The following is a 288,358-nucleotide window of genomic DNA, read 5'->3' on the forward strand; positions in this document are numbered from 1 at the left end:
CGTCTGTATAAGGATGTTCTGCATTGGTTGGCGTCTGTATAATGATCTGCATTGGTTGGCGTCTGTATAGGGATGTTCTGCAGCGGTTGGCGTCTGTATAGGGATGTTCTGCAGCGGTTGGCGTCTGTATAAGGATGTTCTGCATTGGTTGGCATCTGTATAAGGATGTTCTGCATTGGTTGGCGTCTGTATAAGGATGTTCTGCATTGGTTGGCGTCTGTATAAGGATGTTCTGCATTGGTTGGCGTCTGTATAGGGATGTTCTGCATTGGTTGGCATCTGTATAGGGATGTTCTGCATTGGTTGGCGTCTGTATAGGGATGTTCTGCATTGGTTGGCATCTGTATAGGGATGTTCTGCATTGGTTGGCGTCTGTATAGGGATGTTCTGCAGCGGTTGGCGTCTGTATAGGGATGTTCTGCATTGATTGGCGTCTGTATAGGGATGTTCTGCATTGGTTGGCGTCTGTATAGAGATGTTCTGCATTGGTTGGCGTCTGTATAGGGATGTTCTGCATTGGTTGGCGTCTGTATAAGGATGTTCTGCATTGGTTGGCGTCTGTATAGGGATGTTCTGCATTGGTTGGCGTCTGTATAGGGATGTTCTGCATTGGTTGGCGTCTGTATAAGGATGTTCTGCATTGGTTGGCGTCTGTATAAGGATGTTCTGCATTGGTTGGCGTCTGTATGGGGATGTTCTGCATTGGTTGGCGTCTGTATAATGATGTTCTGCATTGGTTGGCGTCTGTATAGGGATGTTCTGCATTGGTTGGCGTCTGTATAGGGATGTTCTGCAGCGGTTGGCGTCTGTATAGGGATGTTCTGCAGCGGTTGGCGTCTGTATAAGGATGTTCTGCATTGGTTGGCATCTGTATAAGGATGTTCTGCATTGGTTGGCGTCTGTATAGGGATGTTCTGCATTGGTTGGCGTCTGTATAAGGATGTTCTGCATTGGTTGGCGTCTGTATAATGATGTTCTGCATTGGTTGGCGTCTGTATAGGGATGTTCTGCATTGGTTGGCGTCTGTATAAGGATGTTCTGCAGTGGTTGGCGTCTGTATAAGGATGTTCTGCATTGGTTGGCGTCTGTATAAGGATGTTCTGCATTGGTTGGCGTCTGTATAAGGATGTTCTGCATTGGTTGGCGTCTGTATAAGGATGTTCTGCATTGGTTGGCGTCTGTATGGGGATGTTCTGCAGCGGTTGGCGTCTGTATAGGGATGTTCTGCAGCGGTTGGCGACTGTATAATGATGTTCTGCATTGGTTGGCGTCTGTATAGGGATGTTCTGCATTGGTTGGCGTCTGTATAATGATGTTCTGCATTGGTTGGCGTCTGTATAGGGATGTTCTGCATTGGTTGGCGTCTGTATAGGGATGTTCTGCAGTGGTTGGCGTCTGTATGGGGATGTTCTGCATTGGTTGGCGTCTGTATGGGGATGTTCTGCAGCGGTTGGCGTCTGTATAGGGATGTTCTGCATTGGTTGGCGTCTGTATAATGATGTTCTGCATTGGTTGGCGTCTGTATAGGGATGTTCTGCATTGGTTGGCGTCTGTATAGGGATGTTCTGCATTGGTTGGCGTCTGTATAGGGATGTTCTGCATTGGTTGGCGTCTGTATAAGGATGTTCTGCATTGGTTGGCGTCTGTATGGGGATGTTCTGCATTGGTTGGCGTCTGTATAGGGATGTTCTGCAGCGGTTGGCGTCTGTATAGGGATGTTCTGCAGTGGTTGGCGTCTGTATAGGGATGTTCTGCATTGGTTGGCGTCTGTATAGGGATGTTCTGCATTGGTTGGCGTCTGTATAATGATGTTCTGCATTGGTTGGCGTCTGTATAATGATGTTCTGCATTGGTTGGCGTCTGTATAGGGATGTTCTGCAGCGGTTGGCGTCTGTATGGGGATGTACTGCAGCGGCTGTCGTCTGTATAGGGATGTTCTGTAGCGGTTGGCGTCTGTATAGGGATGTTCTGCAGCGGTTGGCGTCTGTATAGGGATGTTCTGCATTGGTTGGCGTCTGTATAGGGATGTTCTGCATTGGTTGGCGTCTGTATAGGGATGTTCTGCATTGGTTGGCGTCTGTATAGGGATGTTCTGCAGCGGTTGGCGTCTGTATAGGGATGTTCTGCAGCGGTTGGCGTCTGTATAAGGATGTTCTGCATTGGTTGGCATCTGTATAAGGATGTTCTGCATTGGTTGGCGTCTGTATAGGGATGTTCTGTAGCGGTTGGCGTCTGTATAGGGATGTTCTGCATTGGTTGGCGTCTGTATAATGATGTTCTGCAGCGGTTGGCGTCTGTATAGGGATGTTCTGCAGCGGTTGGCGTCTGTATAAGGATGTTCTGCATTGGTTGGCGTCTGTATAAGGATGTTCTGAATTGGTTGGCGTCTGTATAGGGATGTTCTGCATTGGTTGGCGTCTGTATAGGGATGTTCTGCATTGGTTGGCGTCTGTATAGGGATGTTCTGCATTGGTTGGCGTCTGTATAGGGATGTTCTGCATTGGTTGGCGTCTGTATAAGGATGTTCTGCATTGGTTGGCGTCTGTATGGGGATGTTCTGCATTGGTTGGCGTCTGTATGGGGATGTTTTGCAGCGGTTGGCGTCTGTATAGGGATGTTCTGCAGCAGTTGGCGTCTGTATAGGGATGTTCTGCAGCGGTTGGCGTCTGTATAGGGATGTTCTGCATTGGTTGGCGTCTGTATAGGGATGTTCTGCAGCGGTTGGCGACTGTATAATGATGTTCTGCATTGGTTGGCGTCGGTATGGGGATGTTCTGCAGCGGTTGGCGTCTGTATAGGGATGTTCTGCATTGGTTGGCGTCTGTATAGGGATGTTCTGCATTGGTTGGCGTCTGTATAGGGATGTTCTGCTTTGGTTGGCGTCTGTATAGGGATGTTCTGCATTGGTTGGCGTCTGTATAGGGATGTTCTGCATTGGTTGGCGTCTGTATGGGGATGTTCTGCAGCGGTTGGCGTCTGTATAGTAATGTTCTGCAGCGGTTGGCGTCTGTATAGGGATGTTCTGCAGCGGTTGGCGTCTGTATAATGATGTTCTGCATTGGTTGGCGTCTGTATAAGGATGTTCTGCATTGGTTGGCGTCTGTATAATGATGTTCTGCATTGGTTGGCGTCTGTATAGGGATGTCCTGTAGCGGTTGGCGTCTGTATAGGGATGTTCTGCATTGGTTGGCGTCTGTATAGGGATGTTCTGCATTGGTTGGCGTCTGTATGGGGATGTTCTGCAGCGGTTGGCGTCTGTATAGTAATGTTCTGCAGCGGTTGGCGTCTGTATAGGGATGTTCTGCATTGGTTGGCGTCTGTATAATGATGTTCTGCATTGGTTGGCGTCTGTATAAGGATGTTCTGCATTGGTTGGCGTCTGTATAATGATGTTCTGCATTGGTTGGCGTCTGTATAGGGATGTTCTGTAGCGGTTGGCGTCTGTATAGGGATGTTCTGCAGCGGTTGGCGTCTGTATAGGGATGTTCTGCAGCGGTTGGCGTCTGTATAAGGATGTTCTGCATTGGTTGGCGTCTGTATAAGGATGTTCTGCAGCGGTTGGCGTCTGTATAGGGATGTTCTGCATTGGTTGGCTTCTGTATAGGGATGTTCTGCATTGGTTGGCGTCTGTATAGGGATGTTCTGCATTGGTTGGCGTCTGTATAAGGATGTTCTGCATTGGTTGGCGTCTGTATGGGGATGTTCTGCAGCGGTTGGCGTCTGTATAGGGATGTTCTGCAGCAGTTGGCGTCTGTATAGGGATGTTCTGCAGCGGTTGGCGTCTGTATAGGGATGTTCTGCATTGGTTGGCGTCTGTATAGGGATGTTCTGCAGCGGTTGGCGACTGTATAATGATGTTCTGCATTGGTTGGCGTCTGTATGGGGATGTTCTGCAGCGGTTGGCGTCTGTATAGGGATGTTCTGCATTGGTTGGCGTCTGTATAGGGATGTTCTGCATTGGTTGGCGTCTGTATAGGGATGTTCTGCATTGGTTGGCGTCTGTATAGGGATGTTCTGCATTGGTTGGCGTCTGTATAGGGATGTTCTGCATTGGTTGGCGTCTGTATAGGGATGTTCTGCATTGGTTGGCGTCTGTATAAGGATGTTCTGCAGCGGTTGGCGTCTGTATAAGGATGTTCTGCTGCGGTTAGCGTCTGTATAGGGATGTTCTGCATTGGTTGGCGTCTGTATAGGGATGTTCTGCATTGGTTGGCGTCTGTATAGGGATGTTCTGCAGCGGTTGGCGTCTGTATAGGGATGTTCTGCATTGGTTGGCGTCTGTATAATGATGTTCTGCATTGGTTGGCGTCTGTATGGGGATGTTCTGCATTGGTTGGCGTCTGTATGGGGATGTTCTGCATTGGTTGGCGTCTGTATAGGGATGTTCTGCATTGGTTGGCGTCTGTATAGGGATGTTCTGCAGCGGTTGGCGTCTGTATAAGGATGTTCTGCATTGGTTGGCGTCTGTATAGGGATGTTCTGCATTGGTTGGCGTCTGTATAGGGATGTTCTGCAGCGGTTGGCGTCTGTATAGGGATGTTCTGCAGCGGTTAGCGTCTGTATAAGGATGTTCTGCATTGGTTGGCGTCTGTATAGGGATGTTCTGCAGCGGTTGGCTTCTGTATAGGGATGTTCTGTAGCGGTTGGCGTCTGTATAAGGATGTTCTGCATTGGTTGGCGTCTGTATAGGGATGTTCTGCATTGGTTGGCGTCTGTATAGGGATGTTCTGCATTGGTTGGCGTCTGTATAGGGATGTTCTGCAGCGGTTGGCGTCTGTATAGGGATGTTCTGCAGCGGTTGGCGTCTGTATAAGGATGTTCTGCATTGGTTGGCGTCTGTATAAGGATGTTCTGCATTGGTTGGCGTCTGTATGGGGATGTTCTGCATTGGTTGGCGTCTGTATGGGGATGTTCTGCATTGGTTGGCGTCTGTATAGGGATGTTCTGCATTGGTTGGCGTCTGTATAGGGATGTTCTGCAGCGGTTGGCGTCTGTATAGGGATGTTCTGCATTGGTTGGCGTCTGTATAGGGATGTTCTGCATTGGTTGGCGTCTGTATAAGGATGTTCTGCAGCGGTTGGCGTCTGTATAAGGATGTTCTGCATTGGTTGGCGTCTGTATAGGGATGTTCTGCATTGGTTGGCGTCTGTATAGGGATGTTCTGCATTGGTTGGCGTCTGTATAGGGATGTTCTGCATTGGTTGGCGTCTGTATAGGGATGTTCTGCAGCGGTTGGCGTCTGTATAAGGATGTTCTGCTGCGGTTGGCGTCTGTATAGGGATGTTCTGCATTGGTTGGCGTCTGTATAGGGATGTTCTGCATTGGTTGGCGTCTGTATAGGGATGTTCTGCAGCGGTTGGCGTCTGTATAGGGATGTTCTGCATTGGTTGGCGTCTGTATAATGATGTTCTGCATTGGTTGGCGTCTGTATGGGGATGTTCTGCATTGGTTGGCGTCTGTATGGGGATGTTCTGCATTGGTTGGCGTCTGTATAGGGATGTTCTGCATTGGTTGGCGTCTGTATAGGGATGTTCTGCAGCGGTTGGCGTCTGTATAAGGATGTTCTGCATTGGTTGGCGTCTGTATAGGGATGTTCTGCATTGGTTGGCGTCTGTATAGGGATGTTCTGCAGCGGTTGGCGTCTGTATAGGGATGTTCTGCAGCGGTTGGCGTCTGTATAAGGATGTTCTGCATTGGTTGGCGTCTGTATAGGGATGTTCTGCAGCGGTTGGCTTCTGTATAGGGATGTTCTGCATTGGTTGGCGTCTGTATAGGGATGTTCTGCATTGGTTGGCGTCTGTATAGGGATGTTCTGCAGCGGTTGGCGTCTGTATAAGGATGTTCTGCATTGGTTGGCGTCTGTATAGGGATGTTCTGCATTGGTTGGCGTCTGTATAGGGATGTTCTGCAGCGGTTGGCGTCTGTATAGGGATGTTCTGCAGCGGTTGGCGTCTGTATAAGGATGTTCTGCATTGGTTGGCGTCTGTATAAGGATGTTCTGCATTGGTTGGCGTCTGTATGGGGATGTTCTGCATTGGTTGGCGTCTGTATGGGGATGTTCTGCATTGGTTGGCGTCTGTATAGGGATGTTCTGCATTGGTTGGCGTCTGTATAGGGATGTTCTGCAGCGGTTGGCGTCTGTATAGGGATGTTCTGCATTGGTTGGCGTCTGTATAGGGATGTTCTGCATTGGTTGGCGTCTGTATAATGATGTTCTGCATTGGTTGGCGTCTGTATAGGGATGTTCTGCAGCGGTTGGCGTCTGTATAAGGATGTTCTGCATTGGTTGGCGTCTGTATGGGGATGTTCTGCATTGGTTGGCGTCTGTATAGGGATGTTCTGCATTGGTTGGCGTCTGTATAGGGATGTTCTGCAGCGGTTGGCGTCTGTATAGGGATGTTCTGCATTGGTTGGCGTCTGTATAGGGATGTTCTGCAGCGGTTGGCGTCTGTATAATGATGTTCTGCAGCGGTTGGCGTCTGTATAGGGATGTTCTGCATTGGTTGGCGTCTGTATAGGGATGTTCTGCATTGGTTGGCGTCTGTATAGGGATGTTCTGCATTGGTTGGCGTCTGTATAGGGATGTTCTGCATTGGTTGGCGTCTGTATAGGGATGTTCTGCAGCGGTTGGCGTCTGTATAATGATGTTCTGCATTGGTTGGCGTCTGTATAGGGATGTTCTGCAGCGGTTGGCGTCTGTATAGGGATGTTCTGCATTGGTTGGCGTCTGTATAGGGATGTTCTGCAGCGGTTGGCGTCTGTATAGGGATGTTCTGCATTGGTTGGCGTCTGTATAGGGATGTTCTGCATTGGTTGGCGTCTGTATAAGGATGTTCTGCATTGGTTGGCGTCTGTATAGGGATGTTCTGCATTGGTTGGCGTCTGTATAGGGATGTTCTGCAGCGGTTGGCGTCTGTATAATGATGTTCTGCATTGGTTGGCGTCTGTATAGGGATGTTCTGCATTGGTTGGCGTCTGTATAAGGATGTTCTGCATTGGTTGGCGTCTGTATAGGGATGTTCTGCATTGGTTGGCGTCTGTATAGGGATGTTCTGCAGCGGTTGGCGTCTGTATAATGATGTTCTGCATTGGTTGGCGTCTGTATAGGGATGTTCTGCAGCGGTTGGCGTCTGTATAGGGATGTTCTGCATTGGTTGGCGTCTGTATAGGGATGTTCTGCATTGGTTGGCGTCTGTATAGGGATGTTCTGCAGCGGTTGGCGTCTGTATAGGGATGTTCTGCATTGGTTGGCGTCTGTATAGGGATGTTCTGCATTGGTTGGCGTCTGTATAAGGATGTTCTGCAGCGGTTGGCGTCTGTATAAGGATGTTCTGCATTGGTTGGCGTCTGTATAGGGATGTTCTGCATTGGTTGGCGTCTGTATAGGGATGTTCTGCATTGGTTGGCGTCTGTATAGGGATGTTCTGCATTGGTTGGCGTCTGTATAGGGATGTTCTGCAGCGGTTGGCGTCTGTATAAGGATGTTCTGCTGCGGTTGGCGTCTGTATAGGGATGTTCTGCATTGGTTGGCGTCTGTATAGGGATGTTCTGCATTGGTTGGCGTCTGTATAGGGATGTTCTGCAGCGGTTGGCGTCTGTATAGGGATGTTCTGCATTGGTTGGCGTCTGTATAATGATGTTCTGCATTGGTTGGCGTCTGTATGGGGATGTTCTGCATTGGTTGGCGTCTGTATGGGGATGTTCTGCATTGGTTGGCGTCTGTATAGGGATGTTCTGCATTGGTTGGCGTCTGTATAGGGATGTTCTGCAGCGGTTGGCGTCTGTATAAGGATGTTCTGCATTGGTTGGCGTCTGTATAGGGATGTTCTGCATTGGTTGGCGTCTGTATAGGGATGTTCTGCAGCGGTTGGCGTCTGTATAGGGATGTTCTGCAGCGGTTGGCGTCTGTATAAGGATGTTCTGCATTGGTTGGCGTCTGTATAGGGATGTTCTGCAGCGGTTGGCTTCTGTATAGGGATGTTCTGCATTGGTTGGCGTCTGTATAGGGATGTTCTGCATTGGTTGGCGTCTGTATAGGGATGTTCTGCAGCGGTTGGCGTCTGTATAAGGATGTTCTGCATTGGTTGGCGTCTGTATAGGGATGTTCTGCATTGGTTGGCGTCTGTATAGGGATGTTCTGCAGCGGTTGGCGTCTGTATAGGGATGTTCTGCAGCGGTTGGCGTCTGTATAAGGATGTTCTGCATTGGTTGGCGTCTGTATAAGGATGTTCTGCATTGGTTGGCGTCTGTATGGGGATGTTCTGCATTGGTTGGCGTCTGTATGGGGATGTTCTGCATTGGTTGGCGTCTGTATAGGGATGTTCTGCATTGGTTGGCGTCTGTATAGGGATGTTCTGCAGCGGTTGGCGTCTGTATAGGGATGTTCTGCATTGGTTGGCGTCTGTATAGGGATGTTCTGCAGCGGTTGGCGTCTGTATAATGATGTTCTGCATTGGTTGGCGTCTGTATAGGGATGTTCTGCAGCGGTTGGCGTCTGTATAGGGATGTTCTGCATTGGTTGGCGTCTGTATAGGGATGTTCTGCATTGGTTGGCGTCTGTATAGGGATGTTCTGCAGCGGTTGGCGTCTGTATAGGGATGTTCTGCAGCGGTTGGCGTCTGTATAGGGATGTTCTGCATTGGTTGGCGTCTGTATAGGGATGTTCTGCAGCGGTTGGCGTCTGTATAATGATGTTCTGCATTGGTTGGCGTCTGTATAGGGATGTTCTGCAGCGGTTGGCGTCTGTATGGGGATGTTCTGCAGCGGTTGGCGTCTGTATGGGGATGTTCTGCATTGGTTGGCGTCTGTATAGGGATGTTCTGCATTGGTTGGCGTCTGTATAGGGATGTTCTGCAGCGGTTGGCGTCTGTATAGGGATGTTCTGCAGCGGTTGGCGTCTGTATAGGGATGTTCTGCAGCGGTTGGCGTCTGTATAGGGACAAGCTCGAATGTAAATTATCTATTTTTTATTTTACAGGGAATTACAATTGTTTTGGTCCAGTGGAAGCTTAGTACGGGGGGGGAGGAACACTCCTTGCTGTACTAATGACTGCTGGAGCCATTGTTCTGTCAGTGTCCCTTTAAGCATATTGTACGGCTCTCGCAGAATTATATTTTAAAATATATGGCGCTTATGGCTCTCTCAGCCAAAAAGGTTCCTGACCCCTGCTCTACACCTAGAGGAGAAGTGGTTCTACCATCACCATAGACAGGGGTATCCTCTACATCTAGGGAAGAGGTTGTTCTACCATCACCATAGACAGGAGCATCCTCTACACCTAGAGGAGAGGTGGTTCTACCATCACCATAGACAGGGGACATCCTCTACACCTAGAGGAGAGGTGGTTCTACCATCACCATAGACAGGGGGCATCCTCTACACCTAGAGGAGAGGCGGTTCTACCATCACCATAGACAGGGGGCATCCTCTACACCTAGAGGAGAGGAGGTTCTACCATCACCATAGACAGGGGCATCCTCTACACCTAGAGGAGAGGCGGTTCTACCATCACCATAGACAGGGGGCATCCTCTACACCTAGAGGAGAGGAGGTTCTACCATCACCATAGACAGGGGGCATCCTCTACATCTAGAGGAGAGGTGGTTCTACTATCACCATAGACAGGGGCATCCTCTACACCTAGAGGAGAAGTGGTTCTACCATCACCATAGACAGGGGGCATCCTCTACACCTAGAGGAGAGGAGGTTCTATCATCACCATAGAAAGGGGGCATCCTCTACACCTAGCGGAGGGGTCATTCTACCATCACCATAGACAGGGGGCATCCTCTACACCTAGCGGAGGGGTCATTCTACCATCACCATAGACAGGGGGCATCCTCTACACCTAGCGGAGGGGTCATTCTACCATCACCATAGACAGGGGGCATCCTCTACACCTAGCGGAGGGGTCGTTCTACCATCACCATAGACAGGGCGCAAAATCAAGTGTACAAATCACATAAGAACCAGGCACAGTGTTACTCCTTCTACTGGTGTCTGTACAGTTTGTAGAAAGGGGACGTACGCAAATATTTAAAAATATTTATCATATTTAAATGGACTGTGTGACAATATAACAAAGGGGCTGTGATTTCTTTATTGTATTGCAGCAATTAACAAACATATTAAAAATATCCTAATGAGCCGGAGGCGCTCCGGCCTGTATCATCAGAAAGGCTCTTGGCTTTGATGTCTAATCATATATGCAAGCCTCCACTCTTAGGAGACAACCAGTGACACCGACGGTGTCAATCTGCCCCTATGTCTCTGATACCTTACAATTCATCCGGATGCTTCTGTCCTGTGTCACATCATGAATATACACTAGTGACCCAGTGCCCCTGGCAGCCATGTGCCCCAGCCATCACACTACCACCGCGGTGTATTACACATCATGTTCCATGCTTTCTCCATACTTTTTTCTTTATGGTAGATGTTGATCTTGTTGATATGTTGGTAGAGGTTGATCTGGGTTTCATCTGTCCAAAGAATATTCTTCCAGAACTGTTCTGGATTTTTTAGGAAAGTCCAATTTAGCCTTTTTTTTTATTCTTGAAGCTTATGAATGGTTTGCACTGTGCAATGACCCTCTGTATTACATAGAGTCTTCTAGACTAGAGGTGGATTTGGATATTGATACATCGCATACATTAGGTAGAGAGTGGTCCACTTGGTTGACGAAGGGGTTTCTATTCACCATGGAAATGATTCTGTGATTATTTCTTCTGCAGGAGTCCAGGTCAGATAATATTCAACCATCCAGGATCTACAACGGCGGCAGGAAACACTAGAGATAAAGGAAATCCCAAGGGGACCATCAACCAAAAAGTAACAAAATGTAGTCATCAATCATCTAAAGAACTGACTGTTACACAACAAAAGGTAGTGTCTAAAGGACTTTCTTTCTGTGTTAATGGGCTCCCCAATTGGTTTCAGATTGAGATTGATTTGTACAATTTATTTCACAATACACTACAGATACAGGAATCCAAAGGGTTCTAGTAACAAGTTGGCGCCAACCAAAATGGCTCTTCCCAGCAAAACATAGTCGTCAATCATCTAAAAAACTGACGTCTACACAACAAAAGGTATTGTTTGAAAAACTTTCCTTCTGTGTTTATGGGCACCCTGATTGGTTTCAGATTTAGATTGTTATATACAATTTATTTCATGGTATAAAACTATTTTTGGTGAAAATACTAGTAATCTGGTTTCATATACAGTTGAGTTATCCTAAATTTTGAATTATGTAATGAAAGTCATTTTAACCCTGATGTTAATGTACCTTATATTGAATCATTCATCATTCACAAACAAGTTTTGGATAAACCACTCAGATATCCTAATTTAACCAGCCAGAAGGTCTCGGCCTTGTGTGATCTCACCCATGAGGCGTGTAAAATCTGCTTGGTTTTGGGGTGCCAGTTAATATTAAATTAACAACAATATTCAATGGATCTTTATAGGGGATTTATTAAGGGTTCAATACAGGGAAATATACATAAAGGGTAAACTAGCTAAGGGACAGAGAGATGGTGGGGAAGGAAGTGCTCTCTAAAGATCTGTATACCATCTTATATACATACACACGTAGCTCACACACTTTGCCCATCATCCCACCTCCACCACTGTCTTGGCCAATCCAATGATGATGTAGAGTCAATGGGGCACATTTACTTACCCGGCCCATTCGCGATCCAGCGGCGCGTTCTCTGCACAGGATTCGGGTCCGGCTGGGATTTAAGATGGTAGTTCCTCCGCCGTCCACCAGGTGGCGCTGCAGCGCCGAAAATAATCTTAACGCCCCGCAATGCACCATCCCATAGAAGGTGAAGGTGAGCGCTCCCCAAGCGACACATTTTCGGTTTTTAAATGCGGCGGTTTTTCCGAATACGTCGGGTTTTCGTTCGGCCACGCCCCCCCGATTTCTGTCGCGCGCATGCCGGCCCCGATGCGCCACAATCCGATCGCGTGCGCCAAAAACCCCGGGCAATTCATGTACAAGCGGCGCAGATCGGAAATATTCGGGTAACACGTCGGGAAAACGCGAATCGGGCCCTTAGTAAATGACCCCCAATATATTCTTATCACACAAACTTACAGGACAAGTAACTTGAGTCTTTGTTTCGCACAAGATCTGCGAGAATCCCCAGGGGGCGATGACATGCAGCTGTCCTCAATGCTGTCAGGATGGCCTTAGACCAGGGGTGGCGAACCTATGGCACTGGTGCCAGAGGCGGCACTCGGAGCCCTCTCTGTGGGCACCCAGGCCATCACCCCAGAATGAAGTTCACCAGACATAACTCAAAGAACTCAAAAGCCTGCAGAACCTTCCTACAATGATAGATGAATTTGCCCTCCTCCTGCGTTGGTGTCCTTGGGAGGCTGAAGGATTGAAAGTTGTCAATGAACAAGGAGAAATACATTACTGCTTACATTGCTGTGCTGGCACTTTGCAATAAATAAGTGGCTTTTGGTTGAAGATTGGGCACTCGGGCTCAAAAAGGTTCGCCATCACTGCCTTAGACCCTCCAGGTGTAATAGCACAGTCCATTGTAATCACATGAAGGCTGTTTCCACAATCTTTATTAGGGGCAATGTAGACATTTATGGCTTAGTTCTTCCTCTGTCCACAAAGACACTTACACTGTCTCAAGCCACACCATGTTATATTTCCAAACAAGGCGTCATTACCATTAAGCCTGCTGATAATGGTAAAGCTGTCACCATCATGGCTACAAGCTAATATTAGAGAGAACTAGCCGATGACAAGGTGTATCTCACAATCCCTCATGATCCCAAGTTCAATTTAGGCAGACAAAAACAACAAATCTTAAATGAGGTGTGTACACAAGTAATAATAGATGAGGATATGTGTAAATTCTTGACACTAGATCACCCAATTTATGTGTTACCTAAGGAAGACTTATAGTATCTGTCTCAATGTCAATACTTTCCAACATTCTTTGATCGTTGTCTAAGGGATCTAGCTACTTCCTTTGATGGAGTTTTGCTTTATACATCCATTACCATTAAAGAGGGTCGGAGGCAGCACACAAAAAACTTTAAACAGACGGATACACATCTAAAACTCACAAATTTATTATAACATCGCTTGAGTTCATTCCAAGGAACAATTACCGTATATACTCGAGTATAAGCCGCCCCGAGTATAAGCCGAGAAACCCTAATTTTGACACACAAAAAACCTGGAAAAACCTATTGACTCGAGTATAAGCCGAGGGTGAGAAATTGGTCACAGCCCCCCCCCAAGTATATAGCCAGCCAGCCCCTGTAGTATATAGCCTGCTGGCCCCCTGGAGTATATAGCCAGCCTGCCTGCCCCCTGGAGTATATAGCCTGCCTGCCCCCTGGAGTATATAGCCTGCCTGCCTGCTCCCTCGAGTATATAGCCTGCCAGCCCCTCCCAGTTCATCGCAGACACCATGACGTCAGCCGCAAGCTGACATCATAGTGTGTGCCGATGCGGCTGATGTCACGAAGACTGTGATGGACCAGGACCCGATGTCGGAGCTGCAATGGATGCCGCATGAGAAGGGGAGCCCTGTAAGGGTTTCTGTCCCTGCTGTAGTTGTGTACTGTAAACACATGGATAAGGGAATTGATTGACACTGGTTACAGCATTAACCATTATTGGAGGTGTGAGAGTAGTTGTATTGTCTAGGTCTTGAACGCTGGGGAGACCGGATTAGAGTTCAAAACATGTCTTAACCAAAACCTTTATAGCATTAAGAGACAAATGCAAGAACCTTCTAGTCCCCATTGATTTTATTGAGGCAGGTCATCAGGAGCAACATGTAAGGTTCACAATTGTGGATTACGTACCTCCATTGAGAAGGGATGGGGACACATCATTCAGTGCAATGAATTCTTTCTTTAGATAAGTTTAGGCCGACTATAGACTAGTGATGGCATTGTTAGCCAGTCCCATCCACACTCATGTCTTATATCTTATAGGAGTATGTGGGGTAATAACATTGTGCAGGACAGAGACATACTTGTACATTAATATCATTTTTCCTTTGGATAATTAGGGAATATGATTAAACGCTAATTATGTTGAACCCCTTCAAAGACTTTTTATTTTATTTTGTCCACATATGGGATACCAGTGATTGAAGAGTTTGATCTATATCCATCTGTATTCCTTCTTTCATCCCCTGGTGTTAATATATTGGGACCTGCCTCTTACATGACTTGTATATAATACCATAGGACCTTGTTCATACTATGGTGTCTGAGTAGATGCGTTGTCATGCTATTAAACCTTATGGGTGAAATGAGGTTGTGTCTTTTTAAATCCTCCTGGTGGAAAGTGGATTTGAGACCAAACCCTGTGTCTGATGGATTGTCCCCCATTTGGGGACATACATAAGATGATTTACCCAAGGGCTTAACCATTACTAGGGTAAATTTATACACTCATATTGTACTCATTCAGTGGTTGAGTTCTGGCCTGTAACACAGGAGGTCAAGGTTCCTGTGTAATATCTATTACATACCTGTGATCTATTTATTCTTTTCTGTTTTCTTTACTTTTATTTTATCTGTCCAGCGATGTCAGATGCATCACCACTAGAGATGAGCGAACATACTCGTCCGAGCTTGATGCTCGTTCGAGCATTAGCGTACTCGAAACTGCTCGTTGCTCGGACGAATACTTCGCCCGCTCGAGAAAATGGCAGCTCCCGCCGTTTTGCTTTTTGGCGGCCAGAAACAGAGCCAATCACAAGCCAGGAGACTCTGCACTCCACCCAGCATGATGTGGTACCCTTACACGTCGATAGCAGTGGTTGGCTGGCCAGATCAGGTGACCCTGGGATAGACTAGCCGCTGCCTGCGCTGCTCGCGTCATTCTCTGTCTGGATGCCGCTAGGGAGAGAGCTGCTGCTGGTCAGGGAAAGCGTTAGGGTGTTCTATTAGAATAGTGTTAGGCAGGAGTGATTCTACAACAACCCAACAGCCCTTCTTAGGGCTACAATAACGTTATACTTTTTTTTTTTTTATTTGCAGCTAGTACCATATTGTGAGGAATTAGCAGGGGGACTTGCTACCGTTGTGTTTAGCTCTTAGTGACACACATATCCACCTCAAACACCAAAGTGGGAAAATTTATTAGGGGTTTGATTTCAATTAGGCACAGTCTGCCAGTTTCTTTTTATTTTACGTTTATTTTTTTAATAACTCAGCGTCATCTCATCTGGCATAGTAGTGTGCTTTCATACTTGGCTAGAAAATAGCCAACGGAGAATCCAAACGGCTTACTTACGCCTACAGTAGCGTTATATATATTTGATTTCTGGTTGATCTGCTGGTGGCTGTACTTGCTGCAGTGCATGTACTAGCCAATTCTGAGCAATTTGTAGTGAGACTTGCGACCGCTGTGTTTTGCGCTTAGTGACGCACATATCCATCGCAAAGACCGAAGTGGGAAAATTTATTAGGGGTTGGATTTCAATTAGGCACAGTCTGCCATTTACTTTTTTATTTTACGTTTATTTTTTTAATAACTCAGCGTCATCTCATCTGGCATAGCAGTGTGCTTTCATACTTGGCTAGAAAATAGCCATAGCAATAGGATAGCATCGTTTGGTTTTAAAAACTAAAAAACACAAAAAAAAACTAAAAAACACAAAAAAACACTTTCATTTTCAAAATGTTTAACCCGAGGGCTAGAGGTAGAGGACGAGGGCGGGGACGTGGGCGTCCAACTACTGCAGGAATCAGAGGCCGTGGTCCTGGGCGGGGTGAGACACCACCTGCTGATGAGGGAGCAGGGGAACGCCGCAGAGCTACACTCCCTAGGTTCATGTCTGAAGTTACTGGGACTCGTGGTAGAGCACTGTTGAGGCCAGAACAGTGCGAACAGGTGATGTCGTGGATTGCCGACAATGCTTCGAGCAATTTGTCCACCAGTCAGTCTTCTACGCAGTCCACCCATGTCACCGAAATCGGCACTCCTCCAGCTCCTGCACCTCAGCCTCCTCCCCCCCAGTCTGCCCCCTCCCAGGAAAATTTGGCATTTGAACCGGCATACTCTGAGGAACTGTTTTCTGGACCCTTCCCACAGTCACAAACCACTTGTCCGGTTGCTGCTGAGCAATTTTCCGATGCCCAGGTTTTCCACCAGTCGCAGTCTGTGGGTGATGATGACCTTCTTGACGTAGTGGAAGAAGTGTGTAAAGAGGTGTCCGACGATGAGGAGACACGGTTGTCAGACAGTGGGGAAGTTGTTGTCAGGGCAAGAAGTCCGAGGGGGGAGCAGACTGAGGGATCGGAGGATGATGAGGTGACACACCCAAGCTGGGTTGAGAGGCCGGGTGAACACAGTGCTTCTGAGACGGAGGAGAGTCCTCGACCAGAACAGGTTGGAAGAGGCAGTGGTGGGGCCAGACGGAGAGGCAGGGCAAGACCTGGTGCATCAGCGCCAAATGTGTCAACTAGTGAAGCTCCCGTGGCGAGGGCTCCTGCGGCGAGGGCTAGATTTTCAGAAGTCTGGAGGTTCTTTAAGGAAACACCGGATGACCGACGGACTGTGGTGTGCAACATTTGCCAAACCAGGATCAGCAGGGGTTCCACCACTAATAGCTTAACTACCACCAGTATGCGCAGGCATATGAATGCTAAACACCCCACTCAGTGGCAACAAGCCCGTTCACCTCCGGCCGTGCACACCACTGCTCCTTCCCCTGTGTCAGCTGATAGTCAGCCCCCTGCCCAGGACCCTGGCACAAAACCCCCATCGTCGCCTCCACGATCCTCCACAGCATCCACCAGCGTTCAGCTCTCCATACCCCAGACGCTGGAGCGGAAACGCAAATATAGTGCAACCCACCCGCACGCCCAAGCCCTTAATGTCCACATCTCCAGATTGCTCAGCCTGGAGATGCTGCCCTATAGGCTAGTAGAGACCGAGGCCTTTCGCAACCTCATGGCGGCGGCCGCCCCTCGGTATTCGGTCCCCAGCCGCCACTACTTTTCCCGATGTGCCGTCCCAGCCCTGCACCAGCACGTGTCAGACAACATCATCCGTGCCCTGACCAACGCCGTTTCTGACAAGGTCCACCTGACCACGGACACGTGGACGAGTGCTGCCGGGCAGGGCCACTATATATCGCTGACGGCACATTGGGTTAACTTGGTGGAGGCTGGGACCGAGTCTGACCCTGCGGCTGGTCATATACTGCCGACGCCAAGGATTGCGGGGCCTACCTCGGTCCAGGTGTTTCAGGCCTACTATGCCTCCTCCTCCTCCCACCCCTCCTCCACCTCCTCCTCCGAACTACCATCCGTGGGCATGGCGCCATCAGTCGGTAGCTCTAGGCACAGCAGCAGTGCCGTCGCTAAGCGACAGCAGGCGGTGCTCAAACTGCTGAGCCTAGGCGATAAAAGGCACACCGCCCAAGAACTATTACAGGGCATCACGGCGCAGACTGATCTGTGGCTGGCACCGCTGAACCTGAAGCCAGGCATGGTTGTGTGTGACAACGGCCGTAACCTGGTGGCGGCTCTGCAACTCGGCAGACTGACACATGTGCCATGCAAGACATACCCCAATCTGTCTGATTTGCTCACGAAGGTGCGCCGCATCTGTGCGCATTTCAGGAAGTCCAGCACAGATGCTGCCACTCTCAGGGCAGCGCAGCGCCGCCTCCAACTGCCCGCTCACCGACTGTTGTGCGACGTGCCCACGAGGTGGAATTCAACACTGACCATGTTATCCAGAGTTTACCAGCAGCGCCGAGCGATTGTAGACTGCCAGATGTCAACTTCCACCAGAACTGGTAGTCAGGTCAGTCAGCTTCCTCAAGTCTACAATGAGGAGTGGACGTGGATGTCTGATATCTGTCAGGTGCTGAGTAACTTTGAGGAGTCAACACAGATGGTCAGTGGCGATGCCGCCATCATCAGCCTCACCATCCCGCTGCTTGGCCTGTTGAAAAAATCTCTGATCAGCATGAAGTCGGAAGCTTTGCGCTCGTCACAAGAGACGGGGGAAGAAGATTCCCTTGTTGATAGCCAAAGCACCCTTAGGTCTGTTTCTCAGCGCATATCGGAGGAGGTGGAGGTGGAGGAGGATGAGGAGGAAGAAGAGGAGAATGTTGGCGAGACACAAGAGGGGACCATTGTTGAGTCCTTCACTGTTCAGCGTGTATGGGCAGAAGAAGAGGAGTTGGAGATGTTGGAGGAGGAGGAAATGGACAGTCAGGCCAGTGAGGAGAGTGAATTCTTACGCGTTGGTACTCTGGCGCATATGGCAGATTTCATGCTAGGCTGCCTATCCCGTGACCCTCGCGTTCAAAGAATTTATTCCAGCACCGATTACTGGGTGTTCACTCTCCTGGACCCACGGTACAAGCAAAATCTTTCCACTCTCATCCCTGGAGAGGAAAGGAGTGTGAGAATGCATGAATACCAGCAGGCCCTGGTGCACAAGCTGAAACAGTATTTCCCTTCTGACAGCGCTAGCGGCAGAGTGCGTAGTTCTGCGGGACAAGTAGCGAGGGAGAGTAGGCGAGCAGGCAGCTTGTCCAGCACTGGCAAGGGTACGCTTTACAAGGCTTTTGCCAGCTTTATGTCACCCCAGCAAGACACTGTCACCTGTCCCCAGTCTCGGCAGAGTAGGGCTGATCTTTACAGAAAGATGGTGAAGGAGTACGTAGCTGACCATACCATCGCCCTAAATGATCACACAGCTCCCTACAACTACTGGGTTTCAAAGCTGGACATGTGGCACGAACTGGCGCTGTACGCCTTGGAGGTTCTTGCCTGCCCTGCCGCTAGCGTCTTGTCCGAGCGGGTTTTCAGTGCAGCTGGTGGCATCATCACCGATAAGCGTACACGCCTGTCGACTGACAGCGCTGACAGGCTGACGCTTATTAAGATGAATAAAGCCTGGATTTCTCATAATTTCCAATCTCTACCAGGTGAAGGAAGCTCAACCTGAATAATTTATCCACTCCTCCTCCTCCTCATTTTCCTCCTTCTCCTCCTCTTTGTACAGTAAAGCAGAGGAAACTGGCTATTTTTTGACAGGGCCCACTGGCTCTAGCTATAGTACTTTATGCATTTAATTTTTCTGGAGGGCCACAAACCCGGTCCTCTGTTTTAAACAATTTTTGGGAGTGCCACATACAGGCACTCAATCTATTCCATTTTTCTGGAGGGCCACCTACCTGCTCCTCTGGTTTGAAAACTTTTTTGGACTGCCACATACAGGCACTCAATCTATTTCATTTTTCTGGAGGGCCACCTACCTGCTCCTCTGGTTTGAAAACTTTTTTGGACTGCCACATACAGGCACTCAATCTATTCCATTTTTCTGGAGGGCCACCTACCTGCTCCTCTGGTTTGAAAACTTTTTTGGACTGCCACATACAGGCACTCAATCTATTCCATTTTTCTGGAGGGCCACCTACCTGCTCCTCTGGTTTGAAAACTTTTTTGGACTGCCACATACAGGCACTATCCAAATTAAATTGTCTCCATAGCAGCCTCCACATGTTGTCTCCATTGCTACCTCCAAAAGTCGTCCATATAGCTGCCTCCATACATCGTCCCCTTATCAAACGAGGTGTGTCAGGCAGAAATTTGGGTTGTTTTCATGGATTCCACATCAAAGTTGTTAACTTTGTCGCCACCCAGCTGTGTTATCCACAAAATATACTGGCAAACTTTTATCATTTACCGATATTATTTCAGCGCTTCTTGCGCATCTGTTTACATTCCCCTCACCCGGCATATCCTAAACTTATAAGAACGCTACTACACTTGATCTTATACAAAAGGTTCTTAGAAGTGCTGTTTGGGGAGTAGCCTAGAGACAGGGGCTTGGATTGGCGAAAGCTCGCCTGGAAGCGGAGCGCCAGCTCCATCCCAAGATCCAACTAACATAGTTTTAAGTGCAGCACCTTTAATCTACTACAAGTTCACTGCCTCCATAATAATAATAATAATAATCTTTATTTATATAGCGCCATCATATTCCGTAGCGCTTTACAAATCATAGGAAACAAATACAAATGTAATGTAACAGAGCACAACATTTGTATGGAACAACAGGAGTGAGGTCCCTGCTCGCCAGAGCTTACGGTTTATGAAGATGATGGGGTAACACGAGGTAAAAGAATTTTTAATGGTCAAGCCATTCTTCTTAGGGAATAGAACAAAATATAATAAATGGAATTGCTGTCGCTTGAACCACTCAGCCGTCACCAGGTCCAGGGTGAATGGGACTGCATAGAAGTCTGGTGCCTGTTGGTTGCTGGATAACAGATGGGAGGACGACACAGGACGGGTTAGTAGAAGAGTTAAAACTTCATGCAGTTAATGAGTGTTATAGGCTTGCCTAAAGAAATGGGTTTTAAGAGCACGTTTGAAACTTTGGAGGTTAGGTATTAGTCTGATAGTCCGGGGCAGAGCATTCCATAGAATTGGTGCAGCTCTAGAGAAGTCTTGGAGACGCGAGTGGGAGGTCCGCACTAGGGTAGAGGTTGATCTAAGATCACTGGCGGATCTAAGAGCACGAGTTGGGCGATAGACTGAGATAAGAGAGGAGAGGTAGGGGGGTGCAGCATTATACAGAGCTTTATGGATGAGGGTTATTATTTTAAACTGTATTCGAAAGGAGACTGGCAGCCAGAGCAGCGACTGGCATGAACTGTAGGCATACATGGTCCCCTTATCAAACGAGCTGTGTCAGGCAGAATTTTGGGTTGTTTTCATGGCTTCCACAACAAACTTGTTAACTTTGTCGCCACCCTGCTGTGTAATCCACAAAATATACTGGCAAACTTTTATCATTTACCAATATTATTTCAGCGCTTCTTGCGCATCTGTTTCCATTCCCCTCACCCGCCATATCCTAAACTTATAAGAACGCTATTACACTTGATCTTATACAAAAGGTTCTTAGAAGTGCTGTTTGGGGAGTAGCCTAGAGACAGGGGCTTGGATTGGCGAAAGCTCGCCTGGCAGCGGAGCGCCAGCTCCATGCCAAGATCCAACTAACATAGTTTTAACTGCAGCACCTTTAATCTACTACTAGTTCACTGCCTCCATACATCGTCCCCTTATCAAACGAGCTGTGTCAGGCAGAATTTTGGGTTGTTTTCATGGCTTCCATGTTAACTTTGTCGCCACCCTGCTGTGTAATCCACAAAATATACTGGCAAACTTTTATCATGTACCGATATTATTTGAGCGCTTCTTGCTCACCTCCTTTGGTTCCTCTCTGCCACCCATTGGTTTGAAGCCTGAGTCCATTTAGGGTATGTCGCCATGCCACTCTCTAGCCTGCCGCTGCTGCCGCTGCCTCTGCATGCCGTCCCCTATAGTGTCAGGGTCAATTATTGGATGTTTTAGATGCTATCTAGCTTCATTCTGTCACTCTGTCATGGCCATGCTGTTGCCCATAATTTTGGCATAATGGTGCGTTTAAGCAGCCTCAGAGGCATCCATGCATGCTGCCCCTGCTGTTTCCTGTCCATTTCCGTGGTGTTTCCATCCTTTTCTGAGGTTCCCAGGTGTTTGGCCAAGCTTCCCTGTGCAGAGCCTTGGTCCCCTTGAAAAATGCTCGAGTCTCCCATTGACTTCAATGGGGCTCGTTACTCGAAACGAGCACTCGAGCATCGGGAAAAGGTCGTCTCGAATAACGAGTACCCGAGCATTTTAGTGCTCGCTCATCTCTAATCACCACCTACAGCACGTCCCAAAGTGCATCTGTGCAATAGCACACTTCCGGGTAATGCAGCACTTCCAGGTGATGCATTCCTCGAAGTGTGGTTCATGCATGTCTGGTAAGACTCTTTACAAGCCGTCTCCACTCAGTGGGAATGTTTCTACAGGTCATAACATTCACTTTATATGAATATGTTATATATACTTGTGCACTTTACTTTATCTTTGTTTTTTATATGGAATTATAAGTATATGTATTACCTCTATATTACACTTGTGAAATTTGATGTTGGGAGGACCTTGCCATTGATCCTTTATATATCCACTTGTACACATCACATTGGGGGTCATTTACTAAGGGCCCGATTCGCGTTTTCCCGATGTGTTACCCGAATATTTCCGATTTGCGCCGATTTCCCCTGTATTGCCCCGGGATTTTGGCGCACGCAATCGGATTGTGGCGCATTGGCGCCGGCATGCGCGCGATGGAAATCGGGGGGCGTGGCCGAACGATAACCCGACATATTCGGAAAAACCACCGCATTTAAAAACCGAAAAAGTGTCGCTTGGGACGCGCTTACCTTCACTTGGTCCGGGTCGGTGAATTTCAGGGCATCCAGATGCTTTTCAGCGCAGCAGCGCCACCTGGTGGATGGCGGAGGAACTACCTTAGTGAATCCCGGCCGGACCCGAATCCACAGCAGAGAAGGCGCCGCTGGATCGCGAATGGGCCAGGTAAGTAAATCTGCCCCATTATGCTTGAAAAAAGGCTGTTACCGAAATATCACATGGAATAAAGTCCACAGCTTTTCTTATTTTGGTAACTACGTGTCTGGTGTGCTGCTATTTTTCCTATTTTTCTACTAGTGAAGGACTTGTTGCCAGGTCCTAATCTGGATTGATCTTTTCATTTTCTTTTTCTTTTCATAGATTAGATATGTAGATACTAGATAGATAGATAGACATACATTAATCAAGTTCACACCTGCACCACTAAGAAGCTTAGTTTGGGTGCTCGCCCTTCTCAGTGGTTTGACTCTCCACCTCTTAATGCCTAAAAGTAATAAATAGGCTGCACACCACAATATAAAAAAGAGTGGGTACTTATTCACCCAAGATAGATAGATAGATAGATAGATAGATAATGGACAGACAGATAGATAGATAGATAGATATGAGATAGATAGATATGAGATAGATAGATATTAGATAGATAGATAGATAGATAGATAGATAGATAGATAGATAGATGGATAGGAGATAGATAGATATGGGATAGATAGGAGATAGATAGATAGGAAGATATTGTCAAGACATTGGCTTCAACAAGTCTTGTATGATGCCGGTGTTGAGGGCATATTCTTTTGTCCTGATATATTGCTCCCCCGTGGTGTGAGCAGCAGACTATCACTCCATGGAAACTGAAGCTGCATAAATAGAAATATGATGGAAGGGAACACTAGAAAGACCCAGAGGATATTTATCATAACCCTGCAGCGATATATCCTGTAAGATTACATATAGTTACTGAGCAATGTCATATTGATGAGCTGCAATGTGAAGATATGATTAATAATCACTGCCTATTATCGGTGGCCTTTATATAAAAGAAGTTCACTGCAGGAAAGAAAACACACAATAGAAAAGAGAAGAATATACTGTACAATAGACCAACATAAATAGAACCATCAATTGTATGGATCGGTTGGATAGATAGATGGCTCATACTATTTATCAGATTCATGTTTAGACCATGATATACGAATCTTCTGGAGTATTCACACCCGGGCATACACATTTAATTTAACTCATGTGCCATATATATATAAGTTTTCATTGTCTTTGTGGGTGGTAGGGAATGTCGACTAGTTGTCCTTTACTGTATAAGGAAGATGAGGAAATCAGGTAAGGTCTATTGTAAGGACCCACTGTCTCTATCTGTGTTCCCTTTTCATTACCAGATCCTGTCTTCCTGTGGACTATCCCAGGCACTCTGCGATCAACTCCATGTACTTCAGGCTGATGAAGATGCCATTAGAGCATCGGAACACTTTGGGAGAGATTTATCAAAACTGTCGGAGAGCGGAACTGTTCTAGTTGCTCATGGCGACCAATAAGAGCTCAGCCCATTGCCCTTTGTTCGGAATAAAAGTGTCTTCTATGTACAAACATATGATCTCTATTGTATGATGATATGATTGGCCAAGAAGCACAACCAGAATCCCTGATCACTTTTAGATCAAATGCATGTGTTACATCTGTGCCTATATCATCCTCTGTTTGTAAAGTACAGCTGAGGATGTGCTGAAATATCAGTTTTGTTAGTGTGAACACTGGTGTAATACTTCCCTTGGCAGCCTTGATTGATTGTATTGATTGTCTCGTAAAAACACTGGATTCCTCTCCAATCTACTTCCAGATCAGTATTATCCTTTTCTGACCTGTATTCTTTACTTATGATATTCTATACTATATCTGTCATTCTATATTCTGGTCTTTGTGACTCTTGCTTGTATTTTTGACCATCCGTTGTCCCAAGGAATTTTGTACTGTATTTGTCCTCTTGGCCTTAACTCAGATTTGGTGATCATTTTTATCTGTGTGCTTTGTCTTTGTTTCCATGTCTACAGTATGGAAAGTTGACAAGTTGTCCCTTACCACATATAGTAGGCAAGGCAATCAGGCAAGGAGATCTGGAAAGGAGAGTATCCCAGTCAATCTGCACTGAACACCTTATACCGTATATTCCGGCGTATAAGACGACCTGGTGTATAAGACGACCCCCCTACTTTCCTGTTTAAAATATAGAGTTTAAGATATATTCGCCGTATAAGACTACCCCTTTTCCAACGCATACAAAACACCGGTAAAAATTAAAAAAAAAACAGATTTGAATTTAACTTGGTTTTTTTTTTAAATTTAAATTCTTATGACATGCAGGTATATAGCAGGAAAACTGTCGCTCATAAACATAAGGCATACAACAACAACATTACCATCGTCCATTTTACTGTAAATGTTACCATGCTGTACCTTAAATTTTTATTTTATTAAATATTCCATGCCATGTACTCAGAAGCGGGAAAAAAATTCCAAATGCAATGAAAATGGTGAAAAAACGCATTTGCACCATTTTCTTGTGGGCTTGGATATTACGTCTTTCACTGAGCGCCCCAAATGACATGTCTACTTTATTCTTTGGGTCGGTACGATTAAGGGGATACCAAATTTATAAAGGTTTTATAATGTTTTCATACATTTACAAAAATGAAAACCTCCTGTACAAAAATTATTTTTTTGATTTTGCCAACTTCTGGCGCTAATAACTTTTTTATACTTTGGTGTACGGAGCTGTGGGTGGTGTCATTTTTTGCGAAATTTGATATTTTCAATGATATCATTTTTAGGACTGTACGACCTTTTGATCACTTTTTATAGATTTTTTTATATTTTTCAAAATGGCAAAAAAGTGCCATTTTCAACTTTGGGCGCTATTTTCCGTTACGGGGTTAAACGCATTGAAAAACCGTTAATATATTTTGATAGATTGGGCATTTTAGGACGTGTCGATACCTAATGTGTTTATGATTTTTACTGTTTATTTATATTTATGTCAGTTCTAGGGAAAGGGGGGTGATTTGAAATTTTAGGTTTTTTTATTATTATTTTTTTTTTAACTTTTTAAAATTTTTATTTATACTATTTTTCAAGACTCCCTAGGGTACTTTAACCCTGGGTTGTCTGATCGATCCTACCATATACTGCCATACTACAGTATGACAGTATATGGGGATTTTCCTCATTCATTACAATGTGCTATCAGCACATTGTAATGAAGGGGTTAAAACGAAATAGCCTCGGGTCTTCGGAAGATCCGAGGCTACCATGGAGATGGATCGCCGCCCCCGATGACATCACGGGGAGCGGCGATCCCAGGTAAGATGGCGGCGCTCATGCGCCGCTATCTCTTTGAGGCTGCCGGCAGCTTTGCCGGCAGCCCACGCTGTGAAAACACCCGCGATCGGTGCAATATGCAGCAAAGACTTACCGGCTATGGAGAGGGCTCAGCCCGTGAGCCCTCTCCATGCACCGGGACCCGACCGCCGCCGTGAATACACGGCGGGCGGTTGGGATTACCGGCGTATAAGACGACCCCAGAGAAGACAGAAGATTTTTCTGTCTTCAAAAGTCGTCTTATACGCTGGAATATACGGTACTTTGGGCTGGTGAAGACATTGACACAACATCAAAATGCATTGCCATTTGTTCTCAATATAAGTGTCTTCCATATAAAAACTTATTACTTCTATTGTTTCATGATCTGAATGTCGAGGAGGTGCAAACCGCAATCCCTGATCTATTTTGGTCTCATTCACTTTTTGGTACCCTATCAGTGACCCAACCCAGGGAATCTGAAGCAACCTTAAAGCGTAACTGTAAAGCTGAAGACAGCTGAAGAGAGCCTTGGACATCAGTTCCAACAATACTTCTTCCTAGCCTGAGATATAAGGCTAAATATATAAGAGCCTATCTGAAAAATCCTCTCAGATTTTCCTAAAGTGGGACTTCCTGGTTGTGACATCAGCTAAAGACACTAAAGCCAAAGCACTCAGGCCATTCATATGAATCAGGACAGCATATTTGTAGTTGGACGACCTGAAGCATGTGATGAATCACATGCTTATGACATTACTCCAGGTCACAATTTCTTGCACTCATATCCTATAGCCCCTCCAATCAAACCTCCTCTCTTCTCCAGCTGCTCTATATGGTTTCCCATGGTGACTAAAAAGCATGGCAAATGGAGAGTAGCCTGGGAGGACAAGGTAAAATATCTGCTAGCAGCTAACCACCTGAAATTAGAGTAAATTAGAGAATTGCTTAATTAAAATCCATCATCAGGTGAGAAAGTTTCTTACAACTCCCACACTACATGAGTATTTTCCAAACATTTCTTTTAGTGAAAGGTATGATCACACAGATCTCCAGGCCTGCTGCGGTTCTGGGGTTACTGGTGGGCTAAGCACTATCCTGGGTCTGCTAGAAACTATCAAGGTGTCATCACTTGTTGCAGCTATCTAGAAGAATGAAGAAATTCAGGTGAAAAGCAATGCAAGCAAATCAAAGGCCTGACTTCTCCAATCTCCTCTTTGACAGAAAAAGTGTTCTACACTGAGGAAAAGCCTGGGCCAGCTATCCTTCTCTCAGAAGACTGGTATCCTGGTCAAAGGCTAGGAGTTCAGGGTCAAAGGCAAAGTATCCCTATCTCAGTTTGTTCAGGTAGACTGGAAGTCTTCTCCTCCATGCTCCCTAACTACAGTTCTCTAGGGAGTGGTACTGTTCTCTTTATATGCCTTCTTTCAGCAAAACAATTACAAAGCATTCTTCCATAGACTTACACTATAACATTCTATTGCTGAATGGTTCGAAAGTGGTAAACAACTTTCCAGACAGCAACTGTCATTCTAAAAGTCCTGCTGTCTCCTTTTATGGAAAACAAGACTGTTTTTCTCCTCAACAAACAATTTCTTTAATAGCTATTGAAAATTACTAGCTTAATTAATTCAAGTTAACCCATGTAAAATGAAGTAAGAAGTGCAAAGGGGTTCACAAAAGTCCAAAGTTCAATGATCCAGGGCACTACACTGATACCTACCACTGCCGTTAGCATTGTATGGTCAAAATTGCTGACAGATTGCATTTAATTCTGGCCACTATTCTATCACAACAGCGTGATAATGTGGTCTAAGGAGTTCTTATGAATTCATTCATGTCAACAGCATTATCCAGTTATAGTCAGCTCTCACTTCCACAGTCAGTAATAACTCTGTTTCTGGTGGATACACCTCTTAGAACCTGCAGTCAATATTGACTTTATGGGATTTCTCACAGTATGATTACTGGGTGCTGGGGGGTTGCCATAGCATCTGAAGGCCTATCAGTGGCTTCCGTGTCAAGAACACACAAAATATATAGCAATACAGAATTATATGAGCGATTAGAGCAGCACTCGAACAAAAAAAAACCTAATGAAAAATGAATGTATTGAGAATGACCCTTTATCAAAATGAGCATGTTAGAAAAAAAATTCATGAAAAAAAATCAATATTTTTTTTATTCTCTCCCAAAAATTGCAATGCAAATTGGCAATTGGTTGTATGTAACCTAAAGTAAAATACAAAAGTAAAATGTAATGTTTTCTACAAATAAAGGTGTAAAACCATATAAAAAATCAACTAAGCAAAACTAATGTTATCATATATTTATTTATATTTATTCATATTTTATGTTATCATATTTATCCTTTTTTTTGGATACATCGGTTATACAGGCAGTCCCCGGGTTACATACAAGATAGGGACTGTAGGTTTGTTCTTAAGTTGAATTTGTATGTAAGTCGAAACTGTATATTTTATCATTGTAGTTCCCGACAATTTTTTTTTTTTGCCCCAGTGACAATTGGAGTTTCAAATTTTTTTGCTGTAATAGGACCAAGAATTATCAATAAAGCTTCATTGCAGACAATTTTAAGCTGATTATTGCAATCTGGGACTATTTTAAAGCATCCAGAGAGCTTCACCAGAGGTCACAGTGGGCAGAGGGGTCCGTCTGTAACTATGGGTTGTCTGTAAGTCGGGTGTCCTTAAGTAGGGGACCGCCTGTATAGCTGTTTAGAGCAAGATTGTTTACACTCTAATGGATGGGCCTCTAACAGTCAGTTATTTCTGTATTTGCAGATATTAAAATAGTTATAAAAGCCCCATTATGTTGTCCTCGGCTGCAGTGCACATTATACATCCATCATATGACATTACGAGCAGCTCATAGATAACTCAGTGGATGTATGGGCAGACATAGTAATACTTGTGTTATGACATGAGCTGACATGGAAATGAATGACTTCTGTGCCTCTTATGTAAATCAGAATATGATTGTTTATTAGGACTTTGGAGAAAATGTTGGTAAACCTCTTTTCTATTGTAAATGACTGTTTCTATGTATTTTATGTTGTATGTGATTTTACATTATGAAGGCAGCATCCATTATCTTGTCTTTTAGACTGTGTTTATTAAGTTTTGATTACATTATCACTGAGGAGACCATTTTTCTGCTCCATGATAGGAGCTAAACAACAAGATAACATAAGCCCCTCATGTTTAAAACAATGGACACCAAAGCCACTTAAAGGATTCTTTTTGTTGTAATGGAAACTGTTGACCCTTATATGGTGTCTGCTGCCTAGCTGGATCCTGCAGTTAGTTTTGTGCAACATGATTTCTCTTCAGCGAGTCACACACAATACTTAAAGACCAGTACACTGCTAGTCTTAGCAGTATTTACATCAGTGTTACCTTACACTACCAGTCTTAGACCTATTTGCGTCATTCTTATTTTACAGTACTAGTCTTAGTAGTATTTGCGTCAGTGTTACCTTACGTTAACAGTTTTAGAAGTATTTGCATCATTGTTAACTTACACTACCAGTCTTAGACCTATTTGTGTCACTGTTACCTTAATGTAGTAGTCTTAGTAGTATCTGCATCAGGGTTACTTTACACTACTAGTCTTAGACCTATTTGCGTGATTCTTATTTTACAGTACTAGTTTTAGTAGTATTTGCGTCAGTGTTAACTTACACTACCAGTCTTAGACCTATTTGTGTCAATGTTACCTTACAGTACTGTTCTTAGTTATATTTGTATCAGTGTTGCCTTATATTTCCAGTTTTTGCCTTACAGCACTGGCAGAAGGAAAATGTGATAGTGAGCATAGTAAGTCAGAATTTGACTTTCCGCAGTGTAGCTCTGTCCAGCGTAAAATACAATGAATCCTGATAACGAATGGCTCTTTTAATCAAATGTACAGAAATGTGGTAAGTGGACCTCTTCTCCTCAGACACAAATGATAATCATGTAAACATATTTCAGGTGTTATAATGGAAACACCAGAGATATTCATAGAAAGTCATGCCACCAGTTAAAATGTATCAGTAATTAGAATGCAATCCTGCCACTAATAATGTTACCTGATGGGCCATAAAAAGGTATCTAATTACCTTTACAACTGTATTGTTGCAAAACATACTGTTTGTACAGGTTTAAGGAGAATTTCTAAATTACTGAAGGCTCCAGTAGGCACTGTTCGGACATGAAAGGACTTGTAATAAAATAATATAAATAATAATAAAAAGTGTATACTCACCTCTCTCCATGCTCCCATTCATTTGTTGTACTGCTGGTCTATGTATAAAAAATGGAGACAGGCAGTAATTGGCAGCATAATAGGAGCATGTAGATATTTTAGTATTTGCTCTCTATTATTGTAAAAGCCCCCCTCAGCCATAGATAAAAAAAATGTGTATTCCCTGACAACCCCATTAATACCCAAGTGGAAAGAACCTATTTTCTCCATAAATGGTGAATGAAAAGAGCCAAGGACCAGAGGGATCATGGGCCTCTTGGCTGAATCTCTGATCAGTCTTCTCCTTGTTTGAGATGAAAGTTTAGAGGGGCGGACGGGTCTTGGTAGATCTGCAGGGGTCTGATGATCCTTCCATTTCGATATGATCACTTGCACAGTGCTCCTTGGGGTGATTAAAGTTTTCGGAACCTTTTTGTATCCAAATCGGGCTTTAAAGGACAGTATGACGTCAGCAGCGCCCGCGTCATACTATGCGCCTGCCGCCCGGGAAGTACGTGGCCGCACCCTGCAGGATGTTACCAAATACAGAAGACAGGCGCGGAAGACAGAAGAGGACCCGCACTGACATTGGGGGAGCAGTGCTGCGCATTGGGGCCACCAGAGGGTGAGTATAAGTATACTACTGGGGGCAGGCTGGCTATATACTACTGGGGGCAGGCTGGCTATATACTACTGGGGGCTTGCTGGCTATATACTGGGGGGGGGGGTCTGTGATCAATGCATTTCCCACCCTAAGCCTATACTCGAGTCAATAGGCTTTCCCAGTTTTTGGTGGTAAAATTAGGGGTCTCGGCTTATACTCGGGTCGGCTTATACTCGAGTATATACGGTAATATAATCATGAAATAATGAAATCATCTAATTATATAATCATAGACATGGAAATCAAATAACCATGAGATTATATAATCACATAGTCATGAAATCATATAATAATAAAATCATGAAATCATATTATCATGATATCAGGAAATTATTAAAGTATATAATCATATAATCATTAAGTCATAGAATCATAATATCATATAAGCATAAAATCAAGAAATCATATGATCATGCTATAAAATCATATAACCATGTTATCATGAAATTATTAAACCATAGAATCGTGAAATCATAAAATAATAAATAATGTAATTGTATAATCATTAAATTAGATTATTAAATCATATAATCATAATATCATATAAGCATAAAATCTTAGAATCCTGAAATCACAAAATCATACAATCTTGCAATCATATAATCATGAAGCATACTCATACTGCTGTTTCCCCTGATCTCTGCATTCAAACTGCTCCTCAACCCCTCCCATCTGATGAAATATCCAATAATTAGGCTGCTCCTGCTCTTATTTAGATGTCCCTAGGATAGGGGATAAGAATTTGATTGTAGTGATCCAACTTCTGGGCAAAATAAAGCACCGGAAAAACAGAGAAAAGTCATCGGGTAAACTTAGATGAAATAATTCTTCTCTGCATCATGAACTTACCACTTGCCCTGCTCTGGGTCGCACCACCCTCCCAGTTTATGATCTTGTGCCAGGCAGGTGGTTTCAAGGGGGTTACAGCAGATGCCTCGTCCAATGAGTGGCCTCCATGAACCTGGAGACAATACTGGAAGCGACGTTCTGTGCTCCAAGGAGGTCATTCATTGGCCAAAGCAGGTCCTGTGAACTCCTGTGACTTTGGGCTGGGCACAGGGCCGAAAACCGGAAGTACCAGTGTGATGGCTAAGGAGGAGGGAGGCCAAGCAGGGTAAGCACTCCTCCTTTTTTTGTAATCCCTACTCTAGCCCACTGGGTTTTCCAGAATTCTTTGAAGACATCTTTAATTACTGTATAATAACAGTACAAAAGCCAAACTTTTACTGGAGATGAACATATATTGTGTGTATGGGTCAGCTAGGTGCTCAGTAATCCAGCATATAGCATTAGTAGAAGTCTCATGTACAATCTGATGATATCATATATATACTATCATTATATCATACAACCTATAAATACATTAAAACTAAATACCGTACTCAGTAAATTCTTAGAATTCAAATAGTTTATGCAAATACAAGTGAAATTGTTCTCTGAATATGTTTTTGCAGCATTAGGCCCAGGTCAAGAGCAAGGAAGAAGGTAATGGTAATTATGGTAATTATGCATGAGAGAAGACGCTGTAATTAAAATCTTTAATCTGCGGAGTTCATGCGCTCACTAATATAGACAATTAGGAGCTGTTCTAATGGGCCAGTATCGGGGAAAGGCATGCAGCGTAATGTACTGATAATCTGTGGGAGATTAGGCTCAGTATATAGGTTAGATGGTAAGTGATGATGCAGGAGAAATAAAGATTATGTTATAAACAAGCTCCTGCGTTTATACAAATAGTTTATATTGGGGGGCGCGGCGGGTGGTGGAGGGGATGCGGGCACAGGGAGGGGATGCGTTCTTTTGAGAAACTAGTGAACTTTCGTTTGCTGGTTTTCATGCAAAACTACGCCAGGTCTGACCTAGTTTTACATGGCAGCCTAAGCCTCTTGATGTATCTGGCGGGACGCTGGGGGGTGTGGCCGCAGGAGCGCCACCATGTGATATAACTTCCCCATAGTATAAAACAAACTAAATCCTGCTTAAAGTAATATATACTGTATATAGAGGCATAACCTACAACTGCAGGCCCCAAAGGGGGGACCTGACTAGAGCTATTGGCAGCTATTGGTCTTATTTTAATATTTAATTTGGGGGCTGTGATATTAAAATTCATCAGGGGTCCTGTATATAAATTCACTAGGGGAAAATATATATAAATTCATTATGGGATTCTATGTAAAAATACATTAGGGGTGATACGTATTTATTAGGGATGCTGTTGGGGCGAGTGATATACAAAAAAGGGATTAGGAAGGCTCTGCGTATAAATTCATTAAACTAAATCTACCACCAGTCCCTAAGGGACTCCAAGCTTTATTGATAGCTATGGAGCTAGGAGCACCTCAGAAATCCTTTTTTTTATAAATCCTTGGTTTACAAATCCTTGATCCTGGTGGTCAACTTCCTTTAAAGGACTTGTTATACAAATTAATTAGAGATGTGTTGTATATAAGTAAATTAGAACGGTTCTAGTATATTTTAGAATGTGTTAAGGGGACACAATGTTTTCTTTATTTGGGGGGCACAACATAGTCAGTTCTATGTTATTAAGAAACGCAGTGTGGGTGAGTTGTTATCCAGGAGATATTATACTGTAACTGACTATAGCATTTTTATGGGCGCAGTGTGGAGATGTGATGAAAAATGCATCTTCTCGGGGCAAAATTTGCAGTGAAAGTTAAAATTGGAGATTAGTATTTATGAAATGCTCTGCCTAATGGAGCAGAATCATCCTGGTAATTCAAGAGGTAGCATTATTCTGGGGACACAAAGGGGCAGATTTACTTACCCGGCCCATTCGCGATCCAGCGGCGCGTTCTCTGCGCTGGATTCGGGTCCGGCCGTGATTTATGAAGGTAGTTCCTCCGCCGTCCACCAGGTGCTTGCTGCGCTGAAAAGCATCTGAACGCGCAAGAATTCACAGAGGCCGGCTGAGTGAAGGTAAGCGCAAGCTTCGCGACACATTTTCGGTTTTTAAATGCGGCGGTTTTTCCGAATACGTCGGGTTTTCGTTCGGCCACGCCCCCCCGATTTCCGTCGTGCGCATGCAGGCGCCGATGCGCCAAGATCCGATCGCGTGCGCCAAAATCCCGGGGCAATACAGGGGAAATCGGCGCAAATCGGAAATATTCGGGAAACACGTCGGGAAAACGCGAATCGGGCCCTTAGTAAATGACCCCCAAAGTCTTTAGATATAATCGTACTGTAATGACTTAAATGGTCTGAGGAAAATTGCACTCTGTTAATCACTCTATTAATGTTTTTAAATTTGGACACAGCCATTTTTTTTTTCATTTATGGGGTTCTAGAAGCTGTAACTTATTTATTTTACTGTATATGTCATACAAAACACAATTCAACAAGAAGATGTGAATGCAGACTTTTTCTTACACACAGGAACCCCAGGATAGAATACAGTAGATGCATTTGGACGGCCTTGTACTAAAGTGCAGGGGCTTCTTTGTGAAAAAAGGAATACCTGTATTATAGGACAGAATGCTCATCATGCACTCATTGGATTACATGCAATCATTGACCCAGATACTAATGATGCATTTACCATATATTCTCGAGTATAAGCCTAGTTTCTCAGCACAAAAAAATGTGCTGAAAACCAAAACTCGGCTTATACCAGAGTCAAAAATATATATCAAAACTCACCTTTCTGGTTTCCGCCACTGCTGGCTATGTACTGGGGCAGGGGGCTGGCTATATACTGGGGGATATGGGCTGGCAGGCTATATACTGGGGGCAGGTGCTGGCTATACTATACTATGGGGCAGGGTCCGGCAGGCTATATAAATGGGAGGCTGTCACCAATGCATTTCCCATCCTCGGCTTATACTCGAGTCAATAGGTTTTGTGGTAAAATTAGGGGCCTCGGCTTATACTTGGGTCGGCTTATACTTGAGTATATACGGTACTCTTTTCTCATTCTGGTCTGGTGTTAGGAATCTAGTGGTTGGTCCAACAGAAGCTATACTCAGCAATAGCTGTTAATTACATAATTCATGATTTATATTATTACTTTTGGTGTCAATTAAGTAGTTCACTGTCAAAAATAAAAAAAACACGAGAAGATAAGAGCATTTTCATAGGTTACCAATCCCATCTCTTGTCCTGTGAGTTCTTTATGACAAATCATATTCCGGAATCTGACTGCAGGAAAAGAACGTGTCCTAGGACTGCATGCAATCCCTGTGTTACATAACCAAAATACCTTCATAGGAGAAGGGACAACACAGGGTTAAGGTCGCTCTGCTAGCACCTCATAAATTGTCTGCACCTGTCTGTGTGGTTATTACTGGATGCAGCTCACCAAATTCTTGTTGCATAAGTGAGAAGACAATGGGACGTGAACCACGTGCAAAGCAAAGGAAAAGAACACAAGAGACTGATCCAGGCACAAGTGCTCCGTAACTATCGCATATATACATTATATGCTGCGGGGGGTATTTATCAGGGCTTCTACGCCCTAATTGCAAATGCTAGCTTATTGCTAGCACTTGCGATTATTATCCCCTTTCCCCACCTTCCAGGCCAGGGGGCATTGAGGGGTGTGAAGGAGGGTCCAGCCAGCTGGAGGGTGGGCATGGCCGGCGTGGGATTTTCCCACCATATACATCAAGAGGCCGGATGCTTAGCAGTGCTAGACGCACAAGTGCCGGTTTATGATAACTAACCCCCTACATGTCTATTCATAAAGTCCTAGAGGAATGACTTCTCGATGTAATTAGAGACCCTGGGGACCCACGTTGGCCTCTTACATGTTAAAAAAAGGGTTGTAATACCAGACACATTGGGCCATGGGTTTACCAGTAAATGCTACTGAGCTGCAATATCACACCTAGACAGTAGACAGATGTAGCGCTCAGGCATATTTTTGTCATTCAAGGATTATTTAATACATGGGATTACCACTATTTCCAAAATGGGGACCTTGCAAGGTAAGGGATATAATTAAATATGTTTTCCATGAATCCTGATTGGCGCTGGCTACTTCCAGTTTTTCCATAAAGTTTAGCTGCTCCCATCAACCCCCGTCGGATCTTTAGGCTTCATGTTTCCCTGTGTTCCTAGTGTTCCTGCTCTGACCTCCCATTGTGACCCCAGACTTGACCCTGACTCTGCACCTCTGCCACCTGCCTTGAAGTTCTGCCTGGCTGCCACCACGGGCTAGTTGCACCTGTGTATCGACCTGCTGGCACCATGCTGCAGAAAGACCATCCTGTTTTGCGGCGGCCTCTGGTGAAGACCGGGTGCCACTTAGATTCCGGTCCCAGGTGTCGGCTAGTGTCATCGTCCGCGGTGATCCAGGGCGTTCACTGAGCCTGAGTTCAGACAGTTTTAGCCTTGGTTCAGGGGCATGGAGACAAGCCAGGGTAACAGGAGAAGTAGCACGAGTAGTCACAAGAACTGTCGCAGGAATCTGACACAGTGAACCCCCTGGACTGCGGATGATGACACTAGCCGACACCTGGGACCAGAATCTAAGTGGCACCCGTTCTTCACTAGAGCCCGCGGCAAAGCAGGATGGTCTTGCTGCGGTGTGATGCCACCAGGTTGTTCCACAGGTGCGACTAGCCCGGAGTGGCAGCCAAGGTAGAGGTTCAGGTACAGGTACGTTAGGCAATCTTATGGTCAGAAGCAGGCAGAAGTTCAAGGCAGGTGGCAGAGGTGCCGGGTCTAATCTGGGGTCACAACGGAGGTCAGAGCAGGGACACTAGGAACGCAGGGAAGCAGCTTTCTCGATGGCATGAAGCACAAAGATCCGGCAGGGGTTGATGGGAGCAGCCAGTCTTTATGGAAAACCCGGAAGTGGCCAGCGCCAATCAGCCGTGTGCTGGGCATTTAAATCTCTGAGAACCAGCGTGGCACCGACCCGATGAGGGGAACAGGAGAGTGGAGAGGTAAGTGAGGGCCAGGGGTCGCGCAGGGACACCTGTGACACTCACCTTGTTATGACTGGTCCAATGGTCCGCTGACCGATTGAGGAGCCGGGAGCATGGCCCTAAATAACAGGGGGGTCACAGGAAATGCTGTGTACACCTACTGGCCTCTATGGATGACGTGATTTCGCTAACAATTATGTCACCAGAGACGACAGAGGTCCGGCCTCTATGGTGACTGAGACCTGCCCTGGCTCACAGAGTGTTTTCCAAGACTTCTGGAAAAGCTTTTTAAAATAATCAAATTTCTAGTTCTCCTATAAGGTGCATTACAGGAGTCTGAAATGTTCAGGGGTAAATAGTCTATTCACTCAAAAATATGTTTGTTGCATATAAAGTAACCAAAAAATAAAGGGAAAATACCACATCATTGATCTCAATGAATGAAATATTCAAGTTGCAGTATTTATCCATTACATAATGTGTTAATAACAATAAAACATAGAAAGGATCAAAGAATTTCATAATTAATATCCCATGGAAGTCTGGATTTGGAATGATACTCAAAATCGAAATGGGAAATTAAATTTCAGACTGATCCAACTTCAGTGGAACCACTTCAAGACAAGGAAATGGGGCTCAGTAGTGTGTGTGGTCTTCACGTGCCTGTATGACCTTCCTGCAATGCCTGGGCATGCTCCTGATAAGGCGACTGAGTCTTACCTATTTCACATTTGGAAATTCTCCTTATTCCCTATCCTATGTTCCCATCTAGCACACGGTATTACAACTGCCTTATGCTATGGCTGCGAGGTCTAGGGTAATATCTGTAATGTTTACATTAAATGTTTCATTCTGTGGTTCTTTTTGCAGCTCAAGGCTAGTGGTAGGTTGGAGCAGCAAGTATTCAATATCTTTATAGTAATACCTTCTTATTCCTCTGATCAAAGGCCCTTAAAGAGAACCCGTCATGCAAAATAACCCCCCTGAACTAAATATATTTTCAGAAACTGCCATTAGAGAGCATTGCCTCTATCCCTTCATTGTCCCTCTACATGCCTGTAATCCTAAGCAACGAGGTCCTAAAGCTGTATGCAAATGACCTGTGGAATGTCCAATGAGTCATTAGCATATTCAAGCTGTCCACCTTATTCATGAGCGGGAGGCACAGCCACACCCCCAGTGCATGACTGACAGCCTGTATAATGACGTGAGGCTCTATGATGATGTGCTTCCTGGTGCTGGTGGCCACACCCCCTGCAGCCTGTGTGTGCATGTGTGTGTGTGTATAGGAGAGATACAGCAGCTCCAGGCAGCCATGTTACAGCAGAACATGTCAGATTCATGTGTAGCTGATGTCTGTGTCTCTCACCTGTATATTAGGAGGATGCAGCATGTCAGCAGATAAAACACAGACACTAGCCATGCTTTACTATACATTACACACGGACATGAGCAGGGGGAGGAGAGGGGAGGGGTAACAGGGGTGACATCACTGCCTCTGACCATGTGACCAGCCTCATTTACATAATAAAGAATAGATGATTTTACAATGATTAATGTATGAAATAACTAGATAAAGGATGGGATGGGATCCTTGTGAGCTGCTCCAACAGATAGAGGTGACAGGACTAGTGACACAGACCTGATGACAGGTGTACTTTAACAATTGGTATTTGTTTTTTTTACTAGTCACATTTTTGTATTCACTGTATTTTTTCTAATTTTTTTTTCATAGTTTAATCATAACCACATGATGGGGGTCATTTACTAAGGGCCCGATTCGCGTTTTCCCGACGCGTTACCCGAATATTTCCGATTTGCGCTGATTTTCCCTGAATTGCCCCGGGATTTTGGCGCACGTGATCTGATTGTGGCGCATCGGCGCCGGCATGCACGCGATGGAAATCGGGGGGCGTGGCCGAGCGAAAACCCGACGGATTCGGAAAAACCGCCGCATTTAAAAAAAGAAATGTGTCGCTTGGGACGCGCTTACCTTCACTTGGTCCGGCCAGTGAACTCCAGTGCGTTCAGATGCTTTTCAGCGCAGCAGCGCCACCTGGTGGACGACGGAGGAACTACCTTGATGAATCCCGGCCGGACCCGAATCCAGCGCAGAGAACGCGCAGCTGGATCGCGAACGGACCGGGTAAGTAAATCTGCCCCAATATTGTGATAATGGTAGCAATACATTATTTTATTGCAATGTGTGGATAGGACATGTTTTTGGTATAGTATGAAAAAGTAATAATCTCTACTTTTTACTGGAGATCTCACTTTGATGTTACTTTGAATTCAGAGGGTGAAATATTTATTAAAAAATAGTTACATTTCAAGATCTTCAAAGTCATCTGGTTAAGAATGACTTTTACAGCATCTCAAACTCAAAGAAAGGAGAGAGCATGAAACAAAAGGCGGATGAGTGTCCTCACTGCAAAGTGCCACAAGTATAAAAGATATAATTTACTGTATGTTAATGCTGTGTTTAAGGCTTTTAACCGCGCCAATAATGGTTCTGGTGAAAGGCGGATTTTCTATTAGCGCTCGGTGACATTGTGGCAGATCGCGGGCGTCAGCGGGCAGTGATGACAGAGGTTATGAATGACAGGAAATAAATGAACTATGAGCTTTTTCCAATTCATTTTTCCACAGTAATTTTGCTCCATTATTGAGTCATTTGTGTCTGTGAAACGCCATGTCAGTTTCAGTCTAGTGATTTTGCAATTTGCTCCGTCTTTTGTCCCGTGTGGCCGTTATCTGTTTTTGGCAGTCTCTGAGGTATGTACTGTCACAGGAAGTTAGCAACAATGGCACGCCGGACAAAAAACCCATCAGGTACTGTCTATTGGTATATACGCTGCAGCGTTATCTCCAGATCTGATATAGGATGTAATATACTCAGGAGAATACGGCTGATTCCGACCTACACAAACAGTCCTAAGATCTTATCCTTAAGAAAGTACATTGTACCAGACGGCACAATCAAATGACATGGAAATGAATGTCCTATGGGCTTTGGGGCAAATCTTCTGACACATTACCCCTCCGCACTCATTTAGGGATTTATTCATATCACCTCCTCCCTACTCTGCAAATCATAGAAATATAAGAAAGTCAGAGCCGGTGATGTCTCCCTCTCTTGCAGTTCTTTTATTTTCCCTATTTTGCTCCGACCAGCCCAGACCACCATGATGACCTCTTCCTCCCACAACTCTACAAGTTTTGCCACTCGGACTATGTTGGTGCATTGCTTTTCCAGCACTCTCCTTTCCTCATGACAAATCCTTCCGCCATACTGCCCCATATGGTAATTGTTTTGCACTTAAAGGGGTATTCTCATTTCAGCAAATTAATTGTATTGTTTGTATAATGTATAAAAGTTATACAGTTTTCCAATAAACGTCCGGTATCAATTCCTCACGATTTTCTAGATCTCTGCTTGCTGTCATTCTGTAGAAAGTTTCTGTGTTACTTCCAGTGGTCAGAAATCTGACTATGGTCACACAGGTGCACGGCTCGTTAGCATCATAGAAAGTAATCAGAGCTGGGGGATATAACAAGCCGTGCACCTGTGTGACCATGGTCAGATGTCTGTCCACTGGAAGTAAACGTAGAACCTAGACAGCAAGCAGAGATCTAGAAAACCGTGAGGAATTGATACAAAAAGTATATTGTTTATTTGCTGAAATGGGAATACCCCTTTAAGTCTTCTACCCTCTACTTTTGTTACAGGGACAACTAGGAGACGCAGGGCCCCATCGCAGAGTTCTAAATGGGGGTCCCCCTTCCCGCTTTAAAATATTTATATTACACTCACATATACAAGCACACATTTATATTCCTATAAACATACAGTTCTTCACTCACGCACACAAATAGAGCATATACGCATCACATGTGCACTGATAAAGTGCCATATACAGACGTACAGCATATATACACACATTCCCACCATATATGCATACAGTATATACACACACTATGAGACACTGATGGGGTTACCTGTGGATACGCGGTATGTTTCCCCTGGGTTTTCATACTATGCAAGGCCTGAGTGCTGAGGTTGTGTTGTCCAGCACCTTGGACAAAGGTGGCAGGAGCAGCCTAATCAGTCTGCATAAAGCTGCTGAGCAGAGCTGAGAGCGTTGGCTCTGAAAGGAGGCTGGAGAGCACACAGCCCCGACCCCTGACCCCTGACCCCTGTGCCTGGAGCAGTGACGTCTTTTGTGTTTTAGTGGTGAGTTAGGAGAACTCTGTTTAGTTAGCACCCAGACGGGTAGGATTTTGTTTTATATTTTGATGCCTGTATGTGAAGGCTATTTTATTTTGTACCTGCTCCTGGAATAAATGCAGACGAGACCTGTTTGGACTGTACCTTAGTGTCACTGTTTTGAACTGCAAAATCTCCCACTACACACATATACAGAATATATGTGTCACATATATGTTATATAGATATTATACAGTACAATATGCAGCATAATATGTATATAATGGTGCACATCCTCCATTCTTTAGTGTCAGGTCAGATGACAGGGCCCCCTGACTCTCCGTGCCCCATAGCTATGGCTGCTAACGCTGTACACCCCTATTTTGTGACTCACACATTAGTATTGCCACTCAAGCAGTATTATCACCTATTTAAGTGACCTTCTTAGGCCCACTTCATACCTGTCTTGGGGCTTTCTGTTACACCCCGCGCTTTAGTAGAGTGTAACGGAAAAAAAAAACGGAAGATGAACCGAAAGTCTTCTGTTTACTTTCAATTTCTCATAGACATCAATGTATTTTCCATTATTATTATTCCTTAATTTATATCAGAAGAAGAGAAGAGGGCAGCTGCACTATGGGGAAGATTTATCAAGCTGTCTGAAAGTCAGAATATTCTTAGCTGCCCATTGCAACCAATCACATCTCCCCTTTAAAATATTTGCAACACCCTCGCCGATGCAAGGCAGAGCTGTGTTTGTGAATACGTCCCACCATGTAGCTTGCAGCCTGTGTAGGGTCTGACTAGCCCCACAGCATGTCACTACATAGTCCCTAGATAACACAGGGGAACACTGCAGTGGTAGAGCCTGCCTGGTAAGGCAGGAGTTAAGTGTTTTGTGTGATGTCATATGTGTCAGCCAATCACATGTGTTACACTCTGTTTCTGTGAGCTGAGATGTAATTGGAGGAGCAGCCACCACCTGACCAGTGGGAGTAACAAAACCCCTGGTCAGGAAACTTCAAGAAGGAGAAGAAGACTGGAATGAATCTAGTGAGTTCAGTTCTCTCTCAGAAGAGAGTGCAGTGTGAGGAGAGAGTTCACTCTCTCAGATTAGAGACTGAGAGGAGTCTGTGCAGCCAGCACACCAGACCAAGAGCAGGTGAGCCAGCTCCCTGCCTTAGAGTGGATCTAATAGTTAGTTAGTGAGGAAAGGGGTATCATCCTACCAGGGTGATACCTGAAGCAAACCAGGATAAAGCTGAAGCATCCTTCCATGACACAGCTACCTCCCAGCCTGCCCTCTGCATCCAGGCTGATGATCTACATCCTGTGGCTCCCTCCAACTACATCTCCAGCATTCCACCATCCTGTTAAGGCACGTTGCTACTGTTCCTGTCGGCTCCAATAAAGAACTGTAAGTTATTTTTGTTCAACGTCTGCCTCCGTCTGGTCCCTGCTACTACGGCTGTCACCATCACAGGCACCCTGTCCACTACACAGAGACTCATACTCTAGACACCAAAGGGTTGCCCCAGGGAGATCCGCTATAGCAGCCTCTCCCTCATCATTTCTTGCCAACACCACCCTGCTGGAGACCTGCCAGGCTGTAGGACAGCCCTCTGGTTCCCCATACCAAGCACCGTGACACTAGCGTGCCTAGGCCGCAACCGGCAGCCACTCAGGTACTGCGGGCCCCGGCTGACTCCGGCCCAAGAAAAGGCTAGGCCCCGGTGGGGGATGTTGCATATTCATGAGCACTGGTAAAAAGAAAGCTGAGCTGTGATTGGTTGGTTGTGTGTTGGTAGGTGTTTCCTGAGTTGACCTCAAGTGGAAGAGGAAAACCGTCCTGTATACCTACAGAGCTCCCAGGAGAATTAGAGGGGGGCACTGCACCCTAGCGAATATAGAGCCACTATACCCCGTGCCTGCAGAGCCTGGGCCTGAGTTGGTGCTAAATTTATAATTTTTATTTTTCATTTCTAGGTTTAGTTTTCCTTCAGTAAACATTTTGTGAATATCACAAACCCCCATGTTGTGAGCTCCTGCTTGTGTGGAGTCATCTTGAAGGCCTGACCCTGTCAGTACCGGGCATCGGGCTCTGCTGGATACTTCAATCAACAGGCCCAGGAGAACAGGACAGCGCTGCCAATAGCGAAGTGTGGATCTGCGCGATTGTGCGTCCTGCTTCCATAATCTGCTACAGGTTTTATCCGCAAGATAGACATCGTGAGCATTCAGAATGTAAAAGGGAATGAATGGGGGATTAATAATGTTTCGGGTATCAGGGGCTCAGGAACACAATATTGGGGCTTTTGTACAGTTGTCATAAATGTGCACCCAGAGGCCTTTACTCTTGTAGACTTTTGGTTTTATACATTCTGTATAAAGCAACAGACTGCTTCAAGGGGAGAACTGACACTCCAGGATAGAAGCTCTAAAAATATCCCCAAATATATTCTGCAAAAATAGAGGTTTAGCCTTTAGGCTTAGAATTGTCCGATTCAGCCTTTAGATGGCGTCTCCCAATTCCCTCCTCAGATCCCCTTAAGATGTCTTGTAAAAAGAATAAGTTTAGCTTGGCAGGAAACTTGACTTTGAACTGATATGTAAATTAAAGGGGTATTCCACTTTCATAATTGATATTGTTTGCGTAATGATAAGTTATACAATTTTCCTCTGTACTTTCTGTATCCATTTCTCAGGGTCTTCTCTGCTTGCTGTAATTCAACAGGAAGCTTCACTGGTTACTTCCTATGACTAAAAACAGGTCCGTGGGCATGTGATGTCACACAGGTGCACGGCTCGTTATATCCCTGGTCATGTGATGTCACACAGGTGCACGTCTCGTTATATCCCTGGTCATGTGATTTCACACAGGTGCACGGCTTGTTATATCCCTGGTCATGTGATATCACACAGGTGCATGACTCGTTATATCCCTGGTCATGTGATGTCACACAGGTGCACAGCTTGTTATATCCCTGCTCCTGTGATATCACACAATTGCACGGCTTGTTATATCCCTGGTCATGTGATATCACACAGGTGCATGACTCGTTATATCCCTGGTCATGTGATGTCACACAGGTGCATGACTCGTTATATCCCTGGTCATGTGATGTCACACAGGTGCACGGCTCGTTATATCCCTGATCATGTGATATCACACAGGTGCATGACTCGTTATATCCCTGGTCATGTGATGTCACACAGGTGCACAGCTTGTTATATCCCTGCTCCTGTGATGTCACACAATTGCACAGCTTGTTATATCCCTGGTCATGTGATATCACACAGGTGCATGACTCGTTATATCCCTGGTCATGTGATATCACACAGGTGCATGACTCGTTATATCCCTGGTCATGTGATATCACACAGGTGCATGACTCGTTATATCCCTGGTCATGTGATGTCACACAGGTGCATGACTCGTTATAGCACACAGCTCTGATTACTCTGTGATATAATGAGCCATGCACCCGTGTGACATCACATGCCCAGGGATTGTTTTTATTCACAGGAAGTAAACATAGAAGCTTCCTATAGAATGACAGTAAGCAGAGATCTAAAAAACAGTGAGGAATTGATGCAGAAAGTACAGAACTTTTCTTTACACAAACAATATCAATTGTTTGCTGAAAGTGGACAACCCCTTTAAGTAATTGATGTACAGAGCATTCTTTTTGCTCCCAAAGAATCGCTTTGTTTCACTCCCTTCAACTCTACCTAGCTTTCCTGCCCATTCTTGAAGTCAGAACTTCCTTCCATGGCAGCCTCGTTTGCCAGCGCATGCTTAGTACTAATTGTAACACAGACAGACAAGCTGGGATACAATACGCTTGCGCCAACCACCAAGAGGGAAACTATCAGGAGATGGAAGCATGCTGCTGCCAGATATTACTGTTATTACTTATATCCCCCACAACGCGAGGATTTAGCATGTTAGACCCCAACGTCTTGCTCGTTATATCCTTCCAATCTTTGTTGACTTAGTTCCTAGTCCCTGTAGCTACTGACTGTGCCTACGGATCCGGTAGATCCCACTATACAGATTTTGCGTTGGGCCCGGATGTAATAATATCCATCTGTGCTGATAGTAGTCTCAGGTATAAGAGAAAGTGCTTCAGGTTTCAGATGTGTCACTTTTGAGAAATCTTGAAGGCAGAAAACTGAAGTAACTGCGATGATACATCTTCTCTACGGACTCCTGTTCCTTGTGTAGCCGGCGACAGGGAGCAGCTGCGCAGAGACAAATGGAGCGGCATCTTCGCTCTGAGGAATATAGGGGATCCCAAAGGTCAGACCCCCGGTGAACAATAGCATATTCTAGTAATAACCTATTATGAAAAGTAGTAGATAGACGAAATGGGTATTGACCTAGATATCTTGTTGGCTACAAGTCAGTATATACTTGTATTTATTTGACCTTATTTGACCTCACAATTTGTCTGTATGTTCCCTATTAATAACTAAGTAAACTTCTCAGTTGGGTAGAGTAGAGAGCTGCCAGGTCTATGCCATGGATCTAAAGCCATGTGACAATAACTGGCTGCAACCTACCCGGCAATATCAACTGGTCACCGGGAATTAAACTAGTCAACATTTGGCCTCTTGTCAATAAATGGTTGCAAACTATAGACACATCCAAATTAGGATATTTAAACCTGCATAAAATAGGTGGAATTACTATTTTTATATACCGTATTTTTTCGGACTATAAGGCACACAAAAAATCCTTTTTTTTTCTCAGAAAAGGTGCGCCTTATAATCCGGTGCGCCTTATATATGAACTTAGACATTTAAGCAGGCATTTATTGATAGTGCGCCTTATAATCCGGTGCACCTTATAGTCCGAAAAATACTGTATGTATGATATCTGTGCCGGTGTCATCCTCAGCCAACAGGGTGTAGCTAAGGATCCACCAATAAACATTGTTCTGTCTTCACTAGTGTGAACACAGCTCTATTAATTCCTAGCGGTATTGATTGATTGTGCACAAGACCAAGTATTCTCCTTTCTGGTTCATGAACACTTAACCTTTGGTGATGGACAGAATTCTTATCCTATCAGCGTTTGCACCAGGATTCTGACATCACATAAAAGGTCCAGGGAATCAGTCCTCACTGCTTGTTGTAGCTTGCGTGTATTCTCTGCTAATATCTTCTGACCCCTTGGCTTGTCTTTCTGTTTATCCCTTGTCTATCGATTTGGTAGTTAAATGTCCTCTAGGTTTTTTGCCTTGGCTCTGATTCCTCTTATTAATTTGATGTCATTGTCTGTTTTTATCACTTGGAGCTAAGCAGGGACTGTGGCCCAGTTACTAGCCACCGCCTAGTGTAGTTTTGGGTAAGTAGGTAGGGAAGGTCTGGTGGGTGGAGTCCGTTTTTATGTTCCCAGTCGGTCCCATACATTTTGCTATGTACTTCCAAAAAGTAAATTCAGTGGTTGACTTACAATGGAGACAGAGCATGTAGCATCTATGAGGCCAAAGTTGAGACAAGGCCATGCTGTAAGCTCCCTCTCCTGCTGCCCAACATAGAAGCATTCTCCTGCAATCACCACTAGAGGGAGGTCAGCACAACAAGCCCTGTTCGATCAGGTTCCTGTGATCACTGTGGAGCAATGCAATCACATGTGCAAGAATAGCATGAGATTAGCAGTGAAATCATCGTCCATGCACATGTGATGTGATCACAGGAGCCTCATGAATGCGACATCGGTGGAGGTGACAATGCTTCCATTTTTATTTTACACCTCCCCAGCAACCAGTAGGTTTTATACTTAGCCCAGAATTCCCATTTTATTTCCATATACTGATCTCCCCCTAGTGGTGGCTGCAGACAGCTAGTTTTTTATTTATATTTTATTGACTTGAAGCCTGCTTCAGTTTTTCTGCTATAAATAATGGAAGAAATTATTCTGTGCATGGAGAATGGAAAGTGAACCAAAGACCTTCCATCCACATTTCATTTCCCTTTGCTCTTCTATAATGAAATATTGTAACAGAAGCCTAATAGCTGTATGTATAGGAAAAGCAATGGGAACTGAGCTGCAGTAACCCATTATGGCCACTACACATTGGATGGAGCTGTGTACTTCTGGCCATGTACCTGTACATACTGTTTGCGCTGCGGCTCATGTTGTCGGACACCCATCAAGCTGATATTAATAATATTACCAAAGAAGTTTTCAGTATCTACATTCTGAACATTCCCTTTTAAATCCAAATCCAAATTAAATCTCTATATAATAAGGCAATAAACATGTCACAGAATTATCAGCATTTCCTTAAAAGGTTTACAGAAAGGGACTTGATTAAAAAATCAGATGGCTTTGAGGTCAGCACTATAAAACCTGATTATACTATGTACCCAGCCATGTGCCAACAGTGTGACACCACGAGGTGCGGTAATCTCCGAAAACTCAAGGATCCTTATTGGGGAGAGTCAGCATTGTACCCCGGTTTACCTCCCCCATATGACGTTTGTTAGCGGGACTCATGTGCACATTTACTTTACTGTCTTGGTATTTGTAGCTTGAGCTGTGTTGACAAGGAACTGAGAGGACAAAACACATGGGTGCCAAGTGTTTGGCTGGCGCGGGGCCCTGTTACAGAATTTCAGCTGCTATGGCTGCTTATCCAGCACGTCTGCTGTTACTTAACTGGACACAACTAGAAGGACAGCGATGGAGTGAGATCCATCACTATTGTTACCAGAATGGCGCGAAGCGTCCAAATATATGAAGATGGAGCAGCTGGCAGAACATATTTGGCACAATTAATTACTCAAATGAGATGCAATTATCTTCCTATGGCATCTCATAAAACATTTGTCACTTTCAATAAATGGATTTTTTTGTAAAGCTAATAGAAATTCCATTAACCATCTAGGCCAGATTGTAAAAGGGTTAACTGGGGGACTTCACATCCAACTATGAACCCCCTTTACAATGTATAGAGTAGTACAGTCATCCTGATGTAGTCACATGAGGATAATGCTATGATTTTGCTCTGCTATCGTTAATTATTGGAGCTTTGCAGATGATATGGCCCTTTAAAGGAAACCTGTCACCAAATTTTCATTAATAAGCTAATGACAGGTTCTCATAGCACTAAGCTAAGCACACTGTTATTAGCAAGAAAAAAAAGCTTCTATCCCCAGAAAATCATCTTTGTAAGCCTGCCCTGCCAGATGGAGCAGAGAGTCACAATGGGCATGCCTTATTTATGCGTCTCAGGCCATGTCTCTGGCATCTCCCTCATTACCCCTTCCCTTGGGTCATTGTCACCTCCTGCTAATGTTGAATTCCCGCTTCTAAGCACTCACAGCCAGTATCGGACTGGCCCACCAGAGAATCGGAGGATCCTCCGGTGGGCCCACACTCTGACTCAGTACAGGACCATACAGGTCTGGCAAAGGATATTGAAATTTGAAGGCTACCAGGGTTTATTTATTTAGGGTTGATAAATGGTGGACCCCCCCAGGATAATTTTATCTGGTGGGCCCAAGGAACCCCAGTCCGACCCTGCTCACAGCTCAGCATCAGTCTTGAACAATGAGTGGAGGAGAGGGTTTGCAATGAGGTCACACTGAGCACGTGCAGCTTCTCAAAGGGAGGGGGGAATGAGGGAGATGTAGGATTAGTCACACAACCAAATCAGCTACACCTCTTGTGACTTGCTACTACTTCTGTTAAGGTGCCTTTGCTTCTTAAAGTAAATCTACCACCAGGATAAAGGATTGTAAACCCAGCACACTGACATACTGGTGTGTGCCCTCTCTGGCAGGATCTGCTCTTCTTTTAGCTTCTTATGCTTGTTTTTTTATTCTTGGTTTTTACGAAAAAAGGCTTTAAAAATTGGGCATATGAGCTTGAGGGTCTCCCAGCTCCATATGTATTAATAGAGCCTGGAGCTGCATATGTTCATTTGCATAATTTTAAAGTCTTTTTTTCTTAAAAACCTGGGCATAGGAAAGAAAAGTGGATTCATCCTGGTGGTAGATGTACTTTCAAATTGTTTCAATTTATAGGACTACAAGTTTATCTAGGAGGTAATATGTGGTATAGGTTGGGGAAATGGCACGTACTGTATGTGGAAGGAGAGGAAGAGAACAAATTAGTTAGGGAATAAAGAGAGTGGGGTTGTTATGGAAGGTACAAATCAACACTAATGGACTACCGATACTGGATGGAAGTACATTATGGGGCATATTTTCTCAGGGCCTCTACACCGAGTCAGTGGTGTAGAGACCCTGAAATCATTGCAAATGCTAGCTTTATTGCTAGCATTTGCGATTATTTTGTCCTCTCCGCCACCTTCACGCCAGTGGGAAATGAAGGGGCGTGAGGGGGGTGGGCGCTGAGGGCGCCGAGCAGAGGGCGTGGCCATCCGGCACACTCTCTGCTGCCGGCGACTTTTTATATGTGAAAAGTCGCCAGCTGCATTATTTTCTATGCAAAGCCCTGCCAAATTTTTATGCAGGTGTGAAAAAAATGCTTTAAAATAAAAACGTATTTTAAAAATTAAAATGTAGATAATTTATCAATTAACAAAATACAAAGTGAAACAAGCCAAAAACTCCTTTCAAACAGCATTAATTCTTCTAGGTACACTTACACAATTTTTGAAGGAACTTGGCAGGGAGGTTGTTCCAGACATCTTGAAGTCCGGAAGTGGCTTCCTCCCATTCTTCTTACTCTTCATATTATCCTAGACAGACTGATGATGTAAGGATGAGGGCTCGCTTCCATTTCCAGGAATATGTGCTCTTCATTAAACTGAAGATGATTCTTAATGATATTGGCAGGATGTTTTGAAAGCATTCATACTTTGCAGTATATATATATAAAAATCAAAAAATGGTGGCACTCCAAGTTCAGTGAAAAAGGAATTCTTTTATTCCAAAAGTGCTCTTTTGGAACAAAAGAATTCCTTTTTCACTGCACTTGGAGTGCCACCATTTTTTGATTTTTATATGTGAAAGGATTTAACAAACCTGAAGGTTGAGCACCCGATTTTTCTTAACTGGTGCAGCAGAATTGTTTTATTTATATATATATATATATATATATATATATATATATATATATATATATATATATATATATATATATATATATATATATATATATATATACATATACACACTAGCTGTAGCTCCCAGCATTGCTATTTATAGTAACAACCTGCTCTTAACTATAAAAAAGTGGAATGGGTTAGCAAAAAATGCTTTATATGTATCTTAGACAGTTTCTCTCCCTCTAACTGTCTCATTCTGTCTTTGACTGTCTCTCTCTCTCTCTCTCTGTCTTTGACTGTCACTGCCTGTCCTTGACATTCACTGCCTGTCTTTGACTGGCTCTTTCTGTCTGTCTTTGACTGTCTCTCTCTGTCTCTCTTTGATTGTCTGTCTTTAACTGTCTCTCTGTGTCTTTCTATCTCTCTCCATATTAACTCACACATAAGCTGTTTTATACTCAAAGCTCAGAGCTCATATTAACCGGTTAAGGACCGGCCCCTTTCCTGTTTTTTTCATTTCCATTTTTCACTCCCCACCTTCAAAAATCTATAACTTTTTTATTTTTACACGTAAAAAGCTATGTGATGGCTCGTTTTTTGCGTAACAAATTGCACTTCATAGTGATTGCTTTGAATATTCCATGCCATGTACTGGGAAGCGGGAAAAAAATTCCAAATGCAGTGAAAATGGTGAAAAAACGCATTTGTGTCGTATTCTTGTGGGCTTGGATATTATGGCTTTCACTGAGCGCCACAAATGACGCATCTAATTTATTCTTTGGGTCGGTACGATTACAGGGATACCAAATTTGTATAGGTTTTATAATGTTTTCATACATTTACAAAAATTAAAACCTCATGAACAAAAATGTTTTTTTTTATTTTGCCGTCTTCTTGTGCTTATAACTTTTCCATACTTCGTTGTATGGAGTTGAGGGTGGTGTCATCTTTTGCGACTTTTGATGATGTTTCCAATGATATTATTTTTAGGACTGTACGACCTTTTGATCACTTTTTATAGAATTTTTTTTTTTAAATGGCAAAAAAGTGCCAGTTTTGACTTTGGACGTGATTTTCCGTTACCGGGTTAAACGCAGTAAAAAAACGTTATTATATTTTGATAGATCTGGCATTTTTGGACGCGGTGATACCTCATGTGTTTATGATTTTTACTGTTTATTTATATTTCTATCAGTTCTAGGGAAAGGGGGGTGATTTTAATTTTTAGGTTTTTTTATTATATATTTTTTTTTTTAACTTTTTTTTTATTTTTACTTTTACTATTTTTCAGACTCCCTAGGGTACTTTAACCCTAGGTTGTCTGATCGATCCTACCATATACTGCCATACTACAGTATGGCAGTATATGCGGATTTTACTCCTTATACATTACAATGTGCTGATAGCACATTGTAATGAATGGGTTAACCCGAAGTAGCTTCGGGTCTTCGTGAGACCTGAAGCTACCATGGCGATGGATCGCCGCTCCCCGATGACGTCACGGGGAGCGGCGATCCTCGAAAAGATGGCGGCGCCCATGCGCCGCCATCTGTTTGAAGCCGCCGGCAGCTTTGCCGGCAGCAATATGCAGCAGAGACTTACCGGCTATGGAGAGGGCTTGGCCTGCGAGCCCTCTCCATGCATCGGAACGCGACCGCTGCCATGAATACACGGCGGGCGGTCGCGAACCGGTTAATGACCTGTAATTGAAATCAATCAAGGCTCAGCCTCTAACTGCCACAGCAGCAGCAGACAATGGCTTCTGTATATGGTTTATACCTAACAATCTATGACCCTCCCCGAGTCACAGAGAGCGGCTGTGCAAAGTTTGTAAACACGATGGTGCAGATTCCTTTAGCGGACTTACATACATTATTATTCATGATATATCCACCACCCAGCACCCCCAAAGAGATCTTCTCAGGGAAGGGGACAGGAAGTAGACAGCTCCATTCTCATTGTTGGGGCCAGACCTGGTTACCACAGATCACCCCCCAGAAATCAGCTAATATGTGCCAAAATGGTAAAGTTATGTGTGTGTGGACAGTCCGTCTCTACATATTTAGTGCAGTCTCTGACGTCATCAGAACAGAATGTATTGAGATTAGACTGCTTACCCATGGCTGTCTAGACATTGGCACTTCTTGTGCTATCATTTATAGCATACAAATTAATTGTTGACCACTTGAGCCTCGTTAGTATCAAGTTTTTCTTTGTATGAACAGGTTCACAAACCTAGGCATGAACTTGATCCCCATGGCGGTACTACATGTAAGAAATCCACAAAAATATTACAGTACAGGACATTGAAAATGGGTCTTCTTGGGCATGGACCTCTCCAATAACATGAGCGGTGTGTAAAATATACAGCGCTACTAACAATCTGAGGTTTGTCTTTTCAAAAAGGAGGAGTCTTTTGGGGAGGATGACTGCCATTTGGCATGAATCTTATTTTGTGGGTCATGATGGTTTGTAGTTTGGTTGTCTTTTACTATCTTAGAGGGCATTGTTTAGTCTAGATTATTCTTATAGATAAGATCATGAAGATATTATATATGTCCTCCAGTCTATGTCTTTGTTTTATAAGGGGGAATTTGTGAGAGTTTATATCTCACAGCCCATAGCAAATATTAGGAAGTAGGTATTGAAGGACTCTTCTTTAAATATCCTATAAAAATAAAGATAAAAAAAACATTGGTCCAGCAGCACCAAAAAGCATGAAAAAAACTCTGTGGGTGAAAATCCCAAAAATACTGGTCTTGACACACCAGACAATAATAATCCAAAAAGAAAAAAGACTGCACTCCAGATTAAATGCACCCATCCGTTAGTTCACATTCAATCTGGAGTGCAGTCTCTTTTCTTTTTGGACTATAAAAATAAAGGATATTTATAAGATGCTGAAACTTTTTAAAAATATTATGGTGAAGTATCGGTGTTTGCCACAACCAGTTACGGTATATTTGGTTTCTGCTACGTTGTATTGGGCCTATTCCACAGAAGAAAATAGCTTAATCTCATGTGGCAAAAATACCACAAATATAAATACTGTGGAGCACATTTACTTACTCGGCTGCTGGAGTTCTCCTAAAGTGCATTGTCCGATTCACAAAGATCGCGCGCCCGATATCCTGCATGTGTCACTTCCCTGCTCAGGTCCGCTGGAGTTCACCTTCTTCTTTCTGGTGTCTGTAAGTGCATTGTCTTTCGACACAATTTGAATGATAAATCTCGCACTCAGTCCGAATCAGTCGGATCGTCCAAAAGCATGCCCCCCGATTTCTGTTGCATGAAAGCAACGCAGCCGCGTCAAAATCCGATCACGTGCGGCACAGTCCCCTGTTTAGTACCTGTCACAGCCGCGAAAAACCTGAAAACGTCAGAAAAATCTGACGAAAGTGCGGCCGCGGACTCTTAGTAAATAAGCCCCTGTATGTATTTGGCATGAATGTAGCAAACACATATCTACCAGCAATGAATATACCAAACACTCAGATACATGCGGTTACTATGCCAAATGTATAAACATATACCAGCAATGAATATAAAGCACATATAAATTATTTATCAGCAATAAATATACTTGATACAAAAATATAGAGTATATCAGCAGTGAATAACCACACTCATCATAGTTGGTGATTCTTCTCCATCAAGAACAAAGTGTCATGGTGACTTTTCACAGCCATGACTTATCACTTCAAAATTTGCCGGCCTGATAACTTCAGCCTCTGGAGCACATCTCCATACTTTGTCCCTAAAAATATGAGTCAATAAGTCAATTAAAGTGTAATATTCACCATACTGTGTCCTTACAAATATCACAATCCCTAAAAGTAACAAATATGCCCCATACTGTGAACCTTACTAACCACAAGGTAATTAATAGTTTTTCCCTCATTAATCCATATTTAAAATCAGCATTTCCTTCTTAATTTAGTTAGCACAACACCCCCATTTAAAATGGAGCACATAACCTTTAACCCCTTTGAATTGGAGCACAGCCTCCTATTCTTATATTGGAGCACAGCATACCCTCCTTTAAAATAGAGCCCAGTATCCCCTCCTTCACTAAATTAAAATGGCACACAGTACCTCACAATTGTATGGGTCACACACACCCTGCTTTGATTTTTGGTCAGAGCATCCTCTCGATAACACAAATGGCACAAATAATGCTATTGTGTTGGTGTCTGCACATAGAGCACAGGCAGAAGTTACATTCTGCTAACTACATCCTGAACCCAAAAGTATGTGCGCCCTACACATAACATTGAATTCTTTTTAGAGTTGGGGTCGGGGATGTCACCCCTCAATTCAGGTAGGAGGGTGGTGCCCTAGGCAAGCGCCTACACTTGTCTACCCAGTGCTACAGGAAGATAATAGCAAAATAGCAATAACAGGTGACCCTTCTTCAGACTGCAGGTTGTGAGATCTGACAAACTCAATGGATATCTAAAATCTCTTTGGTCATGCAAGATAAGACAAATAAAAGGGTAATTAAACTGTCCTACTAGGAGTTAGAGATTGTACTGGCTCTAGTTGCCCATGTGATGCTGTTCTGAGGCATCATGGGATTGATAACAGAAAACGCTGGTAGTGTGAAATCTTCACATAATGTTAAAGTGTGGCCATACCACAAAAAAGGCAGCCAGGATTATCACTATGCACTATGTACATTACAATCAGATAAAAAGTGCAGGCAATGGAAATGATTCAGGGTTTATTTTTAATGAGGTGTGCTGTGGTCATGGCATCATCACTGCGCCTCTGTATATACATACAAATATAGCTTCTTTCTTGTCTTTATAACTCCTCCACGACAAAGAAAGATCATATCTTTTAAAGAAATGAGTTGAATTAGGAAATTCCATCTTTACGCAGTCAACACTAGAGGGAGCTCCGGAGCAGAAGCAACTGAATGTGCAATCAGTGGTCGCCCAGACATGAAGTCAAGTGGGTTCTAAGCAACAGAAGTATAAAAACCTTTAAAATATACTAGGGTAGAGGGACAGGAAGCAAAAATAAGAATTGAATCTACATTTGTAAAAAAAAGCTATTTATATGGTTATTGCACCTGACCTACGGTAAGCAAAACAGCTTGGTGCCCCCTCCAGCACCTGTGACATAGAACCCGTCATAAGTTATGTAATAGACAAGATGGCAGCTCCCTGATATACAGAGAAGTGACATGCGATATCATTTGTCTTGAATTGTTTGAGACGCCTCATTGAGAAGACTCTGGGAGAGAAGTCCCCGGTGTTGTGTGCTCTGCAGCCCGGGCTTTGTGGATGAACCCGACCCGGCCGGTGCAGTGGAATACTTGAAGAGTCAGTTGTAAGGAAAGAGTGTGCTGGCCGCAGGTCTCAGATTTCTGGGTTAGCTGCCATTCCAAGAACTTGTGCAGGTAAAATTAGCAAGCAAACACCATCAGCGTAAATACGTTCCCCCCGAGTCTTCATTGTCAATTCCCTGAGTGCAGAATGCTGGATCACAGCAATAAACTGCGCACATTGTAGCCCACCCAGGATGGATGTAAACCCTAGCGAAGATTTATCCAAAGACCACCCCGAGAAAGAAGCACAGGATGATAATGCTGAAGACCACCTAGAGGAGAAAAGGCTGACACTAGCGGGAATACCCCTGGGTCTGGAGTACCACTGGTCCTGGGTAATGTAGTCCAATTCTCTGCTCTGCACCCGCTACAACATAAGTGCAATATGCAATGGATATTCTGTAGTAAAGGTAGCAAAGACTTCTGGGGGATTTATACTTACTAAACTAATGATCTATGGAAAAACACAGATAACAACTAGTAATGAATTATTTATTTTTATCAACTAAGTTATTTATCAATAACAAATGTATATATTTTATATCTCTATCTATCTCATATCTATCTATCTTACATCTATCTATCTATCTATCTATCTATCTATCTTACATCTATCTATCTATCTATCTATCTTACATCTATCTTACATCTATCTATCTATCTATCTATAAACAGGAGATCCACTGCACTGGCCCGGTCTATCTTATCTATCTATCTATCTATCATCTATCTATCTGTATATCTATCACCTATCTATCTGTATATCTATCTATCTATCATCTATCTCATCTATCTATCTATCTATCTATCTATCTATCTATCTATCTATCTATCTATCTATCTATCTCATCTATCTATCTATCTCATATCTATCTATCTATCTCATATCTTTCTATCTATCTCATATCTATCTCTCATATCTATCTATCTATCATCTATCTCATCTATCTATCTATCTATCTCATCTATCTATCTATCTCATATCTTTCTATCTATCTCATATCTATCTCTCATATCTATCTATCTATCTCATATCTATCGATCATCTATCTCATCTATCTATCTCATATCTATCTATCTCATATCTATCGATCATCTATCTCATCTATCTATCTCATATCTATCTATCTATATATCTATCTCATATCTATCTATCTATCTTATCTATTTGATTACTTGTATTTCCCTATCTTATATTTTTCGATTTATTTGCATCATCTCCTAAAAATATTTCTATACATCCAGTTTAGCTAACTAACAACTATGTAGTATAGATATCTACAGCATAGTATGAAATATCTTTCATTATACTGTTTCTATCTATCTATTTATCTATATTGAATCTCTCTCTATCCATCTTTCCATGTATTACATATCTCACTATTTTACATCCTTCTATCATTTATTTAATACAATATCTAACTAATAACCACCATCATATCATATTTATTTATCTATCAAACAATCAATCATACAATATCTATGTATCTGACCCATATATACATAGATATATATATATATATACAGGCAGTCCCCGGGTTACATACAAGATAGGGTCTGGAGGTTTGTTCTTAAGTTGAATTTGTATGTAAGTCGAAACTGTATATTTTATAATGGAAGTTCTACACAATTTTTTTTCTTTTGCCCCAGTGACAATTGGAGTTTCAAAATTTTTGGTGTAATTGGACCAAGAATTATCAATAAAGCTTCATTACAGACACCTTACAGCTGATCATTGCAGTCTGGGACTATAGTAAAGCATCCAGAGAGCTTCACCAGAGGTCACAGGGGGCAGAGGGGTCCGTCTGTAACTATGGGTTGTCTGTAAGTCGGGTGTCCTTAAGTAGGGGACCGCCTGTATATATATATATATATATATATATATATACACACACACACACAGTATATATGTATTTATTTATCTATCTATTGCATGCCTATCTATCTAGTTATATCTATCTATCATATCCAAGGCCGCCCCTAGGAATTAGGGGCCAAGACAAGATTTTTGGCCCCCTTCCCTAACATTTTAGTTTCCCATCTTATACTATTATGTCACATTCCCTTCACAAATTCATTTTCCTATATATAGTTCCCTGCAATTAATTATAGCAATTACAGCACCTCCAATTTATTATATACACATGCCCCGCAGTAGATAAGTATCCCAGCACACATTGCCCCGCAGTAGATAGGTAGCACCTGTACATGCCCACCCCAGTAGATAAGAAGCCCAGCATACACTGCCCCCTAGTAGATAGGTAGCCCAACCTACTCTACCCCCTAGTAGATAGGTAGCCCAGCACACTCTACCCCCTAGTAGATAGGTAGCCCAGCACACTCTACCCCCTAGTAGATAGGTAGCTCAGCACACTCTACCCCCCAGTAGATAGGTAGTCCAGCACACTCTACCCCCCAGTAGATAGGTATCCCAGCACACTCTACCCCCCAGTAGATAGGTAGCCCAGCACACTGTACCCTGCCAGTAGATAGGTAGCCCACAACACTCTACCCCCCCCAGTATATAGGTAGCTCAGCACACTCTACCCGACAGTATATAGGTAGCCCAGCATACTGTGCCCCCAGTAGATTGGTAGCCCAGCACACTTTACCCCCCCAGTAGATAGGTAGCCCAGCACACTCTACCCCCGCCCCCCAGTAGATAGGTAGCCGAGCACACACTGCCCCCCTCACATAAAAAAATAAAATCAATACTCACCTTTTGGCACTCCCACACAGTTCCTCTTCTCCCCGGGATTGGACAGCTGGTGGCCTGTGCAAACACTATGATGCAATTCAACGTCATTGTGTATGCACGGGCTGTTGGCCCTGATCAACGCTAAGTGCGCTTTAGACACCCACATCACTGACTGAGGGCTGGTAGTCAGTCCTGAATTTACCCCCATGATGGCAACAGTGATCATATCGATAGTATCTATTATTGCATTTATTTTATATGTATGTATATGTTAATCTATCGTTATCTATCTATATCTATCTTTAGCTATCTATATATTTACAGCATGTATCGACAGTATTTAATTTCATTCTTTATCCGTGATATCTATCTATTACATCCAATAACATTCAAAATGAACAGTTTTTGGTTTTCCGCTCTTTCAAGGCTTTGATTTTTTTTACTGTCAAAATACTTTTCATATTTATACTTGATCTGATGCATTCAAAGGCATTTTAAGACATGTATCAGAGGCTACCAGACAAATACTTAAATAAATGGAAGATATGAGAATTGTAAGGATAAGTAACTATATGAAACTCATGATAGATCCGGAGGGAGCCGAGGGGATGGGTTTGGACCATACAGTGGTGCATGATGCACTAGTTTATTATACATCCCCCCCACAAAAAAAAAAGTATCAAGCCTTATATGTTAGGAATGTTCATTATATATAATAGTAACATACACATTTATTAGTAAAGACTTGCTAAGTTTCCGCTGGTAGCATCTGTCCCAACCTTCTTCAATACCAGACTATAGCCCACCCTGAAAGTATTTAACATGTTGTATGGATATGAATCCAGGGATCTCCATACCTTAGGTACCTCTCTAACAGCTCTAATAATAGTGTCCTGAGGAAAAAAAACTCCACATAACTAGGTTATTTCCTGCTACCATATCCAAAACTGACTATTTATATGCAATCTCTCTGGAATCTGTCTTGTTGGAGCAAGACAGACTAGACTCAGAGGTCACATTTCATAGAAGTCTATGGAATGGAGAGTGGGAGTAGAGTGCAGTCACTGGTGGTAAAAGTAAGGCTTTAACCTCCCCCCCAGTAGATAGGTATCTCAGAACACTCTACCACCCCTGTATATAGGTAGCCCAGCACCCTCTACCCCCCCTGTATATAGGTAGCCCAGCACCCTCTATCCCCCAGTAGATAGGTAGCCGAGCACACATTGCTCCAGCACAAAAAAAAAATAAAATCAATTGGAGCAAGAGAGTCTAGACTCATAGAGGTCACATTTCATAGAAGTCTATGGAATGGAGAGTGGGAGTAGAATGCAGTCGCTGTTGGTAAAAGTAAGGCTTTACCTCACCCCATGCAAATCAGTAGAAGTCATATCCAAGATCCAAGATCTGGAGAATGTTTGAAGATACTGTAGTCTCTGCCTCAGAGCGTGAGACGCATTCTTTGACAGGGGACGGGTAGACCTATGACTTGTCCTAGTATACACATCTCTGTAACTCTACACCCGAAGGACCTCCCCAGTCTGCAAAGTTATAGAGAGATAATGTACATTTACAAAGGGAAAAAATAAATAAATCTTAAAACACTGCTCAACTAATATACTGTATACTAATAACTAATATACTGTACAATATCAGCTGCTTCAGGAGTACTTGAATATATATTATCCTCAATATTAAGTAGATCTTAAAGGAAATCTACCATTTAAAAAGAATAAAAAACACCTACACATACTTACCTTCGCTCCTCTTTATCTTGATCCCAGCAGAATTCTTCGCTAGGCTTGGCACTCCGGGATCACCTAGAATAGAAAGTTATAATTAACAGGACGGAGCGTGGAAACAAGATGTCCGCTGCACCAGGCTGATAATTATACAGCCTTCCTGATGTCACTTCCCTCTCCAACGTGTAAGAGGGAGGTGTGCGGGCGTGCATAATTAGCATCCCGGATCAACGGATATCTTGTCCCCACTCTCCGGGCTGCTAATTATAACTTTCTTTTCTAGGTGATCCAGGGGTGTCCAGCATAGTGACAGACAGCACCGGGATCAAGTTGAAGAGGAGGACAAGTGAGTATGTGTAGGTGTTTTTTAGTTTTTATAAAGGGTAGATTTCATTTAAGTGTCCCCAATACACATTAGATAGCTGAATGGCCATTTTGCTATCTCTCCCATCTTATTATACAATGATTAAGAATTATACATGTGATTCCTCGCTGATTTCGTGAATTTGTCCACAGTCTATAATTTCAAAGGTACCGTAGATCAATTTTAACATCGAGAGATCCAGAAAATCACATTGTATGAATTATATAAATTTACTTGCATTTTGCTGAGAGAAAGTATTTTATACCCTACCAAGAGTTCTGGCTCCTACAGACCAATAAGACCTAATCTTAAAGGAAATGAACCAGCGAAAAAGCAAAATAACACCTAGAAATAATCACCTCTGCTCCTCTTCATCTTGATCCTGGAGCTGTCCACCGCAAGTCTTGACACGCCGGGATCACCTAGAAAAGAAAGTTATAATCACTTGTATATTATTATTATTATTACCCTGCGCAGCATGGAGAGAGGGAACAAGATTTCCTGCGCTTTGGGCTGCTAATTGTGCACGTCCCTGCGCCTTTCGCGCGACTTCACCAGGCTCTCCCCATCAGCTCCATAAAGATTAATGGAGCAGAACGGTCTGACGGACGACGAGGGGTCCGATGGAGGTACATGGGACCTCATGGGACCCCTCGTTTTCATGAACTGTGGGGGTCTCATCACTAAGACCCCCACTGATCAGCAAGTTAGGCCCTATCCCGTGGATAGGACCTAACCTTTGTTCGTGGGAAAACCCCTTTAAGGTCATGGTGTGGCCTAGCCAGCCTCCAGACCTTACACCCATAGAAAACTTATGGAGGGAGCTGAAGCTCCGAGTTGCCAGGTGACAGCCCCAAACTCTTAATGATTTAGAGATCTGCAAAGAGGAGAGACCAAAATTCCTCCTGACATGTTCGCAAACTTCATCAACTCCAAAAAACATCTGACAGCTGTGCTACCAACAAGGGTTTTTCCACCAAGTATTATGTCTTGCCAGAGCCAAAATGCAATTACATTTTTATAATTTATACAATGTTATTTTCCAGATTTTTTAAGATAGATATTAGCTTTTCATCTAATGTGTGAATTACTCTTTAGCTGGATCTCCCATCTTGTGTAGTAGACTATACTAGGGGTTGGTGATGCCAGCAGGTGCAGAGGTTGGGACAGGGGGACAAGCAGGGGTCTTGCTGACTTCCTGCCAGGATATACTCTTTTGAGGGATTAAGTGGCACATGCCGGGCTCTAAACTGCTAGTATAGTCCCCAAGGACATAGGATATCTCCATAGAAATCTAAGAACACCTCTCGTCATACGGACAAGCCTATGTACACAAACATCCCCCCGGCCCCATGCAACCACATCCCTCGAGATCAGCACAGAAACTTTCATTTATGTCTACATTAGTAACAAGTAATACAGAGCCTTTTCCTCCTTAAACATATTGTAAATCTTGATAACCATCATCTCTTTTCTACATGACATGACAGCTACATCTGAAATAGGAATAGGGTATTTACTATGTAAGAAGACATTTCACCTGGATAGTACTGGAAGTAATCAAATACACAAGTCATGGAGATACAATCTACTCGTAGCCGTGTCCGTGACTCCTACGTCAAACAGGGGTAAGTGTTTTCCAGCAAAACGACATCCATGTTACAGGAGGGGAGAGAAAGATGTCCGGTAAAGAAGCCTCGTAATATCTGCATGAAGCCTCTAACCTAGAAATAAGGAACAGCTTTGTAGTATTTGTCCTGAAGAAGAGCCAGGACTTCCCTCTGGCTGCGTCATTGTGAATTTATATGTAAAATTCTTCCTTTTCTCATGGACATTTATATATTCTGCTTATTCCTCTATCTTTTAATTCCTAAATTATCCTTTTCATAAGACTTACATATAAATCTATAGTTGTAGCAGGACCGAGTTAATGTAAACGCATGGGGTTTTATGTTTTTTGTGTAATGATAAACGGACTTTGGAGACTAGGTTTTCCAGATTTGACTTAGGCTACATTCACATGGCCGTATGGGGGACGTATATACGGCTGATGTATATACGCCAGATATACGTCCCCACAGGCTGGCAATGGGCGCACTGCGCCGTATGGGAGCGGTATGGTGCATCACACGTGCGGCACCGTACCGTTCCATACCCGGGAGAAAGATAGGTCCTATCTATCCTTGGAATACGGCGCCGCGCGCCATATATATCGCTATGGAGAGGGCAGGGGTGAGCAGCGCCCAGGTACAACAGGCACACTGTCGTGTGAATGAAGCCTAAGACTATTATGTACCCAGATTTGGTATTTCTGGGGCCCTAAGCAAAGCTCTGTCTAGAGAGGGCCTCAAATGTATAACTATGAATGGCAAAAAAGTAATCTATTGTTCCCTACCCTGTCATTACTCTTGAAGGGGTATTCTTATTTCAGTAAATTAATCATATTGGTTTTATGATAAAAAGTTATATAATTTTCCAATATACTTTCTGTATCAATTCTTCACGGTTTTGTAGATCTCCGCTTGCTGTCATTCTATAGAAAGCTTCTATACTTACTTCCAGTGGAAAGAAATCTGACCATGGTCACACAGGTGCACGGCTCGTTAGTATCATAGAGAGTAATCAGAGCCGTGTGATATAACGAGCCGTGCACCTGTGTGACCATGGTCAGATTTCTGCCCACTAGAAGTAAATATAGAAGCAGCAAGCAGAGATCTAGAAAAGTGTCAAGAATTGAAACAGAAAGTATATTGGAAAATTGTATACATTTTTACAAACAATAACATTAATTTGCAGAAATGGGAACACCCCTTTAACTGTATCAGCGCCTGGAGAATGCCAAGACATCACATAGGCAGATAGAAAGTGCACCATGTCTGCCTTATTAAATCAATAATTTAATAAGAGTTTGTAGCTTACAAAGTTTAATTTACTCCAGATTCCGGTGTCTGTAACTATGGGTTGTCTGTAAGTCGGGTGTCCTTAAGTAGGGGACCGCCTGTATATTGTAGCAGATTTGCTGTATTGTGGCTGTGCACCTCCCCTCCTGTAAATCCCCAAAACACAGTGTGAATATGGATATGACTCAAAAACCTGCATCCTTAAATCTCTTTTTTTTCATTAGCTTTATAGATTTCTCCAAGTCTATACTAAAAGTTTAAATCCAACCCAGCTTTACCTACTACCTGTGCGGGACACCTGCCCACGCCCCCCAGATATCACAAGGAAACTGCAGTGTACATGAGGTGCACATGTGCATGTGGCATAGATGGAGCGGAGACCCGTCCCGGCCCTGCCATCCAAATAAGGGGTCAGATCTTAAACCTATTTTTACTTCAGCGTAGTACAGGTTAGTGTTTCCCTGTTCTCTGAAGTGGTGAGGAGTCTGAAATTTTCCACTATGAAGCACATGTGTATATACATATTACACGTTCATACCTCACACACACACAGCGCTACACATTCACTGCTATATGTATTGCTTCACAACTGCAAATATAAAAGGAAAACATTATCACAAAAAAATCTGAATAATAACTATCTCTTCAAGAGTGCTTATAAGCCTGCGAGTCCTCCTTCCCATACTATCTTCTACAGGAAGCCTGTGAGTCCTGCTTTCTCCACCCGCTCATAGAAGAAGCCTGTGAGTCCTGCTTTCTCCCCCCACTTATAGAGGAAGCCTGTGAGTCCTGCTTTTTCCACTCACTTATAGTAAAAGCCTGTGAGTCCTGCTTTCCCTGCTCACTCATAGAGGAAGCCTGTGAGTCCTGCTTTCTCCACTCACTTATAGTAAAAGCCTGTGAGTCCTGCTTTCCCTGCTCACTCATAGAGGAAGCCTGTGAGTCCTGCTTTCTCCACTCACTTATAGAGGAAGCCTGTGAGTCCTGCTTTTTCCACTCACTTATAGTAAAAGCCTGTGAGTCCTGCTTTCCCTGCTCACTCATAGAGGAAGCCTGTGAGTCCTGCTTTCTCCACTCACTTATAGAGGAAGCCTGTGAGTCCTGCTTTCTCCACTCACTTATAGAGGAAGCCTGTGAGTCCTGCTTATTCCACTCACTTAAAGAGGAAGCCTGTGAGTCCTGCTTTCTCCACCCACTCATAGAAGAAGCCTGTGAGTCCTGCTTCCTCCACTCACTTATAGAGGAATCCTGTGAGTACTGCTTTCCCCGCTCACTCAAAGAGAAAGCCTGTGAGTCCTACCTTCTCCACCCACTTATAGAGGAAGCCTGTGAGTCCTGCTTTTTCCACTCACTTATAGTAAAAGCCTGTGAGTCCTGCTTTCCCTGTTCACTCATAGAGGAAGCCTATGAGTCCTGCTTTCTCCACTCACTTATAGAGGAAGCCTGTGAGTCCTGCTTTCTCCACTCACTTATAGAGGAAGCCTGTGAGTCCTGCTTATTCCACTCACTTAAAGAGGAAGCCTGTGAGTCCTACCTTCTCCACCCACTTATAGAGGAAGCCTGTGAGTCCTGCTTTTTCCACTCACTTATAGTAAAAGCCTGTGAGTCCTGCTTTCCCTGTTCACTCATAGAGGAAGCCTTTGAGTCCTGCTTTCCCGGCTCACTTGTAGTGAAAGCCTGGGAGTCCATTTTTCCCTCCTCACTCATAGTGGAAGACTGTGAGTCCTGCTTTCTCTGCCAACTCTTAGAAGAAACCTATTAGTCCTGCTTTGCCCGTCCTCTCATGGAGGAAGCCTGTGAGTCCTGCTTTCTGCACTCACTCATAGAAAAACCCAGAGAGTCCCACTTTCCCTGCTTTTCATTATATACATCCATCCTTATACTGAGCTCATTGTTCCATTATATACAACCCTCATATAAAGATCTTCCCCATTTATTTTATACATCCCCCATGTATAGATTCCTCGCCTGTTCTATTATATTCGCCCCCCCCCCCCAAAAAAAAGCTCCATGCGGCTGTTGCATGGAGCAAGTATAGAGTGTCTGTGATCCGACTAGGTACACACAGGACCGGAGACGAGACGCACTGAGAATGCTGGCAAGCCGGAGAGTGAGGTCGGATGGAGGAGGCGGGGTGGGCAGTGCATTAGAGGGGCACAAGGCGGGGTGGGCAGTAGAAATGGCTGGCAGGAGGCGGGGTGGGCAGTAGAAATGGCTGGCAGGAGGCGGGGTGGGCAGTGCATTAGAGGGGCACAAGGCAGGGTGGGCAGTAGAAATGGCTGGCAGGAGCCGGGGTGGGCAGTGCATTAGAAGTGCACCAGGCAGGGTGGGCAGTAGAAATGGCTGGCAGGAGGCGGGGTGGGCAGTAGAAATGGAACAGGAGGTGTGGTTTCTTGACTGCATGTTTGAGCTACCCCACCTCCTTGACTGCATCTTGGGCATGAATAAAAGTCATTTTTGGAGAAATTAAGCAGCATTACCCACCTGTAAAACCACGTTCTGAGGATTTCCAACCTGCTGGACAGGGTACAGTTTGCGGATTTGAAGGGCTACATGTGGTGACAGATTCCCTTTAATAAGCAATAGTGATGATTCTGTGATAATCACATACGGTTTCTTCTGATGTTTACAATGTCGGGTTCATGCCCCCCCGTGTGTCGTACAATTTACAAGTGTCAATATGTTTAGATATCACTTCAGCACCAGCATCTAATTGGCACCAATTACCTTTCCTGCTCCCCTTAGTAATATGAGTGGAGTCACATTTTATTACAGTAGATTTATAATTAGATCACAATTTGCATCGCTCAGTATAGAATAATTTATGACGCACTAAAAAATTTCACATAAACAACGTGTCTCGTGTCTTGTGAGAAAGTACCGCAACTGATGTGCTTATACATGTTTACAAACCATTGCAGGATATCCCATTCATGCATTGTGGACTACAGCCAATCACAGTTTATCCTCTGAGATCTCTGGATTTGGGGGAGAGGTAGTGGGACACACAGCTTAAAGTGTTCACTTCCCCTGCACAGAGGACATGGCACATTAGATAATGACCATTGAAATTACTAGTTTGTATGCGTCTCAGGTCACCAAGTGCAAAACTATTTTTGCTGCTTACATCTCATGCCCGACCAAGGAGACTAAGGAGATTTTGCACAAACTGTGCAAAAGTTTTAGGCAGATGTGAAAATAAACAGAGGACTTTTGCAGGAGCTCAGCCGGAAGGTTGTCCCAAGCACCTTGAATGGAGAACATCCTCGTAGCTGCGTGCTCTCGTTCATCCGTCCGTCCGGCCTCGGCCTCGTCCGAGGCCGGAGCTACTGCGCATGCGCAGTAGCCGGCTTGTCGGACGAGGGCGCGCAGCTACGAGGAGCTGCGCGCTGCACGCAACAGGGTAGGAGGAGTAATGAGGCTACCGGGGCGTGGAGTAGCCGCACTGTGTAGCCTCGTGCCCGGCTACTCCACGCCCCAGTAGCCGCATAACGAAATTTACATATTAGTTCAATAAAGTGTACCAAAAGTTAGCGGGGACGTGAGGATTAGCTCTAAAAAGGGCTATCCTCTAACTAGCATTGAATATTATTGCAATATCTTGTGAAGATTTAAGTTGTAAGATGATGCTGTATAAATACTGCAATGTTCTTATATTCTCCTTATACAGTGATCTATACTGCTGGAAAGTGATATACAAGATCTTTTGTTTGTTTGTGTTCAAAACCAAATAAAAATTTATCTTATTTAAAAAAAAAGGGCTATCCTCACGTCCCTTACATCCACCTACCACCCAATCTACCTTTATAGGTAGAATCGTGGTGGTAGATTCCCTTTAAGTGTTAGTTTAGCTAACAGCTATTCCTCCCAATCTGCAATGCACATATATGCTCATCTCAGCCGAGAGTGCATGTACCCTCCATAAAAATATTGGAGTAATCTGTTCCCAGACTTTTGTCCAGCGTGGGGCACTTGTTTTAGGGTAGTAAAACGGTTGTGATTTATAACCGTATTATGGACACAAATCATGTTCTAATAACCCTAAATAGCAGCATGACTGAATTAATAACTTTATTTACATACACATATAGAAATGTTAACAAGTGTTAGCTCTAATTGACTAATTGCTATAGAAGGGACAAATGGGGTAATTGCCCTATGATCCTTCTTCCTTGCAAGGTCCAGTAGAAATACAGATTCGGGAACATGGGGGAAAATTTTTAGGAAGTGTCTGAGAGCAGAACTGTTCTAGTTGTCCTTGACAGCCAATCAAAGCTCTGCTTTCATTTCCCCACAGCTGTTCATAAAATGGAAGCTGAGCTCTGATTGGTTGCCATGGGCAACTTGAACAGTTCTGATAAATCTCCCCCATGGACTGTTATGAGATATAGTACTATGACAATTTTGGGTACAGGGCACACATTCCTACACATGACCTTGGGTCTAAGGTCACATCAATATAAACTTGGTGACCATCTGTAACATGGCCAGAAGGACTTTTGTAACCACAAGGCCGCTCTGTATTATTTGATTACTCAGCAAATAATAGAAAAGCCCAAGAATGAACCCACCCCAACCAAATAATTCTAAAAGAAATAAGCACAGCCCATGTAACATAATACAACACTATTATCTTGTACTGTGTGTTCAGCTTTTATAACCTGAGTGCAATGTAGATATTACATGTACTAATCCCACCCCGGCTGTGTATATAGCAATTACATACCAATCATAGATGAAGTGGAAGAGACAATATTAACATAAAACACTTGCACAATATTGCGGCACATTATTCTGGTGGAGTGTGCGGTATTTTTCCCTGTGGTTACAGTAAATTAATAGTATATTAATTAGTCCTTAATTATCTGTTATGCTCAATATGTGGTTATGCCATTAAGGAAACACTTTCTAATCTTCCTTGTTAAGAGCCTAATTAAAATTGTTAACACATCACAACATAAAAAATATCAGTGCGGATCATGGATTTCAGATGAGTTCAATATAATTCATCAACATATGTTTTCATTTGATTGTGATTATAAAAAGTATCCTGTGGAGGTAAAGCTCCTACTCCATCTCTCCTAGCAGGAAGTCACAGCAGGAGGGGAAGCCATAGATTTCCTCTGTAGTGAGGGTGAAAAAGACTATCGAGTCCCTATAGCAGAAATAGTCACAGAAATGCCCCCACGATAATAACAGATGCCAGTCACAGTGTCCATATTACAGACACATTCACCATTTACTCAGAGCCTACAGGCAGAGTGACCTGGACCTGCCTCTATAGCTCATACAGTGGAAATGTTGGTATAAGTGCCCACATGGCAGAAATAACATTGTGTGAGAGAAAAGAATAGTGACCAACATAGAAATGGTAGCCTCAGTGCCCCTTAGAATGGCCAACATAGTAGAGGTAGCATTAGTGCCCACATAGCAGAAATATAGTGAACAACATAGTAGCGCCAACCTCAGTGCCCACCTAGCAGAAGTGACAGCCTTGCAGTGCTGGGGTCCTGGGTTCAAGTCCGATTCTGCAAAGAGTTTGTATGTAGAGATGAACGAGCACTAAAATGCTCGGGTACTCGTTATTCGAGACGAACTTTTCCCGATGCTCGAGTGCTCGTTTCGAGTAACGAGCCCCATTGAAGTCAATGGGAGACTCGAGCATTTTTCAAGGGGACCAAGGCTCTGCACAGGGAAGCTTGGCCAAACACCTGGGAACCTCAGAAAAGGATGGAAACACCACGGAAATGGACAGGAAACAGCAGGGGCAGCATGCATGGATGCCTCTGAGGCTGCTTAATCGCACCATTATGCCAAAATTATGGGCAACAGCATGGCCATGACAGAGTGACAGAATGAAGCTAGATAGCATCTAAAACATCCAATAATTGACCCTGACACTATAGGGGACGGCATGCAGAGGCAGCGGCAGCAGCGGCAGGCTAGAGAGTGGCATGGCGACATACCCTAAATGGACTCAGGCTTCAAACCAATGGGTGGCAGAGAGGAACCAAAGGAGGTGAGCAAGAAGCGCTCAAATAAAATCGGTACATGATAAAAGTTTGCCAGTATATTTTGTGGATTACACAGCAGGGTGGCGACAAAGTTAACATGGAAGCCATGAAAACAATCCAAAATTCTGCCTGACACAGCTCGTTTGATAAGGGGACCATGTATGGAGGCAGTGAACTAGTAGTAGATTAAAGGTGCTGCAGTTAAAACTATGTTAGTTGGATCTTGGCATGGAGCTGGCGCTCCGCTGCCAGGCGAGCTTTCGCCAATCCAAGCCCCTGTCTCTAGGCTACTCCCCAAACAGCACTTCTAAGAACCTTTTGTATAAGATCAAGTGTAGTAGCGTTCTTATAAGTTTGGGATATGGCGGGTGAGGGGAATGTAAACATCTGCGCAAGAAGCGCTGAAATAATATTGGTAAATGATAAAAGTTTACCAGTATATTTTGTGGATAACACAGCTGGGTGGCGACAAAGTTAACAAGTTTGATGTGGAATGCCCTGTAATAGCTCTTGGGCGGTGTGCCTTTTATCACCTAGGCTCAGCAGTTTGAGCACCGCCTGCTCTCGCTTAGCGACGGCACTGCTGCTGTGCCTAGAGCTACCGACTGATGGCGCCATGCCCACGGATGGTAATTCGGAAGAGGAGGAGGTGGAGGAGGGGTGGGAGGAGGAGGAGGCATAGTAGGCCTGAAACACCTGGACCGAGGTAGGCCCCGCAATCCTCTGCGTCGGCAGTATATGACCAGCCCCAGGGTCAGACTCGGTCCCAGCCTGCACCAAGTTAAGTGTAGTAGCGTTCTTATAAGTTTGGAATATGGCGGGTGAGGGGAATGTAAACAGATGCGCAAGAAGCGCTGAAATAATATCCGTAAATGGTAAAAGTTTGCCAGTATATTTTGAGGATTACACAGCAGGGTGGCGACAAAGTTAACAAGTTTGTTGTGGAAGCCATGAAAACAACCCAAAATTCTGCCTGACACAGCACGTTTGATAAGACGGCCATGTATGGAGGCAGTGAACTAGTAGTAGATTAAAGGTGCTGCAGTTAAAACTATGTTAGTTGGTTCTTGGCATGGAGCTGGCGCTCCGCTGCCAGGCGAGCTTTCGCCAATCCAAGCCCCTGTCTCTAGGCTACTCCCCAAACAGCACTTCTAAGAACCTTTTGTATAAGATCAAGTGTAGTAGCGTTCTTATAAGTTTAGGATATGGCGGGTGAGGGGAATGTAAACAGATGTGCAAGAAGCGCTGAAATAATATCCGTAAATGGTAAAAGTTTGCCAGTGTATTTTGTGGATAACACAGCAGGGTGGCGACAAAGTTAACAACTTTGATGTGGAATCCATGAAAACAACCCAAATTTCGGCCTGACACACCTCGTTTGATAAAGGGACGATGTATGGAGGCAGCTATATGGACGACTTTTGGAGGTAGCAATGGAGACAACGTGTGGAGGCTGCTATGGAGACAATTCAATTTGGATAGTGCCTGTATGTGGCAGTCCAAAAAAGTTTTCAAACCAGAGGAGCAGGTAGGTGGCCCTCCATAAAAATGGAATAGATTGAGTGCCTGTATGTGGCAGTCCAAAAAAGTTTTCAAACCAGAGGAGCAGGTAGGTGGCCCTCCATAAAAATGGAATAGATTGAGTGCCTGTATGTGGCAGTCCAAAAAAAGTTTTCAAACCAGAGGAGCAGGTAGGTGGCCCTCCATAAAAATTGAATAGATTGAGTGCCTGTATGTGGCAGTCCAAAAAAGTTTTCAAACCAGAGGAGCAGGTAGGTGGCCCTCCAGAAAAATGGAATAGATTGAGTGCCTGTATGTGGCAGTCCAAAAAAGTTTTCAAACCAGAGGAGCAGGTAGGTGGCCCTCCATAAAAATGGAATAGATTGAGTGCCTGTATGTGGCAGTCCAAAAAAGTTTTCAAACCAGAGGAGCAGGTAGGTGGCCCTCCAGAAAAATGGAATAGATTGAGTGCCTGTATGTGGCAGTCCAAAAAAGTTTTCAAACCAGAGGAGCAGGTAGGTGGCCCTCCAGAAAAATGGAATAGATTGAGTGCCTGTATGTGGCAGTCCAAAAAAGTTTTCAAACCAGAGGAGCAGGTAGGTGGCCCTCCAGAAAAATGGAATAGATTGAGTGCCTGTATGTGGCAGTCCAAAAAGGTTTTCAAACCAGAGGAGCAGGTAGGTGGCCCTCCAGAAAAATTGAATAGATTGAGTGCCTGTATGTGGCACTCCCAAAAATTGTTTAAAACAGAGGACCGGGTTTGTGGCCCTCCATAAAAATTAAATGCATAAAGTACTATAGCTAGAGCCAGTGGGCCCTGTCAAAAAATAGCCAGTTTCCTCTGCTTTACTGTACAAAAAGGAGGAGAAGGAGGAAAATGAGGAGGAGGAGGAGTGGATAAATTATTCAGGTTGAGCTTCCTTCACCTGGTGGAGATTGGAAATTAGGAGAAATCCAGGCTTTATTCATCTTGATAAGCGTCAGCCTGTCAGCGCTGTCAGTCGACAGGCGTGTACGCTTATCGGTGATGATGCCACCAGCTGCACTGAAAACCCGCTCGGACAAGACGCTAGCGGCAGGGCAGGCAAGAACCTCCAAGGCGTACAGCGCCAGTTCGTGCCACATGTCCAGCTTTGAAACCCAGTAGTTGTAGGGAGCTGTGTGATCATTTAGGACGATGGTATGGTCAGCTACGTACTCCCTCACCATCTTTCTGTAAAGATCAGCCCTACTCTGCCGAGACTGGGGACAGGTGACAGTGTCTTGCTGGGGTGACATAAAGCTGGCAAAAGCCTTGTAAAGCGTACCCTTGCCAGTGCTGGACAAGCTGCCTGCTCGCCTACTCTCCCTCGCTACTTGTCCCGCAGAACTACGCACTCTGCCGCTAGCGCTGTCAGAAGGGAAATACTGTTTCAGCTTGTGCACCAGGGCCTGCTGGTATTCATGCATTCTCACACTCCTTTCCTCTCCAGGGATGAGAGTGGAAAGATTTTGCTTGTACCGTGGGTCCAGGAGAGTGAACACCCAGTAATCGGTGCTGGAATAAATTCTTTGAACGCGAGGGTCACGGGATAGGCAGCCTAGCATGAAATCTGCCATATGCGCCAGAGTACCAACGCGTAAGAATTCACTCCCCTCACTGGCCTCACTGTCCATTTCCTCCTCCTCCAACTCCTCTTCTTCTGCCCATACACGCTCAACAGTGAAGGACTCAACAATGGTCCCCTCTTGTGTCTCGCCAACATTCTCCTCCTCTTCCTCCTCATCCTCCTCCACCTCCACCTCCTCCGATATGCGCTGAGAAACAGACCAAAGGGTGCTTAGGCTATCAACAAGGGAATCTTCTTCCCCCGTCTCTTGTGAGGAGCGCAAAGCTTCCGACTTCATGCTGACCAGAGAGTTTTTCAACAGGCCAAGCAGCGGGATGGTGAGGCTGATGATGGCGGCATCGCCACTGACCATCTGTGTTGACTCCTCAAAGTTACTCAGCACCTGACAGATATCAGACATCCACGTCCACTCCTCATTGTAGACTTGAGGAAGCTGACTGACCTGACTACCAGTTCTGGTGGAAGTTGACATCTGGCAGTCTACAATCGCTCGGCGCTGCTGGTAAACTCTGGATAACATGGTCAGTGTTGAATTCCACCTCGTGGGCACGTCGCACAACAGTCGGTGAGCGGGCAGTTGGAGGCGGCGCTGCGCTGCCCTGAGAGTGGCAGCATCTGTGCTGGACTTCCTGAAATGCGCACAGATGCGGCGCACCTTCGTGAGCAAATCAGACAGATTGGGGTATGTCTTGAGGAAACGCTGAACTATCAGATTTAACACATGGGCCAGGCATGGCACATGTGTCAGTCTGCCGAGTTGCAGAGCCGCCACCAGGTTACGGCCGTTGTCACACACAACCATGCCTGGCTTCAGGTTCAGCGGTGCCAGCCACAGATCAGTCTGCGCCGTGATGCCCTGTAATAGTTCTTGGGCGGTGTGCCTTTTATCGCCTAGGCTCAGCAGTTTGAGCACCGCCTGCTGTCGCTTAGCGAAGGCACTGCTGCTGTGCCTAGAGCTACCGACTGATGGCGCCATGCCCACGGATGGTCGTTCGGAGGAGGAGGTGGAGGAGGGGTGGGAGGAGGAGGCATAGTAGGCCTGAAACACCTGGACCGAGGTAGGCCCCGCAATCCTCGGCGTCGGCAGTATATGACCAGCCGCAGGGTCAGACTCGGTCCCAGCCTCCACCAAGTTAACCCAATGTGCCGTCAGCGATATATAGTGGCCCTGCCCGGCAGCACTCGTCCACGTGTCCGTGGTCAGGTGGACCTTGTCAGAAACAGCGTTGGTCAGGGCACGGATTATGTTGTCTGACACGTGCTGGTGCAGGGCTGGGACGGCACATCGGGAAAAGTAGTGGCGGCTGGGGACCGAATACCGAGGGGCGGCCGCCGCCATGAGGCTGCGAAAGGCCTCGGTCTCTACTAGCCTATAGGGCAGCATCTCCAGGCTTAGCAATCTGGAGATGTGCACATTAAGGGCTTGGGCGTGCGGGTGGGTTGCACTATATTTGCGTTTCCGCTCCAGCGTCTGGGGTATGGAGAGCTGAACGCTGGTGGATGCTGTGGAGGATCGTGGAGGCGACGATGGGGTTTTTGTGGCAGGGTCCTGGGCAGGGGGCTGACTATCAGCTGACACAGGGGAAGGAGCAGTGGTGTGCACGGCCGGAGGTGAACGCGCTTGTTGCCACTGAGTGGGGTGTTTAGCATTCATATGCCTGCGCATACTGGTGGTAGTTAAGCTATTAGTGGTGGAACCCCTGCTGATCCTGGTTTGGCAAATGTGGCACACCACGGTCCGTCGGTCATCCGGTGTTTCCTTAAAGAACCTCCAGACTTCTGAAAATCTAGCCCTCGCCGCAGGAGCCCTCGCCACGGGAGCTTCACTAGTTGACACATTTGGCGCTGATGCACCAGCTCTGGCCCTGCCTCTCCGTCTGGCCCCACCACTGCCTCTTCCAACCTGTTCTGGTCAAGGACTCTCCTCCGTCTCAGAAGCACTGTGTTCACCCGGCCTCTCAACCCAGCTTGGGTCTGTCACCTCATCATCCTCCGATCCCTCAGTCTGCTCCCCCCTCGGACTTCCTGCCCTGACAACAACTTCCCCACTGTCTGACAACCGTGTCTCCTCATCGTCGGACACCTCTTTACACACTTCTTCCACTACGTCAACAAGGTCATCATCACCCACAGACTGCGACTGGTGGAAAACCTGGGCATCGGAAAATTGCTCATCAGCAACCGGACAAGTGGTTTGTGACTGTGGGAAGGGTCCAGAAAACAGTTCCTCAGAGTATGCCGGTTCAAATGGCAAATTTTGCTGGGAGGGGGCAGACTGGGGGGGAGGAGGCTGAGGTGCAGGAGCTGGAGGAGTGCCGATTTCGGTAACATGGGTGGACTGCGTGGAAGACTGACTGGTGGACAAATTGCTCGAAGCATTGTCGGCAATCCACGACATCACCTGTTCGCACTGTTCTGGCCTCAACAGTGCTCTACCACGAGTCCCAGTAACTTCAGACATGAACCTAGGGAGTGTAGCTCTGCGGCGTTCCCCTGCTCCCTCATAAGCAGGTGGTGTCTCACCCCGCCCAGGACCACGGCCTCTGACCCCTGCAGTAGTTGGACGCCCACGTCCCCGCCCTCGTCCTCTACCCCTAGCCCTCGGGTTAAACATTTTGAAAATGAAAGTTATAACTTTAATTTTTTTTTAACTTTTTTTTGTGTTTTTTTTTTTTTTGTGTGTTTTTTAGTTTTTAAAACCAAACGATGCTATCCTATTGCTATGGCTATTTTCTAGCCAAGTATTAAAGCACAAATAAAAAAGGAAATGGCAGACTGTGCCTAATTGAAATCCAACCCCGGGCCCTAATAAATTTTCCCACTTCGGTCTTTGCGATGGATATGTGCGTCACTAAGCGCAAAACACAGTGGTCGCAAGTCTCACTCGAAATTGCTCACAATTTGCTAGTAGATGCACTGCAGCAACTACAGCCACCAGCAGATCAACCAGAAATCAAATATATATAACGCTACTGTAGGCGTAAGTAAGCCGTTTGGATTCTCCTATGGCTATTTTCTAGCCAAGTATTAAAGCACACTACTATGCCAGATGAGATGACGCTGAGTTATTAAAAAAATAAACGTAAAATAAAAAGAAACTGGCAGACTGTGCCTAATTGAAATCAAACCCCTAATAAATTTTCCCACTTTGGTGTTTGAGGTGGATATGTGTGTCACTAAGCGCTAAACACAACGGTAGCAAGTCCCCCTGCTAATTCCTCACAATATGGTACTAGCTGCACTACTAGTGCCAGCAAGCCCAGCCACAAGCAAATAAAAAAAAAAAAGTAGAACGTTATTGTAGCCCTAAGAAGGGCTGTTGGGTTCTTGTAGAATCACTCCTGCCTAACACTATTCTAATAGAACAGCCTAACGCTTTCCCTGACCAGCAGCAGCTCTCTCCCTAGCGGCATCCAGACAGAGAATGATCCGAGCAGCGCGGGCAGCGGCTAGTCTATCCCAGGGTCACCTGATCTGGCCAGCCAACCACTGCTATCGACGTGTAAGGGTACCACGTCATGCTGGGTGGAGTGCAGAGTCTCCTGGCTTGTGATTGGCTCTGTTTCTGGCCGCCAAAAAGCAAAACGGCGGGAGCTGCCATTTTCTCGAGCGGGCGAAATACTCGTCCGAGCAACGAGCAGTTACGAGTACGCTAATGCTCGATCGAGCATCAAGCTCGGACGAGTATGTTCGCTCATCTCTATTTGTATGTTTTCTCTGTGTTTGTGTAGGTTTCCTCCGGGTCCTCCGGTTTCCTCCCACACTCCAAAACATACTGGTAGGTTGATTAGATTGTGAGCACCATGGGGAGAGGGACTGATTTGACAAGCTCTGTGGAGTGCTGTGTATTCTGTGTGCCCTATATAAATATAGGAATTATTATTATCAGTTCCCCACATAGTAGCGCCAGCCTCAGTGCCCACCGAGCAGAAGTAATATAGTTCCCCAAATACTAGCACCAGCCTCGGTAACCCTTATAGAAATAACCTAAAGGCCAACATAGTAGAGGTAGCATCAGTGCCCACAAAGCAGAAATATAGTGAACAACATAGTAGCGCCAACCTCAGTGCCCACTAAGCAGAAGTAAGATAGTGCCCCACATAGTAGCACCAGATTCAGTACCCCTTATCGAAGTGACAATATGGTCAACAGGCTATGTGGGCACTGATGGCCAAGAGCTAGCATCAGTACCACATAATAAATCCTGCCTCAGTGCCCACATATCAGAAGTAAAATAGTGCCCTTATAGTACAGCCAGCCTCAGTGCCCATATATCAGAAGTAAAATAGTGCCCATATAGTACAGCCAGCCTCAGTGCCCACATATCAGAAGTAAAATAGTGCCCATATAGTACAGCCAGCCTCAGTGTCCACATATCAGTAGTAAAATAGTGCCCATATAGTACAGCCAGCCTCAGTGCCCACATATCAGAAGTAAAATAGTGCCCATATAGTACAGCCAGCCTCAGTGCCCACATATCAGAAGTAAAATAGTGCCCCGTATAGTACAGCCAGCCTCAGTGCCCACATATCAGAAGTAAAATACTGCCCGTATAGTACAGCCAGCCTCAGTGCCCATATATCAGAAGTAAAATAGTGCCCATATAGTACAGCCAGCCTCAGTGCCCACATATCAGAAGTAAAATAGTGCCCCGTATAGTACAGCCAGCCTCAGCGCCCACATATCAGAAGTAAAATAGTGCCCTTATAGTACAGCCAGCCTCAGTGCCCATATATCAGAAGTAAAATAGTGCCCATATAGTACAGCCAGCCTCAGTGCCCACATATCAGAAGTAAAATAGTGCCCCGTATAGTACAGCCAGCTTCAGTGCCCATATATCAGAAGTAAAATAGTGCCCCGTATAGTACAGCCAGCCTCAGTGCCCACATATCAGAAGTAAAATAGTGCCCATATAGTACAGCCAGCCTCAGTGCCCACATATCAGAAGTAAAATAGTGCCCATATAGTACAGCCAGCCTCAGTGCCCACATATCAGAAGTAAAATAGTGCCCATATAGTACAGCCAGCCTCAGTGCCCACATATCAGAAGTAAAATAGTGCCCATATAGTACAGCCAGCCTCAGTGCCCACATATCAGAAGTAAAATAGTGCCCATATAGTACAGCCAGCCTCAGTGCCCACACATCAGAAGTAAAATAGTGCCCATATAGTACAGCCAGCCTCAGTGCCCACACATCAGAAGTAAAATAGTGCACGTATAGTACAGCCAGCCTCAGTGCTCACCAAGCAGACTGCACCACATAATAAAACCTGCCTGAGTGCCCACATACCAGAAGTAATATAGTGCCCCGTATAGCAATAACCAGCCTCACTGCCCCCTGATAATGGATAATCGCTGGACACATATCTGCCTTCACGTTTTCAACAACAATTGAAAAATTAGGGTAAACTCACACCAAAGTAGAGCCAATAAAAAAATATATAAAAGGGCTTAAAAAATATGTACAAAAATGCATTCCCTTGTGTGTATTACAGTAGCCAAAACTCCAGTGATTTTGATCTTCGCCCCCCACCTCCTGTTAGCAGTGCTGCTGGATAGTGAAATGCTGTTTCTATCGATTCTGCCAAAAATATTTACAGAAAGGACAGAAAAAATCTGCTTGTTTTCTTTCATTTCGGTAATACAGGACGGATAGAGATGTAAACAGGGTGGGAGTAGGAAAAATGGATATCCAACCAAAGTGACTCATCTAACATTGAGATATAGAGGACATGTTTTACGAAAAGCAAACACGATAATGTGTGACCATTCCCCATTTGTATATGAAGCTCTAAACAACTTTCCATAAAACAATAGTATAAGGAAAGTGAAAAGGTATATCCATCACGATAAACTAGGGACACTTACCCATAGATCCAGGCACCGTGATCTTATATTTGTTAGCTATGGCCTCCTTCCTTTTAAAATGAACTTTTAAAATTATGCTAATGAGCCCGAGGGGCTCTAGTGGGTACTTCCAGAGCCTCTCAGTCCTGCAGATTCACAGGCTGTTACAATAATCAGGCCATGTCTCCTCCTTCCCCTGCCTGTGAAAAATATAGCAGCATCAGAAACTGCAAATGGGGGGGGGGGGAGACCTGCGCTGCTCATTGTAACAGCAAGTGTAAAGACATCACTGACCTGGAAACACCCCCGCCACAGCTCTTCAGGCTCATTAGCATAATTTTAAGTTATTATCATAAGTTGATATTAGAATGTAGGAAGTCATGGATAACAAATATAAGAAGATTACCACAGTCCCGGTGCCTGGATCTATGAGTAATGTCTCTGGATTATCATGATGGATTTTGATGGTAGATTTTCCTTACAGGGGCCTTCTCAGTGCCATCTTCATAGGATAGATCATCAAAAGGGTTTCTCAACTCAAGGTTCCTGCTTCCGGTTGTGGAAATTTCTAACTCCCGGTTCCTGTGTCATGTCAATATTTCTGGTTTCGGACCCTTAAATTACGTAATGATCAAGAGACCCACTTCATCCAATGAGTGGTCTCCTCAGACCAGGGGAGAATAAACGTATTCCCCTATTAAAAACGCAAAAAAGTCATGTTCCCTGTCTGAGTAGGCATCTCACTGGATGAAGTGGGTCCTGTGATCCCCCTAAATTTATTGCCATAAACAGGGCTCGAAACCGTAAGTACTGGAGTAATGTGGAAACCATGATCCGGAGCAGGTTCTTCATTTTCTTTCTATGCTGCTTCCTTATCCAGTGAACATAAAGGTGGCACTGCTGGTAGCAGTGTGGACCCCTGACCCATCCCTGCGCACTACCTATAGCCCGTGCCAGGAATTGGCACAGGTGATAGCGCAATTCTATGCCAGGCCGGGCATGTAAGGTTGGGGGCAGTCTGGGATTCAACATAGAGCCACGAAACTGATAAGGGGTATGGAGGGTCTTCGTTATGAGGAAAGATTAAAACAACTAGATTTATTTAGTCTGGAAAAGAGACGACTACGAAGGGACATGATTAATTTATATAAATATATTAATGGTCCATACAAAAAATATGGTGGTAAATTGTTTCAGATTAAATCAAATCAAAACACGCAGGGGCACTGTCTCCATTTGGAGGAAATAAGGTTTAATCACCAAAGATGACAGAGATTTTTACTATGGGAACGGTCAATCTGTGGAATAGCCTGCCTCAGGCGCTGGCACAGCAGGGACAGCAGAGAGCTTCAAGAAGGGTCTAGATGCCTTTTTACACCTAAATAACATTGATGGTTATGTTATATAGAATTGTTTCCCCTAAATCCCTTCCTCATCCAATCCATTCCCTTCCTTGGTTGAACTTGATGGACAAGTGTCTTTTTTCAAACCATGACTATGATATGATAAGACTATGTGAAAAGTATAATACATATGATACCCCCCCCCCCCCCTATATGTATTATGTTGCTTTTTTTGCCAATTGGAAACATATATCCATCTGTTCGCTCACCAGCTGTTTACTGTAAACTACAAGCCATTCTAATACGTATTGTAGACGCATTTTGTAGTTGCCCAGAGAGCAATTACAGAACACAGAATGCATTAACATTTCCGAAGAGATAATACAAAGAATAGAAAGGAAACCTTTTAATCAAAGTATCTAAGTCATGAGCAGAGAAAGTGCCCCAGAAATAGAACAATCTTATGAATAGAAGCAGAATATAGATACTTCTAGGCTCTTGTACCGCTATACTAAACACTTCATACGCCATCAGGAAGTTCTTACTTTATGTAGTGACTCACCTCCAAAAATCTGGAGTTACTGGGGTTGGAGAAATGAAAGCCTAGTTTAACCTTTGAGGCGTTGTTTTTATATTTAGAAATGAATGTTGCTGGTGATAATAGAAAACGGTGCAATATTATTCATTAAGAAAAACTATCCCATTTTTTGCTCCTTTCTTCTCATGTAGTGAGCAGTATTTCTGGAAACCTTTTCAAGCCTATACACACAGATTATTGCCATGTATAGAGACTATCTGGAGAGCTCTGTAAGGAGGCTGTCCAATGACTGTCCTCAGGATTTCTTTTTTTATATCCCGCGATTGCATAACTATAAAAGTTATAAAAGTTGTAAAAAGGGCAATTTGTCCTCTTTTTCAAACTTTTTTTTTCAAAGTTGAGTTCATAGCACATAGGTGGTGCTCTCTGTGTGTGTTTTCTTGTTACCTACTGATACCATACAGAATGATATGATGTATGTCTGTAGCACTTCAAGCAGTGCTATATACTTCCCAATTGACACATGCATATGGCTGCTTAGCTAAAAATGCTATTCAGTGCTCCTGTACTGGTGGGAGCTCTACACAGAGGTGGGGTGGGAGGTGTTCTAATTCTGGAACATTTCTGGTAACAAAGGAGTTAAAGAGGTTGTCCACTTTCAGCAAATAATTGATATTGTTTGTGTAATGAAAAGCTACATAATTTTCCAATATACTTTCTGTATCAATTCCCCAAGGTTTTCTAGATCTCTGCTTGCTGTCATTCTATAGAATTCTGTACAGAATTCTATTGTTTACTTCCTGCTCAGTGGTCACGTGATGTTACACAGGTGCACAGTTTAATATATCCATGGTCAGGTGATGTCACACAGGTGCATGGCTCGTCATATCTCTGGTCATGTGATGTCACACAGGTGCACGGCTCATTATATCCCTGGTCAGGTGATGTCACACAGGTGCACAGCTCATTATATCCCTGGTCATGTGATGTTACACAGGTGCAAGACTTGTCATATCTCTGGTCATGTGATGTCACACAGGTGCACTGCTTGTTATATCCCTGGTCATGTGATGTTACACAGGTGCACGGCTTGTTATATACCTGGTCATGTGATGTCACACAGCTACACAGCTCATTATATCCCTGGTCATGTGATGCTACACAGGTGCAAGGCTCGTCATATCTCTGGTCATGTGATGTCACACAGGTGTACAGCTTGTCATATCCCTGGTCATGTGATGTCACACAGGTGCACGGCTCGTTATATCCCTGGTCATGTGATGTCACACAGGTGCATGGTTCATCATATCTCTGGTCATGTGATGTCACACAGGTGCACGGCTCATTATATCCCTGGTCAGGTGATGTCACACAGGTGCACGGCTCGTTATATCCCTGGTCATGTGATGTCACACAGGTGCATGGTTCATCATATCTCTGGTCATGTGATGTCACACAGGTGCACGGCTCATTATATCCCTGGTCATGTGATGTCACACGGGTGTACAGCTTGTCATATCCCTGGTCATGTGATGTCACACAGGTGCACGGCTTGTCATATCCCTGGTCATGTGATGTCACACAGGTGCATGGTTCATCATATCTCTGGTCATGTGATGTCACACAGGTGCACAGCTCATTATATCCCTGGTCATGTGATGTCACACAGGTGTACAGCTTGTCATATCCCTGGTCATGTGATGTCACACAGGTGCACGGCTCGTTATATCCCTGGTCATGTGATGTCACACAGGTGCATGGTTCGTTATATATCACAGAGAGTAATTAAAGCTGTGTTATACAATGAGCCAAAATACAACACAAACAGTGAGTGTGAACACCGCCTTACATACCATCTACTACAGGGAAGTCTTACTATATGCCCACACTCTAAAGTCAAATAGCAAATCCTTTTCTTGGAGGGAATTTTCCCCAAGAGATTAAACAAGAGAGTTAATAATGAACCTGAAGAATGTCAGAAAGTAACGTGAGATGTTATATTCTGCATTATGAATATATTATAATTTACCAATAAACATAAGATGGACTGATAATTAGTAATATGAGAGGTAGTATGCATCAATAAGCACAAAAGGGTGATAATTAGTAAAACACAGGATTTTTGTTTTTAATCCTGATTGAGCAAATTAGCACTGACTAATATAGACTTCATAGTGAGAGGGAACAGTGACACCTTGTGGCCGGAGATCATAGCACACCTTTACTGATAATTCATTTTAATTATCTACCATACATAAAACTGAGATGCTGTCCCTAAGCTGCCATTATAAAGGTATCTACCGTACACAGGGCTATGCTACTGTATCTAAACTACTGTTACAGAGTTATCTACCATGTATCAAGTTGAGCAGTTGCATCTAAGCTGCTATCTTAGAAGTTTTTGTATTTACCATACATAGAGCTAAGCCGCTCCATCTAAGCTGCCTTTATGTTATCTACCTTACATAGAGCTGTATCTAAGCTGCTGTTATAGATGTATCTAACATGTATACAGGTGAGTATCTAGGGCCAGATGTATTACTTGTGTTTTCTGTTGTTTTTGCGCCTAAATACCAAACTAGTTGAAAAATAACCATGTTTCCCTAATTTATCCTACCAATACATAATCATTCATCATTAGCAACTTGTTTATTTAGGCGCCAAAACACTACAGCCAGAAGGTGGCGTAAACTGAGAAGCAGCACTGAGCTCTTGTGCAGAGCAGCTTATCCTCAGCAGCAGAGCTCAGCAGACACTACAGACACTATGGGGCAGATGTATTATTGTATCTGCACCTAAAAATGCTGTGATCTTTAGTTTTTTTGGGCACAGAAATGTTGCGGATCATTTATAATGAGTTTGCACCAGAAAGAACAGATGTTTCCGACTATCCCGACTCCTCCGTCCTTTTTTGGCGCCAGTGGTCGTGGCCTAACTTTTCCACATTATCAGTCACATTTATGTGTATTTTGTAAGCATTTTTAGGCGCATTTTTTGGCGCACAATAGACCAGGAAAAAGACAGCCGTGAGCCACTTTAATACATCGGGCTGTGCTTTCCAGAGACTGATCTCCGATGCCGACAGACGTGCTTGCGCCAGAATTAGTAAATCCCCCCCATATGTGTAGCCTCTGTTTACCGTTCATGATCTTCTATTTACTAAACAATCTGAAAAAGCAGCAGCTCAGAGCAGAAGAGAAGAGGAGTAGGAGCTTGCAGATACAGAGGAGTGTCTCCCGTGTAGCAGGATAGAACAGAAGTTTGTAGGATTTTGCTGACAGTACAGAGAAGTGTCCCCTGTGTAGCAGGATGATCACACTGGTGTCTGAGGGGGATATTGTGCAGAATTACAGGGGGGCAGCAGGAGATCTGCACTGGGGGATCCCCTCAAGGAGAAGCCACTGCTGAGGAGGTCACTGGGTGCAGGGTGTCACACATCTGGGTGCTGCTGTGAGGGTCATTCTCATTCTGGGGTGCGGGAGAAGCAGAGAGGAGCTTGTAGGAGGATCATATGTAAGAGCCCGAATTTAACATTGCGCCTAAACTGCGCCTAAAGTAAAGTGATTAATAAGAGGCAGGAACTCAACTCATCACAGATGAATGTAACTTGTGATAATTCTGGCGCAACAATGCACCAGAATATAGGCAGAATAACGAGACGTGATGCAGAACAGTGATACATCTGGCCCCATGCTGCTATTATAGATGTATCTACCGTATAGAAGGCTGCAGTGCTGTATCTAATCTGTAATGATAAAAGTTCATACCATAAACAGAGTTGGGCAGCTGTATCTAAGCTGTTGTTATTGTTATCTACTTTACACTGATCAGCTGTATCTAAGCTGCTGTTATAGAGGTACATGTACACAGTTGAACGATTGTAACTAATCTTAGATGTATTTGTAACCACCATCCATAAAGATGTATCTAGGCTGCCATTGAAGAAGAATCTACTATATACAGAGATGAGCTGCTGTATCTAAGTTGCCAATATAGAAAGCTATTGCACCAAACAGAGCAGAATTGCTATGTCTAAGCGGTGATTCTAGAGATGTCATACAGCGGCTTAGTGCTCTATATGTATCTAAGCTGCCATTATACATACACAGCACAAAGCTGATGTATCTAAGCTGTCATTATAGAGATGTCTTACATAGACAGCACTAAGCCGCTGTATCTAAGCTGTCCTTATAGAGATGTCTTACATACACAGCATTTAGCCGCTGTATCTAAGCTGTCATTATAGAGATGTCTTACATAGACAGCACTAAGCCGCTGTATCTAAGCTGTCATTATAGAGATGTCTTACATACACAGCACAAAGACGCTGTACCTAAGCTGTCATTATAGCGCTGTCTCACATAAACAGCACTTAGCCACTGTATCTAAGCTGTCATTATAGAGATGTCTTACATACACAGCACTAAGCCGCTGTATCTAAGCTGTCATTATAGAAATGTCTTACATACACAGCACTAAGCCGCTGTATCTAAGCTGCCATTTTAGCAATGTCTTATATGCACAGCACCAAGACGCTGTATCTAAGCTGTCATTATAGAGATGTCTTACATACACAGCACTCAGCCGCTGTATCTAAGCTGTCATTATAGAGATGTCGTACATATACAGCACTAAGCCGCTGTATCTAAGCTGTCATTATAGAGATGTCTTACATACACAGCACTAAGCCGCTGTATCTAAGCTGCCATTTTAGCAATGTCTTATATGCACAGCACCAAGACGCTGTATCTAAGCTATTATAGAGATGTCTTACATACACAGCACTCAGCCGCTGTATCTAAGCTGTCATTATAGAGATGTCTTACATACACAGCACTCAGCCACTGTATCTAAGCTGTCATTATAGAGATGTCTTACATACACAGCACTCAGCCACTGTATCTAAGCTGTCATTATAGAGATGTCTTACATACATATCCAGGTTTTATCCAGGTATCTAGCAGTAATAGAGCAAAGCTGCTGTATCTAAGCTGCCATTTTAGAGGACATTACCACACATAAAGCTGAGCAGCTGTATCTAAGCTGCCTCCAATATATAAAGATGATTGTAAATAAGCAGAGACCTCAGAGCATAAAACAGAAAGTGAGATATTCTAAATATCTAATGTTCTAAAAGGAACTCTCTGTCGTCCATAGCAACCATAGAATCCCCTTTATATACATGAATCTCGGAGATCCCTTTAAGATGGTGAATGTGCCAGGATCAGTCTGGAACAAAACATGTTTACATCTAATACATGGAGCAGGGGCCTCAGGAAGGGTCTGACTTCTATGCAGAGTGGACGTTCATATGTATAAATCGCTGACAGAAAAAATGTCTATAATTAGTTACAACATTTGGCAGCAAATCAGCAAAAACAAGGCATCGGTATGTTGTGGGGTCACGTGCGCCGGGAGCTATGTGCACACAGGATCCAATGCTATCCGCTATTACAGTCCTATCAGAAACCATCACCGGGCTGGAGGATTACAGTATTTACATTGGTGATCTAGTGGGGGTAGTATATGATCATTTGATCAGGTGGCATATAGTATATATCATAGTACATTGCAGGGGCCACTTGGTGGATGTTTTATGTGGGGGGGGGGGGCAGTGTGCTCAGTTGTTTTGTTAGAGGTATATATGATTTAGGAGCACAGTGTTGTTATCCAAGGGACTTATACTATAAATAACTGTGGTTTTCTTAGGGGCGCAGTGTGTAGATGTCATGCACAGAGATGAAGACATGTCTGCAGGCACCAAAATCTATGAATGTGGCTTCCAATCATAAAGGGATTGTCTGTAATTTGCAGTTGGGGGGAAACTCACTACAGCTATGATCTCAGAACTGAAAAGATTTATTATATATCTATAACGAGATACATTCTAGTATTTGCTATCATTCTCATACACTATGTAAAAACTATGGGGGTCATTTGTTTTATTTCCTCCCTTTTCTGAGCTCTTTTTGCGCCTTTTGTGGGTCTATTTTTTTGCACCTCATTTGTCTTTGTCATTTTGGTTCTTTGTCAAATGCAGGGTTTTTTTTAGCCTTATTAGGCATAAATTTTAAAAAAGGTGCCATTTTGTTGCACTAATTTCCTAAGCATGGTCAGGACTGGCGTGTTATTGTGAAATTATCTGCACCCATTTAGGAGCAAATCAATGTCAAATAAGGCAAAACATCTGGAAGCCGGAGAAATACAAAGACAAATTAGGCGCAAACCTTGAAACTGGGTGTAAAAAGGCGCAAAAATTTGAGATAAATCCACTCCTATAATCTGATATGTAAAGGATACATACTGTATGATTTATTATTAGGGTTAACTGTATGAACCAAGTGACCTCAGGCATCTCCTGTGTACAATGGGCCACCCGGGGATGATGGACAACTTAGACTGAACTTGTTGAACTTGTCTTTCACAAAACCTGTCATCCCGGCTCGCTGCATATATTCGGCCATAGTAGGGATGGAATCCACTATGGGGGAGGAAGGACTACTACCATCACCAAGAAAACATCTCCTATATCCCACTGTAAGGATCCATTACATCCCTAGCAAAAATAAAAGCGGGTTACAAATACAGAGCGTGTAAACAAAGTGTCTTCAGCTACCACGATTTAACAATTACTTAAAAGGCCTCATTCACACAGGGAAGTTTTGGTTCAGAACCCGGGTTATCACTCTTATTCACTGTCTATGTGAGTTCCAGAGATAGGTGAGCGCAATGCTCAGCAATTTCTGACACCACCATACAATTGAATGGAGCATACTGATGCTCCACCCATTATCGAGTACAGAGCTCCTGCTCTCTGGATTGCAGTTAGTCCCATTCTCGTGATCGGAGGGGGTCAATCCCCCACTGATCAGCTTGTTATCCTCTATCTAGTATATAAAGAATAACTTATTTAGCCAGTACAACCACTTTAAGAACAAAAATCTTACATGGTAGGGCTGTAATCGTATTAATCCAGAGGATAAATGTATCCTGCTATTTATATCACACAATTTGATAATGTAGAAAACAATTAGAGGATTGCAGTTTCACTCCTTGAAAAAGTTTATTCAAATTTAGTCAATGATGTGTATAGACCCCAAAGTGATGCCATTAAACCCTGCAAACCTGCACAGAAAAAAAAACAAGCCCTCATAAAACTATATTAAGGGATTTCTTTTTACGTGCGCTTGGTCAGCAAAAGGGTTAATGTGATTAGTGTTATACAGTCTGGGTGTTAGATCTTGTGTACTATGTATAATGGTGTGATACATCTTTCACGTCACACAGACAGGTGCCAGGGGGGTGATACATATGTACATATATGGCAGCGTCCATTACCGTAGACAGTAACACGATGCCAGCAGATAATGCCCAAGGTACTGAATCACACCCGTCTACCTTGTGATTACATGAACACGTTGTTCCCTGTGATACGTGATGTCACAGTATGAAGCTGTTGTGTACATTCTTCTTCCCCGGGCCCCAGGCTCAGCACATCTTATTTTTCGTCTTTAACCAGACCTATTATTTACTACCTGTCTGGGTTGTACTGAGATTCTCTTACTATGAGGCGTCACATGATGATCTTATTGTAAAATTGTTCTGCATTTTGTATACGTAATACAATGAGGGATTCCATTGCCTTTATGCAGGTGGATAAGGGTTCCCATTTAAGAAGCGATCTAAAGCTTCACAAAACCTGCTGATGGTTATGAACATGTTACAGTTTATGGTTACAGTTTACAAAAAACAGCTAATAAATACTCTTAAAGGCACAGTAAACTTTGTGGTTGCAGTTTACAAAAAATACCTTTATAGACTTGTAGGGGTTGTGCAACTGACGGTCCTTATCCTTATCCACAGGAAAGGGAATTTGGGGAAAGTGTATTATACGCTGACGCTCCTATGCCGGACTATAATAGTGGACACCCCCGGCCTCCCTCCAGATATATCAAGAGCCTTAGGCCTCTTTATGTATATGGCAGACGGAGTGGAAGCCAGGCAAATCTACGGTAGGTCCAACGACCCAAGCCCGTCCACTCCGCCGGCCGCAGATTGTGCTTCACGGGTTGACATAGCTACAAATTTTTCATGCAAATTTATAGATAGGAAGATCTTTTCTTGAACTCAAAGCCCAAAAACAATAAGATCTGACAACTAACATGGTCTAAAGCTCTTCATGAGAATGGGACCACTTGAGGAAGATTATTTCCGAACCCATCTGATACCATCTTCGAGCTCAACACCAAACTAGACCTATGTCCTGATAGGTCAGCTCCATCATTAGGACAGTCCACTGTAGGATGCCTCTCCCCTACTAAGGTCATATATTGGGAATTCTCCAGACCTTTGCTCTCTAATATGTGTTTTTCCAGCTTTTGAAAAGAAAAGCAACTCCCCCTCTGTCTCTTTAAGAAAGTGACATTAAACCCCTTAGGCACACTTAGTCTTTAAGCTCAGCAATGACGTAGGGTTCCTATACAGATGCCAACTTTCATGTCCTGGCAGTAAATGAGGTGCCAGTTATCACAAGCATCCGCTGTGTACTGCACTGCGGGGTGTTATGTGACCACAGTAATGTATTATGCTGCACCTCGCCCCCCTCTATGTAATTAATAGCACTTTACTTAGGTTCCAGCACGTATTTGGTCATTACAATGAATCAGGTGATTATCGGGGGGGGGGGGGGGGGGGCTGTGACCAGGTTTCCTCTTAATGTTTTGTGACAAGCAATGGCAGCTTTATTGCTTCTAGCAGTGGATGATCCATAAGTCCAGCTACAAGTCCAGCACAGGGGATAGTGCCAGAAGGGTGGCAATAAGCAGAGGTCATCAGTATCCCTAACCTGGAACAGAGGAAGCCCTGCTGTGTTGATGTCAAGCACGGGAACCCTACTAAATAGAGGCTAGAGATTGGGCATCAATATCTTAAACCCAGAAAACCCCTATTAAATGAAATCTACCATCAAAATCCATCATGAAAAACCAGGGACACTTACTCATAGATCGGGGTGATGTGACTCCTTTTTTTCTAATATCAACTTTTAAAATCATGCTAATAGGCTATAAAGTCTCCTGGGGATACCCCTCCGTGTTGAAGCTTCACAGGCTATAACACCGTCTCCCCCTTTGTACCTCAACCCTCGCTCTGCCTGATTTAATCTAACTGCAGCGCATGAAGTTTCAGCACACAGGGGGAGGGGGAAAGTGCTCCATGCACATTATAATGGCCTTCGAATCTGCAGCACGTCGGGGTTCTAGTATCACCCCCCCAGAGCCCTTCTGACTCATTACCATAATTTTAAAAGTTGATATTAGAAGGACGGAGCCCATGGATAAGAAATATAAGAAGATACCACAGTCCCGGGACCTGGATCTATGAGTAAGTGTCCCTTGTTTATCAGGATGGATTGTGATGGTAGATTTCTTTTAACTACTAGTGGAGGATTCAGTGCAGCAGCAAGAAGGATTATTACAAATGTAGCAGTGACCAGATCACAAGACAGGCTGGGGATGAACTTGTTATGCAGTTTTATAGTGTAAAATGATGTTAGGATTTATAATTATTATGTCCTGATGCTTCATCTTATTGGATTTGCTGTGCAAACTGAGAATTGACGCACAGAGAAATACTATGCAGTTTCATAGACGTCTGAAGATAATCATCTCTTTTACAGAGATTTAATAATAAGAATTCTTTATTTATATAGCGCATACAGATTACGCAGCGCTGCACAGAGCTTACCAGATCAGTCCCTGTCCCCAATGGGGCTCACAATCTAATCAACCTGCCAGTATGTTTTGGAGTGTGGGAGGAAACCGGAGGACCCAGAGGAAACCCACGTAAACACAGAGAGAACATACAAACTCTTTACAGATGTTGACCCTGGGACGTGAAACCAGGACCCCCGCACTGCAAGGCTGTAATGCTAACCACTAAGCCACTGTGATTTAAGTGTTAGTGTATATGGAGTGTATATGGAGATGCGCCATATGTACAAAGGGAACCAGACTACAACTGGTTATTCTATATCTGTATTTTTTAGCAGTTTTCCCCTTTACAGGTAAAATGTCCTCCCACTGGAACTGACTTTTTGGTTTTTGGGGCAGCTGGATTGACCTGGTAACTGGGTGGCTGGGTTGATGCATGGCCTAGCGCTAGCTGGGTCACGGATACCTTGGTCCAGGTGAAAAGGCCTCTTCCGTCCCGGGCAGGGCCAGTGAGAAGATGCAAGAAGAGGAGGGGCACAATATAATGGAAGGTTTCCCCTGGGGGACTCCCGATGTAAGTGTGGTGAAGGGATCCCTGGGAGACTGATGAAGAGGAGGCTTGTGATGATAGTAGCAGCCAAGGAATACAGAGGAGACAGAGGTTATGAACATAAAACTCACAGTCTCTCTATTCACAGGCTCCAACATAGCGATGGGTAACAGGCTGAAGAAGGTCCTTCCTGCAGGGTCCACGAGGCAGCTGATGGCTGGGTTGCAGTCTGGGTGTAACTCACAGCCCTGATCCTGTAGTTTGGGGCTGGAGGATAAGATTAGTGGCTTGGGTGGCAATTTGAGGCAGGCTCTGTGGAGGGATGTCTTATTGAGGGTGAAGCCCTCTGAGCGGAGACAGCAACTAGAGGCTGATTTTCTCTGAAGAATTACTGATATGTGATGATGGAAAGCTAGACTGACTCACTCCTAAAAAACAGCTAGAGGGAGTATTTATAAAATTCCAGGCTTCCAACCAATAGCTGCAGAGAAGGATTTATATTTGGTAACAATTTATTATCAGACGTGCAAACTTTAACCCTACACTCACAGTCAGATGGCAATTCAGCCGCAATACCATAAATAACCATGAGATGCTGTTATACATCCCTTGGCAATTGCTAGATTATCCTAAGATGATTACCAGTTCTCTGGAGCAGTTTAGTTCGTAATGCCCCATCCAGCGGGCCATTACACAGGTTTTATCTTTCATTTTTTAATACCCTCAGAGCTTTTGGGTACAGCCAAGCTGTTTTGAAGTAGATATAAATTATACCAAAGCCTGCCCTGTATAACCCCAGCCACTGCTTCCCAACCACTTTGCTTATATGAGGCTAAAGAGATCTCAATCCACTGTGGTCGGTGCCAGGCTTAGGAAAAGGTGTTATGGAAAGGGTGTAGGGGAATGGAGAAACACCTTTTACTGTAATAGGGGACTCATTTCAATGTTTGACGCTCCCTCTGTAGCTGGTGGGTAAACACTGTGTCTGTAGTGACATTGATAGCAATGTGGGGATTTATCAGGTGCTAGAGCACCTAGTGCACAATGTTTCACCGCACCCTCCGCCACATTGGATATATCAAGAAGCTCCGGCCTCCTTGTGTATCTGGTTATATCAAATGTGCAGAAAACTATATAAGCCTTGATAAATCTCCCCCAAATTTTACCCCATTTGACTACTAGCCCCCTCAGGATCAAATGTCCTTTCCAGAAGTCCATTTTTTGTGAAATCACACCATTTACCTATAGAAAAAAAAATCTCCTGGAAAGTCATTTAAAAATGACCAGAGAAGAGTCATATTTTACCTAAGATGAGTCAAGTTTTGAGGCTGCAGGGGGGAGTGCAACTTTAGTCACCCCTAGAATTCCATCTTTTATGTGAAATCTGTTTACTGAATAAAAAAATACTTTAGTAAAGTCATGTGAAAATGAGGGGAGAAGAGTCATATTTGCTTGAGATGAGTCAGGTTTAGAGGCAACATGCTTCAGGTATCGTTTTAAAGATAAGCATCTCATTTTACAGATCTCTTCAGACCTGTGGTACTGTGAAGATACAGACTGTTAGGAGTTGGATTTTCATCTGCTGCTCACATCAACTACTATATCTGCTCATATCTCCATTTCTATGGATCACAGACCCACAAGCCTGATGTGATCTGAAAGATGAGATTCTTATCTTTAAAATGACACCTGAAGCATGTTTCCTCTAAACTTGACTCATCTCAAGCAAATGAGACCCTTCTCTGCTTATTTTCACATGACTTTGCAGGAGATTTTTTTTTTGTATGGAAAATGAGTAAAATTTCCCATAAAAGAGGGAATTCTACCAGGGCATTTCCCTGACTTGAGGGGGCTGCTAGTTTAATGGGGTAAAATCAGGTCACAGAATGCCTCTTGGCTAGTATTTCATGTATGTACTACTACCAGATGAAGGGGGACCTCTGAGCGGTGTCCCTTTATAGCCAATATATTTTAGTCCCTTCTCCCTATTAGGGTCGGCATTAGAGGTGCAACTGGAAGAACCCTAGACGTATCTTGTAAAAGTCTTAGAGAAAGACTCATGAATGCGTAAGTGTTGTATAGTGGAGATTTTGGGAGTGGTTGTCCCCCATGCACACAGATAACAGGAATAATGTGCTGACATAACTATACAATAGGAATGTACTATACATTGTATGGGCTATTCCCACAGGTCTCTATGGTAGTGATTAGTGACTCTATGGCAGAGGCTCGGCCGGTCACATGACGTATTGACTTGTATAGTCACCACTGATTGGACAATAAGGACCACCGCCTCTTTCCTAGTACAACGTCCTGAGAACAGCCAGCGCTTTCTAGGAAACTCTTGTTTTCCTCCATGGTGTTTACATTCCTGCACACGGACCCCCTCCGCGTACAGATGGCGTCATTGAACACAATCACGGGACTATAGAGAAGGAGTATATGCAGATTTACGCAGGCTGAGATTGGAAATGAAATATTTTTTTGAAAAAAATTAAAAAACTATAATTTTTTTTCTTATTTTTAGGAGAAAAAAAACTTAAAATATCTGAAAATCCCTTCATTAGATTGAAGATGTATAAAACATATTGGGGGACATGTATTATCGTATCTGCGCCTAAAAAATGCCAGGATCTTTAGTTTTTTTTGGTCACAGAATTGTTGCGGATCATTTATAATGAGTTTGACAGTAATAACAAGGCATAGATTGTAATAAAGACCAGAAATAGGCCCACATTTATCAAAAACAGAGCAAAATGCACTATGTGCCGTTTGCCAGTGTAGTGTGCAGGGGGCGCCAGATTTAGGATTTCTGGCGCATGTTCTGCAGGTATCTGGTGTCCTCTGCACTGTCCTGGTAGAGTGCACCAACTTTTTTTTTGGTGCACCTTTAACATAGACAATTTTGTCGAGTCGCAGTAATAAATGTGGCACACAGGCCGATTGTGCACTTCATAAATACATGTGCAAGCAGTTTGCACGTACTTTTCAGTGCACAGTAGGACAAAAAACTGGCGCAAACTCTCTAAAGAAAACCTGTCACCTGTAAAAACAGCACTAGGAGGTGTTACTAAAGTAAGCAGCTCCTAGTGCTACAATGGACGCAGCAGTGTTACACTGCTAGCGTTATCAGAAACCTCTGATAACGCTAACAAACACTGCTGCGATGTACACTAGAAACGCCGGACCGCGCTGGAAACGTTCCAGTGTATTCATCAGGGGGTGGTCCTAGGCGCGGCCTCTTCCCCAGACCGCCACGCCCACTCCATAGGCCAGCGGTGGCTGCCGAGTGTCATGCGACAGTCACCGCTCCTAATCCCACCCCCTCATGAATACGCCAGACCACTTTGAGAGCGGTCCGGCGTTTCGAGTGTACATCGCGGCAGTATCTGCTAGTGTAACACTGCTGCATCTGTTGTAGCACTAGGAGCTGCTTACTTTAGTACAGGTGACAGGTTAATCTTTCTGATCGACAGGGTGAGATTGCTTCTGCCCCCTTGGATCATGAGAACAGCTTGAATGGATTACTCAATTAATTGGGAATGAATGGAGAGGGTGGATATAAACTACCACACTAGAACAACAAAACGATCAGTTGTCAGACCCCCAGCGATCAGCACATTAGCCAAAATCCTGCTGCTTAACCACTATAAACCACTGTAAACAATGTTTGGCGCTGCAATTGTTCAAAAAAACTTTAGCAAATGGCTGCAGTTTTTTTGTGTGTGTGGGGGGGGGGGGGGGGGGGAATCAAGGCAAGACTATGCTGACAGGATGCCCCCCATTCTGTAATATGCCAATTTCCTGTGGCCCCCCCAAGACTTTATAATGGCCCCTCTTAGGTGGCCCACCATCATACAATGCTCTCCTTCCTTCATTTTAACCCCTACTTACAACACCCATCTTTCTGTAGCCACCTTATAACACTATTTTGTATTGCCCTTCCTTCATCTAATGCCACCTTTACTTGTGATGCCCTGTTATCCAACCATCCCCTTCGGCTCCCTACATCAACATTGCATTCCACTCCTCCAGACAAAGATACATCTGATACCTGGGACATACCTCCTGCTCCCCGGGATAGCGGGACAGATCCTGAAATCCAGGACAAGATCCCACATGATCCCGGATATTTATATGGAGATGAGTATTTCAGTGCACCATGGGAGTGACTGTGGGGGTATCTAGTTTTATCACACATGTCCATTTGTGATTCAGTGTGCCCACTGATTCTTGATTTGCAGCCCCTAGGACCATGAGAACAGCTCCCCCTGTGGAACTAAGTTACACGGACGCCCTAAACCTTGTAGCCGCGGCAAAGGTGCACCGAAAATCTCCTTTGCATGTAAATAAAGATTTCTTCACATTCAGGTGACATATAGGACATGTGTTTATTGGTCGCCTAAAAGATGAAATGTTATACCAAAAAAAAAGGAGTTCTCTGGGTCAATGTTCTCCTATTTAAAAATATTCCAAAATATTCACCCCTCAGTGTCTGGTTCTCATGGTAGATATCTGCTGTTGTGTTCCGTGAACACTGTGATCATTTTTGTGTCTATCTTTGAGGAGTGGAGCTGCCAAAAGCAGAGCATGCAAAACCTCCCCCCCCCCCCCCCCGCATTGTTGTGGCCCTGCGGGCATTATCTGTGGTGGACAATGGGCATGTAGACCTATAGCTGACTGCTGAGTTTTCTACTATATCTTTTTCTAGAATGTTATTACCACAGTTAGGATTTTGCTTTTCCTCTAAACCCTCCAAAATGATGACATCATAGTTTTATATCTAACTGAACTCTACTGTAACCCCCATCCAAAGTGTATCGGACCGCACCTGGTACTTCTAAGCCCAGCCTAGAAACATGTGCCTCAGGACAACATGTTCTTTATTGGTTAATATCCTTGTAAGTTTTGGTTAAAATGTAAGATGGTATATTGAGGATGAATAAATAAGGGCAATGGAGTCATTAATATAATTTATGACATCATGGGGTTCTGCGCTGTGTCATGCAGAATAATCTTTCTTAAAGGACATCTACCACCAGGATGATGGATTGCAAACCAAGCGCACTTACATGCTGGTGTGTGCCCCCTCTGGCCGGATATACTCTTTTTTTAGTTTTTAATATCCTCGTTTTAAAAAAAAAGTATTTAAAAATTATGCAAATAAACCTGAGGGACTCTGGGATCATTTAAAAGCAATGGAGCCAGGAGCCCCTCAGGCTCATTAGCATAGTTTTTAAAGCCTATTTTTGGCTATAAGAAGCTAAAGCAGATCCTGCATGTAAGCGTGATTGGTTTACAATCCTTAACCCCTTACAGATGTATGACGTGTTAGTACATCACACATCGGCTGCAGGTGTATAGAGAGGCCTCACAGGCTGCGCCCTCTCAGTACAAGGTTGGTGTTTGCTGCATATTGCAAGAAACATCCACCGGTAGCACTCACGACCAAAGGCCATTGCCATCTTGGCTGAGATCGTTGCTCCCCATGACGTCATCTGGAAAGACCTGAGGCTGTAAGGTTTCTGAAGATATGTGAGTAAAATTCCCATTTACTGCCCGACTGGTGCACGGTCCAACTGAGCACCAGAACACCCCATAATTTGTGTCACATGGTGCCGAGTGCAGCTGTGCAACACAATTGTGGCGCAGACACTTCTTAAATACCTGCGCAATCAGTTTACACTAAAAAGAAAGTACAAAGTCCATCAAAAAACTGGTGCAAAGCCCTTATTAAATGTGCCCAATTTGTGTCAAAACTGTAATGTAAAAAATAAGCCAACTACATACTGTAGCCTAAATGTATGTAGCAAAGGAGTAGGATAAGAACATCCACTTCTACAATAGAACTGAAAAATAAAGCTGTCTCTTGAACCATAGCAAAAAAATTGCAGTAAAAAAGCCAAAATAACGCTCTCGCAGTTGACATCACTTCCTGTGTGCAGTGATTGGCTGATGCTTCACCTCACCAACTTCCGGCTGTGCATGCCCCCTGCAGGAACACTTCATATAATACATCAATAATGAGATTTTTAGGATGATTCCTGCTCCAAAAAGTTGAACAAACTATTAACATCGAGGTAAAAGCTTTCATGCTAGGTGCCAGCAGGAGGCGGCAGAGCAGGAAGCTTCATCCAATAAATACACAGCAGGAGGTGATGGTGTTTTTGCTACTTCAGCACAAATTGTTATATTCTGTGAACAAATCAAAGTGGATTGTTGTGGCACATCCAAGTCAAATCAAGCTTCATTATTGAACATCCATTAAAAAACTTTACTTGGATGTGCCACGACAATCCACTTTGATTTGTTCATGTTTGATCCCAGACGTTGGAGAGATTCCACCTGTAAGGAGATGACAGGATACGTACGACTCCTCTACTTCACATTACAGTCCCTGGGTTACATACAAGATAGGGTCCAAAGGTTTGTTCTTAAGTTGAATTTGTAAGTACATCGAAACTGTATATTTTATAATTGTAGATCCAGACAATTTTTTTTTTTTGCCCCAGTGACAATTGGAGTTTAACATTTTTTTGCTGTAATTGGACCAAGGATTATCAATAATTGCAGACACCTTACAGCTGATCATTGCAGTCTGGGACTATAGTAACATCCAGAGAGCTTCACCAGAGGTCACAGTGGGCAGATGGGTCCGTCTTTAACTAGGGGACCGCCTGTATTGTTATTTTCTGTGATTTCAATGAATTTCTTTATATACTCTGATCTCCATACATAATAAAACCTGCGACCTCTGGCACAGTCACGTCTCACATCACTTCTCCTGTAAGGCCCTGGAAAGTTTTCCTTTCCCTTCATACTTCATTGTAGCTCTAAACCTTTTGTTTACTCCAGTCGTTGGCATGGTGCCCGGGCCGGCATGTGACTCTACCGGTAATTACATATTCGCTATGGAAATTGGGAAATATCATTGCTAAACTGTGAGAAAGCGCTTGCAATTATCTTATTTCTGATCTTTTATGGATCATATGAAATAGATGGGTGGGGCTGCAGTATCTGACGTTTTATCAGAGTCCAGATCCTCTCTTGACCCCTCTTTAGGGTTGATGCTACTTTTACTTACCTTTGACTACGGCAGTGGTGGTGAACCTTGTATAGACCGAGTGGCCAAACTTCAACCCAAAACCTACTTATTTATTGCAAAGTGCCGACACAGCAATTTCAGCAGTAACTTATTCCTATCTTCTTGCTCGTTGTTGTACCACACCTTTCACCATCCATTATGAACCCTCTGAACAGGAAGAATCATGGAGCCCAGAGAAGGAATTCAGTTATAATCTGACCCTGTCCACACCTGCTCTTTCTTCCTGCAGTTCCCTCCAGGATGCTTCACTTCAAAATAAAGCTGATTGAGGCCCGTCCTGGCCTACCTGGGACTGCAGGAGGATCCCTTAAGTCCGGGCTAGTGAATCTTATGCTGGGGCAATGGCCAACTGAGAGTTCTCTGAGTGCCACCTCTAGCACCCATAGGTTGGCCACCACTAGACTAGGGTGTTGGAGAGCTGATCTGGCTTAACTCCTTTCCCACTATCACAGCCCCTATGCCTGAAACAAACTTTGCTTCATAGGTATGGACCCAACAAAGTCCTATTGGACTTGTTAATTACTACCTTCAAAACCCTTGTGTTTGCAGAGGTCAATTACAAAGTCCATAGATTCTCATTCCCATTGCTCCTAACCGGAATGGTTTTTAACTGTTCCCTCTCCCACCTCTGAGGAACATCTAAGGCTCCACCTTCCACAGTCTCCTAATTCAATTCTTTTGAATTTCTCCCTTTTTTTCTACTCCCTACCAAGCCAACCATGACCAAGCTTACACTAAGCCCATTCATGAACCTCATGAAGATTCTAGATACATGCCTTGATGCATAACACAATGATTGTCTTCTTCAGGGTTGTCCTAGGGCAGAGGTGGCGAACCTATGGCACGGGTGCCAGAGGCGGCACTCAGAGCCCTTTCTGTGGGCACCCGGGCCATCACCCCAGCACACCAGACAGGACTCAAAGAATCTTCCTGCAGTTCCAAGCAACTTAGAAGATGCTGCTTTCAGTTGTATTTTGATACTTACTTAGCTACTTGGGACTGTAGGAAGAGGAAGAATGAGAAGACAGGGACGAATTATCTTTGGAGATCCTCCTGCTGGCCCCACGATTCTCTGTGTGCAGAGGGACACTGGAAAGAAGCTAAAATGATGAAAATTTTCCATCTTTCTACTGTGTTGCTGTCCTCAGGGGGCAAATATGATTGAAAGTTGTTGAACAGGGAGGATTAAGTTACTACTTTAATTTTTGGTTAGCACCTCGTGATAAATAAGAGGGTTTTGGGTTGCAGTTTGGGCACTCGGCCGCTAAAAGGTTCGCCATCAATGAACAAGGGGGATCAACATCTCATTATCTAGGACTTAATTGCCAACTAACATGTCTTATTATACACTGATTACAGACTAATACAACACAGTACAAATTCTTTAAACATAAACCTGCATAAAACAAATTAAACAAGTATTAGCTGACATGGCACCTATAGAAGTGATTATCCGGGCTCACACTGCATCTCACAATCAGATTGCAGAAAAAGTTGGTGGTCAATCCAGATTTCCAGTACGATCTGTGTTTGGCACGGCATAACATAGTATATGGAGCTGGCAGCAGTGGGAGCAGAGCCTGTAGTTACAGATATTGGCCACTACACAGATCATGCAGTGCCATACCCTGTATTCTGCCCTAACAGATACACTACATTTACCTGCAGAAGTCCATTGCCATATTAGAAGGGACCCTATGGCTCCGGCGTAGAACTCCATGCCCTGCACCATGTTGACTACTCATGAATAATAGTCAAATTTTGTTTCAAGGTGAAGAGATAATTTCATGGGTTTTCTAATGGAAAACCCCATAGGGGCAGCCTCTTTGATCCTCCTACCCAGACATCTTCAGTGCACAGCTACAAGGAGCTGCTTGCACTCTTCCATGAAGCTGGAGTTCTGCGCATGCGCAGCAGCTCCGGCTTTGGAGCCGAGATTGCGCAGCTGCCGGCCTGTGTTCTGTATTTATTATACAGAGAAGGACTCCCATCAGGGTAGATGTTGTAGGTCCACTCAAACCGCACTTTCCAGGCATCTTCACCCCCCACAGAACATATATAAATGGACAAGCCAATAGACGCTTGGGATACTTTTCCATGAACCTACGTCAGCCCCAAATTGTACTCAGTTATCTTTACCCAAGCACATAGCAAATATGTGACCTGGGCTCCACTGTTATTGTATACGGCCGCCCTGAATATGAAACTGTAAAGCAGAATCCTCATGATTGATACATATTTCACTTCCTTTATTATCCGCGTTATACATTAAATCAGATGTTGTTCATTAAAAACCTGTTTTTCCCGAAAGGTTTCCTCTGTTGCTGCTGTGTCACTGGGTCACACGACCTATTACCAGAATGTCATAAATTACACCTTATTACCATTGTGTATTGTTCTCTATAATACTATGCTGGTCTTGCACTTTGTTGTTGAGAAATATATACAAGATATTAACATTGTCATTGTGGATATAACCAAAGTGCTCAATGAAAAAAATGTTACACTATTTCTATCCACAGGTATTAGAGCCACACAAATAAGGAATTTAATGCTAAATCGGTTATTCCCATCTGGGTATTCACATATAATTACATTGATCTACCATATATTTATATATACACATTTCTTCCGCTGGATATTATTAAATAAATCTACCAGTGTGAAGATAATGTCCCACAAATGTAGCCACGTTGTCCATTAGAAACAAGATAGCTGTCCTTGGATACGACCACCGCTGAACTCTGCCAGCAGTGGCCTGACATGTGCTGTTGACTCCTGTCTGACCACAGGGATTCAGTTTTCATTACCACAGGACAGCTGTGGCACATGCAGGACATTTCATATGCAAAAACAATTAGTTTCTTTCTGAAATCACTCCAGCAGAGGTGGTCATATCCAAGGACAACAATCTACATATAAGGGACAATGTGGCTACATTTATGGGAAATTATCTTCACACAGGTATTTTTATTTAATAACATCCGAATGAAGAAATGTATGTGTATGGATGATGAATTAAATCAGATGTCAACGCCCAGAAGAGAATACCCCTTTCATTTATCTTCTTCTTAAATTTAAGATTTTACTCTGATTTTGGGTGAGGATAAATTCTATGTACACCAATGATTATGAAATAAACTTAAAAAACATAATAAAACTGCAATGAAGATGTACATGGGTGCACAAAGGTTTCAAAACGCAATTCGAACATTATACGTGAATGTAACGTAATGGAGCTGTGCCTGAGGCTGCATTCACACACGGCTTTCAAATTGTGGTTTGAACAATAATTCAAAGGCTGCAGGGAGGAGCTTGGCCTGATCGTATTTGTGTTTATACTGAAACATGAACAGGAAATAGGTACAAACCCTTATGTAAGGGGTATTTCTATGTGAAAAGAAAATCTACTTTTTAAATCCATCACGATAAACCAGGGACATTACTCATAGATCCAGGCATCTATTTAAATCTACTTTTAACATTATGCTAATTTGCCTGAAGGGCTATGGGGGTGTTACCAGAGCCTCTAGTACTGGATATTCACACGCTCAGCTTTCTCACTCTGCGCGTGTAATCTAGCAGCAGCAGGGACCTGCGCTAACAGACTTTGAAGATACGGCACTAAGGGGTTTTGGAAACACCCCCAGAGCCCATTAGGCTCATTAGCATAATTTAAAAGTTGATATTAGAGGAAAGGAGGCCATGCATAACAAATTTAAGGAGATTACCACAGTCACGGTGCCTGGATCTATGAGTAAGTGTCCCTGGTTTATCATGATGGGATGTGATGGTAGATTTCCTTTAATATTTATGGGATGTATACAGGATACGTGATAGATTTTGGTCCAAACTCTGTGGCCTGCAACAATCTCGATCTCAATCCTTACCCATGACAGGGCTAAACTGGTAGTGTACCTCACTCTTTATTTTGGCCTATGGAAGTGCCGGAAATAGCCAGTCAGAGACCCCTTTAAGGACCTATTCTACGGATAGGTGTTTAATATTTTTAACTTGGTAAACCCCTTTAAGGCCTTCCAGTAACTCAATGGCATATTCTAGTCTTTGTGTGATTTCTCCATCTTTGCTTGGTTTCCCTGGTGTATTGATATGGATAATGATCCTGGGCCCTCTAGATGTATAATGTGACCCTGGAGTAGACAGATGCCCTATCCAGGGTCCTGTGTCCCTGCTGTGCCCCGTGTATTGCCTCTTGCCTATTCTGCTGTGGTCAGAGAATGAGCTTCCAGCATCATTTACAGGCTGCACACATCTACTGGAAAGTGCTGTCCCACCACGTAACAAAGAGTCCTCTGTGTACTGGCCGAGGTGCCATCTGCTCCAGTATAATACAGCTAATCCACATACTATGGACCCATGAAGACTGGGCATCACCTGGCATCTTGGTATCTCTGGAGTCCTCCATGAACCCAATGATAGTAGCAGATCTGTGGGTGACACGACATGGGAAGAGTCAAGCAAATCCTGCACTCCCTGAAGTCCAACAGCCTCTTGTCTCAGGCTGAAGTGAAAAGGACGACGGTTTGTAACAATAATAATGACTATATAGAAGAGACTATAGATTCTACTTATACATTGTTGCAATATCTTAGACTGGTCATTCTACTACATCTGTAACTTTGTTGTTATTGCTTTTTTATGTATTTTCTATACTATAACAAGATAATAGTATTTGAGATATATTAAATTGTTAATTCCATGCAGATTTTAGGGTATTTTACCACTTTTTAAAATTTGTATATGTTGGTTTATAACATGGATATGGCGGATTTCTAAAGGTTTTCCCTAAATATCCAGAGGATCCGATCATAACGTACAGCAACGAGGAATAATATTATTCAAAATTTCTTATGACTGAATATACCGTAACAGTAGCTATGAATTAAATTTAGTGCCATTCATGTACATTGGGTTGTTTTGGTGGGAAGTACATGGGATGGCTGCAGGCTACATTGAGATTAATGGGGCACTTGGAGCTGTAGGTCCACTTAGAGGATTCCCTTAGAGGATGAATGATGCGGTAGGGTGCATGTTCGCCCTGAGTCTCCATTGAGAGGGAACCTGTCACAAGGGGCCTCATTTTCACTAAAGACAGGCTACAGAAGCCCATTACTGCTTCATTGTAAATATGCTTTCTCTAAGCATTTTCATTAAAATAGAATTACCTTGCACCCTGACAGACTCATCTGTGTAGTCACAGGGGTTGGGCTTTGGAGTGGATGCATTTCAAAAAAACAACACATGACTTGTCTGTGCTGCAGACTCCTCAGCTCTCAGTTCCCGCCTTTGTGCTCCTGTACAGCTCCTCCCTCCCCCACTGATGTCAGGCTGTGAGCTCTGTGTAGAAGCAGGAGGGAGGAGCTGTACAGTAACACAAAGGGGCGGGGGAGGAGAGCTGAGGAGTGAGCAGCACAGACAAGTCAAGTGTTGTATTTTGAAATGCATCCAAATCAAAGCCCAACCCCTGGGTCTACACAGAGGATTCTGTCAGGGTGCAAGGTAACTTATAACACAAAATTATATTGTAATGCAGATGTTTAGAGAAAGCAGAAAGACATATTTGCACTGCTGCTGTAATGGGCTTATGCAACCTGTCTTTAGTGAGGTCCCTGGTGACAGGTTCCCTTTAAGGGAATGGGACTCCAATTCTCATAATAAATGGGATCCCAGGCGTCAGACCTCTACTGATCTCTAAGTTATGAGCTATCCTAACAAATAACTTTACCCTTGTAATGTCCAATCAGGGGCAGATTAAGACCACCATGGGTTCTGGGCTGTAGGATTGTGAGCCCCTCAAGTTAATTTTTTCTCTTAATTGTGTGACATTTACTGCCCGCATATGGTACAAGAACCATGTTTCTTGGGAAAGGAGGGGGTCCCTTCTGTCGGTTTTCAGTTAAATAAGTTCAAGGACCTTTGGAGGATTTCTAAAAGTCTTGAAAGGGTTCCTGCATACTGTACATGTGTTTTGAGAGCCGGCACAATGTTTGGGGATTTCAGGGCCCCCTCTATCATCTCTACAGGGCAGAATCCAACTTGATGAGTTGTTTGGTTGAATATGGGCCACTGGCAGCCGCCCAAACCGCCCGTATTATAATCCGCTACTACGTGGAATACGTCAGGATACTAAATGCATGTACATTGTATCCAGTGATAAGGTGCTCAGGTCACCTTGATGATAGATACTTTCCTTATCTTACAAGACTGGATGCTTTTATCAGATCCCATTCCCCCTGCATTGCATTTCCCTGTCTCCATTTCTTTGGGATTCCCCTGATGTCATCAGAATATTGGAATTGTCACTTGTACAGAAGTGTCTTGTATTCTCAGGTGTCAGTCCTCACTAGATCCTAATCATCTTATCTCCATACACTATCCCTTTATATAACATCCAGACAGAAAGGATATCATATAGTATGTCCTATAATAAAGACATTATTAACCCCTTACATGGGACAGCCCGATACAGGGAGACAGGTGACAACTGAATACATAAATGCATACTAAGAACTAGAACCCATTACCCAGACTATGGATATGAATCTTAAGGACAATTATTATAGTAGCTTATAAAATATATCTAAAACATATTAGTGGAGATTCACTTCAGGAGTCAAGTGCCCAAAAAAATCATCTTGTGCCAAGAATTTCAGACTCTTATACAGACAGAAAGATGGCTGTGTTTCCGTATTGTTATGTCATGACCTTAGCTAACAGTTACTGTGACAAGCGCTGTAGTTAAAGGAAATCTACCACCAGAATGAAGGATTGTAAAACAAGTATACTTACATGATGATGTGTGCCCCCTCTCTCAGGATCTTCTCTTCTTTTAGCTTGTTTTTTGCCCTTGCTTTTACGAAAAAGATACTTTAAAAATTATGCAAATGAACCTGCAGGGTTCCATGCTCCATTAAAACCTATGCAACCTGGAGCCCTGCAGGCTTATTTACAGAATTTTAAAAGCCTTATTTTGTAAAAACTAGGGCATAAGAAGCTAAAAGAAGAGTGTATCCTGCCAGAGGGTGCACACAATAGTATGTCAGTGTGCTTGGTTTACAATCCTTCATCCTGGTGGTAGATGTCCTTTAAAGCGAAAGAGTCCATGCATCATATCTCTGCATGGTGCAAGGACTCCCATCCTGTGTAGTGTGTTCAGTCATGAGATCCGACTAGTACAGTACATTTATCCATTTCCAAAGTCTGAACACGTTTGTGTGGAACAGAGACAGATTTAGGCCACTTTCACATGCGCGTATGATTTCTGTAAGGTTTTTCATCCTTATGTGCAAATATGTCACTGTATTCGTATTGTATCTGTATGAAATACTATTTGCTGGCAGATGATGGATGGGTGACAGAATGCATACGCCGCACGTATGCAACACGTATTTTATACATTCCCATGGACTCCTATGGGGCGTACAGAATGGAAATACTGGAGAAAATATGAGACTTGCTATATATTTTTTTACTTCTTGCTCACGGTACAGTACAGTGCACAATGCAGCCATTTGAATGGATGCTCGTTTTGCCCATTGAAATGAATGTAGCCATATGCTACCCGTATGAAAATGGTACAGTATGGGTAGAATACGGCTGTTTTTATACGTTCATGTGAAAAGGGTCTTACTCAGTGTGAAGGAAACCGTGATGTTTCGGACCCCTGAAGGGTACGCAAGGTCACTTAGTTATCCTTTTATAGACACTCCCAGAACGCACAGGTTCTGAGAGGCGCAGGAAGTGATTTAGGTTTGTTCACACAACCTCCGGATATGGCACAACAATAAATCACAACCCTTATTATCGAACCCATAAGCTGCCACCAGTTCTCCTTTAATACAAGCCCGGTCCGTAACGGATTTATATAGGGTGAGGAACCAACCCGGTAGCATGTATATAACCAAGACATGGAAGTTGGTTTCGTGGATCGAGATAAAAGCGAAATGCAGGTTAAATTTTATATTTAATTGCCTTAAGGTCACACTAGACAAATAGTACACACAAATATATATATATATATATATATATATATATATATATATATATATATATATATATATATGACTACAAAGGTAGGACTACAAGTATCAGCAATTTGTATTTTAGTTACCTTATTCGTGGGCCAATTAGGGATGGATAGTCCACACTTTGAAATCTTTCATGCACTTGTGATGTTAAGGTTTTCACCAGATGAAAGACAAAAGCATCACGGGTGTTCTGATTATATTAGGTGCAGACACACCCTTGAACACCACCAGGAGGGCGTGTAGGACCCTACTTCCAGGTATTAAGTCCAGAACCTTGGAGAAGTCTTAGCTTCTCAAGGGGAAGACGTAGGGTCAGGGTTCTGCTATCATTGTATCCGGGTGAATCCCTGGATCGCATTGATACCAAAACTGACCCATTTGCTATGGTCCCATCCCAAGATATTTATATCTCTAGACCCAAGGATGCTAGAACCTAATTAGACAAATCGATATGATACCCTGGTGATACAGGTTCCAAAAATGGATTTGCCCTTGGGCTGAGATGAACCATGACTCCAGAACTGTCCCTAACCAGAATATTGGTCTAAGAGTTTTATGACTTATTGTCTCGTGTTTAAGAAATGGAGGGAGATCCATGGAGAGATTCAAGGAGTTGCTGCGGCTGAGGAAATTCTTTGAAGCTACCCATTGTAGTGTTAGATAACATTCTAGCTAGCTCCATTAGGTTAATTAAGATAGGCTGGGGCGAAGTAAGGGATATGGGTGGCTTGATGAACAGGACAATATCTGGCAATATCTAGCATGCCTGTATATATGGGGGAAGATAGAGCCTGCTCAACCCTCTTGTATCAAAATGGAAGGACGTATTTCCCATTAAAAGGCTCGGGAACACATAGAACCTAGAACCTCAGGCCACCTGCACAAGAACATTGTATTCATCCATGTGGTCTCCGTGTTTTCTCTTTTTGGATGGCACATTGACGTGTTAATGTCAATGGACCTGTGCACATGAACGTGTTTTTCCTAGATCTTTGTGGAGGATGTAGAAAACTCAGAGCAGCTTCTGTTCCTTCCCATAGAAATGTACAACAAAATAGGAACTCCCCATAGTTTGTAGTTGTGCATCAGTTGCTACATAGCAGAATCATGCGATCCTTGAAGAAGGTGTATAGAAGCATTTTATTCCCTTAGTTGTTCCAATTTCTCAGCTGTAAGAATTCTATTCTGCCATTAATTCTGATAGTAACAACCTATTAGTAGGAACAACCTATATATCCCAGGTGGGCTTCACCCAGCTTTCCCGACTCCTGAATTGTATCTATACTTACTCTGATTATATATCTCTTGCTGCACATCCAATAAGTCAGATGGCAGACACTATAGGGGATGTCAAGGTAGTCATATTGATCTTCACCCAGCTTTCCCAGATCCCTGAACGGCAGCTATGCTTTTGAGAGAAGCCATAATGGTCTTCACACAACTTTCTCAGACAGAAATGATGACGTTTTCTGAACTGGTCCTTGACTTTGTAGTAGAAGATGCATTTTCCTCTGTGTACATTGTGCTGCTATAACAACCACTCTCATCCTGCACTGGTTTGCAGACATCTGGGCAGTCACCTGAGAAGAAGGTGACAGGTTTCTATTCATCCTGAGCATATACTGGTGAGGATTAGTCCTGGGGCACAGCATGACAGCTCTGGTCACAGGCAGGCAGCCTGCTGATGTATGAGGCTGGTGTGTGCACCCTGTGATAGGCTGCCTGGATCACCCCAGCCTCCTCCCTACAGCTCAGTCACTAGTCACTTCCAGCATGGGTGCAGACACACAACCACAGCACACCCAGAGCATGCCCTGCCTGCACCCTCTGCCCAGCAGCACCCAGGCCCCATAACCCTGCAGCCTGGCCCGGATCCTCCTCATTGAAGGATTTATCTCCTGAAGATAACTGCAGGAGCCACCATTGCAATGCAGGCCAGAGACGTGCTGTGAGCTGAGATTTGCTGGATGTCGGAGAACCCCCTAGTTCCCCCCACTACTGCTCCTGCTGCCTGCATTGTGACCTGTGTGGGGCCTCACTACAGTGGCTGGGGGGGTTGTAGGGGGTCGACTTAATTGGATCATTTCACTGTGCACTGATCACAAGCTGTAAGTAATGTACATTCATTCATGTATCAGACTAGTAATGCTATATGCTGCTATCTATCCATCCATCTACAGTATGCATATCATTTCTGTATCTGATATCTATCTCATACCTATCTATCAGGTATCTATGTGTCCTGTATGTATCTATCCAGCTGTAGTTACTCCATGTGATATGTTTACAAATAAGCTTTGTTATTGGTGTGATACATTGTTGCATTGCGAGTTGTTATATGCTTATGTGCTAGTTGTTGCATATCTATCTATCTATCTATCTCATATCTATCTCTCTCCCATCTATCTCCCACCTATCTAATATCTATCTATCCATCCAGCTACTCTTGGGACTGCTGGGCCTCCAATGCAAAATATATAGCTCCATCCCTCGAAAGTTTAAAGTATTGTTTATAGTTTTTGTTTTCACATATTGTGTAGAAATATATTTTTGCCTAGTTTGGGCACAATTCTGCACCCCTTATGTAAGACCACTCTATCTATCATCTATCCATCTCATATCTATCTATCTACAGTATGAGATACAAATTAGATCTACTCTAGATAAATAATAGATACATAGATGTAGATACAAATGAGATACTGTAGATAAATCAATGTATCTACAGTATTTATCTATATCTACTGTATCTATTGTTTATCTACAGTAGATCTCATTTCTGTCTATGTATCTTATATCCATGTATAGTATCTATCTGTTATCTACCTATAGTATCTAAATTGTAGTTATGTAATCTGTGTGTATATATTACTAGCTGAATTTACTCTATGTAATATGTTTTCAAATGAGCTTCATTATTGCTGTGAATACATGGTTGCATTGCTTTGTTCCATGCGTATGAGCACGTGATTGCTTATTCTATGTATCTATCTATAGCCTATCTATGTATCAGTGTGGGTATTAGATGTATACATAACATCTTACATAAGCCAGACGGGTGACTTGGTAGATACAATGTAGCAGTAAGCAGCTCCTGATCACTAGGAGTGAATACAATCTGTTACTATTTATAGGCAGACCTGGTGACAAGGATGAGGATTGCTGCTGGTTTGTACAGAACCAGTACATTGTGGTGCTGAGCTCTCTAGGACCCCGCTGTCATTGCTTCCTGAAGGTGGAGGCTGGCATAAGGAGGCTGCTTCTGGAGCCTATGAATCTCTATATTTTCCTTTAAACTGAGACTTGTTTCCCAGGATGTGATTGGCTGTATGTGTTTGAAGGCTGCTACCTGTGAGCTGGTGGGAAGGGCTCCCCTGGTGTATTTCGGGTGCACTGACAGCTAATGATCTGGAGCTGGTACATAGCACCCATATCCTGTGCCCTTCTTCTAATCTCACCCTCCACCTATACCATGTAAGTCGTCTACATTTTATCGTATTCTCCCAGCTGTGTCTGTGTGCGGGGACGGGCTCCATTTAACCTAAATCCTTCATCCAGCGTGTCCTAGTTCTGAGATGCCTAGATTGTTCGCCCTGGGGTTATCCAGATCTCATATGTATGTTATGTGGTTGTTGTAACCTTCAGGATTCTGTATGTATAGTTTTGGGTATTATGTATAGAAATCCTTAAAATAGCAGGTCTGATGTCGGGGTCTGGGGCCCGGGGGATTGCTTAACGGCTGACCTCTCTGGGTCATGTTGATTTGCACCTTATACATGTAAAGCGCTATGGAATTTGATGCCGCTATATAAATAAAGATTATTATTATACATGTTAATGTCATTATCATAACATGTGTGCTATTGATATATACAGTATATATGTTCCTTCAGCCCACACTGATATCCACATGTGTACGGGATAAACCTCTCATGGATTGTGCTGACCTTTTACCATAGTTAGTACCGTATTTCCTGACCCCATCAAAGTGCAGCCTTAGGGTGATGTCACACATGGCGTTTTTGGTCCGTTTTTAAACATCCGTTTTCAGTCCGTTTTTGGCAGTTTACCATGCGTTTTGCTGCTTACAACCTGTTTATCTATTAAGATTATTGGGAAAAACGGACTAAAAACGGACCAAAAATGCCATGTGTGGCATCACCCTTAGCCCTTGTGCATACATACATTGTCTTTATCCATGTTCTGTAAGTCTTTTTTTCCCCTAATGTCAGCTTTGCACATTAATTTCAATGGCTCCATACACATGAACATGTTTGTTCACTAATCAATGTGGAGCCTGTTGCATACTCAGAGCAGATCCTACTCCCGTGTGTATTGTTGGCTTGGGATTTCCCATAGACATTTATGGGAACATGAAAAACACAGAAGCCACATGGGTGTCATCCGCTTGTTGTGGATCACTTGCTGCTTCACACACTCATGTGACCCTTCAAGAGGTAGGGACAAGATAGTCACCTCCTAAGGACATGCAAAAACAGATGACACAGGGACCATTTTTGTGGATATATGGCTAGGCAATGCATGACACAGTGATGACACATGGACAGCAGATCCATAGTTTTTGGCCCAAGACCAGCGTAGGTCTATGTGTAAGGAGTCTAATAGTGATCTATGATACTAGAAGTCACTGCATCCCTTCATGGAGGGGGACGGGGGCGTGTAGCCTTAATCTGTAACATGTTAAAACAATTACATTTAAAACATTTTGGCACCATGAACAGTTCAGGTGTCACAGCCGTTCCTGTCCTGGTATTGTCGAGTGATGTGCAATACACACACGGCATATCACTACAAAATATGTGTGTATATATATACACACATGAGTGGCCGCAGAAATGACCTACCTTCAAATTCCACCTCACCAGAACAAAGGGGGTCCAGAAAGGTTCTGGGTTTAACACAAAGTGCTTTCCTTAGGGCACGATCACATGGGATGTTGTGGCTGCATTTGCGTTTCCAAACGCAGGTCAAACCGCACCCACCGGAGCGAACCGTGACCCGATCGCATTGGTGTTTTTAATGCCCTACCGGTGTTTTGCATTAAAGTAATCTCTGGAAACGCGATCGCCCCGAGCGAGTGCGCTAGTGACGCGTTATGAACGCAACGCTAGCGAAATGTGTGGACCAGCCCTCAGAGTGCAGTCACATGTGTTGCAGTTTAGGCTGGTGCCGCACGCACCGCTTTGTCTGCGTTTGAAAATGCGAACGCAGACAAAGCCGCTCCCACCGGGACGGCCCGCAGCCTGATCGCATTGGCGTTTCTATGGAAACGCCTGTGATCGGGAACAAGCCGCCGGTGTTTTGCATTAAATTAACGCGATACGATCGCGGCCCGCCCCCGTGGGTGCGGCTTTGTTTGCATTTTCAAACACAGACAAAGCGGTGCGTGTGGCACCAGCCTAAAACTGCATCGCGATCAACTTTGAGGTGGTTTTAGGTGCAGTTCCGTCAATTTAACAGGTGAAAGACATGAGCAAAACGGGTGAAGTTGATTTTGGAGGGGAAACCTGCTCCACAAATGGCATTCACTCGTTCAGTTCATGTCTTTCACCTGTTAACTTGACAAAACTACACCCAAAACCACCTCAAAGCTGATTGCAATGCAGTTTTAACTGCAACTTGTGACCGCCCCCTTAGGGCGTGTTCACACGTTGCGCCTTGGTTGCATTTTAATTGCGTTTTAAACTGCATCACAACAGCTGAGATGAGGTGATTTGCCTAATTACATTACTGTTACCATTTGTGTTTACAAAATGCATTGTAAACGTGATGTTAACGCATGTGTTAACAATTTGTTAACAAATGTAAATAGTAATGTAATTAGGCAAATCACCTCTCCTCAGCTGTTGTAATGCGTTTTAAAACGCAATGAAAACGCAACCAAAGCGCAACGTGTGAATGCGCCCTCAGTATAATTCAGAAACATAAGATTGGTCGTGCCCTGTCATCCCCTACCTGAGGGTGATGGCACACGTGGCGTTTTGAAAGCATTTTGGCCCGTTAAACGCCTTTTAAGCAGTCCGTTAAAAACCGCATGCGTTTTATGAAAACGCATCTGTTTATGACCAGTTTTAATTAAGATAATTGGTAAAACCTGTCAAAAATGGATGCATTTTCAAAAAAACTTGTGCGTTTTTTATGATCTGAAAATGCAATAACTAAAAATGGTCCAAAAATGGCCTAAAAATGCCATGTGTGTCTTCACCCTGAGGGCGCGTTCACACGTTGCGTTTTGGTTGCGTTTTCATTGCGTTTGGAACGCATATACAACAGCTGATGTGAGGTAATTTGCCTAATTACATTACCGTTTACGTTTGTAAACGCAATGTTAACGCATGCGTTAACAAAACGCATGCGTTAACGCTTTGTTAACGCATGCGTTAACATCGCGTTTACGATGCGTTTTGTTGACGCATGTGTTAACAGTGATGAAATTAGGCAAATCACCTCTCCTCAGCTGTTGTATATGCGTTTCAAACGCAATGAAAACGCAGGTCAAAACGCAACGTGTGAACGCGCCCTCAGGGCGCGTTCACACGTTGCGTTTTGACCTGCGTTTTCAATGCGTTTGAAACGCATATACAACAGCTGAGGAGGAGTGATTTGCCTAATTATATCACTGTTAACATTTCTGTTAACAAAACGCATCGTAAACACGTTAACATTGCGTTTACAAACGTAAACGGTAATGTAATTAGGCAAATCACCTCTCATCAGCTGTTGTATATGCATTTCAAACGCAATGAAAACGCGACCAAAACGCAAAGTGTGAACGCGCCCTGAGGCTACCTGTGTTATCCTCTCAGGCCGCGGTCACACGTGCCGCTAGGTGTCCGTTCATAACGCGACGTTAGCACACAGAGGGAGGTCCTCGGCCCGAGGACTGCCCCCTGTGTGCTAGCGTCACATTCTGAACGGACGCCTAGCGGTACGTTTAACCACGGCCTCAGGCCGGCGCCACACAGGGCGCTTTGTCTGCGCTTGCAAATGCAAACGCAGACAAAGTCGCGCCCACCGGGGCGGGCCTCGGCCCGATCGCATCGGCGTTTCTATGGAAACGCCTGCGATCGGGAACGAGCCGCCGGTGTTTCGCGTTAAATTAACGCAAAACACCGGCGGCTCGTTCCCGATCGTAGGCGTTTCCATAGAAACGCCTACGGTGGGCACGACTTTGTCTGCGTTTGCATTTGCAAGCGCAGACAAAGCGCCCTGTGTGGCGCCGGCCTCAGAGTGGAACCGCTGTCCAGTTTTGTTGTCCATTGTGTAATCAGTCACAGAGCCATACGCCCGCAATAACGATTCATGGGTTATCCATATGTTATCTGTGTTTTCGGATCCGAATTTGGAGAATGATGTCACTCGCTTGTCCCAACTTCTTGAAGGGTCACTTTGACATCTGCAAGAAAAATTTATATTAAATGGACAAAAGCAATGTCTGTGCGCATGTGGTCGTCTGTAAGTCGGGTGTCCCTGAGTAGGGGACCGCCTGTATTTGCATTATGGTCATCTATGGCCGCGGTCACACGTACCGCTAGGCGTCCTTTCATAACGCGATGCTAGCGCACAGGGGGAGGTCCTCGGCCCGAACGCACATGTGTTTCCAGGGAAACGCATGCGATTGATAAGCCGATCGCATGCGTTTTTCTGGAAACGCATGTGCGTTCAGGCCGAGGACCGCCCCCTGTGCCATGAACGGATGCCTAGTGGTATGTGTGACCACGGCCAGAAAGTAGTACTCAACAGTCTTACCCTGCGACACATTCATTATCACAATGATAAATCTGGCGCAGCAATAGACTATTGGTGACGGCTTTGTCGGAGCCTGAGAGCGCCTTCCCATGTGCCATTTTAATTTTGGATGCGTTTAAAAACACGACGAAAACGGCACATGTAAAGGCGTCCTAGACACATTAATGAATATGGCTCCGTAGTGTGTAGCTGTGGAAAGTCCCTTTAACGGAATGATATAAATATACTGTATAATAGGGCGCAGTTACGCTGCTGTTTCACTATTGGAGGTGCGGCTTAAAAGGACAATTAGAGAATCTGCATTAAGTAATGACACAATTGGTTTGTGGTTTATGGCACAGTCCTAATAGCTTCATGATCGGTAAAACTTATCTATTCCTGTTTCTAGGTATTCAAAGGATTTTGCCTTAGTAAATAAAATAAAATCGTTATAATGCATGCTTTCTACTAGAAACAGCGCCACATAAATCTAGAGGTTGTTTGTGGTATTGCATCTTTTTTACCTTCACTTCTATGGAGTTGAGCTCCGATACCAGACATGAGCCATGCACAGGAGTTGCTGGAGTTGATATGGTTGGACATATTGAAATTCAACATGCCCCATCCCTTGTTTCTGTGGGACATGTCACTGCTTGGTCTGACAGTTGTCTTTATCTATATGTCTTTTTCCAAAAAGGGCAGGGGTGTAAGAGTACAAAGGATTTAGACATATCAAAATCCAACATGCCCAATACTCCTTTTCCTTGACTTGTGTCATCAGGGAGAGCCAAAATCTGTAAGTGGTATAATGGGTGAGGTCAGCTTATCCTCCCTCATTGCTGACGTAATCTTCCCTTATATTCTTGTGGGGCTAGCCTAAAGGGGCTAGTCCTAAGTTCTAAAAATATACCCAAGACCCTACCAATCACAAGAATGTAGAACCCATTGCCCCTATCTGCACGGAGCTTGACCAACTTATTCCATTGATAAAGGGTATGGGACCCATTGGTGGGGATCATAACAGTTGTTGGACCCCCCACAATCAGCATCACCTTTAAGGATTCAGCTCCTTCTTGTGTCATGGCTTCTGTCTTTGTCGGTACAACATTTTACTCCTTAGATTAGCAGTTGTCAGCAGATTCTTTGCTCTACTATAATATGCACTTTATGAGAAGTTTAGCCTTGGGGAGTGGGTTATATGTTATTCATAGTATAGAAGTTGTAGTCATTATATAAATATGTTATCACTGGAGACTTATATTGTGAGTCCGTCCCTTCATATTAGATACAGAACATTCTAAAAGTGCTGCCCATCTAAAAGTTCTCACCATTGTCTACCATGTACCTGCAGCAATGACTTCTGGGCATCTCCAGGTGGCGTCAGATAAGACCCGTGTTCAGACTAGGAGGTATTTTGATGTGTTTCATGTTTACCGGCAGATGTCTTGGTGATGAGAAGAGGGTATTGTTCCCGCAGATGGGTGGGCGTCTGGAGGAAGCCATGCCAAGATCCTGTTTACTAGGAGCGGCTGTTGTGTCTTTTGTGTCTCCTAAAATCATCAACATTGTGGGCACGTCAGCCATTGTTCATGGCACTGCATGAGGGTGATGTGGTGAATCTATGCCGGAGGAATATTTATGGACTTGGTGATCATTAGTGGAGAACTCTGGTAGTTGTACGACCATCAGTGGTCGCCTGTGAGCCAGGGGATGGTTATGGTGCCTATAGGCTAAGCTATGGGGGGTAAAATGGGCATGTTCTCCAACAATCCTTTAGGACAGTGGTGGCGAACCTATGGCACGGGTGCCAGAGGTGGCACTCTGAGCCCTTTCTGTGGGCACCCAGGCCTTCACACTAGAGCTGCAGTATGACAAGGACATGGCAGAGCGGGCACTAGAGCTGCAGTATGACAAGGACATGGCAGAGCGGGCACTAGAGCTGCAGTATGACAAGCACATGGCAGAGCGGGCACTAGAGCTGCAGTATGACAAGCACATGGCAGAGCGGGCACTAGAGCTGCAGTATGACAAGCACATGGCAGAGCGGGCACTAGAGCTGCAGTATGACAAGCACATGGCAGAGCGGGCACTAGAGCTGCAGTATGACAAGCACATGGCAGAGCGGGCACTAGAGCTGCAGTAAGACAAGCACATGGCAGAGCGGGCACTAGAGCTGCAGTAAGACAAGCACATGGCAGAGCGGGCACTAGAGCTGCAGTATGACAAGCCCATGACAGAGCGGGCACTAGAGCTGCAGTAAGACAAGCACATGGCAGAGCGGGCACTAGAGCTGCAGTATGACAAGCACATGGCAGAGCGGGCACTAGAGCTGCGGTATGACAAGCACATGGCAGAGCGGGCACTAGAGCTGCAGTATGACAAACACATGGCAGAGCGGGCACTAGAGCTGCAGTATGACAAGCCCATGACAGAGCGGGCACTAGAGCTGCAGTATGACAAGCACATGGCAGAGCGGGCACTAGAGCTGCAGTATGACAAGCACATGGCAGAGAGGGCACTAGAGCTGCAGTATGACAAGCACATGGCAGAGCGGGCACTAGAGCTGCTGTATGACAAGCACATGGCAGAGCGGGCACTAGAGCTGCAGTATGACAAGCACATGGCAGAGCGGGCACTAGAGCTGCAGTATGACAAACACATGGCAGAGCGGGCACTAGAGCTGTAGTATGACAAGCACATGGCAGAGCGGGCACTAGAGCTGCAGTATGACAAGCACATGGCAGAGCGGGCACTAGAGCTGCAGTATGACAAGCACATGGCAGAGCGGGCACTAGAGCTGCAGTATGACAAGCACATGGCAGAGCGGGCACTAGAGCTGCAGTATGACAAGCACATGGCAGAGCAGGCACTAAAGCTGCAGTATGACAAGCACATGGCAGAGCGGGCACTAAAGCTGCAGTATGACAAGCACATGGCAGAGCGGGCACTAAAGCTGCAGTATGACAAGCACATGACAGAGCGGGCACTAGAGCTGCAGTATGACAAGCACATGGCAGAGCGGGCACTAGAGCTGCAGTATGACAAACACATGGCAGAGCGGGCACTAGAGCTGTAGTATGACAAGCACATGGCAGAGCGGGCACTAGAGCTGCAGTATGACAAGCACATGGCAGAGCGGGCACTAAAGCTGCAGTATGACAAGCACATGGCAGAGCGGGCACTAAAGCTGCAGTATGACAAGCACATGGCAGAGCGGGCACTAGAGCTGCAGTATGACAAGCACATGGCAGAGAGGGCACTAGAGCTGCAGTATGACAAGCACATGGCAGAGCGGGCACTAGAGCTGCTGTATGACAAGCACATGGCAGAGCGGGCACTAGAGCTGCAGTATGACAAGCACATGGCAGAGCGGGCACTAAAGCTGCAGTATGACAAGCACATGGCAGAGCGGGCACTAAAGCTGCAGTATGACAAGCACATGGAATGCACACAGTAATGTGACTGCAGCAAAGTTATGTTGGAGAAAGTTCTTTGTTATTTCCTGCAGGCGTTTAATTATAGGTGTGAAGATCTATATTACATGAGGAATTTATTCTGAACTCTTGTCACCTGTAAAAAAAATATTCCGTGGCTTCACATATATATATTTATATATATATAATGTATCCTCAAGCTGATTGATGGGGGTCCAACTGCTGAGACCTCTTGATTACGAGAACAGGACCCTCATCAATCTGGCAGTCCCGTTATCACTAATTGATGAAGCAACAGGTTGAGCATAGATCTTGCTGCTCTATTCAGTACTATAGGAGTGCAGGTAAGGAGAGAGCTGGAGATAGGGGAGCACTGTGCTCAGCAATTTCCAACACTCCAATACAATTGAATGGAGGACACATGCCTCACACCTATTAGTGCATACAGTACAGGATTCCCATTCTCTGCTGCCGGTTCTGTTCTCTAGATGTGTGGAGGTCCCAGAAATGAGACCCTGTGGATAGGGGATAATCTGCGAACTTGGTAAAACCCCTTTAAAAAAAATGGAAAACTGTAGGATATTGAGTCACTTCTCTCTAAATACTTAGTTTACTTTTTGCGGCCACTAGGAAAATCTAGTATTTCAGCATTTGTGAGCATGTGACTTGTGGTAAGAATTATTTTCACAATTCTTCATATTTGTAAACTTTTCCAAGTACAGTACTTTCAATAGAAGCCGTAAAGGGAACCTGTCACCAGGTTTTACTCCACTAATATCTTTTATATGAAATCACACCCATTTATAACAAAACTCTTTCCAATGTCAGGCAAATATGACTCTTCTCTCCTCATTTTCACAAGAGACGAGTCATGTTTGTAATTTCAGAGGTAGAGTCACTTCATAAGTCCTATCTTCTGTTCTATAGAGCCTACAAACATGCTTTTTGTGTCATATTAAAGATAAGGATCTCATCTTTCAGATTATATCTAGCTAATGGTTCTGAGAGCTGCTGAACCAGAAAAACATACAACTAAATGCATAGTTGGAAATATAAGGTGCAGATAAACATCCAGTTCCGGCCTATTTTTTAAACTGCCTGTATGTCCAGTTCTGTAGCTCACATAACTGTAAGCAGGGCAGCCATCAGGGGGGGTTTAGCGTGACTGTATTCAGGGGGCCCCAAGGAGGAGAAGGGGCCCTAGGTCACAGAAAACCATCCTTCCTTTTCAGATGCAGGGAACTTGCTGTGTACATAAGGGTGGATGATCATTCTTTGGGGGATCCACAAAATATGCCAGTTAGGCTGAACTTCCTACTGGTGGTCCTGACTGGAAGCTTGATGTGATATCTGAAATATGAGATCCTTCTCTTTAATATGCCATAAAAAGCGTGTTTCTAGGAAGACAGGGGCTTCAGAAAATGGCATTATCCCTACCACTAAACTTAACTCATCTCATCTCATGTGAAAATGGGATGAAAAGAGTCATATTTTCCTGACTTTCGTGTAAGACGGGTAAGATTTCACAAAAAAGAGGGAATTCTAGAAGGGACATTTCATCTCTTAATTTAGTCGGGGAAAACCCTTTTTTTTACATATTGGCAGGGACTATTAAAGCAAAACAAAAAAAAAAATAAAAGAAATACAACATACATATCTATGTTTATCTGTACTTCTCCAACTTCTCCAGAATCTGATAAAATGTAAAATAATTTCAAATAATATGGATAATTATATGTTATCTATTTATTTCTCTTGAGTCTGGCTTAGCTTATCTCTATTAGGGTGAAGACACACGTGGCGTTTTTGGGCCGTTTTTAGTTAGTGCGTTTTCAGATTGTAAAAAACGCATGCGTTAAAAAAACGGACGCGTTTTTAACTAAAAATGGCCCAAAAACGGCCCAAAAACGCCAAGTGTGTTTTCACCCTTAGGGCACACCTTTGACTATCTCCTACAGAATCATTGGTTCAGGTGGTGGCTCTTTTCAGCTGCTTCCTCTGACGAGTTGTAGGTTTTCCTGGGACACGCGATATTCGATATTGTAGTGGGATAGAACAGATAGGACAGAATGTAAACTATTACCAGGGTCCTTCTATTTTAGTTGTCTGAGCTTGAGACTATGTTCTCTGAAGGTTATGTCATTAATGATTTACCTTTGTATGTGGCGTTAGGAGAATCTCAAATATGTTTCATAAAATCTGCTGTTTATTTCAAAACAAGGAAATGAGCAACATAGACATCATCCATGTGCTGGGGTCCAGTACATAAACATACGGCATAGGTCAGGTCCCCAATAGCCTCTTGTGCTCCCTGGTATGATGCTGGGTCTTGGAATATAAGTACAGTATTTTTTTGGACTATATGGCGCACCGGATTATAAGGTGCACCATCAATAAATGCCTGCTAAAACGTCTAGGTTCATATATAAGGCATACCGGATTATAAGGCGCACCTGATTATAAGGATGAATGACCAGCAGGTGGCAGACCTGTGCACAGCTCAAGGCAGCTGTTGTCTGTAAGTATGGTTCATATATAAGGCGCACTGGACTATAAGGCGCACCTTTGATTTCTGAGAAAATCAAAAGATTTTTTCATGCGCCTTATAGTCGGAAAAATACGTTCTTTCTTGTCTTCTAAATGCAGGGCTGCAATAAAACAAATCCCTAGAGACATATGGCACACATGTGTGAATGCCAAAGGACTTAGAGTTATCATATCTTCTGTGCTTCACCAGTGACATGAAGTTGGGCTCCCCGGCCCTCTGTATGATGGGCTCCTCGGCCCTCTGTAAGATGGGCTCCTCGGCCCTCTATAAGATGGGCTCCTCGGCCCTCTGTACGATGGGCTCCTCGGCCCTCTGTACGATGGGCTCCTCGGCCCTCTGTACGATGGGCTCCTCGGCCCTCTGTACGATGGGTTCCTCGGCCCTCTGTACGATGGGTTCCTCGGCCCTCTGTACGATGGGTTCCTCGGCCCTCTGTACGATGGGTTCCTCGGCCCTCTGTACGATGGGCTCCTCGGCCCTCTGTAAGATGGGCTCCTCGGCCCTCTGTACGATGGGCTCCTCGGCCCTCTGTACGATGGGCTCCTCGGCCCTCTGTACGATGGGCTCCTCGGCCCTCTGTACGATGGGCTCCTCGGCCCCCTGTACAATGGGCTCCTCGGCCCCCTGTACGATGGGCTCCTCGGCCCCCTGTACGATGGGCTCCTCGGCCCTCTGTACGATGGGCTCCTCGGCCCTCTGTACGATGGGCTCCTCGGCCCTCTGTACGATGGGCTCCTCGGCCCTCTGTACGATGGGCTCCTCGGCCCTCTGTACGATGGGCTCCTCGGCCCTCTGCACGATGGGCTCCTCGGCCCTCTGCAAGATGGGCTCCTCGGCCCTCCTTGAGACTGGCTTCTCAGCTCAAACATCGCTCAATTTGACTTTTATTACCCCTGACACATGCCTCTAAGCATATTTGGGGTACCCCTATAGACATTATATGATCGTCTGGTCCCACTAAAATCTATAGCTTCAGGCTACATTTATCTATTGCGTATGACTGCTGTTTGGATTAAACATAATGTGCTACTATATCTTCTATACATGGTCATTTCATTAGTCTAACAACATGCCGTCACTCCTGCGACTCCCTTCTGCACCCACTGAGAGTTGTACTTCTGTGTTCTCTGAAAGGGGAACAAGTTGTTTGTGTGCTGTGTTTGCCGGGCACGTGAGCTGGGTTTTCAATGACGGCTTTTCATGCCATTCAATAACAAAGACAAGCCCTGAAGTTCTCCGGATGAAAGTAAACAAGGGTGTTCCAGACAAGATCCACTTATACTACCTCTCCTAATGTATAACTGCTGTGTCCCTTACACCTGGAGCTGTATTTGTAGAGGGCGATACAAGTTTGCTGTAGTACAATACCAGCATAAAACCAAGCCAAAATTAAAAAAAAAAAACTTAAAGGGGCCATCCCATAAACAATAACAAAGTAAATCCAGTCCATAATTATACAGTTCTATCACAAGACATTCAGGGTTTAGCAGTTGCACATATTCCTAATATCCTCTAACAAGCCGAGAAGAAGAGGTGGGTTTATTGGGAGCCAGGAGAAAAGAAAAAGAGGTAAAGACTGAGCATGTGTGACCGCCTTGGCACATTCACTGAGGTGGACATAGAAAGGCAGTTTAAAAGCATTGACAGTTGAAATAATGGGAATATCATTCCAGGAATATCTAACAATATTCACATTTTTTAGTTGTAAACTCAAAAAAATGTTAATTATTATAGTCAAGGAATATATTTCATTTTCAAATTTTTGAGTGCAAAAAATTGGTGTAAAATTCATTAGTCAAAAAGAGTGGAAAGTGACTAACTTTAGTTAGTTTTTTTTTTTTTTAGGTTTTATGTTGTATATTAGAGACCTGGTGCAGGGCCGCGCTCTTATTTAACACCTGCATAAAATCTATTTTTATGTGTCCTGCAGTTTTCGTTATTGATTGGCCGCTTATTTATGTGCAGTATAAAGTGATCGGCTTCTGCTGTGGTTCTTAGAAGTTGTTTTTAGAGTTTTGTCCCCTTCCTGTGTATTTATGGAGCATTTCCACAGTATAGAAGTGTTTAAAATAATTGTTAAATCTTAAGGTGAACCTGTCACCAGGAATGTAATTTTGAGGGGCTGACAGGTTCCATTAGCCTATGCCAGTGGTGGCAAACCTATGGCACGGGTGCCAGAGGTGGCACTTGGAGCCCTCTCTGTGGGCACCGAGGCCATCACCCCAGCATGAAGTTCACCAGACAGGACTCAAAGAATCTTCCTGCAGAATCTTCCTACAATAATAGGCAAATTTGCCCTCCCCCTTTCAACTGCGTTGGTGTCTTTAGGAGGCTGAACGATTGAAAGTTGTCAAAGAACAAGGAGAAATAAATTGGTGCTTAAATTGCTGCGCTGGCACTTTGCATTAAATAAGTGGCTTTTGGTTGAAGTTTGGGCACTCAGGCTCTAAAAGGTTCGCCATCACTGGCCTATGCTATGCTAATTTTAAAAATGAATTTATCAGGATTCTGAATCATTTCTGTATTTCCATTACCTGTTTACTTTCCAGCAGTGTGTGGTTAGTCCTAGGGAGGGAGAGCTGCAGCATATGTGTGCCTGTGTCTCCTCCTGCATTCTTCCTCTACTCCACACCATCCCCTCCCTCCCCTACCTGCTCATCACAGGAAGTGGGAAGGGGGGGGGGGAGCTGGATGAATATGGAGAAGAGAAGACACAGACACACAGGCTGCTGCCACGCCCCTTGGGGCTCACCACGCACTGCTGGCAAGGAGCCAGGGGAGGTAATATGAAACAACATTTTATAAAGTACTGAAATGATTCAGAATGCATTTATTAAGTAAGATGCTTTCTATGTGTTGTCCAACACGGGGGCAGGGTTAAGTGGAAAGAGTGAAGGCTTAAGATTTTGAAGTTTGCTCCTTTTTGGTAGGAATCTAAGCATAGTACTAGGGAGTAATACTAGACAGTAAAAGATGCTCCAGCTTAGGCTGCATTCACACTACCGCAAGGGGGACGTATATACGGCCGATATACGTCCCCCATAGACGGAAATGGGCACGCGGCGCCCTACGGGAGCGGTACGGTGCAGCACGCGTGCGGCACCGTACCACTCCTACCCTGTGAAAAAATACATGTGCGCCATGTATCCCTATGGAGAGGGGCGGGGGGTGATCAGCCGTGCTACGGTACGGCGGGCACCGGTCATGTGAATCCAGCCTTACACTGTAATAGTTTTGTCCCAGTTTAAAGGAGTCAGGGGGGATGGGAATAAAAGTCACATACAAGCTTTTAGTTCCAGTTTCCCTCTGGGACTATTCGTTTTGGGCCTGAAGCTTGTCCAGAAGTTCCAGGAGTCATGGGACTGGTCTCCTATGTGGACTCCCCGGACAGGACACTCATTGAATAAAGGGGGTCCTGTGCCCGCCCGTTTCGGAAGGATGGAAGACAGAAGCTATGGAGCGATGCACGATCTAGAAGCTGGAGTAATTATGTAGTCTTTACCTTGCCCTGGCCCCATAAGGCTCTGACTATTACACAGCATTAGTAAATATCACTTTGTACACCCAAACAGAAATATGCAGGATTTTAATTTCATTTCATTCGTGTGACCCGTCCTGACCCATATTCTGTAATAAGTACAGAAGAGATATAAGGAGCAGAGGAAGATTGTGGATGTTTATGTTCTTTGTGAGGAGCAAAGCCTTCTGGGAAATACATCCACATCAACACATGGATCTCCCTGAGGAATATTTCCATCCAACAGGCTTCTCGGGAAGTCTCCTTGGGAATTGTCTGATGTCTGCACATAATCCGTATCCGTAGCAGTGCGGCTACTACATCTCTCATCGTGTTGGGATATTCTGGAATTTGTACGCTATGAAATATAATATTTTTGTTCCTCTTTTGTCTCAGGCTCAAACAATGAATTACGTGGGGCAGCTCGCCGGACAAGTATTTGTGACTGTGAAGGAGCTGTACAGAGGACTGAATCCGGCCACCCTCTCCGGCTGTATAGACATTATTGTGGTACGGCAGCCCAATGGCAACCTCCAGTGTTCACCCTTCCACGTGCGATTTGGAAAGATGGGAGTTTTACGCTCCAGGGAGAAAGTGGTGAGTTATGTTATTTATTGGATTTGTGTACTAGATATAGAATATTTTCTATCATGAGGATAGTCATAGAGTTTGCGACCATAGAGGTTTCGCTGCAATCAGTGGTTAAGGCGTAGCTGTAAAGCTATAGTGATTTTACTAAATTATCATATGTGATTCCCCCTTTGATGACTACTTTGTGCTGCTCGTCCGTTTCTTTCCAAAGTTCTGACATTTTCTGTTCTGAAAGTGTTTGACAAAAATCTTTCTCACCAAAGGTGAAGTGGGTGGAGACTAATGTCTGTCTATGCCCTCAAGCTGAGGCCAGTTGGCTTGCCCACAGATCCTATGATGTCTTGTGTTCTCTCTCACAGTAATTTAGCATTAAATCCAGTTTTCCACAAGTAAATCCAGTGAACACTGCACAGTGCACATACAGGATGTATATGGTGACAGCCCGGGAGCTTCCATCACATGGAGGAGCAGGGGACATGTACAGTACATACAGGATGTATATGGTGACAGCCTGGCAGCTTCCATCACATGGAGGAGCAGGGACATGTACAGTACATACAGGATGTATATGGTGACAGCCTGGCAGCTTCCATCACATGGAGGAGCAGGGGACATGTACAGTACATACAGGATGTATATGGTGACAGCCTGGCAGCTTCCATCACATGGAGGAGCAGGGACATGTACAGTACATACAGGATGTATATGGTGACAGCCCGGCAGCTTCCATCAAATGTAGGAGGAGGGGACATGCACAGTACATACAGGATGTATATGGTAACAGCCCGGGAGCTTCCATCACATGGAGAAGCAGAGGACATGTACAGTACATACAGGATGTATATGGTGACAGCCTGGCAGCTTCCATCACATGTAGGAGCAGGGAACATGTAACAAGTGGTAGAAATCCAAGTAAACCAGTTACATGAAGTTTATAGCCTGTGCTGTGTGAGCACTAAGGGTTAATAGCTTATCTGCACAGAGCTGATACTGCCAATGGCAAGGTGGGAGAAGGGCTGCAGCATGAGGTGCAGAGAGAGAAAGTTCTGTAGAATCACAGACTGGGATGGACGGACTGATAGTGAACAGGGAGATCTTGTAACTCACTATTTTGTGAGTGCATCTGTATCAGTTGTTCTGTACACATCCAGCTCTGCTACATACACAGAAAGCTCTGTCACATGACTTCCTCCTCTGTGAGCAGCAGCTCCTACCCAACCATGAAACCGAAGATAAACAGAATATAAACAAAATACAAATCCAGGGCTTATCAACACAGGCAGAGGAATCAGCCATTGCAGCATTGAGATAATCTGAGGGGTATAACAATTAAACTACTGGATATAGGTAACAAAGATTATAGACAAAGTTGTTTTACATCCTAAGAGCTATTGATTTTTGGAGAAAAAAAACCTTTACAGTTACTCTTTAAGCTAAGGACTCCTGGGCCTGGCGCAGGGATTCAGCCTGTGAAGATTCTCCTTACTTTTGCCAGCCATGGTCTGTCGGTAGCGTTCAGGAACACACTTGACCTATTGATATGGCACTAGCAGGCGGATTCATTCTTTGTGTCTTAAAAAGTAAGGGGACTACGGCCCAAGACATGTGCCTACTCCCTCCCTAAACACTTGTGGAGAGACAACATATCTAAAACACAATTTTGCTAACATGGCATCTTAGATACAGCAACTCAGCTCTATGTTTCAAATAAAACATTTGGAATGGTGGCTTAGATACAGCAGTATCATACAGCAGGGATTATAGTTGTACACAGTAAAAAGTATAGTCTAGTTACATCCCATGACATTGCTATGATTGTTTTCTAGTCCAAGCATCTGTATCCCTCAGCTGCCTCCTTCAACACAATTGTTTGCTAGGAGGATACTCAGTATCTACACTTTCTCTCAAGTCTGAAGCTTGTATATCATAAATCTCAGTGTAGAGAGCAAAGGATCTCAAATTGGATCAAAATATATTGAAAAGGGCTTGGGTACCCCCAGGTTAAAGGAAATCAATCATCAAAATATATCATGATAAACCAGGGATATTACTCATAGATCCAGACACTGTGACTGTGGTAACCATCTTGTATTTGTTATCCCTTCCTCCTTCTTTCTAAAATCAACTTTTATAATTATACTAATGATCCCAAAGGGCTCTGCACGATTTTTCCAGAACTCCTCAGTGCTTTATCTTTACAGGCTGTTACAATGAGCAGAGCATGTTTCCCCTCCCCCAATACTTCCTGCTGCTAGATTACACAGGTAGAGGGAGGAGGGAGAGAGCCGGGGTTTGGAAGAGACCAGTTCTGCCCATTGTAACAGCCTGTGAAGCTGCAGCGCTAAAGGGCTCTGGTAATTTCCCCAGGTGTTCTTTGGCCTTATTAATATAATTTCACAGGTGGATTTTAGAGGGAAGCTTCAGCACACGGTGGGAGTTGGAAGTGCTACTGCACAATGTAACAGCTTGTGAAGCTACAGCATGGAGGGGTTCTGGTAACACTCCCCATAGCCCTTCAGAATCATTTGCATAGTTGCTTTTAGAAAGAAGGAGGCCATAAATAACAAGTATAAGGAGATTACCACAGTCACGGTGCCTGGATCTATGAGTAATGTCCCCGGTTTATCATGATGGACTTTGATGGTAGATTCCCTGGCTTGGTTGCAGCTGTAATTGCAGTAACCCCTATAGCTACTACTACACTGAGCACAATCACAACTTATCTCTGGCCACCGGATTGATGGTATCACTGCCTTCAGAAAATATCATCTGCTGGTTTCTTGTATTTGGATGTGAGTGTAAATGTTATTGCTCTATATCTACTATTTTGGATGAATTAAATATAGTTTTTTCTATCCTTAGGTTGATATTGAAATCAATGGAGAATGTGTGGACCTGCACATGAAGCTCGGAGACAATGGAGAAGCTTTCTTTGTTGAGGAGACGGAGGATAATGAGGTAAAGCACAAGATGAAAATCTGTGAAAAAGAATCCAACCAATATTTTTAAACATTGTTTTAATTGTTTTTTTAAAAAACAGATTTTTGCGTGAGTTCATACCAGTTCTCTTGGTTCTCGTCAAACTAGCTTCAATTCAAAGATGAAACAACATATCTTAGGCATCCTATTGGATCTTGTTTTCGTGGTCAGGAAAGTCAATGGGTTTGCCAGTGGGGCTACAGATGGTGAGACATTTATAATGTGTCATGTTAAAGGGAATCTGTCAGCAGTTTTGACTATAAAAAGCTACAGAGAATGTTTGTTGGGATCCCTGGAGTGATCATACCTCTGTCTTTGTATCATCAGGACTTTGAAAAATGCATTTATATTCCAGGATTGTAGCTGGACCTGGAGCACTTTGAGGCACTCCTGTGTGAGATGTCACAGCACAGCCCCTCCTCTCTGCTCGAGGAAGAGTTGAAGCAGACCTCTGGTTAGATATTAAAACAGGAGGGAGTGAATGCAGAGATCAAAGTACGCAGTACTTTGAGGATACGTCCTCAGTGCTTCAAGTCCAGCTACAATCTTGGATTATAAATGCATTTTTCACACAAAGGAATGCAGCTTTATATGACCATAACTGCCAGTAGACTCTCACTTCCAGTGTGCGAGGCGAGAGCAGGCAGAGGGAGGGGGAAAGTGCTGAGGGAGCAGAGAGACACGGTAACAGCCTGTGCAGCTACAGCACTGAGGGGCTCTAATAACATGTCCCAGAGCCCTTCTGGTTCAGACATTTGCACTGTTACTTTTTTTTGTTTACTTGCTTCCAATTCTAAATGTTAATTTTGTTAAACTCTTTACGTCAGGGCATGTCCACACAAATATCCAGCATGAAATCTGTGGCAGAAATTCAGGAGTGACCTTGGATTGGTGCCACGGTTCTGGATTAGCCCTTTAGGATTTGCACACGGATTAGCTGCACGAAAGCTGCTTGTATAAGTGACAGATCATTTATCGACAAGGATTTGAAATCTTTGGTGGATAATTCTGTGTTTTCAAGAATGGAAATGCAGACTTCACACTATGAAAGGGAGATTCCATGTAGAATACAAATCAGAATCCCTTTAACCCCTTAACACCAAGGCCCTTTTTCATTTTTTGCTATTTGATTTTTCACCCCCCACCTTCAAAAATCTATAACTTTTAAATTGTTTTGTGTACAGAGCTGTATGAGGGCTTGTTTTCTGCATAACAAATTGCACTTCATAGTGATGGTATTGAATATTCCATGCCGTGTATTTGGGAGGGGGAAAAAATTCCAAATGCAGTGAAATTGGTGAAAAAAAATGCATTTGCGCCAATTTCTTGTGGGCTTGGTTTTTACGGCTTTCACTGTGCGCCCCACATGACTTGTCTACTTTATTCTTTGGGTTGCTACGATCATGGGGATACCAAATTTATATAGGTTTTATAGTGTTTTCATACATTTACAAAAAAAATGATAACGTCCTGTACAAAAAATAAACTCTTCATTTTGCCATCTTCTGGCCCTAATAACTTTTTCATATTACGGTGTACGGAGCTGTGGGTGGTGTCATTTTTTGCGACTTATGATGACGTTTTCAATGCTACCATTATGAGGACTGTAAGGCCTTTTGATCACTTTTTATTAAATATTTTAAATCTTGCAAAATGGCAAACAAGTGGAATTTTCGACTTTGGGCACTATTTTCCATTATGGGGTTAAACACTGGAAATAATCGTTCTTATATTTTGATGGATCGGACACATTAGGGCGCGTCGATACCTAACATGTTTATGATTTTACTGTTTATATTTATATCAGTTCTAGGGAAAGTGGGGTGATTTAAATTTTTAGTTTTTTAAAAAAATTATTACTTTTTTAAATTTTTTTAAATCTTTCTTTTTTTTTTTTTACTATTTTTCAGACCCCCTAGGGTACTTTAACCCTAGATTGTCTGATTGATCCCACTGTAAACTGCCATACTACAGTATCAGGGATTTTCAACATCATCTATTACAATGTGCAAATCGCACACTGTAATAAATGGGTTAAAACAAGACAGCCTTGGGTCTTTGTGTGACCCGTGGCTATCATAATAACAGATTGCCGCTCCCTGATGACGTCACGGGGAGCGACGATCTAAGCCAACATGGTAGCGCCCATGCGACACCGGCTTTTTAATGGCAATCGAAGGGTCGACCCGCTAATGGTGCAGCAAACACTCACTGGCTATGGAGAGGGCTCAGCCCGTGAGCCCTCTCCATACACCTGCAGCCGACATGTGATATAGTAAAAGGTGCATTAAAAATTTCAGCCAAATTTTGCCGTACTCTTAGGCCTAGAGCCCACGAGTGAGTGTGATGTGAGTTCTGAGTTCAGTTTCGGTCTCCAAGCATTCGGTCAGACATTCGGACAAGCACACGTGCGAGTTTGATGTGACTTGTGGTCTTTACACCATATTGTGACAAAATACCAGCGAAAAGGAGAGGTCACAAGTCAGAGGACACCCATTAATTTCAGAAACAAAAGAAAAACTACAACAAATCTGAATACCCCACTATGTGATGGGCGGGTTTATATCCGGAACATAGCCGCCATCTTGAAAGCCGCCATATTGGATCACAGACAAGTTTTTTTCCAAAGGAAGGCTTGTCATATAGAATATCAAAGAAGACCAGAATTGTCTTAGAAACTGTTCGGTTCATAACAATTGGATTGCACGTCTTTATCTCAGTTTTTAGCACTGAGGGAAACACATTCAATGGGTTTTATCTGAGGTAAAACCGTTCTCGTTGCCCATGGAAACCAATCAGGGCTCTGCTTTCATTTTGTAAACAGCTATGGGAAAATGAAAGCTGAGCTCTGATTGTTTCAATAGGCAACTAGAACAGTTCTGCTCTCAAACCCCTCTGATAAATCTCCCCCAATGATTGAACGTACCAAATAGTTGTGTATCATAAGGAATGTTGACTTCTTTTGAACCACAAGAGATGTTGGAAATCGGATTGCAACAATCGCTTTCTGAGATAATTCTGATCTCTTTGATATGTTACATGACCTCCTTCCCGTGGGAAAACTTACCCTTGATCCAGTATGGTGGCTTTCATGATGGCGGCCATGTTCCGGACTTTAGTTTCAGAAATAAAATGTTGTCCAGTACACGGTACCTACAGCCTCAACCCATAGGGGCACATTTACTTACCCAGTCCTGTCACGATCCCGCTGTGTGTTTTCCGACAATCATTGACTCCGGCGCAATTCACTAAGATCGTGCGCCCCATATCCTGCATGTGTCGCTTCCCCGCTCAGGTCCGCAGGAGTTCACCTTCTTCTTCCCGGTGCATGTAAGTGTATTGTCTTGCGACACATTTAAATGTTAAATCCGGAGCTCAGTCCGAATCAGTCGGATCGTCCGACAGCACGGCCTCCGATTTCTGTCGCATGAAAGCCAAAATACAATCGCGTGCACCAAAATTCCCTTTTTAATGCAGAGCAAAATGGTAATCTTCGGAATATCTGATGTTTGTGCGGTCCGCGGACCCTTAGTAAGTGAACCCCATAGCGTCAGGACAGAATCTCATATCTCAGCCATTCTTAGCGACTTATCCTTCATCGCTTGAGGGCCAGAAGATGAGAGAAGGTCCTGGAAGTTGTGTTCTGTGAGAAGGTGACATAACAGAGACTCGTCAGACTCTATTTGTATAATGTCAGAGAGTCGGGGACATGAGCCGGGGCACAAGTGGACGGCATTCATGTGATACCGCAGTGACAGCGCCAGCCCTAGACAGACCCGTTTTGTTTTCTCTTGGCTACTTTCACGATCAAATCTTCGAGGGGCTTCTGGAGAATTTCTTGGCAGCAGCTCTGAAATTCTGACCTATTCATGGCCTTGTACTGTACTTGTTTTTCTGTGATATTAACCCTTTAACTAAACGGCCAGATAATGAGGTATTTGTTACCTTAAACGGAGTCCACCTCAAAGACGCCTCCGGATTTTTTCTGAACACAATCTCCTTGACCTTGTTCCGACTTTGCAGCTGTTCTTTACATAACTGGAGCGTCTTATTCATTTGCTTTGTCATCCACATAGAGAAGGATCCTGGGTGACTCTACAGTATTTACCTTTGGACTTGAAGATGTTGGGCCACAACGCAACGAGGGCAGTAATGTGATCCCCCCCCCAAAATATTACCATTCCATTTATGGTACTGTTGAGAGGTGTAATGTGAAGCCCCTGGGGCACAATACATCAGTAATAGGGTCCCCTCCCTGTGCTGTTTATGTTACTAGTGGCTTCTTATGTTGCAGAGGAGCCTTTGGACGACCTTTCCAAGCAAATGGGCCCAGGTGGTGCCAAATTTTTGGCACCTACTATAATTAAAGGAAATCTACCATCAAAATCCATCATGATAGAACAGGGACACTTACTCATAGATCCAGGCACCGTCACTTTGGTAATCTTCTTCTATTTGTTATCCTTCTAAAATCAACTATGCAAATGATTCTGAAGGGCTATGAGGAGCGTTACCAGAACCCCTCCATGCTGTAGCTTCACAGGCTGTTACATTGTGCAGTAACACTTCCTCCTCCCACTGTGTACTGAAACTTACTCTTCTGCAGTGAGATTAAAACAGGCAGAGGGAGAGTGAAGTTCTGGGGGACCAGAGTGGCAGCCTGTGAAGTAGCAGGTAACACCCCCAGAGCCCTTTTGGACCATTAACATAGTTGTAAAAGTTGAAGGAAGGAGGCCAGATTATCACAGTGCCTAGATCTGTGAGTAATTAATCCACGGTACCTGGATCTATGAGTAAGTGCCCCTGGTTTATCATTCTTTATTTAGATTGTAGATTTATTTTAACCTTTGCATCTAGTCTTCTATACAAAGATATTTTCCTCTAATGTTTCCAACCCATCCTGGGAATGAAGAAAACGTGAATCCCTTATATACTCAGAACTCATTGGGGCTTATTTACTAAGGGTCGGACAATGCACTTTCGGTGAACGAATTGTATGCTGATCGTATGTACCAGAATAAGGGTGCTTTGTGTTTTACTGACCAGTACCTGGAGGGGGCACCACTGTGCATTGGAAAAACCTATGCTACTGGATCTATAAATGATGGATCCTTTCATCTTTATGCTCATTTGGGGCCCCATAGGTCTGTCAATCATAAAGTAATGTCATCACTATATAAGATTACTATACGTCTATACCTTTATTTTGTTACAATGTATATGTGGACTAGTGGTCAGAGGTTTTAAGCCGAAATCCATGAGATTTGTGTTGTTACAGTGTATAAGTCTCAGAGGATTTCATTCAGTGCTACATTGTAACAAACGTCCAGCTTTGGGCAGGATATTTTGAGGGGGGGGGGGAATTCCGCCCAACATTAGTAGAAATCCTTATGAGAACCAAGATCTCAGCATTGTCAGATCATTAGACCTGCAGGGGATCACATCTTGAAATCCCTGGAGGTGAGATGTGTTCCTTAGCAGACAGAGCAGATGTCCGTGGGTTGGATACAGATATGCAGGATACTTAGTTTCGGTTGTTTTGGGTTCAAAATTTCCTTTGATGTGTACAGTTTTTTTTTTCTAGAGAGTAATTTCACTTTCTGTCGGTGGATGTGCATCTCTTTTGGGCACTCAAATGCTGATTTTATATTGTTTTCTATACATTTCCAGGAGGAATAATAAAGGGATGAAGGGATAGACTTTTTAAATAAAATATGCTCCAAGATTTGCTATATCATGTGGAAAATTTCTGTTGTAAAAAAAGAGTAGACAGTATCAGTTCACCACACATGTACGTTAACTTAGATCATGACGGACTTCTCCTCTTTGCATTCAAAATTTGATGGAGAGGTTCGGCTTTTTGGGCAGACATTGAAGAACCCATCACATCCCACTTTGTATATCAGCGATAGGTGAGGGTCTGGGCCCTGAGACCCCAACTAATCAGGGAAAAATGTAAGACTTGTCTTGGGTCATCCCCCCCAACACCTAGGTGGATGATGATATAAGCATTTCTGGTGTAAAATTAGGAATATTATCCAATAAAATCCTATTCCTCATGTCTCATTCCAGGAAGACGTCCCATCCCACCTGGCGACTTCTCCAATCTTACTGGATGGAGCTTCTCTCATGGAGGCGCAGCTGAAGAGGAACCAGATAGAATGGACAAGAAATTTAGATCCGTCCACCTCCACCCAGGGTCCTGCCAACATGCACCTGACCCAGGGGGGCGCAGACAGCGCCGGCAGTGGTTCTGTTAAGAAGAGAAGGAGGCGGAGGAGGAAGTCGAAGCTGGATAACTTAAAGAGAGAAGACAAGGGGGACACAACGGAAGATGAAGATATGTTCACTATAGAGATGAGCTCCGAGGAGGAGACGGAATCTCTCGAGACGACCAGGTCTGAGTTTTTCCACTTTATTATTTTATTATATGATTTTTATTAGTATGAACTATTCTGCTGTTTATTATTTGATCATCAAGTATCAAATTAAAAAAAAAAAACTTTACTTGAAAGGGATGTCCACTTTAAGCACATTCCAATAAATAATTGCTACTGTTTGTGTATTTAAAATTGTCCAATTCCTTCTGTATCAATTCCTCATGATTTCCAAGACCTCTGCTTGCTGTAATGCAACAGGAAGCTTCATTGTTTACTTCCTTTAGATAAACATCGGTCCATTGGTTTATGTGATGTCATTAGAGGAATTGATACAGAAAGTATATCATAGAATGCCATAACATTTCATTAAACATACAATATTAATTATTCGCTGCAATGTGATTAAAGTAGACAACCCCTTGGAAAATGGAACCTGTCAGCAGTATTGACAATGTAAAATTTCACTTCATCTCGAAGGATTGTAGCTTCCTTAGTGCACTGGACACAATCACTGCAGTGTTCCTAGTGTTGCACTGCTCCACAGCCTGAGAAACTGCAGCACGGAGAGGCTCTGGTAACACACCCAGAGTTCTTCTGGCTCAGTAAAATAATTTTAGAAGGAAGGAGGCCATGGATAACAAACATAAGAAGATTACCACAGTCACGGTGCCTGGATCTATGAGTAAGAGCCCCCAAACCCATCCTGGGAATGAAGGAAGCAGTGAATCCCCTTATGCAGCATTTACCTATGCTCTGAGTAACTGCTTTTGAATTCAATCCCTATTTTTTAGTCATAGGAGAAAGGGGGAGCTGCAGAGCAGCTCAACGCAGAGAGCAAAGAGCACAGCATTGTGAGAGCACGCCCCCAATGCACAACCATTGTATGTATATTCAGTAAATCTGTTTTTCTCAGTCTAGTTGCTACTTTAGAACTTTAGAAACAGAGAATGAGATCTCCAGGGGCGGCTTCCTTCTTCCTCTTCACATGGTCAAAACTCCTGACAAGTTCCCTTCAAAATTAAATCAGTCCCTAAAATCCCTCTCCACCTTAATGTAGATAAAACCACTTCCCAGAATATTAGTAAACTGTAGTTCCACTTTAGAGACCATTTAACTTAATCCAAAAATACTAAATGATTTGTTTGATCGACAACCTTGACTCCAGCCAAAAATGCTGCAGTCTGAAGACTTTTCCTGGAGAGTCATATGTAGCTGATGAAATGGTCTATACAGGATTACAAAACAGCGCCACCTTAATCCACAGGTTGGAATTGGTATTGCAATTTAGCTCCCGTAACGTGAATGATGCTGAGCTGCAATACCGGACACAGCCAGTGAAAAGGTGTGGCGCACATTCTGGAAGAACACAGCCATGTCTTTCTAATCCTGTACAACCCCTTTAAATGATGAACCACAGTGAAACGATCTCCAGTAATAGGGTAATATTCAGAATTTATCTTTAGATATAAATGGAGAAGGAGTTAGCATCTCTGTGCTAGATTACATGAGGTGTGCCGCATATCTGACCAATATGGAGCAATAAGAGGGGATAATATACAGGTCATGTGAGAGACCAATATGTCATATTATACTAATTCTCTATGTATTATAATAGTCAATGCTGGAATCAGCAGGTCAGTGCATAATACAGTGTGTAGCGGCATCTAGTGGATAGTGGTGGTATTGCACATGAAATTGTAAATACATTTGTATACTGTACGTTATACTAAGAGTTATGATAAAATACATAAAATAATACAATAGGTAAAATAATCAGTAAAACAAGAGTGAGATTGCGCACTTCAGACCACAAATCAACTGCAACTAAATATGCTATATCCAAACAATAATCCACCACAGATAGAAAGGTTTTTTTTGCCAGGATTTTGATTGATCCTTAAGATAGGCAATTCATATAAAAATTAGTGGGGTCCTGCACGCCGTCCACTACTGATCAGATAATATAGCGTAAGCCAGTGTGTGGATCCAGAAGAAGACAGCGCCATACAATGTGTAGTGGCTGGGAATGGGTTACTGCAGTTTTCTTTGTCACAATTGATAAGTTTAGTACAGGAGCCAGTCCAGGATAATGACCAGCAGTAAGTACCGTATATTCCGGCGTATAAGACGACCTGGTGTATAAGACGACCCCCCTACTTTCCTGTTTAAAATATAGAGTTTAAGATATATTCGCCGTATAAGACTACCCCTTTTCCAACGCATACAAAACACCGGTAAAAATTAAAATTATGCCCCCCTCCCAGAAGCCATAATTAATGTCCTGCCCCCCCCAGTAGCTATAATTAATGTCCTGCCCCCCCCAGTAGCTATAATTAATGTCCTGCCCCCCTGTAGCTATAATTAATGTCCTGCCCCCCCCGTAGCTATAATTAATGTCCTGCCCCCCCCAGTAGCTATAATTAATGTCCTGCCCCCAGTAGCTACAATTAATGCCCCCCCAGTAGCTATAATTACTGTCCTGCACTCCCAGTAGCCATAAATAATGTCCTCCACCACCAAACAGGGCCCTATATATTTAAGCTAAATAAAAAACATAATTCTTACCTTATCCCGCTCCTCTTCGTGCTGCCTCTCATCAGGGGATCCGGCGCAGGCGACGGCTGATGACGTGTCTGCAGGTCAGGTGCCGGGTCATAGACCTCAGCAGACCCGGCGCAGACAGACGCGTCACATAGCCTGCGTCAGCGATGGGGTCGATGGCGGGTAAGTAGTGTGAGGTGGGTGGGACGGGGGCGGATTGAATTATGACAGCTCCGGGCCCTCCTGATCCAGTGCACGGACCAGATGCAGAACAGTCCGTGCGCTGTAACAGGCAGGCCCGCGGCTGTCACAATTCAAAACATCTGCCCGCTGTACTGCGCCGAGTTAGAACAGAGACAAAAAATAAAATCATTGTCCTCTTGTGTTTAAGACACAACAGATTTTTATTCCATACTGTATCTCGGTGTATATACTGCTCCTTGGCCCTATTGATCAACAGTTTCCTGTTAATGGCCTCTTCCTATAATTGGTCATCAGTATCAGATCAATAGGGTCCGACTCCCATTATTCCTGCAATTTTTGGAATGTCCAATTTAAAGGAATTTTCTGCATTGTGCCATTGTACTTCTTGTGTAAAAGACTGCCCAACAATACTTAAACCACAAAGTTTCCCCTCTTGCTAGGATCCCTATTGATCAGCTGTTGGTGTAATGCAGGGTAAGGCTCCACTTCCAGGATGAGAACCTCTTTTTATAACCACTCTAAGCTCTTGCGTAGATAACGGTCCTTAATCACGGTCCTGAATTGGCATATCCTTAATAATGATTTGTTTCCACTCCTGGAGCTGTAACATGGATGAGGATTAAATCCAATTCACTACAAAATCAATGCACCATACGGCCACTAAGCTCAGTTTGAATCATCTGATGGCCCGCCCCCCAATTTCTGTCTCATGGAAGACGGGGCCGCTGCGCTAAAAAACCGATCGCGTGCGACACAATCCCAATGCAGAACCCTGTTAAATACCTGTCCAGAAAAAGGTGCAAAGTCCGACAAAGTCTGAGAGACCCTTAGTAAATGAGCCCCAATATTGCAAAATTGTGTTGTCTTGAAAAGCTGATAATTTAATGGCGGACATAACACGAGGTAGACAACATATGGGCAGATTTATTTTCTCTCTTTTTGGGGTTTCATGGTATAATTTGAGCCGTCATTTACCCTCTTTTTAATCATTATATTCAACTTAATCCCTTTTTTTGTAGACCTTCCATTCAGAGCAGCTTCACCGATAGAGTCCTGGAGATGAACCAACCTCAGAGTGGACACTTCTCTAAAGGAGACACTTATGCCCATTCTGACGGAGAGTGGACTCCTGTACAAAGGTAGGTGGTCGCGATCATCTTTATTTACATAGCGGCAACATAGTCTGCAGCACTTTACAAACGGGGCGCAAAAGGCCACGGCACAAAGACCGCGAATAGGGTGCAAAAAAAGGAATTATGTACAAAAAGACACAAAAACACCAACAAATGTGCTCCTATGTCTGCTCTGTGATAGCTGTCCTCACACAGTTAATGGAGCAGATTTCTTCTATGCCTGACATCTGGTGTAGAAGCCATGAAATACATACATGACCCATGGCCATTAATTGCACCTATTTCTCCTTTATACCATCACAACTCCCAGTGGGCATGGAGGGTTGTGATGGGGCATGTCCGATGGCAATGTGGGCTGGTGCGGGGGCGTTCCTGCCCCAAGGTCTGACATGGGTACGTCAGGTCTGACATGGTGTAGTTTTGTGGAAAAGCCTGCAAACTAATATATTCAGGTTTTTAGAGTGCCACTCTGCTGGAGACTGCCTCTACGTCCATAGCATGGAGGAGGCATAGCCGCAAATATAATCACAATTTCTTGCGGTTATTTCAGCGCCTCTCAACCAAAATCTAGTATAGAAGCGCTAATACATCTCCTTCTATGTGCTTATATGTGCCCACCTAGTAGTTGTAAAGTCAAATTACTGCATCTCAACGGTTGTGTAATAATCTTTATTCATGTAGCACCAGCAGTAACAGCCATAGCAGCTGCTATGGGGCCCCGCAGTATCAGGGGGCCCGGCACACAGCCCGACACAATAAAATATAGAGGATGTGCACCATTATATACATATTATGGTGTACATTATACAGCATAATATATATATATATATTCCATACTACACAGCTGAGCCATAATACACAGATGAGAAATGTTCTGGGAGGGGCGGCAGGACAGAAAGCTCTGATCTCTATTCCCTGATGTATACTTCCTCCATGTGGCCTGCATGAAGTCCTATCTGTGCTCTTGGACACCCCCTAGAATTACGTGTGTGCACATTAGTATATGAATGTGTGTATAAAGGTGTTGTAAAGGGAAGGGGGGCCCCATGCAAAAATCTGCTATGGGGCCCAAGCTCTCCGAGTTACGCCCCTGTATAGCACCATCAAATTCTACAGTGCTGTATGGATCATGGGGGACATAAGCAACTGAAATGAGATATTACAGAGGAATAATATCGCCAAACAATAGGAATGATATTGCAGAAAATGAATTTAATGATATATTACATTTCTCATCACAACATTGTAGCCAAGTTCAAGGACTGGAGACTTCTGTATGACAGGAGTATAAAACAAGCTACCGCTAAGTTACACTACACTATAACTGACAGTGTAACAGCGGGAATAGAAACAGTCCCCAATTTATTTATACTGACTGTAAATTTACTGCCAGGAGGAATAACAAAGGAATGAAACAACACTTCATTGTCTAGTCATTGTGAATACAAGCGATGTAGGGAGGGGAATGCTAAGCCTGGAGTCACCATAGATATTGTATAGATTCTATATGTCCCGGCCAAAGTGATTTCCCCAGTTTGTGCACAAGACATGGACAGAATATTCCATTATCTCTCTGGCTCAGCAGACGGGTTCTCTATCTCTCTGGGTCTAATGTACAAGATGAGAACAGTCATTGCACTGAGCCGTTCATCTAAAACCCATTAATGTGTCCTCTCCCCAGAAGAGTAACATCAGGGGGGCCTCTCCTACTCAATTGTGCCAGAAACTTGATTCATTGCAAATTCTGAGCACATTCCGCAGGATAAATCTGTCAGGGATTGAATTACCGAGGGTCACTACATCTATAAAACCTGTGTGAATGGCTGGTATGGAGATTTACTCTGCGCTTCTATAGAGATGAATATCACATAACCAGCAGATAGATCAATGGCCGAGTCCCACTGCCGTCACCGGGGACACGATTAATGGAAATAGGTGAGGGAATCCAACCGCACATTGTAATTACATTCAGATTAAGGGTTTATCTAGACTTTCATCAAAACTATCTATCTATCTATGGTATGTAGCTATGGTTGGCCCTCCTGGCTGTGGTGCATGGTGTGTAGCTATGGTTGGCCCTCCTGGCTGTGGTGCATGGTGTGTAGTTATGGTTGGCCCTTCTGGCTGTGGTGCAGGGTGTGTGCCTATGGTGGGCCCTCCTGGCTGTGGTGCATGGTGTGTAGCTATGGTGGGCCCTCCTGGCTGTGATGTATGGTGTGTAGCTATGGTGGGCCCTCCTGGCTGTGGTGCATGGTGTGTAGCTATGGTGGGCCCTCCTGGCTGTGATGTATGGTGTGTAGCTATGGTTGGCCTTCCTGGCTGTAGTGCATGGTGTGCAGTTATGGTTGGCCCTCCTGGCTGTGGTGCATGGTGTGTAGCTATGGTGGGCCCTCCTGGCTGTGATGTATGGTGTCTAGTTATGGTGGGCCCTCCTGGCTGTGGTGCATGGTGTGTAGCTATGGTGGGCCTTCCTGGCTGTGGTGCATGCTTTGTAGTGTTTGGCCCTCCTGGTTGTGGTGCATGGTGTAGTTATGGTGGGCCCTCCTGGCTGTGGTGCATGGTGTGTAGTTATGGTTGGCCCTCCTGGCTGTGATGTATGGTGTGTAGCTATGGTTGGCCTTCCTGGCTGTGGTGCATGGTGTGTAGTTATGGTTGGCCCTCCTGGCTGTGGTGCATGGTGTGTAGTTATGGTTGACCCTCCTGGCTGTGGTGCATGGTGTGTAGTTATGGTTGGCCCTTCTGGCTGTGGTGCAGGGTGTGTAGTTATGGTTGTCCCTCCTGGCTGTGGTGCATGGTATGTAGCTATGGTTGACCCTCCTGGCTGTGGTGCATGGTGTGTAGTTATAGTTGGCCCTCCTGGTTGTGGTGCATGGTGTGTAGTTATGCTTGGCCCTCCTGGCTGTGGTGCAGTGTGTAGTTATGGTTGGCCCTCCTGGCTGTGGTGCATGGTGTGTAGTTATAGTTGGCCCTCCTGGTTGTGGTGCATGGTGTGTAGTTATGCTTGGCCCTCCTGGCTGTGGTGCAGTGTGTAGTTATGGTTGGCCCTCCTGGCTGTGGTGCATGGTATGTAGCTATGGTTGACCCTCCTGGCTATGGTGTAGCCTTACTTACATGTATCTTCTATGTATACCTATGGTGCCTGTTGTTAATCTTCTATCAATAACCTCAGTGGACACGTATATTCTTTTAACGCTTTCCTCTTTTTCAGTCCTCCCGGTTCCCGTCCGGCAACTCCTAAAAGTGACTCTGAATTAGTCAGCAAAGCACTGGAGAGGGGCATGGCTGCTAGTGATCTTCCGATGCACTGGGCTTGGGGAGAACTACCTCAGGCCACCAAAGTAAGTACCATCAGGTACCCGGTCATGTACATAGAATCATGTGTAAGTTTCTTCTATGCACAGCCAGGGGGCGCCAAACACCATGGCCTGCTTGAGCCTTCATTTTTTTTTGTATTTCTGCCTAAATCTAAAATGTGCATATTTGTTATGGCTTTTCTGAGGCGCCATGGCTTTGGGGTGTTTGACATTATATAAAATACTTTCTGTTAAAATGAAAACTAGGCTGTGATTGGTTGCTGTGGAAAAGAAGTACTTCTTTTAGACAATTTTGATAAATTACCTACTATGTGACAAGATTAGTGCAGGACCCGTGGGGGTGGAGCCAAGCCTTTATGCGTCATGCTCCGCCCCTGAGGAGCCAGACTCATGTTAATGCAATGTAAAGCTTTAGCCCTTAAATTAATGGATTTCTGTTGTATACGTAAGAGTATAAGTATGTAATATAATCTATGTTTGTCCACTTTAGTCTCCCCCACATAAATTGAAAGAACAAAGCGTTGTGACCATAAACCCTTCAGAAAACACACATTTCAGGATCATCCTGAACACCAACGAAGAGGGGAAGATCACTTCATCTGAGATAATAGGGGAGCAGCCCGCGTCACTGACTGTAGAAGAAGTTGGTCCTGAAGATGACCTCCCAAAGACAAGCGAACCCGATATTGAATCTTTAGGAGCTGCGGCTCCTGCACTTCCCTCTCATGAAGATCTGACCCCCACCGCATCGCCTATGACCCCACCACTGGGCAAGACTGACTCGCCATCTAAGAAGAAAGGTGGGTGTCGAAAAATGTACATTACACAGGATTTATACTGTGATTCCTGAAAACACAAGTAGGATGTGATTAGTGGGGGTTACTGATGACTCCAAATTCTAATCATGTAGATTAACTTGCAGTCCCATGCAAAAAATTATATTCAACCTGGTAGTTTTACAGTGAAATTTCCATGAATTTACATAAAGTTGCAATGTGTACAATGACTAAGTTGGCAGCCAAGTATGACTTTTTGGGGGTGCAGATTTTTCTCCTATGTAAAAAAGAGGATTAAACAAGTGGTACTGCAGTGTAAAGCACGGGGAGACTGAGCAGCAGCCAGACCCACTTATCCAAGTAGAACAGGGTTTAAGACAACCTCGGGATGCAGTAGACCATGCAGTCCCCATGCTCATACTGAATCATTCCTAGAATCAGAAAATACAGAGAATCCCTTTAATAATTTAAAGGAAACCTATCACCAAGTTTTAGACCGCTAAACTTAACAGTACCCTCAGTTAGAGCATGAAAAAAATCTTTCTAGAATACCCTCTTTTATGTGAAGTCTCACGCATTTCCCTAAAAAAATGCCTATGCAAATGAGACAAGAAGAGTCATATTTTGCCCGAGACATGTCACCTTTAGAGACCGGAGAGGGATGTCACTTTCTATTCTCCTTTCCTTGGATCTATAGCACCTATAGAACCATGCTTCTGGTGTCATTTTAAAGATGAGAATCTCACATTTCTGAAAGTAGCAGTTTGAGTTATAGATATGGACAGACAGGTAAAAAAAATGGGGGGTGTATCACGAACTGTACTATTGGGTGCGGAAGGACGGTTCCAGACTGCGCACTAGCTATAGCCTCTGCTTGGTTTCGCTCAAGTTAAAGGGTCTGGCAATTGTGTCCGGATAGATCAGTAGCCTCCTGATATATCTGGCTGGTGCCAGAGGGCGGAGTATGGATGATGCACCAGCGTGTGGTTTGATATTTGGAAATGCAGCTGTAGACACTGGTGATGTGTTTGGTAGGTAAACAGATGAGTTTAAACTTAAGAGAGTGAATTCTAGGAAGGATATCTCATCCCACAACTGAGGGTGTGAGTAGTTTAGTGATGTAAAAGCTGGCAAAAAATTACCTTTAAGCCATGAAAACCCCTTTAATAAGTGACAAGTCACAGCACAACCACTGGGTGGCAGCATACATACACGTATAGCCAGACATCTCCCAACAGAGCGTCAAATAGCATCATGTAATACACATCATATGGAGCCAAGAATTAGTAATACTGGACATGTCTGGCATGGATCGGGCTGCTCTCGGGGTAACAACATCCAAATCTATGGAACAGCCCTGGATATCTGTAATACACTCTGGATCCGGATCCATCATGAATACTCATATAAATATAAATACTCATCTAAAAAATCCAACTCTGTTTTCTTGCTGAACGTCAGGAAATATTCAGTATTCAATATATGCAAATGTCAGGTCCCGAAACAATCTAATTGTATTCCGGAGGCAGCAATGCAAATGATAGAACAAGTAAACACTTAGGAAGTGCCAAATGATGGGACGTATTCATGCATGGCTAATGCGAGCGGCTGGAGTCTCTCCTGGCTGATATTACGGAACAACACCGCTGTTTTTGCGTTGATCACGTCCCAGCCGCTTCAGCTGCACACATCGCGTTCCAGGATTATTCTCCGCTGCTATTTACTCCTTGCTTCCAGCTCTATCTGACTACTTCAGTCTTCCGGACTCTGGGGTAATTCCAGCTGCACGACTGTGATAGACGCCGAGCATTATGCAAAGTTTAGGGATTGGCGGGCGAAGTCTTCTAGTCCTGCGGTAAATATTGGTATGAGCTGTTCTCAGATACAGGCGCAGGGGGAATCGGGAGATAGAAAAATAGTGGATATATGTATCCCTATTAAATGATTAGAGCAGGAATAATCGTGCTCTTCACCTGCCGTCGCTGAAAGACGCCACTTCAAGTGAGGCAAACCGGATGCCGAGGCAATAATTTAATGCTCGTTGAGTATCGTGGACTCATACACAATTGGTGCTGATGCCCACATTTGTTTGTGCCCTAAAAGGGGATGTTCAGCTTGGAAAACACATTTTTGGTGCCCTAAAAGGGGATGTCCAGCTCGGAAAACCACATGGGAGGTGGCAGGGCCCCTGTAGAAGACTTTTGAATGGAGCCCCCCTTCACCCTTAAAATATATACATATCTGTATACTCGCATATGTGGGATACAATTATACACGTTTATACACACATATACACACATTTATATACTTCAGCATATGTACACCACAAACACTTTTACAGCTAAATATACAAACAGTATATACACATCATATATACACACATAAGCATGTACATAGACATACAGTGTATATACACCATACACGCACTCATCTAGCATATACACACCCAATAGCCTAGACACAGAACAGTGCAAAGACACTTTGACATAGACCCTGCTAGCACCAGGAACTCTTCTGCCAATTCCTTATTGTTTCCCTTAACTATGCCCTACGATTTATAGTACAGCCCGCCCCTGAGGAACCTTTCTGCCAATTCCTTATTGTTCCCCTCAACTTTTCCCTAGTATTTATAGCACTGCTCCGCCCCTGAGGAACCTTTCTGCCAATTCCTTATTGTTCCCATCAACTATTCCCTACTGTTTATAGCACTGCTCCGCCCTGAGGAACCTTTCTACCAATTCCTTTTTGTTCCCCTCAACTATTCCCTAGTATTTATAGCACTGCTCCGCCCCTGAGGAACCTTTATGCCAATTCCTTATTGCCTCCTCTACTATTCCCTAGTATTTATAGCACTGCTCCGCCCCTGAGGAACCTTTCTGCCAATTCCTTATTGTTCCCATCAACTATTCCCTACTGTTTATAGCTTTGCTCCGCCCCTGTGGAACCTTTCTGCCAATTCCTTATTGTTCCCCTCAACTATTCCCTACTGTTTATAGCACTGCTCCGCCCTGAGGAACCTTTCTACCAATTCCTTTTTGTTCCCCTCAACTATTCCCTAGTATTTATAGCACTGCTCCGCCCCTGAGGAATCTTTATGCCAATTCCTTATTGCTTCCTCTACTATTCCCTAGTATTTATAGCACTGCTCTGCCCCTGAGGGAACTTTCTACCAATTCCTTATTGTTCACCTCAAGTATTCCCTAGTATTTATAGCACTGCTCCGCCCCTGAGGAACTCTTCTGCCAATTCTGTCACTAGGGCCACCGTTGCATCCTGGACAGTTATGTACTTGGGGTATTCTGGTGAAAGACTTTTCAATTGGAGATGAAACTGGCTAAAAACAACACACTAAAGAATAGTTAATTCAAAGTACTAAAGAATAGATAACTGGGAATTTGGTTTCTTTTTACTATACTTTTTTATTATACGGAGGCCCATCGGGTTAGGAACATGTAAACTCATCTGAAAAACCTAGCAGATGCAGTATTGATCTCTCTTCTTTCCCATCTTGTCTTTGCAGATAAGAGAAGCAGACATCTTGGGGCAGATGGGGTCTATTTAGATGATATCAACTGCATGGATCCTGAAATTGCTGCATTATATTTTCCGAAAAGGTTTGTAGTTTTATCTTTATTATGTTACATTTTATGTGCTGCTTAGGATGGTCTTGTCGGAAAGAAATGAATGTATTAAAGCAAAGAGGAGCTTATAGGGGTTTTGTTGGCTAAAGATAATAACTTATCTATAGAAACGGCCATTGATGTGAGACTGGTGGGGGGTCTGACACCCGGCTCTCCCACAGATCATCTATTTACACTGGAGAGTGGAAGCAGACAGTTCCCTCCTCTGTATAGTGGTCAGACCAGGTAACTGCAGATTAGCTCTCATTCATATGAATAGGAGCTAAGCTGCAGTGACTCAATTCAGCCACTATACAGAAAGCGGCGCCATCTTCTTCCTGTGCTTTCAGTTTTTATCATATGCTGTGAGCAGGTGATCTGTGGGGGTGCTGGTTGTTGAACCCTTACTGATCCGATATTGATGTCCTTGGGAGATGTTTTTGCCCCTTAAACCTTTTTAAGGGCAGATTCAAGCACAAATAATATTCAAGGATTTGTCCAATATTTGTAAAACATCTGGAACAAAGTAGATAATAGCAATGATCTATACCATAACACTGGAGGCATTGTCTATACCATAACACTGGAGGCATTATCTATACCATAACATGAGAGGCATTAGGCATTACATGGAAGGGCATAGCCAATTGCTATACATTTTCCTGCCAATATTTTATCAATTTCAGATTGGTTGGGTTTACAGACCCTGCACTCCTCTTTTAATGTTATTAAAATAATGTAAATGGTGTTGAAAACAGAAAGCTCCATTTGATGTTAAGTGGTCAGTCTGAGTACTGCAACGTGGGTCCCATCAAGTACGGAAGCCAAAAGAATAGTCGATGGACTTGCGCTAATTTGTTAACAACATTTACTTAATTAATATTACTAGCCCCCCCACCCCCCCAAAAGAAAAAAATAATATTCATGTTCATAGAGCCCACTGTTTAGGTTCAGGTTTGATATTCTGGAGTCTTCATTTTTGTGGGATGTTCTGTTTTTAGTGGAGACTCGGCCACCTCTCTTAAGAACAACGGAGAGAATGGCGTCCGCTCTGCGAACCAGTCACCGCAGTCCGTAGGAAGCTCTGGAGTGGACAGCGGAGTGGAGAGTATCTCGGATGGTTTACGGGACCTTCCGTCCATTGCCATATCACTGTGCGGAGGCCTGAGTGACAACAAAGAACTAACAAAAGGTAAAATATTAACATTTTATTGCTTTGGCCACCCCCAATTCTCTGTCCTTTCCATAATTTGATGTCTGTATAGAAGGCAGTGGATTTGCTCGGTCTTCCTGAAGCTTTCCCCCATTGCTGCTGTTATCTGCTCTGCCCTGCCTTGGTTGCTCATAAAATCGTATTCATCCCTGGCAGAGAGCCCGCTGCATTTTTTATTTTATTTTCGATTGCACAAACATAAAGTGGTTCCTTGTATATCTGCGATTTGTCATCCTGACCTCGAGGAAAAGCGGCTTCCAGAGAACAAAGACAATAAATTGCCAAAGAAATGAACAACCTGTTCTACCGGAGAAACAAAACTCTGCACTCATTTAGGAACTGGAGATAATCTGCAATCTAAAGGGAGCTGCCAATCTAAACCGCTAGGCCTTTGCTATAAAATAATCTGTTGTAGCATTGTATTATTGGCTTCTATTCCAAAGGGGTCATTTACAGAAGATTGGTCTGTCTCAAATACCTACCCTGGGCCAGGCTTCAGGTGGCCATAGACAGGAGGTAGAAGTAGGTTGAGATGGTCAACAACTTTGAATGCAGCTCTACGCCATTTTGGCCACCTTTGCCCAGTACCCATCCTCAAATTTGGTCACATATGTTACAGACATCATGACTTCAAGAACTAAGATGCCTGGTCCACAACACACCTTCAAATGAAAGTGTTAGGCTACGGTGCCACAGACAACCAATTAAAATTATTTAAGAAGTCCACCCTTCATGTAGTTATAGGATATAGACCATGGTAGTCTCCATATTGAGTTGATATCTGTAGCCCATTATTGGTTTAGAACCTGGGTCAACTGGAGGGTCCTGGAGGTCCAATCTAACATGGCTATTAAGAAGAATACTTTCTGAACCATAGACAGCTCTTAAGAGATGTCCAGACTATGGTGCAGTTATATCACCATTCCCACTATGCAGGAGACCACACTTTTAGTTGTCCTCGTCTTCATGCAGTCATCATTTTGTTGCTGTAGAAACGACCAATCCTGTATTTGTTTCCTACTATCTATGACTTAAATATTTATGCTGAATTGTTCTCAGATCTTCCAGCAAAATCTACAAATTTTATTAAAACATCCTCTGCAGGAATAAAGCAAACAGCTCCACCGCCAAAGGCTCGTGTGCCATCTGTTTGTAGTCGATATGTCTGTACTAATAACACAGCTTCCATGCGTAACAGAGAGATACTGCATCTATGGTCTCCTCGCTCTGGGTGACGCCTGCCATAGATCTAGAGGGATGATTGTGCCCAGCTAAGCCAAAAATGTTTTCCCTTATTAGAGGCAACAATCTAATGAGAAGTGAAGGATTTTAACTCAACTACTTTGTTTGTAAGCCAAAAACTCCACACTTAATAATTTCTGCTCGGGTCCAAAGCTCATTCTTATGCAGATCTCATGCTTATCCATCCAGCAATAGAAAGATCTGCAACACCCTCGCCGATGCAATGGCGAGTGGGTGCTTGCGAATAAGCCCCATAACAATGTCATCACATGACACCACATCACACAGGGGAAATTGCAGTGGTTAATCCTGCCTGGCAAGGCAGAAGTTGATTTGTGATGTAATAATGTCAACCAATGTCTGTGTTACATCCTGTCTCTGTGAACTGAGAGGTAATTGGAGGAGCAGCCACCACCTGACCAAAGGGAGGTAATAAAACCCCCTGGCCAGGAATGTTCTAAAGAACACTCCGAGAGAAGCCTCTCTCAGGAGAGAGAGGAGAGCAGTCTCTCTCAGGAGAGAGAAGAGACCGGTCCTAGTCAGGCCCTCTGGGTCTGCAGGACGCAAGCAGAGAGTAGTTAGCTGAGCAGTAGCTCAGAATCTCTAGCATACCAGACCAGTGCAGGAAGAGCCTAGCCCCTGCCTGAAGTGGAAGATTAGACTAGAGTTAGTGTAGTGAGGAAAGGGGTATCATCCTACCTTCAAGGGTGATACCTGAAGAGATCCAGGACCGAGCTGAAGCCTCCTCTAAGGACCCAGCTGCCTCCCAGCCTGCCCTATACATCCAGGCTGGTGAACTACATCCTGTGGCTCCCTCCAAATACCTCTCCAGTACTCCACCATCTTGTTAAAGGCACGTTTGCTGCGGTTCCTGCGGTTCCAATAAAGAACTGTAAGTGTTTCTGTTCAACCTCTGCCTCCGTCTGGTCCCTGCTACTACCCCTGCCTTCATCACCGGCACCCTGTCCATCACCCAGAGACTCACACTCGGGACATTAAGGGGTTGCCCCAGGGAGATCCGCTATAGCAGCCGCTCCCTCATCTTTTCTTGCCAACACCACCCTGCTGGAGACCTGCCAGGCTGTAGGACAGCCCTCCGGTTCCCCCGTACCAAGCACCGTGACAATAGCGTGCTTAGGCCGCAACCGCCAGCCACTCCGGTACCGTGGGCCCCGGCTGTCTCCAGGCCTCAACTCAAAGGCTAGGCCCGGTGGGGGATGTTGCAAGTGGCGTCACGAACAGGATTTTACTTCTGTGCCTTATTACGGCATTAAAGACTTTCCTTTACTGGAAAAAGACTGTGCTGCCTAACCCTGCTGCCATCCGGGTTTAGGCCCAAGGACTTGTGTGTTTCTGGAATGAACTGTGTTATACTGCTGCCACGTGCGGTCGAGCGCCGCTCCCGCACTCCAGAGGTTAATCTTGGCAAGAACTGTACCAGCTCTGCTACATCCGGCGCTGCTGCGCCTAAAGATTTTTACCTCAGAAACTGTGGCGCAGCAAATAATTCAAGCCCGCCAAAACCTTCACTGGCGGGAAACCCAGATGACGCATCAAGCTCCACCCACGCGCGAAGGGCGCGAACCCCGCCTCCTGTGGCGCAGGAAAAATTAGAGCCCGCCACAGCTCTTGGCGGGAAGGACTTGGACTCCTCCCACTGGCTCGAGGCGGACTTCCTGCCCTGCCTCAGAGAAGCGCCAGAACTTGAGTGGACTTTGGACAGTGAGGACAACACCATGTGGGGTCCTCCGCCTTTCCCTCCTGTGGAGCGTCCGGAATTTTACGAGGTCCTAGAGACTATGGTGGTGGTCTCTGCGCAGCCCGTCCGAAGACCCTCCGCTGGACATCGGCTGCACCGAGGATTGACTCGGGCCTTTGTCACCAGGACATGTTACCAAACGGTGACGCAGTACCAGATCCCACCCGGGCGGTTCCTCGTCCCTATCCCGGCTACCATCCCGGTACCGCGGGCCCACGTGGAGGCGCCACGTGGGGAGGCCCCGACTCCTGGCGAGCCAACGCCTGGGCCTAGTGTTGCCGCTCCACCTGCTCCGAGGCCTACTACTCCGGCTGCGCGGCCTGCTAGCCCCGCGGTGGTGGTTCCTGATCCTCCGGTGGTTCCTGCTCCTGTTCCGGCACCTACCTGTCGCCCAAGGAGATCCGAGCCTGAACCGGAGCCACGAGCCCCAGCACCGAAACCTCCGCAGCATCAAGGCCGAGGTGAGGCCGCCCGCCGGCGACTCCGAGACGCTGTCTCGGACCAGCGACGCCGAGAGAAGGAGGCCCAGCGGTATATGGCCGGCCGATCTACAGCTGGAGCTTGGGTCGAGAAGAACCGCACCACCGGCATGGTCCGGTTCTTCGACAAGTGGAAGGGCTATGGCTTCGCCACCCAGGACTACACCGGACGGGAAGTATTTATACCCCGCCGGTCCGTCAAGAGGCCTGATCTCCCGGAGAGCCAGCACAACCTCAAGCCAGGCGAGTGCATCGAGTTCTCCCTGCAGGAAGGACCTCGAGGACCCTGGGCGGCTGGCGTGATCCGGATCCCCGACTCCGATGAGGACCGTTACTTCCCGCAGGACGACTGGTATGAGGACGACGAGTGGCCGGAGTCCCCGAACACCTCTTCTTCCTCGGCTGCAAGTCCCCGGGCGGTGACCCACGTGAATGCCCCATCCACAGTAATTGTGAGTACGGGTCCCATTGCCATCCATGGGCCGGGCATGATACAGGGCGCCACCCCCACCGGCTCCCCTGCCGGGAGCATTGCCAGGTCCCGCGGCTCTTCGGTGGGAGAAGACATCCCGGCTAGCGAACCTTGTCCGGAGGTTCCATCTAGGCCCCCATCTCCCCTGGCTGGTTACCAATGGGGTGATGACCCGGCCCCGGAAGAACCGGAGCTGGAATGAGCCGCGGCGCGGCCGCTGGGCTCTGTCTATTTCTTCATGGACCCCTCCGTGGTCCCTGGCTCAGTTGAGCCCCCGGCTGGAACAGCCGACACCCCGGGCGACAGCGCTCCTCCCCCTGAAGGTCCGGAGGATGTTGCTGCACCTGCAGTACCCACTGCTGCCACCGGGTGTCCCCAGCCGGCACCTACTCCCGCTGAGGATGCACAGGATTCCCTGCAGGAGCTGGACCCTGTCTTTGCTGAACCCAGCGATACTGACTAACCCCTGAAGGGCTGTAGCCCACTTCAGGTACTGTACTGTGTACATATTGTATATTTCTGTCCTTACCCCAAAGAGCCAGAGACTTTCCTGAGACTCTCACCCTTATTTATCTCAGTCAAGAGACATACCTTGAACTGATTATTGTCCTGTGCTATGATAGCACCCTTCCTCTGCCACAGCAGAGAATTTCTTCAAAGGACTCTGTCCCTCTACACTAGAGGAGACCCTTTGCTTCTCAGTGCACTTTTCCCCACCTCAAGGGCTGTACCCAGAAGATGGACTTTGTTATTAAAGACCTTCTGTGAGACTTTTGCCAGATACTCCAAGGAAAAGTTGCTATTGCTATTGACTACTATATTGCACTTAATGCCTTCCTTTTTAGGTACGGACATTCTGTTTGCACTTCTTTATGCCTTTTCTTTGCAGGAGACATTTATTGTGCTACCCTGAGTAGCCTATCTACCTCTGTAACGTTTGTAACGTTCAAGATGTGTACCCATTGGGCTCCTAAGCCAATGTGATCTTAACCTGTTTGCACACTGTCAGAAGATATGCCAGTAGTCTGCATTAACCCTTTCATAGGCTTTACAGGTTGTAGTGTGGCTGTGTCGGACCGTCTTTCTTGTAAAACACTGACCGCTACCTGATCCCTCAAACCGAGGTTTGCACATGGGGGTAGTCCGTAAACTGCGGGTCTTTAGGGGACCGGGGGTGTTACACAGCTAGCACCTGGATGCCACCCATACATGGGTAAGGATACCAGTCAGGAGGTACTTGTGTCGCATATGCTAACGCAATGCAGATAGACACCATATAATTGCCGCCAGGGAAGAAGCGTTGATCAAACAAATATACAGGCCTTGGTGCAAGGAGTGGATTACAGGACATGACACCACACCTTTCCTACTGTACAGTTCGGTTTAATGGCGTCAGCGACCAACTGTCATACAGCTCTTACATATTTTTGTCTTAGTCCGACACCAACCCAGGTGCCTGTCTCCAGGGCCATGGGCGGTTTGTCCCTACACCTCATATAGCCTGCACTTCCTAGAAGTGCCCTTAGCCCCCTCTGTGCCCAAACCATCGGTAGTCGAGCCGAGGGCGGCTCTTTCAATTGCCCCCGGGGTATGCAACACCCTCGCCGATGCAATGGCGAGTGGGTGCTTGCGAATAAGCCCCATAACAATGTCATCACATGACACCACATCACACAGGGGAAATTGCAGTGGTTAATCCTGCCTGGCAAGGCAGAAGTTGATTTGTGATGTAATAATGTCAACCAATGTCTGTGTTACATCCTGTCTCTGTGAACTGAGAGGTAATTGGAGGAGCAGCCACCACCTGACCAAAGGGAGGTAATAAAACCCCCTGGCCAGGAATGTTCTAAAGAACACTCCGAGAGAAGCCTCTCTCAGGAGAGAGAGGAGAGCAGTCTCTCTCAGGAGAGAGAAGAGACCGGTCCTAGTCAGGCCCTCTGGGTCTGCAGGACGCAAGCAGAGAGTAGTTAGCTGAGCAGTAGCTCAGAATCTCTAGCATACCAGACCAGTGCAGGAAGAGCCTAGCCCCTGCCTGAAGTGGAAGATTAGACTAGAGTTAGTGTAGTGAGGAAAGGGGTATCATCCTACCTTCAAGGGTGATACCTGAAGAGATCCAGGACCGAGCTGAAGCCTCCTCTAAGGACCCAGCTGCCTCCCAGCCTGCCCTATACATCCAGGCTGGTGAACTACATCCTGTGGCTCCCTCCAAATACCTCTCCAGTACTCCACCATCTTGTTAAAGGCACGTTTGCTGCGGTTCCTGCGGTTCCAATAAAGAACTGTAAGTGTTTCTGTTCAACCTCTGCCTCCGTCTGGTCCCTGCTACTACCCCTGCCTTCATCACCGGCACCCTGTCCATCACCCAGAGACTCACACTCGGGACATTAAGGGGTTGCCCCAGGGAGATCCGCTATAGCAGCCGCTCCCTCATCTTTTCTTGCCAACACCACCCTGCTGGAGACCTGCCAGGCTGTAGGATAGCCCTCCGGTTCCCCCGTACCAAGCACCGTGACAATAGCGTGCTTAGGCCGCAACCGCCAGCCACTCCGGTACCGCGGGCCCCGGCTGTCTCCAGGCCTCAACTCAAAGGCTAGGCCCGGTGGGGGATGTTGCAGATCTGTCAGGCTTCTGTCACCACAAGGGGGCGCATAGGAGGCTACTGTATACAGGTTTCCAGCTTCTCAGAGTAGTCTATGTACATAGTGGGGCAGATTAACTTACCCGGTCCCGTTGCGATGACGAGGATGCGGGTCCGACGCGATTCACTAACATCGTGCGTCCGAGTTCCTGCATGTGTCGCTACTGCGCCGAGGTCCCTCGGAGTTCACCTTCTTCTTCCCGGTGCATGTAAGTGCATTGTCTTGCGACACAATTTGAATCTTAAATCCTGCGCTCAGTCCGAATCAGTCGGATCATCTGACGGCCCGCCCCCCGATTTGGTAAATACCTGTCAAATCCTGAAAAATGTAAAAATCCAAACGAAAGTGCGATCTGTGGACCCTTAGTAAATAAACCCACTTTGTTTGTTAACAAGACCTCAATTTCCATATTTTGTCTCTGCAGAACAATTTATAGAACAAGTGGTGACATACCAGCAGTTTGTGGACAATCCGGCCATCATTGATGACCCAAACCTTGTTGTAAAAATTGGGAATAAGTAAGTAATTCTTCATGTCAGAACTTTCTTACAGGATTCCTGTGATGCAATGTGCATTTATAAAGATTTAGGTGCACATTTCTGTACAAAGTGACAAAATGAAGAATAATTCACCCCTTAATACATTCACAGCACGACACTAGCTCCTCTGCTCTGCCATCCATGAAGACCTTAGCAGAAATTATTCGAGGGCAGAAAAATATAATCCGCTGAAGGGGAAGCTCCTCTGAATGCTATAGCCAAGCCTTCTATATACTCATGAACCGTGACCAATATGAATCATTCTCAGGTTCTTGGTATAGATAAAAAGAAGCTTTATGGTTGTTATGGAAACAGTTTTATAGAGGTCCTCATTTTTTATGTTAGAGAGGTTTACAAAATCTTCAGAGTATGTTTTCAGAGTAATAAATTACTCTGTAAATCCTTACTCCTAGGAGTGACAGTGAAAGTCCTGATTACCCCGCCCACACACAGTGATTGACAGTGAGAGTCCTGATTACTCCGCCAACACACAGTGATTGACAGTGAGAGCCCTGATAACCCCGCCCACACACAGTGATTGACAGTGAGAGTCCTCATTACTCCGCCCACACACAGTGACTGACTGTGAGAGTCCTGATTACTCCGCCCACACACAGTGACTGACAGTGAGAGTCCTGATTACTCCGCCCACACACAGTGATTGACAGTGAGAGTCCTGATTACTCTGACCACACACAGTGATTGACAGTGAGAGTCCTGATTACTCCACCCACACACAGTGATTGACAGTGAGAGTCCTGATTACTCTGACCACACACAGTGATTGACAGTGAGAGTCCTGATTACGCTGCCCACACACAATGATTGACAGTGAGAGTCCTGATTACTCCGCCCACACGCAGTGATTGGCAGTAAGAGTCCTGATTACTCCGCCCACACAGCAATTGACAGGAAGAGTCCTGATTACTCCGCCCACACAGCAATTGACAGGAAGAGTCCTGATTACTCCGCCCACACAGCGATTGACAGGAAGAGTCCTGATTACTCCGCCCACACACACTGACTGACAAGGAGAGTCTGTACCTCAGTTAAACTTCCTGATCAACTCCTTCAAGGGTTGATGCATTGAAAGTACACTTCTACAAGGAGAAACTATTTCTTTGGCAGGCTTGTAAATGTGCAGGTACACTATGAGCTACACTTATGCAGCATTACAGACCCTCATCCATAGTGATACGGATTAAGTATCCATAAACTAGAGAGTTCTTACTCGTTGTTATAATTTATTCCACACTTGATTATAGATATTAGCAGTCATCAGTTTCTATAGCAACCCTATAAAAATGCTGAGTTAGAGCTGTTTATGCCTGGAATAAAAAATTTGATGCCGAAAAGTCTCATTTGAGTTTTCCCTTCTTGCCTATCTGCGCCGTTTGCATATATGTAAACGAGGGATGAATAATTCATAGGGCAGGGCCGCCTCATTGTCGTCTCGTCTGCAGGGGATTGCGACGCTTTACTATGTGACGTGACCCTTACAACTTTTTTTTTTCTGTTTGTGGATATTCTATGGGACGTGACACATTTTGGAAAAAAAAATTTACATTGCAAATGTTTTTAATCATTTTAATAATGTGCACATAGTGATCGCCCCCTAATGCTCTGCAGATCTGGATGTTGCCTATGTTGTAGTGCTATCTGTGGAGCTACGGTATTTAACCCTGTAATTTCCTCTACAGATACTACAATTGGCCAACAGCTGCCCCCGTGCTCCTGGCCATGCAGGCCTTCCAGAAACCCTTGCCTAAGGTAGGCACAAGTGTTACAGCTACTCGGACCTATGTTATGTGTGCACTCGTCTGGTATAACATTGGTGGTGGTCTCCATGTCTGGGTGCAGAATGCTCTACTGGCAAATCACTAACATCTTTTACAGCACTAACATCAAGCAAAGACCTTTCTAATTTTAGGAAAATTCCTTAGTGGAGATGACCTATGTGTATGTGTAGAAAGAAATGAATTAAAACCACAGATTTGTTTCTCTGATCTGCTTTATCTTAGTGTACAGTGTCTGGGGCGGCCATCTTTCCTGAGCTTGATTTATACAGTAGATGCTGATACATCTCTACCAAATATCTGCCAGGTCGAAAGGGAATCCCACAAACAGAATTAGTACTAGGGATGAGCGAATCATCCAAGATTGAATTCATTGAGGCTTCATCAAAATTTTCAAAAGATTTCTTTTTGGGCCTCCTTTGAATCAGTCGCAGTCGAATGTTCTTCAGAGGTCCTGGAAATTGGCATGAAAGCCCTCCCCATCCCCACCATGGTTTGTTAATTCTTTACAAATTTTTACATTTTCCCTTGCCAATTCCGCTTTTCTAAGTTCTTGGGTGAATGACCGAATTAGCTAGCATCCATTTTTAAAGATTTATCGGAAGCAAAGCAGAATCAAATTTAGTACAGTGTCTAGAAAACGCCAGATCCTTTACAAGTCTACAAACCAACAAATAGATTTGACAATTGACAGTATCTGCATCAACTAAACAGACGTTTCGACAGAGAGTTGACAGAGATGTTTCAGCAGGGACTAGACAGGGATATATCTGCAGATACTAGACAGAACGTATCGGCAGAGACTAGGCAAGTTGGACACATTGATTAGACATTGATTAGACAGAGGATGGTTGGCAGGACCTACACACAGGGTGGTCGGCAGGGCCTACACACAGGATGGTCGGCAGGGCCTACACACAGGATGGTCGGCAGGGCCTACACACGGGATGGTCGTCAGGGCCTATACACAGGATGGTCGTCAGGGCCTATACACGGGATGGTCGGCAGGGCCTAGACGGAGGATGGTCGGCAGGGCCTAGACGGAGGATGGTCGGCAGGGCCTAGACGGAGGATGGTCGGCAGGGCCTAGACGGAGGATGGTCGGCAGGGCCTAGACGGAGGATGGTCGGCAGGGCCTAGGCGGAGGGCGGCCGGCAGGGACCAGGCGGATGGTGGCCGGCAGAGACCAGACCAAGCCCTATCTACATTCCAAGGCTAAACTTTCCCTCTCCAGTTAAACTTTCACCATGGGCTTCTTCAGGCGATGTTACCATATTTTCCTGGCTGCGGTAATGTACCCGAGCGTTACTTTTCAGGACATGGGAGCTTGCTTTATAAAGTTAGAGACAAAATATTATCACCGGATAGAAAAAGCTTTTTGCTGTATTCCATGTTTAGGTTGCCATGGGCAACTCATTATTCACATATACACATAATTGAGGTGTCCTATTGTCAGGCGCTTTTTCATAAGAACAGATTGGTCGCGCAGCAACATTTTCCATTAGAACTTGTTTTGTTTATCCGGAGAATAATAAGACATGAATCATGTAATTACCCATTATGGCTGAGCGCTATTCTTTCAAGGTGGTTAGAAATAGAATTATTTGTTTGCGAGTGCTCCATTTTCTCCGGCACAATGGTTGATTATCTAATCTGCAGGCTATGGCTATTCAAACAAGTTTAGTATTTATTCAGAGGTTGTTTACCAATGCGGGATGGATCCTACTGAGCTATTGTCTCTCTCTCCCAGGGTTTATTTGTGATCACCAATTATAATTTGAATTATTGAAATATTGCAGGACGACGAGCAAAATTAAAATACATTTGTAGAATGTCAAAAAGTAGCAAACGGCAAACAAATGGGTGTTACAGGATCAATGCATTATTACCTGGCAGAGGGGGTGGAGCATGACACTGCATACTTAATGAGGCACATTTACTAACAACAGTGTAGTGTGTACCATGTGCAGTTACCTGTGTAGCGTGCAGGGGGCGCCAGATGCAGGATTTCTGGTGCACGTTCTTCATGAATCTGGCACCCCTTGCACTTTTTCGACTTGGTGCACCACTTTTTTTGGTGCATGGGCGCACAGTCCTTAGTAAATGTGGCCCAATCACTTTATAAGTGATGTATGTTTAAATCCCACTCCTAGAACATACGTTCCACCATTTAATCTAGTGTTGCAGCCTATTTAGGGACAGAGCATTGACCAAAGATGCTGACACATAAGGTTGGCAGGTGGGCACAGGGAATCTTTCCTTGGTGTTCTTTAAAGGACATCTAGCACCGGGATGAAGGGCTGTATATGCAAATGAGCCTGAGGTGCTCCAGGCTTCATTAACACCTATGGAACCTAGAGCCCCTCAGGGTCATTTGCATACAACCCTTCATCCTGGTGGTACATGCCCCTTAAAAGTGCATGTTATGCTTCACTCCATTATGTATGGAATTTTAGAGCAGTTTACATGAAAAATTAATGTATTAAAAAAAATTGGAAATATTTTACACAAATGGTTTTTTAAAATAATTTTTACAGAATACTGTTTGACCGAGAGGGAATCGACTGCCGGAACCCTTTGCTATCGGCAGAACTGGAGATCAAATGGTCCCTTGCGGTGCCCTAGACCACATAAGAGTTTTGATATTGATCCTTGTGGTCCTCCATTCTGCCGATCACTTGGGGGTCCCAGCGGTCAGATTCCCCATGATCAGACATTGGGGTTTGTTAAAAGGGGATAAATGTGTCCAATGAAAAATCTTGTACCAATCCTGAATTACACTTCTGTGTCCTGACCGGACTAGTTTAAGAGATTGGCCTCACGGGACAATAACATCTTTTTGTTGGACTTAGTAAAGAGTTTGCTAATTTTGTTAACACATTGCTACTTATCCGGCACGGATCGTGAGCAATATAACACAGGCTTGCATTGAAGGGTCTCTCTAAAATTTTTGTAAACAAAGGTAATAACTGATTATCGTTACAACATGAGTGTCAGTGCATCTAGTGGGGGGCTCCATGTAAGGTCAGAACCATTCTGTGCATGTATCCATGTCTACATAGAACTAACCCAAATACTAACAGACTTTTATATGTTCTTTTTCTCGTTTTCTTTCAAGTACTCTTGCTTTGATTACGTCTGTGCAGTGGTAGATTCCATTAGATTTTGTTTTTCTAGTCTCTGTGGCCAGCAGACAGTATGTATGTTTCTCATACACGTGCTTGCTTGCTTGCCTGTCCTTGCTTCACGGCTTTCTACATGTGTTTTTTTTACTTTGGTTTTACATTCTCATTTTATTCATTTAGATATTTCTGTTTTGCTTTCTTTTACGTTTCTGTGGTCACCGTGCATTTAACACAGGTCACGGTGGACACTCTGATGAGAGACAAGATGCCCAAAAAGGGCGGAAGATGGTGGTTCTCCTGGCGAGGAAGGAACAATAATATAAAAGTGGTAAGCGAATTGTACCAAGTTCTAGTTTTTTCTTAAAAATGTTCTTTTTTCCAAATTCAAAGTTATTGTAGGGATCAGTTCGTTAATAGTGGATGTTCCCATAAGCTAGTGGGTCTCATAAACTATAAATAGAGCTAAATGGTGGCTACTAACTACAGGTCCATTTAAAATTTATAGGACTGATGAATTTAGATGAGAACAGCCTCAACCATCTTTGGCAGTGTCCTACCAGAATGAACTTCAATGATCAGACAATGATAACGTCCTACCACAAGGAAACCTCAAATCAGACACTTGTCACATACCGGTTTGGGTCCTACCAGTTTAAATCTCAATGATCAGACATTGATCACATATCATTGGGATTCTTACCAGTATAAACCTCTACGATCAGAAACTGATCACCAATCAAAACCTCAATCACATATTAGTGAGGGTCCTACCAGAATAAACCGATCAGATACTGATCACATAGCGGTGAGGGTCCTACCAGTATAATCCTGGACGATCAGATACTGATCACATAACGGTGAGGGTCATAACAGTATAAACCTGGATGATCAGATACTGATCACATACCGGTGGGGGAACTTCCGGTATAAACCACAATGATCAAATGCTGGTCACATACCCATGGGGGTCCCACCAGTATTAACCTCAATGATAGACACTGATCACATACTGGGAGTCCTACCAGTATAAACCTAGTCAATCAGACACTGATTGCATATCCTGTAGATAGGTGATAACTTGTAAACTTTCTTACACCCATTTATCATGAATGACCTGTAATTTCTGTACAATCCAAAGACCAGGAAATTTAAAGGAGCTTCCAGGGTTAGAAAACTTTTTTTTCACATACCCTATTTAGGAATCATGGGTTAATTCAGGTGGGGGCTCATCTCTATTCAGGTCCTTTACTATAAGTAAGAGCAGCTAGTGTTTTTCTCTCTGTTTAGGAGAACCAGCATGCCCATGTATTATCAGTACGGTCTATTGACCTTCATAAGAATTGCAGTGCTTAGAGTCTCCATTGGGGGAGCTGCAGGGAATGTGAACACAGATAGCTTTGGAGGTTGTGGTATTGGGACAACCTCTGCTTACTTTATTGTTTAAGACCCCCATTATATAAAAAGGTACAGTATAAAATATCCGTCATATAAATAGGATTTCCTCTTAAAGTTACCAGAAGGTCAAAAGATGTTGAGAGTCCTAAGGTGAAACCCATCCCTGGGTTAAGATTTTGAGAGTCCTACAAAAGTCTGAAGGACAGTAAAAATGGAGAGAGAACTGAGGCCATCTGAGCCGGGCTTAAGGGGTGTGATAAACACATAGGCTCGTAGGAACTTCTCATGGCCATTCATTGGATGATAAAGCTATGGCTGCATGGTGGGTACAATCATAGTTATATACTAACAACTAATAGTGGATATGTTTGCAAGGCAAGTTACCCAACCCAATACATGGCTTGAATTCGACACTTTTGTGTTTCTACTTGGCCAAATATATTCTTGCATTCTTGATATCAAGTGGCCACTAACCACCATATAGCCATATGGTGAATAAATATTGGGTAATATAACAGATTTATTTTCAATTAAATTTCGTCTATTGGTGTTTGCCCCTTGACACTAATCACAATTTTAGTCTGGACCATACATATATACTGCATATATTTATATTTAATTTTCATGGTAAATATTACAAGCACGTTATGATTTAAGAACCTATAAACTATTGCATATCTGATATTGTAAGACATGTCCTATGATTCGGTGGCTTTTCGCTTCCTTATACCTTATAATAACTGGATTAATATCATATTTTTCTAAGGAGTCAAAGACGGAGCAAGGCTTAAGTGGTAAAGGAGCTTACCCCGGTGAAGAAACTGCCGACAATGGTATTGAGCAGAGGTATGTCATTAAATCTGCCTACCAGACTGTAAAAAACAAGAATATTCTCACTAATGGGTAAAAGAATTATATTTTAGCACTAATTAGGTTTTTGAGCTAAATTTCTGAGCTCTTTTACTAGATATGTATTTATGAGGGTCTAGAGCTCCAAATCCTCAGCCATTATTGATTCTAATGAACACCATGTAATACATTGGGGGTCATTTACTAAGGGCCCGAATCACGTTTTAACGTCGGGTTACCCGGATTTTACAGTTTTGTGCCGATTTTCCCTGAATTGCCCCGGGATTTTGGCGCACGCGATCTTGTTTGTTTCTCTTGAATGCATTATTTTACACCAAGCACACGTACATGCTGGTGTGTGTGTGTGTCCTGTGTAACAGGATCTGTTCTCCATTTATTTCCAATGGAGAAAAATTGTGCAAAAATTATACAAAGGGGGTCCTGTCTACATCACAGAAGCCCCTTTTGGCAACGTCGTCTGCTAATTATGTGCGCCTCTTTCGACGTTACTGTCCAACACCCCGGCCATAGAGCCGGTGATGTCATAATTAGCGGACGACAAAGCCAGAAGGGGCTCCTGTGACAGAGGCAGAAGCCCCTGAGGCTCATTTGCATAACTTTGAAAGCCAATTTTCTCCAAAATGAGAACATTAGAAGATAAATAAAGAAGGGATCCTGCTTCAGGGAACTTGCACCAGCGTGCAAGTGTGCTTGGTGTACAATACTGCTTCCATGTGGTAGTTTTCCTTTAAATTAAATTTAGGTTTCATCCTTAGAGGGTTAATTCCAAAGCAGTAAACTGATTTCTTTGCAGTCGATGCATTTTAAGCCTGGCAGGATGCTGTGGCTGTACAGCTATGTAATCTGATTACTATACAGACAGGGTTATTTTTACTCCATATGATTCATAGCCTATCACATCGGAGTGCTAGGTATTATAGGAAACCATATTCTCAATGGAAGGAGTCTGGTATGAATGGAGGATCAAGTACAGCTCGCTCATTGACAGTTTAACATACAGGTTTTCGGTATCTTCCCCCGAGACGTCGCCTTCAATAGACAATCAATTAATGCACTTAGTGAGTCAGAGCAAATGTATTTTTCGAGCCCACGGCCAAATGCATTTTCCGGTTCATCACGTCATCTTCCTGTGTTCGTTCCAGGATTAAGGATGAGTCGTCATCCAGCGACGAGGACCCCAGAGTAGCCAAGCAGAATATCGGCTCCTTGCAATCGAACCAAAGCCACCCTTCATCGTCTGGTGTTACGTATAAGAAGACGCTACGGCTGACCTCTGACCAGCTTGTGAGTGCCCGATACAAGTCTATTCTCGATTACATGCTAATGTTCTGCTGGGAATAGTGGGAAGGTGTTAGTGCACAGGGGGTAGTGTAAATCGCCATGATGTCTATGGATATTGTCATGGCTTGCGTCTCCCGTACGTAGAACATTGGGTTGATTAAGGCACGTAATATGCTGCATATATTTATAGCTTCCTTAGGTTATTTTATTTAATGGGCTCTATCAGAATATAGGTCAAGACAGCAACCTAATAAGTCTTTATAAGAAGGTATTAGAAATTAAACTGATTCTATACTAAAAGTCGACAAACATAATGGGGTTGTCTCACAGGTTAAGTGTCTTATAGCAGCAGACCTCCCACTAAGAACCCACCGATCAAGGTAGTCCCAAGGTAAGGATAAGAGGTCCTGAAAGAGAGATGTTGAGATACAATGACGGCTCCAGGTTTCAGTAGGCCCCTTTGCAGTGAACTCATGTGGCTACATTAAAAATTCAGAAACTAATTTAAATATTCCCTAAATTATCATTCCCAAACAGCCCTATCATGGTTATGTTATCTACAGTTCCCTGATAGTTTGCTACTCCATCTTGGTTCTATTATAAACCACCCCCACTCTTCACACGGCTGCTGGGGACTGAGATTCGGCAGCTCTGGGCCCCGGCACTTTCCTTGTTGTGAGTTGTAAGGATATTAGCCTCATTCATTTGAGATATTAAATAACCTTCATTCTCATTATTTGTGGGTCTCCCAGTGTTGAAACCTTTAGCGATCAGATAATTGTAACCTGCTCTGTGGATAGGTGATAAATTGTGAAGATTTCACTACTTTGTATTAATGTTTATTTTTTTCTTAATTAAGTTAAGCTAAGATAATATACAGGTTGATTTGGCCCTTAAACCACCATCCATATGGACCTGTAGTTGGTTTAGGGTCCTAAATTGACCTTCCAGGTCCTCTTTAAAGGAAATCTATCGGGGAAGGGGGGGTTCACCAGAGCCACTCTGAGCTCCAGTTTCCTGTCTAATTCACGCCCCTCTGTAGCATTACCCACCTCCTTCTGGCTCCAGACCATCCTTGCAGCCGGTACCATCAACCAACTCTCTCCAAATTCTGTGTGGTCGGATAATCTTTGCACAGGCGGCTGCTCAATGGGGATCCAACTGCACTTAGTTCTTGACATTGATGCGGCTGAGTTTCTGCTTAATTCCAAGTTACGACTTAACCTGTGACAAACCTCTTGCTGCAAATCACAACACCTCCAAAAAGTTCCAAATAAACTAACATGAAGAAATAGATGCAATTTTAGAAGCTAGCGTTGGCACCGTGATGATGATGGTGGAACACTTTAATATATTAAACACATGAATGTGCTGGATGAGAGAAGAGACCTGGAGCCATTGCGGAAACATGTTAGCTGAGGCTCACACCTTGTGACTAGCGTGCAGAGTCTGAATATAATTGGTCTGATGTCAGAGGGAAGTGCATTAGGGATGTCCATTAGATGTATCACGCTACAACACAGGAAGCAAATTGTGATGTCTGGTGAAAGGGGCCACGGCCAGTAATGAGTCACAATCAAATTTACAATATCCACGGAGTCAGGAGATTTACAAGAAGTGTTGTGTGCTAAAAGAAAAAAAAATGTAAAAAAAAATAAATGAATGGGTTTGAGAGAATGAAAGATTTATGAAGGTTTAGACTTCACTGTCTACGTGTAACATAATAGATGGCATTCTATAAGCCGCCACTTGTAACTCCACTTTGAACTACTGTTATGAAGGAGGTCCATGGGTTATATGTAATGGCTGATTCTCTTTGCATATAAATTAAAGTTTGTTGGGCGAAGGGCCTAAATCTGGGCCAACTTTTAGTATCCTTGCACATTAGCTTCTAAAGCTTAACCTTTAACTACGATTACGTAAAGACTTTATGTGTGATAATGAAGTGAAAAGTTTTGAAAATTCTGGCCTGCATGCTTATTTATTGCTGATTTATAAAACAAAAGGGTAGAAGAACTTGGTCAACAAGTCACATCTTTGGCTTACAGAGCCGATCTTCTGAGATGTAGGGTAAGATGAAGATAAAGGTATACTATAGACTTCAGCTGATCCCACGTCCCAAAGAGAATTGGTCATAGCCAAAGACACGCTGTGGTCAATAGAGTTCTTCCGCCATTTTGTTGTGACAACTGGTGAAGGCCTCAGTATTTGAACCACCCCAGATCAAAACCTACGTCAACAGCTTAGATGTTATGCAACACCAGAGAATTTTAAGACTGTTGACAGATCCCTATTTTTTTAGGACTAGAATAACACCCTCCTATCTGATAACTGCATACAGATAATACATCAGTTATATATAACAAAGGAGCGGGTCATCCTTCGATTCCACAACTCCATCTTTCGAGGTAGAATGAGAACGCTCTGGCACTCAAAATATAGTGATCTGGTTCTACCAAAATCTGTGGGTTCCATCAATTGAGCCCTTATATGTATAATGCAGAATATAATTACTGCTTGCCGATGATGTTCAGTGCATGTATTACAACTATGAATATAAACCAAAAAATTCTTGTTTTCCAAAAAGTTTCATCCTCAAATAGCCTCAGAAAACGGCTGCTCAAAATAACATATTTTAAAACCATAAATAATATCTTTCCTGGGACCTAATATAGACATAGTCGCAGAATAAATTGCAGCCATTGTTCTATGTAGCGCCATGTAGATGGGACGGATCATGGAATGTGTTGTTCTTCCCCCGAAGACGACTGTAATTATTTTCTGTTACAGAAAAGTCTGAAGCTGAAAAATGGTCCAAACGACGTTGTGTTCAGTGTTACCACTCAATACCAGGGAACGTGTCGCTGCGAGGGCACCATTTACTTGTGGAACTGGGATGATAAAATCATCATTTCTGATATTGATGGAACAATTACCAGGTAAGTTCTGTGTGAAGTACGGAGTTACTTGCGGGGACGCGGTGCGAGCAGAATGTGCTGCTTCCATTACCGTCCTTTAATTGCCTTTTCAGAAAGCGTGTTGTTCCAGCTTCTATTCATTCCTGGAATTGATGGAAACTTTATTCCTTTTCTGAAGCAACAAATACATATATATTAATGGTCAATACAAAAACTTTTTGGAACCTCCGTTCAAGGTCTTCACTTTGATGATGAGGTCATTTTCTATCAGGGAAGAAGGAAAGACATTTTCGGAGGAATTCATCAAGTGCCTACACCAGCTTGTTGGCATAAAAATAGTCTAAAATTTTATATCTTGTCTTTTTGCAGTTTTTATGCCGTCCTTGACACTTTCCTAAATATATGTGAGACTGAGCAGTCAGGACATGACCACCAATAGACTTACAAATCCCCTATCATTTATGCCAGGGACTGGAAGGAATTACAACTTAAAGCACAGCCCATCCCTGAGCTGGTGCATCTTCTATATTCTGGTGTGCAGAGTACATGTGGAAGTGGACTGACAGGAAGCAGAGATCTAGAAAACTGTGGGAATTATTATATTTTTTTTCATTACACAAACAATATCAATTATTTACTGAAAGTGGACAACCCTTTTAATGGGAACCCGTCACCATATTTTTCACATATACAGTTGGTGACAGGTTCCCATAGAGCTCTGTAAACTAGGTGACACCCTTATTTTAGCTAAAAATAGTTTCCCTCATATCTATCCCTAAAATCAATTTTGTTATCTTACCAGGCATCAGAGGTAACATGTCCTGCTTGGCCTGCCTGTTCCATCCTCTCCTCCCCATGTTATATGCCTCCTCACCATTGAGCACTTTACTTCATGTGACCAGGGTGATGCGATCTAAGGTCCTTTAGCCAGTAACATTTGCAAAGTCTACCCCATGTATGTATCTGATTGCATGAAATCACATAATGCCTCCATGGACTTCTACTACTCTCCACTCTCCATGGGGACAGGCTGTGATTTCATGTGATCAGATACATACATGGGGTAGACTTTGCAAATGTTACTGAATAAAGGACCTTGGATGATATCACCCTTGTCACATGATGTAACCGAACTCTCTCTCAAGATTCCAACAGGGAACCGTGTAGCATTTCCTATCCTTGGTAATAAGTATACAGAGCTGTATATGTCTGTAGTTGAATATTGGCAGACGGTCCCTAAGTATTGGTTCCATACTGTAGCATGTCCTAGCAGTGAGACCTGTCCACCAGTAACAAGGAGGCTGGGCAGTGCAAGTAAAATTTAATATGCAGGGCTCTATTAATATCATTGGACTCACATCAGGTGAGTTGCATATCAGGCAACATATATTTAATTTTTTTTAATGAAGTATTTATTTTGGGTGGGTTCATTTAAATGGCAGGTTTAAGCTCTGCCAAGCACCATGTAATTTTATTAAATAAATGTATTATTTTACAGAAATTTGGTAAGAAGATTCCAGAAGTTCATTTTGATCTCAAATTTGCTATGTTTCTTGATCTCTTTCAGATCCGATACTTTAGGTCATATTTTACCAACACTAGGAAAAGACTGGACTCACCAGGGTATTGCAAAACTCTACCATAAAGTCAGTCAGTGAGTATTCCAAATTTTTTGCCCAGCTGTTACCTCTGTTTGGGGTGTGCGATTGTTATATTGTGACATTAACTATAACTAAACGGGTGCCTTATTTGTGACTTTCGCTTCAGGATACTGGGTTCTTTTAGTATTGTAGACCTTTGACCTTTGGGTCATAGAGACCCTGTGCATCCTGTTTCTAAGATCTTTTAGATTTACTACATCTTTTTACCTTTTAACTCACAGAAATGGTTATAAATTCCTCTACTGCTCTGCAAGGGCCATAGGCATGGCAGACATGACCCGAGGATATCTGCACTGGGTTAATGAACGTGGCACAGTGTTACCCCAAGGACCTGTCCTTTTGAGCCCCAGTAGCTTGTTTTCTGCACTGCACAGGTATTTCCTTTTACAATGGATAAAAAAAATGTCTGCCTACAGTTGTGTCAAGTTTTGATGTTCTCCTGTTTTTATTTTTTTCCGTGATTTATGGTTTTATCATTTAACTTTGTTTTGGTAACAGGGAAGTCATAGAAAAGAAGCCCGAAAAATTCAAAATTGAGTGCTTGACAGATATAAAAAATCTATTTCTCCCAAACACTGAGCCCTTCTATGCTGCTTTTGGGAATCGGCCTACGGTAAGTGCGGCTGCAGATTTAAAATACTCCTTTGCTGAAAAGCAGTAGAGTCATTTTGTGATGTTGTATTAAAGGTCACATGACTGCATGCACATGATGTCATCATCTGATAAGTCAATTGGCAATAATATTTTAAGACCAGCAATTAATGGGTTGGTCTTAAAAGGGTGATCCGCTGTATTAGGCGCTGGGACAGGGAATGGTTGGGGCGTGCCAGGAAGGCGGAAGTTGTGGGTGCCAAAGTGTCATGTCTCTGTAAACAAAGAGCATGACAGACGCCGGTGTGGGACATTGGGGGTGCCGGAAAAGGTAAGTGCAGGTTTATTTTTTTGCGGCCCCCCTCCATCCCACCTGTTACAAGCCATCTCTAGATTTTTTTTAATAATCTCGGACAATCACTTTAATTTTAGGTTTCATCAGCAATAAAAAAAACCCTGCCAGAATTGTTAAGAGTTTTCATGTTATTAGGCTTCCTGAAGATCATGCTTGATGTCAAGGGAGCTGCCATACAAGGTAGCTAAAAGAGGCGTGGTTTTCCTTATCCCCTCAAGGAAAACTTATTTGCATATTTTTTTCGGAGAATCCCCTAGTGGAGCATCCATGGCTATAGACTCCATAAGTCTTAATTGGCAAAGTCTCTGTAAGGAGAACTCTTACTTCCCGATCGGACCCCTTATGCTTACACTGTTTTAATGTTATTATATTGGATCAGAAAGTCTAGTTTGATGCCATCCCCTCCCCAAGATATCTCAACCTTATTCATAATGATTATTATTCTGCCACTATCCCAAGATAGATGTCAATTAATCTGTGGTGGTTTATTTTACTATATTGTTGCATAATTTTAGGGAGCTTGGGTCAGTTTTTTGGATACACAATATACACAATGGGGGTTATTTACTAAGGGCCCGAATCACGTTTTTCCGGCGGGTGACTTTTGCAGTTTTGCGACGATTTTCCCAGAATTTCCCCTCGTTTTTGGCGCACGCGATCGGATTGTGGCGCCGCGCTTACCTGCACCCAGTGTAGCTTGGTGAACTCCGATGGACTTCAGCGCAGCAACGACACCTGGTGGACATCGGGCGCATTACCTTAGTGAATTGCCGAAAGACCCGAATCCTCCACAGAGAACGTGCCGCTGGATCGCTGGATGCACCTTTGTGTGCTGAAAACTACTGACAGATTCCCTTTATAAAATTAACCAAATTCAAGCAGAATAAAGGATAGACTACAGCCCAACTTTTACGTTTTTGTTATGTTCTACTACGATGTCTTGAAAGGAGTTGTCTTCATAAAAACCCAGCCAAGTCAGAATTTTCTTGGATTATCAGAAGTTTTTTACTTTATCTGAATTTTTTTTTAATTTGGATATAATGGCCCGTTTTTGTCTTATTGAGTTGAATAAAGTATATTTGGCTCTTGCACCGGTTAATGTTTAATGCACAGCGGGGTCATTCCCTGTAAGGAGATGAGGCAGTATATCTCCTGTGTAGTCACGAGCACATGTGCATGTTAATATTTTATGTATTCAAACGCAGTGACATCCCCGCAGCTCATCATTCCCCGTGGTAACAAGATCTGGGTTTTGGCAGGATTAGATCTCGCTGAATGGGACAGAGATTAAAACACTTGTATTAATCCAATAAGAAGCGTCTGTGAATTTACGGCGGTGTCCAAATAAAATCCGAGCACTTGCGCACATTTAGAGAATATTTATTGAGTAATAGACGGAACCTTTTTATAGGACTTTTTCTCATTCTGTGTTTTTATCTGCGTACACTGAGGACTTCCCTTTATGACATGATAAATCAATGGAAATGCTCTGAACTTGCCGGAGTTGATGCCATTATTGCTCCGTAAAACTGCCAGCACGGTAAACTAATATGCGTTTTTATGATTTACACAGGATGTTTATTCATATAAGCAAGTGGGAGTTTCTTTAAACAGAATATTTACGGTCAATCCCAAAGGAGAACTCATTCAGGAGCACGCGAAGACCAACATCTCCTCGTAAGTATCTGTTTTGTCATAACTTGGAAAAATCGAAGATTGCAATGTGATGGGAAATATATATCGCGCTCAGATGTAACACTGCTTATAAACACCACTTTTTCCGACATGGAAAGCCACATCTAGCACAAATTATCAAACCTTACTGAAGCTTTTGGGCAAGCAAAGGAACTTTTTATCTCCAACATGGTGCTGGATCGGTTTTACGGTGGGTACTGAAGAGTAAATTTTTCACTCTTTGTTTCATTGCAACCAATTAGTAAGATAAAAAAAAAGTTCTATTTTTTCCTAGTTAATGTACACGCTGCCCCCATCTTGATTGAAAAAAACAGAAATGTAGATATTTTTACTAATTTATTAAACAGGAAAAACTGAAATATCACATGGTCAAGTATTCAGCCCCTTTGACTCGCTGTGACTCGTATTTAACTCACATGTTGTCGATTTCCTTCTGATCCTCCTTGAGATGTTTATACTCTCTCAGGAATCCAGATGTGTTTATTTAAACTGATTGGACTTGATTAGGAAAGACCTATATAAGACTTAACAGCTCACTGTGCATGTCCGATCACACAAGAATCATGAGGTCTAAGGAACTGCACATGGAGCTCAGAGATAGAACTGTGGCAAGGTACAGATCTGGCCAAGGTTACAAAATAATTTCTGCAGCACTCAAGGTTCCACATAGCACAGTGGCCTCCATAATCCTTAAATGGAAGATGTTTGGGATGACCACAACTCTTCCTTGACCTGGGGACGACCACAACACTTCCTTGACCTGGGCGTCCAGCCAAACTAAGCAATCGTGGGAAAAGAGCCTTATTGAGAAGAACCATAAGATCACTGTGGTTGAGCTCCAGCGATGCAGTAGGGAAATGGGAGAAAGTTCCATAAAGTCAATGATCACTGCAGCCTCCAGCAGCCGGGGCTTTATGGGAGAGTTTGCTGACAGCTTCTCCTCATTGCAAGACTTATAAAAGCCGCATACAGTTTACAAAAAAAACATATGAAGGACTCCAAGACTGTGAGAAATAATATTATTTGGTCTGATGAGAGGAAGGTTGAACTTTTGGTGTTAATTCTAAGCAGTGGAGAAAACCAGGTGCTGCCAAATCAGTCCCAGCAGTGACACATGGTGGGGGCGGCATGATGCTATAGGGGCAGGGATGGGACGACTGATGGGACGACTGATTGTAACTGAAGGAATGATGAACGGGCCAAGTACAGAGATATCCTGGATGAAAACCTCTTCCAGAGTGTTCTGGACCTCAGACTGGGCTGAAGGTTTATCTTCCAACAAGACCTAAATGGGTCCTAAGCACACAGCTAATAACACAGCATAGGTTTCAGAACATCTCTGTGACCATTCCTGACTGGCCCATCTAGAGCCCGGACCTAAACCCAATGGAGCATCTCAGGGAGACTAGAAAATGGCCTCCACCAATGTTCACCATCCAACCTGAGGGACCTGGAGAGGATCTGCAAGGAAGAGGCAGAGGATCCCCAAATCCAGGGGTGAGAAACTTGCTGCATCTTCCCTAGAAGACTCCTGGTGTACCAGCTCCAAAGCTGCTTCTACCAAACACCAATCAAAGGGGCTGAATACTCACCAGGGGATATTTCAGTTTTTCTTGTTTTGTAAATTATCAAAAACATCTACATTTCTGTTTTTTTCTGTGAAGATGGGGGCAGAGTGTATATTAATGAGTAGAGTAAAATATTTTTTTGATCTTACCAATTGGCTGCAATTAAAAACAAAGCGTGAAAAATGTAATACTTTCCTTTCCCACTATAGAGCAGGAGGAGCTGAGCAGATTGTATATAGTGTCCTATCTGCAGGCAGCATGTTATAGAGCAGGAGGAGCTGAGCAGATTGTATATAGTGTCCTATCTGCGGGCAGCATGTTATAGAGCAGGATTAGCTAAGCAGATTGTATATAGTGTCCTATCTGCAGGCAGCATGTTATAGAGCAGGAGGAGCTGAGCAGATTGTATATAGTGTCCTATCTGCAGGCAGCATGTTATAGAGCAGGAGGAGCTGAGCAGATTGTATATAGTGTCCTATCTGCAGGCAGCATGATATAGAGCAGGAGCTGTAGAAATACAGTACATAGTTTTTCAAGTCAAGCAAAATGAACTTGCTACAATGAACATCTATGCAGCAGCCAGAGAACCATTTATTATTTCTCTTTTCCAGGATTCCATTCCAGCGCTAAAACTAAAATGAGATGCATTATGCATTCCCTTTTAATAGAATTTTTAATATTCGTATCTTTTATATTAATGGAATTTTAGCTGAACACCTGTAATTTCCCAGTCATCTTGTATAGAAAATATTAACAACCACTCACAGACAAAACTCTACACACATAATCCCCGCTCTAGTCTTTAATCTTAATGCTTTGATTTGGTCAATTGTCAATACGAAGCAAAAATAGTCGAGTTCTAATTAGCACATAAATTGATTAAATTTCCCATTTTCTAAAGTATCCTTCTTCAGTAATTATCTCCCCTATGTTATTAGACTATGCAAATACCTGCTGATTATTACGCTCCGTGCTGCAGGTAATTATATGATGATACCTTCCTCAGAAAAATATGCGCTATTTATTATAATGTGCTAATCCCTAGTAGCATATACTTAATGTTGCTTCATTGTGCTTAACCTTTTGCGGGATTTTGACTCTCTGCCTTTCATCCACGGAAGGATTATATGTTCTAGAACAATGGTGATGGAATTGATTATATGTTAGAGAGCTTCCAATTCATCCTTCTGTTTGCAAAAGTGTAACCTAGTGTATAGTACACCTGGTGCTATAGTGACGTATGGACAAAAATGTGCTGTAAAACCAAGGAAATTCACATGATTTTATGTCCATAGAATATAATATTGCTAATAAAGACCTCTATATAGGTCACTGATCCATCATTACATCACTGCTGACAATAGATGATGTCACAGCTTATCTCCTCCTCCTCCCTGTACAATGACCTCTATATAGATAACACTGACCCATCATTACATCACTAATGACAATAGATGATGTCACAGCTTATCTCCTCCCTGTACAATGACCTCTATATAGATAACACTGACCCATCATTACATCACTACTGACAATAGATGATGTCATAGCTTATCTCCTCCCCTCCCTGTACAATGACCTCTATATAGATAACACTGACCCATCATTACATCACTACTGACAATAGATGATGTCACAGCTTATCTCCTCCCCCTCCCTGTACAATGATCTCTATATAGATAACACTGACCCATCATTACATTACTACTGACAATAGATGATGTCACAGCTTATCTCCTCCCCCTCCCTGTACAATGACCTCTATATAGATAACACTGAGCCATCATTACATCACTACTGACAATAGATGATGTCACAGCTTATCTCCTCCCCCTCCCTGTACAATGACCTCTATATAGATAACACTGACCCATCATTACATCACTACTGACAATAGATGATGTCACAGCTTATCTCCTCTCCCTGTACAATGACCTCTATATAGATAACACTGACCTATCATTACATCACTACTGACAATAGATGATGTCACAGCTTATCTCCTCCCCCTCCATGTAAAATGACCTCTATATATATAACACTGACCCATCATTACATTACTACTGACAATAGATGATGTCACAGCTTATCTCCTCCCCCTTCCTGTACAATGACCTCTATATAGATAACACTGACCCATCATTACATCACTACTGACAATAGATGATGTCACAGCTTATCTCTTCCTCCCTGTACAATGACCTCTATAAAGATAACACTGACCAATCATTACATCACTACTGACAATAGATGATGTCACAGCTTATCTCCTCCCCCTTCCTGTACAATGACCTCTATATAGATAACACTGACCCATCATTACATCACTACTGCCAATAGATGATGTCACAGCTTATCTCTTCCTCCCTGTACAATGACCTCTATATAGATAACACTGACCCATCATTACATCACTACTGACAATAGATGATGTCACAGCTTATCTCCTCCCCTCCCTGTACAATGACCTCTATATAGATAACACTGACCCATCATTACATCACTACTGACAATAGATGATGTCACAGCTTATCTCCTCCCCCTCCTGTATAATGACCTCTATATAGATAACACTGACTTATCATTACATCACTACTGACAATAGATGATGTCACAGCTTATCTCCTCCCCCTCCCTGTACAATGACCTCTATATAGATAACACTGACCCATCATTACATCACTACTGACAATAGATGATGTCACAGCTTATCTCCTCCCCCTCCTGTATAATGACCTCTATATAGATAACACTGACTTATCATTACATCACTACTGACAATAGATGATGTGACATTGACTATTGCTGTCTATGACCTTGAGGCTGTTCTAAAATATATCACTAGTAATTTGAGCAGAGGAGTTACCTAGTAAAGATGGCAGTCGTGAAATCAGAAATAGAATAATAATATTAGAGGGAGATCTTCTGCCGCCTATAATATTCTCTACCACCAGATACCATGCTGTAGGGAATGTTTGACCTTGGCCTTGCTGACACTTGCTGTACATTTCTTGTCTCTCCAGATATGTTCGGCTCTGTGAGGTGGTGGATCACGTCTTCCCGCTGTTAAAAAGAAGCCATTCCTCGGATTTTCCCTGCTCAGACACTTACAGTAATTTCACATATTGGAGAGAACCTTTACTCCCCTTTGAAAACCAAGACATACACCCTACAGCATCTTAAGGAGAAATCCTTCCTACATCTGCTACATTTCAACGTCCTGAACTTTTATCGGCTGCACAAGTCGGGTGGGAAAATAATGATTTTGACTTGATATATTCCAGCTGGGATTGCTTCTGCTGTTTTCCGGGAGGTTTCTATAGAATTGTGTTCTTCAGAGAAATGTATTGATTGACATGAGTAATATGCGCTTTCTCCGTACATGGCTGGAGGGCAGTGTGCCGTACTGTAATACAAGACTGCACCCCCACCCCCTCCTAACACAGGGAGCCTCCATGGCATCAGTATCCTACTGAGGAAAGAATCTAGGCTATGAAATCCTGCAATGTGAAAGAAGATGCAATTAAATAATCCGGCCATTGTTTTTCCACCGCTATCTCCGAACGGGTGGAAGGACAAGCTTATCTATAATGTACGCCCCGCCATCAGGCTGACGTCCTGGGGTGTAAAGCTCCTGTTAGAATGCAGTGAAAGAACAGATAATTTATCAGGTTGCAGTACTAGACTGCATATTAACCCTTATGATTCTATAGGGTTCATTTTCTATATTGCAGGTAATCTACCCCCCCCCCATCACCACAATGACCTCTTTATGGAAAACACCACTTTTTGGGCATCTGCAGTTTACACAACTGAAGCCAGTTAAAAGGCCCATCATCAGCCAGTACTGTGTTACAGACAGTTTATCTCATAGATATTTTTATGAACTGCTTAGGACTTGCCCATAGACTAAAATTTAAGGAGCAATTTACTCATATACATTTGGTTGGAATCGGTCTAAAGCATGGCTATTTTATATTAGCCATGGATGTTCAGCCACAAATTACTTCTTCCAACAGTACAACAGCCTCATGGTTTTTATGTAAAAGAGTATTCCCATCTGGGACACTTCAGGGATACCCGAAACAGAGGTTTGGCTAATCTTTGAACTTTCTTGAGTCATGAGTCAAGGTTGAGGAATCTTGTTCTCGAGAGTCCTAGAGTCTAGACTTGCATCTATCAGAAATTTATCTTGTGGATGTGCCTTAGGTATCCTACATGGGAATAGCCTTTACGAACAAGAAAATTGGGCTTGTATAAATCCACTTACCCAATCCTTCTTTCCCATGATTTTGGTCACCTTTACACAATAGATCTGCAGATGGTTGTCCCATATCAGCCAAACTTTATCTAATATGTGACCACCCTAAGATCTGTAAGTTTTGATAATATTTGGTGTGGGTATCACCGTTTCTTCGGTACTATGATATCTTTGTCCCTGAGTTTGGGTGGAGTGATTCTGTACCTCCTTGATGTGAGATTATCATTTAACCTCTGCCTCATCCAATCTATGGTGGATAGGGGACTATCTAACTATCTTCAGTAATATGATATCATTGTTCCTGAGTTTGGGTAGAGTGGTTCTGTACCTGCTCAATTTGAGATTATCATTTAACTTCCCCCTCATCCAGTCTATAGTGGATAGGGGACTACCTAACGTTTTTGCGCTTAATGGGGATAAACCTGTCAATCCACTGGATTGCCCACTACCGGTTTGTCCAAGTAGTTTAGAAGACTGGAACCATATTCTTTAAAACCATACTGACTTGCCCCTTCAGGCATCAGAGTAAAGAATGACGGCACACAGGGTACACAAAATGATCCATGACTCTTTTACAGGTGGCGCATTTCTGTGGTTCTTCTTTGCAGTTTATTGTAATGGATCACACCGAATGGATTTTTCTTTAAAATTGAGGAAGGGTGGTGGTGGTGGGGCAACAGGTGAAGAACGTGCTGGCAGCTTCTGTCATAGAGTATAATGAAAGCCTCCAGTCGTCGATCTCCTGTGACTGACATTTACCTCACTGACCCATGGGTCAGCTCTTCTTAGAACCATATGAGACCTTTATCTTCTTGCTTCAGGATTACATGACCCATAAATGTTTTTCACATGCATTGATTTTTTCGTGTGGAAAAATATTGTCCCTCACAGTCGGTGGATGGCGTCCCTCACCTACTCTCTACCTAGACGTATATATAATAAGCAGGATTCCATATGAACATTGTGGAATGTGATGTGAACTTCTTATTCTTTCTATGAAAGAAAAACCATTGGCGGCTTACCTAGTAATGCTGGTTTTCTGTGTAAAAAATATGGTTTTTTTTTCACCTATATACTCATATATCTATTTTTTTATTGTGTATTTGCGGAGAGGATGTATTGGGGTGCAACCAGTGTTGTGTTTGTGTTGTGTAGGGGTATGAATACAATGGGGGGATCAGCGGTTTCCTGTGATAATATACATTATTACTGGATGTTTTGAAGCACTTAATGTTTGATATGTATTATAGCACAAAGTGAAGAAACTTTTGCGTCTTAAGGATAGATTTGAAGATAGGTTGTATACAGTATGTAAGAGTTAGTTAGGTTTTATACAATGTAGGCCTCACAGAGTTAGCCTGGTTGTCCATATCAACCAATCGCAGTGTGGCTTGCATTTTACCAGAGCAGTTTATCAAGTCAAAGCCCTTGTCTGATTGGTTGCTATGGTAAACAGGGCCATGTTGTTAGACAGGTCAAAGTCAGTTAGGCTTTTATATAATGTAGGCCTCACTAAGTTATCCTGCTTATCCATAGCTACCAATCACAATGCAGCTTTCATTTCACCAGAGCAGTTACAGAAATTAAAGCCTGGTCTGAATCGTAAAAACGGGCAACAGGATAATTTTGTCAGACATATTCAATAACTGAGGCCCGGTTTATTTGATTGTTCATAGGAATAAAAATATGATGATAAGACAGAAAATGATTTATAATCTAGAATTGGCATGCCTTGGGTGTGCTTGGCATGCAGATGCGTACAGCCTGCAGGTGTCTAAGAATATTTTGCTCATGGATAAAATTCTCCACTGACATTATTACAAACCAATAGATCTTTATATGGGTTTGAACACAGGGTTAGGCCTAAATGATATTGTTTCATTGCGATGCCTTCAGGTTTCATATCAGAAAACTATATTATGTATAGATGTAGCAGAGCTGAACCTGTCCTTTAACAATAAGAGTATATGTACTCACTGAGTGAGGTCTCATGTACACGACACTGAATGTGGTATAAAGAATCCCTTGTATGGGACAATGGACACTTTAAATACTACCATGTGGAGCCTATAGATATCCATGAATACTTTAATAAAGAGAAGTTTATGCAAATTCATCCTAAAAGCCAGTCTTTGGGGAAAAATCCGAAGTCATTGGGTAATGAAACATTAGTAAGGATGGAGATCTATGGGCACCAAATCGCTGCTTATGAAATAATGACATTATATAATTATACTCGTTGAAAGTCTAATGTGTGCCTAGTGACTCACTCAGCTCTGCTACATCGTGTATATCTATATTTACAGATTTAAATATTCTCTATATAGAACTTATTTCCACTAAAAAAGGACAGCCAAGTATTTTTCTATGCCAAGATCACATTAAATGACAGAACTTTTATAATGTAAGTAAATATTCTTGCTGTAACCTTTAGTGTGTTACACATGCACTCGATAGGCTTATTCCATATACGTTTCTATGGCCCTCAGCTGCTGTAGAGTATTTGACTGTGTAATGGGGCTATACGTCTTAAACATGATTGAAGTTGTTTTACCTAAAAATTAGACTTATAGATTGTGGTGCTGATAACATCATGATGAGCCATTAGAACATCTAATGTGGCATTGAAATTCTTACACAATTACACAAGTGAAGGAAATCAGTAATACTGACCATGTGAAACTACAGGCCTTGTTATATAACTGTCCTGGATGACCATTCAATCGTACTTTACGTATGTTGAAAAATAGAGACACTGCAACCTTGGAATCTTTAAGTGCACTGGGGAGGGTTGTGTCCTCACACTGCTGTTCTCTCGGCTCTCTGCTCTAAAGGGAACCTGTCATGAGGAAATATGTCCACAAACTGTCAGCAACCTGTTATCCAGGCAACACTGCAATGATCCCAACGTTGCCTTTCTATATTTTATAAAATGCAGAAAATCGACTTTGAACCCTGCATGCAGGGAGTCACAGGGGTGGAGTAAAATGACCTAAAGAGTCACAGGGGTGGAGAAAAATGAGCTCAGGACTCACGGGGGTGTAGAAATGTATTGCTGGGATGTCTCTTCCTGGCTTGACAGAACAATACAACATTATAACCTTTCTTCAGCTGTTGCCAAACAGACCTGGACTTGGGAGATCATTCAAGCCAATAGGAGGCATCCTATCATAAATCTTCTCTACCACCTTCATTCCTCACAGGTCATGTTAAATTGTCCAGTATATAGAAGGACATTGTTATGATCCTGTAACGGGTTTGTGGTAGTTTGTCCGGCTAAATCCTCATGACAGGTTCCCTTTAAGCTGTTGCACAGCTCCTTTACTCTGCTCCTAAATTCAAGGTACTGATCGAATACTGCAACAGTCACTCAAAAGGAAGTTGCTCTAGAGAAGTCGATTGCAAAGACAGCAGTGTGAGGTGATGCCTCAATGCTCCAAGTCAAGCTACAATCCTGGACAATAAATAATTTTTTTTCACAGTCCTGCTGCTACTTACAACACACACACAGACACAGATCTCCAGGGACAATACCTAAGACTGCAGTTTTACCTTATGACAAATTCACATTAATAGAAATTTTAGGAAAGGCTGCACATTGTGATTTTTGTAGCACTCGTCCGTTTAGAAAATCGTGACAACATATAGCATAACTGTTACCTATGGACTCCCCTTATTGTTAATGCACGTTGAATCATAAATTGGATTTTATACTGATAAGAGTATTCTTCCACCATCGATCGTTATTGGTTTAGATACAAAGATAAGAAAAAGATTGAGATTTTGGACTCCACCAATCTGACCTTAAGTAACCCAAGCTCTGAAGATCACACCTATTACTCACATAGGCCACACATCTCGTGAAACCTAATGGGACTATACTTCTCAGTGGGAAGGTATGCTATGGTGGTCTTGAACATTTTCATTTTAATGTCCATTAAAAAAAAGTATATACAATTTTGAAGTAAATTTTTTTTCAATGCAATGCAATTATTTTAAAATTGACAATTTTAAAATATACTGTACATCTCCTGTGCCAATCAAATGTGTCTCTACTTATATGCACTAGAAAACAAAATAAGAACTTTCCTCCTTGCGATACTGTATTCCATCTTTTTTAGGATGCAAGCGATAATGAAAATGAAAGGTCACAATTTCATTTCATGTAATAATGTCACATTGAAAGGTTGTGACATGACTACGAATTCAGGGATATGTTAAAGCAAATCAGTTGAAATTTCTTTTTGGATTATTTTTGGAAATTATAATGGTTGCACAAGTATACCTACCGATTACTGCTACAAAAAGTAGATTTGTGATCTGGTTTTCAGTATTGGGGAAACAAAATCTTACAAAATTCTATATTTTTAATTTCAATGACCAGAAACGCTTTATAGAAACAACTTCTAATTTAAAGAATTCACATGGGTGCTATAGAGACCCCAGCATACAGATAATACAGTGAGACACTGGGGCACATTTACTTACCCGGTCCGTTCGCGATCCAGCGGCGCGTTCTCTGCTCTGGATTCGGGTCCGGCCGGGATTTATGAATGTAGTTCTTCCGCCGTCCACCAGGTGGCGCTGCTGCGCTGAAAGTCATCTCATCGCGCCGGAATGCACCACCTTGGACCAGGTGAAGGTAAGCGCTCCCCAAGCGACACTTTTTCGGTTTTTAAATGCGGCGGTTTTTCCGAATACGTCGGGTTTTCGTTCGGCCACGCCCCCCGATTTCCGTTGCGCGCATGCCGGCGCCGATGCGCCACAATCCGATCGCGTGCGCCACAATCCCTGGGCAATTCAGGTACAATCGGTGCAAATCGGAAATATTCGGGTAACACGTCGGGAAAACGCGAGTCGGGCCCTTAGTAAATGACCCCCACTGACTTTACTTTCTTCTACCTACTATTGTAGCTGTTGTGCATATAGAGTCATTGGTGGAACCACATTGATGTGTAGGCTGTGTAAGAATTATATTATACAGTAATAAATGAAAATTGGTTGCAAAAATTCTTGTCTCCTATTTTATGTTTTCAAGCCCATCCACATCCATTACAATGAGGAAATTTAAATAATAGATGGCACGTGCATGGTTTCATAGGATGTGGCATCTCGTGTAAGCAAGGGGTATGACACATACAGAATCTAGTGGTTGAACACAGAAATACTGTAAAGACTTAACCAGCACCATAATTTCCACTAGGCACCATGGACACTGTGCCTAGGGTGGCCAACAGAAGGGTGCTGCCAGGGAGGGGGGAGATTTTGTATTTAAAAAGGCTGTCACGGGACCTGATCAAGCCCCAGGTCAGGTGTTGGTGGAGCAGGTACCAGGATCATCCACAGACTAATCCATGGGGGTGCGGGGGGAATTTTGGATTGCCACCTCCCACTTTGCACTTGTTGTAGCGGAGCACAGGAGCTCTCAGCTCCCACCTCCACTGCCATACAGGAGATGCAGCTTAGGCAACGTGTAATAAGAAAAAAGGTTGTTCCCTATGGCTGGAACTGACCCAACGCAAGTGTAAATTTAGTGTCAAACAAATTGCCTGCACCGCACCTCGCACATCTGAAGACACAGAGAGGAGTATGTGATTTTTTTTTTTTTACTATTTGCTTCTGGGGGCAACACTGTAGCTACTAGAGGCAGCACTGGCTACCAATGGGGGCACTGTGACTATTGGCTACTGTGCAGTAGGCTCTGTATTTACATGTGATGAAGCATTTTTCCCAATGCATTTTGAAACACCGTGCAAACGCATCATGTGAATGCAGCCTGAAGCAGTTTGTAATGTAATGCTGGTAGTGGATCACTGCAGAGACTCCTCCTAGGGCAGTGATGGCGAACCTTTTATAGACCGAGTGCCCAAACTACAACCAAGGCCCACTAATTTATCACAAAGTGCCAACACAGAAATTTTATTTGTGATTTATACTCCCTGCTCTGTCACAGCTTTCATTGATATCAGCTCCCTGAGGAAACCAGTAAGGCAGAAAATAGGAGAGATTTGGATGATCATTGTAGCTTCCCTCCAGGGTCCCATAAACAGGAAGAATTGTCAGGGCCGGAGCAGGAGTTACAATGATAATCCAGATCTGTCCACACCTTCCCTCTCCTCCAGTAGTCCCAGGTAGCACTGTCACTTTAATATAGCTCTGTGCACAGCAAGTCCTGGGCTGTCTGGGACTGCAGGAAGGTACCTGGAGTCCTCTCTGGTGATGGTCTGGGTGCCCACAGAGAGGGCTCTGAGTGCCACCTCTGGCACCAGTGCCATAGGTTCGCCACCACTGTCCTAGGGCAAAGGTGAAAGTGTACCTATGTAATGCTCAAGCCTCGGCCAACCTCCTCCCATCCTTGTCAGATATTTATTCAGTGACCTAAGTTACCATAAGGGCACAGCAGAACCGTCACCCTAATTTACAACCTGTAGTATCCCATTTCCATATATAATGTAATTTCCCTATGGAAATTGATGGAACATTTGATTGTTTCAATATTTATACCCTGACACTCTATTATAATCTGACATATTGATATCCTGCATTTTCTTAAAGGGGAAATCTCTCATCTCCCATGGTAATAAACCACTATTGAGACCAGTAACCCTTTATCCTCCGCACCCATGAAGAGTAAACAACGCGCAGAGAGCTCCGGTCACACTATGGTACTTAATACCCTCAATGCTTCACTGACAAACGGCTTCTTATACTATGGTTGAAAAAGGCCATACATAATTTACCAAGCAAAATTAAAGTCTCTACCCCTGTGTTCTGTGATATGAATATTGCAGAATTGCATATTTGTGTTGCTCCTCCATCCCAGCGGCACACGGCAAGACAATGAAAAATAGATTCAGGAGGAGATGAATGAGGAATAAACATTGTGCTGATGGCTGTAAATAGGAATAATTGTGAGATGATGGCGGTAATAATTCATGATTATGTATGGATTTAAATACACTATAGACAAATATATCGCAAAGTACCCAAAAGACCCATTTAGCTCTGCTACATCTCTGTATATTTATCTAGCACAGCTGAGTTTTACATTTTTCCAAAGTGCCGCCACGGACCTGGCCATTACATAGACAGCCCATTGATTTATATAAGATGGTGTAATGCTCTACATCCCCTGTGGTGGCGCTGCAGGAAAATTTTACATTTACTGCAAGTTGCACTGCATAAAATCGACTCATTGAAGATCCTCCTGACGAAATGTTACAGTATTGTTAAAAGTGGAAAGCTGTTTTAAAGGCACTGATACTTCTATAGGGGTTTTTTTGCTAGGTTTAGAAGTACTGCATCCATCCATTCCTATAAAGCGCAATTTGTAATTTTTTATATTGTATGTGGTGGACATTTTTCTAATAAATTTCATTACCAAATTCTGCTTAGTTTGTTAAAAAAAAATCAAGCTGCTCCCTCGCATAGAGATGGGTATTCCAGCCTGTACAGTGTGTGTCTATGTAGGCTGCATGAGCTCACATCTAATTTCCATGTGTTTGGTTACACAGCTCTAAGATGGGAGGATTAGCCTCTTCACTTTCAGTTTGATCTTTGAAAATACTTCTCATAGCACACTACAGCCAGGGAGAGAGAAGAAAGTGTTGACACTCACAGCTGTGTAACAAACCAGGGAGAAGAAAGAGACCAATCTTCAATCTTGTAGACAGCAATGTAGAAGTAATATTGTAACTAAGGAGCACATTACAGCCTGTTTCTTTACAAACTAAGCAGAATTTTTTAATGAAGTATATAAATATGTCCCATTGTACTGTGCCAAAGGACAAACTCAGCTCTACTGTGTCTGTATATGTGTTATTCCAATGTGAGGGACACAATGCAATCCATGGAATGCCAGAATCTATTTATCGACGTAGGAAATCCAATGTGCCTTGCATTGCCTATAATGAGTTTTACAAGCAAGTGGCCTCTTCCTGTGACTCATTCTGTTTTCTGCACCGGAGATTGTGGTTTTAGGTTTCACATTGGAAATCAAGCTCTACGTCTGGATTATTTTTCTTCTCTCCCCGCAGTAATCAGGCCCAGAGAGCTGAAAATAAAAGTCCATCTCCTTGTGGCGGAGATTTTAGATAAACACATGATTATTCCTGCTATGCATACCCCATGCTCCATTCTCCGAAGATTCAAGGTCAAACTTCCAGCGTCTCTCTTCAGATGGAGACAATGCAGCGGTCACAGCTTTTATCTGTGTCGTTTCCTATAGCCAGTAAAAAATATGACTGTACAGATGAAAGCCAAGGCAGAAGCATTGGAGATAATGAAATTGATTAAAATAGATTGATAGATTCACATAGTACAGCAATCCAGGAACAATGTACCACAATAGCGGAAAATCTACACAATTGGGCACAAAAACATTCAAAAATGTTAAGGCACATTGACATACCGTCCTGTGCAAAAGTTTTAGGTGGGGTGAAAATTAATTTCTTGTTGATTATTCTTGTTTGTATTTATCAATTAACATAATGAAAAGTGACTGAACAAAAGAGAAAGCTCAATCAAATAAATTTACCTTTACCTTCGAGCAGCATCAATTCTTCCATGTAGACTCGCAGGATTGTAGTTAGGTGCATGATTATACCAAGTGATAATGGACATCATTACAAATAGGTTAAAATCATCACATCTGAAACAAAAATGGGTGCAGAAGAGGCTTTAAAATGGATGAGAAACAGCTAAACTCTGCTACAAAGGTGAAGTTGTGGAAGATAGTTTTATGCACAGATCATAGTACTGTAACAAGGCTTGAAGTAGTCATTAGAAATAAGCAGGCCCATAGTCACCTGGATTTATTGCTGAATTGGGGACCAAACAACCAATCTGGCAAATTAATGCCCCTTGCTACTAGTAATGGCTATGATTGTAATACCCCCTGGCCAATCATGGTCATGGTTAGTAGTAAGGGGCATCAGTTTGCCGGACTGGCTGTTCAGCCGACTGATACAACCGATTATTGATTATTCTTGTTTATATTTATCAATTAACATAAATAAAAGTGACTGAACAAAAGAGAAATCTCAATCAAATAAATTTACCATGGGACCACACTTTACCTTCGAGCAGCATCAAGTCTTCTATGTAGACTCGCAGGATTGTAGTTAGGTGCATGATTATACCAAGTTATACCAAGCCGCACCCAAACTAAACCCGAACTAGAACTACGGGTCCACTCATCTCTAGGAGTCATACTGCATTTGCAAACAGATTAGATTTTTAGAACAAATTTCAAGGCAACATGTTATGTACATGCTCTTTGTAGGAAGACCATAGATGTAGTAGTGGTTAGCCTAGGAGACCAGCAGATGAAAACATCTTACTTCCCTTCAGAAATGGAAGATGTCTAGCAGAGCTACCACCTCAGAACTGGTAAAAACAAACAGAACCCTAGTATGCCTATATATTGTAAGTAGAAATCTGGTCAGATTTCCTGGTAGAATTGTGACCAAAAGGTCAAACCATGTTCAGTTGAGACCTCCAATTCATCAAAAAGTAGTTATGTGCAAAATCCAGGAGAAAGCTGGTGCAGCCAGTTTAATACACTCACCGGCCACTTTATTAGGTACACCTGTCCAACTGCTCGTTAACACTTAATTTCAAATCAGCCAATCACATGGTGGCAACTCAGTGCATTTAGACATGTAGACATGGTCAAGACAATCTCCTGCAGTTCAAACCGAGCATCAGTATGGGGAAGAAAGGTGATTTGAGTGCCTTTGAACGTGGCATGGTTGTTGGTGCCAGAAGGGCTGGTCTGAGTATTTCAGAAACTGCTGATCTACTGGGATTTTCACGCACAACCATCTCTAGGGTTTACAGAGAATGGTCCGAAAAAGAAAAAAACATCCAGTGAGCGGCAGTTCTGTGGGCGGAAATGCCTTGTTGATGCCAGAGGTCAGAGCAGAATGGGCAGACTGGTTCGACCTGATAGAAAGGCAAAAGTGACTCAAATCGCCACCCATTACAACCAAGGTAGGCAGAAGAGCATCTCTGAATGCACAGTACATCGAACTTTGAGGCAGATGGGCTACAGCAGCAGAAGACCACACCGGGTGCCACTCCTTTCAGCTAAGAACAGGAAACTGAGACTACAATTTGCACAAGCTCATCGAAATTGGACAATAGAAGATTGGAAAAACGTTGCCTGGTCTGATGAGTCTCGATTTCTGCTGCGACATTTGGATGGTAGGGTCAGAATATGGCGTCAACAACATGAAAGCATGGATCCATCCTGCCTTGTATCAACGGTTCAGGCTGGTGGTGGTGGTGTCATGGTGTGGGGAATATTTTCTGGGCACTCTTTGGGCCCCTTGGTACCAATTGAGCATCGTTGCAATGCCACAGTCTACCTGAGTATTGCTGCTGACCATGTCCATCCCTTTATGACCACAATGTACCCTGTAACATCTGATGGCTACTTTCAGCAGGATAATGCGCCATGTCATAAAGCTGGAATCATCTCAGACTGGTTTCTTGAACATGAGAATGAGGTCACTGGACTCAAATGGCCTCCACAGTCACCAGATCTCAATCCAATAGAGCATCTTTGGGATGTGGTGGAACAGGAGATTCGCATCATGGATGTGCAGCCGACAAATCTGCAGCAACTGTGTGATGCCATCATGTCAATATGGACCAAAATCTCTGAGGAATGCTTCCAGCACCTTGTTGAATCTATGTCACAAAGAATAGAGGCAGTTCTGAAGGCAAAAGGGGGTCCAACCCATTACTAGCATGGTGTACCTAATAAAGTGGCCGGTGAGTGTAAGTGTGGCCCATTGTCTTTTGTGATCTGGACCAAATTAGATTGGTATAAATCAAATCTGACTACAGAATCAGACCCAACACAGATGAAGTCTGTTCCTCTTGTCCTATTACTGAAGGTAAAGAGTATCTTTTGTTAGGAGACCCAAAACATCAATGCATTAAATATATACCTAAAACCAGCGTTGGAGTGGGGTTCCTTGGGTCCATTTTCTATCAACACCTAAGAAAGGCTACAAAGTCGACCATCTTAAAGGAAATCTACCTATTGTTGTGTACTGTAAGAGCCTAGGCCTACCAATAAATCCTCTGATACACCAATCCAATCCTACATACAGTTCATAGTTACATACTGTTGAAAAAAGACATGTCCATCAGTTTCCACAAATGAAGGAAGCGAATGGAAAGAATGAGGAGATGTAAAGGAACATAATTCTATATTAACAAATAACCATCAATATTATTTTAATATAAAAAGACATCTGGACCCTTCTTGAAGCTCTCTGCTGTCCCTACTGTGACCAGCGCTTGAGGCAGGCTATTCCACAGATTCACAGTAAAAGAGCCCTGTCACCTCTGGTGATTAAACCTTGTTTCCTCCAGATGGAAACAGTGCCCCCTCATTTTTTTTATGTAATTTAACCTAGAACAACATATTTTTTGTATGGACCATTTATTTATTAATACCAATTTATCAAGTTCCCACTTAGTCCTTTCTTTTTCAGACTAAATAAATAAAATTGTTTCTTCATAATAGAGATCCTCCATATCCGTGATCATTTTTGTGGCTTTAGTGTCCTCTCCAGCACTGGTTCTGATGCTCACAATTGCATTGCATATTCCAGGTGAGGCCGAACCAATTATTGTACAGTGCTAATCACATGCCTTTATCATGAGAGTCCATACCTCCTTTGATACATGACAGCACACGCCCCGGAAGAAGCTGAGAACGGCGAAACCCAGGGTCGGGCGAGCGATTGGAGCTGGCATCCCATTTTGTATACTGTTTTATGCGCATTTTAAACATACTCTTTTTTTGCTACTACCACACTGTTGAGTGAGTTTGAGGAGGGAGCTGCACCTTAGGGACATTCTGGGTGGTGGCCTACATCTTGTTGCAGGACTTTCCTCATCGGTAGAGTTTGGTTGGGGATCTTTGAGGGAGTTTTGAACGGCGACGTGTTAGAGTCGTTGGGAGCTCCGGTCAGAGTTTTTTATACTCCTTTTTTTATTGTTTAAAGTGGGACATGTTGGATCGGTCTCGGACTGTGGTGTTAGCTCCTGTGGTATGTAAGTGTGCTGCACTGTGTTTTTATAATGACAAGATTATGGCTTGCTGGCTTTAGAGGCAGCTGATTGAAATCGCATGCTGTTGTTTAATCTACCAGTCACCCAGGTCCTTCTCAACAAGGAACTTTCCCAGATGTACTCCCCACAAGCTCATTAATTACATTGATTACATGGTGTAATACTCAGTTTCCCCTGTGGAAGCACTACAGGTAAAATGTAACACTTGTTAACCCCTTCCCAATGCGTGCCGTAATAACGGCGCATGTCGAGGGTGGATGCATGGAGAGGACTCACGGGCTGAACCCTCTCCATAGCCGGTAAGTCTTCGCTGCACATTGCAGCAAACACTTATCCCATCGATCGCCGCTGGCAAAGCTGCATGGTTGCCCCCATCTTGGTGAAGATGGTCTCTCCCCGTGATGTCATCGGGGGGGGGGGGGGGTATTGCGGTGATCGGTTGCCATGACAGCCTTGGGTCTTCCACCTTAGGGTTAAGGTACCCCAGAGGGGCTGAAAAATAGTAACAATAAAAAAAAATAATTACGAAAATGATGAAAATAAGATAATAATAAAAAGAAGTCACATAAATATAATTAAACAGTAAAAATCATAAACACATTAGGTATCGCTGCGTCTAAAATGCCCGATCTATCAATATAAAATAACAGTTTTTCACTGCGTTGAACCCCGAAGAGGAAAATAATGCCCGAAGTTGAAAATGGCACTTGTTTTCTGTTTTCAAAAAAATAAAAAATTCAATAAAAAGTGATCAAATGGCCATACAGTCCTAAAAATTACAGCATTTAAAACATCATCAAAAGTCGCAAAAAATTACATCACCCACAGCTCCGTACACCAAAGTATGAAAACGTTATTAGCACCAGAAGATGGCAAAATCCCCAAAACATTTTTTGTACAGGAGGTTTTCATTTTTGTAAATGTATGAAAACATTATAAAACCTATACAAATTTGTTATCCCCATGAAGGTACCGACCTTCATGTCATTTGGGGCGCACAGTGAAAGACATAAATTCAAAGCCCACAAGAAAACGGCGCAAATGCGCTTTTTCACCATTCTGACTGCATTTGGAATTTTTTTTTCCCGCTTCCCAGTACACGGGATTGGATATTAAATACTGTTACTATGCAGTGCAATTTGTTCCGCAGAAAACAAGACCTCACAGAGCTCTTTATATGTACAACTAAAAAAGTTATAGATTTTTGAAGGTGAGGAGTGAAAAATGGAAATGAAAAGACAAAAAAGGGCCTGGTCGTTTAGGGGTTAAATTGCTCAAAACTAGTGTTTGCAGACCTGAAATGCAGAGTTCAGGTTTATACTGAATGTGCTGGCTTGTGTCCTCCCAGACCTGTCTTTGAACTTTATTACAAATTTGGGTGCAGGTTCGGCTTGAACCTTCCCAAGGTTAATGCCCATGATCAGTTCTGGCATTAAAGGAAACCTACCATTTGATTTGATTCATTATGAAGCAAACATACCTTGAGAATGCTGTAGCTACACTGATGCAGGATCATATCTTGGTTAATCCCTGACCTGAGTGGTTTTGCTGAAAAACAATTATAACATTCAAGACCTTGGGAAAGCTGTGTCAGGCTGGCTGCCTAGATCATAGTAATGGGTCGGTCGCAAACAAGCCGGCACAAAGAGCCAGCTCATACGCATGAACAACGTGAGCTGGCAGTTCACTAAACTTGCCCCTAAACGGCTCACCACGCCCCCTTTATACCGATAAAATCGGGTTAAAAGTGGAATGGTGTGGGGGCAATGCTTGGCCTGCGGCTCCCTATTATATATTGAATAGGGAGCTGTTCAGGAGCCAAAAGAGGCGCCTCTTCTTAGTGAGCAGAACCTAATGAGCCAGCTCACTAAGAAGAGCCGTAATTCCCATCACTACTAGATTAACACATTAGAAACTAAGCTTGTAATTACAAATGGAGGTTAGTCAAGCATGACTAGTCAACCTGAGCTGGATCACTCATACACAGCAGCTGGGGAATGGTGAAGGAATTGATTATTCTGTCTGGCAGGGAGAAGAGTGATTACATCAGCATCTCCTGCAGAGAATAACTCACCTGCTAGGAGAAGTACAGAACCAAGCCCAGAAGGAGCCATAGAAAGGGCAGAGCTTCATTATTATAATGTTATATCTGTTTTGTCAGCAAAACCACTCAGCTCAGGGATTAACCAAGATATGATCCTGCATCAGTGTAGCTACAGCATTCTCAAGGTATGTTTGTGCAACACCAGGGTATTTGCAAGGGAGTAGTTGCGAACAGCGCCCCCTCTAGGTTAAGAGCTGTCTGAGGGAGTCCTGAACCCTCTGAAAGGTTCTAGCACTGGGTCATTAGGTAATCAGCAGCTGTAGATCCTGCCTGAACAGGCAATGGTTAATTGGGTGTGAGCTATGGACCAATTGTGTTTCTACAATGTAGCCCCTTAAACTCATCCCCAATTCTGTATACAGGACAGCGTCCCCCAGCATCTCACTCACTATAATATAAAGTGATTTTATCAAGAATAAAAGGTTATTTAAGTCATTCCATCTTTCACTGCTCTATGAAATATTCACAAGCGCGTGTACGGATTTGTCGGCGTTTGCTCGGTCTGGCGGCTCACGCTGCACCAAATGACTCTGATACATTTCATTAAACATTTCTTGAATTTATGACTCACAAAGCCGAGAGATACCGTGTTTGTGGATAACACCTGGAGCAGATTTGCATACGTTTCGGATAGGAAGAGACGTTTTTTATTTTAGTTTTTTAAATATTTTTTTGCTGACCTTGATTTTTTTTTTATTCATTTAATTAACTCTGCAATTCATGATCCTGGCAGATTATGTTGATGCGACAATTTTAAAGTCTTTTTTAGATCTTTTTTCCTCATTTTGTATGCAGCGACTGAACAAGCTATTTTATATCCTGCAGATTGTTAGGATTAATATTGTTTTTTAAAATTCTCAGTATTTATTATGAAAGGCTATCATATATTTAATTGAAAATATTAATAAGATGTTATTTAAAGGGCTGATGTTACCAAAACAAGTTTTGCATGAAGGGGTTAATAGTAATCTTTCTTGTGTTCTAAGATAGAGAAGGCAATCATAGTTACATTTCTCATGGTCTGGGGCCGTATAGTGGTTAAATGTAACCTCCCTGGTGGTCTAGAGGAGTAAATCCAATTCTCTGGAATGGCCTTCCTCGGATTATCAGACTAATACCCAACCTCCAAAACTTCAAATGTGCTCTTAAACCCATCTTTTTAGGCAGAGCCTATCACACTCTCTAACTGAATGCAACTTCCACTTTTTCTTTACTAACCCATCCTGTGTCCTCCTCCCATCTGTTATCCAACAAACACCAGATACCGAGCTCCAGGCTTCTCTGCAGTCACATTCACCTCAGATTTTATATATAAGATGCGGCTCATGACTGGTTCAATTTATTCAATTATTTTATTCTGTTCCCTTACAAAGAATGGCTTGACCTTTATACAAGCTCTTATACCTCATGTGTCACGCCCTCATCCTCATAGACTGTAAGCTCTTGTGTCACCCCCTCATCCTCATAGACTGTAAGCTCTTGTGTTACCCCCTCATCCTCATAGACTGTAAGCTCTTGTGTCACCCCCTCATCCTCATAGACTGTAAGCTCTTGTGTTACCCCCTCATCCTCATAGACTGTAAGCTCTTGTGTTACCCCCTCATCCTCATAGACTGTAAGCTCTTGTGTCACCCTCTCATCCTCATAGACTGTAAGCTCTTGTGTCACCCCCTCATCCTCATAGACTGTAAGCTCTTGTGTCACCCCCTCATACTCATAGACTGTAAGCTCTTGTGTCACCCCCTCATCCTCATATACTGTAAGCTCTTGTGTCACCCCCTCATTCTCATAGACTGTAAGTTCTTGTGTCACCCCTCATCCTCATAGACTGTAAGCTCTTGTGTCATCTCATCCTCATAGACTGTAAGCTCTTGTGTCATCTCATCCTCATAGACTGTAAGCTCTTGTGTCACCCCCTCATCCTCATAGACTGTAAGCTCTTGTGTCACCCCTGCATCCTCATAGTCTGTAAGCTTTAGTGTCACCCCCTCATCCTCATAGTCTGTAAGCTCTTGTGTCACCCCCTCATCCTCATAGACTGTAAGCTCTTGTGTCATCTCATCCTCATAGACTGTAAGCTCTTGTGTCATCTCATCTCATCCTCATAGACTGTAAGCTCTTGTGTCATCTCATCCTCATAGACTGTAAGCTCTTGTGTCATCTCATCCTCATAGACTGTAAGCTCTTGTGTCATCTCATCCTCATAGACTGTAAGCTCTTGTGTCACCCCTGCATCCTCATAGTCTGTAAGCTTTAGTGTCACCCCCTCATCCTCATAGTCTGTAAGCTCTTGTGTCACCCCCTCATCCTCATAGACTGTAAGCTCTTGTGTCACCCCCTCATCCTCATAGACTGTAAGCTCTTGTGTCACCCCCTCATCCTCATAGACTGTAAGCTCTTGTGTCACCCCCTCATCCTCATACACTGTAAGCTCTTGTGTCACCCCCCTCATCCTCATACACTGTAAGCTCTTGTTTCACCCCCTCATCCTCATACACTGTAAGCTCTTGTGTCACCCCCTCATCCTCATAGACTGTAAGCTCTTGTGTCACCCCCTCATCCTCATAGACTGTAAGCTCTTGTGTCACCCCCTCATCCTCATAGACTGTAAGCTCTTGTGTCACCCCCTCATCCTCATAGACTGTAAGCTCTTGTGTCACCCCCTCATCCTCATAGACTGTAAGCTCTTGTGTCACCCCCTCATCCTCATACACTGTAAGCTCTTGTGTCACCCCCTCATCCTCATACACTGTAAGCTCTTGTGTCACCCCCTCATCCTCATAGACTGTAAGCTCTTGTGTCACCCCTCATCCTCATAGACTGTAAGCTCTTGTGTCACCCCCTCATCCTCATAGACTGTAAGCTCTTGTGTCACCCCCTCATCCTGCTGCATGTGGCAAGAGGCCTCAAGGCTGGTGCAACCCTGGATTTGGGAGGCAAATGTAGAGGCATAAGCAGGTGCATTATACAGGAACACTAAATGTAGCAATGCTGTGTGGGGGCTCTAAACTGGGGATGGTTTGATACATTTCCATTTGCTTGGCTGTGACAAATTCAGCATTTTTGCACCATTTTTGCAGATGTTAGGAGGTATCTATCCATCTAACATCAGGGTAACACTTATCATCCCTAATTAATAATAATATATCGGGTGTTTTAGGGTACTTGTATAGTTACCAAAAATACTTTATCCCATTCCCTGGGATGGGGTCTCCTATGGGAGATCGGTGAAGGACAGACATTCCACAGCTGTTCTGTTCTTGTCGTAGTAATAAACTTGTAATTAGTTTTTAATGTTCCTTCTAAAAAGTAATTAAGAACATATTTTTAATCACCATTTAAGTCTATAATCTGAATATATTTGTCAGTAATTTGATGATTTTGATAATTTGATAGGACACTTCAGTCCTCTAGACCAGGCTGTCATGGTGACTAATTGATCTTACTAATGTGAGAAGGAATTGCAATAATTATATATGCAAAAACAGGAAAAACATCAAATGTATGCACCTTTTAGTCATCTAATAACAATTAAAGGAAATCTACCATTTGTTTTTAGGCATTATGAAGCAAATATACCTTGTGAATGCTGTAGCGATACTGATACAGAAACATATCTTGTTTAATCTCTTAACTGAGTGGTTTTGCTCAAAAAAACAATTATAATATTCAGGACCTTGGAAAAGCTGGGTGCAGGCTGGCTGCCGTACTTAAACACATTACACGTGGAGCTTCCTGACCTGTCCAGACAGGACTAATCAACCTGAGCTGGATGATACAGCAGCAGGCAGATGGTGCTGCGATTGATTACTTCTGCCTGTCAGGGACAACACTGTGATGAGTATTCTTGGCTTATGCTGGGCAGAACAAGGCAGGGCAGTGCATAATTAGGGTAAGAGGAGAAGCTCCGGGCAACCACAGGTCTCAATATCATAATTTTATAATTGTTTTTTTAGCAAAATCAATCAATTCAGAGATTAAACAAGATATGTTTCTGCATCATTGTAGCTACAGCATTTTTAAGGTATGTTTGGTTTATAATGCATTAAAGCAAATGGTAGATTTCCTTTAAATTAAGTTGTGGGATGTAGGTACATGGTAGCGTAACCTGTTTGTTCTTTTTTTCTTTTGTTTATACCATTGTTTGTTATGTTTATTTTCTGAACAGTCTGAAAGAGCTTCTTTTTTTGCTCCCTCTGTATCGGGTCTTGCCAGACCAATTTTTGTATGCATTGTTCAATGTGTATCTTGTCTCTCCATGTTCCCCTTAATAATGTTTATTACTCTCCAAATTTGCATTACCATAATTGTAAACTACTAAAAAAAACCTAAACTTTATTTTTCATGCATTCCATAAAAAAATGTATAATCATTTCTAAAAAATATAACATTTCTCCTAAAAAGGTTCTAAGTTCTAGAACAATGCTGAGGCAAAAAATAACTGAGGTCCTTCCAGTCAAAATGGGTTTTGTCTTTAAGGAGTTAATGATCCTCAAAGTCATAAAGCGATCCTGACAGCTGACTTTACTTTTTGCCAGTATTCATGCTGGTGGTCTACTTCTTCTATATTTCGAAACAGGAAACATGCCGCCCCCCCCCCTTCCACAACACCTGGTTGGATGCTTTGTGGCCAGCTGTTCTTCGTCTTGTTTCGAAAGCTGCGGCCAAAGCCAATATAGAAACCTCTGGGTGATGACACATCCCACCGCTCCTCATCCCCCCCCCCGCGCTGCACATGGTATAATTAGACAGGTCATACATGTCACCACATCCACGTCCCTCATCCCCCCTCCCACAGTCTTCTGCTTCCACATCCCCCATAGATAAGATGCTTTGTCTTCCATAATTGCTGATATTAATTGTATGTATTGAACAATAGATGAGATGTATCCAGGTCCACGTCCCGTAATTGTCCTTACTGAGGAGAGATGAGGGACCTGTCATGGCAATGCCGGCTGGTGACATATTGTGAAGATTGTCATACGGCGCTGCCATGGCGACCAGGATCCTCTTAATTAAATGATTCCATTTGACCCTCTCGGGTTCTCATCTAGCTTCCATCTACCAGAGCTTCATTAACACCTGGAGATATCTCTCTGCCCCTACGATTCACACAACGTATAGACTTTCTGGAGGGCTAATGACGCTGGCGCCCATTGCGGAGATGTTTACATCCTGAAAGCGGTGGTTCATGGAAGCGACGATTGTGAAGTGTATGCGGAAAGAGCCTGCGCTTTACATCTCTGAAGTAGGGTCTCGAGGATTTTTGGAGAGGTCTCTTTGATTTTGTAGTATATTGAGGTCTACCGTGGTCAACCGATCATGGATGTGATGGGTATTTCTACACTCTCACGCTGTCGGAACTGTAATGTGTGTATAGCAGACCAAATGATGGAGATTTCTGTATAGTTTTACCACTAAATAGAGTATAACATAGAGTCAGCTGCGTATTAAGTATTATTTTTGTCACACGTGTGCCGAATAAACCTTAGTTGTTGACTGCTAGAGAAAATCTGCACAATCTGCTGATCTGGTAGTTTCTAGAGGTACCGTGAAATTTTGGAATCTCTCTGTAAACCCAGGTACATGGTCGGTTTCTGGGATGTCTCTATGTGGTTGCTCCAGTCCCAGATAGATTCCTCCTATAACTATCTATCTGTGACAAAGGCAGGGTTCACAGCTGAAACGTTTCTAGAGGTGGAAAAACACCAGGTTTTTACATCTTGGAGTGCTGTCGCTGCATTTATCTATTGTCACATGTGCTACCGTGACCCATATCGCGGGCTCACATGTGCCCCTCCCCCCACGCTCCTTACCAGTCCCAGCTCCTGTCTCCGCTTCTTCGGCCGTGAATGCGTACCAGACTCCTAGGGCACGTACGCCGTCTTCAGAAGATTTAAAGGGCCAGCGTGCCGTTAATTGATACTGGCCATTTTCCAGAAGACCATTTAAGCCTGCCTCTCCCTGCAAACCCTGCCAGATCTTTGTTCTTCATGCCTCTGAGAAAGTTAGTATTGTTCCCTCGTGCGCATGTATTGATTTCCTGTTGTGACCCCGGACCTGCAGCACATTGCCACACCGCGCCCCTAAAAATATTTATAGTCTACTATCCCCTGGACAAAAACAAACATCCCACACTGTGCTGCTCAAAAATATATATTCCTCATTTCTAACCACACTGTATACAAAATATACTCTGTGACCCTTTAAAATATACTAAAACGCCCCTTAACGTATATATAAATTTATATACTGTGTCCCCTAATAATTTTTTTTTCACATAATGTGATAAATTTAGTTTTAGCACCCCTAAAATTTTTTAAAATGGAGTACCCCATAATAAATTTTAAAACCGTCTTAATAATTGCTGTTTATGCTCTATTTTTAGGTGCAGTTATCTTATAAATATAATGTAACTTTCTTTGCTTATGTCTTAAAGCATAAAACTTTTATTTCGTGCTGTCCAGCGTCCGGGGCTGACAGCCTCCATTACCATTTAACTCCATCAATTTTATATAAATAAGAACAAAGTGCGATTTTTAAGATTTATAACTCGGTATGAGGAGAGCGCAGATAAAAGCCCAGCGCTCTCCCCATGTATTTTCCACTGCATGAGCTTCTGCCCGCTCCACTGAACACATTGGTGAAACATTTTAAATAATTTGTGAGCGCTAACAGCATACAGCATCTAATTGCCAAAATATTATAATCCCAACAGCACTCAGCACATAGTGTGAGAGGCCAGGATGGAAGGACTCATTTAGTAAATGTTTCATACTGCTACTGGAAAGACAATTCTGGAGCTTTGTGCTTGGATGTGACCGGAATTCTGAGTCCGGACAGTCCACTTATACAAAGTATAGAGAAGAAATAGGAAGATAACAAAACGCTTCATAAGACAGAAATAAACAAGGCAGAAAATATTGGTATTATAAAGCAAGAAAAATAGCACCATACAAATAGTAGCACCCTACAGGCAGGGTCTGGTATTGCAGGTTAACCCAATTGAAGAGAATATGGAAAAAAACTGCAATACCAGAAATATTCTTTAGACAGGAGTGGCACTATTTTTCAAAAAGGAGCAAATACCATTTTCTAATCTAATAACTATATTAAATTGGACAATCTTATTCTAAATATACCAGCAATGTGTTATTAATAGCAGGGAACTAAGGCTTCATCCACATGAACGGATGGTCCTTGGGCTACGGCATGAAGCTGGGTGCAGTAGAGAGGAGGGGTGAGCGCTTCTCACCTCTCCTTTCTACAGAAAGACTGGAGAACTGCACTGTAATGCTACAAAGTATAATACACCTTCTATGTTTTTCTGTGCGTGGTCATGGTGTTGTGCGTGTCACCGGCTGCCATAGACGTCTATGAGGGCCGTGATCCATCCGCAAATTGTGCAAAGTGGTCCCTATTACGTTTGTGTGCATTAGGCCTAATACTGTAGTTGTCCAACCACTGAGAGTTATAAGTTATCTACAAGATGAAGAATAAGAGCGAGGGGTCTGATCGTCATATTGAGTTGACTTTGGGGATTGGACTTATTTTGTAGTCTTTAGGGGCTCTCTTTATGTAAATGGTGGGCATATTACAAAAACTGTTCTCAGAAAAACTGGATGATATTTATTACAACTGTTCTCAGAATTTCAGACCCGTAGGTTTCCACTCAAAACATATAAGAAGATCCCTACAATCTCAGATATAGATGTGGACCAGATACCACTAGAGCTTAAAGGAGGTTTACAGAAATTACAAGCTGCTGGGTGCCCCTGTTTTGCAGGTACTTCTGGTCTCTTGCACCTGGCTACATATGCTGAGAGGAAGGCTGCATGATCACCCATGGCTAATCCTTGGCCTCCCCCCAGGGGTGCACCAGGCATGAGGCGAGTTGAGCCTCTTGCCTCAGGTAACAGTTATCTCCTGCCTCTTAAAAATAGTGTCTCTTTAAACCTGATGTCAGCATGGGCTTAAGACACTACATGGAGAACCCACTTACTAAAAAGACAATCTGATACATTTTAGGGGGTTTAGCTTCCCCCCTGCCTCCTGGTATCAGATGAAGTGATGTCCTGCGGTTCCAGGATACTATGAATTGGCCACAGAAGGCCAGTGACCCCCACCCCCACCCTAGCACTACTGGAAGTACAGGTGCTACACCAGAACCAGGAATGTTTTTCTTTGCATGTCCTAGCCCACAGAATTCATGGAACCCACTGTTAAGATGGAAAATGAACCACTAGGTACCAGATCCATAAAACTCTTCTCTACTACTGACCCAAAACTATTATTTTTATTAGGTTATATATAAGTGATGAAAAATAGGGCCCGATGATCCATATCTGCCTTAGGCACAAAATTGTTCTCCTGCTTCTTTTTGGGACTGCCCATGCACCAAGGGCCGGGTATGGCCGATACCTACACATCCCCTATAACTATCCTCATGTTGCAGTGAAAAATTAGACCACTAAATACTTGATATAAAACTGACGAGTTCCATTAACAGAACCAGCAGAAAACTAGATCCCTACAGACAAAGCAGAGCCAAATCTTCTTTGCAAGTAAATATGTTGTGAGGAGATCTCGAATACAATCCTTTAATTCCCAAGTAAGATAAGTGCCTCCTACCCTAGAAGTCTCGTCGCTTCCTTTCTGCGGAATAAAAAAGCTATTTTTGGCAGAGATATGCAAAAATCAAACTGTTTTTAAGTACATGTAATGTGACAAGGCCTGAGCCTCGGGCGAAACACAGCTACGAATTTGCTGCTGTAACAGGGGAAGTATCTCTTTCAATCAAATCACTGGCAAATGGGAAATCACCAGAATCAGATGGTTCTTTTCATGTCATTTGCATTTTGCATCGAAGTCTGAATTTGCATTTTTTTTTGTAAAAAAAGAAGAGAAAGAAAAGACGAGACTTGTGAAGATGATTCATCAATCAAAAAAGGAGATAATTTGAAGATAAAGTGGGTATAGAATAGGGTCTACAGCAAATACTGTATATCATACCCTGTGGCCCCGATAAATTGTCACCACTGCGGCACCTAATAAAGCAGATGTATAGATGCCACTATGGCAGAGGGCGCCATCTGGTTTTAATGTTCCCATGTTCCGATTTACGTGAAGATTCATTAACTTATCGAAAAGATAATTTAGAAGTAGAGAGACATTGCTAATTGTAAAATGGTAAGAAAAACATTGTATTGGCACCATGGAAGGCATAAGTACTATATATACTCAAGTAAAAACCAACCAAACCAGAGTATAAGCCGGGGTACCTAATTATACCACAAAAAAAAATGAGAAAACTTATTGACTCAGGTATAAGCCTGCGGTGAGAAATGCAGTTGCTACTCTTTAATAAAAATATCCAGTAGCCTCCCCTCACTAATAAAATCCCCAGCAGCCTCCCCATACTAATATAATGTCTATCAGCCTCTCCTCACTAATAAAATCCCCAGCAGCCTCCCCTTACTAATAAAATGTGCAGCAGCAACCTCCCCTTGCTAATAAAATATAAAGAAGCAGCCTTACTAAAGAAATGTCTATCAGTCTCCCCTCGCTAATAAAATACCTAGTGGCTTTCTCTCAGCAATAAAATGTCCATCAGCCTCCCTTCACTAATAAAATGTCCAGCAGCCTCCGCTCACTAATAAAATGTGCAGCAGCAGCCACCTCAATAATGAAATGTCCAGCAGCAGCCACCTCAATAATGAAATGTCCAGCAGCAGCCCCCTCAATGATAAAATGTCCAGCGGAGCCATCATGGCTGGAGCTATTAGATTTACACTATTCTTGGCACCGTTATACTTCCTCTAGAGCTGGCACTACTAGAATTACACTATGGCTGACACTATTCTGGTTACAATATGACTGGCACTGTTCCCTTGAAATCCTCCAGTAATAGGTAAAGTGACTATAACTTTTTTAATTTTATTTATTCTTAATTATGCAAAATCCACATAATATACAGATTTTCTAGGGAAATTATTTGTAGAAAATTGGCTACATGCAGATCTGTCCATATAATTACTGAGTATAGGGGTTAAATAGATGAAGTGTCTATTCCTATAGAACAAGTACTATAATAAGCTCTATTGTCATGGACTTGCGCTACCGTATAAACCCAATGGTGTGGACAATGCGTCCAACATAATAAAATAGACAGAACACATGAAATTTGTTTGCTTCTGATTGAGGAGAATTGAATGTGACACATTTCCCAGGGTGGATTTTCCTCTGTTTTATATGTCATTGAATGGATGCAATGTTCCTCAGGTCATTGTTTGTATATGGCGGTACAACGCTGCATCCCTCTGAGAAAAATACTATTTAAGTCTCGTTATTGTTCCTGCTCATTATTGTTCTATTGTAGTATCACAGCAGTACTGCCACCACGGCCTTAGTCTCCTGCATACAGGGTATGTGGTGCTCATGCATGGAGGTGCTCCTCAGGAGCCCCGGCTTCATTCAGATTCACGGGGACAGTAATTGAAGAATTAATAAGCTCTAAAGTACAATTATCATAACAAAGACAAAAAAATCAGAACAGGGTGAGGATAACAAATAAACTGGTCAACATCTCCCAATGTAAGATGATACACTGGGGCGATATATACAGGAACCGTTCTGCACCAAATTGTAATGTTCTCTGAAGAATGATGGGTCTACAAGTAATGGGGTTTTCCAACATTTGGAATCATCCTTTTTGTATAAAAACAAAAACATACTCTCAACGTCCTGAGTGTTATGCTTTGGTTCTAACCTTGTCTGTCCACTATTCGGGGCTTCTGATCTTATAGGACCACAATTGGTGATTACACATACATGAGAGGGAATTTATTAAGATCGGACAGATTCTACCTAGTGTAGATTTCAGCTATAACCTTCGCCTGTACCTGTGCCTCATCTTGTCCACTTTTCAGAAAAGTGTTGTGAATGGCAGAAAGCAGGGTCGGCTCCAGGTTTCAGTAGGCCCCTGGGTGACAGAGCCTCAGTGGACCCCTTTGCAGTAAACTCACGTGGCAGCACAAAAAATTCAGAAACTAAAACAGTCTTCTGTACCCTAATATATTCCCTAGTTTCTCTACAGCCCCCTCATGGTTATTTTATATTAGCCCCCCTCACACTCTATGGGTTCATTACATACAGCCCCCGTCACCCTTGTGGATTACTTTTGTACAGCCTTATGTGGGCCCCTGCACTTGCCCAGGTATGCCCAGTGCTGGCGCCGGCCTGGGTGGAAAGCCATCAAAAAGTGCCACTTGTATGTCCCCAGGTGGGTGTAGAGGGCTCTGTAGAGAAGGTGTGGGTGGCAGCGGAGTGGCCTGGCATGGGGCATTCTGCTCTTTAGTTGCACAGAATTTTACGCTGTGCAGCCATCTGCCCGCTAGAATCAGAATCAGGAGACCAGAGTATCCCGAAGCATTTAGAGTCACTGTTAGAATTGATGGCGCCTTCAGTAGAGGAATATTTTTATTATAAAATCTGTCCCCTGAAGGGTTTTAGGATGTTGGAGATTCTTTTAACAGTTCCATGCCAATAAACATTGCCCAGTAAGACTAAAAAAAGTTTGCCAAGTTTATATTATATATGGTTTTTTTGGTGCTTTGCACTGGACACATCACTACTGAACTTGCTTTTACTGTATTGCGTTCTCTAATAGAGATGAGCGGCCCCTAACTTTAGGTCACCCCTGGCCAATCACAGGTTAACATCTAGTAGCTAGGGGTGTCAAGTTACCCGAGACACACCTAAACCCTGGACCTAAGGTTAATACAATTCCACACATCTCTATTTTCTAGGTTACTGATTGGGCACAGGGTTTGTAGATTAGAAGGCATCAATAGGTGTCTTCATAGGTATTCAACAACCTCATTCCATCCCTTAAATAAATAGATTGTAGTAGAAGATAGTACTATCTGTTAATATTTAATATGGTATGACTTGTGGGCAAGAAATAATTTGGGGTTAGGTAAAACCGCTGAGACCCTGATCCTACAGAGCATTTCTAACAGCATGTATAAGAGATGAGACTTCTTGAGAAGTGGCCACCACTTACTTACATATAAACCTTATGCAATACAGAGGTGTCCTTTCTTACCTTTCCTTTCGACTGAACATGTCTACCATGAGATCATCAGCTTTTCAAGACATCACTGCTTTATACAATTTCACAATGCAATATGTTAGTCGGTTCTATGTGCAGCAGCTTTGCAGTTTTGATCTAAATTTTTTTGGCATGTCACAATAATAATAATAATTCTTTATTTATATAGCTTACACAGATTACGCTGCAATACAATCTCACAATCGGCCTACCAATATGTTTTGGAATGTGGGGGAAAACCGGAGGACCCGGTGGAAAAACCCACACAAACACAGACCCCTTGCATGACCCAGAACAGAGATCTTGTTCTGTGAGACTTAGGTTACAACATGTGATACCACAATTTTCAAGTAATGGGTGGCCATAAAGTTATTAGACAGCAAAGTCCATCACTCCCTGATTGGCTGATTATCACAAAGTCCATATTAAAGGGGCGTATTTAGAGAGACCTCCTTTTAAGAGGTTTTATTATAAAACAATTACCGGTAACTGAGCAGATCCCTATGATATGGACTTCCATTGTCCATATCATATTTTTAGAACTTTCCTTGTTTTTACTTAAAAATGCCCTTTAGCCAAAACTTAAGTTTTCCATATGCTCCATTCTGGTATTCCAAGTGTTCTTACCTTATCCGGGATGGTTGCTTAGCAGGAGCATAATTCTGCTTCCAGTGACACAATTTCTGTACTTGGCTCTGTGGAGATCTACGAGTGATGCCAGACATCCGCTCTTCCTGAATGATGGACTACAGGTTCCTGTCACACAGTTATCAGTGAGGAGTCTTCTCCCTGATGGTATACTTACAGTATGATGTGTAGAATGTAGTTGAAGAGGATAATCGCAGGGCATTGCGATAGGTTCTGTTCCTAGCTGACCATGTGATGCTGTACTGAGGCATCATAGGATTGAGAGAAAATTAAAAAATTAGAACAACTTTTTTTTAATTTTAAGTGATGGTTGTATAAAATGAGTGCAAAGTTTTATATGTAGTCAGGTGGGGGAGGGAGCAGGGAGAGATTGAAGGTCTTCTTTAATATAAATTAGGTTGTTAAGTTGTGAATGATATCCATGTCCGTTCCTTACAATAGGGGATATAATGTGCCATTAGAATGCAGAGCATTAAAGCGGATTTCAACAGAGAAGCTCAGCTCAGTGATTACAACCAAACACACAGCAACAAAAGCTACTTCATTACAGATCCAGGGATATGTGATCTGTGCCAAATCAATTTTTCATTAAATTGTTCTTTGCGAGTGATAATCCATGGGGAGCGGGCACTGAACTGAATCACAGGATCGCAGCGCGTGTTACTGATCCGTCATTAAGCCACATAGTTACGGTGTAATTGATTAGATGGAATCATTTGTTTTAAGGGATTTCTATATATGTGCAGCGCTGCAATATGTGGTTTACAATGGGATGGACACCAACGCTTGGGTCTTAGCTTAGTTCATTGATTTTAGTAATCCTACCGGAGAATAATGAAAACTATGTTTCATTATTTCACTCTGTTGTGGGGCAAAATATAGGCCTGGTGGAGGCTACATACAGTCACATTTATCATTAAAAGATGTTCCTACACTACTACACTAGAACTAATATGGGATTGACGGAACCAAAGTGTGGAATCAGGTGGGCCTTCTTGTTCATTACCCTTAAAGGGAACCTACCACCACAAATCTACCTATAAAGGTAGATTGGGTGGTAGGTGGATCAATGGGACGTGAGGATAGCCCTTTTAAGGGCTAATCCTCACGTCCCCGCACTTTTTTAGTAACTTTTAAGAGCCTTGCATGCAAATTTTTTTATGCGGCTACTGGGGCGTGTCTACTCCATGCCCCGGTAGCCTCTTTTCTCCTCCTACTCACCATCTTTGGTGAGCAGCTGCTCATAGCTGCGTGCCCTTGTCCGATGAATCTGCCGTCTGCGCATGTGCAGAACAGCAGGCCCCCGTCTGCGCGGTCACTGCTCTGAAGCCGGGGCTGCACAGGCATGCGCAGACAGCAGATTCGTCGGACGAGTAGCTGCGCGCCGAAGATGGTGAGTAGGAGGGGAAAAGAGACTACCAGGGCGTGGAGTAGTCGCGCCATGTAACCTCAGATGCGACTACTCCACGCCCCAGTAGCCGCATAAAAAAATTTGCATGCAAGGCTCATAAAAGTTACTAAAAAAGTGCGGGGAAGTGAGGATTAGCTATCCTCACGTCCCATTGATCCACCTACTACCCGATCTACCTTTATAGGTAGATTTGTGGTGGTAGGTTCCCTTTAAAGAGGTTGTGAGTAGAGATGAGCAAACCCACCAGGTTTGGCCGGACCCCAATTTAAAAGACCTTTTCATGCCCAGGTTCCAGTACTACACCAGGACCATTCTCCCAGTAACTATGTAAATGGTATTAACTGTATAAATGCCACTGGCAAAGTCGTCCCACCATTTTGGTGAGGATCGGAGCTCCCCATGTTGTCAAATGTTGCCGGCTAGGGTTTTGAGCCATAACCGAATCGGCAAAGTTGAGTATGAACCTGAACTTTGCCATTCAGGTCCCCTCATCCCTAGTTGTAGCCTAAGCAACCGGAAAGGGTATTTTCTAGGGGGATGTGAGTTTTAGACATGGCACAAGATTGGGGGAGTGACTTGAGTGCTGGTCACTGCATTTTAAATGCATTTCACGAGTATCTGGAAAATCTCCTCCCTGATCGCAGATGTCTTTAGACCTTAAAGCTTGTATAGTTGGAACATGTTTTGCCATGTTAAAAAAAACACTTGCTGCTACTTGTGAGATGCAAGAGTTTAAGTCTAAACATGTATATGTCCAGGTAGGAGATATTTCGGAGGCACTTTTAAAATGCGATTTCCCCTCATATTGTGACCCCCCCTATCACCTCCCTACTCATATTCTGTCTCACTGTCCATCTGCTTTGACTTTTTTAAATTAATAAACAAAATAAACTCCACGTACTGGGGTGTAATCCTGACCAGCTAGTGAAGCGGCATCTAGACTTGGGAATGGTGTGGTGGCAGGAGAAGTTGCAATAAAGGGTTAGTGGCACTTTAATGTTAAGGGGGCATTCTGTGTGTGTGTTTCTCCTCCCCCTCCTTCCTATTTCCTGTCCTTATAAGGGGCTGGCACCCCATGCTCACCCTCTTTGGACTGTGGCACCTGGAGGAGTCCCTCCCTCCCTTCATTGGTGTTTTGTTTTACTGCTTTTGTTTCTCTGTTTTATAGAACTGAAGTTACAGCTGGCAGCGAAAAAATGGAGAAATGATGGATATTTTGCTTTGCTCGTCTGGGTGACTTGTCGTCTGGGAATCCACATGGTCACAGTGCAGTCCGAGCCATTTTATTTCACTGGAGAATTTCTACTTTGAGATGTTGTTTTGATATTATATATATAATATATTGATATTGTGAGAGTAAAGCTGTGTGTGTGTTATTCTTTGGAAATGTTGAGTTTAAACTGATGGTGGTACCCAAAAAAGTGCTAGGTAAAGGGTTAACTATGGGTAATGGTTTATGCATTTCACCACTCTCACCTTTGCCTTTTCACCAGTAGCTCTTTTTTTCTACCTCTTCTGCAGCTGTGTGTCGTGATGCCAACAGTTGTGATGACATCATCACATGGCGCCTGCCAGCCCCACAGCTGCAGGTGGGGGACAGTGAAGGTGCAGAAAGCTGATATCTCTCTGCACCAACATGCTTATCAACTTTGTACCTGGAGAACACAGATAGAGTTGAAGCTCCGACATGGGTGACAGGGGTGCGGTGTCAGGGTCAGTGGCCCTCAGGGGGATAAAATTGGAGCCTACAGGTGATTTCACTGGCACACCGATGAGCCAGTCCGAACCTGGTTGCGTATAGTCCTCCTATCTTGTTCATGGAGTATGAGTCTTGTTTCTGAGAATACTTCATTAACCCTTCATAAAGGTATACGTTTTCTTAACATAACTGGATCTCTCAGTTGCGACTCCAAAACGAGATACTGGTCTAAGTTGTAAAGGCTGTCAGGAAGAGCGGTTCTGTAAAATGAGGACATCCAGAGATGATCTAAGATGGAGGAAAAAAGATTTGTTATCACAATTCACAGTGATTTAGAAATCGATTTAGAAGGTCCAAACATTCCAAATATATATTCAGAATCAATGGAAATGGAGACAGTACTGTTCGTAGTCACCGGTCATTACAGTGAGGATGAGGTGGAGTCTGGATGGCAATGACCCTTTTACCGCGTCTCTTGATGTAACATCATTGGACTGTGATAAAATAAATTATAAACATAAAGAAGTGGTGAGGGCGGAGTTTATGGAAGACGAAAGTCTTTGGTTGGTCAGTGGGAAGGGCTCCTGCTATAGACAGCTGCCTTACAGTAAGATGGAGGAGGAAAAAAAATTACTCACAGCTTTGATGTGAGATGGATAAGAAATCCATGGGAAAGAAGAACATTAAGAAGAGGATTTTTTGGTATATTTAAGGGTTGTTTTTGAGGACAGTTGGAGAATAACTTAAGCCACTTAACCTCTTTCAGCTTAAAATACATCAAGTTCAACCCCATCCTGCACTTCACAGACAAGTCAATCCCTTTCTAGAAATCACACCAAGATATATCTCCTGAATAATAAATATGGTGTCAAAACATCACACAAAAGAGATGATGGAAGTGATAGGTGGTGCATATGATTCGATATTAGATGGAGTTACTCTCCTTTTATTTTTTAAGTGAATTTTAACATTTTATCCAAACTGATTTTTAAAGAAAACCAGCCCCTCACATTAGTAATACCTGCTAGTAAAGGGTTAAAAGTCCTCCCCATACTACCTAAAATGATCTGCTACTGAGGCACCACAGTACCTTAATTCCAGCCTTTTTTTAATTTCATATGCAAATGAGCATAGAAGAGTCAAATTCTGAAGAGAAGAGTCATGATAGGCTGGGCTGCCAGTGAATAACATGATTTTATTTTTTTTCATAAATATTAAAACTTTTAAAAATTTATTTCTACAATTTTCTTTACTATAAATATAAAATAATATATCACTATTGATCATGCTCCCTCAACTTGCTAACTGGTGGGGCCCTGGGGTGCGCCCTCCAAGTGCCTTCCCTATAATCTGGGCCTGGTAATATAGATAGCCTACTGATAGCTATGGGAGCCTTCTACAGGCTCCCAGCCATGATTGCAGTAATCAGCACACTCCAGTGACATCACGGGGGAGGCGGGGTGCGCAGACCGGCACTTAAATATAGCAGCGCCCATGAGCATAGCTGTTAGGTGGGTCAGCTGATATCCATCACATCCTTAAGCTCTCCCCATACACCCTTTCAAGACCATCCAATGTATATTTACATTGGTTTTTCAAAAGTGTCCCTCTCCATGTCAGTAGTTGTCTGGTTAGCCTGTCCAACTCGCCACAAAGTCTGTAGTATGGAAACTTGCTAATTGCAGCTGTAAGATTCTGCCTGGGAGGTCACAAGTTAATTGTACTATCCAATTGTATGCTCTGTACTTACTGTAAGGAAGGAGAAACCTAGGTGGACAAAGTGCTTACTACCTCACAAGGGAAGTTTATAAAGCCTCTTGTGGGTGGAGCACATTGTTGGTGGGAGCACATGGTCAGTCTATAGTCATTCTTCTGCCATAGTCAGTCAGCACAGGAAGAAGCAGTGTCTGACGCAAGCTGCCCTGACACCACGCCAGAACAGAGGTCCACATCAGGACTCTGTTCCTACACAGCCAGTCCAGTCTGAGCATACTTTACTAGGCTGCGAGTAACCACTTTCCTGCGGACCTGCTCCAACCTACCTCTAACCACCTGAAGTCTTCTGATAATTGAAGCCATTTCCTGCTGTTCCAATAAAGTACTGTAAGTTATTCTGCACCAATGTGCCTCTGAGTGATCCCTGGATTAGGCTGTGTACCTCCAAGGGTGCCCCCATCTTCCATCACCAGGGATTCCTCTCTACACATTGGGGTTTCCCCAGGAAGAAACCTACTCTGTCTACATCTCCATTAACTTTCCTGCACATACCACCTGTTGGAGACCTGCCAGGCTGTGGATGAGGCCTCCGCGCCTGATACCAAGCCCCACTGGCCACAAGGCCTCATTTCCAGCCTTTTCGGTAGTCAGGACCCCGGCTTCCTCCTACCACCGAAACAGTTCAGGCCCCGGAGGGGGATGTTGCACTTGATTTAGAGGACTGTTTTTACTGTCTCCCAGATATCAGCAGCGCCATTCTTCAGGTTTCACTTTTTATACTATATTGTTTACAGCCCACTATTTTGGTTTTTTTTTGGTGGACTGGCATCTGATTCACAGCACCAGGCTTGTAGCTATTTCCATCTTCTGATAGAAGTGTAGACCCAAGGGTCATCAGGTGAGCAGCTACCTGTTTACTATTCATATGTGTGACTAGCATCCATTAGCTTTCTACTCATTGTTCTTCTGTAGTTAAAAAAGTTGACCGTTTTGTAAGTCCTAGTGAAGTTTACTAATTAAAACACAATAGGTATCTTTCCCCCCGTATCATCTTTCCACTTTATAGTCATCTGAGTCATCTAGAGGCAGATCTATAAATTAATGCAGAACATTAATAGAGGAACATGGCCTGACACACATCTGTTTGCGGCGTTGGGAAATACCACAACAATGTATCCTCTCCATAGCCCCGAGCCATAGCCACTTGTTCCTCAACTATAAATTGACTTGTGACACGGAGTTGGCATAAGATCTCAGACTGTGGTTCTCCATTACTGAGACCGGCTCCTTGACCACAGGGCCACTCTCCTCTTACCACATCTCATTTCCTTCCTGAGGCTTTTGGGTTTGAGTCTTCTACAACTGCTGGGACGACATATGGCAAGTTCACAGCTCTTCTACACCCCCCGGGAGAGCGAGCGCTCCCACTATTGTGAATGAAAACAAATTGAAAACAGCTTGCATGCCTGCAAAATGATGCAAAAGTCTTGGCTCTATGCTCTTATTATCTGAAGACGAGTACAATGTAATTGTCATAGAGCAGAACGTCGGCCACCACCATGGGGAGTTGGATGATCGCATCCCTGGCTCAAAGTCATCTGTGATGTATCAAGTAATAAAGAATCTTTACATCTTTATTCGCTTACACAAGCAGAAAACTTTATAAATTCTTTCATTTAATTTCTGACATATTTCTTACTGCAGTTGTTGTCATAGGAAGATAAATATAACAACAGAATAGGACATATCATAGTACAGACAACTGTAGAATAAGATCTCATATCAGAATAATTTTACTTTAGGCAACATTCACACCTTGTTATACGTATGCTCCTCTTGTTCCTTATTTATGAATATTGATGCTTGTCTTACACTCACAACTTCTTTTTTTGGGAGGAAAATTGTGTCACCGCTTGTAAATCCAACATTTTTCCGACCCTTCTATTTTTCTGACTGGTTTTGTGAAGCAGTTTTTGGTGCACAATTAGAGAAGCTAAAAGCTGGTCTTTAGGGTTCAATTTCACCTTCATGAATGGAGAGACAGTTCTAAACCTTTTTTTTTTTCACGTGCCAAATCATTAATTCCTTGCGCCACAAACATACATCCCACTGAAAATTATAGCACGCTTCCTCTGCCACCCTGCGCCCAAATTAATAAATAGCTGCGGTTGTGTGGTTTCCTTACAGCAAAAGTGCAAACCCCCAAAACAGAGTATCAAGTATGATGAGAAGTATACTAGGCTGTGAATATCTGCCCCCAAACTGTGTCCTTAGGATACAGGACAATAGAAAACTTTACATGAAAGTCATTGATGCTCGTGGAATCAAAATACATTAGTAGTTTTGTAAATATAAATTCTTTTCAAGGTTAGGACTCATTCACACATCCGTAATGAGGAACGATATCCGGCCACACCATTTGTGGCTGGATATCGCCCCCCCCATTGGTGCACTGACTCGAGCACACATTGGGGCTCATTTACTAAGGGTTGCGAGCTGCTCACTTTCGTCTGACTGTGCATCTTTTTGGGGGATTACACGGCTTGCACACATATTTAACAAGTGTCTGCGCTTGGAATTTGGCACATGCAATCCTTTTTTGCTGCGGGATTTAACTTTCAAATTGTGTCACAAGATTCACTTAGATTCACCACAAAAAAAGAAGGTGAGATCCGGTGGACCTGAGCGGGGAAGCGACACATGCAGGAAATCGCACGATCTTAGTAAATCGCGGCACAGTGCATTACAGACAGACAATGCACTTTTGGTGAACTCCAGCGGCTGGCTAAGTATATGTGCCCCGTTGTCTCACCACACAATGCACAAAGAAATCTAGGGCATGTTCTATATTTTGCCGTTTTATGGTGCCAACCATGCGCTTTTCTATGGAGATGGGAGGGGTGAGCAGCGCTCATTCCTCCTCCTCTCCATTGTGCTGACGTGTGCTCGCCTGGCAATAGGCACACGTTCATCTGAATGTACCCTTAATGGCGGGCATTTTTTTAAGAATGGAATTTTTCATAATAATAACTCCTTATCCGTGTGTAGCATGTGCCTTTATTATTGACAGGGCACAGTTGTCATCATACATGTGCATTGCTCACTACAATTCAGTAGGAAATTGGAATCAATACAATGCAATACAAGCTTGAGAAAGGCTCTCTGCTTGGAGCCGAAACGTTACTCTTTCACATTGAATGAATCCAATATTATCTATCTATCTATCTATCTATCTATCTATCTATCTATCTATCTAGCTATCATCTATCTTATTGTAGCAAAGCAGGTAGCACTCCAAAATCCAGGGTGAAAATGTGTTTAAAAAGTGGCAACATTTCAGTGACCTTTCCTTTTCTCTATCTATCTATCTATCTATCTATCTATCTATCTATCTATCTATCTATCTATCTATCTATCTATCTATCTATCTCTATCTACCCCTGTAATATTTGCCTATCATATATATATATATATATATATATATATATATATATATACATATACACAAATCCATCCATGTTCTATCTATTGCTATCAAATGTGAACACCAAAAATCCATCATTGTCCCTTAGAGCTCCAAAAGCCCCTTGTTCTTTGACTCTGTAATGAAGCCGCCACCATCTCCTACAACCTGCTTTGCTTTGCATAAAGTGTAATTACATTGTGTTTGTGGAATCCTATGTATGGAAAGGCGCAGCACATTACGGGAGACATTGTTATCCTTGCAGCCGGACTATGTGCTGACACGCTGATGATGGGAGTAGGGGACCTCGCTAATAGATTGAATTGGGCTTCTTGTTTTTGATCCAGTGCAAAACAAATAGCAGCAGATAGATGTGACACATGACCTCTGCGTCTCTATAATGTGATCCTCCCCTCTGAGACCTGCACTTTGTATCTGTCAGTTATTTAGAATGAAAATGGATCATTCATAGAGGAAACAGTGAATTGATCGATGGGTAAGATTTCAACATATACTGTGTTAATATTTATTGAGTACTAAAAAGATAACTTCCCGTCAAGTTCATATGATAAAGTAGCTCAATATGAATGCACATTTCTCATGTTGAATTTTACTTCAGAAAAAAAGCAATTCATATGAACGACTGTAAATGATAGACTAAAGACTACTGTATATACTAGAGTATAGGCCAACCCAAGTATAAGCCGAGGCCCCTAATTTTACCACAAAAACCTGGTAAAACCTATTTTTTTTACTCGAGTACAGGCCGAGTTTGGGTTTTCAGCACATTTTTTTGTGCTGAAAAACTAGGCTTATACTCGAGTGTATAAGGTAATAAATAAAATAAAACAATAAAGCAATTTTGAAACAAGTCTTGGGAAAACAAACCTCTTTAACTATTTTGTGTAAACACGTCCTTTGTCTCGATGGTAACAGACAACAATCAAACCCTATGTAGTCTGATCCTGTAGTCCTATTCCTTGTTATTTGATCTTGGGGCAGTTTGGGGAATTACTGTACCTGATGCTTTGTTATCAAGAAATATATACGTCTAGAGGTGCCAAGCTGTGGTGAATTTACCTCTAACCAGGGTTGGCTCCAGGTTTCAGTAGGCCCCTGGGTGACAGAGCCTCAATGAGCCCCTGGGTGACAGAGCCTCAGTGGGCCCCTTTGCAGTGAACTCACGTGGCAGCATTCAGAAACAAAATTCAGAAACTAAAACAATCTCCTGTCCCCTAAAATATTCCCTAGTTTATCATCCCAAAGAGCCCCCTCATGGTTATTTTATATAAAGCCCCTTTCAACCCCTATGAATTTATTAGATGCAGCCCCCGTCACCCCCATGGATTCCTTATGTACAGCCGTATGTGGGCCCCCCAGCAGCTCTGAGCCCTGGCACTTGCATACATGCATGCTCTGCCTAACTGAGGATTTTTGTGTATATGTCATCTATTTTTGTAAATCCACACAAAAAAACAGATTTTTGACAAGTGATTTCCCTCGCTGGTCCCAAATGTCCCAAATGCCTCTGACTGTATATGGTGGCCGTGAGCTAGCCGCACAAATTACGGCTAGTACACGGCCACCATTAACTCCTATTATCCACGGTCATGATGCGTGAGGCTGCTGCGTCTCACCGCACACACCTTGACCGAGCCGAGTACGGCTGCCTGGCTTATATAGAGATGGTAGTAATGAGCAGTGGTCATCCTTGCCATCTCTACCCAGCCGAAACTGGCTGAAAATTTTCCCGTGTATGTGACCTGTTTTGGCATTTTCATGTGCATTAGGTCTTCAATAGCAAATGATCCCCAAATATGGGCCACATGCAGATGACACCAGTGTGGCATCCCTATTTGCCATGTTTATATAGACTTCCATGGGAAGGCACAAGCCTCGAAGACGAGAAGGAATAGGACCTGCTATGAGTTTTCTATAGCTTCCGTGAATGTGTTAAAAAAACGGACCAAAACAATGTTCATGTGCTTGCACCCTTACTCCTGACACCAAACACCAGCACCAAGTCTTCCACCAGCTATTTTTATTTTAGTTGAGTCCTCGCGTTACTCCATCGCATGGCTGTAACGTGTAAGTTTCATAACCGCTCATCTCTCTTCGTGTGTACGTAGCGACTCCACGTATTTGTTGCAGCCTTGTACCAGCAGATGGCATCGTTCCGTCAAGATCCCTCTCCACATCCTCTAAGTGTTCCAGCTCCCTGGCAGAATGTTACACTAAACACTTTGCGTCTGTCAGCACATTCCTGGAAGGTCACGGAGAATGATGAATGCTGCAGTGTAGGAGCCTCAGATTTTTTTTTCATGGATTGCATCACTTGGCCGAAGCCGCTGCTGGCTTCATTCATATGACTCCTGTGGTTAAAAACCTTTCCCCAATTGTTATGAGGCTGCTTCCTCCCCGGCCCCCTTTGTGGCCAGAGCAGGATATCCATGACTGGCCGGCCTGTGCTAACTGGAGATATTCCAAAAAATTTTTCCATAATGGATCTGCACAAGTTCTACTAAAATATCCTGTGGTTATTCTGGTTCCTTCTCATTCCAGATGCACGTTGGAGACCATGTGATATCCAGTCGTCCTATTCCCCACCACCGAAGCCGGTTTTTGTCAGCAAATTACGAGTAGAAAAGTCGCTGTGAAATTATTTTGGTTTCCTTTCAAGCGGAAAAAAAAAGAAAGATGAAAGCTGAGGAACAGTCTTAAACTGGTGTTTTTGTTTGTTGTTCGTGCAGCCGTGCATAATTTCGCCTCTTTGTTGCAATCAAAGAAATTATTGAAAAGAGCTCTAGGGAAGCGTGTATGAAAAATGCTTCATAGGCGGCGGCCATTCACAGCCCCAGCGGGGTCCTGACGAATCTGGAAGTGCGCGGCTATAAATATATTAGTGTTATTATGAAATATATATATATTTATGCTGAGCTGATGTGTTCCGGGTGCAAGAGTGATTAAGTATTTGGATTTAAATAGCACCAACATATTCCATAGAACTGTACAACTCAAATGCTCATGTACTGTATGAGACATTAATGGAAACCTATTATCACGGATCTACCTATTAAGGTAGATCCAATGGCAGGTGCATCTAATCTATAGTAGCATAGCCCTTGTTAGGGCTAATCCTTTAGTCCTCCATATCTTTTATAATTTTTAATTTCCCTAATATGCAAATTTACTAAAGAAGCTACTGGGGTCAGGAGTAGCTGGAGCTGAGGCTACACAACGCAGTTACTCCACGCCCCAGTAGTCTCTTGCAAGTCTCTTGCCTACCAAGCCATCTTCAGCGCACAGCTACGAGGAGTAGCACACACTTGTCCACGAAGCCGCTCCGTAGCACCGGATTAGGAACCAAGACTGCGCAGCTGCCGGCCTGTGCTCTGCGCAAGTGTAGAACCCAGCTCCGCGGACAAGTGTGCACAGCTCCTTGTAGTTGCACGCTGGAGATGGATTGGTAGGCAGATCACAAGAGGCTACTGGGGCGTGGAGTAGCTGCACATTGTAGCCTTTAGCTCCGACTACTCCACGCCTCTTTAGTAAATTTGCATATTAGGGCAATTAAAAATTATAAATGATATGGGGGAGTAAAGGATTAGCCCTAACAAGGGCTATCCTACTATTGATTAGGGGAACCTGCAACCGGATCTAACTTGGCGCAAAATTGGCGCAAAACGGAAATTCGGCGCATAACGGAAAAAGTCAGGAAACCCGCGTCAGTAAGTTTCCATGTATAACCTGTATTCTCTATCCACAGGAAGGGCTTGTCACTCAGCTATCCGCAGCACTCACATGGACATATAAAGGAGGAGAAGAACCTGCTAATCCTACAATTAGTGCTGAATGGTCCTCTACAATCCGGATTGTGGGAAAGGAATCTCAGAGTTTCGAACCCCACCGATCAGAGTATTGAAAATGGAACAACTTAAACCTACAGTAACCAATTTAAAATTCAATAGGGGAGACAACACTGCTAACAAAAGCTTACAATCTATGAAAAAATAGTTGGTTCAGACATCTATACCATAAACATGACAGCACAACATAAAGATGCAGGAGCTATCATCAACAGGTGCAGGTGCAGAGTGTAGGGGATGGTGCGGAGGGAAGGAAATGGCTTGGATGGACTGAAAGGACTCTGGGGCAGTGCATTCTAGAGTATTGTGACAGCTTGAGAGAAAACTTGGTGCAGATGCAGATTTGGATTATGAAAGAATTATTATGAAGAGGATAGGTAGACAGAACTAACATGTAGATGGGATAGTTTAGTAGATGGAAGAAGTAGCCTAAAAGGATATTCTTATCTGGACATTCACATTTAATGAAAATTTATCTGCCACACATATACATTTATACAATTTCATGTGATTTTTTAAGAAAAAAATGTTCTGTGTGAAGATAATTTCTCATAAATGTGGTCATGTTGTCCCTTAGAAACAAGAAAGCTGTCCTTGGTTATGACCACCTTCACACCCTGCCAGTGGTGGTGCTACTGAGGTGCCCAAGCACCTGGATTAAGCGTTCATTACCACAGGATGTGAGACATGCAGTAACTCCCAGCCATTTCATATGCAAAAACTGTTTCTTTGTGCAATCACAAATGTCTAGATGAGAACACTCCTCTAAGCCCACCAAGGCCACTGATTGGCTATAGCAGGTCCCAAGGATCTTGTCACTTCCTGTCCCATGTCAGTGAGAATACAACAAAAATAACACTGAAAACCATGAGCTGGAGAAGGGTAAGTAATCTATATTTTATTTTATGCCCAACCTGCCCCCTTGCCAGTGTTGTAACTAGGAGAGGCAGGGCCCTGTAGCAGACTTCAGAATGGCTCCCCACTTACCCCATAAAAATATATGCACACCATATATACACACATACATACATTACCATATACAACCAAGCATCATATACACATCACAAATGCACACATATAGCATAGTCACATCCAATCCCCCAGATGCCTGGCCCCCCTGACACTGTGGGCCCCATAGCAGCTTCTAAGGCTGTTACCCCTGTAGTTAAGTCCCTGCCCCTGAGGACACATTTATCCAAATAACTGAAATATTTTGACACTATATCACAACATCCTTCCTAGTATTGTTTTTTTTTTATCCTTCCAAAATTGTAATAAGCAGAATTTCTTTACTTTTTGTTCTTTGTTACTATCAGTGTATGTTCCAGTGTGATGTATAACCTCCTCCCCGCCACGACTCTATCATCTTCCTTTCATCACGTCCATCAATTATTGAATCCTTTTCTTCCATTGTGTCGCTATCATTTATCGTGACCTCCGCTCTCGCTCTTCTGTGTAGAAAGGTCACAGCTCTTTTTATCTCACGTCTCCCCCCCCCCCGGTGCCCCCATCCCTGTCATTCACGGTACAGTAGATCTTTGTGTCCTGTCACTTCAATGACTTTGGTCCCTGGCTGCCTGATCACACAACCAGGTTCTTACATTAATTCACAATTGTCTTACTAATTTCTTTTTTCCGGCTAATCAATTAGGATGTGACAAATTTATTCAGAGAGTCATTCTTATGTAAATACATTGCTTTTCCCCAGCCATTGTACTTAGTCATTAGAAAGCATTAATCACAGATTTACAGATGTTTTCCTCATAGAAATGTCACCGAGAAGGTTGATATAAATGAGTGGTGGAAATATAGAAAAGTATGAAAAAGTTTCCAGGGAGGTTAAAAAGCATTGGCCTGCAGGTCTTAGAGGAAATGTTTTACCATAAAAACGTTTTTTCTTATTTAGGAATATTTTAATTTTTTTTTTTGTTTTGAATGTTTCCATGTTACATTTTATATTAAATAAAGAGCACAATAGTAGATCTGGACAGCACAAAAAACATTGCAGAAAAATAAATGAAAAAAACTGCACTGGCAGCAGAGAAAAGTAGTAAAAATTAGCAAATTTTATTTAATCCGTGATACGTTAAAAAAAGTGACATCACTTGAATAGGGAACAAATGTATGCGGTTTTTCGGACAGAAACAAATCCTTAATCATAGTCCTTATTCATAGGTAATGGATCATGGATGAAATAATACTTGCTAGTTTTTGCTAACTTTGTGCAGATTTTTTAATGTATTTTTATTCTCTATATGCAATTTGACCCTTGACCAAGCGTTCTGGACATCCAGTAGAGCTCTTCACCTTGGGACAGGAAACTTAAAAGGTAACCACCAGTCATTTCTTCTTTTATGAACATTTGATTAAAAAAACTGAAATTTTCTAATTTTGTAATGGTTTACTGTAAAGAAGTCATCTAATTTCTATAACAAACATGAATACAATTGAGGACATCATCATTACATCACTACCGACAATAGATGATGTCATAGCTTATCTCCTCCCCTCCCTGTACAATGACCTCTATATAGATAACACTGACCCATCATTACATCATTACTGACAATAGATGATGTCACAGCTTATCTCCTCCTCCTCCCTGTACAATGACCTCTATATAGATAACACTGACCCATCATTACATCACTACTGACAATAGATGATGTCACAGCTTATCTCCTCCCCCCTCCTGTATAATGACCTCTATATAGATAACACTGACCCATCATTACATCACTACTGACAATAGATGGTGTCACAGCTTATCTCCTCCTCCTCCCTGTACAATGACCTCTATATAGATAACACTGACCCATCATTACATCACTACCGACAATAGATGATGTCACAGCTTATCTCCCCCTCCCTGTACAATGACCTCTATATAGATAACACTGACCCATCATTACATCACTACTGACAATAGATGATGTCACAGCTTATCTCCTCCCCCTCCGTGTACAATGACCTCTATATAGATAACACTGACCCATCATTACATCACTACCGACAATAGATGATGTCATAGCTTATCTCCTTCCCTCCCTGTACAATGACCTCTATATAGATAACACTGACCCATCATTACATCACTACTGACAATAGATGATGTCACAGCTTATCTCCACCCCCTCCCTTGTACAATGACCTCTATATAGATAACACTGACCCATCATTACATAATTACTGACAATAGATGATGTCACAGCTTATCTCCTCCTCCTCCCTGTACAATGACCTCTATATAGATAACACTGACCCATCATTACATCACTACTGACAATAGATGACGTCACAGCTAATCTCCTCCTGCTCCCTGTACAATGATCTCTATATAGATAACACTGACCCATCATTACATCACTACTGAGAATAGATGATATCACAGCTTATCTCCTCCCCCTCCCTGTACAATGACCTGTATATAGATAACACTGACCCATCATTACATCACTACTGACAATAGATGATGTCACAGCTTATCTCCTCCCCCTCCCTGTACAATGACCTCTATATAGATAACACTGACCAATCATTACATCACTACTGACAATAGATGATGTCACAGCTTATCTCCTCCCCCTCTCTGTACAATGTCCTCTATATAGATAACACTGACCCATCATTACATCACTACTGACAATAGATGATGTCACAGCTTATCTCCTCCTCCTCCCTGTACAATGACCTCTATATAGATAACACTGACCCATCATTACATCACTACTGACAATAGATGACGTCACAGCTTATCTCCTCCCCCTCCCTGTACAATGACCTCTATATAGATAACACTGACTCATCATTACATCACTACTGAGAATAGATGATGTCACAGCTTATCTCCTCCTCCTCCCTCTACAATGACCTCTATATAGATAACACTGACGCATCATTACACCACTACTGACAATAGAGGATGTCACAGCTTAGCTCCTCCCACTCCCTGTATAATGACCTCTATATAGATAATTCTGAACCATCTTTACATCACTACTGACAATAGATGATGTAACAGCTTATCTCCGCCCCCTTCATGTACAATGACCTCTATATAGATAACAGTGACCCATCATTACATCACTGCTGACAAAAGATGATGTCACAGCTTAACCCCTCCCCCTCCCTGTACAAAGACCTCTATATAGATAACACTGACCCATGATTACATCACTACTGACAATAGATGGTGTCACAGCTAATCTCCTCCCTCACCCTGTACAATGACCTCTATATAGATAACACTGACCCCTCATTACATCACTACTGACAATAGATAATGTCACAGCTTATCTCCTCCCCCTCCCTGTACAATGAGCACTATATAGATAACACTGACACATCATTACATCACTACTGACAATAGATGGTGTCACAGCTTATCTCCTCCCTCTCCCTGTACAATGACCTCTATATAGATAACACTGACCCCTCATTACATCACTACTGACAATAGATGATGTCACAGCTTATCTCCACCCCCTCCCTTGTACAATGATCTCTATATAGATAACACTGACCCATCATTACATCACTAATGACAATAGATGATGTCACAGCTTATCTCCACCCCCTCCCTTGTACAATGACCTCTATATAGATAACACTGACCCATCATTACATAATTACTGACAATAGATGATGTCACAGCTTATCTCCTCCTCCTCCCTGTACAATGACCTCTATATAGATAACACTGACCCATCATTACATCACTACTGACAATAGATGATGTCACAGCTTATCTCCTCCCCCTCCCTGTACAATGTCCTCTATATAGATAACACTGACCCATCATTACATCACTACTGACAATAGCTGATGTCACAGCTTATCTCCTCCTCCTCCCTGTACAATGACCTCTATATAGATAACACTGACCCATCATTACATCACTACTGACAATAGATGACGTCACAGCTTATCTCCTCCCCCTCCCTGTACAATGACCTCTATATAGATAACACTGACTCATCATTACATCACTACTGAGAATAGATGATGTCACAGCTTATCTCCTCCTCCTCCCTCTACAATGACCTCTATATAGATAACACTGACGCATCATTACACCACTACTGACAATAGAGGATGTCACAGCTTAGCTCCTCCCACTCCCTGTATAATGACCTCTATATAGATAATTCTGAACCATCTTTACATCCCTACTGACAATAGATGATGTAACAGCTTATCTCCGCCCCCTTCATGTACAATGACCTCTATATAGATAACAATGACCCATCATTACATCACTGCTGACAAAAGATGATGTCACAGCTTAACCCCTCCCCCTCCCTGTACAAAGACCTCTATATAGATAACACTGACCCATGATTACATCACTACTGACAATAGATGGTGTCACAGCTAATCTCCTCCCTCACCCTGTACAATGACCTCTATATAGATAACACTGACCCCTCATTACATCACTACTGACAATAGATAATGTCACAGCTTATCTCCTCCCCCTCCCTGTACAATGAGCACTATATAGATAACACTGACACATCATTACATCACTACTGACAATAGATGGTGTCACAGCTTATCTCCTCCCTCTCCCTGTACAATGACCTCTATATAGATAACACTGACCCCTCATTACATCACTACTGACAATAGATGATGTCACAGCTTATCTCCACCCCCTCCCTTGTACAATGATCTCTATATAGATAACACTGACCCATCATTACATCACTAATGACAATAGATGATGTCACAGCTTATCTCCACCCCCTCCCTTGTACAATGACCTCTATATAGATAACACTGACCCATCATTACATAATTACTGACAATAGATGATGTCACAGCTTATCTCCTCCTCCTCCCTGTACAATGACCTCTATATAGATAACACTGACCCATCATTACATCACTACTGACAATAGATGATGTCACAGCTTATCTCCTCCCCCTCCCTGTACAATGTCCTCTATATAGATAACACTGACCCATCATTACATCACTACTGACAATAGCTGATGTCACAGCTTATCTCCTCCTCCTCCCTGTACAATGACCTCTATATAGATAACACTGACCCATCATTACATCACTACTGACAATAGATGACGTCACAGCTTATCTCCTCCCCCTCCCTGTACAATGACCTCTATATAGATAACACTGACTCATCATTACATCACTACTGAGAATAGATGATGTCACAGCTTATCTCCTCCTCCTCCCTCTACAATGACCTCTATATAGATAACACTGACGCATCATTACACCACTACTGACAATAGAGGATGTCACAGCTTAGCTCCTCCCACTCCCTGTATAATGACCTCTATATAGATAATTCTGAACCATCTTTACATCCCTACTGACAATAGATGATGTAACAGCTTATCTCCGCCCCCTTCATGTACAATGACCTCTATATAGATAACAATGACCCATCATTACATCACTGCTGACAAAAGATGATGTCACAGCTTAACCCCTTCCCTGTACAAAGACCTCTATATAGATAACACTGACCCATGATTACATCACTACTGACAATAGATGGCGTCACAGCTAATCTACTCCCCCTCCCTTGTACAATGACCTCTATATAGATAACACTGACCCATCATTACATAATTACTGACAATAGATGATGTCACAGCTTATCTCCTCCTCCTCCCTGTACAATGACCTCTATATAGATAACACTGACCCATCATTACATCACTACTGACAATAGATGACGCCACAGCTAATCTCCTCCTGCTCCCTGTACAATGACCTCTATATAGATAACACTGACCCATCATTACATCACTACTGAGAATAGATGATATCACAGCTTATCTCCTCCCCCTCCCTGTACAATGACCTCTATATAGATAACACTGACCCATCATTACAACACTACTGACAATAGATGATGTCACAGCTTATCTCCTCCCCCTCCCTGTACAATGACCTCTATATAGATAACACTGACCAATCATTACATCACTACCGACAATAGATGATGTCATAGCTTATCTCCTCCCCTCCCTGTACAATGACCTCTATATAGATAACACTGACCCATCATTACATCATTACTGACAATAGATGATGTCACAGCTTATCTCCTCCTCCTCCCTGTACAATGACCTCTATATAGATAACACTGACCCATCATTACATCACTACTGACAATAGATGATGTCACAGCTTATCTCCTCCCCCCTCCTGTATAATGACCTCTATATAGATAACACTGACCCATCATTACATCACTACTGACAATAGATGGTGTCACAGCTTATCTCCTCCTCCTCCCTGTACAATGACCTCTATATAGATAACACTGACCCATCATTACATCACTACCGACAATAGATGATGTCACAGCTTATCTCCCCCTCCCTGTACAATGACCTCTATATAGATAACACTGACCCATCATTACATCACTACCGACAATAGATGATGTCATAGCTTATCTCCTTCCCTCCCTGTACAATGACCTCTATATAGATAACACTGACCCATCATTACATCACTACTGACAATAGATGATGTCACAGCTTATCTCCACCCCCTCCCTTGTACAATGACCTCTATATAGATAACACTGACCCATCATTACATAATTACTGACAATAGATGATGTCACAGCTTATCTCCTCCTCCTCCCTGTACAATGACCTCTATATAGATAACACTGACCCATCATTACATCACTACTGACAATAGATGACGTCACAGCTAATCTCCTCCTGCTCCCTGTACAATGACCTCTATATAGATAACACTGACCCATCATTACATCACTACTGAGAATAGATGATATCACAGCTTATCTCCTCCCCCTCCCTGTACAATGACCTCTATATAGATAACACTGACCCATCATTACATCACTACTGACAATAGATGACGTCACAGCTTATCTCCTCCCCCTCCCTGTACAATGACCTCTATATAGATAACACTGACCAATCATTACATCACTACCGACAATAGATGATGTCATAGCTTATCTCCTCCCCTCCCTGTACAATGACCTCTATATAGATAACACTGACCCATCATTACATCATTACTGACAATAGATGATGTCACAGCTTATCTCCTCCTCCTCCCTGTACAATGACCTCTATATAGATAACACTGACCCATCATTACATCACTACTGACAATAGATGATGTCACAGCTTATCTCCTCCCCCCTCCTGTATAATGACCTCTATATAGATAACACTGACCCATCATTACATCACTACTGACAATAGATGGTGTCACAGCTTATCTCCTCCTCCTCCCTGTACAATGACCTCTATATAGATAACACTGACCCATCATTACATCACTACCGACAATAGATGATGTCACAGCTTATCTCCCCCTCCCTGTACAATTACCTCTATATAGATAACACTGACCCATCATTACATCACTAGCGACAATAGATGATGTCATAGCTTATCTCCTTCCCTCCCTGTACAATGACCTCTATATAGATAACACTGACCCATCATTACATCACTACTGACAATAGATGATGTCACAGCTTATCTCCACCCCCTCCCTTGTACAATGACCTCTATATAGATAACACTGACCCATCATTACATAATTACTGACAATAGATGATGTCACAGCTTATCTCCTCCTCCTCCCTGTACAATGACCTCTATATAGATAACACTGACCCATCATTACATCACTACTGACAATAGATGACGTCACAGCTAATCTCCTCCTGCTCCCTGTACAATGACCTCTATATAGATAACACTGACCCATCATTACATCACTACTGAGAATAGATGATATCACAGCTTATCTCCTCCCCCTCCCTGTACAATGACCTCTATATAGATAACACTGACCCATCATTACATCGCTACTGACAATAGATGATGTCACAGCTTATCTCCTCCCCCTCCCTGTACAATGACCTCTATATAGATAACACTGACCAATCATTACATCACTACTGACAATAGATGATGTCACAGCTTATCTCCTCCCTTTCTCTGTACAATGTCCTCTATATAGATAACACTGACCCATCATTACATCACTACTGACAATAGATGATGTCACAGCTTATCTCCTCCTCCTCCCTGTACAATGACCTCTATATAGATAACACTGACCCATCATTACATCACTACTGACAATAGATGACGTCACAGCTTATCTCCTCCCCCTCCCTGTACAATGACCTCTATATAGATAACACTGACTCATCATTACATCACTACTGAGAATAGATGATGTCACAGCTTATCTCCTCCTCCTCCCTCTACAATGACCTCTATATAGATAACACTGACGCATCATTACACCACTACTGACAATAGAGGATGTCACAGCTTAGCTCCTCCCACTCCCTGTATAATGACCTCTATATAGATAATTCTGAACCATCTTTACATCCCTACTGACAATAGATGATGTAACAGCTTATCTCCGCCCCCTTCATGTACAATGACCTCTATATAGATAACAATGACCCATCATTACATCACTGCTGACAAAAGATGATGTCACAGCTTAACCCCTCCCCCTCCCTGTACAAAGACCTCTATATAGATAACACTGACCCATCATTACATCACTACTGACAATAGATGGTGTCACAGCTAATCTCCTCCCTCACCCTGTACAATGACCTCTATATAGATAACACTGACCCCTCATTACATCACTACTGACAATAGATAATGTCACAGCTTATCTCCTCCCCCTCCCTGTACAATGAGCACTATATAGATAACAGTGACCCATCATTACATCACTAATGACAATAGATGATGTCATAGCTTATCTCCTCCTCCCCCTCTCTGTACAATGACCTCTATATAGATAACACTGACCCATCATTACATCACTACTGACAATAGATGATGTCACAGCTTATCTCCTCCCCCCTCCTGTATAATGACCTCTATATAGATAACACTGACCCATCATTACATCACTACTGACAATAGATGATGTCACAGCTTATCTCCCCCTCCCTGTACAATGACCTCTATATAGATAACACTGAGCCATCATTACATCACTACCGACAATAGATGATGTCATAGCTTATCTCCTTCCCTCCCTGTACAATGACCTCTATATAGATAACACTGACCCATCATTACATCACTACTGACAATAGATGATGTCACAGCTTATCTCCACCCCCTCCCTTGTACAATGACCTCTATATAGATAACACTGACCCATCATTACATAATTACTGACAATAGATGATGTCACAGCTTATCTCCTCCTCCTCCCTGTACAATGACCTCTATATAGATAACACTGACCCATCATTACATCACTACTGACAATAGATGACGCCACAGCTAATCTCCTCCTGCTCCCTGTGCAATGACCTCTATATAGATAACACTGACCCATCATTACATCACTACTGAGAATAGATGATATCACAGCTTATCTCCTCCCCCTCCCTGTACAATGACCTCTATATAGATAACACTGACCCATCATTACATCGCTACTGACAATAGATGATGTCACAGCTTATCTCCTCCCCCTCCCTGTACAATGACCTCTATATAGATAACACTGACCAATCATTACATCACTACTGACAATAGATGATGTCACAGCTTATCTCCTCCCTTTCTCTGTACAATGTCCTCTATATAGATAACACTGACCCATCATTACATCACTACTGACAATAGATGATGTCACAGCTTATCTCCTCCTCCTCCCTGTACAATGACCTCTATATAGATAACACTGACCCATCATTACATCACTACTGACAATAGATGACGTCACAGCTTATCTCCTCCCCCTCCCTGTACAATGACCTCTATATAGATAACACTGACTCATCATTACATCACTACTGAGAATAGATGATGTCACAGCTTATCTCCTCCTCCTCCCTCTACAATGACCTCTATATAGATAACACTGACGCATCATTACACCACTACTGACAATAGAGGATGTCACAGCTTAGCTCCTCCCACTCCCTGTATAATGACCTCTATATAGATAATTCTGAACCATCTTTACATCCCTACTGACAATAGATGATGTAACAGCTTATCTCCGCCCCCTTCATGTACAATGACCTCTATATAGATAACAATGACCCATCATTACATCACTGCTGACAAAAGATGATGTCACAGCTTAACCCCTCCCCCTCCCTGTACAAAGACCTCTATATAGATAACACTGACCCATCATTACATCACTACTGACAATAGATGGTGTCACAGCTAATCTCCTCCCTCACCCTGTACAATGACCTCTATATAGATAACACTGACCCATCATTACATCACTACTGAGAATAGATGATATCACAGCTTATCTCCTCCCCCTCCCTGTACAATGACCTCTATATAGATAACACTGACCCATCATTACATCGCTACTGACAATAGATGATGTCACAGCTTATCTCCTCCCCCTCCCTGTACAATGACCTCTATATAGATAACACTGACCAATCATTACATCACTACTGACAATAGATGATGTCACAGCTTATCTCCTCCCTTTCTCTGTACAATGTCCTCTATATAGATAACACTGACCCATCATTACATCACTACTGACAATAGATGATGTCACAGCTTATCTCCTCCTCCTCCCTGTACAATGACCTCTATATAGATAACACTGACCCATCATTACATCACTACTGACAATAGATGACGTCACAGCTTATCTCCTCCCCCTCCCTGTACAATGACCTCTATATAGATAACACTGACTCATCATTACATCACTACTGAGAATAGATGATGTCACAGCTTATCTCCTCCTCCTCCCTCTACAATGACCTCTATATAGATAACACTGACGCATCATTACACCACTACTGACAATAGAGGATGTCACAGCTTAGCTCCTCCCACTCCCTGTATAATGACCTCTATATAGATAATTCTGAACCATCTTTACATCCCTACTGACAATAGATGATGTAACAGCTTATCTCCGCCCCCTTCATGTACAATGACCTCTATATAGATAACAATGACCCATCATTACATCACTGCTGACAAAAGATGATGTCACAGCTTAACCCCTCCCCCTCCCTGTACAAAGACCTCTATATAGATAACACTGACCCATCATTACATCACTACTGACAATAGATGGTGTCACAGCTAATCTCCTCCCTCACCCTGTACAATGACCTCTATATAGATAACACTGACCCCTCATTACATCACTACTGACAATAGATAATGTCACAGCTTATCTCCTCCCCCTCCCTGTACAATGAGCACTATATAGATAACAGTGACCCATCATTACATCACTAATGACAATAGATGATGTCATAGCTTATCTCCTCCTCCCCCTCTCTGTACAATGACCTCTATATAGATAACACTGACCCATCATTACATCACTACTGACAATAGATGATGTCACAGCTTATCTCCTCCCCCCTCCTGTATAATGACCTCTATATAGATAACACTGACCCATCATTACATCACTACTGACAATAGATGGTGTCACAGCTTATCTCCTCCTCCTCCCTGTACAATGACCTCTATATAGATAACACTGACCCATCATTACATCACTACCGACAATAGATGATGTCACAGCTTATCTCCCCCTCCCTGTACAATGACCTCTATATAGATAACACTGAGCCATCATTACATCACTACCGACAATAGATGATGTCATAGCTTATCTCCTTCCCTCCCTGTACAATGACCTCTATATAGATAACACTGACCCATCATTACATCACTACTGACAATAGATGATGTCACAGCTTATCTCCACCCCCTCCCTTGTACAATGACCTCTATATAGATAACACTGACCCATCATTACATAATTACTGACAATAGATGATGTCACAGCTTATCTCCTCCTCCTCCCTGTACAATGACCTCTATATAGATAACACTGACCCATCATTACATCACTACTGACAATAGATGACGCCACAGCTAATCTCCTCCTGCTCCCTGTGCAATGACCTCTATATAGATAACACTGACCCATCATTACATCACTACTGAGAATAGATGATATCACAGCTTATCTCCTCCCCCTCCCTGTACAATGACCTCTATATAGATAACACTGACCCATCATTACATCACTACTGACAATAGATGATGTCACAGCTTATCTCCTCCCCCTCCCTGTACAATGACCTCTATATAGATAACACTGACCAATCATTACATCACTACTGACAATAGATGATGTCACAGCTTATCTCCTCCCCCTCTCTGTACAATGTCCTCTATATAGATAACACTGACCCATCATTACATCACTACTGACAATAGATGATGTCACAGCTTATCTCCTCCTCCTCCCTGTACAATGACCTCTATATAGATAACACTGACCCATCATTACATCACTACTGACAATAGATGACGTCACAGCTTATCTCCTCCCCCTCCCTGTACAATGACCTCTATATAGATAAAACTGACTCATCATTACATCACTACTGAGAATAGATGATGTCACAGCTTATCTCCTCCTCCTCCCTCTACAATGACCTCTATATAGATAACACTGACGCATCATTACACCACTACTGACAATAGAGGATGTCACAGCTTATCTCCTCCCCCCTCCCTGTACAATGACCTCTATATAGATAACACTGACCTATCATTACATCCCTACTGACAATAGATGATGTAACAGCTTATCTCCGCCCCCTTCATGTACAATGACCTCTATATAGATAACAATGACCCATCATTACATCACTGCTGACAAAAGATGATGTCACAGCTTACCCCCTCCCCCTCCCTGTACAAAGACCTCTATATAGATAACACTGACCCATGATTACATCACTACTGACAATAGATGGTGTCACAGCTAATCTCCTCCCTCACCCTGTACAATGACCTCTATATAGATAACACTGACCCCTCATTACATCACTACTGACAATAGATGATGTCACAGCTTATCTCCTCCCCCTCCCTGTACAATGAGCACTATATAGATAACACTGACACATCATTACATCACTACTGACAATAGATGGTGTCACAGCTTATCTCCTCCCTCTCCCTGTACAATGACCTCTATATAGATAACACTGACCCCTCATTACATCACTACTGACAATAGATGATGTCACAGCTTATCTCCACCCCCTCCCTTGTACAATGATCTCTATATAGATAACACTGACCCATCATTACATCACTAATGACAATAGATGATGTCATAGCTTATCTCCTCCTCCCCCTCTCTGTACAATGACCTCTATATAGATAACACTGACCCATCATTACATCACTACTGACAATAGATGATGTCACAGCTTATCTCCTTCCCCTCCCTGTACAATGACCTCTATATAGATAACACTGACCCATCATTACATCACTACTGACAATAGATGATGTCACAGCTTATCTCCTCCTCCTCCCTGTACAATGACCACTATATAGATAACACTGACCCATCATTACATCACTACTGACAATAGATGATGTCACAGCTTATCTCCTTCCCCTCCCTGTACAATGACCTCTATATAGATAACACTGACCCATAATTACATCACTACTGACAGTAGATGATGTCACAGCTTATCTCCTCCCCTCCCTGTACAATGACCTCTGTATAAATAACACTGACCCATCATTACATCACTACTGACAATAGATGATGTTGCAGCTTATCTCCTCCTCCTCCCTGTACAATGACCTCCTATATAGATAACACTGACCCATCATTACATCATTACTGACAATAGATGATGTCACAGCTTATCCCCTCCCCCTCCCTGTACAATGACCTCTATATAGATAACACTGACCCATCATTACATCACTACTGACAATAGATGATGTCACAGCTTATCTCCTCCTCCCTGTACAATGACCTCTATATAGATAACACTGACCCCTCATTACATCACTACTGACAATAGATGATGTCACAGCTTATCTCCTCCCCCTCCCTGTACAATGACCTCTATATAGATAACACTGACCCATCATTACATCACTACTGATAATAGATGATGTCACAGCTTATCTTCTCCTTTTCCCTGTACAATGACCTCTGTATAAATAACACTGACCTATCATTACATCACTACTGACAATAGATGTCACAGCTTATCTCCTCCCCCCCTGTACAATGACCTCTATATAGATAACACTGACCCATCAATACATCACTACTGACAATAGATGATGTCACAGCTTATCTCCTTCACTTCCTGTACAATGAGCTCTATATATATATATATATATATATATATATATATATATATATAACACTGACCCATCATTACAACACTACTGACAATGGATGATGTCACAGCTTATCTCCTTCACTTCCTGTACAATGACCTCTACATAGATAACACTGACACATCATTACATCACTACTGACAACAGATGATGTCACAGCTTATCTCCTCCCCCTTCCTGTACAATGACCTGTATATAGATAACACTGATCCATCATTACATCACTACTGACAATAGATGATGTCAAAGCTTATTTCCTCCCCCTCCCTGTACAATGACCTCTATATAGATAACACTGACCCCTCATGACATCACTACTGACAATAGATGATGTCACAGCTTATCTCCTCCCCCTCCCTGTACAATGACCTCTATATAGATAACACTGACCCATCATTACATCACTACTGACAATAGATGATGTCACAGCTTATCTCTGCCCCCTCTCTGTACAATGACCTCTACAAAGATTACACTGACCCATCATTACATCATTACTGACAATAGATGATGCCACAGCTTATCTCCTCCCCCTCCCTGTACAGTGACCTCTATATAGATAACACTGACCCATCATTACATCACTACTGACAATAGATGATGTCACAGCTTATCTCTTCCCCTTCCTGTACAATGACCTCTATATAGATAACACTGACCCATCATTACATCACTACTGACAATAGATGATGTCACAGCTTATCTTCCCCTCCCTGTACAGTTATCCTTATATAGATAATACTGACCCATCATTACATCACTACTGACAATTGATGATGTCACAGCTTATCTCCTCCCCTCCCTGTACAATGACCTCTATATTGATAACACTGACCCATCATTACATCACTACTGACAATAGATGATGTCACAGCTTATTGAAAAATTGGTGACACATCCCCTTTAAGACTAGTAATGAATAATCAGAGGGAACAGTAGTTGGCAAGATTTTATCCTAATTTTGTATTGCAGCCTTGCTCCAAAACATCTCTTAAGAAATTGTATATTTCTGCTATTCATCCTGCCATTACTGCTTTCTTCAATTACTACATTAGCTGAATACCTTTATAAAAGCAAATTTTAAAAAGTGATTGTTATTCTCTATTTAGTGAACCTGTTACCACAACATTCAGTTCTATTTCCTAAATGGCTCCTATTCAGCAGTGACAGTGGTGTATGCAGAGGACGGGGAGGAGGGAGACATCATGGCAAATGACCAGGTGACTTTGACATATAATTGCATTTTTGGCAACAAGCAAACATTTCAAACTGGAAATGTTTTTTCATTTCATTTTCTAATAATGGTTCGTATAAAGAGGCTAATTGCTGGCTATTTTGGGTTATTTTCATTGGTAATCGTACACTGCAAAAAAATTGGAGACCATATTTGTGTACTGGTTCTTACTACCTGTTATCCTAAGAGTCAAAGTTATCCTCTAGGCACAGGATCCCTAATAACATGCAGATTGGGGCGGTTTCTAATCCTGGGCACACACATCATGTGAAATAAGGTCCTGTGTAGGCATCGGACGTCTGTATATATGACCTGTGAGCTTCATCTTGACTTGACCCTACTTATACATATTTGCTCTTTAAAGGTCACCAAAAATGTATGAACTGGATAGGTTTACACAGTATATTATCACATCTATATGATGGGGAAGAGTAAGGGTGAGTAGTTCAATGGAAAGAAATGTTGGAGCTTAGTTTGCCAATTTTGTTCCAGAGGCATGTGCCAAAGCGCTCAAAAATTGTAAAAATTAAGTCCTTCTGCACCCCATATGACATTTTGGTGGAGAACCTTTGGCATGGGTGCCAGAGGTGGCAGTCAGAGCCCTCTGTGGGATCCCAGGCTGTCAACCCAGCACAGAGTAGTCCAGACAGGACTGGAAGCCTGGAGGAAGCTGAGGATATGCCATACTCACTCATACTGGGCTGCCTGAGACTACTGGAGGAGCGAGGAAGGGTGGACAGAGCTGTGTTACCATTGTAGCTTTTCCTTTAGTCCCCATGATCTCCTTTGTCCAGGAGACCCTGGTGGAAAGCTACCATTATACACTGAATTTCTCCACTTTCCTTCTACTGTATTGGTGTCATCAGGATGCTGATACGATTGATATCTGTGACGGAGCAGTCTTTCGAACACTCAATCTCTAAAAGGTTCACCATCCCTGTCATGTAGGGTGTTGATATCATCCTTGTATCTTCTGTGTACATGAAATATTCACTTATCCAAGTATTTACTTGTCAATAAATTATTGTACAGTATTCTCCTAGAATAGAACAGGCAGCTCCCAGAACATGGGGAATAATCTGCATTACATATGTATAGACCATTGTTCATCACCTACACATTCACAAGGTCAACCCTATCGAGTCATAACACCATGAATACCACAACCTACATGGATATGTATATCACCGGTGCTGTGTCATTGGTTGTAACATTAGGGAGTGCAGGGAATCCAGTTATATCCAAGATAAGGGTCTTTGGGATCCATATGTTTCCCCTTATGAAGTTAACCAGACCTATGAACAATACATTATAGTATGAAGCAAGGTGCAATGTTACATTAGTACTCAGCAGATTCTATATTCCACAATTACGTCTCTATTTCTCAAGACTAGTTTGACCCTTGGACCGATGAGGTCACTCATGTGACCTTACAGAACCTAAAGGATTCCAAATGTATTGTAGAGTCCCCCATTCCAGCAGTACTCAGCTACGATACTCTATGGCACCTCGTGCAGAATATTATTATTATTATTATTATTATACAGAGAATAATATAATAGAATATAATAGAATTTTAGCAAACGAAGATAAAAACTTGCGTTACTTAGAACTGATGACATTGACTTTTTACTCTGCATCTAATTACTCTTCGCTCTGTTTCTATGAGATGTTTAGAAGAAAACATGAAAGCTCCGCACATAACGGATGATCGCTGATCCAAGGTCCATTCATGATGGAGCCTTTAATCGGGCGCGAGGGAGACGTTAGGATCCATAATGAGTAGATTTAGAAGGTTGCAATTAATGTTGAGGTAGAAAAGCAATTTGTTTGGATGTCTCGCTCAGGCAACATCTCTATGTAATTGAAAGATCTCGTCATTACAGAAAATGCAGGCGCGGGATCACCCCCCGGACATTATAGTGAGCGCTAATATTACAGATATTTCTGCCATGTTTCATTATATGCCTATAGTTATTTCACTTATCAATGTGGACACCTTATAGATAGGGAAACATTTCATAAAGACGCAGTCCAGGATCATATTGTCCTGGGTGTTATATTCTGGTTATTTTATTTATTTTTCTACCGTTTCCCAGAATCAGCCCCACCCACTCTCGTTACTAGATGGGTCCTAGTGACCTCCATGAACCTAGTGACATCCCATGGTCAGAGGAAGTGATGCCCCATGGTTCAAGTGCACGTGTCGTCTTCTGCTGTACTACATTTTCCTCCTACCCTCTTGCAGAGATGGGATACTAAGATCTGCTTGGAGTGTCAGATAACGGCTGCATGAGGGAGGGGGAGGGAGAAATGAGGAATAGCTGGCAGAGCAAAGAGGAGATAATGATGATGACTCGGGCGCCCCATGACTTGATGCATTTTGCTGGTAAGGAGTTGGGGATACGTTTATCTACTTTTAAAAGTAATTGGAACCAGTAATGTTAATCATAACAACAGATTGTGTTAAATAGTCTATGGGAACCTGTCATTAGGTCAAAATATAAAATCCTGATGACAGGTTTCCATTTAACAAAAAGTGGTGGCAAAAGCCGAAATAACAAGGAGGAGCTTTACACATTGGGGGCTGATCCCTTCAAAACTGCAAACTAGTTTCTATGGGCATAGGGAACAAGATTTGTTAAATCGCTTTTATTGTTTCAAATCTACTTTTTGATCTATACGAAAAGTATAAAAACAACACAGATCCCACATAAAAGAATGGGTTTCATCAGAGGATCTGTCCCTTTGTATTTCTCAGTCCATAAACCACAATGACATGGAAATCCGAGCGAGGTCTGACTTTATCGCATCATAAAACTCTCCATTTTAATCCAGGGAGTAATGTGACCGGGAGTGACCCCGAATCTTCTGCGGCCGGGTAATATAAATCTCGCCCTGTTTATTTTGATGAGCGGATTTCTCTGTCTTTTAATATCTGCTGCAGTTTTACAGCTTTCTTATGAATCTGGCAGCGGCAGGCGATTCCCATCTCTCCCAGTCATCTAATTGTGTGATTTTCGGTGTCCAGGGATATATTTAGAAAATAAACACACATCAAACATATTTGATTACTCGTCTCCTGCCAAAGGCGCAGCGCTAACCTAAAACACATGACACGTATCCTGTTTACTGCTCCGCACCGGCCCATGGCCCGGCCAGGGTGAAGCAATCACATAGACAGAACAAAAATATGCATTGTCTTTTTGAGCCAATTCTTGTTCTTTTTTTTTTTTATTCAAATGTAATAATTAATGAGATAATTTGGATATTTCTAATTGAAAGATTAGAAAACCAAATATTCTGAATTATAGATACAGTATAGCAGCATATTATATATATAATATATACTGTAATCTTACGTAGATTATGAATTTAAGGGGTTGTCTTATGAAGACTACCACCATCCATATGCAGGCACCCCCCGACTTAAGGACACCCGACTTACAGATGACCCACTGTGACCTCTGGTGAAGCTCTCTGGATACTTTACTTTAGTCCCAGACTGCAATGATCCGCTAAGGTGTCTGTAATGAAGCTTTATTGATAATCCTAGGTCCCATGACAGCACAAAATTGTGTCACTGGGACACAAAAAAAAATTGTCTGGAGTTACAATTATAAAATATACAGTTCCGACTTACATACAAATTCAGCTTAAGTACAAACCTAAAGAACCTATCTTGCACATAAGCCGGGAACTGGCTGTTTGGGGCATATATGGTAATGAAAAATTAAGTGTGGAATATTTATTAATGCAAATAGGACAATTCAGCAGTCATGGGACATATCAGTCCTCGAGCAGACCCTCTTGAGAACCTTACTACATAGAAGTTAGACCAGTGAACCTTGCATCAACATGGGACACTAACACATAAAAGCACTAGTTTTATTGGATTGGATTTTGTGCTGGTCCAGTTTGGGATTATAATATGGGTGGACTGGTTGGTTGATTTCAAACATACCTTGAGAATGCTGTAGCTACACTGATGCAGGATCATATCTTGGTTAATCCCTGTGCTTTGTGGTTTTTGCTGATAAAACAGATATAACATTATGATAATGAAGCTCTGTCGCTTCTATGGCTCCTTCAGTGCTTGGTTCAGGGCTTGTCCTAGCACATGAGTTTTTCACTGCAGGAGAGGATGATGCAATCACTATTCTCCCTGCCAGACAGAATAATCAGTTGCTGCACCAACCCCCAGCTTCTGTGTATGAGTGATCCAGCTCAGGTTGATTTGTCATGTCTTGACTAACCTCCATTTGTAATTCAAAGCTCCCTGATGTAATGTGTTTATCTTGGCAGCCAGCCTGACCCAGCTTTCTCAAGGTCCTGAATGTTATAATAGTTTTTTCAGCAAAACCACTCAGCACAGGGATTAACCAAGATATGATCCTGCATCAGTGTAGCTACAGTATTCTCAAGGAATATTTGCTTCATAATGCATCAAATCAAATGGTAGGTTTCCTTTAATCACAGAAAATCCTGCTGTCATCTAGATGGGTCACCCACAAAAAAAGGCACTAGTTTTATTGGATTTTGCTTTGTGTTGGGATTATAATATCGGTGGATTGGTGGCCGCTCCAGGTCCCAAGAATTCTAGGGGGTTCCTGGCCACTCAAACCACCCACCAAGTTTAATAGTTCACGGTCTTAATCGATACCTGTGCTGGTCACTTCCGTCCCTTTGCCTGCATTGTCTGCATAAGTAGTTGACTGCTGTACTATACTTAAAGGAAATCTACCACATGGATGCAGTGCTTCTAAACCAAGCACACTAACACACTGCCCTCTGCCTCTGGAAAAAGGGTCTGTTCTTCATAGTTATAATAAATTAGTTTTTGAGGGGGGAAAAAAATTGTCTTTATGCAAATTAGCCTCAGGGGCTCCTATCTACATCAGAAGCCCCTGCTGGAAACTTAATGAGGAGATGACGGTGCTTGCACTGGAACTGTCGAGAGCCGACTGATGTCACTGATTCTCAGGTACGGGAGAGAAGAGAGAGACAGCCATAAACACGTTTATGTTTATAGCTCATTCACGTAATTTTAAAAGACTCAAAAACTAAGCTATTAGAAGCAAAAGGATGAATGGATCCTCTTTCAGGAGGAACGTGCTAGCATGTAAGTATGCTTTGTATAGAAGCTCTGCATCCACGTGGTAGATTTCCTTTAAAGGGGATGTTTCTTTCCCTTTATCAACTTCAAATGTTTGCATGCTAATAGGTTCCACTCCACTGATTTTGGTGTACTTCAATTTACTCACTTGTCCCTACCATTTCTGAGCATTCATTGCCATGATTTTTGGATCTCTACTGGCAGATGGGCAGTCTTTGACTCTCTGCTCCTGCCCAGGACCAACCATCTGACAATCCAGAGCCTAATGAGCATCTTAGGAAGAGAAATTCCCCTGAACTATGCTAATTAGGCTCCCTTATGTGAGATGGGTGCTCCTGCGCTGGAGTAGACAGTCTGCCTCTGGAAAAAATGTACCTAATAGCTTCCGGTGCTTCAATTATCCACAATGGTCCACAGTAAAAAGGTTCTTTATTGCTTCTCAAGGGTTACATTATAGATAGATACATAAACATCAGTGTATTTCGACGCTATGGTGTCTTAGCCAAGATCTATTTGTATGCACCTACCAAACATATAAAGAAAAGCACTCACCTATGAGCATCCAGTGGGGTAATCCCAAAGCCCAGGACCATAAATTCCAATAACTGGCACCAAACGCCCCATCATCCAAACTAATCCGGTCTGAGATAGACCATGCGGTGGTGGTGCCATATTAGTCAGTCACCTAATCAGGGTCACGTGATCCAAAATCCCAGTGCTAGCCATAGGAACCTTAAACATATGCACAATTTAAAAAAATGGAACCTTATGTACAAAGTAATACAAAGCCCATATTGGTTCAAAAATCACAAGTTTTGATGTATATTCAATACACAGCTACACAATACATAGCTACAGCTGTGATTGGTCAGGGGGACACTACTAGCTACAGCTGTGATTGATCAGGGGGACACTACTAGCTACAGCTGTGATTGGTCAGGGGGACATTACTAGCTACAGCAGTGATTGGTCAGGGGGACATTACTAGCTACAGCTGTGATTGGTCAGGGGGACACTACTAGCTACAGCTGTGATTGGTCAGGGGGACACTACTAACTACAGCTGTGATTGGTCAGGGGGACATTACTAGCTACAGCTGTGATAGGTCAGGGGGACACTACTAGCTACAGCAGTGATTGGTCAGGGGGACATTACTAGCTACAGCTGTGATTGGTCAGGGGGACATTACTAGCTACAGCTGTGATTGGTCAGGGGGACACTACTAGCTACAGCTGTGATTGGTCATATTTCAAAAAAAGCAATCCTTTGCTAGAGACAATTCATAAATGTATATACATGACCGATAATGATATTAAACAAAAAAGAAAATAGGAAATCATCGTAGACGGAACACTAGGAAATATCCTAGCGAAATATTCATGTACAGATATAAAACAATAGTAAGACTTCACACTAGCAATATACAGGGATATAAGAATTTATGCTGGCACCTAGTAACACTGCGTATACAGCACAAACGCGTGTAGTACATCATATCAACTAATTCCACATTATATTTAAAGATCCTATAACAAAAATCCTTCCCTCATGATTTGTATACAACAAAAAGGAAACACACACTCCTCCTGTCTTAGAAGAGCAAGAGCAAATCTAGGTTTTTGTTGAGACCTTCCGGATGCCGACTATTTAAGACAAACACCCAAAACGTCTCGTTGTTTAATAGTCTATGTTTCATGTCTCCTCCTTGTTTTGGGGTACAAAAACTTTTTTAAATGCCCCACCAGGTGAACCCATTGGTCTGCTTATTATTATTATTATTTCTGTTGTGATCAACTAGAAATGTTAATTGTCCAATATCAGACAAGTGTCGATTGTATTCTTAGAATTGTAATTAATGTTTCCCTGTGGAAACTGACCAGAAACTGTTCTGGACAGAAATATATGAACAGGTTTTACATTTTTTTGTGTCCACATTTGTAACATCCAGGAAATCTCAACCAACCAGGTGTCACTTCTGTTCTATTCGTGCTGTCAAAAAGACCTGGTGACAAAACTGTACCTAAAGTATCGGCCTGTTTGGCCACAAAGTTGTCATCAGTAGAGATTACCGGGACCAGCGCGTCGCCCTGCTGCAAAATTGGAGAATATGTACATACTATCTTTTTAATTTGTCTGAATATTCTGCTTTATCTAGTGGAAAAGACGTATGTAATAATATATTATGATTCTTGTCAACACCTTTTCCCCGCATGAGTCTGTGATCCTTGTTGGTTACGCATTAATAAGTCCTGTTGTTTCACCCTGGAGATCTTTCTGTCAGCCATAGCTTCATCTGATTCTCTATAATTTCTTCTCCTCCTCTATCTTTCAATGCAATCTTTTCCATAATAAATTCTTCCAGGCAATTTCTGCCTATGTTTCTGGTGACACCTATAGGGTGACATGAAGCGGCTATTAGGCTAGAATGTCCTGCCGTTTCCTTCCTAGCTATAGCTCTATTCTCACAGTTAAGGATGTTAAAGGACATCTACCACCAGGATGAAGGATTGTAAACCAAGTTCACTGACAGACTGGTGTATGCACCTATGGGAGGATCTGCTCTTCTCTTAGCTTCTTATGTTCTGGTTTTGAAAAAAATGCTTTTAAAATTATGCAAATGAGCCTGAGGGGCTCCAGTCTGTGTTACAGACTAACTGCCATGGCAATTTTTTTTCATGCAATTTGTACGTGTTCACCAAGCCTTAATATGTGTGGATACTTTACTAAAGTAAATAAATCTCTCCATGTTTGCATGGGTTTCCTCCAGTCCTCTGGTTGCATCCCACACTCCAAAAGATACTGGTAGGCTGATTAGATTGTGAGCCCCATTGGGGACAGGGACTGATTTGGCAAACTCTGCAGCGCTGCGTAATCTGTGTGCACTTTATAAATAAAGAATTATTATTAATATAAAATGGATTGAATTATTTTAACCGAGCACTGGATCCCATCTTCTGATTATTTCTTCTACTCTTCAATGGAGCCCCTTAGGCTCATTTGCATCATTTTTAAAGCCCTTTTTTCTTAAAAGCAAGGGCATACAAAGCTTATTTGCCTGCTAAGAAGCAAATAAATGTTATTGTTTGTATGATTAAAAGTTATACAATTTCCCATATACTTTCTGTATCAATTCCTCACAGTTTTCTAGATCTCTGCCTGCTGTCCTTCTATAGAAAGCTTCTATGGTTACTTCCAGTGGACCATGGTCACACAGGTGCACTGCCCGTTATATCACACAGGTGCACGGCTCGTTATATCACACAGGTGCACGGCTCGTTATATCACACAGGTGCACGGCTTGTTATATCACACAGGTGCACGGCTTGTTATATCACACAGGTGCATGGCTCGTTATATCACACAGGTGCACAGCTCGTTTTATCACACAAGTGCACGGCTTGTTATATCACACAGGTGCACGGCTCGTTATATCACACAGGTGCACGGCTCGTTATATCACACAGGTGCACGGCTCGTTATATCACACAGGTGCATGGCTCGTTATATCACACAGGTGCACAGCTCGTTATATCACACAGGTGCACGGCTCGTTATATCACACAGGTGCACGGCTCGTTATATCACACAGGTGCACGGCTCGTTATATCACACAGGTGCACGGCTCGTTATATCACACAGGTGCACGGCTTGTTATATCACACAGGTGCACGGCTTGTTATATCACACAGGTGCATGGCTCGTTATATCACACAGGTGCACAGCTCGTTTTATCACACAAGTGCACGGCTTGTTATATCACACAGGTGCACGGCTCGTTATATCACACAGGTGCACGGCTCATTATATCACACAGGTGCACGGCTCATTATATCACACAGCTCTGATCACTCTCTGGGATACTAACGAGCCATGCACCTGTAAACATAGAAGCTTTCTATAGAATGACAGCAAGCAGAGATCTAGGAAACCATGAGGAATTGATGCAGAAAGTATATTGGAAAATTGTATAACTTTTCAGCATACAAACAATAACATTAATATGCTGAAATGGGAATACCCCTTAAAAAAAAAGAGGGTACACAACAAATTCTAGGAATGCCAACTCCCCCCCCCCCTCCACACCCAGCCCTAGTCATCAATATAGGGGCCAAGCCACACAATTGATCCCTGATAAAGCGATAATTTCATGGAGGTGGTGAATGGTCCTTACGTAGATGCAGAGTTGTTGAGCAATGCTGGGATTCATAGGTTTCAGTATATTGCATGTCCAACTCTAAGAAGGTCAGGTGAATAAGTGTATGTATAAAAGAAATATTGGGAAAATTGAAATTTTCCTAAGGATGTCTGTTCGCTTTTTTAGTGTAACTTATTATTATACACAGATAACATCTATTTGCTGAAACTGGACAACCCCTTAAAAGTCTCCCTCATCGGGGGCATATTATAGGCTACGGTCTAAGAAAGCCTGATGTACCATTGTACAGACATAATGGTCTGACACATGAAATATATTCCTCCAGGCTCCTCTTATCATCGGCACAGCTTGTTTTACTTTCCAGCGTCCTTAAAAAAGCGTTATGTCCCGCAGACCTTATCAAGGCGCCATTTACAGTCCTATATGGTTCTCATAGAGGGGGCTGATCCGGCGGAGCACTGTGTATGACTGTACTTAGCCACTCAGCGTCTTTACTGAATGTGTCTTTATTCCATCCTTGGTGGAAGAACATCCTGCACTTTGTAGACAATGAGTGAGCGCCCTTATTCCAGATCAAAGGTAAAAAGATTGAGCGTAAAAGCTTCATTATGTTATCTCTCTGCACATAATACTTAATCATAGGCAATCCTGCTCTGTGCACGGGCTGGGGCTCCGCAGGAGACTGACAAGCACGGGGAAAACGCCGAAAATGTCTCAAGTTCACGAACAATGTATTATTAGCCAAATATAAGGACAATTTTAGATAAATAAAACAATTGTACATAAAAAGTGGAGACTGGATCATGGCAAAAATCAAACTGGGTTCATCTTAATGGAGCTACTCGGACAGAGGGGATATGTTATTGTTTCCAACTTCAACACCTCTCCATGATTTATTAATTGATCCCAATGTAGAGGTTTTGTAGGGGTGTTGAAAATGACCCCCATTCATGGAATAAGTGGGGGTTCATGGGGTCACAATTGGGAGTTCTAGGTGGCAGTAGTGGATTATAATATGCTCAGGGCAGCCCAGGGCCCATGCCTTCATAGACAAAAGATTTTGAAAACAATGGTTTGCCTACCTGCACTTCCCACTTTATTATTACAGTGAGATTAATTCTAAAACAATATGCAGTAAACTCATAAGCTCCCCCTAGTGGTGACTATTGGCAGTCACACTATAATTCAGGGGACTCGGAACTTTGTAAATCAAAAACTGACTGCCATCAGGATCACATGTATTTCAAGGTGACATTTCGGAAGCAACATAGTGGTGGTCATTTACTAAGGGCCCGATTCGCGTTTTCCCGATGTATACCCGAATATTTCCGATTTGCACCGATATTCCATGTATTGCCCCGGGTTTTTGTCGCACGCGATCGGATTGTGGCGCATTAGCGCCAGCATGCACGCGACAGAAATCGGGGGGCGTGGCCAAACGATAACCCGACGGATTCGGAGAAACCACCGCATTTAAAAAAAAAAAAGTGTCGCGGGACACGCGCTTACCTTCACCAAGTATATGATGGTGCACTCCGGCGGACTTCGGGGAACTTCAGCGCAGCAGCGACATCTGGTGGACGTCGGAGGAACTGCCTTAGTGAATCGCCAGAAGACCCGAATCCACCGCACAGAACGCGCCGCTGGATCGCGAATGGGCCGGGTAAGTAAATCTGCCCCAATCCCTCAAACAGAGTAAAAGAAATAATGAATAGTAAATCAAACACAGACTTATCAAATGTGAATAAACTCACAAAACAGTAGGTAATGCCATCTATTTCCACGAGCCAAGCCGAGTTGAGAAGCAGGTCTGTGGATGTCGATCACCACCGAGGCCAAGAACAACAACCTGGGATTAGTCTTTGCTGTCGGAACTAAACAACACTGACAGATACATTTCTGTTAAAATGTGATTAGACCTGGGTTTGTGTAGACGTGTGAGTCACCGTGACAGCACTAATGGAAGATGAAAAATGGATCTATTAAACTGATTAGCCATTACATTAGAAATGAGCAGAAACTGGAGATTAATATCATGTTCTCATTACAATTTGTGAAATGAGGAATATTGCATATAGTAAACACATAAAGCAATGATATTCCAACAATATAGAACTATACATCATGTCATGCTGCTATAATTACCTCCCTATACTAATTAAAATTTGACAAAAAAAAATAACTAGAAACTAATTTTTCATTATAATTATCCAAAGTGTTGAATGTCCTATCTCAGACGTTGGCAGAATATTGGGAAGGGGCAGTAGTGGGAGTTATAACACTGTTTCTAAGGGAGGCATTCCGACCAATCAGATCCCTTGTATTATAATAGTTAGATTGTAGAGTGAGTGTGGCACGCCGCTGTCCTGCTGGGTATAAGAAGCAAGTTCTGGAAAAATATCATGAGACAAAGGGGCTTATTTACTAAGGGTCCGCGGCCGCACATTTGTCAGATTTTCTGACGTTTTCGGGATTTGCGCCACTGTGAAGGTATTTAACTGGGAATTGTGTTGCACGCGATCGGATTTTGGCGCAGCTGCGCCGGATTTCATGCAACAGAAATCGGAAGCCGGACTCGGACGATCTGACTGATTCGGACTGAGCGTGGGATTTAACTTTCAAATTGGGGGTCATTTACTAAGGGCCCGATTCGCGGTTTCCCGACGTGTTACCCGAATATTTCCGATTTGCGCCGTTTTTCCCTGAATTGCCCCGGGATTTTGGCGCACGCGATCGGATTGTGGCGCATCGGCGCTGGCATGCACGCGACGGAAATCGGGGGGCATGGCCGAACGAAAACCCGACGGATTCGGAAAAACCGACGCATTTAAAACAAAAAATGTGGCACGTAAATTACACTTACCTTCACCAGGTATAGGCCGGTGAATTTTAGGGCATTCCAGCGCGCCTCCGGAGAACTTCAGCGCAGCAGCGCCACCTGGTGGACGGCGGAGGAACTACCTTAGTGAATCCCGGCCGGACCCGAATCCACTGCAGAGAACGCGCCGCTGGATCGCGAACGGACCGGGTAAGTAAATCTGCCTCATTGTGTCGCAAGCAATGCACTTACATGCACCGGGAAGAAGAAGGTGAACTCTGTCGGACCTGAGCGGGGAAGTGACACATGCAGGATATCGGGCGCATGTTCTTAGAGAATCGCGACAGAGGGCATTATCGTCGGACAGCGCAGTTTCGGGGAATGTGGCAGGATAGGAAAGTAAATGTGCCCCAAAGTACTTTTGATTCCCATTTGAATAGTGATTTGCAGAATTTCATTTAGAAGTCCAGGTTCCATTCACCCCACCACCGTAACACTCAGCACCTTCTTCAGCTATCCTGATGTCACGGGAAGTGTCAATAACAGCCAATATGGTGGCATGCATACTAACCCACTGAATGGGTTAACACCAGCGATTAATGCAAGCATTCACAATCCAGATCCATGAATTTTGTTCCGGGTTTAGCCAAACCTACCAAACCCGAATACTAATGAGTCCATCAATACTTATGATTTATATGTGGTAGAAGGATAACATTGACAATAGGAGAGGAGTTACCCCCAATTGCAATAAGGGAAATCAGGAGTGGTAGAAGATTCTAATGGACCATAAAAATCCATCATGATAAACCAGGGACACTTACTCATAGATCCAGGCACCGTGACTGTCCTAATCCTCTTATATTTGATATTTTGTTATTCATGGACTCCTTTCTTCTAAAATCAAATTTTAAATGCTAATGAGTGTCAAGGGCTCTTGTAAATGTTAAATGTTACCAGAGTCTCTCCATTCTGTAGCTTCACATGCTGTTATACTGTGCACTTCCCCCTCCCATTGTGTTAGAATACAGCAGGCAGAGGAAGGAGGAAAGCGCTGAGGGTGCAGGAGGCGGAGACAAGCTTTTGCACAGTGTAAAAGCCTATGATGCCTCCCCCTGCTCCCTTAGCACTTCCCCCCTCCCTCTGCCTGCTGTGCTCCTTGCACATTGTAACTGCCTGTAAAACTACAACACAAAAGGGCTCTAGTAATACCAGCAGAGCTCTTTTATGTACTGCCTTCAAAATATCTACTATTATATTTGGCATATGGCTTAGTATCTGGTAATCTAAGAAAATTAAATATGGATTCTTGAAAAATATTATTATTATTGCTATTTTTTGATTTTTATTCATAGGTTGGCCCTGGAGGAGATATTTTACTTGCCTTCCTGAGATGTAAGAAATACTTTTTTTGTTCTCGAGTCTATATTTAACAAAGAAGGGTTTATTTTGGAACACATCTATTAGATAGGGAGCAGACTGATAGGGATCTACCACATTGGGAAGGTCTATTGGCAAGCGGTGATTTTCCAGCCACACAAAAATATTCAATTGAATCCAACTGTGAATTTACTTGGCTAAATTTGGCTTCCAAAATATCTCTCTCCTAGGTCACAGAGGCTCATTTCCAGACATACATGTTAAATGTATGGTCCCAATCTAAAAGCATTAACACACATTTCATTATTTTATGATTACACAGCTATAGGATAATAAATGTGTCAGGATCAGGGGTAGTGGACCCACTGGACGTCCGCGGATGATAATTTAAGCCGACACCTGGGAGCAGAGTCTAAGTGGTACCCGGTTTTCACCAGAGCCCACCGCAAAGTGGGTTGGACTTGATGTGGCTTGGGGCCTGGTACCACCAGGTCGTTCCACAGATTTGTCCTCTACTTTGTCCGCGGTGGTGACAAGGTGAAGTAAAGAATCGTAAGGCAAGATCGTAGTCAGGGACAGGCAGAAGGTGACGAAGAGCATCATAGGATCAGAGTGGGGGATGTAGCAGTAGGTCAGGACGGGCAGCACAGGAGCGCAGTCATGAACGGAATCGAGTTCACAACGGGATATCAATATAATTGCAAAGGGCAAGGAGCACAGATTTCTCTCAGGCAAAAAGCACAAAGATCCGGCAAGGGACACCGGAATGGGCATGAATTTATCAGGGCAGGGAGCCGACCTGTCCCAGTTAGTGCCGCACTGGCCCTTTAAATCTTAGCGAGCTGCCGCATACGCCCTAAGAGACGTAGACGCGAGCGCTGCAGTGCGGTACCGCAGAGACCGCCGCTGGAGCATGGGAAGGTAAGTGAGCGTGCATGCTGGATCCGGGGGCACAGGGAGCCACACAGTTGCTTTTGTAATCTGGGATATGGGTCGCAGGAGCAGCAGTGACAAAATGTACAAGCACATCAATGTTAGCAGAAAACAGAAGGCAAGGATAAGAGATGTGAGGCTACACAGTGTGAGGACATCTTTTCAATGGTCCCAAGCACAGCAGCAAATCTCCACCAGAAGGACTGGTATGGAGTCAAGCTAATGCAATGGCCCACAACAGTGACATCATTATATGGTCAGTAGTGATGTAATGATGGGTCTGTGTTAGCTATATAGAGGTCATTGTACAGGGAGGAGGAGGAGATAAGCTGTGACATCATCTATTGTCAGTAGTGATGTAATGATGGGTCAGTGTTATCGATATAGAGGTCATTGTACAGGGAGGGGGAGATAAGCTGTGACATCATCTATTGTCAGTAGTGATGTAATGATGGGTCAGTGTTATCTATATAGAGGTCATTGTACAGGAGGGGGAGGAGATAAGCTGTGACATCATCTATTGTCAGTAGTGATGTAATGATGGGTCAGTGTTATCTATATAGAGGTCATTGTACAGGGAGGGGGAGGAGATAAGCTGTGACACCATCTATTGTCAGTAGTGATATAATGATGGGTCAGTGTTATCTATATAGAGGACATTGTACAGGGAGGGGGAGGAGATAAGCTGTGACATCATCTATTGTCAGTAGTGATGTAATGATGGGTCAGTGTAATCTATATAGAGGTCGTTGTACAGGAAGGAGGAGGAGATAAGCTGTGACATCAACTATTGTCAGTAGTGATGTAATGATGGGTCAGTGTTATCTATATAGAGGTCATTGTTCAGGGAGGGGAGGAGATAAGCTGTGACATCATCTATTGTCAGTAGTGATGTAATGATGGGTCTGTGTTATCTATATAGAGGTCATTGTACAGGGAGGGGGAGTAAATAAGCTGTGACATCATCTATTGTCAGTAGTGATGTAATGATGGGTCAGTGTTAGCTATATAGCGGTCATTGTACAGGGAGGAGGAGGAGATAAACTGTGATGTCATCTTTTGTCAGTAATGATGTAATGATGGGTCAGTATTATCTATATAGAGGTCATTGTACAGGGAGGGGGGAGGAGATAAGCTGTGACATCATCTATTGTCAGTAGTGATGTAATGATGGGTCAGTGTTATCTATATAGAGGTCATTGTACAAGGAAGGAGGAGATAAGCTGTGACATCATCTATTGTCAGTAGTGATGTAATGATGGGTCACTGTTATTTTTATAGAGGTCATTGTAAAGGGAGGGGAAGGAGATAAGCTGTGACATCATCTGTCAATCTGTGAAATAGCCTGCCTCAGGCGCTGGTTACAGCAGGGACAGCAGAGAGCTTCAAGATGGGTCTAGATGCCTTTTTACACCTAAATAACATTGATGGTTATGTTATATAGCATTGTTTGCCCTAAATCACTTCTTCATGCAATCCCTTCACTTCCTTGGTTGAACTTGATGGACAAGTAACTTTTTTCAACCGTGTAAACTATGATACCATGTGCTATTGTCATTAGTGATGTAATGTTGGGTCAGAGTTATCTATATAGAGGTCATTGTACAGGGAGGAGGAGATAAGCTGTGACATCATCTATTGTCAGTAGTGATGTAATGATGGGTCAGTGTTATCTATATAAAGGTCATTGTACAGGGAGGGGGAGGAGATAAGCTGTGACATCATCTATTGTCAGTAGTGATGTAATGATGGGTCAGTGTTATCTATATAAAGGTCATTGTACAGTGAGAGGGAGGAGATAAGCTGTGACATCATTTATTGTCAGTAGTGATGTAATGATAGGTCTGTGTTATCTATATAGAGGTCATTGTACAGGGAGGGGGAGGAGGTAAGTGGTGACATCATCTATTGTCAGTAGTGATGTAATGATGGGTAGTGTTATCTATATAGAGGTCATTGTACAGGGAGGAGGAGATAAGCTGTGACATCATCTATTGTCAGTAGTGATGTAATGATGGGTCAGTGCTATCTATATAGAGGTCATTGTACAGGGAGGAGGAGATAAGCTGTGACATCATCTATTGTCAGTAGTGATGTAACGATGGGTCAGTGTTATCTATATAGAAGTCATTGTACAGGGAGGTGGGAGGAGATAAGCTGTGACATCATCTATTGTCAGTAGTGATGTAATGATGGGTCAGTGTTATCTATATAGAGGTCTTTGTACAGGGAGGGGGAGGGAATAAGCTGTGACATCATCTATTGTCAGTAGTGATGTAATGATGGGTCAGTGTTATCTATATAGAGGTCATTGTACAGGAGGGGGAGGAGATAAGCTGTGACATCATCTATTGTCAGTAGTGATGTAATGATGGGTCAGTGTTATCTATATAGAGGTCATTGTACAGGGAGGAGGAGATAACTGTGACATCATCTATTGTCAGTAGTGATGTAATGATGGGTCAGTGTTATCTATATAAAGGTCATTGTACAGGGAGGGGGAGGAGATAAGCTGTGACATCATCTATTGTCAGTAGTGATGTAATGATGGGTCAGTGTTATCTATATAAAGGTCATTGTACAGTGAGAGGGAGGAGATAAGCTGTGACATCATTTATTGTCAGTAGTGATGTAATGATAGGTCTGTGTTATCTATATAGAGGTCATTGTACAGGGAGGGGGAGGAGGTAAGTGGTGACATCATCTATTGTCAGTAGTGATGTAATGATGGGTAGTGTTATCTATATAGAGGTCATTGTACAGGGAGGAGGAGATAAGCTGTGACATCATCTATTGTCAGTAGTGATGTAATGATGGGTCAGTGCTATCTATATAGAGGTCATTGTACAGGGAGGAGGAGATAAGCTGTGACATCATCTATTGTCAGTAGTGATGTAACGATGGGTCAGTGTTATCTATATAGAAGTCATTGTACAGGGAGGTGGGAGGAGATAAGCTGTGACATCATCTATTGTCAGTAGTGATGTAATGATGGGTCAGTGTTATCTAAATCGAAGTCATTGTACAGGGAGGTGGGAGGAGATAAGCTGTGACATCATCTATTGTCAGTAGTGATGTAATGATGGGTCAGTGTTATCTATATAGAAGTCATTGTACAGGGAGGGGGAGGAGATAAGCTGTGACATCATCTATTGTCAGTAGTGATGTAATGATGGATCATTGTTATCTATATAGAGGACATTGTACAGGAGGGGGAGGAGATAAGCTGGGACATCATCTATTGTCAGTATTAATGTAATGATGGGTCAGTGTTATCTATATAGAGGTCATTGTACAGGGAGAGGGAGGAGATAAGCTGTGACATCATCTATTGTCTGTAGTGATGTAATGATGGGTCACTGTTATCTATATAGAGGTCATTGTACAGGGAGAGGGAGGAGATAAGCTGTGACATCATCTATTCTCTGTAGTGATGTAATGATGGGTCAGTGTTATCTATACAGAGGTCATTGTACAGGGAGGGGGAGGGGATAAGCTGTGACATCATCTATTGTCTGTAGTGATGTAATGATGGGTCAGTGATATCTAGATAGAGGTCATTGTACAGGGAGGGGAGGAGTTAAGCTGTGACATCATCTATTGTCAGTAGTGATGTAATGATGGGTTAGTGTTATCTATATAGAGGTCATTGTACAGTGTGGGGGAGGAGATAAGCTGTGACATCATCTATTGTCAGTAGTGATGTAATGATGGGTCATTGTTATCTATATAGAGGTGATTGTACAGGGAGGGGGAGGAGATAAGCTGTGACATCATCTATTGTCAGTAGTGATGTAATGCTGGGTCACTGTTATCTATATGGAGGTCATTGTACAGGGAGGGGGAGGAGATAAGCTGTGACATCATCTATTGTCAGTAGTGATGTAATGATGGGTCAGTGTTATCTATATAGAGGTCATTGTACAGGAAGGAGGAGATAAGCTGTGACATCATCTATTGTCAGTAGTGATGTAATGATGGGTCAGTGTTATCTATATAGAGGTCATTGTACAGGGAGGGGGAGGAGATAAGCTGTGACATCATCTATTGTCAGTAGTGATGTAATGATGGGTCAGTGTTATCTATATAGAGGTCATTGTACAGGGAGGGGAGGAGATAAGCTGTGATATCATCTATTGTCAGTAGTGATGTAATGATGGGTCAGTGTTATCTATATAGAGGTTATTGTACAGGGAGGAGGAGATAAGCTGTGACATCATCTATTGTCAGTAGTGATGTAATGATGGGTCAGTGTTTTCTATATAGAGGTCATTGTACAGGGAGGAGGAGATAAGCTGTGACATCATCTATTGTCAGTAGTGATGTAATGATGGGTCAGTGTTATCTATATAGAGGTCATTGTACAGGGAGGAGGAGATAAGCTGTGACATCATCTTTTGTCAGTAGTGATGTAATGATGGTGTTTTTATTGTCTATTGTAAGTGAGGTATCTGCCGCATAGAAAACCATTGCAGCAATAGGAAATTTCAGTCCATTTTGAGGCCTAAAGTTTGCTTTTATTTAATAAAGATATTGACATAGAAACATTTTTAGAAAACCAGTTAATGTACTGCCCTTAGGTTTTCGACATATGACTGAAAAAAAGGCTGCACTAGTGCTCAAGTGTTCACAGGTCTCACAGACAATGCATGGAACAGTAATGCCAACATGTGACCACAAACCATTCAAATAAGGGGGTCTGCTTTTTTGGTGGGGATCCAATAGTCTACTTCAATACTCTTGGACTGGACTTGTGTTTCTACGAGTCTCATTACTGATGTAGCTTTATCTGGTCACAGCAGGAAGTCAGGCAATTATTTATGTGACCTTGAAGACAAATGATGGCCCCAGGATCCATATTAACAAAAGGTCTAATTACTTATTGAATCAATAATTACATCCAAAATTAATTCGCAATTAAGAAAAATGGAGGGTTTGCAGTAGATTGATGACATGGAAACCCTGTTAGGCGGCTCGATGGCGATGGCCATGATTTAGTAAATAATACAACCTGTTCCTTCCTGCTGTCCCCGAGGAGTATATTATATCCTTCAATCAGTTCAGGAGAGGCGGCTTTGTTGGAAGACAGCGGTGGAAAACAGATGTGTCCTAAGTCCACGGTTCGGGAACATCTGTGATTCTTAGAAGCAAGTGCCGACTTTGCATTCTAAGAAGGCTTCCTCATTATCCCGGCCACCTGTCTGTTTACCTGGAGTGTGTCAGCCGCGGCTAACCAATTTATATCAAAGGTGGAGAAACTTCATTGCTGATACGTTTCACACACATTTATTTGTCTCAAGTTCTTTGAAGCCGTAAAAATATTCCCTATGTTCAAGGGAACATACATCATCTGCATCACCACCAGTAAACCAATTACATGGCCAGGTAGTGTCATAAGTGCAGGTATAACTTTTTTTCTCATACAGATGCCTAAAATGTATACAAATCTTCCTTTATTTGGTATTTTATTGTGCTTTTGGTGCACCAGGGGCATAGATCTACATCCTGGAGCACCATTTCTCCTAACACCAACTCCACTAGTTCCTCCTTTCGTTGTCTCACTGGTCCTCCTTCCATCCAATCTTTAACACGTAGCTTCACCTTCTACTATCCAATGGGGCACATTTACTTACCCGTCCCGTTGCGATCCCCGAGGTCCGCTGAGGATTTGGAGCTGCCGTGATTCACTTAGATCTTGCGTTCAATTTCCTGCATCTCTCGCTTCACTGCTCAGGTCCGCCGGTGCATGTGAGTGCATGGCTTGCAACACAATTTTGAATGTTACATCCTGTGCTTAGTCTGAATCAGTCGGGTTGTCCGACGGCCACGCCCCTGATTTGTGTCGCACGAAAGTCGGTGCGATTGCGCCAAAAGCCGATTGCGTGTGCCAAAAACCTCAAATGCGGCGCAAAATGTAAGAAAGCCGGGAAACCCGACGAAAATGCGGTCCGTGGACCCTTAGTAAAAGTGCCCCACTGTCTTCTTCTTCCCTCCACATTCTCCAAAACCAAATTCTATGGATACACCATACAAAGTTCAGCGCATGCATGTGCAATATGGGAGAAGCTGAGGAATCCTATGACATACTACTAACGAACAGAATTTCAACTGTGGCACATACACAGGATTTAGTTCGGAACCATTAGAAGAGGTAATCAGAATTTGAAACAGGTCTGCAGAAGGGTTGACCATGTGCATATCGAGGACAATGCGTGGAGATTATAGGAGGAGTTGTAATTTGCAATTGTCTATCTGTCTGATGATCAAGAAGTTACAAGGGTTGTCTGCAAATTTAAGTTCTAATTTGTGGCAAGTTGGGGAGATCTTGGTTCATAAAGTGCCATGGTTCATGAAAATCTCACCAAAAGGTAGGCATTCTTGGTAGTTTGCAATCAAAATTTAACAAGACTTAAGTTTGTCGTACTTGGAGGACAATTACTTTCAGCCGTGGCCTTTAATGGATTTTTTGGTCATCTGGTGGTCCAGTCTTACAATGACAAGAAATGGGAAGTTTTATTTTTACATACAATTGATTGTAAAGCATTTAATGAAGCAATTGGATGGAGAAAGATATATATATATTTACCTTATCACATTACCTGACTCCCTGCCAGCAGCATGTGGTGAGTCTTAGGGGTGGGGGTGGTAGATGCAGCCTGTGTCTCCTCATGCCCTATTCCTCTACTCCACACCATTTCCCTACCACCCCTGCCTGCTCAATGCACATGACAGGAAGAGGGATGGCAGAGGGAGCTGCATGAGTGTGGAGGAGAGGAGACTGAGACACAGACAGGCTGCAGCTGCCCCCTCCCCCAGGACTCACCACATGGGAGGGAGCCAGGTAAAATCAGCATCGCAAAGGCTATTGGAACCTGTGACCAGCTAAAAATGACATTCCTAGTTCTCTAATCTCTCACCTAATACCCATCTGTACATCACATTCTGTACCTCCCTTATACAGAATTTTTTCAGTAAAAGACTATCAGCCCTTAGAAAAACACATATCATGCTTTCTACATTTCTCTTTTTTTCCTTTCCTCTAATATCCCACTATACTTTGGCACAGCCTAATATGACAAGACAGGATCTAGGGCGGCTGGAGTGTCCACTCAGTTACTTCTGTTCCCTTGCACTGGATTCCCTAAGTCTCAACGTCTTGGTCCATCGAAAAAAAAAGAATGACCAGGAAGTAGAAACTGATTGACACATAGGAAACGTCAGGAAATCGTTAAAGCTATTTTTATTGTTTCCTTTCAATTTTGTGACACGATTGTGAGATTTTTCTCGATAATTTTCATTAGCTGGACAACCCTTTCAGGCAATTTTTACATTTTATCAAGAAACTAATTTTGCATTTAAAAAAAAAATTACAATCTTTAAGGTCTTTGGAGAAGAATAAGGGAAATCTAGGAGTTTTTCTGTCTGTATGTCGCTTGTGTACTCGCTGTAACATTGGGTCACGCAGGTCCGGCCAATTTAATGTGTAATTATATCAGTAATACGTCTGTGATTTGCAGCTGTAACCCATCTAACACCAAGAACATTAAGTTATTATTACTAGAGCTGCCTTGTTCTATAACAATCGTGTCAAGCCATTGATCTTGTCCCTGCAATTCCATCTGCTGTTTTTCTAGCCGCGGTTCCTATGGAGACCTGCTCGCCGTGGCTGGATTGAGAGCAGGCCGGGGAACAAGTACCAATTTATCTCTACGGAAGAAGTTCAGATATTATACAGCGCCTAGTTTTCGTTTTTTTTTTACCTAAAAATGAAATTCATGATCAATAGAAACATTAACAAGGCAAGAGAATAAAGAAGTGAGAAGTATTTTCAGCTTTTACATTCTAGGTTGTGATGAGCAGGCCCAAACCACAATGTTTGGGTTTGTTCTGAACATTGCAAGTATGGAACCCCCCAGCCCGATCCTGGATTTCAGCCAGAAGTTCACATTCCAACACATTCGGGTTCGGTGACTTCGAGCAAACCTTGAACAGATGGTCACTTCGGGAACCCAAACACACCCACAATTGGTGACAACACCCTTTAAATGCCGCCGGAAAAAGCGATTGTAGGCGGCATTTAAAGGGTTAACTGGTGCTGTCACCAATTGCAGATGTGTTTGGGTTCCTGAACTGACCATCTGTTCATGGTTTGGCAGAAGTCACTAAATGGGTCCACTCATCACTAATTATAGGGGTTGTCTGGTTCCCCCACCTTAGGATAGTCTTAGACGATATGAGGTACAGCAAAGATGGAAGCCATATCCTGCTACTAAGAAGACTTTAAAGAGTTTTGGGGCATAAAATATATTGAAGAACGATCTCTAGTTTAGATCATCAATATAAAACCAGGACCAATAGCTACTGGCTTCAATAATTTACGATACATTTAGCTTAACTTCCATTCAAGTGAATGAGGTGTGACCTGTAGTAACACAGTATAGCCACCTGGAAGAAGCTATGTATCCAGTTACATTTCTGTGTAAGTTATAAAACTTGTAGTCAAATAGGGCTTTGCCACGGCCAAATGTGGTGGAGGGGCTCTGGGCAACGCCCCCAAAGCCCTTCAGGGTCATTAGCATAATGTTCAAAGTTAATTTTAGAAGGAAGGAGGCCATAGATAACAAAAATAAGATGATTACAGTCACAGTGCCTGGAGCTATGAGTAAGTGTCCCTGGTTTATCATGATGGTAGATTTCCTTTAATCTATATGTTGCACCTATCCACAAATGAGACCTTATCCAAGGATCAAGTGCCAGTTTAAAGGAAATAAAAAGTGGACTCAAAAACACTTGAACCCTAAATATTCAAGTATATTTTGCTAAAAATATTCAATTCTTTAATAATGAAACTAATACAAAAATGCAATTTCCTAGAATAGTACAATGTGCAGATTTACCACTAATGATTCCTTGCAGCTGATTTATTATGCGGCTTCTGATGAGACAGGTCGTACAATAGTTCAGCTTCTTGATTTAGGTCATTGCGAGGACTTCTCATGGAATATAAATATCTTTCTATTCTGGAAAATGCCATCGCAGCTTTAGGTCAATCAGGAAAATCTAGCTGAGATTTCCGAGACAATGAGCCTCTCCGCACCAGGGAAACATTGTAACCGGTTTTTATTTTAAAATTTTGCCCTGTGGGGTTAAAATGAAACCTACCACCAGGTATCTACCTGTTAAGGTGGCAAATTCTTTTGTGGCCCATAATTTTTGTAAAATTTAGTTCACCCAATATTCTAATTTTCTGGGGCATGGATTAGCCAGAGCTGAGGCTACTCGGAGCGGCTACTCCACGCCCCAGTAGCCTCTTGCGTTCCGCCTACCCTGACATCTTCAGTGCACAGCTCCTTGTAGCTGCGCACACTCCTCTGTGAAGCTGGCTTCTGCGCATGCGCAGAATGCAGGCCGCCGGCTGCGCAGTCTCGGTTCTGAAGTCGGAGCTACTGCACATGTGCAGAATCCTGCTTCGCAGACAAGTGCACGCAGCTACCAGGAGCTGCGCACTGAAGATGTCAGGGTAGGCAGAACGCAAGATGCTACTGGGCCATGGAGTAGCCGGAGCTGAGGCTACACAGCGCGGCTACTCCATGCCGCAGTAGCCTTTTGCGTTCTGCCTACCCTGACATGTTCAGAGCGCAGCTCCTAGTAACTGCACGCACTCGTCTGTGAAGCTGGGTTCTGCGCATGCTCAGAATGCAGCCCACCGGCTGTGCAGTCTCGCCTCTGCTGCCGGAGCTACTGCACATGCTCAGAATACAGCTTCGCAGATAAGTGTACGAAGCTGAACGCTGAAGATGTATTGGTAGGCAGAATGCAAAAGGTTACTAGGGCGGAGAGTAGCCGCTCTGTGTAGCCTCAGCTCTGGCTACTCCACGCCCCAGTAGCCTCTTTAGAAAATTTGAATCTTGGGTGAATAAAAATTTACAAAAGTTATGGGCCACAAAAGAATTAGCCCTAAAAAGGGCTCTACTACTCTACATTAGAGGAACCTGCCACCGGAACCTGCCACCTAAAAACCAGGCCATTTTTGTTTTTGCTTGGCCATATATCACTCCACATCTTTAATTCACATCTTATCTTTTTATTTTTCAGTGTACAGAGCTGTTTGAGGATTTGTTTTCTACCTAAGAATCATTCTTCCTAATGACAGTCGTTTATATTCCATGCAGGGTATTGGAAAGTGGGCAACAAATTCTAAATCCGGTGACATTGATCCAAAAATACATTCATGCCATTTTCTCATGGGCTTTGTTTATACGGCTTTTTTTTGCACAAAAAATATCACCTCCTCTTAATTATTTGGGTTGGTGCGATATGTTATGTGAAAGGCAAAAAAGTGGCGATTCGGATATATAAAGGGAACCTGTCAGCATAGTTCACAAATGCGCCTAGTGACAGATTGCCATAGAGCTATACTTACTTACTGACACCCTTTTTTTAGCTAAAAATTGTTTCCCTTACATCCCCATTAATCAACTTTATGTCATATTCCCTGGCATTAGAGAAGGCTTGTTCTGCTTGACCAGCCCCTTCCAACTACTCCTCCCCATGTCTCATGCCTCTTCTCAACATGTCATGTGACCAGGGTGACATTGTCTCAGGTCATTTAGCCTCCTAACATTAGCAAACTGTACACTCATGCACCCATCTGATCACATGCAATCACAGCAGCCTTTTATGGAGTTCTACTCCTCCGCATTCTCCTTGGAGGAAAACCGATACATGGGTTCGACGATGCAGATGTAACAGGACCTTTGATAATGTCATCCTGGTCACATGACTTTAAGTGCCTAATTGTGCAACAGAGCTCTCCATACAGCAGAATATCATAGCCTTTCAATCAGGTAAAGGGAGGCGGGGCAATGCAAGTAAATGTTGATATGCAGGACACATCAGGTGCGTTGTATCTAAGTTTACAAACTAACATTGCAGCCATGGAAACAAACCATATAAACATAAGGGCAATGCTTTTAAATCATAGTTTTTAACCTCTTGGTGCTCAGTGTCCGATATATCAGACGCATCGTGATGCCGGTTCAGCTCAAGATCTGAGCTGAACCGGCATTGGGACACACGGGGTACCCGCTATTACTAATAGCCGACACCCCAGTGTAACACCCCCGATCGCGGGTGTTTAACCCATTAAATGCTGTACGACCGTCGCATTTAACATGCCTTTCCTTTGGGGGGTCTTTCCCCCACAATCGCCCCCTCCCCCCCCAGTGCCGATCATTGCTATGGCACAGCCCTGGGGTCCGATCAGGACCTCAGAGCTGCCTATAGGCACTGCCTGAAAGATGGCGTCTATGACGTCATCTTAAAGGCATAGTGTCAGTCTATGCATATGCATAGGCTGACACTGCTAATACCCTGCAATACATCAGTATTATAGAGTATTATCATGAACAATCAAATTGCTTGTTCATTTCCCATGCTAGAAGTAGTAAAAAAGTAAAAAAATATATTTTCAATAAAAAAATAAAGTAATAAATCAATAAAAATGGCCATAATCCCACTAAAAATGTCTAAATCGTTACCCAAACCCCAAATATATAGTATCACCGCATCCGTAACAACCCGTAGAATAAAACTAAATAATTATTGAATCCGCACGATGAACGCTGTTAGAAAAAAACTGTAAAAAAGCTGCCAAAAATTATAATTTTTACCTATAAAATCCCACAAAAAATGCAATAAAAAGTGATTAAAAAACATATGTACTCCAGAATGATACAGTTGCAGAGTGCATCATGTCCCGCAAAAAGCAAGCCAACAACCAGCTCCATAGACAAAAAAGTAAAAATATTATGCCACTTGGAAGACGGCGATGCAAAAATGATAGATTTTTCCCCACATTAGGTTCCATTTTGCAAATTTAGTAAAAGGTAAGAAAAATTTTTAAACCATGATATCCCCGTAATTGTATCGACCCATAGAATAAAGATAACATGATTAATAGGCTATACGGTGAACACCAAAAAAAAAATAAAAAATCCAGTACAGAATTGATACTTTTCTACTCCTGCCCTGAAAAAAGCATTCCTAAATTTTCAACAATAGGTGATACCAACCCCAAAATGGTAACACTGGAAAAAGCATCTCATCCTGCAAAAAAAAATGCCATCACATGGCCCCAATAACGAAAAACTAAAATGTTATAGCCTACAAAAGGGGCCAATGAGGAAACTAAAATCCTGGCAGCTGCAGGGCTCCTTCCCTTCTGTGCCTCGCTGTGCGCCCATAAAACAAGAAACGGCCACATGTGGGGGGTCGCTGCACTCAGGAGAAATTGCAGAACAAATTGTAAGGTGGCTAAATGAACGTATAACCGGCACAATTTGACCATTCTAAATTTCACCTCCATTTTGATGTAATTACTATGAAGATCTCAAGGGGTCAACAATCTTCATAAAAGCTGTTTCTGAGAGTTTGAGGGGTGCAGATTCTGGTCAGAGACGCTCATCCCTAGCCATCAGTGGCCAAAATGTTGTAACAGAAATGATCACTTGCTCACTATTTTTTATTTTATTAAATAAAATTATGGGCAGCATAGTGGCTCAGTGGTTAGCACAACAGCCTTGCAGCGCTGGGCTCCTGAGTTCAAGTCCCATCCAGGTCAACATCTGCAAAGAGTTTGTTTGGGTTTCCTCTGGGTCCTCCAGTTTCCTCCCACACTCCAAAACATACTGGTAGGAAGATTAGATTGTGAGCCCCATTGGGGACAGGGACCGAATTGGCAAGCTCTGTGCAGTGCTGTGTAATCTGTGTGCACTTTATAAATAAATTAATTAATTATAATAATAATTGCGGTGAAGGCAAAATAGTGAATGCACTTAATGCAATCTGCCTGATGTGTGAATACCCAATGGAGCTCATTTACTTACCCGGTCCATTCGCGATTCCGCGGTGCGTTGTACGACGTTGATTCGGGTCTGCCGGGATTCACTAAGGTCGTGTGCCCGATATCCACTAGGTGCCGCTGTTGCGCTGAAGTCCGCCGGAGTTCACCTTCTTCGTTTCGGTGTATGTGAGTGCCATTCTTGCAACACCATTTTTTAAAAACATTCTGCCGTGTGAAAGCCGGCGCCGATGCGCCACCAACCGATCGCATGCGCCAAAATCCCGGAGCAATTTGGCGCAAATCGGAAATATTTGGGAAACCTGACAAAAATGCGTGATTCGTACCCTTGGTAAATAAGACCCAATGTAATTTCAAAGGATAATTCCTGACTGAGCACCACCCCTTTAAGAGAGCGCAGAACCTTTGTATTTTTAACTGTGCTATGGACAGAGCTATCTGATTTCTAGTCTGTCCATAGTGTGAATCAGGTGATCAGAGGTGGCTGCTGGTTGTCCCACTCCCACCGTTTATTGATTTATGACCTATAAAGATAGTTCAGTCCTAAATTATTCCTGGAAAACCCCTTTAAGAAGTGTATCTGTATTAAAATCCCTGACCATTACACTACATAAAATCTCAGTCTCCAGATGGATGAAACCTATCCTATAAGATTGTATAACAATTCTCCGTCCTCTCCTTCTTTACATTCCCTTCATGTTTTCTATTATGGGATTTAATGTGTAATCGAGTGATTGTGAAACTCCAGGGAAATATCTTTACGTTGAATTTGTTGGAAGCCAAGTAACAGAAATGAAATCAATGTCATTAGCGAGAACATGAAAGGGGATTTACAGATATTTGAAGGGAAAATGATCTATTGTCTAAATCACATCTTAGCGTTAAATATATTTTTGATTCCATCTTATTGATGTTTTCCAAATCTTCCATAATGATGAAGAAAAAACGTTGCAATGTGTAGTTGATATTCGGTAGAAGTCGCTTTTCAGCAGGTGTGGTTATACGACAGGTATATACGCATAGATAACACAGGATCACCATTTGCAATAGGTGATGGTCAGCTCCTCCCCCTCCCTACACAGTGACCTCTGCACAGGTCATGGAGCATGCCCACAACAATCTTCTACAAAAGTCATAATCTCATTGTTATTTTAGTTTTAATTAAAAACCGATAGGTTTAGAGTCTATGTAAGAGTCACTATTAAGCTGCTACTTCATGAAATTTCATGTCTTACTTTTCTTCTCATGCAGTTATGTCTCAGCCTGACAGCAATATTGATTTCTATGTACACTCATGTAGCTGATACAAATATTGAGCTATAGCTCTCATCAATCATTGCCCCGTGACTTGTTAAAAACTGTAATATTATAGGCTGAGGATGAGGCTGAATACTGCGGTCTGTCTGACACGTGGTCATGTCTCACAGTCTATAGAGTAAGACTGAATTAAGCAAGTCTCAGCAGAGTGAAAGTAATGAAAACACATTGGGGCTTATTTACTAAGGGTCCGCGGATTGCACTTTCGTCGGATTTTAGAAATTTTCTGGATTTTTCACGATCGGGTTTTGGCGCAGCGGCACTTTGGCTTTCATGCGACAGAAATTGGGGGTCGTGCTGTCGGACGATCCAACTGATTCGGACTGAGTGTGGGATTTAATATTCAAATTGTGTCGCAATCAATGCACTTACCTGCACCAGGAAGAAGGTGAACTCCGGCAGACCTGAGTGGGGAAGCGACACATGCAGGATATCGGGCGCACAGTGCATTCCGGTCAGACAATGCGATCTGGGTGAACTCTGTCGGCTGGGTAAGTAAATGTGCCCTATTCTGTGTACTGTCCAGATAGAAAGGTCTACTGTGTTTTGGGGTACTATATTAGGTAAGGTAACCATGGTCTATATCCCAAAAACACTTGAAGCCATATGGGAGAGTTAACTGTCAAAAGTGTTGGCCATGAGTAACTATTGCTGACTTGTCCTCCGCATAATTGATCAGTGGTAGGTTGCCAGGCCTACCTTGTACGTTGTCATTGTGTTAACACTGGGACAGAGCAGTTGGTTCTGTGTCCCTGTAGCAGCCATAGTGTTGGACTTGTCCACCAGAGTGCCCGATGATCCTCCAGTGTGCCCAGGCTCAACCCAATACTAGACCATAGAGGTCCATCAAAAGACAACCCAATATGGAGTCTATTGGGGTCTACAACAGAAGGGTTGATAAAAGTTAGGCCAAAGACAAATTCTATCTGTTTGCTTCTTGCTTCAGTGTTGCAGACCACACTTACAGTAGTCCCACCCTGAGCAGCCGGCATCATATCTGCAGCAATAATTGTTTTACATCTTCCAGGGGCAACAGTAATACAGATCTAACTGCTGTTCCTACACTGCTCAAAGGATATGCTTCCAAGGTTTAAGGGTAAGTTAGTTCATATAAAAGTCTATAAATAATTGGCTGGATTGGTAACTTACCTTAGTGCCTTAGTGTTTCCAGTGATGTAATGATGTGAAGAAAAGGGATGATAGATAGGGGTAACAGGATATGGTAAGTACCATTGTATTATCTTACTTGCCCATTAGGTTTATCTTTTAACTGGCCAACTCCCTAAAGCAAAGCCGTCACCAGGAATATAATTTTTAGCTGCTGACAAGTTCCAATAGCCTGCACTATGCTGATTTTAACAATGCCTTTGTCACCATTTTGAACAAGTTCAGTACTTTATATAAGTTTAAGGAGGACCTTTCACCACCCCAAACTTATTAACTTTAACATACCAGAATGTAGGGACTTGCTCACTGAATTGCATTCCTAGCCCCCACCATTACCGAGTTTTGAGCACCATTCTTTGACCATTCAATGTAGCGGATCGTCAGAGAGGAGGTGCTGCAGCAGGGGTGGGGGCGTGTATATGCTAATGTTCTCTGACAGATCAGATCTTCTTTAGGCACTGAACTTGCTAGTGAGTGGTCTCATAGCTAGTGAGACAACTCTGCCTGCTGCTGCTCACTCCCCGTTTGCTTTGAACATAGCAATGATTTTGTATGCCGGGTGTGCCGCTGCTGCGATATCATGAGAACGGTCAGAGAATGGTCAGAGAACGGTGCTTATATCTCGGTAAGGGTGGGGGCTAGGAACACAATTCAAAGTGCCCCTGAATCAAAGTGCCCCTGAATGTAAAAGTTAATAAGTTTGGGGTGGTGCAAGGTCCTCTTTAATTCACATTACCTGACTCTCTGGCAGCAGTGTGTGGTGAATCCCGTGGATGGAAGGGGGCAGCTGCAGCCTGTGTGTGCTTGTGTCTCAGTCTCCTTTACGACACATTCATGCAGCTCCGTCCCCACTTCCTGTCATTTGCATTGAGCAGGCAGGGGAGGGAGGGGGATGGTGAGGAGGAGCTGAAGAATGCATCGAGGATACACAGGCACACACAGGCTACAGCTACCCTTGTCCCGGGACTCACCACATGCTGCTGGCAGGGAGCCAGGTAATGTGAATTAACCTTTTAAAAACTACTGAAATGATTCAGAATGCAGAGCATAGCCCCGGCTATTGGAACCCGTCACCAGCTAAAAGTGACTTTTCTGGTGACAGGTATGCTTTAAAGCTATGTATATCACAGGTAGGGCAGTAGTACAACATAGTGAAGGATCCTCAACAAGTTAGCCCTTAATCTCCCCAAAGTGGAGCTATATAGTAGCTCATCCAATAAGTTTAAAAACTCTGTTAAACCAGAATCCCTTTGGTTCAATTTATCCTCCTGTTTAAGTTGTGCAAAACCACAATTGTCAAGTTCTATACATAAAACAGGAATGGAAATTTGGCAGCCACCGATTGAGCTGTAACTCCTGGCTGGTGGCATGCACGCTACAACATCTGGAAATGTGCGGGTCACCTGAGCAGACTTGGACGCGAGGCGGATTTTACTCGAATCCCTCTGACAGTAGAATTACTAAATCTTTATGTAGCCTTCCCGAGCCGGCGTATTACCGTAACCGTTTCCACATTTGGAATCATTTCTATACAATCCTATATCCAAGAAAGCAAGCAGTGACAGATCCCGGTGTTATACTCGATGAGCCTGTGGTCTTATTTGCTTAATTCCCTTCTCTTAAGCTGTTCTCTACATCCCCAGGCCACCCAGGGGGCTCGCTGCTTGGCCTCCATGTTCCAGACCTCACACGTCTTAGCAGCGCGGTTTAATAGAGCTATATTTCCCCTTTCTATTAATTTATTGGAAAGCATAAAACCAGAATCACATCCATCCACAAGGGACAAAACCTTAACTCCTTCCTGTTCCATTCATTGCACAAATCTAGAATTTCCATCGTCGCAGTTCTGACTTTTATACAGTTTTTATTATTTTTGTTAATTTTTTATAGTACAGTACATAAAAAGACAATGTAAATAATTAAAATAATAAAAGAAATCCACCATAGAGGTAAATCACAGGATTTTTCCAGACAATTCATCAACATTAACGTATATTTAACTTAGGTTTTAGAGGGCCGGGGTTTTATGAGCTGCTTTAAATCTGGGATTTTGTAGTGTACGAAGAGGAAAACAGAAGAATAATAGTAGAATTGGATATTATATTATTAAGAATATTCTGAGTCTTGCTTAACCCTTTAAAGGAACACTCCAGTCAAAGCTAATTCATTGAATAACACATTGGGGCTCATTTACTTCCAGTTTCCCGAATATTTCCGATTTGCGCCGAATTGCCCCGGGATTTGGGCGCACACGAATGGATTGTGGTGCATCAGCGCCGCCTTTCATGCGACAGAAATGGGGGTGTGTGGCCGTCGGACAACCCGACGGATTTGGAAATACCGCAAAATTTAAAAAACTAAATTGTGTCACAAGATCAGCACTCACATGCACCAGGAAGAAGAAGGTGAACTCCGGTGAACTTCGGCGCAGCAGCGACACCTGCTGGATATCGGGCGCACGACCTTAGTGAAACCCGGCAGACCCGAATTCTCGTCGGACAACGCGCCGCGGGATCGCGACTGGACCGGGTAAGTAAATGTGCCCCATTGTGCGGGGACTGAAGGGAGGAGCAGGACTCCTTTACAATGTATTACTAGATCTTTGCTGGAACCTGGAGTCCAGCTCCTACCCTCAAACCCTGCAAACCCAAAACAATGGGGCAGATTTACTTACCCAGCCCATTCGTAATCCAGCGGCGCGCTCTCTTCGGTGGATTAGGGTCCGGCCGGGATTCATTAAGGTAGTTCCTCCGCCGTCCACCAGGTGGCGCTGCTGCGCTGAAGAGCATCGAAACGCACTGGAATACACCGAGCCGGTCTGAGTGATGGTAAGTGCAATTTTCGCGACACATTTAAATGCGGTGGTTTTTCCGAATCCGTCGGGTTTTCGTTCGGCCACGTCCCCTGATTTCCGTTGCGTGTATGCCAGCGCCGATGCGCCACAATCCGATCGCGTGCGCCAAAATCCCGGGGCAATTCAGGGGAAACCGGCGCAAATCGGAAATATTCGGGTAACACGTCGGGAAAACGCGAATCGGGCCCTTAGTAAATGACCCCCAATGAATCAATCTTTGACTGGAGTGCTCCTTTAAGAGGTTGATCAGCCTCCCACTTAAAAGAAAACTTAAAATACAGAATATATAAGAAAACAGGAAACACCCTGTAATCCTTCTCTGCCTCCTGGTTTCATACCCCTAAAGCTAATTGTGTATCTTTGTCAGCTCTGAGATTTCATGGACAGAAGAAATATTTTGAGAATGAATGTAGGAATTTTATTCCATCATGAGAAGGTCCAGTATTTAATTCCCCCCACAAGTCATTACATAATTGTGTGATCCTCAAGTACTAAGGGCAATAGTAGGTATAAGATTACTGTATTGCTTTGCAGTCTTTTACTGTCTTACAATTTACTAGCATTGTATTTCAGCACAATACTCTTTGGTACTTCACCCCATTATTCTGATTTAGTGCTTCAGTACAGAGCAATAAATTAGAGTGGAGTGCTAGAATGGAGAACAAGAATGTAGTACTTTAGGAAAGTGCTTAAAGGGGTATTCTCGCCTGGGTATTCACATTCACTTTCATTAATCTGCCATAGATAAACATTTTTTCAATTAGATGTTATAAAAAATTTTTTTTACTCATAAATGTAGTCATATGGTCCCTTAGAAACAGGACTATGTCCTTGGATACGACCACCTCTGCTGGAGTGATTACACAAAGACACAAAGGGTGTTTGTATATGAAATATCCGGGAGATACTGCATGTCCCACAGCTGTCCTGTGGTAATGATCACTGAATCCAGGTGGTCAGGCAGGACTCAATAGAGCATGTCTGGACACCTCTGCCGAAATGTGAGGTGGTCATATCTGAGGAAGCCATCTCATTTCTAAGGGACAACTACATTTATGAGAAATTATCATCACACAGGAACATTTTATTAATAACATCCAATTAAAGAAATGTTTACATTTAGCAAATGAATTTAATTAAATGTAAATGCCCAGATGGGAATACTCCTTTAAGGGAAGTTCTAAGGTGTAGTGCTGGGATAGAGTACTAGATGACAAGTGAATCACCGAACTGAAGCACGAAGGTGAAATACTGGAGTGAAGTTTTGGAATTAGGTAAGTTCTGAGATAAGTATTGGTTTGGAGTATTGGAGTGTAGTACTGGAGTAAAGTATTGGAGTGTAGTACTGGAGTAAAGTATTGGAGTGCAGTACTGGAGTGAAGTCCTGGGGTTTGAAGTTAATTATTGAAGTGAAGTACTGGAGTGTAAGGTGAATTACTGAAGTGAAGTTCTAGAGGTAACTATACTAAAGGACTGGATCGGAGAACACGTGTGTAGTACCAGGGTAAATTACTGGAGGGAAGTTCTGGAGTTAGGTATTGGATTGGAGTGAAGTACTGGAGGTAAGTAGAGTAAAGGACTGGATTGGAGTTACAGTGGATTACTGGAGAGTGGTTCTGGAGTTAGGTAGCAGAGTGGAGTACCCAAATATTGGAGTGAAGTACCGAAGTTGAGTACTTCTGTATACTACATCAGTGGGATAGCACTGTACTTTACTATTCAACTGATTTGGAGTTTGGGTACAGCTCAGTATTTTTGGAGCCTGAAGCAAAGTATAATACATGGCAACACTCTGAATATTAGAGTACTGCTCCCTGATTTATATTATGGTGGATGTCAGTGTGGGGCCCCAAACAATAAGTTGGGTTACTCTATGGGTAAATCTACACCAGGAGCTTAGGACACTAACTGACCCTCTACTTTTCCAACTTTAAGGATCTTGATTTTATTACGGTCAAAATGTTGATTCTTCCAAGTTTCCTTCAAAATTTTTTCCAGCCAATTCAGCCGGTTAGACATCTCCCGAGTGATGTGACTGCCAGATGAGTCTCCTTAGTATTAGTTGTGTTTACTTGAGCATTTTTCAGGATCTGTTACAGATGAAACATGCTGGATTCCATTTTTCGCATGAAACATTTGATATCGCCTTTCATAGAGGAGGACGGTGCTCTCCGCGCTCATGAGCCTTTGTGTAAATGACATTTCTACAAGTCCTCGCCATGTAGTCACGCTGAGGCCTAGGCGCTCGGAGATATTATTTCTCAGCCGCAGGGTCAGGAGTGCATGTTCCCGTGTGTTCACGCTGTATGCACAGCTGTCCGCGTCTGCTTTGCGAGGTTTACAGAGTAAGTCTGTGAGCCTTTGCCTTTGGCCACTGAAAGGTTACTTAAACATCCCCTTTATTTGGGACCGGGCTGAATCCTCCCTTGTTTCATTCATGTATCTTGGTAGCAGGTCTGCGGTAAATCTGTCTAGTAACATCTTGAGGAATTCACAAGTATAGCAATAGAAGCTGCAAGTGCACCATGGATATATATTTAGCTATGTAACACTATATAGACCGAAGAAGTAGCGTGTGCCTCGGGGACAAAAGTGTCTTTCTTGATTTTGGTGCGGCCTAAGTAATGTATAACACCCAATGCTGTGTCCCAGACTCCCATACATCTGTTCTACAGACAATGGCTCCTGTATTTGGTGGTTAAAAAGTGGATTTTGGAAAGCGCAGGGTGAAAATTTCAGGTCAAAACCTATTCTATGATGTTGCCTGAGTCACGGAGAGCGTCTGTGCAAAATTTGGTGACTGTAAACGTGACTGTGCAGATTGCTTGGGTGGACATAAATATATATGCAACACCCTCGCCGATGCAAAGCAGAGGAGTTGTTGCGAATACGTCCCACCATGTAGCTTGCAGCCTGTGTAGGGTCTGATCAGCCCCACAGCAGGTCACTATATAACAACTACATAACACAGGGGAACACTGCAGTGGTAGAACCTGCCTGGTAAGGCAGGAGTTAAAGTCTTTATGTGATGTAATTCCAGCAACCAATCACATGTGTTATACTGTATGTCTGTGAGCTGAGATGTAATTGGAGGAGTAGCCACCACCTGACCAGTGGGAGTAACAAAACCCCTGGTCAAGAAATTTCTAGAGAGTAGTCTAATCTAGTAAGACAGGAAGACAGACTCAGAAGAGTCAGTGCAGCCAGCACACCAGACCAAAGCAGGTGAGCCCAGCTCCCTGCCTGAAGAGTGGAACTAAGAGCTAGTTAGTGAGAGGAAAGGAGTATCATCCTACCTTCAAGGGTGATACCTGAAGCAATCCTGGACAAACTGAAGCATCCTACTAGGACACATCTACCTCCCAGCCTGCCCTTGCATCCAGGCTGATGATCCATCCTGTGGCTCCCTCCAACTACATCTCCAGCATTCCACCATTCTGTTAAGGCACGTTGCTACTGTTCCTGTCGGTTCCAATAAAGAACTGTAAGTTATTTTTGTTCAACGTCTGCCTCCGTCTGGTCCCTGCTACTACGGCTGTCACCATCACGGGCACCCTATCCACTACACTGGGACTCATACTCTAGACCCCAAAGGGTTGCCCCAGGGAGAACTGCTACAGCAGCCTCTCCCTCATCATTTCTTGCCAACACCACCCTGCTGGAGACCTGCCAGGCTGTAGGACAGCCCTCCGGTTCCTCATACCAAGCACCGTGACACTTGCGTGCCTAGGCCGCAACCGCCAGCCACTCAGGTACTGCAGTTCCCGGCTGTCTCCAGGCCCCAAGAAAAGGCTAGGCCTCGGTGGGGGATGTTGCACATACATACATACACTCAGCTTTATATATTAGATTTAAAGGGGCCTCTGACATTCTAGTGAGACAGTCAGACTCTATCGACTTTTAAAAGGCTGGTTTGCCCTTTACTGTTTTAACATAGAAATCTCTAGAGAGGGTGGGGGTTGGGAGAAAGGGTGCTGAAAAAGAGAGAAGCACAACAACTACTTAGACTGTGCTCATGACTCTACTACATGTAGTAAGATAATGCTATGTTAATAAATAAATGACCCACTAAGTAGTAACAGTCACCTCCTTCCACCTCTCCATAGACTACCTCCACTCTACGGCATTGTTACATGACCACATATAGCACCCGTATGCTAGCCGTATGAATGGCAGGTACCATACGGCTGCCATAGAAGTACGTTGTGCATGGCGCGGTACAGTGTGCATCACCATACCGTGCCATTGCTGGATAAGATGTAAGGCATGTTCTATCTTTCGGGAAACGTACAAATTGGCTGCAATGCTCCCCATGTAGAGGGGAGGGGAGCACTGACTCCTCCCCATCTACAGCTGGATGTATGCTACACCTTGATCCTGGCCTGGGCATAGCACACTTTTGTGTGAAAGGAACTTAAAGGGGTATTCTCAATCTGGGTATTCACTGTGCATTTAATTCAGTTTCCATATATAAACATTTCTTCAATGCAAGTTATTAAAAAAATGTTCCTGTGTGAAGATAATATCCCATAAATGTGACCATGCTGTCCCTGGAACTAGATAGCTGTCCCTGGATACGACCACCTCCACACTCTGGCAGTGGTAACTAGACATGCGCTATTGATGCCCGCACAACCACTTGGACTCAGCGTTCATTACCATGGAATATCTCTTGGCCATTTTATATGCAAAAACTATTTGTTTCTTTATGCAATAGTACCAGCAGTCGTGGTCGTATCCAAGGACAACAATCTTATTTCTAAAGGACAGCATAGCTACATTTATGGGAAATTATATTAACACATTACGTTTTTTAAATAATATAGCGATAGGTGCTCTACTGTGTGACAGAAAATTAGGAGAGCACTGTGTAACGTAGAGGAGGAAGAATAATTCTTTAATAAGATAAATTATGATGTTCCTTGTATTCACCTGTACAATTCATTCATTTTATAACAGGCAGTATGCTCCATACAGGTTGTCCAAGCACTGAATCTTATCACCTATAGGTAGGTGATAACTGTCCAATCACAGGAAGGCAAGTGTCCTGTTTGGATGGTGGCCCCATAAAATTTTCACATAGGTTTTGAGATGACACATTTGGGGGTTCTACTTGTGACCCAAATAGATTTGAGCTAGATTTGGGTGGCTAGGATAGTAAAGTGGAACTTTGCCTCAGGTAAACTATGACTGTGATTAGTGAAGGGAGTGGTTCAAAACTATAGAGAAGACAATTATTCCTCAGTTTTCAGGCAGGAAATGCAGTCTTTTCACTGTCCACTGAGAATAGTGCCATACATTGTATAGTGGCTGTGCTTGGTATTGCAGTTGGACCCCATTCACTTGAATGAGCAGCATCATTGACATTGGGTCACAGTAGTAAGTAGTAGTAAGTTTTACTGTTACTTACATGAGAACCACTTTACGCAGATTGGGGCAGATTTACTTACCTGGTCCTGTCGCGATCCCGCAGTGTGTTGTCCGACGAGGATTCGGGTTCTGCATCTGTTGCTTCTGCCCCGAGGTCCGGCGGATTTCACCTGCTTCTTCATGGTGCATGTAAGTGCGTGTCTTGTGATACAATTTTAAATGTTAAATCCTGCGCGTTGTCCGAATCCATCGGGTTGCCCAACGGCCCGCCTCCCCATTTCTGTTGCGTGCAAGCCGGCGCCAATGCGCCACAATCCGATCTCGTGCGCCAAAATCCCGGGGCAATTCGGTGCAAAGCGGAAATTGTCAGGAAACCCGGCAAAAATGCGTCCGCCGGCCCCTTATTAAATGAGCCCCACTATTGATGGGGATGTCAGATCCCTACCGATCTTATATCGATGATCAAATCATCAATACTTTATTCATGAAGGATTTAAATGTTAAAATACAAACAAATCTCTATATACTAATTTGTCTTAAAGAAATGACCTCATCTCCACACTCTTCACCCTTCTTTATATCTTTATGAACACATTTCACTGCAAGCTGCCGAGGCAGAGAGAAATCCAAAAACACTGAGCCAGAAAAACATGTGAATTGGTGACGATTATCCAACTGCTGCCAAATGGCACCGAAAAGTGATCTGCGAAAAAAGGGAAATGATAACTTGTCTCCGCAACAGACTTGCCCTTTAACATTTGGAAATCATCACGTTAAACACAATATACGTGTGAATTATTAAAATGAATTTTTCAATCGCGCCTTCCTTCCTTAGTGTAATATTTACATAGATGACAAGATGTCAGGTGGAGGCAGCGCGAGCCGCAGATATTTGTACAGTGCCGTTCCTGGAAAATAGTCTCATTTTCATAAGTGAAGGCTCTAGAATTCATCCGCACATCAGCCGTGACATCATTCAGGACGTTCTGTCAGGTTGAAAATGAAGACCCGTAGATGGATATAATATCACTTTGGAGGCTATGGGAACGGCAGATGTGTTTCTCCAACTTACTGGCATCTTTCATTAGGAATATTATTTTTTTTTTTTTACTTTGCCGTCTCTGTATTTTTTTGTCTGGCGCTGTGCAGACATCTCCTGTGGATTGAATCATTTCCTGGATTTTACATCAGTTTCACGGTGTCTTATGTCATCATTCACTCTTAAAGGGAACACTAGACACGTACGGACGAAGCCGGTATTGGATCTGTCATCATTGTACAGTGAAAAAAATGGCTTCCACAAAATATATATATATACATTACCTAATTAACTGTAATAAAGAAATATGTAAATCATGAATAACATTTGTTTTTGTTTCCAGAGTTGAATAGTTACTTGTAAGAAATCTTCCTGTGCAGCAATTGGGAGTTGTCTTCCTTCTTCCTATGTTTGCCCCATAACTGAGCCTTCTGTGCTCTGCCCTTACTTTCAGCAGTGCTTTATCTTAGCAGGTTATCCAATAAGAATTCCGCAGGCAAATCCACTAAGCTCTGCATAGTCTTTACATGGAGGGTTGAGGAGTATATTTGCAGTATGAAGCCTAGTGTTAACCCCTGGCATACTACACAGCACTATCCAACACTGTGGGAAAGAAAGAATACTATTACATGAAGTATATGCACTCACTGGCCACTTTATTAGGTACACCTGTCCAACTGCTCGTTAACACTTAATTTCTAATCAGCCAATTACATGACGGCAACTCAGTGCATTTAGGCATGTAGACATGGTCAAGACAATCTCCTGTAGTTCAAACCGAGCATCAGTATGGGGAAGAAAGGTGATTTGAGTGCCTTTGAATGTGGCATGGTTGTTGGTGCCAGAAGGGCTGGTCTGAGTATTTCAGAAACTGCTGATCTACTGGGATTTTCACGCACAACCATCTCTAGGGTTTACAGAGAATGGTCCGAAAAAGAAAAAACATCCAATGAGCGTCAGTCCTGTGGGCGGAAATGCCTTGTTGATGCCAGAGGTCAGAGGTGAATGGGCAGACCGGTTCGAGCTGATAGAAAGGCAACAGTGACTCAAATCGCCACCCATAACAACCAAGGTAGGCAGAAGAGCATCTCTGAACGCACAGTACATCGAACTTTGAGGCAGATGGGCTACCGCAGCAGAAGACCACACCGGGTGCCACTCCTTTCAGCTATGAACAACATAAAAGCATGGATCCATCCTGTCTTGTATCAACTGTTCAGGCTGGTGGTGGTGGTGTCATGGTGTGGGGAATATTTTCTTGGCACTCTTTGGGCCCCTTGGTATCAATTGAGCATCGTTGCAACGCCACAGCCTACCTGGGTATTGTTGCTGACCATGTCCATCCCTTTATGACCACAATGTACCCAACATCTGATGGCTACATTCAGCAGGATAATGCGCCATGTCATAAAGCTGGAATCATCTCAGACTGGTTTCTTGAACATGACAATGAGGTCACTGGACTCAAATGGCCTCCACAGTCACCAGATCTCAATCCAATAGAGCATCTTTGGGATGTGGTGGAACGGGAGATTCGCATCATGGATGTGCAGCCGACAAATCTGCGGCAACAGTGTGATGCCATCATGTCAATATGGACCAAAATCTCTGAGGAATGCTTCCAGCACCTTGTTGAATCTATGGCACAAAGAATTGAGGCAGTTCTGAAGGCAAACGGGGGTCCAACCCGTTAGTAGCATGGTGTAACTAATAAAGTGGCCGGTGAGTGTAGTCTTACAGAATACTACTAAAAGGACATCTACCACCAGGATGAAGGATTGTAAACCCAGCACACTAACATACTGGTGTGTGCACCCTCTGGCAGGATCTTTACGCCTTCTATAAACGTGTTTTTAAGAAAAAAAAAGGCTTTACAAATTATGCAAATGAGACTAAGGTGTTCTAGGCTCCATTAACACCTATATAACCTGGGGTCCTCAAGCTCATTTGCATAATTTGAAAAGCCTTAAAAGAAAAAAAGACAGGACATAAGAAGCTAAAAGAAGAGCAGGTCCTGCCAGAGGTGGCACACAGAAGTATGCCAGTGTGCTTGGTTTACAAGCCTTCATCCTGGTGGTAGATGTCCTTTAATGTACCCATTTCCATATAATCTTCTAGTTGCCATAGGGGGCTACAATAAGGTCGTGTACATATAGATATGTTTTGAACTAATGGGACGCCCCCATACCAAGGGCATGGCTGGTTGGGTCACCATGGACTGGGTCAACCAATTTTCCGTGGCCAGAGTATTTCTTCTGAAGGAATGTTATCTTACCATTCACCATAGTTAACCATAGACTTTTTGATAATTTTTTACTCAAACATTTGAAAATTTTTTTAATTACTGGCAATAATGTGTTTTTATATTTTGATAGATCAGGCATTTTGGGATGTGGAGAAACCTTACATGTCGGATCTCCATTAGAATGTGCCTCCAGGTCTACGTATTACAGATCGCTCTACGACAGGCTTGTCAGTTTCAGAGGTCGATGTCATTCAGAGATCGAGAAGTTTGTTTTTCTATGATTCACACATTTTTATAGCTCATTTTGTGAGTATAATAAATTATATTTTATATATTTGTATAGTACGGTCTGCACCACTGTCTATTCTTATTCCATCTCAACCCCAGGTCGAGAGAAGCCAGATGGCACGTGGGATTTTGGTTAGCCAGTACACAGGATTGAGGAGCAGAAGATGCACAGTGTGAACTGACCCTGATTTTCATCTTCTATTTTTGGCTCAGAAGGTGATGAGAATGATGCATCTTATGTTGTTTTTCTGCCTTGACGTTTACTTAAAGGAGTTTGAGCACCAATTATCTTTGTACTTTACCTCTAAGTAGGAATTATTCCTAGATAAAGATTTCCAATGGGATCATGCCTTCTTTTCTTATCAGAGAGACTGTCATAAGAATGGGTCACAGACCCCCGATGAGGGGGGGGGGGCAATCTGAGCTAATATGGTGGTGCATGCCTTCAGCATTCAATTGGTTGCCAACAGCGGTTGCAGGTGTTAGTGGTCCTTGATTTCTGCATAAGTCATCCTGTGATCTTACTTCATACATCCTTAGGCTGCATTCACATAAACATATGCTTGCCCAGCCGGAGCCGGGGGGGCATATAGCCGCGGCCTGGAGAGGAGGAGGATTGAACGCTGCATGCTCTATCTTTTTCCCATGTTGCCTATTGTCGCCTATGTGGACGGCTTCTTCAAACATTGGCGCTCGTCGTTGTTAAAGACTGAGAGTGACTTTTGTATTATAAGTAGAGATGAGCGAGCACTAAAATGCTCGGGTACTCGTTATTCGAGACAAACTTTTCCCGATGCTCGAGTGCTCGTTTCAAGTAACGAGCCCCATTGAAGTCAATGGGAGACTCGAGCATTTTTCAAGGGGACCAAGGCTCTGCACAGGGAAGCTTGGCCAAACACCTGGGAACCTCAGAAAAGGATGGAAACACCACGGAAATGGACAGGAAACAGCAGGGGCAGCATGCATGGATGCCTCTGAGGCTGCTTAATCGCACCATTATGCCAAAATTATGGGCAACAGCATGGCCATGACAGAGTGACCGAATGAGGCTAGAAAGCATCTAAAACATCCAATAATTGACCCTGACACTATAGGGGACGGCATGCAGAGGCAGCGGCAGCAGCGGCAGGCTAGAGAGTGGCATGGCAACATACCCTAAATGGACTCAGGCTTCAAACCAATGGGTGGCAGAGAGGAACCAAAGGAGGTGAGCAAGAAGCGCTCAAATAATATCGGTACATGATAAAAGTTTGCCAGTATATTTTGTGGATTACACAGCAGGGTGGCGACAAAGTTAACATGGAAGCCATGAAAACAATCCAAAATTCTGCTTGACACAGCTCGTTTGATAAGGGGACGATGTATGGAGGCAGTGAACTAGTAGTAGATTAAAGGTGCTGCAGTTAAAACTATGTTAGTTGGATCTTGGCATGGATCTGGCGCTCCGCTGCCAGGCGAGCTTTTGCCAATCCAAGCCCCTGTCTCTAGGCTACTCCCCAAACAGCACTTCTAAGAACCTTTTGTATAAGATCAAGTGTAGTAGCGTTCTTATAAGTTTGGGATATGGCGGGTGAGGGGAATGTAAACATCTGCGCAAGAAGCGCTGAAATAATATCCGTAAATGAAAAAAGTTTTCCAGTATATTTTGTGGCTTACACAGCACGGTGGCGACAAAGTTAACAAGTTTGATGCGGAATGCCCTGTAATAGCTCTTGGGCGGTGTGCCTTTTATCACCTAGGCTCAGCAGTTTGAGCACCGCCTGCTGTCGCTTAGCGACGGCACTGCTGCTGTGCCTAGAGCTACCGACTGATGGCGCCATGCCCACGGATGGTAATTCGGAGGAGGAGGTGGAGGAGGGGTGGGAGGAGGAGGAGGCATAGTAGGCCTGAAACACCTGGACCGAGGTAGGCCCCGCAATCCTCTGCGTTGGCAGTATATGACCAGCCCCAGGGTCAGACTCGGTCCCAGCCTGCACCAAGTTAAGTGTAGTAGCGTTCTTATAAGTTTGGAATATGGCGGGTGAGGGGAATGTAAACAGATGCGCAAGAAGCGCTGAAATAATATCCGTAAATGGTAAAAGTTTGCCAGTATATTTTGAGGATTACACAGCAGGGTGGCGACAAAGTTAACAAGTTTGTTGTGGAAGCCATGAAAACAACCCAAAATTCTGCCTGACACAGCACGTTTGATAAGGCGGCCATGTATGGAGGCAGTGAACTAGTAGTAGATTAAAGGTGCTGCAGTTAAAACTATGTTAGTTGGTTCTTGGCATGGAGCTGGCGCTCCGCTGCCAGGCGAGCTTTCGCCAATCCAAGCCACTGTCTCTAGGCTACTCCCCAAACAGCACTTCTAAGAACCTTTTGTATAAGATCAAGTGTAGTAGCGTTCTTATAAGTTTAGGATATGGCGGGTGAGGGGAATGTAAACAGATGCGCAAGAAGCGCTGAAATAATATCCGTAAATGGTAAAAGTTTGCCAGTGTATTTTGTGGATAACACAGCAGGGTGGCGACAAAGTTAACAACTTTGATGTGGAATCCATGAAAACAACCCAAATTTCGGCCTGACACACCTCGTTTGATAAAGGGACGATGTATGGAGGCAGCTATATGGACGACTTTTGGAGGTAGCAATGAAGACAACGTGTGGAGGCTGCTATGGAGACAATTCAATTTGGATAGTGCCTGTATGTGGCAGTCCAAAAAAGTTTTCAAACCAGAGGAGCAGGTAGGTGGCCCTCCAGAAAAATGGAATAGATTGAGTGCCTGTATGTGGCAGTCCAAAAAAGTTTTCAAACCAGAGGAGCAGGTAGGTGGCCCTCCATAAAAATGGAATAGATTGAGTGCCTGTATGTGGCAGTCCAAAAAAGTTTTCAAACCAGAGGAGCAGGTAGGTGGCCCTCCATAAAAATGGAATAGATTGAGTGCCTGTATGTGGCAGTCCAAAAAAGTTTTCAAACCAGAGGAGCAGGTAGGTGGCCCTCCATAAAAATGGAATAGATTGAGTGCCTGTATGTGGCAGTCCAAAAAAGTTTTCAAACCAGAGGAGCAGGTAGGTGGCCCTCCATAAAAATGGAATAGATTGAGTGCCTGTATGTGGCAGTCCAAAAACGTTTTCAAACCAGAGGAGCAGGTAGGTGGCCCTCCATAAAAATGGAATAGATTGAGTGCCTGTATGTGGCAGTCCAAAAAAGTTTTCAAACCAGAGGAGCAGGTAGGTGGCCCTCCAGAAAAATGGAATAGATTGAGTGCCTGTATGTGGCAGTCCAAAAAAGTTTTCAAACCAGAGGAGCAGGTAGGTGGCCCTCCATAAAAATGGAATAGATTGAGTGCCTGTATGTGGCAGTCCAAAAAAGTTTTCAAACCAGAGGATCAGGTAGGTGGCCCTCCATAAAAATGGAATAGATTGAGTGCCTGTATGTGGCAGTCCAAAAAAGTTTTCAAACCAGAGGAGCAGGTAGGTGGCCCTCCATAAAAATGGAATAGATTGAGTGCCTGTATGTGGCAGTCCAAAAAAGTTTTCAAACCAGAGGAGCAGGTAGGTGGCCCTCCATAAAAATTGAATAGATTAAGTGCCTGTATGTGGCAGTCCAAAAAAGTTTTCAAACCAGAGGAGCAGGTAGGTGGCCCTCCATAAAAATGGAATAGATTGAGTGCCTGTATGTGGCAGTCCAAAAAAGTTTTCAAACCAGAGGAGCAGGTAGGTGGCCCTCCATAAAAATGGAATAGATTGAGTGCCTGTATGTGGCAGTCCAAAAAAGTTTTCAAACCAGAGGAGCAGGTAGGTGGCCCTCCATAAAAATGGAATAGATTGAGTGCCTGTATGTGGCAGTCCAAAAAAGTTTTCAAACCAGAGGAGCAGGTAGGTGGCCCTCCATAAAAATGGAATAGATTGAGTGCCTGTATGTGGCAGTCCAAAAAAGTTTTCAAACCAGAGGAGCAGGTAGGTGGCCCTCCATAAAAATGGAATAGATTGAGTGCCTGTATGTGGCAGTCCAAAAAAGTTTTCAAACCAGAGGAGCAGGTAGGTGGCCCTCCATAAAAATGGAATAGATTGAGTGCCTGTATGTGGCAGTCCAAAAAAGTTTTCAAACCAGAGGAGAAGGTAGGTGGCCCTCCATAAAAATGGAATAGATTGAGTGCCTGTATGTGGCAGTCCAAAAAAGTTTTCAAACCAGAGGAGCAGGTAGGTGGCCCTCCATAAAAATGGAATAGATTGAGTGCCTGTATGTGGCAGTCCAAAAAAGTTTTCAAACCAGAGGAGCAGGTAGGTGGCCCTCCATAAAAATGGAATAGATTGAGTGCCTGTATGTGGCAGTCCAAAAAAGTTTTCAAACCAGAGGAGCAGGTAGGTGGCCCTCCAGAAAAATGGAATAGATTGAGTGCCTGTATGTGGCAGTCCAAAAAAGTTTTCAAACCAGAGGAGCAGGTAGGTGGCCCTCCAGAAAAAGGGAATAGATTGAGTGCCTGTATGTGGCAGTCCAAAAAAGTTTTCAAACCAGAGGAGCAGGTAGGTGGCCCTCCAGAAAAATGGAATAGATTGAGTGCCTGTATGTGGCAGTCCAAAAAAGTTTTCAAACCAGAGGAGCAGGTAGGTGGCCCTCCATAAAAATGGAATAGATTGAGTGCCTGTATGTGGCAGTCCAAAAAAGTTTTCAAACCAGAGGAGCAGGTAGGTGGCCCTCCATAAAAATGGAATAGATTGAGTGCCTGTATGTGGTAGTCCAAAAAAGTTTTCAAACCAGAGGAGCAGGTAGGTGGCCCTCCATAAAAATGGAATAGATTGAGTGCCTGTATGTGGCAGTCCAAAAAAGTTTTCAAACCAGAGGAGCAGGTAGGTGGCCCTCCATAAAAATGGAATAGATTGAGTGCCTGTATGTGGCAGTCCAAAAAAGTTTTCAAACCAGAGGAGCAGGTAGGTGGCCCTCCATAAAAATGGAATAGATTGAGTGCCTGTATGTGGCAGTCCAAAAAAGTTTTCAAACCAGAGGAGCAGGTAGGTGGCCCTCCATAAAAATGGAATAGATTGAGTGCCTGTATGTGGCAGTCCAAAAAAGTTTTCAAACCAGAGGAGCAGGTAGGTGGCCCTCCATAAAAATGGAATAGATTGAGTGCCTGTATGTGGCAGTCCAAAAAAGTTTTCAAACCAGAGGAGCAGGTAGGTGGCCCTCCATAAAAATGGAATAGATTGAGTGCCTGTATGTGGCAGTCCAAAAAAGTTTTCAAACCAGAGGAGCAGGTAGGTGGCCCTCCATAAAAATGGAATAGATTGAGTGCCTGTATGTGGCAGTCCAAAAAAGTTTTCAAACCAGAGGAGCAGGTAGGTGGCCCTCCATAAAAATGGAATAGATTGAGTGCCTGTATGTGGCAGTCCAAAAAAGTTTTCAAACCAGAGGAGCAGGTAGGTGGCCCTCCATAAAAATGGAATAGATTGAGTGCCTGTATGTGGCAGTCCAAAAAAGTTTTCAAACCAGAGGAGCAGGTAGGTGGCCCTCCATAAAAATGGAATAGATTGAGTGCCTGTATGTGGCAGTCCAAAAAAGTTTTCAAACCAGAGGAGCAGGTAGGTGGCCCTCCATAAAAAATGGAATAGATTGAGTGCCTGTATGTGGCAGTCCAAAAAAGTTTTCAAACCAGAGGAGCAGGTAGGTGGCCCTCCATAAAAATGGAATAGATTGAGTGCCTGTATGTGGCAGTCCAAAAAAGTTTTCAAACCAGAGGAGCAGGTAGGTGGCCCTCCATAAAAATGGAATAGATTGAGTGCCTGTATGTGGCAGTCCAAAAAAGTTTTCAAACCAGAGGAGCAGGTAGGTGGCCCTCCATAAAAATGGAATAGATTGAGTGCCTGTATGTGGCAGTCCAAAAAAGTTTTCAAACCAGAGGAGCAGGTAGGTGGCCCTCCATAAAAATGGAATAGATTGAGTGCCTGTATGTGGCAGTCCAAAAAAGTTTTCAAACCAGAGGAGCAGGTAGGTGGCCCTCCATAAAAATGGAATAGATTGAGTGCCTGTATGTGGCAGTCCAAAAAAGTTTTCAAACCAGAGGAGCAGGTAGGTGGCCCTCCATAAAAATGGAATAGATTGAGTGCCTGTATGTGGCAGTCCAAAAAAGTTTTCAAACCAGAGGAGCAGGTAGGTGGCCCTCCATAAAAATGGAATAGATTGAGTGCCTGTATGTGGCAGTCAAAAAAAGTTTTCAAACCAGAGGAGCAGGTAGGTGGCCCTCCATAAAAATGGAATAGATTGAGTGCCTGTATGTGGCAGTCCAAAAAAGTTTTCAAACCAGAGGAGCAGGTAGGTGGCCCTCCATAAAAATGGAATAGATTGAGTGCCTGTATGTGGCAGTCCAAAAAAGTTTTCAAACCAGAGGAGCAGGTAGGTGGCCCTCCATAAAAATGGAATAGATTGAGTGCCTGTATGTGGCAGTCCAAAAAAGTTTTCAAACCAGAGGAGCAGGTAGGTGGCCCTCCATAAAAATGGAATAGATTGAGTGCCTGTATGTGGCAGTCCAAAAAAGTTTTCAAACCAGAGGAGCAGGTAGGTGGCCCTCCATAAAAATGGAATAGATTGAGTGCCTGTATGTGGCAGTCCAAAAAAGTTTTCAAACCAGAGGAGCAGGTAGGTGGCCCTCCAGAAAAATTGAATAGATTGAGTGCCTGTATGTGGCACTCCCAAAAATTGTTTAAAACAGAGGACCGGGTCGGTGGCCCTCCATAAAAATTAAATGCATATAGTACTATAGCTAGAGCCAGTGGGCCCTGTAAAAAAATAGCCAGTTTTCTCTGCTTTACTGTACAAAGAGGAGGAGAAGGAGGAAAATGAGGAGGAGGAGGAGTGGATAAATTATTCAGGTTGAGCTTCCTTCACCTGGTGGAGATTGGAAATTAGGAGAAATCCATGCTTTATTCATCTTGATAAGCGTCAGCCTGTCAGCGCTGTCAGTCGACAGGCGTGTACGCTTATCGGTGATGATGCCACCAGCTGCACTGAAAACCCGCTCGGACAAGACGCTAGCGGCAGGGCAGGCAAGAACCTCCAAGGCGTACAGCGCCAGTTCGTGCCACATGTCCAGCTTTGAAACCCAGTAGTTGTAGGGAGCTGTGTGATCATTTAGGACGATGGTATGGTCAGCTACGTACTCCCTCACCATCTTTCTGTAAAGATCAGCCCTACTCTGCCGAGACTGGGGACAGGTGACAGTGTCTTGCTGGGGTGACATAAAGCTGGCAAAAGCCTTGTAAAGCGTACCCTTGCCAGTGCTGGACAAGCTGCCTGCTCGCCTACTCTCCCTCGCTACTTGTCCCGCAGAACTACGCACTCTGCCGCTAGCGCTGTCAGAAGGGAAATACTGTTTCAGCTTGTGCACCAGGGCCTGCTGGTATTCATGCATTCTCACACTCCTTTCCTCTCCAGGGATGAGAGTGGAAAGATTTTGCTTGTACCGTGGGTCCAGGAGAGTGAACACCCAGTAATCGGTGCTGGAATAAATTCTTTGAACGCGAGGGTCACGGGATAGGCAGCCTAGCATGAAATCTGCCATGTGCGCCAGAGTACCAACGCGTAAGAATTCACTCCCCTCACTGGCCTGACTGTCCATTTCCTCCTCCTCCAACTCCTCCAACTCCTCTTCTTCTGCCCATGCACGCTCAACAGTGAAGGACTGAACAATGGTCCCCTCTTGTGTCTCGCCAACATTCTCCTCCTCTTCCTCCTCATCCTCCTCCACCTCCTCCGATATGCGCTGAGAAACAGACCTAAGGGTGCTTTGGCTATCAACAAGGGAATCTTCTTCCCCCGTCTCTTGTGAGGAGCGCAAAGCTTCCGACTTCATGCTGACCAGAGAGTTTTTCAACAGGCCAAGCAGCGGGATGGTGAGGCTGATGATGGCGGCATCGCCACTGACCATCTGTGTTGACTCCTCAAAGTTACTCAGCACCTGACAGATATCAGACATCCACGTCCACTCCTCATTGTAGACTTGAGGAAGCTGACTGACCTGACTACCAGTTCTGGTGGAAGTTGACATCTGGCAGTCTACAATCGCTCGGCGCTGCTGGTAAACTCTGGATAACATGGTCAGTGTTGAATTCCACCTCGTGGGCACGTCGCACAACAGTCGGTGAGCGGGCAGTTGGAGGCGGCGCTGCGCTGCCCTGAGAGTGGCAGCATCTGTGCTGGACTTCCTGAAATGCGCACAGATGCGGCGCACCTTCGTGAGCAAATCAGACAGATTGGGGTATGTCTTGAGGAAACGCTGAACTATCAGATTTAACACATGGGCCAGGCATGGCACATGTGTCAGTCTGCCAAGTTGCAGAGCCGCCACCAGGTTACGGCCGTTGTCACACACAACCATGCCTGGCTTCAGGTTCAGCGGTGCCAGCCACAGATCAGTCTGCGCCGTGATGCCCTGTAATAGTTCTTGGGCGGTGTGCCTTTTATCGCCTAGGCTCAGCAGTTTGAGTACCGCCTGCTGTCGCTTAGCGACGGCACTGCTGCTGTGCCTAGAGCTACCGACTGATGGCGCCATGCCCACGGATGGTCGTTCGGAGGAGGAGGTGGAGGAGGGGTGGGAGGAGGAGGAGGCATAGTAGGCCTCAAACACCTGGACCGAGGTAGGCCCCGCAATCCTCGGCGTCGGCAGTATATGACCAGCCGCAGGGTCAGACTCGGTCCCAGCCTCCACCAAGTTAACCCAATGTGCCGTCAGCGATATATAGTGGCCCTGCCCGGCAGCACTCGTCCACGTGTCCGTGGTCAGGTGGACCTTGTCAGAAACGGCGTTGGTCAGGGCACGGATGATGTTGTCTGACACGTGCTGGTGCAGGGCTGGGACGGCACATCGGGAAAAGTAGTGGCGGCTGGGGACCGAATACCGAGGGGCGGCCGCCGCCATGAGGCTGCTAAAAGGCCTCGGTCTCTACTAGCCTATAGGGCAGCATCTCCAGGCTTAGCAATCTGGAGATGTGCACATTAAGGGCTTGGGCGTGCGGGTGGGTTGCACTATATTTGCGTTTCCGCTCCAGCGTCTGGGGTATGGAGAGCTGAACGCTGGTGGATGCTGTGGAGGATCGTGGAGGCGACGATGGGGTTTTTGTGGCAGGGTCCTGGGCAGGGGGCTGACTATCAGCTGACACAGGGGAAGGAGCAGTGGTGTGCACGGCCGGAGGTGAACGCGCTTGTTGCCACTGAGTGGGGTGTATAGCATTCATATGCCTGCGCATACTGGTGGTAGTTAAGCTAGTAGTGGTGGAACCCCTGCTGATCCTGGTTTGGCAAATGTGGCACACCACAGTCCGTCGGTCATCCGGTGTTTCCTTAAAGAACCTCCAGACTTCTGAAAATCTAGCCCTCGCCGCAGGAGCCCTCGCCACGGGAGCTTCACTAGTTGACACATTTGGCGCTGATGCACCAGCTCTGGCCCTGCCTCTCCGTCTGGCCCCACCACTGCCTCTTCCAACCTGTTCTGGTCGAGGACTCTCCTCCGTCTCAGAAGCACTGTGTTCACCCGGCCTCTCAACCCAGCTTGGGTCTGTCACCTCATCATCCTCCGATCCCTCAGTCTGCTCCCCCCTCGGACTTCCTGCCCTGACAACAACTTCCCCACTGTCTGACAACCGTGTCTCCTCATCGTCGGACACCTCTTTACACACTTCTTCCACTACGTCAACAAGGTCATCATCACCCACAGACTGCGACTGGTGGAAAACCTGGGCATCGGAAAATTGCTCATCAGCAACCGGACAAGTGGTTTGTGACTGTGGGAAGGGTCCAGAAAACAGTTCCTCAGAGTATGCCGGTTCAAATGGCAAATTTTGCTGGGAGGGGGCAGATTGGGGGGGAGGAGGCTGAGGTGCAGGAGCTGGAGGAGTGCCGATTTCGGTGACATGGGTGGACTGCGTGGAAGACTGACTGGTGGACAAATTGCTCGAAGCATTGTCGGCAATCCACGACATCACCTGTTCGCACTGTTCTGGCCTCAACAGTGCTCTACCACGAGTCCCAGTAACTTCAGACATGAACCTAGGGAGTGTAGCTCTGCGGCGTTCCCCTGCTCCCTCATAAGCAGGTGGTGTCTCACCCCGCCCAGGACCACGGCCTCTGACCCCTGCAGTAGTTGGACACCCACGTCCCCGCCCTCGTCCTCTACCCCTAGCCCTCGGGTTAAACATTTTGAAAATGAGAGTTATAACTTTAATTTTTTTTTAAACTTTTTTTTGTGTTTTTTTTTTTTTTGTGTGTTTTTTAGTTTTTAAAACCAAACGATGCTATCCTATTGCTATGGCTATTTTCTAGCCAAGTATGAAAGCACACTGCTATGCCAGATGAGATGACACTGAGTTATTAAAAAAATAAACGTAAAATAAAAAAGGAAATGGCAGACTGTGCCTAATTGAAATCCAACCCCGGGCCCTAATAAATTTTCCCACTTCGGTCTTTGCGATGGATATGTGCGTCACTAAGTGCAAAACACAGTGGTCGCAAGTCTCACTCCAAATTGCTCACAATTTGCTAGTAGATGCACTGCAACAACTACAGCCACCAGCAGATCAACCAGAAATCAAATATATATAACGCTACTGTAGGCGTAAGTAAGCCGTTTGGATTCTCCTGTGGCTATTTTCTAGCCAAGTATTAAAGCACACTACTATGCCAGATGAGATGACGCTGAGTTATGAAAAAAATAAACGTAAAATAAAAAAGGAAATGGCAGACTGTGCCTAATTGAAATCCAACCCCGGGCCCTAATAAATTTTCCCACTTCGGTCTTTGCGATGGATATGTGCGTCACTAAGCGCAAAACACAGTGGTCGCAAGTCTCACTCCAAATTGCTCACAATTTGCTAGTAGATGCACTGCAGCAACTACAGCCACCAGCAGATCAACCAGAAATCAAATATATATAACGCTACTGTAGGCGTAAGTAAGCCGTTTGGATTCTCCTATGGCTATTTTCTAGCCAAGTATTAAAGCACACTACTATGCCAGATGAGATGACGCTGAGTTATTAAAAAAATAAACGTAAAATAAAAAGAAACTGGCAGACTGTGCCTAATTGAAATCCAACCCCTAATAAATTTTCCCACTTTGGTGTTTGAGGTGGATATGTGTGTCACTAAGAGCTAAACACAACGGTAGCAAGTCCCCCTGCTAATTCCTCACAATATGGTACTAGCTGCACTACTAGTGCCAGCAAGCCCAGCCACAAGCAAATAAAAAAAAAAAGGATAACGTTATTGTAGCCCTAAGAAGGGCTGTTGTAGAATCACTCCTGCCTAACAGTAAGCTAATAGAACACCCTAACGCTTTCCCTGACCAGCAGCAGCTCTCTCCCTAGCGGCATCCAGACAGAGAATGATCCGAGCAGCGCGGGCAGCGGCTAGTCTATCCCAGGGTCACCTGATCTGGCCAGCCAACCACTGCTATCGACGTGTAAGGGTACCACGTCATGCTGGGTGGAGTGCAGAGTCTCCTGGCTTGTGATTGGCTCGGTTTCTGGCCGCCAAAAAGCAAAACGGCGGGAGCTGCCATTTTCTCGAGCGGGCGAAATACTCGTCCGAGCAACGAGCAGTTACGAGTACGCTAATGCTCGATCAAGCATCAAGCTCGGACGAGTATGTTCGCTCATCTCTAATTATAAGTTATACAGCAGTGTCAAACATGAAATATGGGAGACATTTCTCAGAAAACTGGTATAGAAGCCCTGAGATAATCGCACACCTTGCGAACCGCCAGGCAGTGTGATTATTGTTCCCTTCACTGGAGCTCCAAACCAATGAACAATGGTGGGGAATGAACGTTTGCATGGTTTTTGTGCAAAACTAAGCCAGCAGGTGGAGTTTTGGCCACTGGCGCAGCCACCCGCCAGATACATCAGGAGGACTTGATGTATCCAGTGGAGCGCGAGGGACCGGGCTTGTGCGCCAGCATATGATAAATCTCCCTCTATGTATAGAGTATACAAGTGTGAGAAAGTAAGAGGTATTGTGTGGGAAAACCGCTATCTGTCCTACAGGCAGATGAAGGGTGTGTGGTAAAAGCCCTGGGTTTGTCTGCAGTAACCCAAGGGTTAATGCAGACATGATAAGCAGGAATAGTCTGTTTTGTCTGTGTTGGCCTAGCTAACACAGACACATTGGTAATGTCCGTACTGGGCCTGCTTATTATGGAGTAGGGGTAGGCTGGTAGTGGGACTCCTACTCCACCCGGGCTTCGGTCCTGGGTTTGTGAATTGCCCACAGGTGCGGGTCTCAGGCCTCGTTAGGGCCTGATTTAATCTACAGGCCAGAAGCAGTAGGAGAGGCCCTACCTGGAGAGCTGAAAGCAAGATTGCATTCTCACAGCAAAGGTAACTGAGGGTCTCCTGTCTTGCTGCTGGCCAAGAGCGTGTGCCAGGCAGCCTGGTACCCGGATAGCTAGGGTCCGTCAAATGTATTAGACAGTGCCTAGCCGGGCAGGAATTACTTTTGTAATGTTTTTGCATGTGCCTAAGCCAAGGCTGAATTTGTATTCTGTTTTGCAAGTGTGAATAAACACTTAAGTTGGACTTTTAAACCTGCGTGTGTCACTGCTTCCTGCACTGCTACCAGTCATTTACCAGAGCAATTCCCCACACAAGACAGTGGGGAAGATTCATGAGAAATGTCTGAGAGCTTACATATTCTAGTTGATCGTGGCAACCAATCACAGCTCAGCTTTCATTTTCAGCAGTTTATAAAATGAAAGCTGAGCTCCAATCGGTTGCCATGAGCAACGACAACAGATTCCGTTGAATCTCCACCGGTACATTAGATTGAACAATCCTGACTGCCCTGTTCCAGAAATAGTGCCACACAGGGGCTTAACTACAGTGGTAGCCACCATAACAGCTGCTATGGGGCCTGTGGTGTCAGTTGGCCAGGCACCTGACCTGCCACACTAAATAATGGATTATGTGCACCATTATACACATATTATACTGCACATTGTACAGCGTAATATGTATATAACAGTGAGTGCACATCTTCCTCAGGACACAGCTGAGAAATGTTGGGGGAGTGGGAGCAGGAATATCTGACCTTTACCTCCGACAGTCTACTTCCCCCATGTGGTCAACAGCTACTGTATACTGTATTCGTAATAATATGATGTATGTATACTACACTCACCGGCCACTTTATTAGGTACACCTGTCCAACTGCTCGTTAACACTTAATTTCTAATCAGCCAATCACATGGCGGCAACTCAGTGCATTTAGGCATGTAGACATGGTCAAGACAATCTCCTGCAGTTCAAACCGAGCATCAGCATGGGGAAGAAAGGTGATTTGATGCCTTTGAACGTGGCATGGTTGTTGGTGCCAGAAGGACTGGTCTGAGTATTTCAGAAACTGCTGATCTACTGGGATTTTCACGCACAACCATCTATAGGGTTTACAGAGAATCGTCCGAAAAAGAAAAAACATCCAGTGAGCTGCAGTTCTGTGGGCGGAAATGCCTTGTTGATGCCAGAGGTCAGAGGAGAATGGGCAGACTGGTTCGAGCTGATAGAGGGGCAACAGTGACTCAAATCGCCACCCGTTACAACCAAGGTACGCAGAAGAGCATCTCTGAACGCACAGTACGTCCAACTTTGAGACAGATGGGCTACAGCAGCAGAAGACCACACCGGGTGCCACTCCTTTCAGCTAAGAACAGGAAACTGAGGCTACAATTTGCACAAGCTCATCGAAATTGGACAGTAGAAGATTGGAAAAACGTTGCCTGGTCTGATGAGTCTCGATTTCTGCTGCGACATTCGGATGGTAGGGTCAGAATTTGGCGTCAACAACGTGAAAGCATGGATCCATCCTGCCTTGTATCAACGGTTCAGGCTGGCGGTGGTGGTGTCATGGTGTGGGGAATATTTTCTTGGCACTCTTTGGGCCCCTTGGTACCAATTGAGCATCGTTGCAACGCCACAGCCTACCTGAGTATTGTTGCTGACCATGTCCATCCCTTTATGAGCACAATGTACCCTGTAACATCTGATGGCTACTTTCAGCAGGATAATGCGCCATGTCATAAAGCTGGAATCATCTCAGACTGGTTTCTTGAACATGACAATGGGGTCACTGGACACAAATGGCCTCCACAGTCACCAGATCTCAATCCAATAGAGCATCTTTGGGATGTGGTGGAACAGGAGATTCGCATCATGGATGTGCAGCCGACAAATCTGCGGCAACTGTGTGATGCCATCATGTCAATATGGACCAAAATCTCTGAGGAGCTTCCAGCACCTTGTTGTATCTATGCCACGAAGAATTGAGGCAGTTCTGAAGGCAAAAGGAGGTCCAACCCGTTACTAGCATGGTGTACCTAATAAAGTGGCCGGTGAGTGTATATGTGTGTGTATGTAATGTGTTTATTATACATGTGTGTATGAGATGTGTACAAATAAGTGTATATATGTACAGTATATGTAAAATGTAAATATGAGTGTATAAATGTGTGTATTAGTGTAGAACTGTATGTGTGTGTATATAAGTATATAACTGTGCCTATGATTGTATAAATGGATGTGATCATATAAACATGTGAGTATACAGATATGTATATATATATTTTTGTATACTTATTCAGAAGTCTGCTATGGAGCCCTGCTTCTGCTAGATACGCCCTGGGGGCCCCTATTATCTTGAGGCAGTGTTTCTATAGGTGCTGGAGAACAGACTTTCTGTACACGGGATGTATGGAGGACTGAGTGACTCCTTTGCTTCTGGTTTTCAATGTAATTTCGGACAAATGACACATAAGACGAGGGTCTTACAATCAGAGACCCAGCTGCTCCTTCACTTCTGGCGGTTACTTTCTGTTCTAGCCCTTTGTGATGAAAAGCCAAGACGGAAAAGGGAGTAATTGGAAATGTAATACATTTGAAAGGTGTTACAATCATAAATCCAGCGTCAGCACAGCTCCATGGGTGGTCCGAGGATGGAGATATATAAATAACATGAGGACTCTTGTAATCCTTACCCCATTAAAGATAAACCGCAATCTATCTGTGGAATTCATTTTCTATCCACTCCAGATATGTGGTGCTGAATGATAAAAACAGACTCTGCCCAAAGATACACGTGTGTATACAACAGTCCTGCCTAAAAATAATGGAGCGTATGTCTATTACGATGGATTGTATATGGAAAATTGATCTTAAATAGTTTTATTCTGGACTTTTATTAAAGGTTACAATGAACATTGAATGGTATCCCCTATCTGCAGATAGCATGTTATAGAGCAAGAGGAGTTGTAAAGATTATAAATAGTGTCCTATCTGCAGGCAGCATGTTATAGAGCAGGAGGAGCAGAGTAGATTGTACATAGTGTCCTATCGGCAGGAAGCATGTGATAGAGCAGGAGCAGCTGAGCAGATTGTACATAGTGTCCTATCTGCAGGCAGCATGTTATAGAGCAGGAGGAGCTGAGCAGATTGTACATAGTGTCCTATCTGTAGGCTGCATGTTAAAGAGCAAGAGGAGTTGTAAATATTATAAATAGTGTCCTATCGGCAGGCAGCATGTTATAGAGCAGGAGGAGCAGAGTAGATTGTACATAGTGTCCTATCTGCAGGCAGCATGTTATAGAGCAGGAGGAGCAGAGTAGATTGTACATAGTGTCCTATCTGCAGGCAGCATGTTATAGAGCAGGTGCAGCTGAGCAGATTGTACATAGTGTCCTATCTGCAGGCAGCATGTTATAGAGCAGGAGGAGCAGAGTAGATTGTACACAGTGTCCTATCTGCAGGCAGCATGCTATAGAGCAGGAGGAGCTGAGCAGATTGTACATAGTGTCCTATCTGCAGGCAGCATGTTATAGAACAAGAGGAGCTTAGTAGATTACAGAGCAGATTGTGGGGGTCTTAGCTGTCTGATCCCCTACAATTGTATATTTATCCACGATCCTATGGATAAAAAATTAGAACCATTGAAAACATTATAAACTAATACAAATCAGTGTAAGATCCTTCCAAACCATCATGAAGCACGGCAGAGAACTTCTCCACAAGTTTGCAGGCTTTGTTTTCCTCTAGGCACACGGCTTGTACTACTTGTTTTATACTGAGGCAATGATGAAACACAATGACCCGGTGACTTGCTACACAGCACATAATATAATAATCTGAAATCTAGATGGCTGACAGCGATGAGAACTTGTCATGTCTTACAGCAGATTTTATTATATGGGAAAGGTGAAAGTTAAATTGTCTGAAATAAGTTATTCTGCGATGTCCTCGGGCTATCACTGTCCTCCTGTACAGGATGGATGCTGTCTGTAGGACATGTCAATACCAGGAGAGGCTCCCACTGTCACTAATAATTGGTTAAAGATGATTTTTTACAGAAATATGATTTAGTGAGTATTTTTCTTTTTATATCATGGGTATAGAGGTGACATATGAATATCTGAAGGGGTCAGTCTATCTCAGGATTACTGACCCCATTAGCAGGGCCGGCACCAATACTGGGCATACTTGGCCAAGTGCTGGGGCCCAGAGCTGCTGGGGGGGCCCACATAAGGCTGTACATAAGGAATCCATAGTGTATCTAATTATTCCATAGGGTGTGAGGGGCTTATATAAAATAACCATTAGGGGGCTTTTTGGTATGATAAATAAGGGAATATTTTAGGACAGGAGACTGTTTTAGTTTCTGAATTTTGAATGCTGCCGCGTTACTGCACGGCAAAGGGGCCCACTGAGGCTGTCATCCAGGGGCCTACTGAAACCAGGAGCCGACCCTGCCCATGAGTTGTAGGTCTCGGACCCTACTAGAAGACGGCGCAGGAACATGCTGGATTACTGGAAAGGATATTTATATAGCATTTAAATTAGTTTTCTCCCCCATCGATATTTATGGCTGATTAATAGGATTGTTAATTACTAGTTGATTGGTTTCGGTGGGACAACTAGCACCCTTGCTGATCGGCAAAGCTCTATCAATAGACTGCCGTCGGCCAATACACTTCAGATAGAGCTGTCCCCTTCCTACTCTGAATGTAGTGTAATCCAAGTGTGCCCGGTTCACAATCCCATCAATCGACTATTAACAATCTACCATCTATACTCGAGTATAAGCCGAGACCCCTAATTTTAACACAAAAACCTGGAAAAACCTATTGACTCAAGTATAAGCCAAGGGTGGGAAACGCATTGGTCACAGCCTCCCCAGTATATATCCAGCAAGCCCTCTCTAGTATATAGCCTGCCAGCCCCTGTAGTACATAGCCTTTCATCCCCCTGTAGTATATAACTAGCCAGCCCCCTGCAGTATATAGCATGCCAGCCCTCTGTAGTATATAGCCTTCCAGCCCTCTGTATTATATAGCCAGCCAGCCCCCTGTAGTATATTGCCTGCCTGCCCTCTGTAGTATATAGCCTGCCTGCCCCCTGTAGTATATAGCCAGCCCCCTGTAGTATATAGCCTGCCAGCCCCCCTGTAGTATATAGCCAACCCCCTGTAGTATATAGCCTGCCAGCCCCTGTAGTACATAGCCTTTCATCCCCCTGTAGTATATAACTAGCCAGCCCCCTGCAGTATATAGCATGCCAGCCCTCTGTAGTATATAGCCTTCCAGCCCTCTGTATTATATAGCCAGCCAGCCCCCT

At 43.5% G+C, this 288,358-nt stretch overlaps 1 protein-coding gene across 6 annotated transcripts; it reads left to right on the top strand.

Moving 5' to 3' along the window:
* The first annotated feature begins 55,136 nt into the window (after window positions 1-55,136).
* On the top strand, window positions 55,137-178,089 carry LPIN1 (lipin 1). Of its 6 annotated transcripts, none has more exons than XM_072143596.1 (21): window positions 55,137-55,345; window positions 122,622-122,822; window positions 125,679-125,774; window positions 131,868-132,193; window positions 135,940-136,059; window positions 139,262-139,391; window positions 139,858-140,167; window positions 143,664-143,757; window positions 144,765-144,955; window positions 151,992-152,085; window positions 153,807-153,876; window positions 157,021-157,098; window positions 157,263-157,355; window positions 159,189-159,268; window positions 160,435-160,576; window positions 163,364-163,512; window positions 165,059-165,145; window positions 165,374-165,526; window positions 165,651-165,765; window positions 167,672-167,775; window positions 172,385-178,089. In XM_072143596.1, the coding sequence occupies exons 1-21, from the start codon at window positions 55,205-55,207 to the stop codon at window positions 172,542-172,544; spliced, it is 2,934 nt and encodes a 977-aa protein (XP_071999697.1). In that variant the 5' UTR covers window positions 55,137-55,204; the 3' UTR covers window positions 172,545-178,089. The 6 variants fall into 6 exon arrangements, with proteins under 6 accessions (XP_071999697.1, XP_071999702.1, XP_071999699.1 ...); XM_072143597.1 differs by lacking the exon at window positions 55,137-55,345 and adding an exon at window positions 101,307-101,471; XM_072143599.1 differs by lacking the exon at window positions 55,137-55,345 and adding an exon at window positions 106,749-107,085.
* The last annotated feature ends 110,269 nt before the right edge of the window (window positions 178,090-288,358 follow it).

Source organism: Engystomops pustulosus, chromosome 3 (assembly GCF_040894005.1).
Source record: "Engystomops pustulosus chromosome 3, aEngPut4.maternal, whole genome shotgun sequence".
NCBI lineage: Eukaryota > Metazoa > Chordata > Amphibia > Anura > Leptodactylidae > Engystomops > Engystomops pustulosus.

What these genes read in the sequence shown, in the direction of transcription:
- LPIN1 (XM_072143596.1), top strand. Translation starts at nt 55,205, where the DNA reads ATGGATGTAAACCCTAGCGAAGATTTATCCAAAGACCACCCCGAGAAA. An exon ending in TGGAGTACCACTGGTCCTGG is followed by an intron (nt 55,346 to 122,621) that starts GTAATGTAGTCC and finishes CTTTTGTCTCAG; the next exon opens with GCTCAAACAATGAATTACGT. An exon ending in GGAACAATAATATAAAAGTG is followed by an intron (nt 157,356 to 159,188) that starts GTAAGCGAATTG and finishes TATTTTTCTAAG; the next exon opens with GAGTCAAAGACGGAGCAAGG.